This window comes from Lepidochelys olivacea (genome assembly GCF_965140295.1).
Source record: "Lepidochelys olivacea isolate rLepOli2 genome assembly, chromosome: 4".
NCBI lineage: Eukaryota > Metazoa > Chordata > Testudines > Cheloniidae > Lepidochelys > Lepidochelys olivacea.
In genome coordinates, this window is record NC_140414.1 from 46042286 (window position 1) to 46323850 (window position 281565).

The 281565-nt window shown below is 41.5% G+C and overlaps 4 protein-coding genes across 6 annotated transcripts; all 4 read right to left on the minus strand.

Moving 5' to 3' along the window:
• Positions 1-594: 594 nt before the first annotated feature.
• Positions 595-44233, minus strand: NDNF (neuron derived neurotrophic factor). 3 transcript variants are annotated; one of them, XM_084626244.1, is made up of 4 exons: positions 44215-44233; positions 5553-5741; positions 4101-4225; positions 595-2569 (listed from the first exon to the last, which is right to left on the minus strand). In XM_084626244.1, exons 2-4 carry the CDS (start codon positions 5738-5740, stop codon positions 1176-1178), a joined length of 1707 nt encoding a protein of 568 aa, XP_084482370.1. In that variant the 5' UTR covers position 5741; positions 44215-44233; the 3' UTR covers positions 595-1175. The 3 variants fall into 3 exon arrangements, with proteins under 3 accessions (XP_084482370.1, XP_084482371.1, XP_084482369.1); XM_084626245.1 differs by lacking the exon at positions 44215-44233 and adding an exon at positions 43914-43932; XM_084626243.1 differs by lacking the exon at positions 44215-44233 and adding an exon at positions 31265-32017.
• An 8775-nt stretch (positions 44234-53008) lies between these two features.
• Positions 53009-148568, minus strand: TNIP3 (TNFAIP3 interacting protein 3). The gene is made up of 14 exons (XM_084627408.1): positions 148411-148568; positions 118822-118907; positions 105417-105549; positions 89643-89729; positions 87507-87590; positions 85601-85666; positions 84155-84286; positions 79062-79190; positions 75064-75183; positions 71930-72055; positions 70155-70208; positions 68946-69104; positions 65232-65292; positions 53009-53666 (listed from the first exon to the last, which is right to left on the minus strand). The coding sequence occupies exons 1-14, from the start codon at positions 148423-148425 to the stop codon at positions 53635-53637; spliced, it is 1284 nt and encodes a 427-aa protein (XP_084483534.1). The 5' UTR covers positions 148426-148568; the 3' UTR covers positions 53009-53634.
• A 29764-nt stretch (positions 148569-178332) lies between these two features.
• On the minus strand, positions 178333-228048 carry QRFPR (pyroglutamylated RFamide peptide receptor). The gene is made up of 6 exons (XM_084625651.1): positions 227149-228048; positions 194034-194192; positions 193604-193665; positions 191360-191595; positions 186463-186560; positions 178333-179490 (listed from the first exon to the last, which is right to left on the minus strand). The coding sequence occupies exons 1-6, from the start codon at positions 227486-227488 to the stop codon at positions 179087-179089; spliced, it is 1299 nt and encodes a 432-aa protein (XP_084481777.1). The 5' UTR covers positions 227489-228048; the 3' UTR covers positions 178333-179086.
• LOC311519280 (uncharacterized protein) lies at positions 216104-218328 on the minus strand. The gene is made up of 2 exons (XM_084625652.1): positions 217305-218328; positions 216104-216718 (listed from the first exon to the last, which is right to left on the minus strand). Exons 1-2 carry the CDS (start codon positions 217954-217956, stop codon positions 216645-216647), a joined length of 726 nt encoding a protein of 241 aa, XP_084481778.1. The 5' UTR covers positions 217957-218328; the 3' UTR covers positions 216104-216644.
• Positions 228049-281565: the final 53517 nt, after the last annotated feature.

Here is a 281565-nt window from a genome sequence, read left to right on the forward strand (position 1 = left end):
TGAGTTTCTTACTTCTGCAGTTTAAAACAGAAGGTGTTATGTGTCCAAAAGATAAAAGCTTTTAATGATAATCTGCCAAAAATATTTTAAAAATACATATGTAAACCATTTTCAGATCATTAGGTCATCTGGTATGTTATATCTTTGAACTGTACTGTCTGTTCAATTTAGATTGTGAGACAACGTAAAGTGCCAAGCATACGGTCAGTACTCAAAAAATGGAATCGATTTTCAATCACAAAGTATATTTTAAAGACTTTCTATGCTGTCCTGTTCTTTTAATACTTATATCATGGTAATCTCAATGTTGCAACAGCTGCCCTTCTTTCAATGTCCTTTATTCAATTACAAATGTTAACAAACTTCCTCAGTAGCACTAGTAATTCTAGAGATCTTCAGACACCCTTTTCTAAACATTAAAAACTCAACAACACTAACTGCATTCATGGTCACACTTTTATGTATCGGAGTGCCTTAGTTCTCCCTTAAAATTCCAAGAGACAAGAAGAGAAGCAATGTATAATCTAATATTTTTAATTTTATATACAGGAATATAATGTATGACAACTTTGTACATGAAATACATACAGTATTTAAACATTAAAATCAACCAGATAAGAATTTACATTAGCAATGAAACAGACTCATGTGCAGCCCAGTTAATACTTAGTTTTAATCTGTATTTTAATGGGGCATGATTTTAATAGTTTACAATCATATAAACATTTAAAAAGAAACTTTATAAAATAATTTACAGAAATCCTACCATCTACATAAAGCGGAAGTGTTTGTGTGTGTTGTGTGTGTGAATAACAAGGCAGTTGAATGACTTGTCTCAGCCTTTTAAGTAATAAAATAATTTAGAAGCAGTTCATGCAATATGGAAGCAAAAGAATGGAAGTTCCTTCAAGGTTTTCTGCTACCTTGGACATCTACTGAGCATCAAATGTGGACCATTGAACACATGATAATACAACTGCCAGATGCTGTTAGAAAGCACCAGGCTCAGTCTCTCCAGACAATTACTTATGGTAAACATAAATATACAAGTTGATATTTTTCTACACAGTACAAATACAGGTCACAACTTCTCAGCTGTGAAAGTAGTCAATCTGTTTACTGAAAGTAGGATAATGTTCAGACTGGAGTTCCATATATTTCTATATACAAGGTCACTAACAGAACTTCCTTGTTTTCACCAGTTTGCTCTGATATTTGACTGAGTGTCCTCCATGCCCTATGACATAAACATCCAGCAAGTAGGACTTGCCAGGCTGCAGGCCTTTAATTGTCTCTGTGGTAACTGCTTTCTGTAGATTCTGGCTATGAAAATATTTACAGAGGACTTTTTCTGATTTCTTCCTTGTGTCTGGACCCAAGCACTGGTTCTGTTCTCTTTTCTTTTGCTCTTCACTATAATTGCCGTCCACTTCCTTTTTGTAGATGCAAAATTTGTTTCTTTCTTGTGTGCCTAGCCAGGCCACTGTGGCTGAAGAACATGTGCGAAGTTTATCGAAAGCTTTGATTCTTGTGTCTTCAGGAAGAGAAGGAAATGACTGCTTATTAGGTCTTGTAGTAGCTAAGATCTTCAACATGGAAGCACCTTTCTTACTTCCTTTCAGCCTAATTAGATATTTAGCTTTTGGTTTTCCTCTAAGTTGGAACTGACGGACCTCCTCAATATTTTGAGACAATAGAAGTTTGCCATCTCTTCTAATTTGGATCTGAACAGCATCCAGGCATGAATGAACAAAGAAGGTGACTTTCTGGTGTGACGAAACAGGAGCAAACCGTAGAAATTTGGCCCCCTTTCTCTTGATAAACACATCTGTAACTTTCCCATCTTTCAGTTCAACTGTCTTCTGTTTGGCTTCCTCTTTAGTTCTGGCAAAGGTGCCAACGTAGGCAGTGCTCATATTTGTGTTAACATTTACTGCAAACATGTCAAAGTAGTACTGTGTATCAGGTTTCAGATCAGACACTGTGAAAATGTTCTTGTTCCCAATGCAAATCTTCTGCAGGTCAACTCTTGGCTTCGAAGACATTTGGCGACTAAGCTTTGATGATGATTTTAAGAAGCTACGTTCTTTGCCAGAATTGTTGTCTGAAGGGAAGCCAAAATGAGCAAAGTCGAAGAGGCTGAAATCCAGGCCTGGTTTTGGAGCCATCATGAAGGCATCATCAGAACTGAGCTTGGCTTCAACAGCACAGAGGCTTTTGAAGTTGTGTTCTTTATTGATGACTATGCAATACTGAATTGGCTGTTTCAGTAAAGATGCTGTAGGGCTTGGTTTCCACGCCAATGTGACGGTTGTGCGTCCAAGAGAGGTGACATCAACTCTTGGATCATAAGGTAATTCGGGATAAGGCTGGTCTGACTCTGGAGTTGTCGTGGCATATACTTTAAAATGTGTATCCTTCTCAGTTGACAGCAGTTCTAATTGGTACAAACCAGATGGGGAACTCGGAGAGACAAAATATTCAACATCATTGCCTTTGTAAGAGAACAGCTCTGTGCCTTCTTCATTAATAATCTGTTGTTTCTGCTGCTCAAGTGGTTCTGGTTCACCTAGAATATGAACATAGACTAATGTTTGTTAGAAAATGTGTCAATATATGACGATATAGGAAAATTAAACTCTAATAACTACTTGTAAGTAAAATGTCAGAGCCAGATGAAACAGTTTCTGGAGCAGAGGATACTCCAATCATAAATAATGATCAGGCATAGGTGAAATCAATCCACTTTTGAGCAAGTAGTACTTGAGTCTTATTACACAGTGAAACTAATTTAGAGATCCTATTATTTACAAGTACAACAGAAATTGTATGGTATGTGATAATTTTTGAAGACTGATTCACTTTGTATTTAAAGACAGGTATTTAGTATTTAATGTGTCTACAAAAGGTTCTGGAAACCAAAAATCACAGCCTTTCTCTATAGAACAGCTACCGCCTGGAGAGAAGCCCCATATGCAAAGCAAGATTGCCCATATTATTACCCCACAACAGGTATGTTCTCAAAGGAACACCACTAGGGGTGAGAGGGAAGTGAGAGAACTCAAATCCATTTGGCACTGGTGAAACAGCTGATGGAATACTGTGTTCAGTTCTGGTGCCCACAATTCAGGAAGAATGTTGATAAACTGGAGAGAGTTCAGAGAAGAGCCACAAGAATGATTAAAGTAATAGACTTAAGGAGCTCAATCTATTTAGCTTAACAAAGAGATGGTTAAGGGGTGACTTGATCACAGTCTATAAGTGCCTATATGAGGAACAAATATTTGATAATGGGCTTTTCAGTCTAGCAGATAAAGTTGTAACACAATCCAATGGCTAGAAGTTGAAGCTAGACAATTTCAGACTGGAAATAAATCATCTTTAACAGTGACAGTAAGTAATCATTGGAACAATTTACCAAGGATTCCGGTAGATTCTCCATCACTAACAATTTTTAAATGAAGATTGGATGTTTTTCCAAAAGGTATGCTCTAGGAATAATTTGGGGGAACTTTTATGGCCAGTGCTACACAGGAGGTCAGGGTGAGTGTTCAGAATGATGCAGTTTGTTAACAAATGAAATCGATATGGTATCAATAAGCAAAGTTTTACTTTATCATATTTCCATATATAATGAGATGTTTTATTTTCAAATATGCATACTCCCTCCTTCTGCTCTCCATTAGATTCCCTGGTCATTTCTCTGCTTAGATTTATAACATACTTTCTGATCTGTTTATTCCTAGTTCTTTCTCTTGAAGCTCCCTTTAGATGAGACTAGTGTATCCCAATGTGTCAAACTCACCTGGAGGACTGACAGAGTCACCTTTTCCTTTACTTAACCCTAGGGGAGTGTATTGCTCTCTTTCACTCTCCATGTCACTAACTGTTGCCTGCCTTCTAAAGTAATACAAGGTTGGGATTCATATTCAAACAGTAAGAGCTCAGACATCCTCTTAAATGTTACACACACCACACAACTGGGCGTATCACATCACTACTGATTTGGGCAGACTTGAATCAGGTAGAGATGAAAGTCTCCCATTATCAATTCTCTGACCCATAAAGTCCCAGAATTATAGTTTTCACTAGTTTATTACCTGAACCTTCTCCACTGGCCTCTTCTGGAAGTTCCTGCAGGTTCAGCTTCCATTCCAAAGGAGCATCACATGGTGTTACAGTAACTGCTAAGGGAGTGTTGTCTTCTTCAACCACAAAGAAATACCTATGAAAGATTAACAAAAGTATAACATTAATAAACTATAATGTCAAGAAATAGCAGTTGACATTAAATTTTCTGGACTGGTGTTCATGGGGTAACTGAGACAAGAAAGGTGTAAATGAGGACAAATATGATGTTACCTACCACTTAAGATGAAAGCTCTTTGAGGCAAAGACCATCTCTTTGTCATGTGCTTGTATGGGTCTAGCACAATGGGACCCTCTAGGCATATATAAAATCACACACACACACACACACCTGCCTCTTTCTTTCTGGCATATTAAAGTGCTTTTATTAACTGTTTGAGGTATACCAAATACCATGAAGTCCATGTAAACAGTTCTTGCTTTACCCCCAGAGTGAGTGAAAATACTTTGCGCTTTCAAATGAACAATCAAATTTTGCTTTTATTTTATACTGCTTTTCATAGATATCATTACATAAGAAAAAAGGCAAACTGGAAAACACAAATCCTTGAAAAGCAATGTTTTCTGTTTTGTATATTATCAGCTCTAGACTCTGATGGTTTTACACTACAACAATTTTTACTTGGAGGTGAAATCCAGCCCTCACTCAAGTCACTGACAAAACTCCTATAGATTTGATTTCACACTTGATGTGTTCCTTCAATGTCCTTTCAGACCAACTGAAAATTTATTTTCTCCATACTTAATTCAAAGCGGGGTGTCAAAATATCAAAAAGTGTTCACTCAACCCTTTATTTGTGGTTGGTTAAATATTATGTATATTCCTGGACTTATTTGGGGTTTATTGGTTGGTTGGTTGGTTGGTTTTTTTGTTTTGTTTTTCAGTTGGATATGACTAGTTCTCTTCAATTTATCACATTGTTTGTTTAATCCATTCAGTACTGTAAAGTAAAATTAATACTCTGGTTTCCATAGATCAGAGAGAGAATTCCATTAGCGATCGTTGTTATTTTTTGTTTTATTTTTGGTGGGGCGATTGGGGTTGTTTTGTGTGTATTTGGGTCTCAGTAAAAGTATATGAAAATGGGGTGGTAGAAGACTCCCTACAGAATTGGTTTCCTTTTACTCCCCCCTGCCCGACTTGGTTTGTGGCTTCACTTCAGGAAAATTTTGTGGTTTGTGTGGCCTCTGGACTCCCACAGAAAGTGAAAATAAATTGAATGGGGTTGGGGTTCAGCCTGGGTCAGTGTGACCTACTGAGACTGAAACAGTTATATTTTGAGGCAAGAAGCGAATATTTGTATTTTTCATATTTGGATCTAAAAATCAATTCTAACAAATCCAAAACAAATATAAATATTAAGTTCCACATACAACCCTATACATTATACTAGTCAACATACCTTTTAGGTGTATCTCTGAACAGAAAGCTGCTAATTTCTGCTCCATCTGGTATTACTGATGAATCATGGAAAAATGCTTTGTCCCGTATCTGCATCTGGAAAAGTTCCTCATCTCTGGTAGGCAACTTCTGTGTCCTGGAGTAGAGCGGGAGCAGCAGCAAGAACACAAACCAATGGAGCAAGAGCATCCTACAGCAACGAAAGGGATTCATGTCTGATGAATTCTAAATGACAAGTACACGAGTAACTGCTACTTTTTGATACACAGTATTATTGTTTCATTTTAATTGTATGGCTTTATTATTATGCATAGATATCTAATCAGAAAAGATGAGATTTTGATAAAGCAATATTTTTCTCATGACTTTGGGTCAGATTCTTAGGCCGTGTAAGCTGCCGTGTAAGCTGGTGTTGCACCTTACACCAATTTGTCCCAGCTGAGGACCTGGCCCTTTAGACCTACTGTGTTCTTAAGCAAATCATATTTAAAATAAATGGTACCAGAAGATGTAGATGCTTTCCAAAGCTGTAAAGAAAAGTATTTATTTTTAGCGAGGATACAAAGGGAAGGGTCTAGTCTATTCCTGACATGCACTTACAACACCAATGGCAGTAGTTACACATGTGCTTTATATTTCATGGGAGCCTTCAGTTCACGTGGATAACTATACAAGCATTAGTAATATATATGGTAAGGAACACTCTGACGAGAGGGGCTGACTAAAAGTATCTACACAGAATTTTTTTCCATCTCCAACTTCTATGAAATTGAGCCCACCCACTGATTTCAAAATGAGTCCATTGTCTGGTATTTTTCTCTCTTTCTACTCGTTAACAGTGAGCAAAGCCTTCTACATATTTTTGTAGATCTATAATTTGATGTTTTGCCACAAAGAAATATAACTTGCTGGACCTGGGAGTGAGCACTAACACATGGCAGATAGACGTTATGTCGACTTCACTTTCCTTCGATTTTGGTTGGCCTCCCAGCAATCCTTTTGACAAGTAAGTATTTCCAGTCAAATTACCCTTTATAAAAATAGTATATTAGGAAAATATGAAATATTATCCCATATACATTCAAAGCACATTGATATTAGCATGCAATTCAGCTGTGCTTAATTCTTGGGCCTGATGGGAATTCCAAAACACAAAGGCAAAGAATCCTTTACAAATTAGGCACAATAATTCATCACACCAGACTTTCATTATTATGTCTGCAACTAGGTCAGTAATGACTATCCCTAGATATACAGTGGGATAGAATTAAATTCTCCATTCAGTACAGTACATGATCTAATATGCAATAGATTTGGTACAGAAAAATAAAAAAAGAAGAACAGCCTGATTACAAGAAGAGTAGAGGGCATTTAAATTATATTTTGATAAAAGTTACAAAATTAGTTGAGAGATTTCTAGGCTGCTGCCTAAACCATGTGTATTTCAGTGAGTTTGGGAAACCAGTTTGTACTGTCATTTTTATTTTACTTTCCTTGCTATTACTAAGGCTATGTATATGCGTTTATAATATTCTTCTATTCTGCAGGGTAGGTTGATTATATCTTTATAACACACATTTTCTTCTTTAGATCAAATCTTACAAAGTTTTTTTACCCCTACTTGACCATTCTCTGACAGCTTGTGTGAAATATCAAACCCATGGTTCCTTGAGAAGCAGCATGTGTCTTTTCAGTCATAAGAAACTGCTCTTCCCCTTCAACTTCTTTATGAAAATATAAACACCCAGCCCCAATGGGAGCACCAGCAAGCCTCCTCCTTCCCACTCCAGGGGATGGCCTACTGCAAGCTCCCAAAGAACAGCAGCAGCCAGCAAGGAGCTGAATGCAGGTCCCTGCCAGCCAGTGTACCCCCTTCTCTCTCACCCCCCATTCCCTGTTCTCTTCCATTGGACCCTCAGCAGAGACTACCAAAGACACAAGATCCCGAGGGTTCCCCCTCACTCCCTTCCACATTATGGAGCCCCAGCAGGGTCTCCGTCTTCTCTCTTCTGGGGGCCAGTCTACCAAAGGCTCCATTTCCCTCTGAAGAGTGGTAGCAGGCAACAGAGGAGGCAACTGCCAGCCTCTCTCATCTCCCTCCACACAGACCTTTGGTAGAACTTGCTTAGGGACATTGGGTCCCAACAGCTCTCTCCTCTCTACTCCCGCCACATGGAGCACAAGCAAGGCCTCATCCTCTTTTTGATCTTCACCTTCTCCAATGCTGCCCTGAGAACAGCTTCAGAGATCTTCTCTCTGGGATATAGTCAGCTCCCCTTTCATACACAGCAAGAACTACAGATTGCTTCAGTTCTCATAGAATCTGATACTATTCTTTTTCCCATTAAATTGCCACATCTACCTATAATATCATTGCCATTTAATTGCTCCTTCCATCCACATTGTTCTTTTAAACTTTCTACCTTCATGTACCCTCCTGTTCTTTGCATCTTCCTTTCCTCTTCCGTTCCCTGGGTTTTACTCCAACTCTCCTGCCTACCATCCTCTCCCACTCCTACATTCCAGTTCAACTCCTTACCCTTATCGCTGCACTTCCCCACAAGTGGAAGGCCTGGATAGAAGGGAAGTTAAGGGGAGGGAGAAAATATTATAGAATAAAACCCAAATTTATAAAAAGATCAGACACATCCAGATGCCTCCATAGCAAACCCAACCAATCCCATCATCATCTGATGAATTTTAGTCTTGTCATCCCTTGCAAATAAGTCCTCTACTCCTCATTGTGTTGTCTTCCCTCTGCATGTTCTTTTTCCCTAAAGCTAGGGCCAGAACACTCCACCACCCGTGGGAAAATCCATAGGAAAGAGACTTGAAGGAAAGAAAATGGAGTGAGGTTCATCTCACAGAGTTGCATATTCTTCCTTCAGAAGGACGGTTCATTTTGGTATGGTCTCAAGGCCCCTTTCAGAGCACCCGGAAAAAAGGTTAGAATCCACCAAAGCACGTTTAAGAAGCTGCACATTACTCTCACCACACCCTTTCTATGAAAAGCCGTCACTGTATTAGGCATGGTTATTTTTCAGCTGCACACTCTGGGTAGGTTGCCCCCTTATTTATTCTGTGATAGCCTCACAATAGTAACATGCCCTCACGATGGTGGGGTTCTGGGACCACAATTCCCTTGCACAGCTTACAATACAGCGTATGTATCACTTGTAGTATTTTATAATGCATGTTTTCTTCTTCTTCACAGATTTTTAATTGCATTGTTATTGTGCTGCAGTGTGCTAAGCACTTTGGTAGGTAAAAGACATGGGTGCTTTATTTAAGAAAATGTCATTACTGTTTACAGTTAAGGCTAAGATTTTTGTCACAGTTATTTTTAGTAAAAGTCAGGGACAGATCATGGGCAATAACCAAAAATTCACAGAAGTCTGTGACCTGTCCCTGACTTTAATTAAAAATAAGTATGAGAAAATAGGGAGGGAGGAAGGTCCAGCACCCACTGCTGCTGGGGCTCCAGGGTTCCCCACCCCATGGTGACTGAGAGCATGGGGTCCCCCCTGCCATCAGCAGCAGCTTGGAGCTGTGGGGTCTGTCCATGGTGGCTGGGAGCTGCGGGGTCCTTCACCTGCCACCCGCGCTGGCTGGGAGCTGCAGGATCCCCCTGCTGGCAGTAGCTTGGAGCTGTGGGAGTCTCTGCTGCACATGGCAGCCGGGAGCTGCAGGGAGCCCCCACCCTCCGCAGTGGTGGCTCGGGGCTTCAGGGTCCCCCCTACCCCCCACAGCAGCTGGGAGTTGCAGAGGGCCCTGCCTGCTGACAGCTGCAGCCCTACTGCCCCGGGGCTGACGCGAAAATATCATGGAGGTTTCTGGAAGTCACAAATTCCATGACTTCCATGACCTCTGGGACAAAATCTTAGCCTTGTTTATAGACAAATCATGATTCAATCTCTCCAAAATTTGTCAACTTTCATCCTAACTTGCTCCTATTTTCTTGAATTCAGATTGAATCATTTATACTTATCAGCAAAGCTAATGACATTTGACACATTGGAAGCAAAGATCGTGAATCAAAATATTTGCAGACTCGAATCACCAAAGTCAGCAGAAAACTCCTTCCTTATATCATGTAGGATGAGTTCTGGGTGTAACGAAACACTTTGTTTATTGATGTTTCAAGTACTATCCTCAGCCAATGGGGAGAAGAATTCTGACTTAACCAGAACAATTTCAGCAGATGATGGTAAGGTAAGAAATGCTGATAGTTTCTGAATACAGCGTCCTCTAAATGAACCCCCTGATATCCCAATACTGTATATTCTCAGTGTCAGCTCCAATGCAATTTAACCTTTATTAAAATAAACTACTTTTGATTATAGGATTAGCTAGACTAAGCTTCACTTCTTAAATTATTTCACCAGATAATCCACTTTGAAGACCTTTGTGGATGGGTTGTCAACATTAACAACTAGAGAGGTAGACAAGATCCAGTTTTACCTTCATTTTCTGTATCTAATTATCAAAGTATTCCTTGGATTAAAAACAACACTACAGATATGTTGGGTTCAGTTGTGTAGTGCTTATTCAGTCATGACACCTAATGAAGTCAATGGGAATTTTACCTGAGTGAGGAAGACAGCACTGGCCTGCTCCATATCTTTTAGAATTGTAAATGAAAAATGAATTCCCTGGCCTTGATACTTAAAGGTGAGTAGTGATTTTAGGTACCTTCATTTTCAAATACCCAACCGGAGGTACTTTAAAGGGGATTAATTTTCATGGACAACACTTTCTGAAACAGGACCCAGAAAAATGGAGGCATTCAAAATCACCATTTGGTTTGAAAATTTAAGCCACTAGTTTTGCACAATCCTTTCACACTAAACCTAATTAACAGAATTTTCTACAACAGAGCAGTTACATTTTGGCATAGGCTGAGTTACACCATGTACAGATTACTCACACAACATATGCATTGTGACAGTAAATCCTTCTAATTTTATCCCCTTTTAACTACATTTTTGGTCAGATTCATCACTGGCATAATGTAGGTGAAACTCCATTGATTTTGATGACATCTCTCTTAAAATTCATTTACTGCTTGAGAGTGCATAATTATTGCCAAACCACCTCACCCCCACTTCTTGGAAACATTCAACCAAGAATGTTTTTATTTGTTCTGTGTAACCAGGTCAGAGTCTGGTTTATTTTTAGAACACATGTACAAGAAGAGGCCTAAACTTTGCTACTCTGAAACCGTACAACTATCTGAAATATGTTGTGTGACTTCTTGTTCTCCTGGCTTTGCCACCTCCTAAATACCTTTTATTCCCTTTTCTGCAGGTTTATCTTGGTTACTTTTTGGTTAGTTGGTTTTTAAAGCAAGAGTCAATATTTTATTGATATATTCCTGATGACTGGAAGGATTTGCGTGTTGTTTATCACTGATTTTAAGCAAAAGCTAGAGTAGACAATCCTAAGTAAAATAATAAACAGTTTTCCTTCTCTAGGATTGCAAAAGTGCCCTCTAATGGCCCATCTTTACCTCTCTTCTCCCCACCCTCCTCCCCAGCTCTCTCTCCAGCTGAGAGCCTGAATCTGGATGTGAATGTGACGCTTGGTTGCCTCTGTGACTCTGATCTCTAATTCTGGATATTTAGAACTGGAAGACAGGAGATTAGGATACATGGCTTGTGCTGCTGATCCTCAGCAGGGCAAATGCTGACGTGGTGTTTTCCGCTAACTTCAAAAAAGAAAGGGGACCACTTGTCACTCTTACAATGCCATAACTCCAATCTTCCTAATTTACAAAGCAAAGAAGAAAAATATTGAGAAGCAAGCACAAGTAGCTCACTGAAGGACAAGAAAAAGAAGTCACCATTTGAATGACAGAGACAGATATACAGAAAGAACACACAGGCTAAAAAGAGCACTACCGCTGAAAAAATTAACAGCTTTTAAAACAGTTTGAATATTCACTCATTCTAATAGAAATACAACACCTGGCTACACAGTGTAATGGGCTAAATGAATATGCTTCTAAACAGTTATCTAAATATACCAATAGATGCATACTATTAATTTGTGAATTCAACATAGCAAACAAAACAGCTTACAGGCCACAATGGCAGGCACCTTTTGATGGATAGACAGATAGAATACTGTTCCTTCAAAAATACCATAATAAATGAATATTGTATGACACCTTGTGTATTATTATGAACAAACACACACACACATGAAAATTATATAGGTTAAACCTGATCATCTAGTTTGTGATTATCCATAACTCATGTCTGTCTCCTGGATGCAAAATTCATACACAAACAATCTCATTTATCCAAAACTCCAATTACATAAATATTTTGGATGGTCTTCAAAACATTTATATAATTGCAATTTACCTATATATTTAGGGCTCAAAAAGTGAATACAAATATCTGGATAATTTGTATTTTTAAAGTAGAGCGGGAAGGGAAGAATGATGGGAAAAATCAGTCTCTATGTTTGGATCTGGATTAGATTTAGGTTTGTTTAGCCTGTGTTTTGAATTTGTGTTTGAGGCCAAACTAGATTAGAGTTTAGGTCCAACGGCAACAAAACCATACAAGATATTCTCACAAAATATTGAGCCAAAATGGTAGTATTCTTGCAGGATCAGCAGGTAGTAAGAAATGTCTACATGTTGGGCTGCATCTGAACCAAATCCAAAAATAGACTCCACCTGGTTTTGGTCAAACCTGGAAACAAAACCTTAGGGGTAGTAGTTTCCAGTATATGGAGACTTCTCCCAAAATTCAGGGTGCATGTTTCATATTTTAGCTTCCAGCTTGAGCCCATCCAGCTTTCAGGTCTATGGAATTTCTTTTGTGAAAACCAGGGGTTATCCCTAAATTAGTTATAGCATCACATTGTCTTTCCCGACAATACACATACTGATTTAGATTAGAGCTGGTTGAAAAAAGGAACACATTTTGCACTGTAATTTGTGAACAAATTGTCCCTTTTTTCATCTAAAAATTTTGAATTTCAAACATTTTCAGACAGATCTAAACTACATGCTTATTTGCAAATAAAACATCATTCACTGAGCAGAATGAATAAAAAAAAAACTTATTAAAACTCACTAATCTACCGAGGATGGTAAGAGATGTGATATTAATTATATTATCCTTAGCATTCTGGATTTTCACAAGTCTCTTATGAAACTTGCTTGCTTGTGATTCCATTTTGCTTTGCTGTTTATGGTCAGAGCAAAGGTGAAAATAAATACTTTTAAAAAGATTTCCTTGCACATCTACTGCATACACACACAGGTCTGTATATAGACAAATATACACACTATTCTCCTACAAGATAGCATGAATATTAGATTGACCAATAGAGATTTGCCAAACAAATTGCATTGATCATAAATTGTAATACACAAATTATTCACAAAACCATCATCAAATGCCTTATCTATGGAAAATATTTCCTTTATTCCCCAACTGTCTGCAGGTCACAGAGTCCTGTAAGAGATTTACAATAACAAAAAAGGATCTGGGTTTACTTGAAGCAAATGCATCTGGAATAAATAAAACCTAATGTTTAATTACAAGGAGTGGAAAGTGCATGATTGTAATTTAGTGAGGATAATTTCAAGGCACAGACTGCCACAGAGGTTCCTGTGTTGTGTTTCTTTTCTTTTTATTGTATGAATGGTTAACTTTTTTTTAATCTATGTCCTATTTTTAAAATTGAGGGCATTCATTTTTCCTTTGTGTTAACCATGCCATGTCTGACAATAAATCTGTAGAATCAGATTTAACTGTGAAGAGAACGTAGCCTTGGAAAATAGAAGGACATGCTATGTCTGCTCTGACTATTATAGGAACGCTAGTGTTAAGGTTTTCAAGCTTTTCCATTATAAACCCCTATTTTTCAGGGTTTTATAACTCATCTGCAAAAAATTTCTCAGAGAACAATACAAAGTCTCAGCTACAGAGCATTTTTTTAAAAATTATTTATCAGATTTGGTTGAAATGTATTTGACTATTAGTATATAAGTGGGGGAAATGGACAGTTTGTATTTTCAAATTACTTGAGGAAGGGTTACTTGTTTCTCCAGCAAGTATCTGTCTTTTTTTAAAGTTGAACTTTGCATATTTAGGGCTGATCCTCCTAGTGCTCAGGGTCTTGTGAAAGGTGCTCAGCAAACACCCTCTCCCTCCTCCCCCCGCACTCCATTCACATGGACTATTGAAGAAAGTGCTTGGCACCTTTCAGAATCTGTCCCTTTGTTCAGAAGTATAGATTAGAAAGAGAAACAAAGGAAACCAGCTATGAGGGCACGCACACTATTTACTTTTCTCAGAAGATTTTTAATACACATAGTGAGTGTGCTTGTGCAACACAGTGTCCAGATTAACATCCGATCTTTCATTGGTGTGACAAACTATAACTGTGGGGGAAAGAGCATTTATGCACTATTGTTTCCATAATCCGTGGTTTAAAACTCCCTAAATCCAGACTGACAAAATGGACTATAATGGCCCCTTTGAAGCTTTTAGGGTCCATCATGTCAACCATCTGTGGATTAAGAAACCTTCTCTGGCAGTTCAAATTTAAACCTTGTTTTTCTTTTGCTGTAAGTGTTGTTTTAACAAAGGGAATCACAGTAGCATGCAAAAGAAAAATCTGTGGAAAAATAAAAATACAATAAAGGTCAGGTTTATATTTTCAATTGATTGAACAGCACTAGAGACGTGAATTGCAACAAATGAGGTATGTTACCTGCAAAGTGATGAGATTTTGTTATAGTAATATTCAGGAAATGTCTCAGTGTAGGCATGGTGAAAAGAAAAATAAAAATACTCATGGAAATATAGAACCGAAAATATCAAACGTTATAAGGAGTATTTTGTTTTCTAAATGAAGATTTATATTTCCACTTTTCATGTGATTACAATAGCTTATGACTGCTGTGGAGTTGCCATTCTGGAGCAGACCACTGGTCCAGCTAGTCTGATGCTACAGAGAGAGATGAACCCGCACATTTCGGCCTCTACATACTGCCATCAAAAGCGAAAGGCTAGAGCTCTGGGAAGGTAAATTGTGAGGAAAGACATCACACACACACACTTCCTGATTCTCCTCTCATTCACACTAATTTTACAGTGGTGTGACTCAGTGGAGTCACTTCTGGTTTACACTGGTGAAAGTGAAAGGAGAATCTGGCCTCCTGTTTAGCAATAATCCCTTTGCAAACCCACACAGCATTGCAATTATGAATTGGCTTTTTTGTATAGCTTTCTGTGGAGAGAATCTAATTCCCTGGGGGAATTAGAGCACCTCTTGAGAGTTGTGTTTCATGTCACTGTAGCAAAAATGATGAGCACCTGCTCATTGCTAGTCTCCAATGCAGCCTAGGATTTCACTTTGCAGACTAGATAAAAGTTGGTCCAACTGTTACCATCATATTCACTCACCCTGCGAAAACCTTACAAAAGTTTTCAACATCTTTTTAAAACAATTAAAAAAAAATCAAAGCTCATTACCTCCCCTGACCTCCTTCATTACCTCCCTCTTCCATGTCAAATACTGATCTCACAATGCTTCTTAGAGGTCTGATCCAAAGCCCATTGAAGTTAATGGGGGTCTTTCCATTGACTTAAATGGGCTTTGGATCAAACCCTAAACTACTTATGTATTATGGGAGTAAGCTAACTAGATAATAAAATACTGCTGCTACATTTCTACATCACATCCTTCATTGGAAGATCTCAAGGTGTTTTACTAAGGGGAGGAAATATTATCCCCATTATACAGATAGGCAAACTGGGGCACACAGTATAGAAACTTGGCCAAGGACACATTGCACATCAGGAATAGAATCTAAGTCTTCTGGCACCCAATCCTTTTCTGTAATCATTAGATATTACTGTTCCCTAGCCCAAGTTAGTTAGACCTTAAGCATTACTTTAGCACAGTTTATGTTACTCTCTAGATAGATTTTTCAGCAACAGTAATAACAGGTTAGAGCTATGGATACATGATTACAAGTTACAAATAGCACAAATATTATTGTTTTTAGTACCAAGTTTGTCACTATTATTATAGAAGCACAGATATGGGCAGTTCTGAATGATGATGGGACCAAATGCCTTTGCAGAAAACCTGGACTGTCAATGGTGACTATGTTTAGAATGGTCTGAAGTTAGAGTGAAAAGCCAAACAGAGATTTGGGGGAGTTAACAGGACCGACACTTCTTGTTGGATGCCATTATCAGTCTTTTGGGATTTGTGACTGGAGGTAAGAGGGATCTTCAGAAAGTGCTCCACATAAAGAAACAAACAACAACCTGTGTAAACTAGCAACTATAGTTACTTGAACCATGTTTAGTAGCCTTGGAGCACTTGCTTGCTGAGCCTTGGCAGCTGTCAGCAGCTGAGGAGGTTGTTTATAGAAGAGGGAGAAAATAAAAGGACTGAGTACCACAGGGAGTTATGAGAGAGAGAGAGAGAGAGCGCACTGAAGCACTGAGAGTGACTCCAGGTTAACTCTAACAAATGTATTTGGGCATAAGCTTTCGTGAGCCACAGCTCACTTCGTCGGATGCATGCAGTGGAAAATACAGTAGGAAGATATATATACACAGAGAACATGAAAAAATGGGTGTTGCCATACCAATTGTAACCAGACCAATTAATTAAGGTGGGCTATTATCAGCAGGAGAAAACCCCCCCACCTTTTGTAGTGATAATCAGGATGGCCCATTCCAAACAGTTGACAAGAAGGTGGGAGTAACAGTGGGGGGGAGGGGGAAATGAGCATGGGCAAATTGTTTTTACTTTATGTAATGCCCCATCCATTCCCAGTCTTTATTCAAGCCTAATTTAATGGTGTCCAGTTTGCAAATCAATTCCAATTCTGCAGTTTCTCATTGGAGTCTGTTTTTGAAGTTTTTTTGTTTGGAGAATTGCCACTTTTAGGTCTGAAATTGAGCGACCAGGGAGGCTGAAGTGTTCTCCGACTGGTTTTTGAATATTATAATTATTGATCTCTGATTTGTGTCCATTTATTCTTTTGCATACAGATTGTCCGGTTTGGCCAATGTACATGGCAGAGGGGCATTGCTGGCACATGATGGCATATATCACATTGGTAGATGTGCAGGTGAATGAGCCTCTGATAGTGTGGCTGATGTGATTAGGCCCTGTGATGGTGTCCCTTGAATAGATATGTGGACACAGTTGGCAATGGGCTTTGTTGCAAGGATAGGTTCCTGGGTTAGTGTTTTTGTTGTGTGGTTGCTGGTGAGTATTTGCTTCAGGTTGGGGGAGGGCTGTCTGTAAGCGAGGACTGGCCTGTCTCCCAAGATCTGTGAGAGTGATGGGTCATCCTACAGGATAGGTTGTAGATCCTTGATGATGCACTGGAGATGTTTTAGTTGGGGGCTGAAGGTGATGGCTAGTGGCGTTCTGTTACTTTTCTTGTTGGGCCTGTCCTGGAGTAGGTGACTTCTGGGTATTCTTCTGGCTCTGTCAAACTGTTTCTTCACTTCAGCAAGTAGGTATTGTAGTTTTAAGAATGCTTGATAGAGGGCTTGTAGGTGTTTGTCTCTGTCTGAGGGATTGGAGCAAATGCATTTTTTTCTCCTGCTGATAATAGCCCACCTTAATTAATTGGTCTGGTTACAATTGGTATGGAAGCACCCATTTTTTCACATTCTCTGTGTATATATATTTTTCCTACTGTATTTTCCACTGCATGCATCCAATGAAGTGGGTTTTAGCCCATGAAAGCTTATGCCCAAATAAATTTGTTAGTCTCTAAGGTGCCACAAGTACGCCTCATTTTTTCTGCTGCTACAGACTAACATGGCGACCACTCCCCTCTCCACGGTTCCTGAGACGTTCTTGTCAACTGCTGGAAATGACCCACCTTGATTATCACTACAAAAGGTTTTCTTCCCCCCTCCCACATCCCCCCGCTCTCCTGCTGGTATTAGCTCATCTTAAGTGATCACTCTTCTTACAGTGTGTATGGTAACACCCATTGTTTCATGTTCTCTGTGTATATAAATCTCCCCAGTGTATTTTCCACTGAATGCATCCAATGAAGTGAGCTGTAGCTCACGAAAGCTTATGCTCAAATAAATTTGTTTGTCTCTAAGGTGCCTCAAGTACTCCTTTTCTTTCTGAAACCAGGTTAACTCTATGATTTACACGGCCCAAAGCAGGAGCAGGGCACAAAGGCAGGGGAGGGCAGGGCCAATCTGGTTGTGAATTACCTCTGCATCTCATCCTGTTGCAAAAGAGGCTGAGTCTACAAAGGTGTGAGTAACATCAGGAGTGCTTGTCTTGTGCATAGTAGTTGTGAGTGCAGTGAAACTCCTGACATTTTTATATTACTTTTTGGTGGGTTACAGAGGTAGGGAGAGGTTGTTCCACTATTTTATGAAGAGTCTGCAAAGCACACAAAGGCTATTTCTCCTTCCTTTCTTAATTGTTTTCCTTGTTATCTCTCAAATTTCTCATTTGTAATTTTACAGTACCTTGCATTTGTGGTTATTGTTTCTCAGTGGTTGACAAGTGGTTCCTGTCTAAGAGATAACAACTACTAGGACAAACGTCCAGAACACCCAGCGTGGTAACAACAACAGCTCACTTAATAGCCATCTCTCAGCTGTAAGAGCAAAGCAGCAGGACAGTAGCCTTTGTAGTGGCCCATACCACATTGCATGAATCCAGTAGGCTACTCCCTGCTTCCATGGTAATTAACCCAGTGACTGAAATGCAAGTGAAGCAGTGTCCTGTATGGGTGGCTTGTTTATGGCTCTCACATGAACTCTTGTCCTTTGGAATAGTGAACTAGCCATGGAGCACAATGGAAAAACTTTAACAGACAACCGTCTCCGAATATATCTGTAAAGTGGAGCTACTGGCTTTTTGTTAATTCTGGAAGGCTCAGTAGTTTATTAAGTAGTTGGGCGCAAGGGGAGACTATTTAATTTTGGAAAAAATATTTAAATTTGTAATTTTGCCTGTTTTACTGTTTTCTGCATTGTACCTGCCTTATTTTTGGATATATCTGAATTGTATGAGCCAGATCCTCAGCTATGCTAATTTACTTTAGCTGAGAGTCAGGACCTCTCTTTACTGGGCACATTAATAGAAATTATAGAGCTGGATTACAGAAGTTTTGTATTTCTAATTCAGCCATTTACCAGAATCCAAAATTACAAAATCTAATCTGACTTTGAATTTATAAGCCTAATTTTGGCTCATCTCTAACATTATATACCTTGAACTCCACAGGCATGAGAGCATCTCTACTAGTCCTTACTGAAGTAATATGGGACCAAATGCTATGCCTGATGGTTTAATTATTTGCTTCTTATTGTTATTAGTTACAAATTCTGTCTCTAATTTTCCCTAGCTATAAAATGGAGTGTTGTTAGGAGGACTGTATTAGAGCATTATGAAATGGGAAAGTGTTATGTAAGTGCTAAGAATATTAACAACTATTTACATATCTCTACCAATGCTTTCAGCACTGAAGAGATGGAATGGTCCATTCTTTATACACTCAGACATCATCCACAGTTACAGAAACAAAGAATTTTCATGACTCTGTCAAGGTCAATAAACCCTAAATTGATTCCCATCACTCCTGAAAAATATCACACTCTTGGCCATACAGCTTTTCGTCCTTAGGTGCAGCTGCAGCTGAAATGATTGCGAGTTCTAAAAAGAACAGGAGTACTTGTGGCACCTTAGAGACTAACAAATTTATTTGGGCATAAGCTTTCGTGGGCTAAAACCCACTTCATCAGATGCATGCTGATGAACATGGAACAAGAGCACAGCATGGTCCTTAACTTACAATTATGTCCATAATATAAATTAAACTGTTAGCCCTGCAATTTCTTCTCTGAATGTTTGTTGTAGATTAAGTTCTCTATAGCTTCGCTGGGAGATTCTTTGCATTATTTGTTTTGTTCATTGATATGTACATCTGGAAAAAAAACCCACCCCAAAACCGAACCATGCATCCCCATCTGGACTAGAGAGAGAGAGAGAGAGAGAGAGAGAGAAGGTCTTGCATAGCTTTACTTGCGCTCATAGCCCTTGCTCATCGTCTTCAGCGTTACTCACACAGGGCTCCATTCACATGCGTAGTCTCACTGACGTCAATAGGGCTAGTCACATGAGTGAACCTTGCAGGTTTGGACCTACTTTCTGTTTCACCATTGATAACTTTTTTCCTATAAGTGTCTCTATTGAGTCTAGATGGGGATGATTGTTTTGTTTTTAGGTATTTTTCCCCAGTTGTGCTGACAATTATGTTTTCCCTGGCAATTATTATTTGTATTACCCAAACACCTAGGAACCCAGTTGTCATGTTTTCTGCTATAATTGCTTTGCCACAGGACAAAAGAGCTTGCAATAGCTATGAACATTAATGTCCTCTTTGTCAATGCAAATTATCAGTGTCTACAGTAATTTTATATCATTCTATTAACGATGCATCAGCAGGATTACAAAATAATACTAGAAACAAAGCATTTTAGCTGTGGGAACAGACCACCCTACTCCACCTCCGGAATGTTCAACTTCTAATGTTTCTGAGGTTCTCTTGTTTTCCTAGTAGGGAAATGTTGAAACATTAGACATTCAAAGTCTTGGCCATGTTGTGTGTGGGTTGTGAATCCTAAAATGTATGGAACTGGTGCTCACTGCCTAGTCACTCTGTACAGGGGAGAGAAAAACAACAAGCAACATGCACCTCTTGGTCATCTAAAGGGGGAGCTCAGCCCCCAAAAGAGTGCCCTGATATTATTCCCACAGCTACTCCCCAGACATAGAGTATTCCAAGCTCCTGTACCGTCCGAAAAAGTCAGTGTGTTATCAGGAAAAACAGATGTGCTCACTTCCCAGAGGACAATGACCTGCATACCACACTCCCAGAGGTAGTATGTCTGGCAACGGAGTGTGCTCTTAAGTAGCTAGAAGGAGGCAGCTTCATTCCATGCTTCCAGGACCAAGAATCCAGGCAGCAGAAAAGGTACTAGTCTCCATATGGTGAAACTGTGCCCAAAGAGCAAACCCTGAAACTCCACCCACATAGGTCAGTCTGCATTCAGAGTTCTAACTTGAGGGTGAGTGGAAGAACACAGCTGAGAGTGCTAGACCAAACAGTGTGATATTCATATTAACCCTGCATATGCCGTTGTGCTCTTTTCCTTTCTTAGGTTGCTTAGTTTAGTTTTACATCTTTTGAACCCATCCTATTTTCCCCGTGAGCTCCTTCAGTATCAGCACAATTTCGATATAGTGAGTAGCTGGAGGGAAATTTCCTATGTAAGCATCTGTGGCCCCTTCTGAAGTTTGAACCACCGCTGTCAAGCCCAGACCTGCCCATGACGATTTCACTGGCTGCACACACTGTTTTGGTGGAATAACATCCTTTCCTCTGTGCTCCTTCCTAGGTAGAAGTATAAGTAGGGGCAATTATGTCCTTTGACTTTAAGATGCTGTAACTTTCCTTCCAGAGTCATTTTAGGACTAGAACCATATAAGAGTGACATGGGAGGGGACATATTTGAGGCTTGAGTACATTGACCGAGTCACTGTGATGCTTTTTGATTTATTGGTGTCTGTTTTCGAAACAGCTCTAGTCATGTACTTACTGTGAGATCAAGCTGCAAAAGCTCTGCTGAGACTGAAAAGACTTCTGGTCTAAACATGAGTGCTAAGGGGTATTCAAAACTGTCATGGTCAAATACAGAGATGTGATAGTGGGTTTCAAAATCAGATTGTCAAGTGGATAGATATCAGCTTCACTCTGCTGCTGGTCTAGTGTTTATTTGTCCAGCCTTGCAGGTGAAAGGTTAGTTCTTTATGTGATTACTCTAAACAAAAGCAGAAGGAACACATACAGGCAGATAGATAGGTCAGACTGTTCTGCATGAATGGCCATGGAAATAATTTGGAAATCTTCAGACCTTCTATATGTTTACCATACCACCTCCTCATCTGTGAGCTTTAACACTGCTTTAAAAAAAAGAGAGAGAGAGAAAATGAAAATAGTTTCTGGAAGAAAGGCTTTAATTAGTTCAAAGTTCAGGATGTTCATGCTTCTAGCAAAGACGGGGGATTTTGAGGACATATGTAGAGACTAGGCAGTGGGAGATCTGCCTCAGTTCTTTCTTGTCTTGCATTATTATTTCCGGATTAAGATATGGTTGGTATGTGTGTCAAGGGAATTTCAAATTTCCAGAAGCAGAAGATGTGATGAGAGTTGTGATGAGGGCCAAAGGCCTGCCTCAGAAGGATGTTATGAGGCTTAGCTAATGTTTGTGAAGCACTTTGAAATCCTTGGATGAAAGTTACTAATCAACAGAAATTATTGTTTTATCGTTAATGTGGGTATTGTAAAATTAAAGAGGGGACTTAGTTACTGCTGTCCATTATTGTAACCAGACATGAAGATTCAGAAACCTGCCTAAATGTTTTTTCACTATCAGGAAAAGGCTTAGTGATAGTTTTATCACTATCAGGCTGCCGATGATAGGATTTCAGGGTCTATTAATGTTACATTTGTCAGAATGTAAAGTCCATCCTGCCAAATAGAGAAAGATTTAATAAATGGTCTGTTTGTTATTTTTTAATTTAGGACTAAAAACCTAACTAGAAAAGAACCTGATTCTGGTCTCAGTTATCATATGAATGCGTTACCATAATGTGACTTCAGTGGATTACTGTTAATTTACACTGATGATAATAAGGTCAGAATCAGACCCCAATACCTCCAAGAACTTCAAGTCAATTTTTGTTCCTGAGATGACTGTTGTACATTTTGAGCCCAAGCCCCTCCTTCTATCTATACACATATGAGTCTGACTCAGGTCGGCAAGCTCTCAGGCCTGGGTCCTAGCACTTTGTTAGCGGGTAGGTTAGAGCCTGGATCCTGCTGTTACTTGGGTCCAGGCCCTGTCATTTTGCAGTGTAGATGCAGCTCGAGCTACAGACGAGAGTCAGAAGGTCTGCCTCATGCACTACGGACATATCAGCATGACTATGGAACCCAGATGAAGCAATTGTAAACTTAGATTTATAATTCAGTGTGGACACTCAAGCATGGGCCTGGAAACACCGACTTCACAAGCTCAGGTCTCACAGGCCCCAGGCATAGTGTGCAGAGTACACATACCCTTAGAGGTTTAACAATATCATACACAATTCTGAATCACTGAGTGAGAATAAAATTTAAAGATTGAGTGAGAATAAGTTTCCAGGAAAGCATATTTACTGCCCACTGTATATACATGCTGTAATACAGGGAGTTAAGAACTTTGAGAGCTTATTATCGAAACAGGCAGTTGTCCGAATTTTTTTGGAAATGTTATTGCACTGCTTTGTTATTTTTGACTGAAAGTTTGAAAATGTTTCTTTTTCTTAAACTGATATGCTTCTTTTACAGAGTCTGCTCTCAGACATTCCATCTCAAATATTCCATGTTTTCAAGGAACATGTGATATTTTGGATTAAAATGCCTGATTATTCCATATGTTAAATTAAGTAAAACAAACAAACAAACAAAAACCCCACCAAAGTATAGTGCCAAATTCTGTTTGTTTTATTCATGCAAGGTGAAATATACTTAGTTTTAATATGGTAATTTTTAAAAACTTCTTAACAACAAATCCTCCTTAACTTTAGAATAAATGTTTTAATTGACTAACATAAAATCTTTCTTATGAAATTAGAAGTTCAATATCCCATGTGCTTATAAATTTTTTATTCATTATATCCCACTGGTGAAAAAGCAGACAGAGAGAGTTCTTCCCCAAATAAATACAAGTCACTGTTAGTCCTAAAACCTATACTCACGCACATAATTTCTATTCAAGAGCATAATCCCATGAGAATTGAGCCGAGTTTTAGGAGCCAATTCCCCATTTCAGGGATAATTATTGTCTTTTACCCTATGTTTTGTTAGAGGAACAGAACTAGTGTAGAATAGGAACCTTTATGTCTGTTTCCTTTTGTTTCCCTTTGCATCCTAAGCCCCACTGGCAGTTCTAAGATACTTGGCTTTCTTAAACAATCATCATCACCCCAATCTGTAAACAGTTTCTCTCAGTATTTTGAAATCCAGGAACCTGATGCAAATTAAATTTAGAACGGCTGAATATAAACAAATTAGTAGTAAATATACTTGATCTAAACAAAAAAGCAAAGTGCTCTCAACCTCACGCCATCATGGAAATTTTGGAAAATGAGGCAGTCTATTTAATTCTTGTTGATCTGTGCAAAGAACCTGGGAATCTGTTACACCCTATTAGTAAGTGTGACTCATTTAACTATTAAAGTTATAGAAGAGGAAACAGTTTCTTTAACACTGTTCTTTTGGCAGCGATGAGTTTAAAATGGAAGGAGATTAAGAGTATCAAACTTTGAGCCTAATAAAATTATAACGTTCTTTAAAGTTATTTTTTTGAAAGAAGTAATAATATACTTAATTAAGAAGACAACGATTCATGGTAGAAGTGTCAGTTTCATTAGTGTGTCACATTGTAAGTGTCTGAGGGTCATACTTAGAAGGGCACTCATATCCGGGACCAGTGGTGAGGGGAATGAAGTGGAAGAAATAAATTATTGCCTTCTGTTTTTCAGATTTCCAGGTGTTGTGGGCTAGCGCTACTGCTTCTGATCTCTGCCATAATGCAGACAAACAAACACACACACACACACATCTCCTCAATTACTGGATTCCACTATCCAAAAAACAGGGTGGTATAATTTGTCATACAGTAAAACTTTGATTACCAGAACCTCAGTTTTCACAATCTCATGTATCCTTCAACAGACTATTAATTACACTGAAAATTATCTCAGTTATCTGAATGTATTCAGTGTACCCATGAGCTGCAGAAAATGAAAGTCATAGTGGGTATTTGTTAAGTATAGTCTACAGTAACATTTAGTGTTAGACAATACAAATGATGTTTTCAAGCTAATAGCTAATACTGGATTTGTATTACATATTAACACATTTTTGTTTTATCACAATACTTAATAGAGGTCCAGATTCTTAGCTAGTGTAAATTGGTATATATCTATTGACTTTAATGGAGCTATGCTGATTTATACACACTGAGGATCCATCCCATAAAACACTTCAGTTCTCTCTCAAAAAAGAAGTATCGGATTTCACACCTGTTTCCTTAAACATGCATTTTGAAGCTCAGAAAGTACTTTGAAAAATACGATGTTGTCCCTGGCAAGAACTTTGTGCTTTTGACATACCTCACACATGACCTGCCCGCAAGAGTACAATAAAAGCGATCTATGTAGCTCATATTAATTTCTTTTGGTTACATTTCACTACAGTGTGCTAAAACATTGATTCTTCTACAGTCCAGTGAGTGAACTAACAAAGCTACAGTTAAGTAATTAATCCTAAAATAACCAAATTATTTTTGTATTTACTCTTGTTCTTTACAGATTTCAGAGTAACTCCTAGAGTTTCATTTATTTTCATCTTTTAAAATGTTCTTATTGAGTTTTCATTTATTTCTCTAACTCATTCCCCAAATTAAGGGGCAAATACTTCCCCCCCATTCAAGTTTTCAAAAATAAAACATCTCCTCAGCCTTCACAGTTCTTTCTAACATCGTTAGTTTCTTTCTGAGACAAGCATTATTTATTTCACCTTGTAAAGCATCTGCATATAGAAGATATTTCTGTTTTGTAAGAGCTAAACATTGTTGTCAGGGAGTTTATTTTCAGTTACAAAGAAAAGTGCATTTGGGGAAATATAGCATTTATAAACATTAAATACACGGGACTTGATTCTCTTCTAGTCTTACTTACATAGATGTAAAAATAAAGTAACTCTATGGACTTGAATGGAGTTACTCCTGATTTACACTGATGTAAGAGAAAAGAGAATATTTTCTTTTTTCATTTAAAAGAAGGCACACTAAAAGATATTGAAATGTACAATTTAAAAGTACTTTGACTTGAAGTATCAGCTTCGCCTCGTTTGTAAGCATTACGTCATATGTATAATGCATGCATTATATTATACACCCCTTATTCCAACTGTATATTAGTTTTGTGTAATTAAATAAAAACTATACATCTCAAGAATATTCTTAGGCATTTCTGCTGTTTACAAGCATATTTGTTCATAAAGTGCACACGCTCTATCCTTTATTTCAATCCCACTCTGCTCTTTCTGTTAATCAAGCCGTGAAAGCTAAAAAAAAAAATACGCAAATACTTTCTTTTATTTTAAATATTAGTGTTTGAAAAGGCAGTCCAAAGAACCTACCTACTGTTCCGCATTAATTAAGTTTTCTATGTATTGAACAATGTTAAATGTGTTTTTTCCATTAGATGACCCATAATGGAGAAAAGGTGCCAAGTTAGCAAAAATGTGTGGAAACACTAAATCTATACTGTATCCACTGGCATAAATTACCTCCTGAAAAGAAATTTGAAGAATGAGTGAAAAGATAAATACATGCATAGCAAAACAAACGCAGATTCTGAAAAATAAGATATTGAGGGAAGACTGACATTGCCCCTTGAAAACAGTGATGTAATGGTTTTATGCTTTTATTATTAATGTAAAGTTTAATGACTTCAAAATGAATGCAAAGTCAAACAAGGCTTGTTATTCCCCCAAAAATCTTTACTGTAACAGAAGCCAGTACCCAGATGTTCTGTGGTTAAATCTGTCGCTTCATTGCATAAAAAGTACCACATACAGTGAAACACATTACTGGCTCTCCTTTATCCAAATCTGGTCAGATTTTTGGATTGTTTTTCTAGCAATCTTTTAAACTGACATGAGAGGCATAAAAGGTGGTCTCTTACAAATCTGTATGATGCCATCTTGAAATGTAACCACTTGCAGAAATGAACTGGGATTTCATTTAGTAAACTGTTATTAAGGTCCTTTCAAAACAAAGTACAGAAGAAAAAGCATAGCTCTGAGTGTAATAAATTTAATTCAAACTAAACAAAACAAAAAAGACTAAGGACATAGTGGGAGACCAACTGAGCTTAAACACACCACTCTGCCTTTATAATTTTGGAGCTTGAACCTGAAAGACTTTAGGCATCCTCTACTCGTACTGTCCTAAATGGGAGTTGCTGTTCAGCACCTTGCAGGATTAGACCCTTTAGTAAATTAATACTCAGAGATCTGACTCTGTCTAATCCTGAACCTCCAATGGAGCAGATATGAGAATCTGAAGCACCTTTTAAAACACTGGAAATAGGGCAGATGGTCCCACAGTCTTATCCTGGGATCTTCAATCGTCAGCCGAACATCGAATATATGGTGGATAGTGCAAGCACTACATGATTTTAAACAGCTTGCTTGGCTGTTTGCAACCTAAATGTTGTTGTGGAAACCTAAATGTTGTTCCATACTGTATTTTCTCAGATAATGTTTTCCAAAGCAGTCAGCCAAAACTAAATAGATTATGGAACTCTTCCTGATATTGGTGAGCAGCCCTACGAATTTCAACAGAACTACTCGCATGAGTAACTGCTCCACAACATAGATGCTGTTCAACCCTGGACTGCGTAACTTTTCTGTTCTCAATTAAATAGTACTTATAATCATTGTGCTAAGCTTCCAAAAGAAAGAAAGGTGGTTGCAGCATTATGTAGCATGAGGTATATTTCCATGAAATGAAAAACATGTCATACACATGCTGTTGGCTCTGACATGTCACGTATGCCATGAAATGTCACTGCTAATCTGGTAGAAGACTGATACAGTTTGGATAGCATGTAGCAGTCTATACACAGATGTGTGGCATATCTTTCATTTCATTTACATGCATGTGACAAAAAGCTGCATTCCCCACCCTAAAATTAGAGAAACAATTTTTATTTTGCTGTGAGCTCTACCATTTAGTTCCCATCTTGGAAATATGACACGCCTAAAGATGACACTAAACCCCCCCCCCCCCAAACAGACAACAAAACCCAACACATTTCTGGCACATTTTAGAGTTTATTCAAGTCATCTTTTGACATATCAGAATGTAGGTCTAAGAAAAGTTGTTACAGTTCCCCTTTAAATAGCATAAAATGTAAAAGCAAGATTGCGCATATATTCTGTAGTGTCAAGATCTGTTTAAGAACAAGGTCAAAACTGTGGGAGAAAGACAAGGCAAAAATCAGTCAAAAATCCCTCCACCCTCAAACATTAACAAATTCTTGACATTGTTCCAAATACATAAAAAGGGCTTTTTCAGTGGTACTGTGAGCTTGACCTCAGCAGATCTACTTCTGCATGTACATATCTCCTGACTAAGTATGAGAAAGGCGTGGGGAGGATCAGTTATTCCTGGCAAGAATCGATTGAAACTTGCCATTCTTAAAATAGGCAAGGCGTAGCAATTGGGAGTGGATAAAATGGGAACATGGGGCTTAAAGTGGATCTGGAAATCTCTAATTCCACATGCTGACAGCACTCATCACCACAGATCTAAGTGCTATTTTATGCAAGGTACACTATGACTAAATCAGCATTACCTGTCAGCGACTGCTATCATATACAATAGCTCAATATTAGCCTACTATTGGATATCTTGTATCTGATTCACTGTGCTAGGACACCAGTGTTACACAGGTATAACTATTGATTTAAATTTCAGCAGATTTAAAAATCAGCAGAATTACACTTGTGTAAAACTGGAGTAACCACTGCCTTACAAGGGCCCTGGCATAGATCCCAGGATTGAGAACGGATTCTTCATTTGAGTCATAAAACCTTGTCTGATATTGACTGAAAACAAACAGAATATATTCCCTATTAGGGCCCCTGTCTTCTTCTAGGTTTTGTCCAGCACACTAAAAGACATCAATAAAAAAGCAATTATAATGATATAATTCTGTGAATATGGGGGAAGAAGACACTCTTCCCCACTCTTTGGTTGGGGAAGAAGGCACTGAAAACTGCACCAGAGAAACTACCTTATCCCGAGATCAGTGGTTCTTAACCTTGGGTGAACGCACCCCCTGGGGGTGCAAGATGCCCTTTCTGGGGGTGTGAGACATGCCAGATTTTTTTTAGAAGGTAAATCATTGAAAAAACAAATTAAGCACAGGCATGTAAGTACAACTACTTTGTTTCATCAAACCTAGGTATTTATTAACATTATACATTTTTTAACAATTACTGTAATATACAAACAAAAAATATATCTAGGTTTAAAGAACTGACCTACCTCAATGATTTTTGATAAGGGGTGCAAGAACATATTTTGGGAATCAAAGGGGTGCAGGCTGCAGTAAAGGTTAAGAACCACTGCCCTAGAGTGACCCGCTGTGGCTATTTCTAATGCAACATTCTGTCTTTATGGCACTGGCAAGGATATTACATTTATCAATAACAATAAGTGAACCAGCTTTTGGGAAAAGCATGATGCTTTACCACTTGAATGTTAAAATGGTCCAGAACAAATAAACTTGTGGCACTGACTTTTTTAGGGTAGGGTCACCCTTCAATTAAATACTTTTTTTTAAAGAGATAACAGCTGTATCTGCAAGTGATTAAAAGATACTTATAGTCTTTGTCTCTGTTCTTTTGAAATAAATGTGTAACCTAAACTACACATAATTTGTAGCAAATTCATCTTGCTACCGCCTTATTTTTGAATTATAGTTACTAATTCAAATAGTGTGATTGCCTGACTTGCTTGCTTAGTTGATGTACCCCCTTCACTCTATTTAAAAAAGTGCAGACAAAACTAAAACCAACACAGGCTGTCTGAAAACAATGTTTGTTTATAGAGTGTTTGGTAAGGATTCATAGTTAAGAGTTGGGGGAGGGGGGCGTCAGCAGCCAGCTTTCTTTCCCTTGAATAGGAGTGTTTCCCAGAAGGAGTGAATATAACTTTATCTAAACCATCTTCTCTCATCCTCTCAAAATAAAAATGTATTGGAAGAATTTCAAAATAATCCCTAAAACACATTGACATTGAAAATGGGAACGTAAATAATTTAGTTGTCCCTTTTAGGGTTAAAAAAAAAAGAAAAGAAAAAAAAACACCAAAGGAAGGAGAAAAATAAGGACATTTAGATCCCACTGAAAACCTTAGCCCAGCATTTCAAGTAATCACTCCAACTTCAGCGTTGAGATGCAGTTTTTCGGTGATGTATTCTGAGCAGCATGCGGTGAGCTGCGGGAAAGTGTCATACCCATAGGACTCCCCCAAACAGAGAGCTTTTGGCACTGTTTGATCAGAGCTTGACAGAAGGGGGGGCATTAAATTACATTTAAAAGCATGACTTTCCCTGGCCTATATCCCTGCCTATTTTCTTCTCACCTTTCCATCCAGCCTATTCTTCGGGATAATAATCATAACAAAAAGGGCAACCCCAGCAAGTCCTCAAGCTCCATGTTAGGGGAGAGAAAGAGAATATAGGGAGCCAAACGTTTTTTTCTCAAGTGGAGGTGTTGGGATGCGGGCAGAGAAATGCAGGGCGAGCCACTGGGAGTTTAGAGAAAGTAGGAGAAGACACAAAACAAGACCACGGAGCGTCACAGAAAAGAGGAAATCTGATCAGAGCCGCACGCTCCTGGTGACTTTACTCTCACGAGGCAGCCTTCCACAACCGAAGCTGTGTGACCGCTTGGTTCACAACCCCACCTGCGGCCCCAGGAATTTGACCCTGCATAGGATGGGAAGAAAGAGAAGGACAGGACGGGATTGGATCGAGGATTGTGAGGGGGGGGGGGAATCCAATCCCGTGGGGGAGTGGATGGCATCCCGTTTAGACAAGTATCTGCAGCTGGTATATAGAGGCCTCCAGTGGTTGAACTTGTGTTGATCCCTTCAGCTGAGCTGTCTGCATCTCATCACCCGTATCATCGCTCTCCCTTAGTAAGAAGTACCCATAACACAACAGCACCTTACAAAGAGTTTCCAGAATGGCAGCGGGCACCCTGAATAGTTAAAGGGGTTTGAATTGTGGCTGGACTAATTCTCACCCCTCCGCCCCTGCAGGGAAGAAGCCACGGTGGGTGAAGTCACAAAAGATCAGACGCAGGATCAGGGCAGACAGACACAAGGTTTTGCTCATTAAAGGGGGCTTTGCTTCAATCTATTCATAAAGCAAAGATTTCCTGCCCCTGGCTCCCCGTGGGCTGGGTTGGTGTGTTATGTGAAGCGTCCCGCAGGGGGAAGGGGGAAGGGGGAGCACACAAGGTTAATCAACCAGCTCCCATCCACCAACCTGTTTTCCAAAGCTCATTCCAAATCTGGAGTAAATCAGCACCGGCGCCTGACGAAGCGGGAACGTTCCTGGTACCCAATCGCCCCGTCCTCCTACCCCCAAACCCAGGTAACTCTCAGGCAACACCAACTGTCGGGGCGCTGCTGCTCAGCCCCGGGATTGCCAGGAGTCGGGGCCCCACTCCCCATTGCACTGCTGCCCAAGAGCTCATCCCGCTCCCCAGAGTCGTCAGCCCTGCGCGCAGACCCGGAGGCCGTGCTGGGAAGAGATGGACGACCGCCTAAAACGCATCGGACCTCTCCTCATGCTCCTGGCGCCCAGGGCCTGGTCCCCCTCTCTTCATAGCCCTGCGCTGCACGACCCGCACCCCAATCCACGCGGGACCCTCCTCTCTAACGCCCCCGATGAGCCCCCTCTCCCCGGGTCTGGTCTCAGCTCCCCCCGGGACACACACACAGGAGGAACTCCACCTCGCTCCGCTTTGCTTACCTTTAAAAGTCTCGCTCCTCCCGGGGAGATGTGCAAAAGCCCCGGGCTCGCAGGTGCCGGTTACAGCACTCGGGGAACGTCCCTCTTGCTTGCGGGCCTCCCTCCCCCCGAGCACAGCCAGGATCCCAGCCGCACGAGAAGGCGAGTCCCCGCTCTGCCTTTCAGCGAGCCGGGCAGGGAAGCGCGGCCCCCAGGAGAGAGCAGCGGGGGCAGGCGGGCGGACAAAGTTTGCAGAAGTGCGCAAGTGGCCCGGGCGGGATCGCCCCAGACGGCGACCAGGTGTTTTCCCGGGTCTTTGCGACTCCTGGCGAGCCCCCGGCTGGAGCAGCATCAGCCGGAGGCGGAGAGGGGCAGCGCCGGGCGGCGGTGCGGGGCTGAGGATGCTGCGGCGCGGGCAGAGGCAGCGGAGGCTGGGCGAGCGGGGTCCTCGGGCCGCCGGCCGGCAGATGCGCTGGGCGAGGCTCTCGGCGCGGCGCGGCGCCCCGGCGGCTGGGTGAGGAGTGTGTTCGCACCGAGTGTCGCTGGTGCAGCGCGGAGCCGCTCCCCCAGCCAGCCCGCTCCCCTCCCTCCTCCCTTCCCTGCCACACACACAGCGCAGGGACACCGAGCTCCGCCAACGCTAGGCAAAGCCTATCACCGCCCCGGCCCGAAGGGAACGCAGCCCACCCGTCTGGAGAACAAGGGTGGGGGCTCTGCCAGGGCTTCCCCCCGCTGGAGAGCCCGGGGCTAGGGACCACCTCCCCACCCCCGCCTTTCTCTGCGAGGAGCCAGGTCGCCCTCACTCGTCTAGGGAGTGCGCGCTTTTCCGGCGCGAGCAGCGCACTTGGCAGAACAACAGGAGCAGGGCAGGGAACCTATTTGAGCTAGGAGCTGAGCCTCCAGGCCCCTGCTCCTAGGTTCAATGCCCGGGGGCAAGAATAATTCCACTGGCTTCAACAGGCCTGCTCCTAGGAGAAGAGCTTTGCAGGACCAGGCTCCCTGTCCATAGAGCAGCCCACTGTCTCACTAATATATAGTTACATGTATCCTTGCTGCACCTCTCCCAGGTTGGTAAAAGATTATGATGAGCTGTTGTGATTAACAGGATCTCCACTGTACAGATGGGGAACTGAGGCACAGAGAGGTTAAGTGATTTGCCCAAGGTCACACTGTAAGTCACTGAGGGAGCCATGTTTCATTGATAGCACTGTATAAATAATGATTGAAGGAGGCCCTCATTTGTGAAAAAGAGGAGTGGATTCAACTCTATTAAAGTTTGTGGGGGTTTGGAGACATGCTTTTGCTTCAGTCTACTAAAGACGTGGAGGCCAGCAGTGAAGTCGACCTTGGCTCTGATCTGAGTTCTTTTATCCCCTTCCCAATATTCTGGGTTGATCAGTTTGGGGGTTTGGCTCAGGCCCATCTCTTGAAGAGCTGTATTGATCTAGATTGATATGAAAGCTTGGGATGGCAACATTACTCAAGAGTGGCAAAACAATGAATGGGTATGCAGGTTATCCCAAATGAGTGCCAAAAAAAAATTATACCACAGTGCTCTGGCATGGGTTCTGCATATGCCAGAGAAAAAAACCCAACAGCTCTTTTAGAAATATGAATCTCTACTCTCCAATGGTATATAACTAAGCCCCTACTTGCAATATTGCAGATTTATTAGGCTTCCATCTCCATTTTGACAGTGGGAGCCTCTACTTTCAGCCCTGGGTGGCCAACCGTAGAAAAAATCTCAGAAAAATAATAATGGAATTTATTACTGCAAACAATAAGGTCCATAATTATTTTTCTGCAATTTTCCATGGCTTGTCCACAATTCAGCCGCAATTTTTTGACAGTCATCCCACACTTTAAAAGTAGGGCCTTATATATAACTCATTTCTATCCCTGTTATATATCAAGATGTTAGACTTGAAAAGGACTATTATTCATCCTGAAACTCAGGCCAGTGTTGCTTGGGGAGTAAATTGCAAATTGGGGTAAAAGAGGAAATATTGCTTTAGTTTTTTGTTTGTTTGTAAAAAAAAACAAAAACAAAGTGAGATCAGTTTGAAGCTGCTCAGGTTGTTGGAATGTTAGGAAAATCCCAGAAGAGATGGATGAGTTAGAAAAGAGCAGGTGAAGTAATCAAGGGTTCATGATAAATGAAATTTTTCACATGGATGTCACAACTAGAGACAGCTTTGGGGTTTGTGAAAGGAAGGACATGGCACACTATTATTTAGAGGAGGCAGTAATGTGAAAGAGAATCTGTATTGCTTTTTCTTGGTAATTTATTCTTGAACACATGAACTGCTGCAAACATTTAAACTAGTCACTAGTAATAAAAATCTGCTACTGATTTTTCCTAAAAATCAGTTTATTCACTCTCGTTCCTATGCCCTCCCACATTTTGGCTGTTGGAGTACATAAGCCATGGATTTTTGCGGGGAGGACTGGAATATAAATTTAGGGGCAGATCAGAGTGTAAATTATTTACACCAGCTCACCTCCCTGGGAATATATATTTAAATAAAAATAGAAAATTCAATGCTCCGGGGGCCAATTCTACCAGATAATTGCTAATGACACTAGGACTGCTGCAAGCTTCTACTCACCTGGCTACCTGAAGGTGATAATTCTTCTACTGCAAAAATTCTACGGGTAAGGGGTAACTCAAAAATACAAAACACGGGATTAAGAAAAAGGCCCATCTGAGAGCTTTGGTCAAATCATTGAGCTTTTCTCCCTTAGTTTCCCTATTTTAAAAACTGGGATAATATTTATCTGATTCACACGGTGGGTGGCAATAGGCATTCATAATTAGTGACTGTAGAAAAGTTTAAAAAGTCACCAGACTTCATGCACAGCCCTGCAGGGACTCTAAGACCCCCCTCTTATTTTGACAATTACTCTTGAAAAAATAAAAAAAAAAAATAAGAAACTCTTTTCAAATAATGGTATTTTCTGCCAGAATCTCAGCTCAGACAGACAGACTTCACTTCTGCCTCAGGGATTCAGGTGACCTAACACTCTCTCACTTATGGACGTGTGTGTGCACACTTACTTTTTATGTAAAATATGAGTCAGTAAATTTGGAGTGTGTATAAAGAATGATCTGACTCACCCTCTCATAGACCGTCAGGCCAGCCCTGAGCATACTGGAGTGAGCTGTGATCAGAGTAGGGGCAGCAGTTACATTTGGGAAGATAGCAGCAACGTATTTTTAGAGCCTACCCAAAATGCTCAGGCTGGCTATGATTTTGCCTCTCCGAGGTCAATAGTAGTAAAATATTGCTGGGGGGACAGGACGGGGGGACAACCACCACAATTAATGAGATTATGTTTATGCACAAACAAGCAGACTATTTTTAACCTGAGGACAATTTTTAGTGCTATTGTTCTTTGAGTGTATGACTATTTGTGATTTCAGTGGAACCAAGATAACACACAAGGGATGTGATTTCCTGGGAAGAACAAGGTTTCCAATATTTAGACATGAACAATACTATTTATATTTGCTGGGTTTGAAAGGATGGCATAAAGTTTCTCAGCCAAAAGAACAATTATACTTAAAAAAAAAAAAAAGTTTATACTTCCTAAATTTACAAGAAAGCAGAAATATAGAATTGTAGTCGAAAGACACATTTTGGGTTTTGATATCTACCAGTAAGAATACCCACTTTTGATTTTTTTTTAAATCCACAAAAAGGAATATTTCTATTGGACAAAGATTTTCAAAAATCTGTTGATTCTAGGGACTTTTAAAGCACCTGTGACCATGGCAGTTATTCATCTGGATCTTGCAAAGACTCACCAGTACAGTACAGTCTTTGCAAGATTGGAGTCAGAGTATGGCATCTAATGGTATGCAATGCAATGGAGGTTTGAAAGGCAGTTATTTATGTATGTGCAGTAGAGCTGAGTAAATGCAAAACATTTTCTATGAATATTTTTTGAACTTTTAAATTGATTTACTTTGGCCAGGTTTCTTCTTCCCTGTTTGTATTCACTATGAATTTTAAAGCAATCAAGTTTTTGTGAGTATTTTTGCCAGTAAAAGTGTCAAAGTTGTACATGCAAGTATTCATGGAAATCAAATGATGCATTCACATGTACATTTACTGCCATTAGAAGCTGTTGAGCATTCATTCAACCAGGGAACAGAAAAATAAATACTATGTGACTTATCTGACCAACTGCAAACAAATATCTCAAATCTTGAATATTTGCAGTATGTCCATGGAGTAGACTGCAAGCTCTCTGAAACAGGAGCTGGCTTTTTTATTGTTATTAAGTTAGGTCATGATACTTTACTAGAGTTCTTAGATGCTGCCATCATAAAAATGTATTAATTATCAAAAGAAGGGGAGTAAGAGTTCAGAAATACATCTATTGAATAAAATTGAATACCTTTGAGAAAATGTAAATCAGCATTTGACAATTCCAAAAGCAGAAAAAGAAGCTGAATTCATCCATTAAATAATTCATTGCAAATTGTTTTCTCAGTGCTAATTTACCTTAAAGGCATTTTCCAAAAGAAATTTAACACCCAGGCTTGCAGTGCATGCATAACAGTACAGACGACAATACTTTCCCCCCCCAAAATATGTCGCCTAGCATCTCAATGAAAGTTAAGTAGCTACTGAAGGTCTATTATGTCAATTACCCATCGATTAAAATTTTCTAAATATATGTTGACAAAACAGAAGCAGTTAGCCTGGTGTGCCAATATTGGGCAAATTAAGGATTCCCCAAGTAACCATTGGGCTGGCAGACTAACAAATTCTGAGCATGATGGGCAATTAGAGGAATTTTAACTGTACCTGTCAGTCCATTATGAGGTGCTTTGGGAATGCTTCATGGACCATCAAGGTTTGCAGCCATACCACCTCAGGCTGTGATCACCCAATCACATGAGCAAAGCAGGTCCAAGTTGAGGCCTCCATAGAAATCTAGGAAGCAGAGTTTGAGATTCTCTAATTGTCACTTTTCTAACTCAGCAGAGAACTAGTGCTTCAATATGTCTTAGTGGGACCATCCTTCTGGCTACTGGGGTCTTTCCCATGAGTCATAAGCTGAAAGACCTTGTGATGGCACTTTTCACTAGAATAGAAGAGTTAATGGTAGTGTCCTAAATACATTCTACTTTGGTAATTATATTTGGCTTACTTAAGGCTGTTCTGTAGTTTCAATTGCACAAGACATCAGCTTTCTTTTCTCAACTGTTGTGTGGCTTGAAGCGGGTGCGGCTTGAAGTATGATGACTTGCATACACCTGACAGGTGGTTGCATTTCAGAGATGGATGAAATGATGGCCTCTGTATACACTGCATAAGTTTTAATCAGATTGGTAAATTTGTTGAGTTATTTGGATCTTTGCATTATTTGCACTGTCACTTTGACAACTCAAATCCTCAAAAAGCATAAAGCAGCGTGTCTCACACTTCCACTCAGATCATAATGCTTCACAGCAACCACTACAATCAATGGCAGGACGATCATAATTCTATAGATGTTGTCTTGGATCTACTGTCATTTCAATTATGGTTTCTTATAGATTTTAATGAGAGACATTTTATTTTCTCTCACAAGAGCAAGAAAACAAATCAAAAGCATATGCAGCAGTTTGAGCACAGCTTGTGATTTAACAGAATATTTATGCTGCATTACTTAAATGCACTGGTGTGAGTTAAGGTCAGGATGAAATGAGAAGATTCAGCAGTAAACAGTGATTTATGTAAATTTAAGACACACCCAATAAGCCACATCCAGCTGTGGTTTAAACTGGCATATTAACATTTAAATCAATGGAGTTATACCACTTTACACAAGGGCTGTTTTTGATTCTTTATCTGGGGCTGATTTTGGACTCATTATCCAATCTGTTAATAAAATGTGGACTATATATCTCACACACAAAATGTTTTATTTATTTGGGACACCTTTTAAAGTCTCTTAATACAGCTATTTTTATATCTACAGTGTTTTCACCCAAAAATCCTACTGTATTATGAATGGATTAATATAAACACTAAAATATGGTTTATTGAATCAGACTAGTTAACAGAGGGCTGCCAGATCTTAACTGAAAAACATCTATTGTGAAAAAAGTGTGGGTATTTGTTTTAGCTTGCCAAATCTGAATAATAGCATAAAACCAGATCAAAGATGAGTGGCTTCACTGTAAAATCCAAAATCTGCATGTGCAAGGTAATGAGAAACAGGGCTCCCGCATGTTCCAAGCACAGTTTCTCAATCTTAATTACACTCAGTAGGGGAGGGGGGGATAGAGAAGGGGGGGGGGGGAGAACTGCATTATATCGAGCTATTTAAAAAAGATTAAACAGTTTTCTGGATAATAAATTGTCTATGAATCATTTAAAATATTTCAAGTACACGATGGCCCCATTAAAATTTGATGTAAGAATGTGTATTGCTCTAGTTAAAACATGCGAATTTGTTAACGGTGAGAAGGTGTGAGAATTCAGTGCTCTAAATAATAGGTGTAGGCCACTTTGATCCTGAGCGCTTGTTCTTTAGTTTTGATGGAACTTGGTTCCCCCATAGAGCTACTCCAGGCCAAGATTCCTAGTGCACTTTTTCCTTCGTTAATTTTCTTCTTAAGCCCTTTGTCAGAAGCTGTTTATGCAGGTTATTATTTGAAGTTTTTGTATCATGTTTTCTTGCAGTGGCCAACAAGTTGATTTCTTGACACTAAGGGCCAGACGTGGCCTCTAAAATTGTATCCTAAGTTGTTTTGTCTAATTTTTGTGTACCCAAAACCCAAGTTATGAACTTGTACACAAAACTTGTTACCTGACGTGCAAATGCATCTTGCACACACAAGTCTGACTTTTTGCATATGAAAAATCCTAAATGTTAAAATGACATCTACAGTTCTGAGGCCCAGCCTAAGGCCCTCTTAAACATTTCCCTCCCTCTCTATATATGATTTTAACTTAACATGTATAGATAAAAAACAAACATAAAATCAGAATAGTTTTTAACTACTGGGGATTTGGTTTTATTTTATATTTTATGACTCAGAAGGAATAGCTGTTGTACAGAACCTATGACACCGCAGAGGCATTTGTGACACACTCAAGGCCAAGAAATATCAATCTGGTACCTGTTAATGGCATTAAAGGCTATATATTGCCTTCAGTTTGTGCATGGAATGTCCATTGATCTCAAGGCACTATATGGTCCTTAGGCATCTTGAACTGCCATTTTAAGACCATTTGGTAACTCCAGTGACATTGGGAAAACAGTTTTCAAACTGACCTCATCAGAACTGCATAAAAGTATCTGGAATTAACTAGTGACAGCCTTTTTCTTTCATAATTGCCCCAGAAAAAACAGGATCCACAAGGGATCATTTACTGCCTAGACCACAGGTAATGAAATTCAGAATTATTTGGAGGATTAACATTTGTATATAATATCACCATAACTATATATAGCACTTTATAAGAGAACACTGAAACTACACTGATCAAGCTCACATGGCAGGATTATTTAATTCATGAGCAACAATGTTTGAGAAAATCTGAACATGCAGAATAGGAACAGCTCATTTTATGGGGAACACCAAAAAAAAAAAAAAAAAAAAAAAAAAGAACTTAAAGGAAAGAAGTTGGTTATTGGCTGGATCCTGGAAAATAAGATACGTTATTTTCTTTGTCTGGAAGAGTTCAAATTATATTTGATTCTCCCCAATTGACATGGAGCAATAGAAGACGACAAGCTGGTATCATGACTAGGTGTTATCCTAGTGACTGAAAATAAAAGAAAATGACCCCTGGGCTTCAGCCTTATTTGTTTTAATTCAAATTCTGCATTATTGACTTTAGCAACTACAAAACACAACTAAATGAGGCATGATAGAGCATGTGGCTTCTATAAAATAATAACTAGCAGCTAGAAAGCACTTAGATCAAAGAGTGTATCCATCTATATTAACTTAGATGTCCTACTTCTTTTTTCTCACCCAAGCACTCCCAGTGGGTGTAACAACTAATTGCAACATTTTATGTGTGCTAGACATTCATTTATGCAGAAAAGGACAGAAAGGTACGACACACCAGTTAGCAAATTACAGCGAAGGCATTGTTGAAGAGAGAGGCTATTGCTTTAAGATTGAATTCAGAGGTACAAATACAGAGCCAAATGAACATACTTCTTCTGGTGGTTATGAGCAGCATCTGACTAACATCTCGACAAAATGAAGTAAACATAAGAATGAAAAGCATTACACACAAATGTATCTGATTTGATGCATCTGAAGAAGTGGGTTTTTTACCCTCAAAAGCTTATGCCCAAATAAATCTGTTAGTCTTTAAAGTGCCACCGGACTCCTTGTTGTTTTTGTGCATAGACTAACATGCTACCCCCTGATACTTGACACACAAATATAGTAGATGATCAGCAAGGGCCTGTTTTTTAAAGATATTTAGATCCTATTCTCAAAAGCATCTAGTTGCCTAGCACTCAAAGAAATCAATGAGTTTTAGTGCCTAGGTGCTTTTGAAAATCCCACTAGGTGCCTAAATACCTTTAAAAATCTGGCCCTAAGTACCTTTGAAACCATGGGCTTTGTGCAGAGTTCACCATATGGTTGAAACTTTTCATTTCTCTCTGAGGTGTTGGTTTGCATCACACTTTACCCATAGAACAGGGATAGGGTGACCGATCGGGACAGGGGTGGAGGGTAAGAGGTGCCTATATAAGAAAAAGCTCCAAATATCGGGACTGTTCCTATAAAAACAGGGATTTACAATTTTTCCTTTTGAAACATTGCATATTAGTTCCTTTTTGACATCCAACATTTAAAAAAGGAAAAATAAGTGGAGACAAATGTTATAAACTAAGGAGTGCTGCTGTATAGTGTATAAGAGTGTCTTGGGACTGTTGAGAGAACCTGGGTGATTCATGCAAAGCCTGCTCTGGATGTTTCCAGATTCTGGAAAGCCTCTTCTGGAAGTTTGGGCTGCAGAAAGATACTTTTGAACTTTGGAATTTGTGTCTAACAGCTTTCAGTTTTAGCAAACTCATTCTAGGTAGCTTCAAATGAGGCAGAAGCTACTTATAGGTACCAAATAATTCTCCCATAAAACACTCCCAGTGCTGCAATCCCAATCTGAATGGCACTGGGTCTGTTCAAGGTCCCAGGGAAATTTGTTGCCATGGAATCAGATAGTTAAACGGAAAGATTAAACATTGTTTGCTTGCTTAAACTCTAAGCCTAAAATGAACCTAAGAACTAATGGGCCAAATTCTGCTCTCAGGTACTTAGAGCAACTCCACTAATGTTCGAAGGGTTACATAAGGGTAATAGAACAGAATTTAACCAGTATTTCTGGACTATCCTATTATAATGTTGTATAACTGGTGTACACTTATTCCCTCTTATGTGAAGAGGGTGAAGTATTCTTAGGACAGGTCACTACACATTATACTCCGGGGGGGGGGGGGGGGGGAATCTCATTGTTGCCTGCGCCACCCATGTTGAAGATAAGCATAACGCCTTCGCAGGCAAACTGTTCACACTATTCAGTAATGTATTAAGTTAGTAGTTTGGTTATCTGGAGAACAAATGTGCTCCTGAAAAGGTTGAGACAGTTCTGTGAGCTGCCACGGGTACCCGCATAGCATATGCGGAGGTACACGGTGGCAGTGGTGTGCAAATGTATCTGTGGTTTCTGAATACACAATAATATTATTCTTTTAGAAAAAGTTGACAAACATGCTTAATAGACAATCACACTTAATCCTTGTTTTCTTTCCCACACTTAAAGGTTTGAATAGCTTTTTTGTTAAGCACGGTAAGCTTAGGGTTGGTTCCTTCTCCCCCTTCCCAACGGTATATTTTTCTCTCTAACCCATTAAGCAAGCTTCTCAGTGCACTGATTTTAGACATGTTTTATAACGGAGGTGTTTTAAGTTGTTTTAAACTGTTGTCATTAAACCCATGAAACGGAGGTGAAGGGGAAAGGGAAGGTTTGAGAAAGAATGAACACAGAAACTTTTCAGCAGCCCCAAACTAGAGATTAAAAAAAATCAAAGAGGGTTGAAGCAGACAAATAAGGATGGCTGCAAAAAAGCATTTCTTTTTCAATTATGAAAGTTTAACACCAATGGCGTTTTCCATTAAAGGCAAGCATCTCTAAAAGTCAGAACGGCCATTCAGCTTAACTCTGTGACATGAAAAATTCAGTGCAGATCTGTTCTACATCCTATTTGATCAGCTTTTCCAGCAAGCTCTTTGGAAGAGCTTTATCCATCAAAACAACAGCTCCATCTAGTGGGTTATCATAAAAAGGTCAAAATAGCACAGAGTAGCACTTTTTTTCTAAGGGCCACAATGCAGTTGATGATTATTTTACTATCTGATTTGTTGAGAGCAGGATTTTGTGATGAGAACAATTCTAACAAATAGCTCTCTATCTTCAATTTTTAAGTCATATTTTAATTGTTCACTATATTTTCATACACTAAAGTATTCTTTTCAGAGATTGTGCTGTGTGTGCATAATAGATGTAGATATTATTAAAGCATTCCCACCACCTAAACATTTAGGTCTCACAAGACAAAGTCACAAATAGGCTTCAGTGAGAAAGTCTCCCTCTTTATGCAACATAAAAATAATTTATGCAATGATCTTAAAGCATTTTGCAAATATTAAATACACTTTACATCATTTTACTGATGCGGAAAATGAGGCACAGAGAGATTAAGTGACTTGCTTCAGGTAACACAAGTCAGTGACAGAATCAGGAGGGGAAACCATTCCCAGTTGCCTACTCTAGCGCCTAGAAATTCAGCCTCTTTGTATAATTAAGAATCACCTAATAGGACAAACAGGCTACTCAGCTATTCCAGAGAGAGTTTCCAAATTTGTTCTTAAGACTGTTCTTATAGTTGTGAATTCTGTGATGGGACATTGAGTCAGTGTTTAGTTACTATTACGGATATTTTACTGAGTCTACTTACAAAAGCTACTTCAAGGATCTGTGCTTCCTGTCTTAAATGAATGGAAGTTAAAAGCCAATGCAGAAGATTACAAATGAATTCTACATTGAAAAAAACACTTCACTGATTTAATTGGCCAGGAAATCAGTCACTAATATTTGATCTTGTAATATTTTTCCCCTATTTTTGCCCAATACAGTGTACCTGAGTACATGTGCAAATCCAAAGAACAAACAATCATGTAACAACTGGAAAAGTTTGACTCTATGGATACCCACCACACCAGCAATCTTTTCTTGGTTAAAAAGAGTGTAGTGTATAGGAATAGAGCAGTAGCCCTTCAAAGAGTTTCCTGAGCCCTCTAGTGGAGTTCACTGTGTTCTATGTTATGGGAGCCACCAGAAATCAGCCAGAGCAACAAGATGCATATAGCTAAGCCTTTCATGTTAATATATAGTTAGTAAACATTATTAATGGGTTTTTCCCATATTAATATTTCATAAAGAACAAAAGACAACAGAGAGAAATTCTATTTACACTTCCCTGGGCAAAGCGCTGCAGCACACCAGAGGATATTCAAAACAGATTTATTTGGAAATCCTAACAACAGTGAGGATTTCTAGAAAATGGGCAGTTGCAAAGAACACTGGAGAAGGAACTGAAGACGTGTGTGTGCATGGTCTTATGGAGAACCCATGGATATTCCTAAAGATATTAGGAAATCTGTGTAGACACGCTCACAATCAAAGTCCTAAAGACCAGCAAGGAATGGACAGGATAAACTTATTAAATCCTTCCCCTCATTTTTATAATACCGATTGCAGAAGCACAGAAAATCAGGTAAACCAGATATATGGGATGGAAAGAGCATCCTTGAACTAAAAGCCTGGAAAACTGGTATCATCTACTTAAAGACAGGTTACTCTATGTAGAGTCATTGTAAGCATTTTTGGACAGGCCAGTGAAGCAATTTTTCATGCCTGATCAGTTTGCCTCCCGGTTTTCCACACCCAGCAAATATAACCAACATTCGTCCATTGTAAGCACCACTAGGCCTGAGGATTTTGAAGATGGTTATCAAGATTCTTTGGGACACCCCAACACTTAATCTATTTTAATATAAAAATATCCATGCAAGAATTTTCATAAGCCCCAAACTGCCTAATACAGGAGAATTGGAGTCCAGGCAGCTAGGGCTAGGGTCTGCACAAATATGCCAGTCTTTTAAGAATTTTTGCAAGGGAGAACTATCCAAATAAGCCGAGTCTGGGAGGCCACTGTAGGTGTGTGCGTGCCTTGTGGGGACTATGACCACTTATACAGCTGTATGCAAACATACACTGCTAAAACTAGGCAGTGAGGAAGCATTATTATTATAGTACCATTTTATAGTGTAGGAAAGATTAAACTCCATGAACAAGACTGTAGATAGAGTACATGTCAAAGCTGGGAGGGATTAAAATGCAGGCATCCTTTTGTTTTTCGGCTGATGTTCTGTTCAGGAGACCACACCAACCCTCATGTTGTTGAGCTGCCCTTCTTGTAACAGGCTTTCAGTGACCTTAGTCCCACTGATGGCAGCCAGGGCAGCAGTGCTCCTAACAGGAGCGAGGTTCTTCACCCAAATCAAGGGACTCACATCCATAGATTCAACAGTCCCCAAGGGGCAGCCCTGCGGGGCTGTATGACGGAGTGCTGTACTCACCACAGTTATGGCACCTCCTCCTGGGCATTCTGGAGAATAGCTCACCAGGATAACACCTGTCCCCATGGCTGAAAGCCATCCCTCCACCTCAGTCTCTTTGTCTTCAGCCCTCTCTTGCTCCAGGAGCTGCTGCGGCCTCTTTGTGACTCAGCCTGCCTATGCACTGCCCCACGGGTGGTTGGGGAACCCAGGCCTGCCTGCCCTCTACTCCAGGTTCCAGCTCAGGGATCTTCTAGTCAGCAGTCAAGGTCTGTTCCACCCTGTACCTTGCTGTATTTCTCCGAACCCTTTCCTAACCTACCTGCTCTCCTTTCCTTCTCTGGATCTGCCAGCTTCACTGCTCCCTCCTCCCAGGGAGCAACTGCAGCCTGCACATTTCCGCAGCCTCCCAAACACTCCTCCCTCTTTCTAGAGAGCGAATACAGCCTTTCCCAGCACTTCCATCTGTTACCAGCTTCCTGGCTTATATAGGTCCCAAATGTTCCTGCCCAGATGACTTTCTTCTAATTAAGTCTTCTCTTGCAGCCTTAATTCCCCCCAGCTTGCTGCCTAATAGGCTAATTGGCCCCTTTGGCCTGCCTTAACCCTGTCAGGGCAAGTGTGGGGTGGGCACCGCATCACAGGCTGTAAGAGGGATCGTGAATTAAAACAAGGTCTTTATATATCAAAAATCAGCAACCAGCTTTCATCCTCAGCTAAAGGTTTGCACAGGTTACATTTTCAAGGAGCTTTGAGAGCTTCTCACCTTCTGCCTGCAACAAATATCCTTTAAAGTAAAAATAATGGAAAACTGAGAGTGGCTCTAACATTTCCAGGTACAGTAGAAGCTCAGAATTATGAGCTAACTGGTCAACCACACACCTCATTTGGAACTGCAAATATACAATCAGGCAACAGCAGAGACAAATAAAATAAAAATACAGTACAGTACTGTGTCAAATGTAAAGTACTAAAAAATAAAGGGAAAGTTTAAAAAAATATTTGACAAGGTGAGGAAACTTTCCATGCTTGTTTCATTTAAATTAACATGGTAAAAACAGCATTTTTCTTCTGCATAGTAAAGTTTCAAAACTGCATTAAGTCAACTTTCAGTCATAAACTTTTGGAAGAACAACCATAATGTTTTGTTCATAGTTACGAACAACCCCCATTCCTGAGGTGTTTGTAACTCTGAGGTTCTATTGTAAATCAAGTTGTGTGGTAGGGGCTGGCTCTGATTCTGATACTAACTGAATCAATGTAATACAAGAATGAGAGCTTTCTTCCCAGCAAAGGTAGGATCTGAAGTTTACTTCTTTCCTGCCAAGTTTAACCCTTCACAAAGAAAGTTGTGGGAGACCGGAATTTGCTACAAGTATCATTTTATTTGGATATCCTGATTGTGTTTGGAAGAACTCTGGAGAAAGTTGAAGAAAGATTTCTAAAAGCATTAGTCTGGTTAGAAGCCTATAGACTGAAGCTATTAATTGATAAATGCCAGTTCTGCCGGAGATCAGTCAAATAGATGGGTCATATTGTGTCTTAAAAAGGTGAAGGTACAGATCCTGATAAAATAGAGGCACACGCTTATATGGCCATGCCCACAACATTACATAGTCCTCAAGACCTTTCTATGATTTAGTGGCTACTTCTGAAGATCTGTGAAGAATTATGCTATTAGTGTAAAGCCATTGAATGAATACCAGGCAATACCAGTGCAGTACAGAGAAAAGGAAATGCAAGTCAAAAACTAAGAAGTCCACAAAGCTTCTTGATAGGGTTGCCAACTTTCTGACTGAATAAAACCGAACACCCTTGCCCCAAACCTTCTCTGAGGCCCTGCTCACTCTACCCCCAATCCCTCCCTCACTCTCTCTCCCCCACCTTCCCTCCCTCATTCATTCATTTTCACCGGGCTGGGGAGGGTCCCTTTTCGACCAGGTGTTCAGTTGAAAACTGGATACCTGGCAACCCTACTTCTTGAACAGAAACATTATGAGCCCTGGAAATCCTTTTGGACCCGATGAGATGAGACAAGGCCTTCTGATAGTGGAAACATAAGGAACTCTTCTGGTCTACAAGATCAAACCTGAGACAAGGCAGGGTCAAATAAACAGAGTATATAGGAATCTCCTGTTACCCATAGGAGACGTTCTATAACTTTGGATCTGAGCAGCAAAAGGGTGCTGGAAAGAAGTCATCAGACAAAGCTTGTGTAACCCACATACCGTCTGGGTGTGGTGTTCTGTCCCAGCTGGTGGCACCAGGACCACTTAAAGAGAGAGAATTAAATAAATCTGCTCTACAGCCTTAGGTAACAGGCAGTTGGCTTTTAGCTCATGCAGTAGAGACTCATGCACTAAGCTCCTGAGGTCTCTGGTTCAATCCCGCTCACTGATGAGGGTGATTGTCAGCAGCGTTACAAGTGGTGACTCCTCCGGGGTTTCAGCTGGGAAGACTCTGAAGCTCCGGACGTGCTTCCTCAGCTAGGGGAAGTATGTAACCCACCCACCTTCTGGGTGTGGTGTTCTCTTCCATCTAGTGGCACTGAGATCATTGAGAGAGATATATAAAATGAGTCTGCTAACAGCCAGTTGGCTTTTAGCTCATGCACTAAGCTCCAGAGGTCCCTGGTTCCATACTGCCCGCCAATGACTGGGGTCTGTTAGCATTATGCTTGCAGTAGGCCTCCTGGGGCTAATCAGTCATGGAAGTGAGACTGATGTACCCTAGTATGGAGACCAGTTTGTGGCTGAGTCCTTCCCCTTCACTGATGTATAACTATTGTAAAGCAAACTGCAGCTGAAAAAGAAAAGCTCATGGCCAGTACTTTGAAGTTCTGGCTATGGAGACACTATTAGCCTAGAAAAGAAAATATTCTGGGGGGGGGGGGAGTTTTTGGACCGGCAGTGCTTTGGGTGAGGCCTGATGAAGCTGGAGCTCAATGTCATTAAACAAATCTTATTCACTTTCTGTATTACACTAGCCCCTGAAAGCAGTGGACTCTGACCCTTGACATATGACAGTTAAAACTTTTAGTAACCACGTGCTGTGACGGGGGCCAGTAAACAAAGAGCAGCCTCTTACCAACACATTCCTATGTGTTAGTCTTATTCCATGGTGCACTACAGGACAGTTGCATCTACTCAAATTAAGGACCATGAAAAGTTCTGTGTTAAGGAAATACAACACATACATTGGGAAAAGAGCATGTGTTATACTTTGTGTTTGTCTGTAAGGCTCAAATCTTCGTAAGGGTATATATACTCTTGAATGGACATAATTTAGACATGCAAGTATCCAGTGTGTGCACAAATGGGGATTTCGCTCACATGTGTATGCAACCCACAATTTGCATACACACACAGTGCTATCTGAGTACTTGAGTTATGTGCATGCATTTTTTGCATATGACTACAGAGAAGTCATGTAGAATTTAATAGTGACAAAACCAATAGAACGGTATAGAACTTCAATAGGTGTCTATAGAATGTATTCTAAAAGACTACAGAATTTAAGAGAATAAGTAATAAATTATTTTAAACAGCCTATGGAATTTAATAGAAATGAATATCCCTTCAATAGAAATGTATAGGTTAGCCAGAATGAATAGCATTTATTTAGTGGTCCTGAAGGTCCTCAGTATTATAAATACAATGCATAGTATTGACGTATCATCTAATTTGTATGAATCAATGTACATTATATATTTGTCATTTTCTTTTAAAATGATGATGGAAAGACCCAGCATGTCCAAAAGTTAGGCAGGCTATTAAAAATACCCAGACCACAATGATGGGGAGAAACTAACTAGAGCTGCTGAGCTAATTAGATTTTCATAACATGGATTTTGGTTCACACTAAACTTGAAAACTGTAAGGAAGTTCACTTTCCTACCAGCACCCTTCACCCCGTCCACCACAGAAAGTTTTTTGGTTGCTTTTCCTATGTGTCTTTTATCTATGCTTTAATGGTAACACTTGACTACAAATGGGTTGCAAGTGCTTTAGGGCTTCAAAGTTTGCACTCACTAAAGAGAAAACTTTTATTAATCAGGGTTCAGTTTTTTTTTTGGGGGGGGGGGAGGAAAGAAAGATTTCTCTCAGCACAGTAATAGCATTCCAAGCCCCCTGCACATGGGAATTCTACTTCTCACAACTCTCAACTGGCTCATAAAATGTAGAGGCATGGTTTGCTGTGACTACAAAGTAAAAGACTTTGGAGAAAGGAGTGAGAAAACTGGACACTGTCATAAGCATCTGTGGAAGAGTGGGAATTTATGGAAAGTTTGTCAGTAGTAGCCCTATCAAAGCCTCTCCATGGGAGCACTATTAAATTAATAGCACATTCAGATTAACTGGCATTTTTCTGGCAATATATTTTTTATGGCTCGACAGGTATATGTTAATACAAAACCCTGGTTAACAGGGATATTCCTATACTGGAGACGTTTTTTTTTTTGGGTCAAAGACATGTCCTAAATCAATTGTCTACCAGGCTAAAATAGATACACAGCACTAATACTCAGCCTCACCCATGGTCCCAAAACACCCGGCTGTATCTGCTGAAATTATCCATAGTGAACTATTTAACAATGCTGCTATTGAAATTGTTGACATTAAGCACTGGAGAGAATATGGTTGGGCAAGTCACATCTCTTGCACGCTTGGACCACATTCATTCCTGGTATAAATCAACTGACTTCTGTGGAATTAACATCTCTATTTGAATGTCTGTTCTATGCTCTTTCATATAGATTCATATACCATGTGCATCCCCATAGCATCCTAGTCAGTGTGACCATGTCCTCAGTGGAGTTACACTGGAAATAAATTTGGCCCATTATTTTGATCTGCAGATTCAGGGTATATCTACACTGGAGCTGGAGATGTAATTTCCAGCTCAAGCAGACTGTGTGTGTGTGTCTGTGTGTGCAGACTAGCAACCCAAGTACGTACCTTCAGTTTTAGATGGGTCAGCAAAGAAGTAGTGTTGGTATTGTGTGACCCAGCCAGCACCTGATCAATAAACCCCCCCGGTAAATCTCAGGCTAAGTTTGGATAGCACCTAAAAGTTCAGAAAATCATCTGAGCTTTATCTGAATATTAGGATATGCTTTCTAGCAATATTTCTAGTACCTCCAGTTTCTGGTCTGGTTTGCAGCTTCCAGGCTGGATGAGAACCAGCAAATATGAATATTTTTGTAAGATGTTACCTGAACTTTTTCTAGACGCCAAAAGCATTCATTTCAGGGCAAGTTCTAGTCTTAGGGAAACGGTCAGGTTGGTGTTTATGAAATCCATGCCAGTTTGCCTATTCTTAGAGCTACACTCTGACTTTAAGCCCCTGCCACAGTTAGTGGGGGTAAGTGTGAGCTGGGTGGGCACTGGCAACAGCTCTCAGCAGAAGCATTGTGCTGTTACCAGTTACAGCAGTGTAATGCCGTTGACTTGAATGGATTAACTCGGTTTACAACCCCTGTGAGCGGATAATCAGGCCCATCGTTTGCGCAGAAGGAACACCGCCTGTAGGCTGGAACAGAAACTTCCCCCCCTCCCCCAATACATTTCCCGGACATCTCCTTTCCTAGCCCAGCTAATCCATACCAGTAACTGAGTGACATCATGGACTGGGGAGAGAGGTGCCAAAAAGCAGATTTATTCTTCCCCCGGAGATGTCACCTCTCCTTTTATCAGGTTACCCTGAAGCCTGCTTTCCACTCCATGACATCACCCTTCTCCCTGCCCAAGTGCATTTCCATCAGCAATGGGAAATGCCATCAGCCATTTCAGTCCTGGAAAAGCTGGATAGTTAATCTGTTCTCTTGCCTTTTACTGGGCCAACACAGTTCTGATCCACATGTTCAAGCCCATAGGTCTCGTGTCACATAGTGATTGACAGATTGCTTTAATAAATGTGCTTCACCACATACCTGACTTGTTTGCCTTCATTTGTCTGACCTCTCCGTCTCCATAGACACAACTTTCCCCACGAGCTTATTGCATGATCTGTAACTAGCATAGGCCCATTGCTCTCCCAGAAGCAATCCTCAAAACAGGAAGCACCTGGGTGTTCTCTATTTATGGGGCAGGTGGAGAAGAAACAGAGTCAGTGGCTGCTGTAAGTGAAAATACAGAATTAACCAGCACCCAGGTTTATGGTGGGAGTGTGTTTTATTAATCAAGAAAATACATTACTTTGCCATGGTGCTTATACACCTTTCAACTTGCATCTACAAAATCAGAGACACTGTCTACCATTTACAGCAAGGAAAGAAAAAAAATCTCTTATGTAAAGTTAAAATACTAAGATCGGGTTTAAATAAATCTCACAGGTATTTTTGAATTTTGGGGATTATTTCAACCAAAGTAAAGGTATATTGTAAACGCAGTGCAAAGGTGATGCGAGGGGTGGGGTTGCCAATGTAACTTGCAGTTTATCAAGGTAAGACAAGACAAACAAACTGGAGCTAGGGAGGCTGAGCTTTAGCTTATCATAAATTGTAGTCATATGATGCCAAACTCTTGCTAATGCTTAGACAAGACTAAGGTTTTTACATGGCCTTTGATGCTCCTAGAACCTCAAGGCATTTTATCATCAAGAGGACCCCAGACTCATGGCTGGCGTACAACATGGGCCATCAAATAGAATAGTATATTTCACCTATACAACTCATGTTTAAACACTTTTTTAATTAATTGGGTATAATAAATTACTGTTTTCACAGAAAATAAGGTCTTTGTTGCTGAGCTGCTTGAAAGCATTCTTGCTATAATTAATGACCATTTACATAGCAACATAACACTTTACACAATGGAGAATACCACCCAATTCTCTTCTCCAAAGAGGTTACAGTCTAAGGCCCCAATCCCCCAAGGAGCTCTTTTCCTTATTCTAATAAAGTTCCGTTTTCAGTATTTTAAAAAATGACTCAGCAATTCTTTATCATGGTCATATGTCAACACTGACTGCTTGATTTATGCTGCCCACTAATCTCCCTTCTCTAGAATTTATTTTAACACTCCCAAACTTTAAACAGCTTCCAACAGACACCTTTATGAAAAAGCCAGCCTGCCACGAAAGTATGCTACATCCTTGATTGCATATTTGGTCCCCCTTATCCACTGCTGCAATACAAATAAATTGGAGAAAGCTAAATGGGAAGGTTAAAAAGGAGAAATGGGATGATATTTGGGAAAGAAAAATATTGACTGAAGATAGGGGAGTAACAGGAGATCCGATAAAAGGTGGAATAATCTTCCAAAGAACGTGAAAGAAGCTCCATTATTCAGATTGGACAAAACACTGGAACTGGAGATAACAATTCCGTAGAAATGAATCACAGTAGGTTTAATCTAATTGATTTCCCCACCGCTCCCCAGTTGTCTGTCAAACAGATAAACCAGTTCTTTGGTGTGTGCTGTTCTAATGTGACAACACTAATTCAGAGAGAAGACAGTACCTGGATTTGGGGAATATAGCATCACATAAAACGTAAACAGACCTCTTCCTTCCACTCCCACCATATTAGAAGCAAAGCTTCACAATTAGCGTCACTGAGATTTGTGCAAGTAAATATTTATAGAATCAGGCTCTAGCCAACTCACCATTAAAAACCCTGTGTCCATACCAAGAAAAAAAAAAGGTAGCAATACAAACTCTGTTTTCTTAGCATGAATGACTCATGTTGAGTCATCTCTGCTTAGGCCAGATAATGGTTCCTCAAACTATATAATGAGTTAAGCTTCACAAATAGAAGGCGCAACCTTCATAGTTAGTTGAGCAGAAGGGCTGAAGTGAATCAAATGGGGGTTTGTTGGCTATAACACCAGATATACAGAAGCTTGTCTGTTTTGAACATTCACTACAGCTGAGCGTGGGGTATTCTTCCCACAACACTGGTCACCTGCTGAGAGTCTGAATTGAATTAGGTTACATTATAATTGGATTTTCCTAAGGCACTGCATTAGCATTTTCCATGATCTCACCCTTATTAGCCAAATCATTAATCAGGAGTTGTCTGCTAGTTAAATTATCTGCTGCTACAGTGTCTGTAAGCCAGCTTCATACCCATGCAGAGACAGCAGCTTCAATGGACACTTGGGCTTTTATGCCACAGATTTCTAAAAAATCGTGAAAAAATAGTTATTCTCCAGAGAATGGTTAATTTAGGATTTTGGTCATGTCCCTCTTGGTCTGCGTGACCAAAAAGGGCGGGATTTGTCTCCTTGAATGCAAAAAACAAAGCGGTTGGAGGAATTTAATTTAATTTAATTGCAGAGAAATCCTTTCCCAGGGATTGTTTTCCATTGGGTCTGAATTCAAATGCTGAAAACATTTAATCCAGGAAGGTTATCATTTTAATGCAAAAGTCTTTGTACATTAATGGGAATAAAAATGGATTGTTATTAATGTGGGAATTATCCTGCATATGGCTGTGAGGGCTGGTAGGTCCACTTGAAAACTCTGCCTTGGTACAATTTAGGGAAGTGTGGTGTGAAATTAGACTCACACTAAGAAATGTCTACTGATTTAGCAAGAACATCCATTAGACTTTTCATGTGACCTAATGTTTAAGGCACAAGACTTACCCCTATGTAAGGCAGAGCCCCAACAGGCTGTGGCAGAATCCCTACAAGAACTGTCCTACTAAAATATATGAAGGGAAAGAGCAGTAATACTGTGAGCAGATTACATCATGCAGTATTTGCCAAACATCTGTCATGCTGATTTCCTATAACGTTTCATGGTTTAAATAGAACTATTCTATCTAAAATGTAATTGTGTTCTCAAATTAAAGGTCAGACAATTATGTTTAGCATTATTAATTACTAAAATCCTCTATAAGTAGAAACTTGTTTTCACGATCAGTATAAATCAGTGGAATATGTCCATTAATATTCCATTTACACAAATATATGCACAAACACAGAATTATGATCATATCCTTTGCAGGCTTTAGGCCCAAGCTTTCTGCTATAGAAATAAATGGAAGAACTGACCATAACTTAAATGGGAGCAGGTTCAGTGTCTACCATGGAAAATTCAACAACATATGACACAATTAGTTATTATGCAAATGTTGTTAAAAAGTAGGGTTGCCATTTTCATCAACCTATTATTAATAATAATCATGTTTATTACAGAAGTGCACTAAAAATGCGGCTCCTTCCTACTAGGCACTGTATAAACACAGAGTAGCAGACAGCCGCTTCTCTGAAGAGCTATCAGTCCAATAAATATATATATGCAGCGAAATGAGTGCAGAATTCAAAATGGCACAACAAATAATTTTCAGAAATTAAATAAAATGGATTGTGATTCTCACACAAGATCACAATATTAATGTGCTTAAACATTTTATATTCAAATCGGATGCAGCATCCTCTTAATCCACAGCAGTAGTTAAATGTTGTATCATAAGATGTTTCTATAGATCCCTGTAGCCAGTATGTGCAGCATCTTCCACAAAAGGAAGGGAAGGGAGTGGTGTTTCCACAGATAATTTAACCAGTTCTTGAAGATCACATCTGTGAAGGATCTATCTGTGTCTCCATCATCACTCCCACCCTCATCCCCACAGGGATTTCACCAGGTACAAATAACATGCACTGGAGACAAAAGGAGTTATAGGCAAAAAACAATGAACAATAAAGTTACAAGGAAACATCAGGCTAGCTCCCAGTCTTTCACAGTATGGGAGCATGTATAATTCATCTGCACTTCTCTAGGTCGTATGCTTTCAGTGATGGACTTCTTTCTCTGAGGAAGTATCTGCAAGTAAATGAATACAAAATGTTTTAAAATTAAAAATACTAACCCGCTTGTGATTAATTTCCCTTTTTCTTACTTGATTTTTTCCCTTGAAGAATTGAAGTTCCATATAATCAAAAGCTTACAGTCCCCACAAGTATACAATAAACCAAAAGAGAAACAAGATGGGTTAGGAATGCCATTATTTTAAAAAGTGGTCAGTGGTTACCATCTCAGAGTCAATTGTAACCTCTCTCAAATACCAGCTGCAAAAGTATATGTTAGGACCTATATGCAACAGCCTTGCACCTAGAGTAGTCTTTTACACTTCTGCAAAGTGGGAATAAAATGTGTCAATTCTCATTCGGCAGAGGTTTACGTCCACTTTGCAGAAGTGTAAAAGACTACACAAGGTACAAGGCAGTGACAAATCTAGTAGTATTAACTCTTAGCACATCTGTGGTTCAAGCATATGTCTATGATAGTAACGCAAATGAGAGTGGACAAAATGTCACCACAGAAAGGAAAATACATGATTGCCACTATAAACACATACATCCTTTCTGAAGAAGTTTCAGCAGAAGTTCCTGAAATGTTGTAACATGTTGCTAGGAAGACCGTGAAAAAGCATGCAGTACATCACTTACAAGCAAATAATTAAAACAACAATAGGAAATACTTCCAAGAGTATTCTGCATTCTGACTATATCAGAGGGAATAATGTACTGCTCCAACATGTTACATCCATCATTTACTTCTGAAATTTACAGTACTAATGACATCCAAATGCAGTTAGTCCTGTACTCAGAAGCCAATCACAAAACCTACCAGCCCTTTGGTTCCCAATTGAGGGAAGAATTTGGATGAACATGCTGAGAAGAGGAAATTAAATCCAAAGGTCCATATCTGTGGCAGGAGATGAAGAGACAACATTGCTGGAATGCCAGGTTTTCATAATAGAACTTTGTCTGTAACATCTACAGCTAGAAGCCAATTTATCACAGAGACATAAAGTGATGAGTATAAGATGGCTAACAATTAGATGATGAATATTTCTCCATCTGTGAAGGTATATATGTAGTGTCTATTCAGCTGACATGCCACGTGGATTACACATCCTCACCCCTGGAAGGATCACCTCACCTTTGATCATAGTACTATTACAATGGCACACCCACACAATTAGAAATAGCAGCAGAATTTACAACGCAATCAAGGACTCATGGTAAGTTTCTGAAAAAGGTCTACTTAGGCCTAATTCTACATTGTCTAGAAGGCAGGTAGACTGCTGTGCTGGCCTGGGGCCTCCTCACACTTGACAATGCAAGATCATGACCAGAGAGATATTTTCTTCCCTTATTTTTTCTCACTGCGGACATTTGCCTAAACATACAATCCTGTGGCTAGATTCTGATCTCAGTTACACTGATGTAAATCAGTGTTACTCCAAATCTGTATTTGTACAGAGAGCTAAATCCCAAGGCATAACATTGTAGCATCAGCACTGACTGTTATAGAAATGAATGTGTCACAAGAAGGAATGATAATTTCAGGTAAGAAGCAAGCAGTAGGACCGATTCTCCATGGCCCGGGGTCTTTTGTAGTCATTTACACCCATTCAAATGAACGGAAAACCCTACCAAATCGGAATGGTAGCATTTTACACCTATTTTGCACAGGTATAAATAACTATACAAGGTACAAGGCAATGAGGAGTTCAGTCTACTGTTTTCATGTTAATATCCTCAGTAATAAAAAAGGAAAGGGTAAAAAACCAAGATAATGTTATAAGCAGAATTATTTCTAAAAAAAAGATTTTTCAAAGGTGCCTGTCAAGTGTCAGTATCTGTAACTTTTTAAAACGTTATTGAAAAAATTAAAGTGGGAGAGGTAGATTCTCTGTGCTTCATGCAGAATTGAGGTGGTGATGGCCTCAATCCACCTTTGGTCTCCCCAGATCCTAATAACTGTTGGGGACCACTTCAGTTCCCGCCATAAATTAGAACAGCATAGAGGTGTCCCCCAAAGGGACAGTCCAGCAGTTGAGAATCAGCCAAGTGCAAGGGCATTCCAGGTAGTTCCCTCCACAGATGGTCAGGGATGGGGTGATATTCAGCTGCCACAATTTAAGAATTACCTTTAAACAAGAAGAATCCCTTGATAAACTGGTTCATTTGGCTTTCTGGCTGCTTTGCAGCAGTGCAAAGCAATTGGCATCGGAGTCTAAATCTGGCCCACAGTAGTTTGTGTTTCAAAAATGCACTACAGTGAAAACAGACGAAGGGAACTGGGCCCTCACTTAAGCACGAATAGCGTGTTTTTGATAGATTCAAGTAATAAACACAGTACTTTCAAAGTTGTTGCATCTACATTAGTGAACAAATACCATGGAACTAATTTTGCATCTTCCTCAGATAATGTATGAGAAAGAAGGAATTTCCCCATGGCAAATGAATGCTTCATGAAACCAACAGGAAAGAATCTAATTAATTAACATCTGTGTATTGACAGTACCAGAATTACCACTGCCATATGAACTCACAATGTAAACCAGAGAAAACCACGTTACTATAAAATGCCTTGATATCTTCCCAATGTCTTCAATCTAATTTAATATTAGCTTATCAATGCATCTGAAGCTATTTAAAATAGCTGGGACCATTTATTGACAGCAAAAGCAGGAAATGAGTACATACTGGAACATCCTATTGCGGAGGCGGGCTGTTAGCGTTTAAAGCCATACTACTGTTTAAATTTCGTCTCATATTTTCTCAGCGGTCATCTCCAACTGGTATTCAGCTGAAACAATATGGCATTTTCTATGATCTTAAGTTGAAGGTGGATTTTGAAACCAAAATTAGAAAATGAAAACTTCTGCTGTTTCAGGAAACAGAAACTGTAGGTCATCCTGAGTGTGTTGATGGTTTGCATTATAGTGGGAGAAAGGATTATTTGAGCATAATTTCTAAAAATGTTTGAAAGAGCTAAACATGGGCTAAACATGAGCTAAACAGTCAAATTCTTAGTTTCCCATGCGAAGACCAGCTCATGAATACATCCTGGTTTGCTGAAAAAGCTTCAAGCTTTATAAAGGCCAACTTTGAAATACTTGTGCAGTTTCAAATATGCATGCATGTAAACACACCTTGGTCTTATCAATAATTTCCCATCAAAACTGGTTTTAGCACTTTCCATGGAAAGTGTTGAGTTTTCAGGTTTTCATTTTTTCTCTGAAAAGTTGTAATTTTCAACAGAAAAAAAATCCATTCTCCCACCAGCTCTAATTATAACATTAGTTGCAGAAGAATGTGTATGTTAAAGGCAAAACTGGCTGCTGAGAATGAGAGGTGGCACTACACTAGGGGTACCTGGACACATCTTGCCTCGAGAGATGTTCAGGTGTCCTGCCACATTTGTGAAATGGTTCCACAGGCTGAGCTCTGCTTACCCCATCTTGGCCTACTTAGCAGCATTAGCTAACCACTCCCATTCTTCCTAGGGTCTTGCAACTAAATCAGTACTGCCCGTTGAGCAGGGAGTTAGATGAGGAAGGACTGTTTTATCCTCTTCCTGTGCACTAAGTCAGGCATCATTTGACCCCAAATTAAAATATATAATGAATATATAAACATTAGGACTAAGAGCTCCAGTACTTAGATCAGGGGTTTTGAAGGGATAAGTGTGCTTCTTCAATATATCTACTGGGGGACCACTAGTTATTTCTTCCAAAATCAAAAGAAACCCAAGATGCATCTTGGGAGCAAAAGAGACAACACATGCCAGCAGCAAGGACATGTGAGCTCCGAGCAATAAATCTCTTTTCCAGAGAAATCTTTATGAAAAGAGGGTTCAGGGAAAGTCTCCAAAACCATTTTTTCTTCCAAACCATCTTTTCAATTTTGCACAATTAGATGAGGAAAGAAGCCAGCTCCACCTGCTAAATAAACTGAAATTAAGTACACTTGCTGGAATTCTTTATCCTTTGCCCCTAAAGCAAATAAAAACAAATTCCAAGAACACTGAGTGTTATAGCACATAAAGTAGGTTTTGGAACTGGTGCCCCACAAGGGAAGCATGAACATGAGAGCAAGGCTAGATTGCAAGAAAGAGAGGAAAGCCTCAGACTTGAGATCTAGCAAAAATCCAGGCACAAAGTAAAAGAGGAGGGGCCAGGTTCAGCCCTGCAGAAAGCAAGTGCAGCTCCATTAGAGTCAAGCCACTGCTATGCTTGCAGGCCCTTGTTCTCATGGGAGACTTCAATCACGCTGATACCTGCTGGGAGAGCAATATAACAGTGCACAGACAATCCAAGAAGTTTTTGGAAAGTGTAGGGACAATTTCCTCGTGCAAGTGCTGGAGGAACCAACTAAGGGCAGAGCTCCTCTTGACCTGCTGCTCACAAACTGGGAAGAATTAGTTGGGGAAGCAAAAGTGGAGGGGAACCTGGGAGGCAGTGACCATGAGATGGTCGAGTTCAGGATCCTGACACAAGGAAGAAAGGAGAGCCGCAGAATACGGACCCTGGACTTCAGAAAAGCAGACTTTGACTCCCTCAGGGAACTGATGGGCAGGATCCCCTGGGAGAATAACAAGGGGGGAAATGAGTTCAGGAGAGCTGGCTGTATTTTAAAGAATCCTTATTGAGGTTACAGGAACAAACCATCCCGATGTGTAGAAAGAATAGTAAATATGGCAGGCGACCAGCTTGGCTTAACAGTGAAATCCTTGCTGACCTTAAACACCCAAAAGAAGCTTACAAGAAGTGGAAGATTGGACAAATGACCAGGGAGGAGTATAAAAATATTGCTCAGGCATGCAGGAGTGAAATCAGGAAGGCCAAATCACACCTGGAGTTGCAGCTAGCAAGAGATGTTAAGAGTAACAAGAAGGGTTTCTTCAGGTATGTTAGCAACAAGAAGAAAGTCAAGGAAAGTGTGGGCCCCTTACTGAATAAGGGAGGCAACCTAGTGACAGAGGATGTGGAAAAAGCTAATGTACTCAATGATTTTTTGCCTCTGTCTTCACGAACAAGGTCAGCTCCCAGACTACTGCACTGGGCAGCACAGCATGGGGAGGTGACGACCAGCCCTCTGTGGAGAAAGAAGTGATTCGGGACTATTTAGAAAAGCTGGCTGAGCACAAGTCCATGAGGCCGGATGCGCTGTATTCAAGAGTGCTAAAGGAGTTGGCGGATGTGATTGCAGAGCCATTGGCCATTATCTTTGAAAATTCATGGCGATCGGGGGAAGTCCCAGACGACTGGAAAAAGGCTAATGTAGTGCCCATCTTTAAAAAAGGGGAGGAGGAGGATCTGGGGAACTACAGATCAGTCAGCCTCATCTCAATCCCTGAAAAAATCATGGAGCAGGTCCTCAAGGAATCAATTCTGAAGTACTTAGAGGAGAGGAAAGTGATCAGGAACAGTCAGCATGGATTCACCAAGGGCAACTCGTGCCTGGCTAATCTAATTGCCTTCTATGACGAGATAACTGGCTCTGTGGATGAGGGGAAAGCAGTGGACGTGTTATTCCTTGACTTTAGCAAAGTTTTGATACGGTCTCCCATAGTATTCTTGCCAGCAAGTTAAAGAAGTATAGGCTGGATGAATGGACTATAAGGTGGATAGAAATCTGGCTAGATCGTCAGGCTCAACGGGTAGCGATCAATGGCTTCATGTCTAGTTGGCAGCTGGTATCAAGCGGAGTGCCCCAAGGGTCGGTCCTGGGGCTGGTTTTGTTCAGTATCTTCATTAATGATCTGGAGGACGGCGTGGACTGCATCCTCAGCAAGTCTGCAGATGACACTAAACTGAGAGGAGTGGTAGATATGCTGCAGGGTAGGGATAGGATACAGAGGGACCTAGACAAATTCGAGGATTGGGTCAAAAGAAATCAGATGAGGTTCAACAAAGATAAGTGCAGAGTCCTGCACTTAGGACAGAAGAATCCCATGCACTGCTACAGACTAGGGACCGAATGGCTAGGCAGCAATTCTGCAGAAAAGGACCTAGGGGTTACAGTGGACGAGAAGCTGGATATAAGTCAACAGTGTGCCCTTATTGCCAAGAAGGCTAACGGCATTTTGGGCTGTATAAGTAGGGGCATTGCCAGCAGATCGAGGGACGTGATCGTTCCCCTCTATTTGACATTGATGAGGCCTCATCTAGTGTACTGTGTCCAGTTTTGGGCCCCCCACTAGAAGAAGGATGTGGAAAAATTGGAAAGCGTCCAACGGAGGGCAACAAAAATGATAGGGGACTGGAACACATGACTTATGAGGAGAGGCTGAGGGAACTGGGATTGTTTAGTGTGCAGAAGAGAAGAATGAGGGGAGATTTGATAGCTGCTTTCAACTACCTGAAAGGGGGTTCCAAGGTGATGGATCTAGACTGTTCTCAGTGGTAGCAGATGACAGAACAAGAAGTAATGGTCTCAAGTTGCAGTGGGGTAGGTTTAGGTTGCATATTAGGAAAAAACGTTTTCACTAGGAGGGTGGTGAATCACTGGAATGCGTAACCTAGGGAGGTGGTGGAATCTCCTTCCTTTGAGGTTTTTAAGGTCAGGCTTGATAAAGCCCTGGCTGGGATGATTTAGTTGGGGATTGGACTAGATGACCTCCTGAGGTCCCTTCCAACCCTGATATTCTATGATTCTATGAATATTGTGTGTTGTTTCTGCTCCCTTCCATCTCCCCTGCACACGGTCCTTCCCTGTACTCAAAGCTGTCCCCTCCTCCACCTTTATATATTGCCCTTTTCCCTCTTTCAACCAACTAATTTATTTCCCCTCCAGTTTTTCCACATCTATGGCATCTGCATTATCAGGAGGAGAAAGATGCACAGGCCTAAAGAGGAGGTAAGTTGCAGAGCAGGCCAGCTCTCACTTCCTACCAATACTCCCAGTACCCATCCTTTCCACTTTCGTCTAGTCACCCTGCTTTTCTTACTCTGCTCTGGAGACTGGCTTTTGGATCAGAGGCTCTTATTAAATGGTCTCTTGCTGGCAGCCTGATCTTGTATTGCCCACTTTCTGGGCATAGGCTGCTAAAGGCATGTCTCTGCAGGCACAGAACACAGCACACAAAAGAGGAAGAGCTGTGCTCTGCAATCACCCACATTTATTTATGCCCTCAGACAAAATGAGCTGCACTAAGGCATTTTAATAAGATACAATGTGCACCTTTATGGCTATGAATGGGAAGAAGAAAATCTTACGGTCTTAGAAGCAATAAACATGAGTGCAGCCCAGACCTTTCCACTTGCAACTAGCTGTTTTAATACTCGTGGATTCAGTTTGGATCCCACTGGTAAGACCCTTGGAGGTTAATCACGTAGGTTCCTGTGGACATAGAGCATGTTTCCTCCCAAAGGGCACATGCATGGCCGCATGACTTTACCCTGGGGTACAGCCTGATGTTTCTTACCAGACCACTAGCAGCAATAAGGGGTGCCTTTAAGAAATGCTACCCTGCAAATGTGCAAGGGCTTGGAATACACTGATTCATTAAACACACCATAAAAGGGGAAACACATTTAATGTACATTTTTAAAATTAGGCTTCAAGTGGTTAAATTGTTCCCATAGCCTGCAGCTACAGGCAGCCTATGCGGTCTCCTGGCTCCTAAGCTTTTCTGGAGGATACATTTTTCCTAACCTCTAGGGGCCTACTAAAACAATTTCTGGGTGAGTGACTATTTGTTAATATCTAAGTTAAATTCCCTAAAGCTACAGACACAATTTTATAAAGTAACTGGCATGTTCAGTATTAAGTAGACTGAAGTAAAAAAAATACAAACTGACTATACATGGTTACACATAAATACGCCTTATAAACGCACAGTCACTGTTTTGGGAATCTGCAGCACTCTAGTCCAGATCAAATTTTCATGAGACAAGTGAAGTCCTTTGAATAACTGAGGGTGGAGATAATCAGGTATGCTGCTGCAGACTTCAAAATCTGCATTCAGGTTCTCCCAACTAAGTTCAGCTTTCTAAGGCTGACGACAGCTCTCCCAATCATGGCCAGCCAGCTTGGGGCTGCTCTGGGGACAACTGGCTAGACAAGACAGCTTCATGCACTGAAGCTCTTAAGCATTTAAGGACTAAGGCATATACAGCCAGCCAGCCAACCAACTTCCTCCAGGCCAGCTGGCTCAGTAGGACTAAGCTTTATGTACTGAAGTCCTTAAGGACTGCAGAGCATACAGACGGACTGACAGCTTACCCAAAACCAACTAGTTCAGCAGACTGCAGTAGCATTAAGGAGAAACAGGCACTTTACAGTATTGCCAAATCTCACTTATGTGAAACACCTTGTTATGTGAAACAGTTGGGGAATACAATCTGATTAAATAAACAGGACGTTAACGATAAGTGAGGTTCAATAATCAAAGCTCTGTCTGTTTGTAAATCCCCAACCATAAAGTCATATTTCACTGCTGTAATCTCTGCAGAAATTTGAAATACAACTGACATTGGGGCTGTTGTGCTTTTTAAAATGCCACTACCTTTAGTGTTACAACTCAGGGTTAGCAACAAAAAAAGTAAGACTTTCTAGTTAAACAGAGATGTGAACATTGTTTGTCTTGAACATTACCATTGTTTGTTTTAGTCTGGTTTTGGAGGGAAAGCTTTTTCAAGGAGAAGTGGGTAGGAGAATTTTTTTCCTCTTTCCTTGTTTTCCAATTCCCTTTGCATTTCCCCTCTTCTCTTGTTTTCATTGTTCCTCCCACCCCAGAAAAGAAAAGAAAAGAAAAATCCCAAAGAGTAGAAACGTCAACATTTTCAAAATGAAATGTTTTGATTTTTCAGGTCAAAACCACCTTTCGTTTAGACATTTCCTTCAATTTTATTTTAAAAAACCCCACAAACACAAAACCAAAACAAGCTCGAAATCTAAATAAAACTTTTTGGTTGACCCAAAGTAAAATTTTTTAGACTTTTCAATTTTCCAAACATTGTGAAAAATGTTGGTTTTGGATCAACCTGTAACTTATTCTATTTTCAATTTTTCAGAACCATCACTGAATGGAAAAATCCATTCTTCATGTAGCTCTACTTCGGTGGTTTGTGGATCAGAATCTTATAGTATGTTTCAAATCACACTGCCTATTGTCATATTTATACAGAGTACACACCTATATGACAGAAATCCTTAGTTTGTTTATCAAACACACACATATAAGATACAAATTATGTGCAGATATCGAAGCAGTAGCTACAATAAATACTCATTCACAGATTCATTTTACTTGTGTGAAAGTCATGACATTAAAATATCTGGGCCACATCCTGTAGTTGTTGCTTGAATAAACTTCCTTACTGAAGCAATATTCCCATTGTCACTAAGGGGAAGACTAGAGGATTTGGCTGTATAACTTCAATCCAGTGATAGATTCTTTATGAAACAAAACAAACAAACAAAAAACCTGCCTTGTGATATCACAGACTGATTTGTTGTCTTGTTTATATTTTTTATGGCGCCATGCTTAAGCACTAATTCAGGAGAAAATCATTAACATTTAATAGCCAGGTTATTACCTAACTGGGCATATATTCAGATAAATGATCCTTCTCAAATTCTAACTACACTATGACTGACTGTACAAACATTATTGTAATTAGAGCTGATCCAAATGGAGAGAAGACAGAGGGGAAAGTTGTGAACATTTCCTAGTTTCCTCAGGTTTCTTCTCCCCGCCACCCCCATTTACTTTTGGAATTTCAAAATTCAAAGTCTTGCCAAAACTCAAAAAAAGTCAATTAACTTTAACTTTAGTCACTCTTTTTATTATTAAAAACCGATTTTACTTAAGTGCACTCAAAATTTGGGACTTCCTTAAGATTAATGGCTAATTTTTGACTAGTAAAAACAAAATATAACCCTCAGAGGCTCAGTGTGGCCCTTTCTAAACTCAACATAATTTCTCTATGTTACAGATTAATTATATACTATGGGCCAAAATGATGTAGCACGTGTTCCTTTAGCTGGGGGTAGAAAAGGAGGGAAAGTGAAAACTCTTTGTACATTTCAACTCATTGAGTTTCCAACTGACTGCCTGTTGAAGGGGATGTCGTCGGCCCCTGTCCACCACCAGTGGTGGAACATACAGGGAGCGTGGCTTTAAAACAACATTTTAGACATGGGAAAGTCAGAAGCAAACTCAAAGATATATAAAAGGAGTAATAGGTAGGCACAAGAGGGGTATTCCTCAGACCCTTTAATAGAGACATACTACCATAGAACTGCATCTCCAGTTACTCCCAACCTCCGCTCTCATGTGTTCACAACATGGAGGGCATGGGTATGATACCATCAGCATTCTTTTGTGCAGCAAATTCCCATGGGTTTAAAGGGAAGAAGCCATAAAATAACTCCATCTTCCTGGTGTCTGCCCTGGGCCCAGCATTCCATTCTCTCCCACCCCACCCCACCAGAACCTCAGGCTGCCTCATCTTTAGGGGACTAGTCCATACATTTTAAAGGATAGTACTATTTTCATGTACTGCATCTCTACATATAACTGCTGGAGAAGAAATGGCTATATAGCTTCCCATTTGGATGTTGCAAGATAGCCTCAATAACGACTCCTTATCATCATATACAGTATTCATACATACTACAGAATAATATATATGGTGATACCATGCAATAAGTACCATTATAAATTTAACTTCACAATTCAGGATAGCTTAAGTCACTTGAGAGGTCATCTAGAAGAATGGGGGATTAGAGTGCAGCAAGACCCAAAACCCTGGATGACACCAAAATCCCCAAATTGGAGAGGAGGAGAAGTTTCCAAAGAGAAGGGGAAGGAAAAGGGACTTGGAATTCAAAACAATATCCTTTCCCCTGCTCCCCAGCCTAGTATCTATAGTGGTCGGAACCAAAATTCATACACCCACAACTTTGTGTGATTTCAAATCTGGATCCTAATTTTGCATAGAAAGCCTAATCTTTTGTAAATAATTTGTATGCTCATTTGTCTCCAAGAGTCATTAATAATTGATACTGCCTTAGTACCTAGCATCTTTAACCATTCAGGCCACAGTTCTCGGCCTCTAGATTCCTGATTTTGTGCATCAGTTGATGTTAACACTGTCTCTGTCACTCAGTCCAATGGGAAGGGTATTTCAATTTGCATCTTTTCTATGGAGTGGGAAAAAAATTCTATGGAGTGGGGAAAAAATTTTGTTAACAGGGATAACTGCTAAAACCTGTTCCATTTCTTACCCTGTTGTTCAGCATTATTCTCATTTAGTCTCAACGGGGGCACCCGAAGCTCTAAAGACCAACTCTGAGGATAGCCTTTCTTTAAAGATTATTACTGGGAGTTCAATGAGGCACTTATACAATTCTGTAACATACATTATAAAAAAAGAGATATTTTAAGGATCAAAATGAAGTTGAAACTTATATCATAGATGGGACCCCAGTAGAACCTGCAACTTCGGTTTTGTGTATCATTTGCAGCCTTATAAAGTAGAGCCTTAAAGTAAAGCATGCACTATCTACATATGAAAGTTTACTAAAAAGGCCTCATTAAAAAAGTGAATTCACAGTATGTTCAGTACAGCTGTTGTCTTACCATTTGCCTTGTGCTGCACATCTGGCGGAAACTGGTCCGGAACATACCACTGATACTCTGGCTGCACAGAACAATAAAACATTATTACAGCAATATGGACTTCATAGACACTTCAAACAAAAGAATAGTGCTATGTTAAAAATATAATTATGCTGTGAAGCTTTTTATTAGTCATACAAAAGTAATTTACCAAAAACCAAAAAAATAAAAAACGTAGATTTGACTCTAAATTTCTATTGATTGAGTTTTTCAGCTTTTCTTTTTCTAACATGTGTTTGAATGCTGTGCACAGTATAAACCTTTCTAAATGCCACAAATCAAAGGCAACATTAGTAACATCAATCAGATTTTCAACAATCTTATGAACACTGTAGATAGGGAGTGAGAAGACAGAGACAAACGAAATGGATCTGAAGACATTATAAACATTTCCATTTTTAACTAGGACCAATGCAAGCAGTTGAGAAGTTAAGAGAATGGTACATTGGACATAGCAGGTGAAGCTGTTCCAATGTGAAGTGTGCAGTTTGTCAGCATTCGTTTTCAACACCCTTCATCTCAAAGGTGTATTCCCCTGTCCTCCCATAGACTTAGATGACTGTATCAATCGCATTAGATAGCATCATGTGCCACCTTGAATATGCTGTAGGACAGGAATTTTTTTTTTAAAGACTTTTTCTTCTTTCTACAAGAGGACGATACCAAGATGGGGTCCTGGTCCATAACTTGGGCTCCTAGTCATTATGGTAATACAAACAAACAAGACAATGGTGATATTGCCTGGAAATTCCTCCACATTTTTCATAGGAGAGGGAAATTCATTTCTTTATTTTACATTGCAAAATGTGGTAAATAACTACCAGTCTATTTGAGTCTTAAAGACCATTTTATAAAATTGTTTGTTTTCTAATTACATTAGGACTCAGCTCTTATATACATCTGAGCACTTTCAAAAAACCTTTTAACCTCAGTTGGAGTAGTGTCAGGCTTTCTATCTAGCTTCAGATAGCTAAGGAAGCCTGTGAAATGCAATACATCACCACTCTCAATTAATTAATTGGATGGGAAAATTCTATGGTCCCTGTTTTGCAGAAATACCTCTGGGAAAATTCACATTATCCCCTTAAGAATTCCAACTTATCCATCCTCACTGGGAAGACACTTCACTGATTTCAGTAGGAGTTTTGCCTAAGTTAGAGCTGCAAGATTGGACTCTTGTTATGGACGATGGCTAAGGTCAGTAAAACCTAAATCCTTTTGCAATTATGTAACATTATTCAAGAAGTGACCATAAGCCTAAGGAAAATGAAGTCTCACTACAATTGGAAGTTCTATACTTTACACAAGAATTACTAATTTGAGCCAAAGCACGTATGTACACACTTAACTTTAAGCACATGAACAGTGCCATCGACTTCAAGAAGTTAAGCTTGTGCTTAAGTGCTTTGCTCTATTCAGTTCATAATGCACATGCAATTCTCTAATTCACTACTACTTCTTTTCTCTCTCATATTACTGTCTTGAAAGAAATCCAAGGACAGAAGAGAGAAGTATTTCGAGTCAGACTAAATATAAAAGTTTCCTTAAAAATTTTCAATAGAAACAAAAAATGAGATGCAGAAAAGGTAAACATTCAGAAGCACACAGAGTAAATGCACAGTATTACATTTGTTAAATCAAGACGCTCATTAAATCCTCTCACATTTCTTCTTCACTGAAAATTTCTCAGTGATCTAAATAGCAAAAAGCAACACTGTGCTCACATAAGAAAAACATTTCATAGAAACCTCAAAAAATAAGGATGGGAACTTCAAAGCAACAATCAGAAACGGACTGCACCTTCTCAGCACTCCTTTAGGAATGGCAAAATTTATAAACCCAGAGAGTCCTCTGGTACAATTAGAAACACAGATGATGAAAGCTCAAGGAGGAAAGCCAAAATAATCTGGGACCGAGTCCAAACTGCAGTGAGAAACATTTTACAATATTTCAAACTCTGATAAACACACAGATTAGTGTATTTCTAACACAAAAATGACCTGCTTGCCCACAATTTTCCTCAGATTTCTGAAGTTTGAAAGCATAAAAAACACATTTTGCAAAGTTAAGCTAGAATTGCTGGAATAATTAATACATTTAATATGTAACATTATATGCATAAATATAGGATTTTAAAATTAGTAGGCTCTTTACTTTTTTGTTTAAAGTGTAATGTAATATTGTTTTACAATAAAATAAGCTTGCCTGAAAAATGACATATTTCAAAAATAATTTAGGACCACCTTCTACTACCCTTACTCATGTTGAGTAGTACCTTAGTCCTCAGCTAGTCCCATTTAAAACACAGCTATCCTGGAGCAAGATATTACTAAATATGCATCAAGATGTCAGCATTTGGCCCTTAGGGCTTTATAGCAGAGTTATGTATCTTGCTACTAGTTCATCTCTTTGCACAGAAATGTTTGCATGCTATATAGAGAGGATATGATAGTGCAGTGCTGTATAAAGTCATCCTAATTATGGGATGGCTACATTATTCTTGAATGACAAAACCATACAAGAGTCAAGCAGGTTGTCCAAATAAATATGGTGATTCACTACATATGACAGGAAAATTTGACATTGTATTCAACAAATATTTATTTAGGCCAACTTTTGCTTTCACACAAGTCAAGAAAATAATCACATTGATTTCAACAGGACTAGCGTTTGAACTTTTGTTGTCACTATTATTTATTTTGAATGCCCAGAGACATGCTACGTATCTCACAGAACAATTCATGTTTATGAATACAGGTAAACCATGCTGCACTGTAGAAATGAGACATGACTTGTGATGGGATTCTGAGTTGATCTAAATGATAGTGAAATTCTAATAAAACTTCCTGCGTAAAATTTATTTTCAATAATATTAGATATTTTCTAATTAAATCAAATGTAAAATAACCCCCTTTCCCTTTAGGAACATTATATATAAAATGCATTTATAAAGGTTTTAATTATTTCTCTCTATTCAGAGAAAGCATAAATTGTACAAAACCTATAAGGGTCAGTTTTAATGGTAAAATTCAGACTGAAATCAAGTTGGTGAGATATGTAAGTATGTCAGAGATCTACACAGGAAGCACTTGAGACGAACCAGAAGCAGGGGAGAAAAGATGTCTTTTAGCCTTTGGGTCCTACAGAGACTGATCTCGCCCTCAGCGCCATTCAGAGCACACTCAAGAAATGGAGAGAAATCCCTGCAAGGGCTTTCCCTCCCCTTTAGCCCACTTCTGCAGATTTTCCCAAGGAGGCAGGAAAGTGGGACCAGAGTTACAAATTTAACATGAAAAATTATAAGAGAAAACAGAAACATCAAAGGGAGAGAAAAGACTTTTTCAGATGAGGGTTGAAAAGAAGTGTGGAATCAAAGGCCAGTCTAGATTTCACAAAAGGTGACAGAGCAGGACTTATTAAATGAAGACTGGGGATTTGTGTGGAGAGAGGCAGGGAGAGAGACTGAGCAGAGATCAGGCACAAGGCTGGTTCAAGTCCATGGACAGCTTTGAAAACACAGAGGAAAAATTTCATCTGGATCCTGAAATGGATTGAGAGACAATCAAGCTCATTGAAGAAGAGGGTAGAATGAATCACTGAAAGGATCACAGTACTCACGTAAGGTTGCCATGTTTTAAGATCTACAAAATGATAACTGACAGAAGTCCTACTCACAGGGTGCTGTTGCTGATCATACATGCCCCTTGATGCCATGTGTACTCGAGGGTCTTGGTAGTGGAGAACTAATCCACAGTTTCCATAATTAACACAAGATGGAAGGAACATCTGAGGTGGGAAGCAGCACCTCTCAGATGGCACAGGGAGGTCTTTTGTCTGTAGGAAAAACATTTTTTTTAAAACCATGCTACTAGCCGCACATGTGGATCAAACAGAATGCCAATACAAATTAACCACTGAACACTAATAGCGAAGAAGGGTCCAGACCCATAATTGGCTACAAGACTTCTAATTTAACCTATTCTGAATGTTGATGAACAAATAAATCTCTCCTGATACAGCATCTTCCGCACACCCTGCCAAGCACCACTGAAATGTTTCTGTTGGATCAAGTATTTGATACCTACCTTGCAAACATTGTTTTCTGGCACCAACTGACATTTTTATCTCTTGTAGTAGCACTCACTGTTCAACCAATACTAACCACATGCAGACTTGCTTAACATGGAACCTGGTTAATAAATAATATAGATAGTAATGAGCCAAATCTTGAGGTCCTCACAGTTTTTGGTCTGTTGTTGCTCAGGCTTTACTGAAGCCCAATGAAGTCAATGGAAATATGCTTTGGTAAAAGACTGAGCCAAAAAAAAAAAAAAAAAAAGTAAAAGCTGGAGTCAGCACCTCACAAATTGACCCAATCAAATAAGTACTTTGCACTGATATACCTATCACTCGTCAGGCACCCTCACAAATATTATCAAATCAATCACAGACCCTTTATTGAGTGAATTTGGGCCAGAGTTAATACAGTGAAACATGCTTATAGAGGGTGCTTTCAGGGTACACAAGCATTGTGCTGAGCCTCTGCAAATGGGTGAATTTAATCCCTAGTGAACTCTGATGTAGTGAAACTTGCTCAATGGATAGCATGCCTGTAGCAACCGCCATATATGTAGAGAAAGTTTTCTATGGGGAGCAAAGAGTTTATTATTATGGAATGCTTTCAGAGCTGATCCTGCAGCCCTTACTCTCATGTATCGTCCCAGTGACTTTGGTGGTATAACACAGATAAAAGCTGAAGGATCTGGCCCTTAAGGAGGAAAGATGAGTAGTTTAGAAGTAGGGATTTACTCTACTAGCTCACAGAAGCCTTGAAACATTTAATGTAAATGCAAAACACAAAGTACTGAAGAGGCACACACACACCTGTTGCTTTAATTGCTTCTCTAGACGTTCTTTTTCTCGCCAACATGCTTTTATCTGTGGAGAAATACAATTTTCATTTTGATAAATCATCTTGACTGCCTGTCCCAAAGCTGCTTCCAACACAACTGTCAGTTAATCACAGAAGACACCACGCATTACACATACACTGGAGCTTCTACAGCACTGGGGCTGGAACAACTCCCATGCATGTGCATGTTATGATGAGATCCATCTACAAGAAACTACTTTGTGTGTGCATGACAAAGAATGCCTCTGCTATCCCTGATCACATCACATATTGGTGTTTTAGAGTGATCTCCCAACACTGAAGTGAAGGGCTGGCACACCCTCCTCTGACCACTGGAAGGAAGCTCTATGCAGCCATTTCTACTCCCGGCTGGGATCTACCATAGCACAAATATCACTAAGAGAAATGGCTTTAAAACCACCTGAACTCTTTAAAACATTCCCAAGTGGATTAAAATGTCATTCCTCCACAGAAATACCCAATGTCTACTGAGTGGGTAGCATACTAAGGATGTCCATGCTATTCCCATGTGCTTGAATGCCCCGGATGGCACTACTTGTAGCAAGAGGAGTACTTGTGGCACCTTAGAGACTAACAAATTTATTTGAGCATAAGCTTTCATGAGCTACAGCTCACTTCATCGGATGCATTCAGTGGAAAATACAGCAGGGAGATTTATATACATCTCTAAGGTGCCACAAGTACTCCTTTTCTTTTTGCGAATACAGACTAACACGGCTGCTACTCTGAAACTACTTGTAGCATCACTAGCAATTTTGCATTAAAATGAAATGCTGCCTTCTGTGCCATACATCTTTAATAATATTCTCTCATTTGGGGCCTTATTCTGTGCAATGCTGAACACCTGCTGGGAGGGCTAAATGCCCTCAACTCCCAGTGAAGTTAATGGGAGCCATGAGCACTCAACACCTCTCCAGGAGGCACTCAAGTACCTTATCGGGTATCAATCCCTTGCTTCTTATGCGCCAGTAAAATCCAGTGTCTACAGTACTGCTGCGTGGGTTGGTTAAGAATCAGCTAATACTTCTGTGGTTAAATAAGGAAGTCCAGAGGGATGATAGTACAGCAGAGTACATTCCATAATGACTTGCCACTTATTGCAAAATGTTGCTCAACTTCTGTCACAGAGAAGTCTTGAGGTTTCATTATTTTTAGAGGAGATTGTGAAAGCTCAATATTTTGTACGTGCCATGATTTCGTTTCAGCTTCTCCCGTCTCAGAACACTGACATCACACTGGAGATAAAAAAGGATTTCCCAGCAAACGGAACGACTCAGTTCAGACTGCTCTATTAATCGGAATGAGGACAAATTCTGCTCTCGGTTACTCTGGAGTAACACCACTGTCTTGACACTCAGGTCTCTGTAATAGAGCAGGACTTGGGGCCACACATTTTTTATTTCAAAGTTTGGGGATGAGGCTGCATTTCTTATATCAAGTGCATGCCAACAAAACAAATAAAAAGAGAGAGACAAAAGGACTGTGGTTTAAGGATACTGAACAGCCTTTTTAATAAGACACTCCATCCACTTAATTTGGAAGAAGTCTCTCATCATTTCTCATCTCTTTACAACATTGCTTCAGAATGATTTCATCCCACGTGGTGACCTCAAATAAAATCCAATGTCAATTAAAGGAAGTCAAAAAGTCTTGGGCTGTATGGAGAATCAGAAAATAAAAATAAAATGCACATGTGCTGGCAATGGCAACTTTCTTTCAATCATACCTGAGAATTCAGCTTGTTCAATTGGGACTGTGATCTTTCATTAAGTTTTTGCAGTGCTTCTTTCTCTTCATTAAGTCTTTCTCGGTCAGATCTCTCCTTTTTAAAGTCTTCTTCATATATCTGTACCTGAAATTATTAATGTTATTTATGAAATGTATTGTGATAGTGCTACAGTGATCCAAGGTTTCCATTACTCTTTTTTGTTTTTTAAACACACATTCCAAACACATACAGAATTCATCCTAAGAGGGAACTCTCACTGGAATTCTACATTTCCTGTGTCATTTTTACAAACTAAGCGACAAGCAACTGCTAATTTACAGAGCACTTTTTAGACTGATCCCTTCTATTATATATCTACCTTCAACATTTTTTCCATGCTTTTCCTAGCTTTAGTCACACTTGCTTACTCTGTTTATCTGCATTTGATCCCACTCACAAATAATTCACAATCTCAGTATTTGTGGAATATTGCTATATTTGAATGGCTTGCTTGGGAACTGCCTTAGACGGGATTAGCACTAAGATTACAAATATTAAGGGCATGGATTCTTCAAGATGATTCAAATGCCGGTTTAAGAGACAAATATTTTAAGTTTCCCCATTTTCCAACGAGCTCTAATGATTAGCATCTTCAACTTCCACTGCTGGATCTGCTGGTTCTTACCATGCAGGCGGTATTCAGGACCTTGCAAGGGATAGTCCCTGAAATGCTAACATGAGGATATATAAAACTGAGCTTATCACTGAAACAGAATGATAGGCCAGAGGTAAGCTGGGACCCACGAAGCATCTCAATGATCCCTCACCGGATGCACCATGAATTAAAAATGTTTTTGCTATTAACCAGCCAGCATTTTTATACATGCAGCACTTAAGTCACAAGTTAATATTACTGCTGTTTCTCTGGTTCAGTGAAGAAATGCCATCAACTGAACCAGAGAAAATGAAACAAGATAACTTGTAAATCACTATCTGCATTACCTACATATAGCTGGCAACACCAGCAATGCTCTTTAGACACTTCTGCCAGTGCATGTAGTCCTATCGGTTCTCTTCCTGCATAAAGCTATGCATAAAAGGCCTTTTCAGAGTAGCAGCTCTACCATATTGTCCCCTCAAGGAGGCATGCCCAGTGTCAGCTTGTAGCACCTTGGGAGGGAACACAGCAAGCGTTCCTGCAGAGAGCCATGTCCTATGTGTTTCAGCCCATCTACGATCAACCATCACCCCTCCACAGCACCAGCTGTATAGCAGTCGGTCCTGTCATCTTCAGCCTGACAGCCAGGTAACCACATGATCTGTTAAAACTCTGGGAGAGCAGCTTGTGCTACAGTTCACGGTGGAGTGACTTATGATACCCCTTTGCATTATAAGTTCTGATGCCCTGAAGAGGGGGTGTTACATAGACTGTGTATTCCCACCACACCCCACTTCTCCCTTTTCCTTTGCCCCTACCCTCTTCTTGTTCAGAGCTTAGCCCTTCTGTCCCAGCCAGGGATGGGCCAAAGATGGCTAAGCAATGGAGATGATAATATCATATAGATGCCTATCCCCGATCCTCCTCCACACAACTCTTCTGTCCCCCTTCATGTTGTGTAAAGTCCAGAATGACTATACTGACATCTACAACTAGCAACATACATTAATAAAACTGACCGGCTACATTTCAGTTCCCCCAGGAGGATTTTGAGAAATGATGTACACTATTTTATTGTCTAGCAGAATGAAGTAACCCATTACAGCACAATGAAGTACAAGATTCTGCTCCCCAGCATGTTGCATACACTATATTAGAGAGTCGAGTCTGGCTCAACTGGTCAAACGTGACAGAAACAAGTATTTTATCCCATGTATCTTCTGATCACGTCTATTTGTGTTTCAATAACTTTGCCTAACACTGTACAGGATGACAGACCTAAAATTTAAAAATTTAGGTACTTTTCAGGTGAGTTTAAACTGACCTATTCCTAGATAGAGAGAAAACAAACCAAAGAAAATCATATCCATTTCTCAAAATGATGATTGTAATACTGATTACCTCCAGATTCTCTAACAACAGCAGAGTTTTCTCTGCAGCCAATATGCAGGTTGTGATTTATGTCTGCTTGTGCTGCATCATTCTTCTGAGAGACTAGAATACCGAGATGTGCGACATCCTGGTTTTCCAAGAACAGGATTCTTATACAATTCAATACAGTGCCAGCTCACAAGAAATGAGGACAGGCAGAATGCAAGAGATCAATATCAGACTAATCAATAACTCTTAAAATATATAATTCATTATGGTAAAATTCAGTCCTGTACAGATAGCTAGCACAATGCCTATGACCTTCTTATATCTGACATAAGCCTTATGTGATGGTTTAAGTGATGCTGTGAGGGATTGCAGATCTCAAACTTGGGCCTGCAGGTCCCCAAGCACTGCCCAGATAGCGGCCGCTAACTGACAGCACTCCAGAACTAGTAGGGATGGGGGCTAACAGGACCCTGGACCACTAGAGGCTCTGCTCATGAAGCTCCTGACTGGAGCAGATGTCCAGCTCCAGCAATTGGACCAAACACATGACTTAAGCCAGAAGTAGCACAGGAAGTTGTCTGAGCAACTGAGAAAACTCCTGATCTGCTGCTGAACTGGATCCTAACTCTTGACTCTGGTATGACCCTGGCATTGTTCCCTGACTCTGGTTTGATCCTCGATACTATGCTCTGATTTTGGCTTCAGCTTGACCCTTAGCACAGCTCTCTGACTATGACTCCAGTCACGACCCTCAGTGTGACTCCTGACACTGATTCTGGCTCCACTTTTGGCGTGATCCAAATCCCAGCTCTGACTCTGGCTTTTCTTTCTGGCTTCTGACCCTGGCTCTGACCAGTAGGTCTAACTGCCCACATCCCCATCCCCACATGGTCATAGACCTTGTGCTGATCCTCAGGACTGAATTTCATCCAATGACAATGCATACCACTGTGATAACAGGATCTTAAAAGCATCATTTTATCTGGACTAAAGGCAGACTGCTTCCTCCTTTCAAAATCAGGATAACAAGTTAACCAAAACACAGTTCTTAGGAGAAAGGGGGGAAAATAGTACAGTGTTAAACTCATTCAGACTGACTTCCAGGCATTCTCACCTGCTGTTTGAGAACTTCCAATTGGGTCCTCATCTCTTCATGGGTGCAGTTCCTGTCAGCCTTATCCAAATGAGGCACAAGAAAGGACGGGCACTGCTTTTGCAATGCATCCAGAAGGGCCTGCAACAACATGTAACTGCAGACTTGGATTCACCACATCAGATTAATTTCTTTTTAATCATTACAGTGTTGGCATCTCTAACTGAACAGGTTCAAGCAAGTCATGAATTGCTTTTGACTGCATTTATAATTGTCACAGAGTTCATGCGGTATATAAACTGTGCGACTAATATTTAATTACCCAAATTTTCAAAGCGACTACATTCCAGCTTCTAGGTTTGGGACACTATCATTCTGGGAGACTCGGTGCTTAGATTGCATTCATAAGTAGCATTTGCACTTTCAAATCGAGCCATTGGAGGTCTATCCAATTTACATTTACCAATGAAAAATCAGAGTTTTAGAAAGCCTAGAGAAAATTTTGGGGAAAAAAAAATGCAGGTTCCTAAAGATGGGTTCCCAAAACTAAACATTTTTTAAAAAACATTTAGCCATTACAGTATTTAGCAAATAATGGCTACAGCATGGACTAAACCAAAGACCTTTAAGCACTAAAAGTACACATTTGTACAGCATGAGTTCCACCTCCTTTATCTCTTGGCATGCAGGAGGTTGCGTAGTCCCTATGGCCAGCCATTAGAGGGAGTCATGATTACACACACTACACCAGTATATTACTACTGCTCTGCTTTTCAGTCCAACCCTGCTATGATACTTTGTATTACTTCCCTTACATTGTTTTTTTGAGATTACTGTATTCAAATTATTCATGGGTTTGGAATCATCTTAAAACTATTGTTTCTCCTCACTCTCTATGACTTATCACCAGCTAACAAATGTCAGATTGCTTTATTATGCTGACATGGCCATTTGGTGTCGGCCCATCTCAACCTCTGTCGAGGAGACCATGCTCAACATTATGCATTTTTAAAATATATAACTCCTGGTAATTGTTTCAGACTTCTCTCCTTGTCTGAACTGTTTAGAGTGACCATCAAACAGCCAACTATCAAAAGGCTCCTCAGGAGTCCACAGAGGAACCACTCCCTAATGTGGATGTCTCTGAATTTTCTCAGAATGCTCAGTAGAGTCCATCTGAAGTGACCTCCTGTTGGCCAGCTCCCATACAAGGTCATAAGGGAGGGAAGACCGATTTAGAGAGACAAAGGGTGGGCAGAGCAGGAGTTACAAGGAATTCCAAAAGCACATATGGCCATAGTAACCCAAAGGTTAATATTATGTGCCTTGTCTTCCATGAAATAGTGAGAGTAAAACTATAGTTATAACCTATAGCCTCCCAAGGAGGAAACTGAAAGAGGAGAGAGGACTTTTAATCTAATCCAAACTGCTGAGCTACCTTGAGTACTGTCCTAATAGTTGTGGCGTTTGAGAGGAGCACATTACAATATATGTGCACGGTTGTGTGAATAAGGTTGGATGTAAAGATGAGATAGTATAAAAATATATGCAGCTGGTCAACTTGTAGATTCTCTATATTGTATCACACTTCATGGGGCAGCCTGCCCCTCTGAGTTAGTGTTATTCTGGACCATTCTATTTCTGCAATGATATTTCGCTGCTGTGTACAAGTAATAAAATTAATGGAGAGCCAAATATCTATGGCAACCCCCAGCCTGAGCGGAGCAGTATGTCCTAATTCTCTGCAAGATATACTCCTGTTAAAATAAAATTTAATTACAAGTTGGGGGTGGGATTGAGGGAGGCAGGAAAAAGACTCTGTAAAGCTTAATGGGATCACAACACATTTGAAAGCTAAAACACTCTTCTGGTCTGTGCCTAGTCAAACCCGTTCTTTTACATATGATTTGTTAAGTATAGATGCTTGGGATGAATGTGAATGAAATCTGGTTTTATTTCCCCACCTATGCATGTGGTATCCACCTGTGCCTTGTTGCACGCAGTGGTTCAGGCTCTCTGATTCAAAGATGACCTTATTTCATTGTTCCCTGATGAGGTATTGTTTTCCCATTTCTCTGATTTTTTTGCACTGAATTTTATGCATTCTGTCTCCTTTAATAAATCAGTCAACAAGCTTATAAAGCTTATTTGTCATATCCATTTTAACTCTGCTGACTTTATATACACCTTTAAAATAAAAACTTTGATTAGTTTTTAAGGTGGCAACAATTCCAACATACTTTATGTCACAGATCTGTGCTAGCTCCAGATCAGCTCACCACAAACACAGGTGGAAGGGGAGGAGATGAATTGGAAGAACATTGTGAATTTTCCTAGTATATCAGAATTATACACGTGTGCTGTAAATAATTTTGTGCTGATCCACTAGGAGAATTCACAGATTATTCTGTGGCCCTCAACAGTTCTCATTTTTATAGTACCTGGAGGAGGAGGAGGGTGGAAGAAATCTACTGTTTATGTATTAAGCTACAATCTAAAATATGCGGCAACACTGCTTCTCAAGCCATCTGGAAGGATTGTTTTTATGCTGTCTGCAAAACGAGTCTCTGCTTCTCTGTTTATCTGTTATCCCCCTCCCCCGAAGTCTCTAGACATCATTGTGTGGAGAAAAAGCTGGAAAATGTGAACTCTAAAGGCTTGAAAAAACATAAAGCGAATAAAAAGAACATTTATTTTTTAAATCTCATGATTTTGGGGCAGTCTAACTCAATTTTTGAATCCATCGGGCTGGTAATACTGTGGACAACAGTTTCTATGTACATTAGTGAAATAGTTATAGAAGAACCCAAATACAAGGTAAGCCAGAAAGAACAATTCTCTCTTTCACTCAGTGAGTTCTGTATTATAGAGCAACAGGTATCTCACTGGCAGCACAGCTCTTCCCAAATGAGTATATTTCCCACCCTCCTCCTCAGTCCCAACCACACTACAAGACCCTAGCAAAACAGAACAATATGTTCCAGTAAATTATTTTATGAATAGACCTTCGGAGCTGAAGTCACACAAAGTTCCTGTGTGAGTCCAGTCAATGCATTTCGGAGACAGCTAGAGAGACCACAAATTCAGTCAAATTTTTTTACAAGGCAACATGCATTTTCCTTGCTTTGAATTTAGCCTATGCATCACTCAAAGTTACGTCACAGTAATTTTTAAGAGCAGTATATTTCCTCAGGAAGCTTTTGTGGTTTACCAAGAGGTACATTGTTAGAAAACACATCTTGCTTTCTGTGCTCTCTTAATTCAACATTTACTACTTTCCCCCCTTTTTAAAAACAGCATTTCACAGGGCGCTGTCTGGTGTAAAGGATTTGGATTCTGAGCTGTAAGGCAAGAGAAGGAAGGTGGTTGGGTGCCAGGAGAGAAAGATTGTGGTGAAATAAAGTAAAAAAGAGCTTTGCCATTGACTTCAACTGGAGCCAGGATTCTACCCTATAAAGCTGAGCAGGGAAGGGAGTAATGTTGCAAGGGGGAGAACGGGATTATGTCTGGGGCGACATGGGTTAGGGATCAGAGGAGATAGCGGAGGGAAGAGACTGCCGATGTCAGTTAGAAGAATTTGAGAAATGAACATTGCTGAGGCAAGAGGATGACTAGGAACCCACAATGTGCTTGAGTCAGGTTTGGAATTTGAAGCACAGAAGATTGTGTGTGAGAAGCCGAAGCTTCCTCCAAAGCTGGCCTATAGGAAATTTACATTCCCCTTCTTAGTGCAACTGTCTGTCAATAGCAGCTGGCTGGAAGGGTGGGCTTAGATAATCCCTTTCCTGTCTCCACTAACCATAGCTCCCCACAGTAGTGATAAGCCTTCCACTGCTGTGCACCCACAGCAACACAGCAGATGAGCAATATGGGAGGAGAGAAGAGCGCCCGATTTTCAACATTCAGGGTCTTCCACTTTGGCATTATCCAACAGCAAAGTCCCCTGAAATAAATTCAGGTCAAAGATACAAAAAATATTAAAGCAATGTTTCCCATCTGACACCTTTCTCTGTCTATACCTTGTTGAGGCGACTTATTTCACATTCATAGTACTCTTTCTTTTTGGTCACTGAAGCTTTTTGTTCCTTCAGAAGCTTGTTCTCTTCCTTCAGTTCATTCAATGCTTCATTTAGGATTTCTTTTTCATTCTGAAATGTAAAAACATATAGAAATGTTGATCAGGTTCAGATGAAAAAAAATTTCAAGTATGTTTTCAGACTATCTGCTGTCTGACAAATGTGTTGCACTTTTGTTATCCCAAACAATTGTGCCAAACTACTGGAAGGAGAAGCAGCAGGAAAAACAATGGGTCGCTGGAGCCTGATGCTATAAAATGTGCTGAGATTGCGCTGCGCTGCCTACTCACATGATGAGAAAAAAAAAACATACCAGCCCAGATCCTGACCCCTTCATGTAGTCGGGTTGCACAAAGGGGCCTTGAAGCCAGGCATCAAAACAGATGAGGTTGCAGAGAGATTATTACTCCAGCTCTACGTTATAATAGTCCCCCATAATAGTCCCCAGCACAGGAGGTGTCCCTAGCTAGGGTTGCCAGGCGTCCAAACGCCTGGTCGAAAAGGGACCCTGGTGGCTCCAGTCAGCACCACTGACTGGGCCGTTAAAAGTACTGTTGGCGGCGCAGCGGGGCTAAGGCAGGCTCCCTGCCTGACCTGGCTACGCAACCGGCATGTCCCTGCAGCCCCTTGGCACAGGTGCGATCAAGGAAGCTTCACATACTGCCCCCGCCCCGAGCACTGCCTCCGCAGCTCTCATTGGATGGGAACTATGGCCAATGGGAGCTGTGGGGGGCAGCGCCTGTAGGCATGGGCAGCACGTACCATACAGAGCCTCCTGGATGTTCCTCCACCTAGGGGCCGGACATGGCGGCTGCTTCCAGGAGCAGCGTGGAGCCAGGGCAGGCAGGGAGCCTGCCTTAGCCTCACTGTGCTGCCTGAGGTAAGCGCTGCCCGGCCGGAGCCCACACCCTGAACCCCCTCCCCAGGTTGGAACCCCCTCCTGCACCCTAATTCCCTCCCAGACCCCACACCCCAACATCCTGCCCCAGGTTGGAACCCCCTCCAGCACCCAAACACCCTCCCAGACCCCGCACCCGCTCCCACACCCCAACCCTCTACCTCAACCCGGAGCCCCCTCCCATACTCTGAACTCCTCATTTCTGGCCCCACCCTGGAGCCAGCACCCCCAACTGGAGCCCTCATCCCCTCCCACATCCCAACCCCCTGCCCCAGCCCAGTGAAAGTGAGTGAGGGTGGGGGAGAGCAAGCGACGGAGGGAAGGGAGCTGGAGAGAGTGGGGGGCCGGGCCTCAGAGACTGGGTGAGGAAGGGGCAGGGCCTCAGGGAAGGGGCAGGGAAGTGGGCCGGGCAAGGGTGTTCAGTTTTGTGAAGAAGAAAGTTGGCAACCCTATCCCCAGCACAGGCTGGAGTGCAGCAGTGTTCCAGCAATCCCTGGCTAATGAAATGGTTCCTGTAGCAGGTGACAACTAAGAGCAGACTTGAGGTTGCTCTACATTGCAAGAGAGGCTGAATCAGCACCCAGCCTGCTCCAGGATCAGGGAGCCATCAAAGTAGCTTAAAGTTACCTTTACCCCCAACCCAGCTGTGCAGAGTGGAGCATGACCACACTTAATTATTACTCAATTAAGGAAAGTATCCCTAATTAAGACAGCACTTTTACCATGTTATTTTTAAGATAGCATTGTAGGGATTAACATGACTGGCACATTAAACATACAGTCCAATTCTGTTTTCACATTACATCTACAGTCTTGCTGATGTCTGACCGTAAAACACCACTGGCTTCAATGCAGTTACCGTGTGGATTTACAGCTAAATGGAGGTGAGATCAGTATCCAACTCCCAGAGTGACAGTACTGTACAAGCTTCTCCTCACTGCTCTGAAGGGTTAAAACTTTCCTCACTAGCTGCTTTTGTCAGACTGAGTTAGATCAGACTCATTTTGACATTTTTCTAATTTAATTTTAAAACTTGGGACTTCTTGTACAAAAGGAGAAATAAAATTAAGAGATTTTCTGAGGTCTGCTGCTTTGGGCAATAATGAAACAAACTACAACAAACCTAAACCCAGTGTGTTTAAGCACACTGCAGGCCATAAAACCCATTCTTATGTACAACAGGTGTGCCTCAGTGCAGTCAGCTGCTGTGTTTTATATGGTATTAAAATGCCCACAAAAAAAGGATAAATCTTAATGTGCACATCCACCCACTGAAAAAGCACTTTGCAGGCTTACATTTCCTGATAACGAGGCTACATTCCATCACCATACTCCAAATTAGTTGGAACATTTAATTTCGTCAAAAAAGTGTGTAAATTTTAGCAGAGCATCTCCTGATTACAGATACATGAGTAAACTTGGAGCTTGGGTTTTTTTAAGTTATAAAACTCCTAAAAATCCTTATAAATGTTTTCATCTCTTCTTACCTTGACAATTACTATTATTTCTAAGGCTTCACCCATTCCTAAATCCCAACAAATGCAAAATGTTGGGTCTCCCCTTCTGATACATACAAAAGAACACAACCATATCACTACCTCATTTAACCAACCTCCTCTAGTTCTCTAGTCAGTTCGGATTCCAGTTCAAAACTGCCATCCTTGTTTTAAAACCCTCCATAGACTTGCTCCAGAACAACTCACTGTCCCCTACCCCTCTCCCTGCTCTTCTTCTCACATTCTCTCTCATGTAAACACAGAACTCCTCTCTGTCCCTTCACTCACCCTCACCACTGTTGCTCTGAGAACCTTTTCTGCAGCGGTTGGTTATCTAGGAAAGCCTTTCATATCTTGGCCTTATTGAACTATCCATTTTCAGATCCCACTGGAAAAATACATCTTTTTGTCCCTGGATAACACCCTTTTAATGCTACTCTCCTTCCACTATCTATTTAAAACTTTATGTATGTTTTATTTTAACTCTGCAGACTATCTGAGGTTTGTATGAAGGATGCTGCCAAGTTGTCATACTGTGTTGTACATCCTTTAATCCAATGGTTCTCCAGCTCTTTCATTCTTTGGACCACTTCATCAGAGAAGGATCCTCTCATGGGCCTTGCTGAATCAGGGCCTAAGACTACAGACTACCAATGAAACGTTAGAAGAGGAGATGAAAAGCTTTACATACAAAGATGTGAATTTATCTTATGGCAGCCAATAGCAAACATTAATACAGGTAAAGTGGAAGCGATGCATTCCTCCAACTGCGTCAGTGTCTCATGTCATCATGTTTTGCATGAAGAACACAGAACCGTGACCTGACTTCAAGTCTAAGGGTATGTCTACACTTACATTTTATAGCGCTCTAACGTGCTGGCTCAGGGGCATGAAAAATCACCACCCTGAGCACAGCAAGTCTGAGTGCTTTAAAGTGCCAGTGTAAACAGGCTCCTCATTGAGGTGGATTACCAGGAGCACTGAGAAAGCTCTCTCCCAGCGTTCGCGCGTGACCACACTCGCACTTCAAAGCGCTGCCGCGGGAGCACTTGGAAGTTTCCAGTGTATACATACCCTTAGAACCTGAGCTAGGAAACACATATTACAGGACATAGTGTGTTTACTGTTGAACTACTCAGAGTAGTCAGCACTATACCAGATAGTGTTTGCAGGACTGGGCCTAACAGTAGTAAGTTAAAGAGCTCTTTAAATATTTATATATGTATTTGACAACATGTGCTCTGTTAAACACACACATATATTTACTACCCTAAATTATCCTTAAGCACTTTGTGTATGTATCTAGCAGTTAAGGCTCCCCTTTAAATTCCTACAGTAAGAACATAAGAATGGCCATACTGGGTCAGACCAATGGTCCATCTAGCCCAGTATCCTGTCTTCTGACAGTGGCCACTGGCAGGTGTCCCAGAGGGAATGAACAGAACAGGTAATCATCAAGTGATCCATCCCCTGATGCCCATTCCCAGCTTCTGGAAAATAGAGGCTAGGGACACCATTCCTGTCCATACTGGCTAATAGCCATTGATGGACCTAATCTCCATGAACTTATCTAGCTCTTTTTTGAACTCTGTTATAGTCTTGGCCTTCACAACAGCTTCTGGCTAGGAGTTCCACAGGTTGACTGTGCATTGTGTGAAAAAATACTTCCTTTTGTTTGTTTTAAACCTGCTGCCTATTAATTTCATTTGGTGACCCCTAGTTCTTGTGTTATTAGAAGGAGTAAATAACACTTCCTATTTACCTTCTCCACACCAATCATAATTTTTATAGACCTCTATCATATCGCCCCTTAGTCGTGTCTTTTCCAAGCTGAAAAGTCCCAGTCTTATTAATCTCTCCTCATATGGCAGCCATTCCATACCCCTAATCATTTTTGTTGCCCTTTTCTGAACCTTTTCCAATTCCAATATATCTTTTTTTGAGATGGGACCACCACATCTGCAGGCAGTATTCAAGATGGGGGCATACCATGGATTTATATAGAGGCAATATGATATTTTCCGGCTTATTATCTATCCCTTTCTTAATAATTCCCAACATTCTGTTTGCTTTTTTGATTTCTGATGCACTTCGCATGGATGTTTTCAGAGAACTATCCACAATGACTCCAGGATCTCTTTCTTGAATGATAACAATCAATTTAGACCCCATCATTTTGTATGTATAGTTGGGATTATGTTTTCCAATGTGCATTACTTTGCATTTATCAACACTGAATTTCATCTGCCATTTTGTTGCCCAGTCACCCAGTTTGGAGAGAATATTTTCAGCATTTTCTTTTATTGAGCATAAAGAAAATTCACCCACTTACAGATCTGTTTGAGAGGGGACAGGCGTACAATCATATCAGTATGCTTCCCCCCGCCCCGCTCTATTGCTCTATTCATCAGCCCTCTGCCAACTTTTGGAGTGACACAGCCACTGGGAGTCACTTGCATTTCTAGAGATGGATCTCCGATCTACCGCCTCCTCAGAAGCATAACACCACCAGACAAGGAACCCCGATACTCTATTCTTATCTCACTGGTGTAATTCATCCCACGCTGTATCTCTTACTAGAGCAAACCCCATGCAACTCTACGGACACACACAATCAAGTAGGTAAAGTGCAATCCTCCTACCGCTTCCTGAAGCAGTCCATCTCTGGCCAAGGCTTGCAGCCTCTCACACTGTTGCTGATTCTGCTGCCTTTCTTTCTCCAGCTCGCTGACACTCCTCTGTGATGCACCCAGTTTCGCTTTCACTTCTGCAAGCTGTAAAATGATCACACACACTCACAGCAGGGGCGTGACTGAGCCAGAGGACACTTGAATGGAGTAGTATCCCTAAGGCTCCTTCAAAACCTTCCTGCTCTCAGCACGCAGCTAGACACAGAGAAGGAGCCAGAACCGTTTGTACGTAAATAACACCCCCCCCTTTCCTAAATCATACTTGTCTCTCTCTAATGGAAATTTTTAAACACTCTGGCCCTGGGCCAGATCCTCAGCTATTGTAAATCCAATTAGCTCCAATGATTTAGCTGCCAATTTACTTCCGTTAAGGAGCAGTCCCTCTAAAGATTTTCCCACATTTAATGCTCTTTTTTCTTCCCTAGCATGGGCTCTTTCTGCAAAGATGTGCCTCATAATCCAACTGGGGGTAAAATGATCATGCACTGATGGAGACAAGTCATGTGTATTCTCTCTGTGTATAAGCAATTCAGAAAAGAACCGTGTGGTCTATTAATAGAGCTGGGGGGGGGGGAATTAACATTTTATTTTTGTTTTCTACCAAAGACAAATGGGAATTTCTTTTTCCTATAAGGCAGTTAGAGGCCGACACTGATGGAAATTATGATTATTTACTTAAAAGAAGAAACCACACTCAGGCAGCTGCTTTTGCTAACTAACTCATTATGGTATTTTCAAAAGAAATGTGAAAGGAGAGAGGAAGAGACTACTGCTTGTTTTAACAAAATTCTTAATAAAAGTAGTAACAGTCTATATTTAAAATAAAAGAACAGGAGCTCCTTATACCGTATAGCCTCTCCTGGGGTAAAATCCACCCACCTATGAGGGCTAATGGAGCAACTTCAGCTTCCCCTACCTGCATACCAAAAAGGGGATCTCCATGCTGGTCATTCATAAACCAACCTAGAACAGAGCATAGGGGATGGCACAGGGGCATCTGGGGCTGTGGTTGTGCAGTTCCAGTGGCTTTGGCACATACTGCCCACCTGTAGATTAATTCTCAGGGAAGCATAGCTTAAAGTGGGCACAGTTTTCATGATCTTGTGGAGGGTGTGAGGACCCTTGTTTTGATGACCACAACAATCCTCACAGGACTTCAAAGACCACTTTGAACCTCAGCTCCAGTAACTGATTGCCAGAAAACCCATATGCACGTTACTTGCTATTTTATATTCAAACTCTCAATTTTTCTTTTACGTGAGGGGTGGGGATGGACATAGAATGCAAATGTTTTAATGTTATTTTTCAAGTTATACCTGTAGTCTAGTTTGTATTTAAGGATGGGGCTGCTGTCAGCTGGTGGCACTTTTAGAGCCAGATAGAAACAGTCAAACCTACCTTTTTTTCATAGTGCTGTTTCATACTTCTAAATTGTTGATCCCATTGCTTGTTCACCTCCAACAGCTGCAATTATCAACCAGTAATTCTCAGTGAGCAACACTTGCCTGAAGTGCATTATTAGATAGTTTAAACTGACTAATTTTTTAATCCTGAAGGTAACAGAGGTGTTCAGAATCTCCTCATTATCTATGGCCAATTTACATTCAAGAAGAGAAAGTCCAAAGGTTGTCGACCTTTGTGGCATGTCTTTCATTTCTTTGCTATTTGCATTCCGGAATACAGTAATGGTGGAGATATAAACTGAGCTTTCCCCATCCACAACAAAATAGTTGGGCAAGGAGGGACATTTACATCTCTCTGATATGCAGTAAATTGCAGGTGACTCATGTTAAACACAGTAGCAATGCAAATAAACTACCACTCCCAATTTCTTTCTGAAGTTACACACACTTTTTTCCTTGTTTACAGTTCACTATATCTTGCCAGGTACATATGGTAGGTGTTTTAGATGTTGCAAACCCCACTTGCCTTACTCATATGAAAGTGCCATTGAGTTTAGCAAGACTATTTCCATATATAAAGTGAAAAGGGATTGGCTTTTATCAAAATAGGGTCCTACCAAATTCATGGTCCATTTTGGTCAATTTTATGGTCCTAGGATTTTAAAAATCATAACTGTCATGATTTCAGATATCTAAATCTGAAATTTCACCATGTTGTATGTGTCGGGGTCCTGACCCAAAAGGATTCTAGGAGGGTGTCACAAGGTTATTGTAGGGATGTCGCAGTATTGCCATCCTTACTTCTGTGCTGCTGCCTTCAGAGCTGGGCAGCCGGAGAGCAGCAGTGCTGACCGGGAGCCCAGCTCTGAAGGCAGCGCCGCTGCCAGCAGCAGCGCAGAAGTAAGGAGGCCATGGTATGGGTTTGCCACCCTTACTTCTGTGCTGCTGTCTTTAGAGCTGGGCCCTCAGCCAGCAGCTGCCACTCTCCGGCTGCCCAGCTCTGAAGGCAGCAGTGCAGAAGTACGGGTGGCAATACTGCAACCATCCCTAAAATAACCTTGCAACCCTCTTTTGGATTGAGACCCCCAGTTTAAGAAACACTGGTCTCCCCTGTGAAGTCTGAATAGTATAGGGTAAAAGTACACAAAAGACCACATTTCAAGGGGGAGACCGGATTTCACGGTCCGTGATGTATTTTTTACAGCTGTGAATTTGGTAGGGCCCTAATCATACATGTAATTGGCACATAAAAAGTTAGCAGTGAACCAATACAAATGGTTTACACTCTTCAGATATGCCCCCTGGAAGCACCCTGAGATCCGGCACACATGGATCACTGTTTAGGATGGTCACAAGAAGAAACATTCCCAATTTGCTAGGAGTCAGACACCCAATAAGCAATCTGTTGCTGCTCAACATTACCCCTTGGAATTACTATGAGCATTAATAAAGTTTGCATTAATGTCTTATAAATCCTTACTCAGGGTTCAAGAAATCATTAACCTTCAGCTTGGCTACACCATCTTATATCAGCACATTATTGTGCTTTCAGTACTGTGTTTTCAGTCCCAATTCTGCAAACATGTATGTTCTTGCTTAACTTTATGTATGTGAAACGTGCCAATGGCTTTAGTCACATGCATAAAGTTAAGCATACACATAAGTGTTTGAAGGATTGGGACCTTTGTTTGTGACAAACTGTGAGGCAAGAATATTTTGGTTCCAGAATGTAGGACTAGCATTCCACATGGAAATTATGGCCCTGATTCTGCCACTGACTGCAGAGGAACGGCTAGAAAAGTAAATATTAATCAGTGTGAGCAACAGTATCAATTTGAACCCTTTGATTTCCTGCTTTGGGAGACCAAAATTTATAATTACATAATACTATAATCAGTTACCTCTTGTCTCTGTCTTTCCAATATTCTGATCTGTTGTTCAAGGGTATCTGTTGGTATGTTGTTCTTTTTTGTCAGTAACGTACACTTTCAAAGGAGAGAAAAAAACAATATTTAAAATAAATCCTTCTAATTAATACCCCCAAATTCAATATTATCCTATACAGCACTTATCTACCCTACATGTCTATTATATTAATGTTTATAAAGCAATTTGAAGAGGGAAATTTCTATTTAAGTGCTATATTTATATTACTGTCCCTTGAAATCTCCCTGGTAAGGCAAAAAGGCCTTAAATTGAACAAAAATGTAATTTACACTCAATTTAACATTTGCTTACTCTGTGGCAAAAATGAGAATTGTGGCCAACTGAAGTCAATGGAAATATGCCAGTTTACACGAGCTGAGATTTTAGCCCATTGTGTATCATATTGTGTTACAGGTGCAACTGTTTAAAAAAGCAGTTTGCAAAGTCAGCAAAAGCCTAATGATTTTCTTCAGCTTTCTACATTCATATTTTGCTTTTTATTTTAAAGATACTGTGTATTAAAGAATTGTTTGCCTGCCTCACAACTAATAAAGGTCCTGTGCTTCAAACACTGACCACTAGGCATGCTAGCAGGCATGAATAGTCCCATTCATTCATGGGCACTAGTACAGTAAGCATTATTTCCAGCAGTAAGTGTTTTCAGGAGTGGGCCCATAATTAGACCCATAATGGGTTCAAATATACTTCATAGGTAATTTGTAGCCAGTATAGTTTCAGGCAAATCCTCATTTTTATATTATTAGCCCAATAGATCATAATTTCCAAGAAGCTGTCACAGGTTCTCATAACAAACCATGATGCACACTAGCTGTATGTAGAAACAGAATTGTAATTGGAATAAATATACATAACACAGAAAAGCACATTGGCTATGTCAAATGCTTGGTAATTGAAAGTGTTGTTTTTCATTCCTCCCCCACCTAGGGTGACCAGATGTCCCGTTTTTATAGGGACAGTGTCAATATTCGGAGTTTTTTCTTATATAGGTGCCTATTACCCCTCTCCCCCCCACACACAGTTCTATTTTTTCACAGTTGTATCTGGTCACCCTACCCCCACCAAATATCCAGTCAGTAGCCTGGTTTTCAGACCAAAACTGTACTGTCAATTAGAGGTCTGCTAGGACCTAATTTTAAAGCCTGATCTGAATCCATCTAGACCACAGCAAACCTGAACTCAAGTCCAGGCATATCAAGTTGTTTTCATTCCTGACCCAATCCCGACACTTGTAGTCGGACCCTGTCAAGTTCCAGTTGGATTGCAAGGGTCTAGTTACTGGCCCAGATTCCGTTTTCTTTACCTTGTTTCCTCTGTGGAGCTGCCAGGACTAATTACCCCCCAATCCTGCTCACCCTTCTGTGACCCAATCCCTTGCCACTCCTCCCTAACCTGTGTCTCACTGCCACTGCCTCATCCTTGAAGGTTGGCCTGGGGGAGCTTCCCGCTCCCCATGCCCGCAATCTGTCTTTGGCTGCCTCCTGCCCATGGAGTTGACCCGCTGGTGGAGTTTTCCACTCCTGCCAGCGGCTACGGTCCCGCTGTACTGCATGCGCTACGTGTCAGCCCACAGCACAGCGTGTCAGCCCAGGCAAGGAAAGCGCAGCCTAACGCAGAATTCTCAAAAGCTATCAAATATAGTTTGCAAATTCTTTTTTATTCAATAGATACATATAGACAGCTTTAAGGACAAATTGTGATTGGCTTTAAAAGTCACAGCTCACACTTTCCAGTCGAGAAACACAATGCTAGTAAATTCAAAGAACACCCCGGTGCCCGTGGCTCAAATCTGGGAATAGCTAACAGTGCCTCAAGAAGCTGCCTTGTTACCCTGGCAACTGGCCACGCCCAAGATCAGCCTCTTAAAGAAAAAAATTAAAGATTAAAAAAAGGAGCTAAAGATCTATAGCATTCCAGTATCACCTTCGTACATTAAAACACAATACATTCATTCTGACAAGACTATTTTAATGCACAAGCCTATAATGATCCATCCACAAAATGATAGCTCTAAATGTCTAATTAGTTTGCACATTTCCATTAATTAAACAACATGCCACTGATACTGCTCCCCATCAGAGATGCTCACTTACCTGTGACTGGTCTGCTGAAGTTTCCGGGCCATTCATGCCTGTCTGTGGCAGTTGACAGTGGCTCTGGATGTCTGTTTTACTGCAGGTCTTTAAAAGAAGGCAAATCAAATACGTACTTTAAGCAGGTGGGGTTGTCCGAAGGAGGGGGAAGGAAAAAGTTCTATTAAAACATGTGTCTCAAAAACTTCACAGAAAATGTTCCCAACTAGTTGTGCGTGTGTGGAAGCACCACAGAGTAAGATATAGGTGATGGAACTCTGATTTAAACCTTTTTTGCCTTCCATACAGGGGCTTCCCAGAATGTCTCAAGCATGCTGTCTGTGACTAATATATGAGACAGGGTAAGGCTTTGTTGAGTGTGTTATGTAAATTGCAATCCCTTCCTTTACTGGTTGATTCTCCTCTGGGTGAGGAACTAGCAAAGATAAGGGAAGGAAAAATAAACTTTCAGTGAATAGCTCTAGGGACATGGCTTTCTTTTCCCCAGTACCAGAGATATCTGTTTCCAACTGGAACCAAGCCCTTTGGCTTGCCTGAATATAAACATTTTCTGACATGACATTAAGACTTACTGTATTTCCTTGTACGAGAGAAATTGGCGAGTCACTTAATGGAGAATACCAATAATGCCTGTAAAAACTATAGGGAAGAAAACACCCGCAAAAAGAACAATAAGTACAGTGAAATATACACGCAGCATTTCACACTTTTACAGCCGGAGGGTGAGGTTTTTTCCCCTTGAAATAGTTCTATAATTGTGCAAAGTACAGAGCTACAACACGCTGTTTTTCTTATTATCTTTAAGGGCCTGATCCTTCCAGTTCTTCTCATGTATCAGGTTGTCTCAATATAGATTTAGATGCCTAGCTTAAGGTACACAAGTTTAATCATTTTAGTGTTAACTTCTATGTCTAGTTTCCCATCTGCAAATGGGGATAACTATACATAACTAACCTCACAAATGAGACACACAATTAAGTGTTTCTATGGCATTTTGAGTTTTTTAGATAGAAAGCACTAGACAAATACAAAGTACAATTTTTTTTCTTCTAAAAATTCTGAATGATGATGGTGTTGGAGGGAAAATTTAAAAGAAAAAAACCCCTTTTCCTTTTTGTGGGAAGATAATAGGTTTTTCTCAGGGAAAGGAACAAATGTAATCATATGAAAATTGATTTAAGACAACATAGTTCCTTGTAAAAACCTGCAACTAAAAAAAAGATTTACACGAACTATAGACTTTTGGTGAAACAGTGGACTTTTTACGGCTAAGCTCCAGACATCAGCTTGGTAATTTATGATGAAACAATTTCTGTATTGTAGAATCTCAAGCTCCATTTGGAACTTCCCACAAACAATAACTGCACTTCAGTTACGATCCAATCATCAGGATTAAACTTTATATTCTCTAGAATATGTCTCAAGGGCTTTTTTTCCCCCCTCTAGTTTTTCTTGGCACATGTTGAACCATGTACAAAATTCTGCATGCTAACCAAAGTTTCTTGATTAAAATCTTCACCAATAAAATGACTTTCTAGGAAACAGCAAAACAATTTTTCCTGAAATCTTGGTTTGTTTCCTTGTTTTGCCCATTTGAACAGGTTAGTTTTCCAACTTTGTTAAAGTGGTCAGGGATCCATTAGGGTACAATCAAGGTATTAGGAAAAAGATTTTATTTTGATAAGGACATTTTGGATTGTACACAAAAGTTATTCTGACCACCAAATTAAATAAATAAATAGTTAAAGGTTTATAGAAATGACAAGAATGACAAAAAGGACTTTGTAAAGTGAGGAGCAGTGAAAGTATATTTTTTTGCTTAAAATTCAAGTCAGTGAGTAATTCTCCTAGAGCTACAGAGCACACACTATTAATGATCACAATTTTAGAATAATTTTGTCTCAGGATTATGTTGTTGTTTGTAGCATGGAGCTTTAGACATCTGGTTATGACCCGTGAACAGAATATTTCAAGGGGCCTGAGAGCTCTTTGATGGAGAAGGTACTTGAAATATTGACTCAATCAAAGGCTAACATTGGGATGACCTCCTTCATTCTGAGCCGTTTTTACTTAATCTTTTGGGCAAAGATCAGTTTTTAGGATTACAATTACAACTTTTTGGTGATGCTATAGTGAAGAACTAATTTAGCCTCCTAATTCTGTGTTAGTACCTTCAGACTTCACCTATGTTCAAGTGTGAACATCATATTGTTTCTAAGCCTAGCATCCCAGGATATTAGTACATTATTTGTTCCACCAGCCACGGCACTCGGCCAGCTTTAGGTCAATTTCTAATTTTAACTACCACAGAACCTTAGTAGAGATTACAGTAGGTAAGGCAGCAAATGACTAGGTTATGGATTTGGCCATCATGCTACAAAGGAAGGGGTGGATTTTTGAGATGTTGTGAAGGAAGAAGAAATAGGATTCAGCCACAGACTAAATGAGGAGGAGAGGGAGGAAGCAAAGAAGATTCCCAGCTTGCTCAATTCCTGATCAGTTTACTCACATAAGTAGTCCCATTGAAATCAACAATATTACTTCTATGAGTAAGACTAGCAGGATTTGGCCTTGTATTGTCAGTAGCTGTAATACCAGGGAAATTGGAAAACCACACAAAATTGGCAATATGTGCCACTGGTTTTGACATTCCTGCAGATATATCACAGGAAGTTACAGGATTGCAGTATGCATAAATGCAATTGGTTTTCCACAAAAATATTTCACACCAGTCTGAAGTTGGACAGAAGATGACAGCAATGATTTAACTGTGAGATTCCTGTGGTGGTGAAAAGGAAACAGGTCTCAAAATGAAGATGACATATATCAAATGGTAAATCACCAGGTAAATCACAGACTTTGTACCTCTGTGGCTTCTTTTATCTGAGGGTCTCAAAGCTCTTTACAAAAGTAGGTAATATCCCCTCTTTACACATAGAGCAACAGAGTGATTGAATATCTTAGGTCACACAGAATATTACTGAATAAATCTCATGTCCCGTAGACCTGTGGTCTGCCTGTCTGTCTATCACAGATAGTTAGAAGGCATCAGAATGCTTACCATGGCATTGATGCATTAATCATGATGGCTTCCTGTAGAAAGGAAGTAGTAGTTTTCCTCATGGACAAGTTTTTAAAAAAAGAGTCAAGAAACAGATCTCTTGATGAAAGAAGGGGACAAGAAGTGGGGAGAAGGTCCCACCAGAGCTATGTGGGAAACTGTTTTCCTGCCTCACAAATGTTGTTAAAATCCCAAATCACGACAAAAGGTCAAAATCTCAAATTTTCACAAACCAAAAAAGGGAATAAAATATTTATTTTGGACTAATCAAAACTTTTTGGGGTTTGTTTTTTTCCCCATCTTTTTGTGAGCCTTTTTCAGTCTAGTTAGCTTAAGTTTCAAAACAAGTAGTCATTTAACTGGAATTTTTCTTCCAACTAGCTCTAGTCTCCCTACACACAAATAACTGGGAAAGTCCCTTAATAAGATCATCTTATCATCTCCCAGTGTGTCTTCTCATACCTGTTATGGACTATAAGTTCATGGAAATAGGGGCTGTCTTTATCTGTTATATAATGCTAAGCACACTGGTAGTGAATGTTCATAGTGATAATAGTGCAATTGGAAAATCCCCAGCTCAATGTTAATGCTATTAGCACTGAAATAAACTCAGCTAGGAAATGAAATTAACATGCTGGAGTTCATACAATTGTTACCATCATTTCGCTCAAACCAGTTTCCAGGAAAGTTGGGTTAACTTTAGGATGCTGACTAAGCCCCTAGTATTTAATACATTTGTGTCAATCTCATTTTGGAGGATTTTAATTAGGGCTTTGGGGAGACTTCTAGGGTACACTGTACTGTAGGTGTGTTATCTCATAGCTGGAAGATGAGGCTGCAGTGAGTTTCAACTGACCCTACCTCTTCCCCCCATGCTCAGAACAGCACCCTGCAGATATGCCCCACTCCCTCTTCTGCTAAAACTGGTCAAAGTCTTTCAGATTTCAACTTTTGTGCAATATTAAGTATTTCAAATTTGAAAAAATTCTTGTGAAGTTCTTGTCTTAAAAAACAAAACAAACTTATTTTAATTTAAACCAGTTCTATGTTCTGTGAGTTCTTCAGTCTGGGAACCAGCAGGGGTAGTGGCAGATAGCATGTCAAGGAGACAGGCTAGGGCAAGCAGGAACTGGCATATAGTGCAGAGTGGCATAATGTAAAGTTAGCCACCAACTGTCTCAGTCAAATGAGAGAAATTGCCAAGGTGGCTCTGAGGTAAGTCTGCAGTTGGGGGGCAGGGGAGAGGAATAGATAAACAGATATGAGTTGCATGAAATTCCATCATCAGGTAACGGCAAGCATGACAGTTCTTTGAGGTAATTCTAATCCCTGACCTAAAATAAAGCAGGCCTCATGGGGTGGGGATGGGAGGTCTAGCCACATTTGGCAGATCACAGTGGTAGGAAAGTGAGACCGAATGAATCTTGGCATTCACACTCTACACACTATTGTAACAATCTTTGTACAAAATATGCCTTGTGAGGTATCTGCTATGCCTTGTGAAAATAAGCCTTGTGAGGTATCATTTAAAAACTAATAACTCACTAGTCAGTCTGGAACCTCTTTCACCACCAGACTCCTTGATTCCAACCTCACAGCAGGAATTTATTTTAGGGGTAAACTGTCGGAAAATGAATTTCAAAGGGTGACTGAACTATAAAAGTGAGGAGCAAAAACACCCCAAGTTATGTCTCCCTATCCATTTCTTGCTCTTTAACCTACGAAGACAAAAGAGACCAGCCCATTTGACTTTGAGAGAGATTCTGACCTGAAATTTGCCCAGCCCTGTTGCTGGGAGCATTGATAAGAATTTTATCTTGAACCAAGCCTAGCTTGTTAAGTTTTAGTCCTAGGAACTTTATTTCTCTTGTAACCATTTCTGACTTTCATGCCCCGTACCTGTACTCACTTAAAACCTCTTTGTCGTTAAATAAACTTGTTTTATTCTTTAATCAAAACTAATCCAGTGTTGTGAACTGTGTGGGTAACTCATTTAGGGTGTCAAACTGTTGTATATTGGTCCCCTTAGAGGCACAATGGACCTAATATGTCTGAATTGTCCAGGAGAGGGCTGGATAGTGCAGCACACACATTTTGGAGGGGAAATTGAGACTGGGACCATATTTGGGTCACCTGGCAAGTGGTAACCAAGGCTTCTGGAAGTCAGTGTGTGGCTGGTGTTTGGTGACAGGCTGCTGGGATGAGAAGTGCTGGCCCAGAGCTGTGGCTACACACAGACACTAAGCGTGTGTGTGACCTGCCTGCTCATAGGCTGTTTATGAGTGATCCAGGTGGGAGCTACAGCAGCAAAGCATTGTGAGGCATCTGAGGTTACAGGCCAGGGTGACACAGCCCCTCACCGTTCTGGATTACATCCCAGAATGTCATAGAAGGGTCTTATTAAAGAGAGGGGAAGGAATCTGGAAGAAGGTGAGGCTCAGAGTGGAGCAGAAGAGAATGATAGGAGCTATGTTTACTGGGTACCTGTTCCTCAGTTCAGAGCCCTCAGAATTAGTATTGTTATTCTGAGGGTTATTTCCATATACACATAGGGCTATTTTAGCAGCTGAAGGGCTAAAACTGTGATCTTGTTAAATATGGCAACTTAAATTCATAATTAAAACGCGAAGAAAAGTTCTAGAATAATGTTTTTGTGCATTGTTTCCCAATATCAATTTCTGTAATTCATATTGGTTTCATATTATTAATCAGATACAACATTTGACTAATATTGCCATTACTTATTGAATAATTATTCTTCTATTTTGTTCTAGCATTCAGCCAGCTCTGCTATCAAAGAAGAACATTCAAAGAGGGATCTCTGTACCAAGACTCAGAATGCAGTCAGTGTCATAACACACAGGACAGACCACACCAAGCATTTCCTTTCACTTTCTTGACTTTAAATTTCACTCTTCTCTACAGGGGTTTTACCAAGATATGACAGCGTAGTAACCACTTTGGGCACTAGTCCCTCTCTAGCTCTCATAGGCCTGGAGCTTCAGCGGATAATGCTAATGCAGCCTCAGCACATTGGGACACAGTGAGCAATCCTCAGTCCATTCTTCAAGGAATTCTCCATCATTACACTAGTATTTTATTTATTTTGCCTCCTTTACTAAAGGGGGAGTGAAGCGTATCGTTTTGCTCTTCAGACAAAAGAACAAAATCCAACCCAAAAAACACAGACCCCCCCCCAACTCTTTCCCTGCCTATTTGGATGTTGATTAATTTGTCTCTGAAATTATTATTTCAAAATTTCCAAAAACATTTTTTGCCAAGGCCAAAAAAAAGTAATGCCGAGCACAGCAAGAGCTGTAAATTGCTGTCTAACTTGCATGGGATCTCACATCTTTATTTTATTTCTCTCTTTTTCTTTAAATGGACAAATATGTGCAATGACAGGCTCTGCATTATTGGGTGTGCTTGTAAAAGTCACCAGAAAAATATACCTCAGGGAACAATCTTGCATTGGGAGGATGCAGACTTGATGACCTTACAGGGCTTCACCACTAACTTCTGCCATTCACACGAACGCACACAGCCATATCAAAGTCTACAATGAACTCATGTGTTTTATATTCTCTTTAAATATCTATTTAAATAAAAACAAACTGTCTTCCAAATGGCACCAGTGCTCCTAACACTGTGTAGGACATGCCCCCAAACACTCCTTTTCTTCATTCATCTAAGCCCTACTTTTCATTATTACACCCCTTCCTTCTATTTCCAGCATATTTTCAGACCTGCCCTCGCCATGCATGTGCCCTCTTTCCTCCAATGAGAGCAGGACCCCGTTTTGCTCTTTAGGCTGCATCTCTTAGTATTGGATTCTGACATGTAATTGTGGCACTAAACCAACATTGACTGTGATTAGGCTTGGAAGGATTTGATTTGATTGGTAAATGCAGGTAAGCGATTTCATTGTACACACAAACTGATGAAACAATATTTCCGTTGATAATAATCAAAGTTTATAGGTAGGCTAAGTAAGAAAAGTACTACTTGAACTTATTGTTTGATTTAAGGATATTTATTGGTATATTTTGGCACAAGAAGTTGGCAAGTTATATTTTAATGGTTATAAAGCTTTAACTTTTTGAATCTCAACAGCTACTGTCAAATTCTTGTCTGACCCCCAACCCCATTGTGTGCTGCCTCCTAATTTCCCTTAACTGTCAATGTTTTACATTGATAACTATTTTTTAAAATTGCTTAGACCCCATAATTTTGCACATGAAAATGTAAAATCAATATCTTCAAAATGCTTAAAATAAATATGGGTATCTGACAAAATGATAAAATAAAAGTCTATTTCTGCCAAGCCTAAATATAATTTAATTTCTCTGTTCATTTTAACACAATAGTGACAGCAATGGGAAACTGACCAGACAAACTCCATGTGGAATCAGTCCTGACTTAAGTAGAGCTTTCTAATTTAAGGGAAGACTTCCTTCTCAGTCTGAGTCACAACATAATCACCAAGAGCATTTACTCTCTTTTTGGAGCATTGGTGGGCTTTGGATATTTCTTTTCAGGAAATTTGCTAAAGGAGTTCCCTGCTGGGTCATTATTGTTTAATTTATATATATATATATATATATATTACACACACACACAGTATTCTGTCTTTGTTTGACACAAACTATTTTGTTGCTTCTCTCCCGCTGTAACATTTTTAATATTCAGCTGCAGTGTGACCTTTTAAAAAGACTGCCCAAAAGTATGAAAAGGTGTATTAAAAGATAGTATCCTGCACCAGAAGAGAGATAGTTTAGTATACTTAATATTGTAGGTCTTTTTCATTTCTAATTTCTAAGATTCACAGGTTTCAGAGTAACAGCCGTGTTAGTCTGTATTCGCAAAAAGAAAAGGAGTACTTGTGGCACCTTAGAGACTAACCAATTTATTTGAGCATAAGCTTTTGATGAAGTGAGCTGTAGCTCACGAAAGCTCATGCTCAAATAAATTGGTTAGTCTCTAAGGTGCCACAAGTACTCCTTTTCTTTTTGCGAATACAGACTAACACGGCTGTTACTCTGAAACCCTTAATTCTAATGAAACTAAAGACTTTTAAAATGCTGAGCTGGATAACAATCTCTTTTTGATGATGCAGATAACAGGTAAAATATAAGGAGTACTTGTGGCACCTCAGAGACTAACAAATTTCTCCAAGGTGCCACAAGTACTCCTTTTCTTTTTGCGAATACAGACTAACATGGCTGCTACTCTGAAACCCGGTAAAATATAGAATCACTTCATTCTATGATTCCTAACTTAGCCGGTGTTTGCAGTTAGATTGCCTTTATAAACTTATACTATACTATTCAGTAGCAGAATAGTATAAGCCATATTCACTATAAGATTATTTAGGCTAAGAATTTGCTGGTTTGTGTGTAGCATATGTGTGTATGTGCGCACACACCTCTCTCTGTCTCTCTCGGACTCTCTGAAGACTTTCTCCACCCAAACACTTTGAATAGGGTTTTATAATATGAATAAAAAGAAAAGGAGGACTTTTCTACAGCTCACTTCATTGGGTGCATCCAAAGCTTATGCTCAAATAAATTGGTTAGTCTCTAAGGTGCCACAAGTCCTCCTTTTCTTTTGCGGATACAGACTAACACGGCTGCTACTCTGAAACCTATAATATGAATGTTTTTCTCCAACTGTTATTGTACCAGTAAGGCTTGTTTTAGTCTTAATTTAAAAGATCATTTCAAAATAATGAAAAGAGTGATGATAGCAAGAGACATTTGGGGTACAGAGTGGCAGCTATTTTCTGTTCCCAGTCTGGTGCAGTAAAATAGTGAACAGCAAGGTAATTCCAGCTGGGAAATACAGTCAGTCTTTAAACAGGAAAGAGAGTGTGTTATTTCCTGTCTACATTTGATCTTTGTGCATAGAAGCTTCACCCAGACAGAAAAATGTGTAAGGAGGGGATTTTCCTGAAAAAATGAGTATGTCAAACACACCTTTTTGACATATGTATTAATGTTCATCTAGAAACTTGCAATATTCTTGTATGTACATGTGTTCAGATGAGAGTATGTTCCTCAGTATTTGAACCATAGCAGCTTAGGCACTGAATAAAATAAGATGTATTTTCATCAAAGTAAACAATATTGTACACACATATTCTGCTTCAAGCTTTCCTTCTATTGTTCTTTGTTGACTTCAGCAGGACTAATCATGTGAGCAAAGTTGCTTATATGCGTAAGTGTTTACAAACTGTTGCCGTCAGGACTTAAATACCTACTTCATGAATCTACAGTTAAACTGGAATAAAAGAGAGCAAGGAGGCACTAGAAAGAAACACTAAGAAAAATAATATAGGAATGAGGAAATTCAAGGATACTGTGAAACTTAGTATGTGTATATCACACTGTACCCACTGATGAATCATAATCTTCTTGTAATTATATCCAGTGCCAGAACTGCTATGATCCGTTTGCTCAGGAATATATTTTCATGTACAGAACAGTTATTGTAACTCTTGATCTATATGTCGAACGAGTGATAGTCCATGAACCAAATGTTTTCCTTGCTCTTCCTTTTTGCTGGAATGTAAATAATATTTTTAAGTTGTTGTTCGTTCCTTCCTATTTGGGCCTATTCTTCCCTATATGGAAAAGTTGCCTTCTACTTGCATGTAAAATATAAATGAATCAGATTTCACATGAATGTCATGGATATGATATATTTAAAATACTCTATATATAAAAAAATATTTAATGTGGAAAATATATCATTTTGACAAATAATTTTTGGCCTAGTTTGTTACAATAGGAATGTTTAATAATTTTTTATGTAAATTTTTGGGAACAGAGGCTGTGCTAGTGGTTCTAGCAGGGGACTGGGATTTAGGAGATCGGTTCTATTTGCTGCTTTGACTTCCTGCGTCACTTTGGCCAAGTGACTTGTGCCTCAGTTTCCTCCTCTATAAAATAGGGGATACCTCTCTGGGGACACATTGAGGATTATGCTAATTTATTGAGATTGTGTCAGACTCAAAGGTGGTGTGTAGGGGAGTGCATGTTAGACTCATTTAGACTTTTTATACACACTGCAACAATGGGGAAGAAAGTGTTAGCTAGAATACCTCAGTATATGAAACTTACACAAATTAGACTTCTGACCCTTTTGAAGAATAACATAGGTCTGAGTTAGAGATGGTTAAAAACTTGATTAAATTTGAAACCACTTTTATAATAGGTTTCCCATTTTTTGTTAGTGAAAATTATTTGGCCAGCTCTAGTCCATTGGAAAAGTTTCCATTACAGTAAATGGAAAGGAGTCTGAGCTAGGGCAAGAAGTCTAATTCACACCACATGACACTTCTGAGTTTGGCCCTTTGTATGTACAGATGAAATGTGTATTTAGTTCACTTGTGCAATTCAAATACAAGGACTCAGCCCTTTCCATTTGCCCATATGTGGACTGATCAGATGGAAATAAGTCCATTTCATGCATTTCTTGTGCCTTCAAACTCTCTTTGAAGCCAGTCAAGCACTATGTTCTTCTCACACAACATGGTGAAGATTAAAAATGAGACTTTCCATGCAGGGCCACCATGGTTTAGTACCAAGATGCCCCAGGACTGTGGGTAACACAGCATGACGACATTCCATAATTTAAAAACTATAATACATGAAGTGATCAGGGCATGAAGTTGATGCTTGGAGTCCAGTCTATTCACTCCGGATATCCAGGTTAGCTCTCTCAAATGGCCTCTTTCAGCCCTTAGATGTTTTTTAATTTATTAAGAACTTAGCTTACATAAAGAAAAAAAGGGAAGGAAGCAAGGGGAATTTTTTTACATTAATATTCCAGAAACACAGTCTTACTAGAGCCTTGTAGTTAGAATATGCCAGTTTGCTGTTGGTGATATTGTGTGTGGCCAACTCTCAAGATTTTGTTATTGGTCTCATGATTATGACTGTTTTTCTTAAAGCCCCTGGAGTCAAATGGCTATGTGATGATTTCAGCCTTCATTCTTACCGTTTCTTTAAGTTTCTAGCCCTTGTGGCTGTGGAGAAAGCTTCAAAATGTGACCCCAGGGCACTCTAAAGGCTCAAACAGCAGAAGGCAAATAAAAAGAATACCAAATCTATTATTTTTACATAATCTCATGATTTTTGGTGTCTGACAGGATTTTTGAACATCTGGGGTTGGCAATACTGCTACCTCAAACATTGTAAAAATCTGACAAACATTCTGTACCTGAACAAGTCTGTGCCTGACTTGTCTGAAAGGACGCACAAAGCCACGGAGGAAGCATAAGATAGGGATAGAGGAAGAGGTGTAAACTAAGTAAAAGATTTCCCCTCAAACCAGCTTCTGAGTCTACTCAAACCAACATTCGTGGCTGTTTTCTTTACCATTGTAAATCACTTACATCTGAAGAGTATTCTTTAGCATAGCAATGATACTCTGATGATATTCAACTTATACAACCCAACACATTAATTTTAAGCCACCTGCACTGAAAATTGTTGGATTTTATCACAGTTGGCACTTACTGAAAATCCAAGTAAATAGTTGACCAAGTAAAAGAGCCACTCCTTTTAAAAACAACCCTTTCTCTGTTCTCTTCCCTAGGAATCCCTGTCTACATTCCCAACTTTCTGTTGGAAAGAAGGTCACATCTAGTGGCTGACAAACAATCACCAACTTTTGTTTTGCTGATTTGTGTATTAAGTGAGAAGTTTAATGCTACTTGCTTTTGTGGTCTTGATGCTGCTTTTGTTTCGCCACTTTTGGGAGGGGAGGAGAGGGAGAGATTTTTGTGGATTTCAATGGTAATGTGAAATCCATCTAGATTTTTTTCCCTTTTGTGACAGATCTGATCCCATTGTTCTAATTGTGACATTTTCCCGTAATCTTATTGTAGGCAGCAAGTAGTAGTAAAAAAACAAGAATTCCTTGAAAAATATCCAAGGTTTTGACATTTGTGTTCAGTCCGCATCAGAATAAAAACTAGACGATTTGAATATTTTTACAAAGAGAGCGAGAGATCCACCTTAAAATAGCCAATACCCCTGTGATTAGGGCACTCACCTGAGATATGGGAGACCCAGGTTCAAATGGTCTGGACTCACACCTAACCACAGGGCTACAGAGTCAGTCTCTCTCTTTCTGCTCCAGTGAATATTTAATTATTTATACAAAGTGGAATAGCTCTTCCACTGGAAAGGGAGAGAGAGTAATGCTATTAGGACACTCACGTGGTACACAGTAGGAGACCCAGGTTCAAGGTCCTGCTCTGCCTGAGTTAGAGAAGAGATTTAATCCTGGCTCTCCTGCATTGCCCAGTGTCCAAATCACTGGGAAACTGATGGGCTATTCTGGGGTCTCTTCCTCTCCCCCCGGAAATTCCATCCGGGATCTGAAATTTTTTCCAGCGAAGCTTTGGTCAAAACAGATGCATTTCCACACACACACACAAAACAGCTTACTTTGAGATGTGTGGTCGCTATGTGCATGGGTACACACGCACACTACATGCGGGAGAATGGAAAAATCTTTCAAGTGGTGTCCATTGGTCCATGTCTGTGCCCTGAAGCCTGTCGTGCTCAGCACCACGGTATATGGGGAGGTGCAGACTGTTTTCTACCACTAATAGTGTCATGATCCGTGGCAGAGGGAAGGAGGGCAGGTAGAGGAATGCAGATAGGGATCACACATCTCAGGACCTGTCACATTACAGGTAAGTAAACTCCATTTCCTATTCAAGTGCTGGTCCCTATATATATTCCAAATGGGGGTGACTGGTAAACAGTAGTCAAAGAAGAGGGTGGTATGAGGGTGCAGGCAGTACTGATGTTGTTCAAAGGCTGTGTCTGCAGAAGAGGCTTAGCTTAATGCTTCATGAAGGTGTGGATGGAACTCTAGGGTGATGCTTTACAAATATCCCACACAGGTACTTCTTGGAGAGATGCTTACTGAGGTTGCCTGTGTTCCAGTGGATGGGCCCTCATCCTGTCCAAGGAGTGATGTGTCGTAACTGACAGCAGCCAGGAATTCTCTTGGAGAGGATCTGCATAGATATTGCTTAACCCCACGTTCATTCTGCTGTAGCAACACATAGTGTAGACATTTTTTGAATTGGTTTCATTCTTTGTGGGTAGAACACCAAAGCTCCTCTGATGTCAAGAGAGCAAAGCCTCCGCTTTTCACTAGAGGCATGATGTTTTAGAAAGAATACCAGTATGTGAATTGATTGATCTATGTGGAATTCAAACATTACCTTGGGAATGAATTTTGGGTGGAAGCAAAGGGATACCTTTTCTTTTTGAAAAGTAGCATATATGGCAGGTTGGCCATGAGTGGCCTCAGCTTGCTCAACCTCCTGACCAATGTGATGGTGACCTTCATAGACAGGAGGGACATTGAGCACATGGTTAGATGTTCAAAGGGTGGCCTGATAAGTATTGACAGTGCAAGACTGAGGTTTCATTGAGGTGTTGGCTTCACTACTGGTGGGAATGTCCGAGTGAGACCCTTCAGGAATTTGATTATTATTGGGTGTGTGAAAATAGAATAGCTCTCTACCCAAGAGTGGAAGGCAGTGATTGCTGCTAGGTGGATCTGCAGTGAGCTAATAGACAGGCCCAACATGTTCTGGTATTCCTGCTTTTCTAGACTATTAGCTGTCTCTGGGGATAACTGGTTTTTTCTGCCCAGGTGTGGAACTCTCGAAGAAGTTTCAGTTTCAACAAATGGGAATTTTCTGACAAAAAACATTTCATTGAAAAATTCCTTAGCAGTTGTAGCAGCAAGTCATTGTGGAGGTGATGGTTTACTTGTGAAATACCTGTAAATTGATTCATCAAAGTAACATCTTCTTTCATTTTCCTGGTAATTCCTTGAAACATACTTAGAGTTGTGCTTTTCAGCCACATCCTTTTCCTCATGATGATGTCATAAAGGAAGGGAATTGGGTCTCCACTTTGTTCCTTTTAGGTGGTGGAATGAATAATTTAACAGTATCTTTCCCCAGCCTGGGTGCACTATTCTGTTTCCCCTTCCTTTCCTCATTGCAGGAAAGAGGAATTTCCTCTCCTCTCACTACCAGACAGAGAGTTGCATCTAAACCATCACTTTTTCTTCTTCATACCCTCATTCCGACTCCACCAACTTCCCCTCCCATCTGCACAAGGGGACCTAGCATTCTCTCTGCCTTCTGGAAAGTTCTTAATTGGCCCCAGGTGTCTTAATTGACCTGGAGCAGCTGCCATTTAACTTATCCTGGTAGCAGGGATTTGTTTCACCTGGAGCTATATTTTTGTTTCCCTTCTTCCCCTTTCACCGTTAAACTGTTGAACACAATGGGTCTAGAGATGTTTGTGTTTGTTTAAGGTCACAGCCATGCATCTCTAGATATCACTATCCAAAAGGTCCAACTGGCCAATCAGAATGCTGCTTTGGACAATACAGCTATGTCTACACAGAGATAAAAGGGGAGCCACTGCAGCTGGCCTAGATCAAAAGGCATAGGCTGCGGGGCTAAAAATTGTGTAGACATTCTGGCTTGAGCTGGAGCCCAAGCTCTGGGACCTTCCACTTTCGCAGATTCCCAGAGCTTGAGCTCCAATCCAAGTCCAGACATCTACACAGCAATTTTTCAGATCTGGAGCTTGAGCCCGATGAGCCTGAGTCAGCTGACCCAGGCCAGCTGATGGTTTTTTATCCCTGTATAGATGTACTCTCAGTGTCTCTAGCTGGGCTTTGGAAACTGCTGAAGAAAAATGTCTTCTCACTTAAACAAAAAACAGGAGTACCTGTGGCACCTTAGAGACTAACAAATTTATTTGAGCATAAGCATTTGTGGGCTACAGCCCATTTCATCAGATGCATAGAATGGAACATATAGGAAGATGATATACATATATATATATATATATATATACATACACACACACACACACACACATATAGTGTTCTCCTACCGGTTTTTGAATGTTATGATTCCTGATGTCAGATTTGTGTCCATTTAGAATAATAGAACACTTCAACCTCTCTGGTCACTCAGTAACAGACTTAAAGGTGGCAATTTTGCAACAGAAAAGCTTCAAAAACAGACTCCAACGAGAAACTGCGGAGCTTGAATTAATGTGCAAACTCGATACCATTAACTTGGGTTTGAATAGAGACTGGGAGTGGCTGCGTCATTACACATATTGAATCTATTTCCCCATTTTAAGTATCCTCACACCTTCTTGTCAACTGTCTAAATGGGCCATCTTGATTATCCCTACAAAAGTTTTTTTTTCTCCTGCTGATAATAGCTCATCTTAATTAGCCTCTTACAGTTGGTAAGGCTACTTCCACCTTTTCATGTTCTCTGTATGTGTGTATGTCTATCTATCTATATATATATCTTCTTACTATATGTTCCATTCTATGCATCTGATGAAGTGGGCTGTAGCCCACGAAACCTTATGCTCACATAAATTTGTTAGTCTCTAGGGTGCCACAAGTACTCCTGTTCTTTTCAGGGATACAGACTAACACGGCTTTGACTCTGAAACCTCACTTAAACAGTTTCCCTAGTCACAGGAAGTGGCTTTGTGAGAGAATTTACAGTGTGTTCAGCATATGATGTGTTCATCAATCAAGGAAGTTTGTGCACAGTTGTTAATACAACAGGAGATATTCCCTCAATTTTCTTCCCTTGCAGACAAACTGTTGCAAAAGAAACATTTGCTTACCTTCAGGGAACAGGAAGTCATCTGTTTGAGCACAAGTTCTTGGGAAATGAACTCAGAGTTCTCATGGCACTGTGAAATACTGTTCTTCTCTATCAGATTTCTTATTTCATCATCAAGCTCTATGCTTTCACACCTGCTTAGAAGGAAATGGTAGGGTTATATTGCCAAAGCATACAGGAAAGAATTTAGGGAGCTGTTTTTCTGGTCAACCATTTCCTTATGTGGCACAATATGTGGAAGAGCTAATTCTGTACCTATCACAGGCTTCACCCTTGCACACAGGCACAGAAGAGTAAAGCAGAATCACAGAATTTCAGAATCCCCAAAATGGAACAATAAAGAGTTTGTGTTAGAGTTGGTATAAGATTTTTCTAACAAGAAGTTTTTTTTTGTAAAATGGCTTTTTTCCTTAAAATGAAAATTTTTTTGCATAAAAATCATGAGTCATTTTTGGGGGTTTGTGAAAAATGTGCCTTTTCCCATTTTTTTCAGAAATTTTATATCAAACATGAGCAAAAATTTTATCAAAACGGTTGACTGAAAACCTGGCTCCGGTAATGTTTACAGTAACATTTCTGATCACTAAAAATAGATTTTTTTAAAAACACTTTTTTAAAAAAAGGTCTGTTTGAACTTATTTATTTATTTTAAACCACAATAGGTGTTCATTTTTCCTCTAGATCTAGTTAATAATTTCTCCATTTGAAGCTATCAGGAAAATCATAGGCAGTGAGAATATTTTATCTATGAGCTTTACTTATTTCAGTTTATATAAACAATCCAGAAAGGGGCCTATTCCAGGCAATTTAAAAATGTATTTAAGAACATAGTTCATCCATATAGCAAATCCATCAGTCTCCCCCATAAAAATAAAGGCTATAATTAGGCAAGCGAAAATTTGGCAGACAACAGAACAGTTCATTCTATTTTGTGCTTTTACAGACAGGGACTGTGTGTATTTCTCTTTCCATCAGCATTTGTTCTTTCCCCTGTGTACTAAATAAAAAAGTTGGCAATAAGGAAGGGTAAAGTTTTTTATTTGGTTTATTGTCCAGTAGTCAGACCCCGTGATTATGAGACAGACATTCTTGAGTTCTGATCCCAGAGCTACCACTAATTCTGGAGCTAACACTAACTGTATGTCATTCACAAAATGTATGAACTGGGAGAGGTTTTATATAAATTACTGTAACTTTCAACTAGAAATGTTCAGTCTCTTTGATGCTTTGGACAGTGAAATGATGTTATAGACAATGTCTAAATCCCTTGCCACTTTGGATAAAGTTCAAGTTATACAGTGCTCCAGAATGAGAAACAGTACTGGTTTAGTTAGGCATCTAAGTCCAGCGTGATTACATGGCACTGCATAACAAAGATTGGCACGAAGGTGGGTTATTGAAAACTGAGTAGGGAACTGCTACTAACATGGTATGGTAACTTATCACTCACCAATTAGGTTAAAAAGCTGACTATCAAAATTATACAACATGGCTTGTTGCACTATGGAGCTCCAGATCTCCTAGTGAAACAATCCAAATCGCAATGCCTCCCGACAAAGACTCTGCACTAAATTATGCCACTGCAGATACCCTAACAACACTGAAGGTGCCACAAATAATGGCAACAGGCATTCCAGTGACAATTTAGGATGTACACGAGTTGGTGTGTGGTTGAGTTTAATCACAAAGGGCCCAGTTTGGGGAAGTATTTGGCCCCTTGCTGGATTGGACTCAGAAAATGAAATTTAACCCTGTGCACAGTGCCAGCATAAAGACCTATGCTTCTTAACTTCCATTTAAGCCCTATTTTCAGACTATAAATAGGAATTAAGTGATGCATGGGCTGGCCTTCTGTACAGGGTGAGTTTCACCTAAAATGAGCAGAAGCAAGCCATTTCAACAAATATGAATGCAAAGCGAGGATTATATGCTAACTACACAAAATACAGTGCCTTCAGCTATGATGGGCAAATTACTACAAAAAGGGTAGTAAACAATGTCACTAGACTACCCTGATCCCTTTAACATTGTTAAGTTATACACAAAGAAAAAATTTAAAAAGGAAAAAAGAAATTCTACCTTTTCCTTAACTTTTCTTATTATAAAACTTCAAAAACACTGTAGACATTACAAGCTGCACGTTAGCAACATATTTTTGTAAGATACTTGAAATGTGTATTGTTGCACAGCATTATTCATAAGTGCATTAATTTGTATGCTCTGTTTTTAAACAAACACATAATTAGGACTTTTTAATGACTCTGTAACATGCATTATTACATACCCATGCTCTCTTATCCACATCCCTCCAAAAAACATTTGTTTCAGCTCCTCCAGATGGCCTGCAAATATGCCTACTGTATGAAATATATTTATACCACATGACAAAATTTATTACACATTATGCAGTAAAATTAAATGCATTTGATAACATCTGGAAGTATTCAGAAATTACAGCATCAAAGCAGTCATTTTGGCACAGTTAGGGAAAGGTATACTGAATATTATTTTCATAATTAATGTAAATGTCATGATTCACATAACTAATGTAAATGCCAGAGACTCCAGCCTGTAGGACCTGAACCAGCCATAGGAAGGACTACTGCACTGATGGGAAGGGAGAAAAATTAAGCATGACTGGTTCAGATACAGAGCTTTGCATAAATGAGATTTAGACAATGCAGGTTGCACTGTACAGGTTATTTACATAACAAGATAGCAGGCAGGAAGGCAGGCACTGGGATAACACATAGATTCTCACTGGAAATCCCATAAAATATATTTAAAAGCTTCCTAGTGCCTTCCCTCCTTTTTACACAAATACTCTGGGTGCATTTCCTAACTGATTTCCCAGAGGATTCATATGGGAAATTGGAGGGGAGGGGGGTGACTTTCATGAGGACAAACTTAACTCCTCATTTCATTCTACTAACATATTATTTTGAATGTGGATAGTATAAAACTAATTGACGTGCAGTACAGTATTTCCCACCCTTCAGAAAGAACTAATACAGGTTTGGACTTCAGTCCATTTCCTAAGCCTCCCTTTTACTGAACTTTAGCCAATCACAGTCTTATAATACATTGCCTTGAATTGCTTGTTCTTGACCCATTTCATTATGTTATGCTCCTGTTCATTAAAGGAGTGAAGTCAAGTTTTGTTAATTCAGTGTATGGAACTTACTGTGAAGTATATAAAACATTAAACCATAGAAATTCATTGCATTTGGCATGAAAATAAGCAAATGTAATGTTCTGCTCTGTTAAAGAGTGCAGAAGGTTTCTGTGCGACAAGTTTCTTGTAATTTTAGACAGCCCTAATGAAGCAGTTCTTCCTATTGACCTCTGGACGGCACTCAGAATTTAGCTGTCATAGAAAGTAATGTTCCCAAACACACAAACCACATTAGATTTTACAAAGTTTAAAGGTGCATTTTGTACAATCTTAACTTAAAAGTTGTACTGAACGAAAAACGTTAATAAATTAAGGCATCGTGTTCTGGACTATTTAAGCTGTGCTTTTGTTACTAAAATAACTGTCAGATATCACTGTATTGGCTCTACAATGAAAAGATGACATCTACATTTACTGAAGTGGCAAGTTTCTATTAGAGGTTCTGATAGTTCATATTATGCTTTTCCCTTTTGTAAAAATTGATAAGAAAAAATTGGAAATGCTTGTATTTTTTTTAATGGGACAAAGTCTTTGCTTTCCATATCTTCACAATGCAAGCATATCAACATCTGTGATGTGAGAAAGACATCCAGATTATGAATATATAGCAGGCTGAACGCAGAAGCAAACAAAGGTAAGATGAGCATAGTACTTCCTTCTTGTAATTTAAGTGTTACTTTTATAAGCAAAAAAATCTGATTAGAGCTGTCAAAAAATGGACAAATCTCTTGTACATTTTGAGGTGGTGCTTGTTAAAATTTCATCACTTACCTGCAGGAAACTATGTTCTTAAATGTCACTTTAGTTTGAAATTTTGCTGAAATTCTATATTGGGAAATATTTTTTAGAAGAAAAATGTTTTTTTCCATTTTTTTTTTATCAAAAGCCAGCCTTACCTTATAAAAAATGGGGGAGGGAAAGATATGGGATTCCAAATAATCACCATTTTATTATCATCATGACTTTGTTTTGCAAGGCAACAGTCCTCTGAGAAAGATCAAGACTGTTCTTTTGTTGCATCTAGTGCCCGTTTGCCTAGGTCTCCACACTGCCTTTGATATTCCCTCACTTATACAACCTAGCAATTGTTTGTCTACTTTGTTCACTTAGAGCCTGATCCTGTATCACTGAAGTCAACAGGCTCTTTGCCATAGACTTCCACGGATATAGGATCAAGTCTTTATAGAACAGTATATTAATGAGGTATTTATAAAGAATCTCAAATAATGAAGAAAAACAAACAAACCAGTTCCCAGGCCTAATATATGAAGAAATATTTAGGGATAGTAATCTACAGGAGATCAGGCTCCAAATACATGGAGCTACTTGCCCTCTGATGCAACAACAGAACAGAATTTTCATGTGTCCCATACGGCAGTGCCCTTGTTAAAATGGAATCAATATTTGAAAATTCTCAAAGGTCTAAAAAATGAATCTCTTCACAGCCTATGCAGTGATGGAATTACAGGAATTAGCAGCATAGGCTTGTGGAGACCCTGTATCAGATAGACAGACACTAGGTTTTTTGGACTGGTTTTGAGAAAACCCCAAAAATATAGTCTCTCCCCCTGTCAAAGGGTATGTCTTTACTTCACAGTTCACCCAGTTTATTATGCAGATGTTTCCCCAAACCTCCTCCTATCCACACACAAAAACTTCTGACCCCAGTTTAGTGATGCTTTCACTCCAAGATAACTAGCCCATCCTGGAATAAAGCCTAAAGCCCAGGTGCTGCTTTCGCACATGCACTTTGCAGCGTAAATCACTTGAGCACTAGTAGCTCTCCAATGCCTTCTCACAATTAACTGGAAAGAATCAGAGTGACTCAACTTTACTGCAGCACAAAGAACCACGGGATATGCCCCCACAGGCATAGTGACACACGCAGGGAGCACAGCACTAGCAAGGACACAATAACTCCGGTACAGCTTTGCAGTGTGGCTGCTCACACCCAGGCTAGGCTAACGTGGGTGCAGATCACTCATGTTAACTCTGTAACGAAGACATACTGAAAATGGCTTCTATGCGCTTTTGTGAACACAAAGAATAGATTCAGCTAATCAAGAAACCAGGAAAAGTGCGATGTGACATTGGCCATGTGAGAAATACCACCAGCCAACCCAGCTGGAATCTCAACATGCATCGCAAAAAGCTTGAAAATATCAGGTTTTTTTGTAGAGCCCCATACAGTGCAAATAATTCATGTCCAGAGATCACAGGAGAGCTGGAGCATTAACAACAACAAAAATTTTAAAAAATGGTGTGTGAAAGAGAATGATTTGAGTACTTTCACTTTGAGTTAGGCTTTTATAGTTCGGACTCAGATTGCTGCTTGACTCTCAGTCCATTTTTTCCAGAGTGAGTTTAGTGACCATGTAACTGCTCTAGAAGAAGGGCAGACCTGAAGACTCAAATTATCCACTGACCAGGTACACCAAAGGCAGCAATATTTTCCCCCAAACCTCTCTGCCAGTGTTTCATCCTGAATCAGGGTAGGGGTGAGAAAGCAGCTTAGTCTCCATGGCTATTCTGTTCTTACTCTTTTTTCTGAGGCTTCCCACATGAGTGCCCTGTTGCTCCAGTGATATCTGACATCTTGAAAACGGACTAAGACCACCAATTTATTTCATATAGGATAGTGAACATCCAACAGATGCTAACTTCCAATCATGATTGATCCTAGGTGGCCTAGAGGTAAAAACTTCTATGCTCCACAACCCTGACCCATCTGATTTTTCCACGATAAACAAGAAAGCACACAGAGCATCAATGGGATATTTACATTAAATTAGGTTGTCAGCTCTATCTTGAGATATAATACATCCCTCGTCATCATCTCAAATACAATCTAGGCACCAGATAAACTTAATGTTGAGATTTAGTTAATGCACAGTGCTAGACCCATATTGCTCTTTTATAGAAACGGTGACCAATTTTCATACTGTAATATCCTATGACTTGGAATGGCCCAATGCTACTCTAATGTGGTGCTGCTTCAGAGGTTTAGTTATACATGTATAACCTCAGAGGTTATGTGTGTACGTACACACCCAACAAATAAAAAGACCTAGCTCTTATCTAGTGCTTTTCATCAGTAGATCCTAAAGCACTGTGCAAAGGAGGTGGGTATCATTAACCCCATTTTACAGATGGGGAAACTGGGGCACAGAACGGTGAAATGACTTGCTCAAGGTCACCCAGCAGGCCTGTGACAGAGCCAGGAACAGAATTCAGGTCGTCTGAGTTTTAGTCCAGTGCTGAATTCACCAGGCAACACTGCCATAGTATATATACACATATCACCAAATATATGAAGGAGATTGACAAGCTATATTTAGTGACAAAGACAAGGTGGGTGAGGTAAATCAGTGATGTGTGCAAGAACATCTCTTCACCAAACAGCCTAGATGCAATTAGAAGACTACTTACCCCAGCTGGGGAGTCATAAAACTGAATCACAGAGGAAATTCTGGGCTAGAGCTATGCTGCCTGAGCAGTTCTGCTTGCTAAGTAAAAGTGGAAGATGAACACAAATTTAGAAAATTTTATCACATTATACTCACATCCCCACCACAACATGCTATAGGTTTAAATGTATTTGCATAAGTCTTCCACTGGTTTTGTGCAAAAGCCTAATAGTAGCACATCATGAGTATTATGAGGGGTGAGATCGGAGTTTGATTTACTTTTGGTCTCTTGATTTCCAAGCCAGCATGTAACAGGAGAATCATGGATGTAATTCTTACAAGTCTCTGGAAGAGAGGTTTGGCAAACCCTTTTTTGTTTTTATAAGCAGTGGGCTACACTTAATACTTTTACAGCACAGGATCTTGTGATGGGTGGACAATATTCCTGCTGAGCAAGAATGAGTCCTGATCCACAGCCTGTTGAATTAAATGGAAAGACTGTCAGGACTCTGGTCGTTGGAAAAGGTTGGCAAGAGGTAGAATACAAAAGGAAGAATTTTAAAGTCCTAAGATAAACACCCCACTACTCTGTCACAGCCCGCAAATTCTATACTGGCCCTTGGGGCTACCCAGACCCTGCTGTAAAGAAGAATTGAGAGAATAATTCATTTTTCAGTTTGGAGGCTGAACAAGAAAAATAGAACAAAAAAGATCGGTTTGGTTTGAAGCAAAATTGAGTATTTTCCCTCACCAAAATGGGGGAAAAAAAAAAAAAGACATTTCTTAACTTTTTCCAGGTGTACTGTGAAGGGACAAATACATGTAGCAGCCCAGAGACAGTATGGGGCTTAGGGAACCATCAGGATGAAGAAAGCTCAATCAATCTCCCCTCCCACCTGCATAAGGGAAAGACTTTGAATTGTGCCTAGCATTTTAAATGCTTTTTTATTGTGGAAATAAATAACAAAACAAAACTAATCACACACACACACGTACAAACGTGGAAAAGAAGTTAGCCATTTATCCAGAGCTGTACCCGGTTGAGGACAAAAATTTCATTCGCATCTTACATCTAAAAAGAATACATTTGAGAACTTAAAGCTAGCTATCAGAGTAATTCTGACTCAGTCATATCATCCTTAATATCAAGAAAACTGCTTGTGTCTCTACATTCACTGCTGCATGTAGCCACGTCATTTGTTCTTTTCAATTCTAATGGTTAACTACGTGCCTGGATAAAGATCATATCACTTTCTCCCATATGTTCATGTATGGTCAAGTTGTAAAAATGTCAACTGCAGATAGGCTTCTTCAAAAAATTATTTTCACATTTTTCTCTAAGCACTTGGCTTTAACACCCAAACTGTTAAGAAACTATAGGGTTAAATGGCCCTTTGATGCTCTTTATTTACACATTTTTGCCTAATCTTTGCCAATTTTTCCAATTAAATTATGTTGTTCTAACTTGGAGACAGAATGTAATGACATCCAGTCCCTCTTTTCTTTTATAAACAGCTGTGCAAATCAATGAGCCAGGATTAACTAAAGCTTACTTTGGTTACACAGCACATTGCTTCCTCTTCATATGGTTATTCTGGAGTGCCACTACTGTATCCAATAAAGCAAGCTGAATTTTATAAAGAGAGAGTTCTGGACAAACAACTAGCAAGCTAGTGTGAAATCACCTTGTGGCAGGATTGGTGCTATCGGGCAAATCCTGTGCCTGTGAGGAAAGCCAGAATGGACATACGAGACATGGAAACTCTGAAACTAGCAGTAAAGTCTCAAGGACAACTTCACAACCAAGCTTCTGCTGGACATTGGAAGGAAACAGAGACCGGGGGCAGGTCATCTATAATTGAAAATGGTCATAGCTCCATTGAAGTCTGGGGTTATGTGATTATGAGATGGGAGGGCACACTGCTTCTTCCTCTTGGCCATCCTGGCACACCATTTGCCAGCTCTTGGCTCCCTGTAAGTGGTTTTCTATGTAAGTGGAATATGGGACTCAGAGAAATTAACATAGTCACAGGTCTTTGGGGGCTGTTCTCTATGTTTCTCAGTGCATTAACTGTCTCTAAATGATTAATTTTATCTCTAATGCACATGATGCTATTCAGTGTAATTTTAACATGTCAACCATGCTTGTGTCATAGGTATGATTACTGAAACTATGAAATACACCATAAGCAATTGTAAACAAGGGGCTTTATAGAGAGGATTTACAGCCAGATCCCAGCACAGAGCCATATTCTGAATGGAAATGAATCCAAGAGTCTAGGGGTTAAATCACATGCTTCTTCCCCATGGGTGGCCATTTTGGACATGAGAATCCTGCTTGGCTACATCTTCTGTGGAGGAAAAAGCCATATAAAGAAATAGATTTATGTATTGTATTAGGGATGGATGCAGTGTCTCAGATAAAATGAAAACTGCCACATCCCAAAACAAACCATTTTATATATTTGAAAAGGTTAGTTAACATTTCCTGCTATTATTTATCACTCTATGTGCCTCAGTGCTTCATTCCCTTATGCTTCATTCCCTTCATTCCCTTCTATCTATATAATTTGATAGAGAATAGGATCTTTCTCCAGAACTTTTAACCCTATCTGCAGCAGGAATAAATTTGTAGTGGTGATTAAATGCTACATGTTGTTTAAAAAAATATATACAAAAGCAATATCCTCTATTTAATTCTGTAGAAGAAACTATATTATTCTCTTAAATTCCATAGGGTTCTACAGGAATCTGATATAATACTATTTAATTTCTACAAAACCTTTGATTTCACTCTCTGATATTAGGACCTTTGTATTACAGGTTGATCCAACCAAGACCAGATGTGAAACTGACAAAATACCATGACAAAGGCTTTACATGGGGAATTTCCAACCCAACTGAAAGCAGGAAGAACCAGGAATCTTGCAAGAAAACCTGTTTTTGCATGAATTTCCAGTCTAATTTTGCAGCCTTAAGAGGTTCTGATAGTTTTAATTAATATCAGTGGCCAGATCCTGAGCTGTGCAGCTCTTCTAGAGTGCAGCTCCAGTGAAGTCAATGAAGCTGTACAAGATTACAGCACATGGGTATTTGGCCCTCATGAGATTCTTGGTTGAATGTTTTGAACTTCAACTCCACTAATTCACGTCTGTTCTACCGTACATATGTCTATGCAATACACTCTATTACACATAAATAACCAGCCTATCTGGTAGATTAAATCTATAGTTTGACATAAAAAAAAATAACCCTTTTTCACCCCCAATATTTTTCATTTGAAAAGAATAAATATTGTAAATGACTTCCAACGTAATTCACTTTACTTCATTAAGCTTTGCAAATTCAGAAGTACAAAGAAAAACAATAGAAATTTACCACAGTTGTTTTGAAAACATTGCTGGAAGATCCAGCCTAAATTCACAGAAGTTAAGTAAGATCCATTCAAAAATGACATCCAAACAAATGCAGAGTCTTTCAACTTGGATGCCTAAGGTCTCTAGGTAAAATGTTTTGAAATAATCCTTTTTCCTTCTTGAGAAGAGGGCTTCACAGTGCAAAGTAGATGATGGGGGTTAAAATGTGTGTGTATTGAGACTAATAGAGAAATCACTTCAACTTTCGCTCTATATTGTTCCAGCCAAAACATCTGCCTGTCACCCCATAAATGTCACTATATTTCTGTTCCCTTTATGACAAAGGAGTGGAGCTTTTAAGGCACATTTAATAGCCAGCAGCTGTTTGGCTGTCAAATGCCACATCTGGAGAAGCAGTGTGCTGCTAACGTGAACAGAAACAATTGCTCTTTAATACGTTTGCTTAATTTTCAGAATTGTACAAATCATAACAATGAGAGATGCATGTTCTTGATAGAAACACATCTAAAAAGATCCCAATAATTAACTGAAGCCACACCTATAATCCATTGCATTTTGCTTGAGTAAGCCTATCAGCCTGGTGGCATTTAGAAATATACAATATCACATACAGTCCTTACATTAGCCTTATAGCATATGTGTGAAAGAAGAGGAAAAAAGACGACTGCCAATACATGTCAAGTGCTAAGGGGCTTGGCCCCATTATGTTCTGCTTTTCCCTTTTCTCAGGGTTCCTTTTCTCTTGAATCTCTGTAGTGACATATAGCTCCTGCCTACCTCTATATCATATCACCTGCAGATAGGACAATAAAATGTCTCCTTTGTTTGCTTGACATAGTTGCCTGAATAACGCAGAAAGAGCCTGATCCAACATTCCTGTTGAGCAAGAATGAGACTGGATCCAGTGAACCACACTGGACTTTGGAACAGTCAGAGCGAGAATTATGAACGCTACCCATATGGGAAAAAGTGAACACTCACCCAGAACCATGACTCAGCAATTTTTTATCTGCATGTTGATTAGTGGTTGAAAGAGGGTCGACATTTTGCCATGCAAATCAATGATTACTCAGTTGACCGGAAAGCTCAACCAAATGGAACCCTCAAACAGCATGCAAGTTTCGGAATCGGCAAATTATGGTCTCCTTAAAAATCCAAATGCAGAAAGCTAATGAGAGGGGAGGGGGCAGGAGACCGTGAAAATGGAAGTGAAACCGGAGACAGTAAAAGAGATACAGAAATTCAAAGCAGACCAAGAATTACTTCCTTTTCAAACAAGTGTGGCACGATTGACCCATTTGCAGAAACCAATTTGCACCAGTAAAACATAGGTATTCTCTCGGACATCACAGCCACAGGAGTAACTCCTGAACACTCTATTATCAGTAGGGTAGCTGAAAACATAGGTGGAATAACCTGTCATTTCACTCGGCATCTTTCTAGAAGATGTTGTGTTCTCACTGCTGGGTGGGGCTGCGATGGCCCGAGAGAGAGAGAGAGAGCGCGCGTGAGCATGTGCTCACACACATATATATGTATACACATTCCTATCAAAAGATCAACTTTGGTACTTGCATTTCAGCAGTCTTACCAGCCATCAGAAGAAGTATGGCTGGATCTTTATAATTAATCCTGATGGGCAAGGAATGCACAAAGTGTGATCTCTTCTTATATGCCACCCAAGCAGGAAGAATCAAGGGAAAGAAATGAAATGGTTATGTGGGACAAGGAAAGGAGGAGTCCATAGTACAATACAGTAAGAATATAAAATCGCTTTCTGATAGGCTAGAAATCTATGTTTGAAAGCACAAAAATAGCATTCTGAAAGCCTCAAAAATGCTCAGACACTACCCAACTGCTCTTAAAATTGCCGCTCTACCTGTGCTCAACTGTCTGAACGTTTAAATTAATTGCCTGCATAATTCTGAAAGCACCCAACTGGGAGTTGACAGCTTTCTTTTTTCAACTTGATAACGCCAGTTGGCATTCTCTCTTTTTCTGAATTAGCATAATAAATGAAATAAGAAACACACAATGAATATTTATTCTCCCTTTTACATGTTAGGTCACTCCAAGACCATATTTAGATTTATTACCAGCTTTAACCCTTATTGGTGCCTTCTGAACAGTGCTCCAGCACCTCAGCTAGTGTAAATTGGTGTAGCTCCATGGAAGTAAGTGTGATTATGCTGCTTTACACCAACTAATGATCTAGCCCAAAATGTCTTGGTCTGTTTTTCCCATATGAACCAGACAAGTTCAGATTTAGCCATCTCTAATATAAATAAAATACAACAAAGAAGAGACAATTTAGAGTTAGTCTAGGAAATTTAGAGTGGTTGGTAAAGGGAAGTTTGGCAATGCAATACACTCTTTCACCTTATGCTACCAATTCAAATCCAGCTCAGTAGTGGCTGGTCAAGTTATTATATTTCAGTGCCTGCACAAGACAAGTTGGAATCTTGTTGGTCAGGATTTCACATCACAGGACCACCACCACCACATACGGCCATTAACTGGCTTCTTGTCTCAAAAGGAGTGCCATCATCAGCATATGTCATGGAAGTTGAACTCCTTTCAGATCCATAGAAGTAGTTCTTCCAGGTCACAGTTGAGCTACATTAGCAGGAAGATATGGGCAAGCTTGGAATTTGGCTGCCCGTGCTGTAGCTACATTTTGGATAAACAGCGAACTCCCATTTCATCCAACCCAGCAATTCACAAGGATTAAAGTCACTAAGGAGAAAAATGCCTTTTTATTTTTTTTTTAAATCTTCTCAGAAATCCAACCAACAATTAGCTTTTGAGTGTTGTCTCCTTGCATTCTCTCTCCGACAAAGATAGCATACTCGGTTCTTTTTAAAGCCACTTTTAATTTGTTAACCTCTAGCTAGAGAGATACATTTGTCAAAAGTTTAACATGTTGATTAGGTATTACAGGAATCACTGGAACATGCAGCATGGTTCTTTATGGCACTTTATAGCTGTACTGGCAAATCTAGGAACTTTAGGAGCCGCTACTCACCCTTTTTTACACCGAGCAGAGTCAGATGGGGGAGGGGAGGAGGGAAATACTTGAGTCCAACCTGCACTATAAGCTCTGCCATTACTAGAGCTGCAATTGCAGTCAGTTATAAATCTTTCCCTCTAGTGTGAGCAAGGTCTATATGTAACCTCAGCAATTTAACCTATTTCTGTTGATCAAATTTGCAGATATGGTTTTTCTGAGGGATGGCTGGAAGTTAGGAATGAGAGCTATGGAGATGGATAAATTCCAACTTTGGGGAACACAGATTAGCATACAAAATTTTGATTGAACAACCAGAGAAAGAGTGGTGTTCAGTTCTATGGCATGGAAAGTGCTGTTTATAAGTAAGTTTTCAGTATTTACAGAATGTGTCTGCTGCCTTAAAAAGGAGAAATTTTCTGTGATGAATTAATTAATACCTTTCATTCTCAGCAGATTCATTGGTGCACAGCTCTAGAGCATTCTCTGCATCTTCCCTCTTCTTTTTGAGCAGTCCACAATGAATCTGTCAGAAATGGAAGGAAAAAAGTTACACTGAGGAAAAGAACAGTTTGAAAGATACTTTTCAGCACTTGGTTCTCTATCTTGCTCCTTTTCCTCTATCATTAGCTGCAGCTGGCTGGTGGACTGTAAGACCACCATAGTTTATGCAGAAATTTGGACCCTAAATACAGATATTCTATGCAGAGACATAAGGATGACACTACCTCCAACCCATGCCCCACCCCCAACTCCCCGCGCCATAAATAGCACCAGATTTGGTGGTGAGAGGGGGCAGTAGCAGAGCTCCAGCAATCCCAGGCCTCCCTCAAGGATCCAAATATTATCTCATGTGTTTAGAGCTGAGTCCAAGCACAAAGCAGTGTTTGTGCCCAGAGCAGGAGAACTGAATTTGACACACTGAAGATATATTTGGAGATTATTTGTATTCTTTAATAAGACAAGTGGAAGTAATTTAGAACATCAAACTATGACCTAAATCACTCATTAAGGGTCTCTAGAAATGCAGTAATGTTTGACAGAGTTACTCTAAAAAAGTACTACAGAAGTTTACACAGAATGACAGTCTATAGGTTTATTGAACCATTCTACAGAATTCTGTTTCAGGACTAGAAATCCCTAGTAAATTCCATAGCATAGTTCAAAAACTATTTTCTATTATATTCTATAGGAATTGTTCCTTGCGACAGAACTCTGAATGCAGGATGGTGGCAGGAGTGGAAGAGTGGCTTGTGAGAGATTCTTTCTGAAGGACCAAGTCTGCTCCCCTCAGGCTTCTAAATGAATAGGGGTTGCATGTCTGGGCAAGGTGGCTCAGAGGAGAGGAGTTGGGCAATCACAGGATAGAGAGAGTCGACAGTTCCTGCCTTCACTGGTGCTGAACAAGTGCAGTTCCAACAGGAGATGTGTAGGAGATACAAGGATGGGGCAGCCTCCTTATACTCTTCCCTTTCCCTGCGTATGGGTCAGCCACCATATGGCTGTGTGTCTCCAATGTGCAAAAGCAGAAAAAAAGAAACTAAATGGAGTGGAACCCAAGAAAAACCTTCTCAAGCAAAGATTCCATCAAGAACAACAACCACTACTACCTGGGGGGAAAATTACATTTAAATAGATGCAGCCAAAGAACTAAAAAAACCTCAACAAACATACATTTATTAAGTCTCACAACACCCGTATGAAGTATTATTCCCATTACACACATGGGGAAACTAAGACACTAAACTGTTAAGAGCCTGATCCCATGCCCATTGAAATTCATGAGATTCTTTCTATTGATGGCATTGTGTGTTGGCTCAGGTTCCATGCCCTGTGGGGAGTCACTGGTTCATCCAGGAATGAAACCCAGAAATCCTCATTCTCACTACTTTGATCTAAACTACTGGAGAACAATTGCATCACTGTAATTGCTGCTCTTAGAACACTAGCTTTATCTCCACCTACCTAATGTGACTTATGTGATTTCAGAATATCAAATGGAAGGATAACAGTGTGAACAATGAAATAAAGTGGGAAGTCATCACGACCAAAAAAAGATTGTTAGAAACCAAATGAGTTTTTAATTAGCGGTAACTATATGTATTAGTAACATCAACAAATTCAAACCACAGCAAAACATTTAATAGACACCTGTGCACACAAAAATCTTAAAATAAAAGGTTACCAGGGTAAGATCTGAGGTGTTCGGCTTTTTTTCCCTTAAATTCCCATATCCTCAGGCACTTCACACATTTTAAATGCATCTGGTAATCACTAATTACAAGCATCCCATTAGAAAAGAATGGCAATTCAGTTTCAGGTGAAACTTGATTCCAGCTTCCCCGAGTTTTACAAATGTCTTTAATTGTAACAAAAATGTGTTGAAATGCTTAAAGTTGTAGTAGTTTGACTTCAATGGGAGCTGTGGGTGCTCAGTATCTCTGAAAATTAGGCCACTTAAGTAGGTGCCTGAATTTAGGTTAAGGTGCCTAATTTTAGATATCAAGATTGAAAATTTGGACCCAGATGTAACAAAAACAAAAATCCACGAAATTAAAGAAACTTGGCCTTAGTGGTTCAAGGAAAGAAAATCCAGAGTTCAGATTGCCACTCCAACTCTAATTCATCCTGCTGGACCTAGGTATGGCATGTTGAGCTGAGACTACTGCCATGTTGTGTATTATGGCATGTGTCAAAATATCTAGGCATAATGGGCCAAATATAGATGGTACCTGTTAAATTCATTCAACCTCATTACATTTACTTATTGACGTGTAAAGGAGTCAAAGTGGATGTACTCTAGATACTGAGGAACTGGGAAATAAAGTTTGACACCTTTTTATACATGTCTGTTAGCTGTTTCACAGACTCAGTGAGCCAAATTCAGAATGATGTGTATGAGAGATGTGTTCTACATTACACATTGGTGAGTGCACCAAAGCCACACATGTGGAGGGCATTCTGGAAGGAGGTAAACGTTAAACCAACTTCAACTCTTCGGTATCGGGGGATGTTGTAGAGAGTAGCACTGGCAGCCTTATTTTTCAGATCTTCAGTTTCTGGATACAGCAAGTGAGAAGCTATTTTAAGTCATCATTTCAAGGAAATTGCCACATAGAGTCTCATTCACACAAACAGCCCAACAGAGTGCTAAGTTCGAATCTAAATGATTAAGCCAATTATGACAAATATGTTTATGGTATTTGTGCACGGTACTAATATTTTTCTAGTAATAACTGATTTTTACAGCACAATATCATTTATTTACAGGGCTTTTCATTATTAATTGTGAAAATTAAACTTAAGATACTGGAGAAATCAGCTACTTTAAATAAAAAAAAAGTCATGGAGTCTCTGAAGGATATGGGTTTGTAATGTTCAGGTAGAAAACTACTGAGAGTTACAGAAAGTGTCTGGCTATTTCCAGGGCTTTTAAAGACAACAATAGAGTTACAATGATGAATTTGACACATATTTATAAAGTGTAGAGCCAGTTAAAAGAAAAAAATTCCCATAAATTAGCATTTTTCAATTTTTTCCAGAATTTCTCACATACAAAAAAAATCTATTTTTCCAATAAATGACCAAAAATATTTCAGTTTTTGAAAGATGTTTTCAGAAAAAAAAAACAGTTTTTCCTTGTTTTAATTATTGAAAAAGCTAGAAAATTGACCAAACATGAGAATTTTTCTCAAAAGATTTCATTTTGGTTAAAGAGGCATTTTGCATTGAAAAGATACTGACAAAATTTGACCATCTCTAATAAATTGTCATTCAGAAAGTTGAATGACACTAGCCAGCCCTGTATTCATCAAGTTAAGAAGCCCAGAAAAGTTCTTATATTGTTAGCAAGTTTCTATATTATGTAAATTAATTCCTATGAAGTTTTCATTTTATTTCCTTCAGACAAAATACTGCTCTGCAACAATCCATTAAAAATGGTATTGTTTAGTGTGCCATAGTGGTAAAATCTAGAAATTGGATTAGGAATGTGCAGTGCAATTTTAGAAGATCAGAAATGTTAGTTCTTCCTTCTTACTCTTTCCGCCACCAAATTTCTATGTATGTGCATCTTTCTAATGCAAATCCTGCATTTGTATGCATTTGCCCCTACTGCATACACATAAAAGTCACAAGAACAGAAACAGGTAATCATACAGAAATGAAAGCCACAGGGCTTTCAGGCTTATGGGAATAGAAGCTCTTTGTCTCTCTCTCTCTGTAGGTAAATGAGATAATTGTGGGGGGAATGAATTTGCATATGCTGCTTTATGGCTTCTCCTGTGGGCAAAAAGGGAAAACAGAGGGTGCTCCCTATCTGCTGACAGATATAACTTGCATACAACTTAGAAGAGTTTCAAAAGGTGCTGAGAGCTATACCATTTGAGGTTTCCCCATATTCCAAACTCATATACTCCATTAAATGTGCTGTGTAACTATGGATATGTGAAAGAATGTGCGTGTGTGAGAATTCATGGGGGTTATTCAGTGCGGGGAGAGTGGGCCACTCTGATCTAGAATTCAGTAGGCATAAATTGCCTACTGACTGAGTTGGGATGGGACTGTATTTGTGAATGCAATTAGTGAGGCTTCTCCTGAGATGCCCAGTTTGGAGTGGGTGGGCTCTAACCAACAGGCAACTTATTCTGGTTTCTAAATCAATTTGGCTATGACCCTAGGTTACCAAGACCCCTGCACATGTTTGTGAGGGGAAAAATATTGAGGGGCCACTTCGATTTAAATGGGCTTAGTTTGAGTACAGCTCTTGGTGGGGGCTCAAGGCAAACAAATTTTAACAAGGGACTCTGGATACCACACTGAATCTAGCCTACCAGAAGAGTCTGATCCCCAATAGAAAGGTTACAGAAATATAATGCTTGCAGTAAGTGTCTGTACCAGCAGCGACACAAGGGGTGATACGTCACATTATTAAGACAGGGAGGTTTTTTCTTTTTTAAAGCAGATGTTTCCAGACTAATTTATTAATGCTAGAGTTAACATAAAATGCAACGATAGATCAACGATACTCCAGCTTTTCCAAACTACATACCATGTGACGATAGAGATTCTCTCATAGGACACATTCTACCCAAACACCCTCAAACCATTTCTTTTCCCAAATGTTTTATTCTGCAGATCACCAGAGGTTTACAGTTTATAGCAGTTTGAGAGCCACTGCCTTAAACTATGTATTCTCATCATTAAACAGGTAGTTGTTATTGTAAAGATCAGGCAACCCACCATTGCAAAAAAAGACAGGAGAAACTGTACTCTTCCTCTCAGTCACCTAGCTGTTTAACTCAGTTACCAAGTTAAGGAAGTTAATATGAAATTACCATCATGTTTGACCAACAAAACTGAGAAAAAGCACGGGGTAATAGAAGGGACATTGTGGCTTTTTTTAGGGAGAAAATATGTGAGTGAGTGAAACTTGAATATAAGGTTACCAAATTATGCAAAATGTATTAACTCAGAAAGAAGCTATTCAGTGTCACACATTTTTCAGCCTAGACACAGGTGTTAAACAACACAGATTCATATAATGATGAGATAAGAGAGACACATGTCTAAGTAGTACACATATTACAACACAGCCCCAAACTTAGTGGAACTCTTGTAGTCACGAATGCCATTGGTAAACAAGCCTGTAGGTCATGGTAAGTGTAAGTGGTGTGTGGGTGTTCTGTGGGAGGAGTTGGAGGAGAGGGAGGAAGAGATAGGCTGTTACTGTAAATGTGATCAAAATATAAAAGCAATAGAGTAGAGCGTATTGTGAGAAAAAAGTTCTAAGCTACACATACCGAAACTAATTGATGGGGAAATAAAGCCTTCAAGACTCTTTCCCCGTCATGTTTCAGGGGAAGTCATATTTTAAAGACTAATGCTTCAGTGATCTATTTCCATCTAGAAAGTCATTTCCAGGTTTGGCTTTTTCATCACAGTAATATTTCCACAAGTGTTTTACAAGACTAGCCTTGAACTAGCCATTAGTGTCTGTCTGCTTTTATATCAGCCTCTCTTCACTGAAGACTCAGCATAGTCATTTAAATGCAGTAGAAAGATCACACCGAAATGCACACAAACTACCAAATCTTGGGACTCTTCTGGATCTGCTTTTGTTTCTTCCTGATCCAGTGCTCAAAATGCTATATTATGTAGAGTCCTTGATTAACATTTTAAAACTTGAGGTCAAGATTTTCAGAAGTGAATAGTGATTATAGACACCTGAACATTTTGTTACCCAACTTGATACATGTAAAAAGATATTTGATACACTTCCTGTATGGTTTAAGAGTAGCAGCCATGTTAGTCTGTATCCACAAAAAGAAAAGGAGCACTTGTGGCACCTTAGAGACTAACAAATTTATTTGAGCATAAACTTTTGTGAGCTACAGGTGAAGTGAGTTGTAGCTCACAAAAGCTTATGCTCAAATAAATTTGTTAGTCTCTAAGGTGCCACAAGTACTCCTTTTCTTTTTCCTGAATGGTGTTAAGGTACTGGAATAAAATTTAACTGATCTCACTATTAATCTTATATAGAGTATGATTCTTTATCATTTGTTATGGTAACAGTGCATTGAAAGATGTACAAGAAAAAAAAACAAAATACAAAAATCCCTCCTTGAAGATCCTGCAATCACAGAGCACTTGAATCTAAAAGCGAATAGATGAGCTGTTTAGAGAGACACAAATCTTTTCAATAGACCATGCAGAAAAGAAACCCACTTGTTTAGACACCAGACAGAAGGTTAATTAAAGCCCCAATCCTGCAGTCCCCACTATGGAATAGTGTGGAAGGATTATAGCACATAGGATGAGGAGCAGAAGCTGCGGTTTTGTACTATACAAGTCCTTTGATTCTAATCCAGCAAAAGGAAATGCACTAATCCTCTCAACACTCGCACAGATACCCATAGGGCAGTGCTTCTCAAGCTATCTGATGTGGGGGACTGGCATTTTTTTTTCCAACGTGCATGCAGACTGGCAGCCGATGGCTCGCGGACCAGCACTGGTCCGCAGACCACCACTTTGAGTAGCACTGCACTAGGGTAACCAGATGTCTTGATTTTATAGGGACAGTCCTCGTATTGGGGCTGTGTCTTGTATAGGTACCTATTACATCGCACTCCCTGTCCCGATTTTTCACACGATTTCTGGGCATCCTAACCCACTGAAGGCACTGGGGTTTAGATGGACACAAGGAGGCCACTGCATGGTTTTCTTTGCAGGATTGGGGCCTTTAAGCCCAGTAGTAGGTTGTCTGGGAATGTTTAATAATGGAACTTAAAGCTTGCATTTATTCAGCATTTACTCTTAATACTGTTATATACTTTGTCCAGGTAGCATTATCGGTGTAACTATATTTTAAAATCAAAGAATCTCATTAGAAATAGACTATAATAAAGGGGGGGGGGGGACCAAACTGGAGTTTTAGGCACATACATAATTAGTTTAAAAATTGAATTAATTTAACTGATTTGTTTTTCATTTGTTTCACATCTGAGCTCTCAAGAGTAGAGGTGGGCGAAATTATTCAGGGAAAACTTCTTTTGGCAGAAAAAATACAGTTTCAGGTTGACTGAAACATTTCATAAGTTTGGGTCAAAATGATTTTTCATTAAAAAAATTAAACTAAAAAACCAAACAAAATGTGTTCAACCCAAATCACATTTATTTTCCACTTCTGCAGCTCTGTGGGGGAAAAAATATAAAAAGTCATTTGAGGTTATCTGAATTTTCTCTCCCACAGCTCCCACACCCCACGAAAAAAAATCAAAAAAAAAATCAGTTATTTGCTTGGCTCTCCTGGAGAGCCAAATTTAAACTTACAACAACTATTTCTAGATGTGTGATTACAAACCCTCTTCCTCAGAAATAAACAAGGGGTTACAGTAGAAGTGTCACCAAATGTAGGCTCCAGGCCCACATAGGGATCTGCTCACACAGATCACGGTGCCCGTGCAAAACTCCATTGAAGTGAGTGGGATTCCATATTTGGATGGAGCTTTGTATGAGTGAATCCTAATGCAGCCTCAGGCCTTTAATTTGTGTGGTTAAAATGTGAGTCCAGTGCAAGAAGTATCAGCCCTATACTTTCGGTTCGACTGAAAAAAAGGTACAAACAAGTATCGCCAAGCTGTCTAACCCACTTACAATGCCCCTCTGACAAGAGCACCCAGCCCTTTCCTTTCACCTTCAAATAAGTACCCCAACTTTTCATCTCTCCATAAAAATACAACAGTCATAGGAAACTTTTTTAAAATTCAGAAGCCAAAATAAAACAGAAGTCATAGATCCCATTAAGTTAGAAACAAATTACAAATATCCTCAAATTTAAATGAGTTCCCCCTTTCTCTGCAAATATTGCATGCATGTCTGCTAATAATCCTTCCCTTAGACCTGAGGAGACTCCCCAAACCAATCATTTTATCAGTCCATTTTATATATTGTAGCAAAATCCTCTCATGTGCTTGATAGTTTTACAAGAGCTCACTTGTTTACTGGAGCATGCTATGTTTTAATTAAGCCAATGCTGATGTGCAGATTTGGGGGCTGAGCCAGCAGCACTTTAGGCCCATGCATTTCATACTGTTTTTTATGAGGCTGGAACAATGTTCGAGCACATAATTTGGTTAACTTGTTTAATAAAGTTCAATAAACCTCTAAAAACATGAATACACACTCTATTTTAGGACTATACAAACTGTTTCTTTTTTGCAACCACAAACATTCCAGTTCTGGTGATGTTGCCTAGAATTCTACTGGACCTTACTCTGAGCGTATTCTGTATTTCCAGTTGGATTAGTACTGTGAGAACAATCTTTCCAACGGCATTGCCAAGATACTTTATATTTAATATTCATTAGCATATAAAAAAACGTTAGGGCTTTTTTTTTTTTTAGGGTGGGGTGGAGGGAAGGAGGAAGTAACTGTTTAGTGCTTTGTAAACTTCAGGTTATGCAATGAACAACTTGTGCTTCATTATTTATAAAGCACCACAAGGTCAACGGGCAGCATAGCTCTTTACAATGTCAGTAATAAAAGACAGACAGTGGAAAGGGAAAGAGAAGCAATGTAGAAGCAAGGTGGTCAGTCAAGTTTGGTAGATGCCGTTTTAGCACAAGGTGGTTTTACTTTTGCAAATTATAAGGAGAGCTACATTAAAAGAGCCATGATGTGATGGGAGAGAGCAGAAATGGGAAGTGGCTGGTGAAATGCTAGTCAAAAATAGAGCAAGATTTTAGAGGGGACTTGGAACCCATTGACTTCAAGGGGTTTTGGAGCAGACACTTGGGGCATAAGGAGTTTGTTCAGCACATGAGGGGAAAGGAGGTTGTTCCAGGTATAGGGACTGGGAGGGATGCAAGTAAAACAAAAAACAAAACACACACTGGATTTGGGAGAGGAGAAAAAAAGTGGGCATACTTTGCAAAGAGTAATGCACAAAAGAGGGTACAGTCAGAGATAAGGGGTAAGATGTAGACAAGCTCAGCACTGTGCAGAGCCTTAAGGGCAAGGCTGAAGAGCCTGAGTTTGATGAGGAACTCAGTTCTCTTTCACTTGTTTTTAGTGCACTATATTTAACACCTTGATATCTGAGTGTAGGCTGAGGAAGCAATGGCAAGACTGCAGACAGGCGGGGTGGGAGGGGGCAGAGGGCATGGCTGACATGATCATTTGAGATAAGCTTAGCACAGATCCTATTGCATGGCTGCAGGGAGGAGCTCCAATTTTAAATCTCTCTCAACTAGATTGAAAACTGTTACTTTCCATATAAGTATATATAGGAATATAAACAGACACACCGGGATTATATATGATGTTTGACCACTGTTGCTAAAGATTTGAATTCTGCCAGAACCAAGCCGCATACTAATCAGGACCCCAGGGTGCAGCCAGGTCTGGGAATAAGAGAAAGGATGACCTTTGAGGAATGTCTGCCACCCACTGCATCTAGCCTGTTTGCCTGTTAACCCTCACAGGTGTCTTGGTGGCTATTACTAAATTTTAACAATATGGAGCTACTTGGGTCTGGAGTTCCTACCGTTAACCCTAATGCAAAAAGCATTTTCACCTCACATCAGGAAATACTCGTTCTCAGAGTCAACGGGGGTAATATTACAAATACTGTAGCACTTAAACTGTATTAACTGAGGCAACTTAACAATTTAATCAAATTAGTAGTTATTCAAAAGAAAAACAGTCAGAAAAAGTATTTGGTGGATTATTTCCTTTCCCCCCTACACAGTGTAACTCAACATTACTCACAGCTGGTTGCGTTTATACTACTAACACTGTATGTATCACTGTGAATTAAAGACATTATGGCTCTGAAATGTTCCCATATTCAGAGGTGAGGTGTACATAACCTGATTGTACATTTCTTACCACCACCAGACATAACATCTTTAAATAAGATGAATAAAATGAATTCAACATTATCACTGCAGTGAAATAATGAGCCCCAAAGTCCTGGTACATCCTCAAGTGCCATAAACACCAGCAGACAAGGATAAAAAGCCCCACTTGATAGTAATGGTAGACCATAGTTAAACACAAAGACATGGTTTCTGCTGCTGTTAAAGTCAATGAACTTTTACAATTGAATCCAAAGGGGCCAGAAGCATGAGCACCATCCAGCTCATTTACTTCAATAAGAGTTCTACCCTGTTAAGGAGTATATGCTGGGACACAGAATGGATACATTATACAGATTGTGGCATCTTATATTGGTGGATATTGAATAAATGCTTTAGCTGGCAATACACCTAACTATATCTTTTTGCTATGCAGCCCTGTGTGGAGAAAGGTGATCTGCAAATTACTAAGAAACGAAAAAGTTATAAATTTTCTTGAAAGTTTTAAATACAAAGTGAGACTTTTGGGGTGGGGGAGGGGAGGGAAAGGAAACGGGATAAATCTGACTGATTTCTTTTGGAGGCTAGACATGTATACGATTAAAAATAAAGCACTGATTACTCACCATTCTTTATGCGAGTTGCCTCTGGGTGCTGCTAAGTTAGAATGCTATAGTCTCAAAGGCTCAAGAATACTCTCTGAATCAAATGATAAGTAAGTGGTTTGGAGACACATATATATCTCAACATTGAATCCACCCATGCTCAGGGAAACCCCTTTCTTAAAGTCATTCTCCCACTGAGAACATATTAATCTCTCTCATATAAATACAACCCACGTAAATCTACTTGAAAGCAGTGCTGATGAAAGACCACAGAGGATTCCCTCGTTCTTCAGGGTACCATGGAACAGTGACACAATAATACACCTACTCAGCCGGAGGGAGCTCTGTGGGAAAAGCAACAGCCTACACAGTGGAAAAGTTATATCAGCCCAATAAAGGTATAAACACAAATATTAATCTAGAAGTGGTACGATTTACTGTAAGGACCACATAGGTCATCGAACCATTTCTAAGAATGCACTTTACTTTGGTTTCATCTCATTATTGGTTTCTCTAAAGAGATAGAGCTAGATTCTATCATTCATATGGTCTCTATCAAAAAGGATATACAACACCCACTCGCTGATGAATAAATGGCACTTTAAAGCTGCTGATTTATTCCTTTATTTCTGAGGGGAAGACGGGTGTGAAAAGGCAGCCATTGCACAGGTTCATTACGCTTGACAAGAAGTGATGTGATATTCTTTTCAGTTATAGTAATTCATTTTAGGATATAACTCCCTGAACACGGGCTGGTTAATAAGTCTCTCAGCTGCTGATAAAAGGTAGCACAGTCATGCTGTTAACTAGAGATGGGTTAAGGAGATAGTAACCCCTGAATTAGGTTGAGGTTCAGGGTTAAGCCTGTTTCAGGCACAGGTTTCAGTTTCGATGACACCAAAATCTCACAAACAAGTTTTTACAAATTTAGTTCCAAATGGGATAAATTATCCTGACCTTTGAGGATATTTTTGCCATCTTTAATGGTGTGATTATTATTGGCCTCACTGTTCTAATAAGATTTTCACCCTCCTCACTTCCCCCTCCTTCCCCCCCCCCCCAAAAAAAACCCTTACAGCTGCTCAATCCTGTATTTGCAAGTGACCATAATTGTGTTATTTTATAACTAGAAAGGCCTATATAAACAGACTTAAACATTTCAAAAGTCAGTCATTTCAGGAGTTATTCACTTTAAATAAAAAGGTCAGGTTTTACAATACGGAATGTATTATTTTCCCATATAATTTCTTTGCTATAGTTCCTTGAGGACCTGGTGCTTTAGTCTAAACACTGTGTAAAACATATAATGAAAAAACGGACTGACTCAAAGGACCTAGTCTAAATGTGTTTCTCCTTCCCTAACTTTAAAATAGGTACAGGGATTGTGTTCAAGCCTTCACAAAAGATTAATTAAAAATAAACTTCATTTTTAAGACAAATGCAAAGCAAGGAAGGCAAATAGTTTGGAAAGTTATGTGCCTGTGAAAACAGTGTGCAAGGATGGAAACTAGTTTGCAAACTTGAGAGTAGCAGTTGCTACCCATACATGCTTCTGAGTTAGACCCCTTATTACTTAATTGAGATGTACAGTGCATGAAATCCTGACCCTAAAAATCAATGGGAGTTTGGCCATTGAGTTCAACAAGGCCAGAATGTCATCTCTGTGTCTGAGTGTTTGTGTGAAAGGAGGTCCAGCTAGCAAATAAAGAAATGGGGATTGCTGACAAATTTTAGTTACTGTTCCTATTAGAACAATGGATTTTTTCCCCATGACTAGAAATGAATCAATATTCCAGTTTCTGCTAGAAAATATTGGCAGAGCACAGCTAAATCACCACCAAAATGTCTGAACTGAACAACCATTTGGAATCTGAACAAATATGCAGAAACCGTTTTTGCAATATACATCTTCTCATAGTCTTTAAGGTCAGAAGGGACCATTGTGATCATCTAGTCTGACCTCCTGCACATTGCAGGCTACAGAACCAACTACTGCCAGCTACCTAATGGTATGTCTACATAGCAATGTAAGTCCAGGGTTAGTAGAACTTGAGTTAGCAGACCCTGGGTTTGTTAACCTAGGACTTGAGTGTCTACACTCATTTGTAAGCCCAGGTTAGGAATTGTTGAAACCTGGTTCCCAACAAAATCTGACTGTCCAGAGGACAAAGGAAGTCATCCCATGGGATTGTGGAATACTTTTGGTGGACTCCCAGAGCATGAATCCAGTGTGGGCTTGAACCCTGAGTCCCAGCTTAACTCAGGATTTGACCCTTCACTCCCATGGGGTCCTGGCACCCTAGGTAAGCACAATTTGTGCGTATACAGAAGGGGGGTTAGATCTGTGCCTGAGTTTGAACTCTGGGCTTACCACTGCAGTGTAGACACACCCTAAGGCACTTCACAATGCATGCACAAAGGGTTGCCCTGAGGAGCAGATATTCCGTCCACTGAGCATCAGTCATGAACAGCAGTTTCTCCCTAAAATTCCCAATACAGAACATGGGCCTTGTTAAGTCCTATGAAGAGAAAGTGAAAATGTATTCTCCTTCCTTCCGATTAAAATTGAGTTTTAACAGCCATCCTGATTCAAACAATTACTTTATTTCATTGTAAGCTTCTCTAAACATTGGTAATAAGAAAGTAATAACATTTTCATCACAGAAAAGAAGGCAGAGCAAAACATTTTGCAGAGGTAGAGAATAGTAACTCATGAAACTGAAGGAGGAACGCTTTCTCCTGACTTAAAAGGGGAATAGCTGTGGGGATCCATCAGGATTCACATATGCATCTTGCTATCCTGGGTCTCCCATCCATATAGTTAAAAAAGGAAAACCCCTTTGGCTACACCACTGTAAACTATAATTGGACAATAAAACATTTCATGGTTTTTTGGACATAGCCAAGCCACTTATCTTCAGAAAGCACAGACTGGATGTCTGCCATCCAAATTATTTTACTGCTCACTGAAGAGCCTTTTGTTTGGAGATTTTCCATCAGGGAAAAATAAGGAAACGAGTTAGAGAAAATTTAATACAGCTTGAAGATAACAGCTTAAATACTTGATCCTGAGTGGCTTGCAAATGACTTAATTGCAATTTAAGTGTTAGAGTAGGGAGAAGAGACCACTATGAGGAAAAGAAATTGGGAAGAAAAACAGAACAATTCAGAAATTGTGTTTAAAAACAGATTGGGACCCATGCATTCTGGAAAGGAAGCTGAAGGAGAAGGATTTGCAGCTCAGGAAGTTTCCAGTTTAGCTCTGGAAAAGTTAAAACTTTGATCCTGCACTTTTTGTATCAAAAATTCTTTCTTCGGTAACAAGGACGCCTGTTGCTTCCCATTCTCCAGCATAACTGTTATATACAAGCTGTCGACAGCTTTCCCGTTTTCAGTGGGTTGAGGAGAACTACTGCCACACACTTCCATTTTTGTCATGCTGCAAAGAACTGCTTGCCTCTATCATAGATAGGTTGGCTCTTTTTACAAATTCACATGCCCCAAATCAAGAAGTAATGGTGGGCAACAGCCAGTTCAGCTGCCATGCCTCTGAAACCATGCCCCTCTATAATCCTTGGCATATGCACTTTTAACAATTACAGGCATATGCAGTATATGGACTTTAATTTGTTGGCATAATTATGTGTTTGGTTTTTAACTTTTATTATTGAATATAAATATTTATAATAGTACTGAAGATTGATGTCTTAGGACCCAATTCTGCAATAGGATCTGAAAGAAGACCCTGGCGCCTACAAGGAGTCCGACAGACATAACTGTGGGTGCAAGAGTCTCTGTTTGTAGACTTTGTTGCAGGACTGAGGCCTCTATTGTATCCATCCACACAAGAGTCACAGCAGAAGCCTCTCTATATTGCCTCTCCAATGTGCCCTAGTCTTGCCCTAGAGAGTGCATCAATCTCCCTGGCCATCCTCTTATTGACCTCAAGTGCTCAAATAGTGCAGTGAAGGCACTCAGATACAACACTGATAGATAGAAGTATACAACCCCTATGACAGACTATGTTGAGACAGCAACTGCTCATAAGGGTGTAAATTGTGGTATGGACACAAGCTTACTAGGAATGGGACAAACATATTTCACATAAGTTACCAAACGGATGGTGGCATTTTGGGGTCTTTAAAGAACAGGGGCCAGACAAAAGGGAGTGCAAATAACACCTGCTGTCCTTGCACAGGCAGCTGTACTAGAATGGTGATTCACCCTCAAGGGAGGGAAGGTAGGCGATTCCACTTTTCGACTTCACCCACAGTTCCACCATAAGAGGACAATGTTAAGCCACAGTTTGGGCTCCATAAAGGCCTCTCAAAAGAGGCTGCTATGAGTTGTACTAAAACCAATGCATCTCCCAGCCAATCTTTTTGTGGGCTGCACTGGCTTACTCTGCACCCATACATGAAGGGGAGAGGTTGTTGGTGACTTCCTCTGCAGCCCCCACCCACATCAGAAGTTCTGTTCCTTACTTAAAACTAGCAAGTTAAAGGCTATAACTACTTACTTGAAATGTGGATGAAGGTTCCATTCAGTTCTTATTTTCTCCCCCCAGATCTTCAGACATTTCAGTTTATAACAACTCTTAATATACAAATATGTCATTGTGAAATAATTTAAGATTGCTACACATGTAACAAGCATGACACAAAAGGAAGGGAAAGAAAAATTAAGATACCTTCTAGTCCTCGACCTACAGATCTCACCATTAATTCAATTACTGAAACAGAGACCATGCATTGCAACCTTAACTCTGCCCCACCTAAGGATTCCAGCCTTCAGGCACCCACTTTCCCATACTACATCCTCCAAACTCACCAAACTTGTAAACTAAGAATGAAATCCTAGCTCGATTGGAAATCATTAGGAGTTTTCCGTGGACTTCAACCACGACTAATCATGTTGGGAGGACGTAGTGTGATGAAGTTGGTTCTGCCAAAAGGAAGATTGAAAAAAAAAATCTCTGGACCTTGTCTAGGACACCAAAAAATCAGCAGCTTCAGGAACTTGTTATTTAAAATCTCATGTCAGTCTGTCAAAATTTGTTTTAGAGCTGGCCAGAAAACTTCCAACAAAACAACTACTGATTTGTTGAAATTTAAACAGCTTTGTGGAGACTGTTCACTTCTATAAAGTTGCGATGGAATCCAGGGGTCAATCATGGGTGGCAGGTTTCTATAATTTTTGGTGGTGCCCAAGTGGATCTGTCCCATCCATAGAATGGATCAGGGCAATCGCCCCGGTCCCTGCACTTCAGGGGGACGCGGGGCCCAGGGTGGCCTGGGGGGTTAGCGTGGTGCCTGGCGCCGACAGCAGTGAGCAACCCTGCTCCGCCTCGCCTCTTCCCACCCCGCCCCCACTCCACCTCTTCCCTGAAGCCCCCGCCCCTGAGCAATGCCGGGAGCCAGCGAGGTGGAGTGGAGTGGGCTGGGGCCAGGCCACTTGCTGCTGCCAGTGCCAAGCCCCCCACTAACTCCCCAGGCCGCCTTGGACCCCATGACCCCCTGAAGCACAAGGCAGGGGTAGGCACCACCATGTTGTGCGACGAACACTTGACAAAATTACCGGACTTAGTGATGGACGTTGGCGGTAGGTGGGGGGTATTATGTCATTCAATCACTCAACCCATAAAATAGCACACATTTTGCCACACTGAAAAAAAAAACCCAGTAACCTAGCTAATAAATAAAATAATAATAATAAATTCAACTCATAATTAATGAAAATGTGTGTACTGTATATGAGAAATGAAAATGAACTTGCTTTGGGATTTTACAAGGCAATTATCATTTAAACACTTTTGGTACCTTGAGTAATGATAACACTTCTTGCAAATCACATAAATAGGGAACCCATGATCCCCATCCCTCACTCCATTGCAAAGGCACAGGGGTTATTGTTGGCTGCCCTAGGGCTGCAGAAAACCCTACAGGCAAAACATATGGAAAGAAGAGGATCAATTTATACAGAGGGCTACAGGGGAGTCCCATAGTGCATTAATTAACAATACATCAAAATTAAATATATTACAGAGATAAAAACCTGTAATGACAGACTTTACTTCATGAGAAGCTCCAGAGAAAGAAGACCCCGTGGGTGGAAACACTGATCACTATCGCTATAGGAGGGAACAACAGAATGGAATGCCCAGAAGAATGAATCACTTGAGGACAATTTCCTGAAGGGACCCTTACCCTTGCAGAGCTATTCTAGCTCTGACATTTACATTTCTACACAGGGTGGTTTGGCCCACAGAAATAAAAATCTGCACCTCTTCCATGTGTTTTTGGACCAATGGAAAAAAGCAGGTACAATTCAAGTGACTTTTTAAATTGCCTATGAAACCAAGTTAACAAAATAAATGAACTTATGAACAACCAGAAAATATACTTCTTAAGTGAAAAAACTATAAATGGACTTCTTTGCAAAGAAATTGTAAGTTTTCTTACAAGAAAAGCCACAAACTGCTTGGAAAAGAAGAGTAGATTGAATTACTTGAGAGGGCTGACAGGGGCACAGGGGCCGTTGGCGGTTTCTCAGGAAGAGGCAGAGGGTTGTGTGGGTCTCTGTGGGGTGGGGGGAAGTGATGGATGGAGCCAGCCACAGCCCGAGTCTGCTCTGCAGGGGGTATTGCTATACCCCCCTCAGGAAGCCCCCTATGTACTGTATATTTTATGCCAGCCCCAGAGTGCCCATCGCTGCTCCTTTCCCCTCCCCACAGCTCCATCTATCTGTCCCCACAACCCCCCGGCTGTGTCTGTGTGTCTGACAGTGACAGATTCCGGCTGCTCTCTCTGCCTGTGGCTCCCTCCCCCTCCCTGCTGTGCAGGCATGGCCCAGCAGCTCTGGCACCAGCCCCTGCAGCTCCCACTGGCCGGGGTTCCCAGCCAATGGGCTGGGAGCTGGGTCAGTGCTGGGGGGGGGTCTCTCTGCAGCACACAGCGACTCCAGGGACTGGGGGAGCTGCTTGTGGGGAGGCGGGGGAGCCACCCTCGAGGTGAGAGCGCCCCACATTGCTGACCCATAGTGCGGGGCCCCCGAAAGCACGGGGCCTGGAGCCCAAACATTGGTGGAGCTGGGCACACCCTCATGAATGTTGATGGAGCATGGGCACCACAGGCTCATAATTCGCCGGCTATGGGGTGGGGATTTCCCTACACACACACACCCCCGGGGGTGTTTACCCCTCCTGAATTTCCCCAACACCCGCCCCGCTCCCAGTTTTGTGAACTAGTTACATGCAGTGTTGCCAATTTAGTGATTGTTTGGAAATTTGAATTGAAATTGAAACATTAATACATACTTTAAAAGCATACAAAGTTATGATAAAATACATGTATCTGAAAAAGTATAATAGAGTTGAAAAGTATGAACAGACTAGCTTCCTTGTACAGCTGTTTATGACAGTGTCAGTGCATTCATAACAGTGATGTTGGCCAACCTAATAATTTCAAATTATGATTTGTAAGCAAAGACTAAATTAGCTCTCCCTGACAGCTAGTGATGAGCTGGGGGGGAAAAGGCTTCAGGACCAGATTGTATTTACATTCACACCTAATCTACCTAGGTATCCAGCAAACAGAGCTGCATTGCCCAAGTGATAGATTTTGGCTGGGGTTGGATTACAAATCACTTGAATGCGGGGTGCGGGGAGGAAGGTGTAGTGAAGTGTTGTTATTCTTATTGTATGAGTAAAGGGCAGTAGAACTGTACTTAGCCTGGGCTGATTGACGGCATCAAGAGAGAGGGTAGGGACAGGTGTTTTGCTTGATGGTCTGCCTGAGTCACAAGTACTATTAGACCTGCCCCTCTCCTCTGTTTAAAGACAGAGCTGATTAGGCTCCATAGTCAGTCTTTGTTTTGTTAAGTGACCACTACAGCTGAAATCACTGAGAATCAGGTCTAAGTGCTTAGACCTGCTGTGGGACAGTGTTTCTGTGGAAGAGATGGCCCAGTCTGCACTAGCAGTGAGGTTCCCCCACTGAGAGCTCAGCTAAAATCACTGAGAGCTGGGTGGAACCTCCAGAGACCAACTTGCAGAGGTCAGAGTGGCAGGTGGCAGCAGAAGGTAACGGCGCAGGGCCATTGGCAACGGAGCAATGGAGTGAACGGTGGCACAATGAATAACAGTGGTCAGAGCGAACAGTGAGCAGCTGGAGGAACAAACAAGGTGTCTTCTTACCCCCCACCTGGGAGATGAACTCATGTGAAAGCACCTCTGAACTCTGAGTCTCCACTGACCAAGGACAACACCAGTGAGTGTTAATGAGGCTGTTACACAACACAGTTCATGTGAACAAACATGGCCATGGCATCACACTTTCTATTTAAGCAAGAGATAACATTGGCCTCCAGTTTGTAGTGTGTGGTAAGTGCATTGTCACTTGTTTATCCTGAAGCTGAACACTGGTTCTGGACAAGACCAGCAAACACTCACTATCTTTCTGAAAGAAACTCAACTGACTGGCTAGAGGTATGTGGTGAAACAGTGAAAGACTCAACAGTTGAAAAAGTGAAGAACTCTCTCACCACATTAAAAAAATTTGCATACATGGCTGATGAATGCACCAATGCAAATGGTCATCAAGTATTAAGTCATTGTGTACATTATCTTGATGTCAGTGGTAGGCCAGTAGATGCATTTCTAGATGTTCAAGTTATAGAAGACACATTGGCTGCATCTGTGACAACCCACATCTTAGAAGAGTTAAATGCTTGTCAGTGGGACCCCAAACAGATGGTTGCTTGTGCATTTGATGGAGCTGCAAACTTCTCTGGAAGACATGGTGGAACACAAGCTTTGCTCAGAAAAAAAAGTGTAACCCTAGTCTCTCCTATACACACTGCAGAGGCCATCTACTCCAACTAGCGCTAGTACGAGCTGCAGACTCTTCAAAAGACATTACAAAAGCTATAAATTTAATGTCTTCATTATATTCTTTTTTCAGCAAAAGTCCAAAAAGACTGAATATCTTGGAAAATATAGAAGATATACTGGGACTGACGTTCAAATTAGCCCAACCTGGGAAAACCCTCTGGCTTTCTCATGAGCAATCCTTGGCTATTGTCTTAAAATTACTCCAGCCATTATTACTGGCTTTGGAAAGTATCTACCAAGATGGGATGGATCTAAGTAGCGAGCCTGGTGGATTACTTTTGCTACTACATTCAGAGAAGACTATTGCCATTCTCTCTCATAAGTCTACTGCTGAAACCACTTGGGTCATTAAACAGGACAGAATAGAGAATTTGAACACAGAGTGGCATATCATATGATGAATGAATGAAGATTTGACTTCAACTTCTTTTTTATCATCAATAGTGGCTCGACTACTTCTTTATGCTATTTTTCCTGGGCTGAAAGAAGTAGGAATTCTTCTCTTGCTACTCCCAGTCACAGCAGCTACAGTTGAACATTCTTTTTCATCATTGAATAGAATTTTGTGTTTTGAAAGAAGTCGCCTTCTGCCTGATCATGTGAATGAACTAATGAGTATATTAGTTGAAGGAATGGAAATACCGGACACAAGAGAAGCCACCAAAGATGAATGCATTGCATTCAAGAAGTTCATTAACAGAGCTGTGCAAAATTATAAGAAGAAACCAAGAAGGATGTAGTTGTAGCATTTCATAGAAGGCTTGAGTAGCCAACTTTAATTTGTGTGATGATTTAAAAAAAATCTAATAAAATGGTCATGAAACATTTTTCAGTTTTTACTATGGTGCCATACAGCCCACCTTCACCTCCCATCGGCCCTGACTCCTCTCCTGTAAATTTGAACACCCCGCTTAATTTCAGTTCCTGGGGAAAACACTGCATATGGGGTCAATGTGACCCTGCCTGGCTCCTAAGCAGCCTGCCTGCAAGACTCCCTCAGAGTTGGCAACCCCTTGGTTCTCAGGATCTGTGGTTCTGGAACTTCCTGCCAGACGAATTGCCCAGGAGCTAGGACTCCACTCTCTTTCACTGAGAATTTTGAAATTTTCAGTTTTCATTTCAAATCAGAATGAAATCAAATTTTGAAATATCAAAATCCTTCATAAAATGAATTCCCTTTCTCCACACAGCTCTAGAATGTTTCTTCGTGCCCCCAAATATAGAATTACCTCCTGCCAATAAACAAACATACATACATTACACCCAAGATGGAGAAATAAATCAGTCTTGTATCCATGACTACTTTTCTGCACTTCAAATTGCTGACATATTAAAGTGTTATCTAGTGTCTCTGCAGAGCAAGAAACAAGAATGCTAGATTTCCAGCAGGATACAGCATTGCTTCTAGCCTTGGGAAGCCCTGAGTCTGCAACTTTAAAATCTTTAGCAATAAGAAAAGGTATTTTAAGTAATTTTCAGAGATTTTCCTTGCAACACACAAGTCCAGACTCATGAATCCACTTGGGGCCAGAATACATACCAAAATTAGAGTGTATTGACAAAAGGTGAGGAGAAAATGGAAGTAAATTCCAAAAGAAATAATTTGTCTCCCAAATCCAGCTACTCATTGTTTCCTTAGTGTAAACATTCACATTTCACTTTACCTGCTCTTGTGCCTTACGCACTTACTAGTACTATAACATTTCTGTACAAAGAATTCAGGGGACTCCTTACCAAAATAGTCTGTATTAGAAGAAAAGTACTATTTTGTTTGAGAGATCCCGTGCTTTTGAACCTGTTCTATTACAGGCAGATCATTAAAACAGCCCAAACGATGTCATGCTGAGTGTCCTTACATGGCATATCCTTGTTATAAGTGGTTGAACCAGCTGTTGCTCCGGTCTGCTATTGCTATCACTATCATCCTGTGTATACACATCCAATAATGGAGAAAGGAAATACTGCAGAATTCAGAATGCAGGAGCCTAGGCTCAAAGCAGAAAAGAGGTAGGGTCTGGTGTCTGATGTAGGCGCAGACAGTGGGATGAAGTAGGAAGACAGTACACTGAACAGGATGTAAAGTTGACTGAAGAAGAGGAATGGGAATGGAGAAAGCACTTGGGGAAGGTTGTGTGACTGCTGGTGAAGCAGTTGGCTGGATAGCAACAAGAAAGGAGCCATTTGCGAGCAGAGGAAAGGAAGGAAGGAAACTGAAAAAACAGGCTTCTCCACAAAAGTTCAGATGAGAACTGTAATCTCTAAGACTTTGCCAGATGACTTTGTGGAACCTTTAGAGACTTTCCCTTCTTAGCCACTAATATTACCATAATAAGCAGTGCTTCCACCCTGTTGGTAATACATATGAATCTATTTTTCCTTCTTTCTGAATCAAGGATAATACCAGTTTACAACATTACAGTATATCTGCACAAGATCTGTGTGGTAATGTTAAAAACCACATCATAAGAAAACTCTCAATCATTAGATCTGGCTGTTAAATAATTTAAAAGATGCAGTATTTCCAATATAGCTCCTCCTCTTCACTAGAAAACTGGTCTAAAATTCAAATGTCTATGTACATTTTTTGACAGAACTGCCTTAAAGCTCCTGTTTCCTCTAGAAAGAACTATAAAAGTGAAATAACTCCTGATCTTTGGCTCTTATTTCCACCTCACATGACCCTCATTTAATGGGAATAGCACCCATGTGAACTTTAGATTTTACTAATAAAAAAATCTACAGGGGGCAGTGTTTAAGCACTGGGGAACAATTAGGAAAAATGTATAAATACTTAGAACTGTAAAATAGGCTGTAAAATGATTAATTTTTATGCACATTGTAAGGAAAAACCATTCACTGAGTTTTGGATAGGGGGGCTCCCATTTCTTTACTACTGGTTGGAGTACTAAAAAGCATAGCAAAGATTTTTATACTTCCACGACCTTTAAAAACCACAAAAAATATTTTTTAAGTACTGCAAGTTATTTTACACACTAGGAATAAGTCTCTCTCAATTAGGCTCTTAAATGATTACTGTATCTATCCATCCATTTTATTTATAAGGCAGTATTTAACTACACTAGGAAATACAGTAGTCTGGTAATCTTTCCCTTAGAACCCAGAATTCTTCTCAACAGCATCTGGTAACAACCTTCTTAATTTTGTTCAGCATAATTTAATTATTTTGATTTATAGGGCATCTCTCAGGGCTTTGTAAAAATGAAACACACAAAAGTAATAACAGATTGAACCCAAATGAAATGTCCATGTGACTATTCAGACCAAATAAAACCATAAAGACCAATTGTCAGGGGGTTGAGACCCACTCCCACCCAGCTACCTCAGAGGGTATGTCTACACGACAATAAAAAAAAAAAATCCATAGAACCGAGTCTCAGAGCCCAGGGTCAATTAACTCGGGCCCATGGGACTAAGGCTGTGGGCTAAAAATAGCAGTGTAGACTTAGGCTTAGGCTGGAACCTGGCCCTGAGACCTTCCCACCTTGCAGCGTTTCAGAGTATGTTTACGCTGCAATATAAGCCCAGACTCGGACTCATGCTTGAGCCCAACCCTCCACCCCACTTCTGTCTATACACAAATTTCTCAGACTTCAGCTTGAAGCCTGCAGACGCACTACAGCAGCACAGCTGTACCGATGTAGCACCATTGTGTAGACTTGCCCTGACTTTATTTCCTGCAGCCACTTCCTCCAGCCAGCTGAAGCGCCACAGGCTTCTGTCCTGCTGCTATCTCTGGGAGCTCCTCCCCACAGGAGCACACCTTCCAGCTTCCTTGATCTGGTGAGATTTCCTGGAAGCTCCTATCCTTAGCAGCTTCCTTTCTTGAGGGCACCAATTCCCCTCAATAATGCAGTAGCTGATAAGCAGCGAGTGTAGGTTACAGAATATCAGGGTCATGAGCAGCCTGGGTGTAGCTTCTCTTAATAAATGATCCACAGCATTTAAAGTTAGCTTGTTACAGGCTCATTCTACATACAGGATGATGCCCTTAGAATTGTTTTTAAAATATTAAGTGGGTTCTTTACAAATAAACAAATGCAGATGCTGTGCCATGTATCTGGATTGTTGTAATACTGCCTGTTGTCTTTACTAGCCTCTCATGTTTACAACCAATATTGATTGTGTTTATCAGCGCAAAGTCTTCAGAAGCAAAACACCCATTGACTTCTATGGTTCATAATAGGCCCCTTAAGAATATCTATATCTATATATCTAAGGAAATCCCCTGTGCAGTCACAGATTTTTTTTAAAAATGCTCTTTTAGAAAAAAGGATTAGTCAAAGAGTATGGGAAGTTGTACATCTCTGTGGCTTTTAATGACAACTTCCTTTGCACCAATACGCTTGTAAAATCAGTAGTGGGATTCTTTTTAAACTCAGGCCCTAACTTTGGGGTGTTCTAAACCCCAGGATCCTACCTAAGTAGACTTGAGTTCCACCGTTTCCCACTGCCACAACTCAACAAGTAAAAGAATGCAGATACAACTCGCTTTACTACAGTGTCTTTCACATACATTGCACCCCAATATACCTTACAGAGTAAATGCAAAATAATTTAGTCTGCTGCTGAATTTTCAAATGACTGCTTCTACTGCAGCTAGTCCTGGAACATACAAGGAGAGAGGCAATTCCTGATTTTGTCTTAAGTGGCTTATAGGATCTGGTCCAAGAGGTGATTATAGCTGAACTGCTTGGTAATAGCAACCATACTGTAATTAAATTTAACATTATTGAGGAAAAAGCCAAAAGAAGCCCACCATAGTCGCATTTAACTTCAAAAAGGGGAACTATACAAAAGTGAGGAAGCTAGTTAAATGGAAATGAAAAGGAACAGTCACAGTAGTGAAATACCTGAAAACCGCATGGAAACCTTTTAAAAACACCATAATAGAAACTCAAATGAAATCTATACCCCAAATAAAAACAAAACAACATCAGTAAGAAGACCAGAAACATGCTACAATGGCTAAACAGTGTAAAAGAGTCAGTTAGAAGCAAAAAACGCATCTTTTAGACATTGGAAATCAAATTCTACTGTGGAAAATAGAAAGGACCAAACTCTGACCAGTCAGGTGTAAAGGTATAATTAGGCTGGCTAAAAAAGAAATTTGAAGAGCAACTAACAAAAGGCCAAAAAAAAAAAAAAAGCCGTTAGCTTTGTTAGTACATCAGAAGCAGAAACCCTGCCAAACAATCAGTGAGGAGAATGGGATGGAGATTCCTACACCTGAGCCATTCTTTTACAGTTTACAAATCCGAGGAACTGTCCCAGACTGATGTGTCAGAGGAGGTTTTAAAACAAATTGATAAATTAAAGAGTAATAAAATCACCAAGACAAAGTCACCCAAGAGTTCTGAAAGAACTCAAATATTAAGTTGCACAACTACTAACTGTGGTATGTAACCTATTGCTTAAATCAGCCTCCGTATTAGATGACTATAATACTGATTTAAAAAAAAAAAAAATGCTCCGGAGGCAATCCTGGCAATTACAGGGCAGTTTACTATAGTTTCAACCAATATTCCTAGTACTGAAATTAGGCAAAGAACAGATTGACCAGACACAGATGAACATGATTTGCTGGGGAAGAGCCAACACAACTTTTGTAGAAGGAAATAATGCATCACTAATCTATTAGAATTCCTTGAGAGGGTCTAAAACAGGTGGATAAGGGTGACCCACTGTATATACTGTATTTTGTACTTGCCGAAAGCTTTTGACAAGATCTCTCACCAAAGGCTCTTAAGCAAAGTAAGCAGTCGTGGGATAAGAGGGTACATTCTCTCATGAATCAGTAACTGGTTAAAAGATAGGAAACAAAGGACTGGAATAAACTTTCAGTTTTCACAATAGAGAGAAGTAACAGCAGCATAGGCGCCAACTCCGTGGGTTCTCTGGGGCTGGCTCACCCACGGGGAAAAATTAGCGGGTGCTCCACACCCACTGGCAGCGAAGCTCTCCCCCTCCCCAAGTGTGCTGCATCTCCGCTCCTCTCCCACCCTCCCAGCGCTTCCTGCTCCTCTGCTGCCCAACAGCTGTTTGGTGGCACTTAGGACTTTCCAGGAGGGAGGGGGAGCAGTGGGGACATGGCGCGCTCAGGGGAGGAGGTGAAGAAGAGGCAGGGCAGGGGCAAGGACTTGAGGAAAGAGGACGGAAAGGGGGTAGGGTGAGGATGGGGCAGGGGCATGGATCGAGCACCCACCGAACAGAGGGGAAGTAGCACCTATGAGTAGCGGGATCCCCCACAGATCTATATTGGAACCAGCGCTGTTCAACATATTCCTAAATGATCTAGAAAAAGGTGTAAACAGTGAGGTGGCAAAGTCTGCCGATGATACAAAATGAAGCGGGTGGTAGATGAATGGAGGAAATGAGGATGAGAGTCACAAGCAGGTCCATGGAGAATTTTGCAAATGAGAAGGGAAAAATCTTGAAATCAATGAGCATGTGAAGCTGTTTAATGATCGCGGTGAAGTGTCTATACTTCTCCATGTGTGAGAGAAGGCTTGAACTAGAGCCTGTCAAAAATGGATTTTCCATTTAGTGAAAAACTTGCATTGGAACCAGATGTTGAAAACTTGAAAACATACAGCCAGAGAGTTCCTTGTCCCAGAATAGCCAGTAGCTCAGTGGTCAACACACTGACCTGCAGTGGGGGTCTCTCACTCTTGCCTTTATTCCAATTTATATACTATTTAAATGTTAATTTGGCCAAAGAGAGAGAGACTAGTACTGACTCTGCAGCCTGCTGGTTTAGGACACATTGGGCCAGAGAAACCCCAGAATAGCCAGTAGCCTGGTGGTTAAGACACTGGCTTCAGATGTAGGAGACAGATTTAAACCCTGCTCCAAATCAGGCATGGCAGGGCTGCGAACTTAGGTATCCCACATCCCTTATGAGTGTCCTAACCACTACAATATTGATTATTCTAGGGTGGGAGTTTCTTTCTTTTCCCCCATCCCGCAACTGAGATTCCCGACAAAAGTTTAATCGAAACAGATACAGTTCTGCAAAAAGTTTTGGCTTTGATGAATTGGTATATAGTCAAAAAACATTCAATCAAAAAATTCCTGACCAGCTCTAGCAAGCACTGATTTTCTGGACATGCTGGAGAGGGTGACTTTGGGAGTTTGTAGGGAAGGGAGTTAGCAATCAAAATGGAGGAAAAATGATGCAGGAAGCTCTGAGAAGAGGTGGTGGCTTGTAGGAGCAGTTCTGCAGAGGTGATGATAGGCATATTTATGGACAAGAGAAATGTGGGGAGAGACTAAAAATATGCAAGTTGCTCCATGCCAATATTAGATATTTTAAAAATTTTTGGCTTTTAAATGTGCCTTTTGTTGGCTTATAATGATGACCATTACTAGGAATACATTAACAATTCATGTTTATACAGAAATTTATATTCAAGTGCTACATACATTCAGAGTAATATTTTAATCCCAATTGTTATTTGAACCCTTATAAAGCTGTTAACTCCTTGAGGCAATAATCAATATCCCAGACTTAATATACAAATCTAGTGAGAACACCAATTACTTACCCGACAAATGCTAAAGTCTCTTTCCAGTTGCGGAATACACCCAAAGCAAAGAAACAGGATTATATTTAGCAATTATTGCAATTTATGAGATAGTTCAAACTTTAGTTCAAACTGAGCAGCAGCACTGACTCATCACAAGTGGGTTAGAGAAGGGGATTTCCTATTTAAGTACAACACAGATGAACAATAAAAGTAAAGCATTTACAGCTAATAAAAAAAGGCTAGAGAAGATCCTTAATATTCTTTGTGGAGGCAAAAAATCTTTACAGAACATAGGTAGCAACTTCTATTTCAAACAGATACGAGCTCTGCTATTCTAAAACCAAAAGCATCCCCATAAAGCTGGCCATCATTCTAATGCCTAACTTAAATGAGCTGTGGCAGCCTTTGCCAGGGGAGAGCTAGGGCAGGGATTCTCTCCACAGTCTTTGGAGCTCCCTAGGTTCTGGCATAGAAGAAATCCTAGATTAACCAGACAGGTATTTCACATAAGATGTTCTGACATGAAAATGGCTTTCATTGCAGCAGTTGCATAAGGTGGTAGAGAAGGCCATACTAAAGAACCTTGCCATTACCCAATATTTGGGCTCAAATCCATGAGTCAGCGACACCATCCACAAATTTCAGTAAGTATGAAGGTCATTTTTGTAATTACTGTTTCTAGTAAAGATGCACTCCCACGTACAGTGAAGGTGGGAGGGAGGTTACGATCTATGTGGGAAGCTTCAGCTGTAGGCTGTGTCAATGTGGGACTCTTTATGGTTTAAGAATGAGCTTCTGTAAGTATATTAGTAATTAGGTAACTACTTTTCGCTTCCAACATACAGCTGGGTGATGTTTCCAGAGTATTGGGTTAGGAAACATCTGAACAACTGCAAAAAGTTATTTTGTACTATTGATAGGGAACACTCTAGTGGTCAGAGCACAGAATTGGGAGTTTCAAGATCAGTTCCTTGGTCTGCCACTTGCCACCTTGGGCAAGTGTTGTGTGACCTTTCTGTACCTCAATACAAGATGAGACTGCACAAGGATATTATGTTCATTTCTATTTGCAAAGTCCTTTGAGAGCCTCACACAAAACATACTATAGAAGGTGGAGTACTAGCATATTAGGTTTGAGATTTATACTGAATTTAGATATAGACTAGTAAAGAAAATTAGTGATTTTTACATCTTACTAGTTCTATGGGGGTGGGGCTGGGGAAGAGGGAAAATCAGTAGATTCAGCAAGATGGAGTTTACCTACCACTCTCTCTTCTCCATTCCCTCTTTTCTTCCTCCCCAACCTTCTACTTCCCCCATAAATAGCTCATTGTGGAGAGATGGGAGGGTGAGATCACAGGTATCAGTAAGTCAGCCTGCCATTCCTCTTCTATTGGGTTGGCAGAATGAAATAATTTGGATAGATCACTGTTGAGTGGTAGAGCTGGGGTATCCAGAGGTGAGCAGCTGACTTTAGAGTAGTAGTAATACATGAAGATATTTCAAATTAATTAGTTTGAGCCTCTGTGCGTGTTCTGCACTAGTGGCTGTTATTTTGATCCTTTCTTCAAGACAGTTGAGCTGCCCTGGCTATTTGGCAGCATCTCTCTAGGGGTAGTTTTGTTTCTAACAGTCTGTCCTGTGAACTGGAATGACATGGTGCACAAACAATCCTATCTTTAATGTCTCCAAAGTTACATGTGGATGTCAGTTCTCAGCTCTGTAATTTAAGTATCTATTCCCTCTTCTGATTCTTGGATTTGGATGAAGTAACAGTATCCGTCTACAATCTCTTTCTGCCTGGGATCACAATACTCAAACACCTTTATTACTCCAGGCAACAGTGTCTAACTCATCTCTCATCCTTTCCCCCCACAATGTGATGATAAAAAAAGCATTACTTTCATTTTCACATCTTTATACCCCCCCATGGACAGATACGTATACAGACTTAATTCTTGCTTCCACCGTTTCCCTGCTGGTGCAAGGTTTTTCATCTGGAAATCCAGCATTCCTGGTGGTGAGTGTCCCTCCATGCCTGTTAATCATACTGTCTTCCCTTGCTGTGGGCCTCACTAAAATGACTGCTGTCACCATGGTTCATATACCATGTGCTAAACAATAATGTGAGGGCTCCACGTTCCTTAAACTAAACTGGCTCTTTATTAAAAACTATTTACTGAGATGCTGCAACTGCAGCTGGCATTCCAGCAACGTGCACACAGACTGACTTCTTGGTAGCTCCTCCAAACTCCAGGTTGCTACATCCTGAATCTACTGTTACAGCTACATGGGTTATGGAGTTTTGATCTCCCTCCCAGTTACCTAGCTGCACTGATAGTGCTTCTGAAAAGCATTCTGTGTCTCACTGTACCTGACTTACCCAAATGACTATGAGTTAGTTGATGCCATTTAGGCACAGCCACAAATAGGGAGCAATGTAAAGCCACATAGCTTTGGTAGGGACTGTGCTTCTGGAAGCACAGCTACTGCTGGACCATCCCTGAACAAAGGGATGTGTTCATACTGCACTGAACCTCAAGATGGGGCATACTGTTACCTTACCTGTAACCAGCCAGTACCATGGGCCAGGTGGGGTTGGGATGACAAACAGGGCCATTGCCCCTACCTTTTGCCTGCTCATCGCAGAGTACCTGACACCTTTGAGGACTGTTGTATTAGTTTCTCTTAGGATCAGAATGAAGAAGATCCATGGTCCCAGGATATGGTGGGCATGACACCCATGATGGTGAAGCTCGCTTCAGTAGCCTTCATCTGGTTCTTCCCCTTTCAAAAAACAAAAACAAAAAAAGTCTATGGACCCAAAACAAGGGAGGGATGGGTAGAATGTCCCATCCCCTCATTTTTGTCCACCAATTCTGGTTCATTAATTTTTGGACCCACATTTTCTTATTATACAAACCATGATTATAACAGTCCTTGAGTTACAGCTGCAGGCCTTTTTGTTTAGACTAATTTAGCCTGTCTCACTTTCACACCTTTTCCCCATCAACATTTGATTTTATAGGTTATTGTGACATCTTTTGCATTTTTACATACTTTTTACAGTTGAGCTTTCAATGAGAATAAGTTTTTTAGCCCACTTATCACATCAGAAAGGACACAGAAAGGAAACAGTTGTTTGCCTGCCTGAGCTTTTTACTGATTAAGTTTACTATTTACATACTAAGCTCTTACTGGGTACATTATCACGTATGTTATGTGTTATTGGACATAAGCAATGCTGAAGTCAGTATTATAAATGAAATCTACTAAGTCTATGACTATTATTTCTAGCATACCTCTTACATTCTGATTACGAAGTCTAGAGAGACAAGGTGGGTGAGTTAATATCTTTTATTAGAACAACTTCTGTTGGAGAGACACCCAATCTTTTAGAACCAGTATTATTTTGGTCCTACACAAACCTGTCTCATTTACTTCTGGAAAATTAATGATCTGTCAAATGACTCGGGGCAGAGAAGTTAAAACTTTAATAGTGTTAGAAAAAACTCTCTGCTCTTTATACAACAAAAATAGCAAAGGACAAGATTTGAGTCATTTGAAGTAGTGGCCAAAAGGTATTATTCCTGTGTTTAGGGGAGAACAGTTGAGTAACTAGAAGGACTAGGCCTTCAAGTCTCAAAAAGGTTGAGATTCACTACCTGAAAAACATGTTTTCCATAATTATGTTAAAGAAAGCATTAGGGCAGAGGTCCCCAAACTGTGGGGCATGATGAATATTGGGAGGGGGCGTGGATGGGGTCTGGGCCAGCCCCCCCAAGGGTCAGGGAGGGAGCACCACCCAGCTCCACCCGGGGCCCCGGCTCTCAGCCCCGCACCCAGGGCCCCCTTACCCCTATCCACCTCCCCTGCACCAAGAGCTGCATCCCCTCTCCCGGCCATAGCTGGGGGGGGGGGGGGAAATGAGGTAAAAAATGTGGGTACCACTGCATTAGGGGTTCTTTAAAAGTACATCAGGAAAACAAGTTTATTTTGAAGCTAGCCAGCCTTTATTAACTAAGAATGTGTTTTATTTTTTTAAAAAGACACATAATGGGTCAAATTCATCCATGCCAGGACTGAATTAGGTCATAAGTTAATTTTAGTACGAACAGCGGACCAGATGCTGTGTTATGCAAACCAGCCCAACTCCATTGCAGTCAGTAAAACAAGGTTTAGTTACACCAGTGGAGAATCTGGCCCCTGAGTTTTAGTTGGGGGCTAATGTAGTATTAAGCTAATTTTTATTTTCATGATCAAAGCCCAAAAGCAATTTTGTTAACATGAATGAAGAAAATGGTACTGAAAGGTGAAAGTCATGTCCACAGAAACCAAACTCTCAAGTTTATTCATTTAGTAAATTGTCTGACTCAGTGTTTTTATATTGAAAGTGATTCATACTCAAATATTTTCCTGTTTTCTGAGAGTATACAGCACATGCACTTCACCATATATGCCATTAATGGGTCTGCACTTTAGCCAAGCTTAGTTCTAAGTCAGAATTCATTTTCTACAGCTTGTACCCATATCCAGTTTATTGTATCAAAGTTATTTCACTTCAGTAACTCACTTCAATAACTCTTTTGTAGCATTGACTAAAAGAAGAAAGTACCATTTAAGAAATATGGAGAACAGTTTTGATACAGATTAAGGTATCTAAAGGATGTAGGTTTCAGAGTAGCAGCCGTGTTAGTCTATATCTGCAAAAAGAAAAGGAGTACTTGTGGCACCTTAGAGACTAAACACATTTATTAGAGCATAAGCTTTCGTGGGCTACAGCCATTTCATTGGATGCACAGAATGGAACATATAGTAAGAAGATTTGTATACACCCACTCGCACACACAGGTAAGTTGGAAGTTGCCGTACAAACTGTGAGAGGCTAATTAGTTAAGATGAGCTATTATCAGCAGGAGAAAAAAAACTTTTGTAGTGATAATCAAGATGGCCCATTTAGACAGTTGACAAGAAGGTGTGAAGAGACTTAAGATGGGGAAATAGATTCAATATGTGTAATGACCCAGCCACTCCCAGTCTCTGTTCAAACCCAAGTTAATTGTGAGTGGCTGGGTCATTACACATATTGAATATTTCCCCGTGTTAAGTATCCCTCACACCTTCTTGTGTGTATATAAATCTTCTTACTATATGTTCCATTCTGTGCATCCAATGAAATGGGCTGTAGCCCAGGAAAGCTTATGCTCTAATAAATGTGTTAGTCTCTAAGGTGCCACAGTCCTCCTGTTCTTTTTAAAGAATGTAAGGAAAGCCTTTACAAAAAGCTGGGTCAAAAAGTTGTTTTAACCCTGCTGGATGAAAACAAGTTCTCACTGATCACATTTTAGTCCCCCCACCCCTCACTCCACTTCACCTCCTTCCCTCCTACTTTTCCTGTTCTTAAGACACCAGTCACTTTGGGGGAAAAAAATGATTTTCAAAAATGGCTGAAAAAGGTGGGGGGGGGGGAAAGGAAGCTTTAAAAAAATTAATTTAAATATACATACATCTATTTTAAAAAAATATCACAAGTGTTACCTCACCCACCCAATCTCTCATCTTTTTTTTTTTTTTTTTTGGACCAACTTCTGTTGGGAAGAGACAAGTTTTCAAACTACGTGGCGCTTGTCTTCAGGTGTCCTGGGACCAACATCTCTACAACACCATTGCAAAAATATAACATGCAGTTTTTTCCCTTCAAGATTTTCTATTTAAGAGCAAGGCCATTTCCAGTGGGGAAAGCACTAGAAAAAAAAATAGACCACCTCTATACCCGAAAGACTGAGCAGGAGAGAATCCAATTGCCCCTTCAATATCCTTATTCGTTGCCTCTTCAATATTCTCAATGGTAAACTGTCAAGAGAGGTTTTATGTTGGGTGCAGGGGCATATATCATGTGTTGGTCAAAAACACAGATACATCAGTGACAAACCGACGCTCAAATAGATTGGGATGGCATACTGTCCAGGATTATTGGAGCATAATGTGCAAGGCAATAGACTTTTTACTGCAATAGAAAATGTAAGGTGTTTTCTTTTAAGAGAATGTGTTTAGATCATTTGATATTATTTTGTATTTGTTAATAATTAAACCTGAATCCTGTATATGGATATTTTGTCTCCTAAAGTGATCATTCTACAAGTTTTGCTGAAAGAACCTGAAAGTGGAAATAAAAACAGAAAGCCTTTTTCCATTTAAAGAAAAGGAGTACTTGTGGCACCTTAGAGACTAACAAATTTATTTGAGCATAAGCTTTCATGAGCTACAGCTCACTTAATTGGATGCATACAGTGGAAAATACAGTAGGGGGATTTTATATACAAAGAGAACATAAAACAATGGGTGTTACCATACACACTGTAACGAGTGATCAGGTGAGGTGAGCTATTACCAGCAGGAGAGAAGAAAACCTTTTGTAGTGATAATCAAGGTGGGCCATTTCCAGCAGTTGAGGAACAGTAGGGGGGAAAATAAACATGGGGAAATAGTTTTACTTTGTGTAATGTCCCATTCACTCCCGGCCTTTATTCAAGCCTAATTTAATGGTGTTCAGTTTGAAAATTAATTCCAATTCAGTAGTCTCTTGCTGAAGTTTGTTTCTGAAGTTTTTTTGTTGTAATATTGCGACTTTTAGGTCTGTAATCAAGTGACCAGAGAGATTGAAGTGTTCTCCAACTGGTTTTTGAATGTCATAATTCTTGACAACTAATTTGTGTCCATTTATTCTTTTACACTGAGATTGTCCAGTTTGGCCAATGTACATGGTAGAGGGGCATTACTGGCACATGATGGCATTATCACATTGGTAGATGTGCAGGTGAACAAGCCTCTGAGAGTATGGCTGATGTGATTAGGCCCAATGATGGTGTCCCCTGAATAGATATGGGGACACAGTTGGCAATGGGCTTTGTTGCAAGGTTACGTTCCTGGGTTAGTGTTTTCGTGGTTGCTGGTGAGTATTTGCTTCAGGTTGGGGGTCTGTCTATAAGCAAGGACTGACCTGTCTCTCAAGATCTGTGAGTGATGGGTCGTCCTACAGGATAGGGTGTAGATCCTTGATGATGCGCTGGAGAGGTTTTAGTTGGGGGCTGAAGGTGACGGCTAGTGGCGTTCTGTTATTTTCTCTGTTCAGCCTGTCCTGGAGTAGGTAACTTCTGGGTACTCTTCTGGCTCCATTTAAGTCACTATGAAGAAGTGCATTGTCATCTTTCAATCCTGTTTTTATTCAATGGATGCTAAAAAGCACCTCAAACTAAACATATTTTATTCCTCACTTCTAGTAACTCAAACTGCTTGTTTTTAAAGTGAGATCAAGTCTGAAAAGCATTTCCTCTGTGAAATAAACTTTGGTGATTTAGAGGACTGAGTTAGCTAAAATATACTGCTGCTCAAATAAACCACTGAGTAGGTTTCTTCTACGAGGTAATTTTTATTTGAGACAGAACTGTTCCCCTAACACAAAAAAACACTATGCTCAGATATGCCACATGATGTCACCAGAGACACATCAAGAATTTTAGGTTTCAGAGTAGCAGCCGTATTAGTCTGTATCCGCAAAAAGAAAAGGAGTACTTGTGGCACCTTAGAGACTAACAAATTTATTTGAGCATAAGCTTTCGTGAGCTAGAGCTCACTTCATCAGATGCATGCAGTGGAAAATACAGTGGGGAGATTTTATATACACAGAGAACATGAAACAATGGGTGTATATAAAATCTCCCCACTGTATTTTCCACTGCATGCATCCGATGAAGTGAGCTCTAGCTCACGAAAGCTTATGCTCAAATAAATTTGTTAGTCTCTAAGGTGCCACAAGTACTCCTTTTCTTTCTGCGGATACAAAGTAATACGGCTGCTACTCTGAAACCTTTCCCAATTGCCTTTTTGTAATATAGTTTAAAAAGTCTGCAGGTCCCCTTCTTGCTCTCCCTTACCGAGCTCTGGAGCAATGGCTTCTTATATATTGCAGCACTGCATTGGAGAATTAAGTCAGTGATTTTTTTTTGTAACAGGTAAAGAATACCTACAGCCTTTCTGGCATAAGGAACTTCATCTCATTTTGCAAGAGTCAGAGAGCTGCTGTTTCCTCATGGTAACGGATTTCTAAGCACAAACATGGAGACAAATGGTTGTATGATATTAAAAACCAGTTGATCAAATATCACCGGGGGAAAGAGTTTCTCATAAAGTAGACACATTTCAGTGCATTTGTCCAGGCATTACCTATTTAGTGTAGGACAATATTTAGTTAAATCTTGTAGCACTTTTTCTTAAACTGTTTTCAGGAACAATTTCAGAACAGATCAGATGCTCAGCAGAAGGAAGAGGTGGGGTTTTGAAGTCAAGTAGCATATTTTTAGGTGATCATCAGGAATGAAAGAAAAATCACAAGGAGACAAGGAATTTCAGACATTGGTTGAAAAAATTATAGGGACAAGTGGTTAGATTTACAAAGAACATTTGAAAACTGTAGCTTACAGCCATTGTGGCCTTTTGGAAGGTATACATTGAGAACTCTCTTTTTAGGACCCATGGAAGCTGTGCTTGGGAACAGGGGCAGCAGGTTTATATAATTTTTGGTGGTGCTCACAACAGGTCCAAGTCCCCTGCCCCCGCCTAAGGCTCTGGGAGGGAGTGTGTGCGCAGGAGGGGTGTGGGCTCTGGGATGGAGTTTGGGTGCTGGGTACAGGCTCTGGGCTGGGGGTTGAAGTGCAGAAGGGGATGTGGGCTCTGGGAGGGAGTTTGGGTGCTGGGTGATGGCTCTGGGCTAAAACAGAGGGTTGGGGTGCAGGCAGGCTGTCCCGGGGCTAGGGGCCAGAGAATAGGACTCATCCCAGCCCTCTCCCTGCCGGCAGCAGCGAGCTCCAAGGGAGAGGGGAGAAGGGGCCCCTCTGGAACAACACTCACCCAAGCCCCCCAGGCTGCTGCTCAGGTGGTCCAGCCAGGATAAGCCCCCTCCCACCAGAGTCAACTCAGAGTCACCTGCCAGGGGGGCTGCCAAGCACCTCCTTCCTCTGCAGTTGCAGCAGCTGCCTCAGACTACCTCCGGTGCCACTCCCTTGTAGCCGGCAACGGTAGTGGCCTGCAAGGGAGGGCAGTATAGAGCTGCAGGGGACAGCCACCGCTGCACAGGGAAGGCAGGGATGCTTGGGGCGGGAAGAGGCATGCAGGGGCAGCAGGTGAGGCCAGGGGAAGAAACCCAGCCCTGAATATTGGTGAAGCCAGGCCCTGAATTTGCTGGAGCCTGGGCAACACAGGCCCATACAACTCGCCGCCCCTGCTTGGGAAAGCCTTGTTCCAGGGAAATCAGGTCCTTTCATGGGGATGATCTACTCTATCTGCTGCATTACAAAGCCTCATAACGCTATTGAAGAGGGAAAGCATGATAAGATCTGATACCAAATGGTAAGTAGAAACCTTGATTAGTCCTGTTTGCAAGTCTCTGAAGTTGCTTCATGTAAAATGTAATATAACTTCCTGCTTCAAACAAAATAAACTGAAGCCATAGTGGCTGAAAATACAGTGAACACTTTTTGTACTTTGGGGGTTTTGGGGTCTCAGAACTTGCTTAGAATATTTGCATATATACAAGAAAACAGGGATATCTGGGGGTTTTCAGGGAGTGATTTATAATCTAGATGTTCAGTCTGATATATAGACTGTTCACGTCCCTGATGGCAGTTAGGCAACTAAAATAATCTGGCAAATTATCTTTAAGGTAGTCAAGAACAGTTTAGAGTGATTTTATAGGACACATAATGAAGCTTTCACAGGAATTGTGACTGCAGTGACGAGACTAGGCAAGATCATTTTAAACCAGGTTCAAGTTTTCTTGAGGAAATATTGGTGTTTCAGAATTTTTACAAAGCACTTTCTAAAGGGTCTTTGGAAATGAGATGCACTATTCTATCCTATAATATGCCTGAGAGCATAGCTCTGCTCTAGGAATTTTTGGGAGGAAATGATATGGCCTGCGTTATTACAGGTGGTCAGACTACATGACCATAATAGTCCCTTCTGGCCTTGGAATCCATCAATCTATTGAAGCAGGAGTGGCATTCAGGGGGTCATTTCCACAAAGGGACATGGGAGTTGCCACTAAGCATTGCAGTGCCCAACTTTCAGGCACCTAGAAAAAAAAATCACAGAAGGAACACTGCAATCTACAAAGCTTGAGTTAGGTGCCCAGGATCCCTTTACAATGAATGGGGAGAGATAGACACCTTAGAGTGCGATCCACAAAACCAGCAGGGTAGGCAGGGAGCTGTCTAAACTCATCAATGGGAGATGCTACCAAAGGTGTGCATGGTAAGCCCCATCCCTCTCACAGAGATTGATGCGCAAGTCTGTTCTGCAGGGAGGCACCTCTCTCTCTGCCAACAATCCATGAACCAGGGGAAGATGGGTGTTTGGCTGCCTAAATTGCATTCAGGGCCTGATACAAACCAGCTGGAGGCACAGGAAGGCAGAAGACTTCCCATATAAAACTTTTAGCCTAGCAGATGGAGGTGGGAGTAGGTGACTGCCAGTGAGTTCCCCCGCCTCCTGAAGCAGGAGAACGGATTTGAAAAGGAATGGTCCACCTCTCAGGGGAATATTCTAACCATTGAGCTATGGAATATCCTGGTATGGGTCTCCCTCAGTCTCTTCTGTTGAAGTTACTCTGAATTCTGTTGAAGTTATTCCACTTTAAACAAACACTAATTGGACCAGTGACAGTTAGAATGATTCTGTAGCCCAGTGTTTAGGGCATTCACCTGAGAGCTGGCTGATCCCTCTTCAAATCCATTCTCCCCCTCAGAAGGAGGTGGACTTTAACCAGAGGTTGTCCTCCATGTTCTGGGCTCCCCCTCCCTCCATTCTTCCACCTACAGGCCACAAACTTGATCCAGACACCGACACACAATTTAGGCAACCAAATGCCTATTTTCCCAGTTTGTGAATTGCTCTGAGGTTTAGGCAAGAGATAGGCAGCCAGACACCTATCATGAGGTTGCAGTTCATGTGCCCAGAGTGGAAAAACTTAGGCACTGAATGAGTTTAAGTTCCTACAGAATTAGACAACAGCAGAGCAGAAGTTTTGTGGTTTGTGCCTAAAAGTGATTTAGTGCCTTCATGGATTACAACCCAGGTGACTAACCAAAGTCAAATTTCTAATGCCAGTTTGATTTAAACAATGTTAAACATGATGAAAGTTTAATAAAGCCATGTAAGTCAGTGATTGTGGAATGACAATAGACAGATTTATGCCAATACCACCTGCAGCAGCACAGATGAATTCTGGAGGGAGTATAAAGAATATTGGGTCAAGTTGTTGTGAGAAAAATGGATAAGGGCTTTCTTAATGCAAACAGTTTGAAGTTGGAAATGATTGCTTTTATTAAGATCAAAAGCTAAAGACCAAGTCTCCAAGCGTTTAATTAAAAAAAAAAATCTATGAAAGATTCCAACAGCATTTAGCAAAACAAGGTAGATGTGTTGTTAACATGAAAAATAGACTGACAGACATTTACAGCATTTAAAATGTGAAGCTAGTGTTCCTAACTAATTAGAAGAGTTAGGAGAATGGGTTAATGAATACTGAGAAAAGTAGATACACAGAAGATTTGTGTATTAGAGAGGGTAGGAAAGGGAGAAGAGATGGATCTTGAAATGGGAGCTGGATGTACAAAGTAATCTAGGAATCAGTCTTGGATAAGCAGGGATGCACTTGCAGATAGAGGCAGTGTACAGAGAAAAAGAATACGAAGCAGCAGCAAGGAAATGGGTCCCCAATATGTTCAGTATTTCTTTTCTCTCCCTCTACTAGGGCTTGTCAAAAATGGCACACACAAAAACAAAAACCCCCCAACCAAAAAAAAGAGGTTATTTCCTCTCACAGGAAATGATTGCTTATTTATAGTTTAGGGGTTTTTTGCAAGGGGAATTAGACATTTTCAGTTGACAAAGAACTGGAAAATGTAGAGCTTTTCACAAACGTTTTTGGTTTCTAGGAAAGGTAAATTTGTCAAAGAAAGTTACAAGCAGAATATTCCAGCCAGCAAAGTACTCCCATTGGTCTTCTGAGATTTAACTGCTTGTTCAGATTTTGCTTATGCCAACAAAATATTTGTTGAAACTATTTGTTAACTTACTTGTTCTATGTAGATGCCCTCATGCTTTATCAGGCTGCTTTTATGGTGCATTCTGACAGTAGAATAAGGTTGATATACAGTGGTGCAAGTAGATTTTAACTGTTACCAGTATGATACTGACCCCACAACCCCGCCTCCCCCTCACAAGAAGTGTTCCGTGACTAGAGTCCTGCACGGACACAAATTTATACCCACGGAGGTGGATATCCATGGATATCCATGGGTAGAAATCCAGACAGCTGCAGCGGCACAGGAGCCAGCAAACAGAGCTGGAAACAGGGGAGTTTGAGTGGGAGTTCTGTTGGAGGAGAAGGTATTTGTATTTGGTTTTGTATTTGTATGTGTCGAGGCTTGTAGGGGCTTTGTGCTGGGAGGGAAGCTGAGCCCTGATTAGGGGACAGGGCTTCTCTGACTAGGGGTCCTATAAAGGTAGCCAGCCAGTCAGGCAGCGGCACAGGAGCTAGTAAACAGAGCTGTAAACAGGGAAGTTTCAGTGGGGAGTTTGAAAGGGGAGTTTGTCTTGTGGTGCTTGTTTGGGGTTTGGTTTTGCTGTGGGTGGTGGTGTTTTGGTGTGGTTTGTGTTTCCCAGATTAACAGGATTTAGGTGGGAAGGCGATGACAGATACAGAGGCAGCAGTGGGAGTGACCCATGTAGTGGAAGACACAATGAAGATGACTGGATGTGGAAGCTGCGGTATGTACATGATCCTGGAGGGGTATCTGGTAAGAGTTTTGTCTGCCTGAAATGCCATCTGATAGAGCTGATGGAGGAAAAGATCCAAGGACTGGAGATGTAGGTGGAAAGTCTGGTTGAGATTTGAAGGGGTTTTGAGTGGATGACGGAGCAAAGATATGAGGAGGCTGAAGGGAAAAGCTCAGACTTGCAGATGGAAGCAGGACTGAGGAATTCTGAGGGGATACTGCTGGGTGAGGAAAGTGGACAGTGGAAGCATGTGACTAAAAGAACCAGGCAGAGGAAGAGACGGGCTAGTGAAGGAGAAATAGAGCTCAAGAATAGGTTTGCAGAGTTTGAAAATGAAGAAAGGGCTCAGCTGGTGGTCACTGAAAGTGGAAGGGCAAGGAAGAAGAGAAGAGCAGCTAGTCCTATAGGAAAAGGGGATTACACTAAATATGAGCCCCAGGAGGATACAGGATAGGTTGAAGAGAATTACAAGGGAGAATAGGAATAGAAAGAACTTGCACCCAGAGGGAACAGGGGATAGACTGGAGAATAGCACAGTCACCAGAAAAAGGCAGGTCTACGTGATCGGGGACTCTTTACTGAGAAGAATAGACAGGCCTGTAACCAGAGCTGATCCAGAGAATAGGAGGTGTGCTGTCTTCCAGGTGCTGAGATATGGGATGTAGACCTGAGGTTGAAAAGGATCCTAAAGGGAGCAGGAAAGAATCCCCTAATTATCCTTCATGTGGGAACAAACGATACCAGTAGATTCTCGCTGGAATGTATCAAGGGAGACTATACTAGGCTGGGGAAGATGCTTAAGGAAATCGAGGCTCAGGTGATCTTTAGTGGGATTCTGCCTGTTCCTAGAGAAGGGCAACAAAGGTGTGACAAGATTATGACTATCAACAGATGGCTTAGGCAGTGGTGCTATAAGGAGGGCTTTGGGATGTATGGCCACTGGGAGGCATTCATGGACAGAGGACAGTTCTCTCGGGATGGACTTCATCTGAGTAGGGAAGGAAATAGATTTCTAGGATGGAGGCTGGCACAACTGATTAAGAGAGCTTTAAACTAGGAATTTGGGGGAGATGGTTGGGAGATGTCCAGGTAATCTCCAAGACTGATTTTAGCATTGAGAGGGAAGAAAAAGTAAGAAAAGATACAGCCGTGGGTAGGAGAATGGACAGAAGGAGGAAGGGGCAGTGTGGATACCAGTCTAATAGGTCATACTGGCTGTAGAATGACTGTGCCCAATCAGGTACAGAATGTGAGTGAGGCTAAACACCAAAAATTAAGATGTTTGTACACTAACGCGAGGAGCCTAGGTAACAAAATGGAGGAACTAGAGCTACTGGTGCAGGAAGTGAAACCAGATATTATTGGGATAACAGAAACATGGTGGAATAGTTGTCATGACTGGACTACAGGTATTGAAGGGTATGAGCTGTTTCGGAAAGACAGAAATAAAGGTAAAGGTGGTAGAGTAGCATTGTATATCAATGATGAGGTAGAATGTAAAGAAATAAGAAGCGATGGGATGGATAAGATAGAGTCCATCTGGGCAAAAATCACATTGGGGAAGAAAACTACTAGAGCCTCCCTTGTGATAGTGCTTGGGGTGTGCTGTAGACCGCCGGGATCTAATTTGGACATGGATAGAGCCCTCTTTAATGTTTTTTATGATGTAAATACTAATGGGAATTGTGTGATCATGGGAGACTAACTTCCCAGGTATAGACTGGAGGACAAGTGCTAGTAATAATAGGGCTCAGATTTTCCTAGATGCGATAGCTGATCGATTCCTTCATCAAGTAGTTGCTGAACCGACTAGAGGGGATGCCATTTTAGATTTGGTTTTGGTGAGCAGTGAGGAGCTCATAGAAGAAATGGCTGTAGGGGACAATTTTGGTTCAAGTGATTATGAGCTAATTCAGTTCAAACTGAATGGAAGGACAAACAAATCTGCGAGTAGGGTTTTTGATTTCAAAAGGGCTGACTTTCAAAAATTAAGGAAATTAGTTAGGGAAGTGGTTTGGACTGAAGAACTTATGGATCTAAAGGCAGAGGAGGCCTGGGATTACTTTAAGTCAAAGCTGCAGAAGCTATCGGAAGCCTGCATCCCAAGAAAGGGAAAAAAATTCATAGGCAGCAGTTGTAGACCAAGATGGATGAGCAAGCATCTCAGAGAGGTGATTAAGAAAAAGCAGAAAGCATACAGGGAGTGGAAGATGGGAGGGATCAGCAAGGAAAGCTACCTTATTGAGGTCAGAACATGTAGGGAAAAAGTGAAAAAGGCCAAAAGCCATGTAGAGTTTGACCTTGCAAAGGGAATTAAAAGCAATAGTAAAAGGTTCTATAGCCATATAAATAAGAAGAAAACAAAGAAAGAAGAAGTGGGACCGCTAAACACTGAGGATGGAGTGAAGGTTAAGGATAATCTAGGCATGGCCCAATATCTAAACAAATACTTTGCCTCAGTCTTTAATAAGGCTAATGAGGATCTTAGGGATAATAATAGCATGACAAATGGGAATGAGGACATGGAGGTAGATATTACCACATCTGAGGTAGAAGCAAAACTCAAACAGCTTAATGGGACTAAATTGGGGGGCCCAGATAATCTTCATCCAAGAATATTAAAGGAATTGGCACATGAAATTGCAAGCCCATTAGCAAGAATTTTTAATGAATCTGTAAACTCAGGGGTTGTACCGTATGGTTGGAGAATTGCTAACATAGTTCTTTTTTCCTTTCTTAAAAGGAACGTGATCCGGGTAACTACAAGCCTGTTAGTTTGACATCTGTAGTATGCAAGGTCTTGGAAAAATTTTTGAAGGAGAAAGTAGTTAAGGACATTGAGGTCAATGGTAAATGGGACAAAATACAACATGGTTTTACAAAAAGTAGATCATGCCAAACCAACCTGATCTCCTTCTTTGAGAAAGGAACAGATTTTTTTAGACAAAGGAAGCACAGTGGATCTAATTTACCTCAATTTCAGTAAGGCATTTGATACGGTGCCACATGGGGAATTAGTTAAATTGGAAAAGATGGAGATCAATATGAAAATTGAAAGATGGATAAGGAATTGGTTAACAGGGAGACTACAGCGGGTCATACTGAAAGGTGAACGGTCAGGCTGGAGGGAGGTTACCAGTGGAGTTCCTCGGGGATCAATTTTGGGACCAATCTTATTTAATCTTTTTATTACTGACCTCAGCACAAAAAGTGGGAGTGTGCTAATAAAGTTTGCAGATGATCCAATCTGGGAGGTATTGCCAATTTAGAGAGAGACTGGGATATCATACAGGAAGATCTAGATGACCTTGTAAATTGGAGTAATAGTAATAGGATGAAATTTAATAGTGAGAAGTGCAAGGTCATGCATTTAGGAATTAACAACAAGAATTTTAGTTATAAGCTGGGGACGCATCAATTAGAAGTAACAGAGGAGGAGAAGGACCTTGGAGTATTGATTGACCACAGGATGACTATGAGCCGCCAATGTGATATGGCCATGAAAAAAAGCTAATGTGGTCTTGGGATACATCAGGTGAGGTTTTTCCAGTAGAGATAAGGAGGTGTTAGTACCGTTATACAAGGCACTGGTGAGACCTCACCTGGACTACTGTGTGCAGTTCTGGTCTCCCAGGTTTAAGAAGGATGAATTCAAACTGGGACAGGTACAGAGAAGGGCTACTAGGATGATCCAAGGAATGGAAAACCTGTCTTATGAAAGGAGACTCAAGGAGCTTGGCTTGTTTAGCCTAATCGAAAGAAGGTTGAGAGGAGATGTGATTGCTCTCTATAAATATATCAGAGGAATAAATACCGGAGAGGGAGAGGAATTATTTAAGCTCAGTACCAATGTGGACACAAGAACAAATGGATATAAACTGGTCATCGGGAAGTTTAGACTTGAAATTAGACGAAGGTTTCTAACCATCAGAGGAGTGAAATTTTGGAATAGCCTTCCGAGGGAAGCAGTGGGGGCAAAAGACCTATCTGGCTTTAAGATTAAACTCGATAAATTTATGGAGGAGATGGTATGATGGGATAACATGATTTTGGCAATTAATTGATCTTCAAATATTCATGGTAAATAGGCCCAATGGCCTGTGATGGGATGTTAGATGGGGTGGGATCTGAGTCACTGCAGAGAATTCTTTCCTGGGTATCTGGCTGGTGAATCTTGCCCACATGCTCAGGGTTCAGCTGATCACCATATTTGGGGTCGGGAAGAAATTTTCCTCCAGGGCAGATTGGAAGAGGCCCTGGAGTTTTTTGCCTTCCTCTGTAGCATGGGGCACGGGTCACTTGCTGGAGGATTCTCTGCTCTTTAAAGTCTTTAAACCATGATTCAATAGCTTCAATAGCTAATAGCTTCAGGACTTCAATAGCTCAGACATGGGCAAGAGGTTTATTGCAGGAGTGGGTGGGTGAGATTTGTGGCCTGCATTGTGCAGGAGGTCAGACTAGATGATCATAATGGTCCCTTCTAACCTTAATATCTATGAATCTAAATTGGTATCTGCTGAACCACAGAGCTGTCCCAGGAACCACAGCTGCAAAAGAAGCAGAATGTGGAGCCACTGCTCCCAGGAGCCAGTGCCCTGTGCCGGCAGCTCCTCTGGCATTGCAGTACCGCCCTCAGCCCTGCCCCCAGCCCTGTCCTCCAGCGGGGCTGCACAGATCCCAGACAGGAGATGTGGCTGCATGGAAGTGCTGGGGGCAGTAGGAGGAGCTGCGGGCATGGGGGACTGGCTCCTGGGAGTGGCAGCCCCAGGTTCTCGGAACTGCAGCAACAAAAGGAGCAGGAGAGCCCTGCAGTTCAGTGGATACTGATTTCTATCCACAGATATCTGCATCCACCAATAGACATTTGTATCCATGGATGGCTCTACAATTCATTCTTGAAAGTGTCTTTTTCCAGTATGGTGTACCAGCAATAAATGTCTTAATTGTATAGCATACCTGACCGAACTGGTTTACTTTCACCACTGCGGATATATCAAGGAGAAAGGGCAAGTCCTATGACTCACTGATCTGGTCCCATGATGATGATGGTTGGTCAGTCCAGTGCATCAGAAACAATTTCATTTGGTTTCTTGGCAAGACTACACTTTAACTGCACTCTGATCCAGCCAGGAAAATAGTTTTAAAAAGAGGCCCCTGACAAATCCTCATACCAGTCACTCTAGCAGGCAGTGGCCAAGTACATTAAAGAAATTAACAATTCCCTCCTGTCTCTAAACATCTCCTCTTGATGTCTCAATCAGCTTTAAACTTCACACAGGCAAAACTTGGCTCCCAATTTGTCCCACATTCCCCCATCCTCTATCACTGTCAACACCACCACCCTTTTCTGGGGCTCTCATACCCATAACATGGGGATTATCTTTGACTCCTCCCAGTCCCTCATCTGGCACATCTGGGCTTTGTCCAAATCTTGCCATTCCTTCCTCCATAATATTTCTAAAATCTGATCCTTTCATTCTGGCCACTCAAAGAGAGCCTGAATGATAGCTCTAGCTATCTCCTTTCTTGATTACAATAGCCTCCTCATCTCAGGCCTTGCTGATTACTCTCACCAATCTGTACAAAATGTTGCTGCTCAGTTAACCTTCCTGACAGGTCACTGGGATTGACATGAGGTTAGCCTTCACCAAAAGGTCAGCTTTCAGTCTAATTTCCTGTTGGCCAATATAAGCAATCTTTACTGAATGTAAATTACCTATGAAGATTGTAAAAAGAATTAAAAGAGCTATAAAATCAACCACCTCTCATGACCATCACTGGGCCTCAGTGTATTCTTCCTGCTTACTTTGATATGACAGACTCTCTCACAGAATGAACACTGCTAAGGGTGTTTCATACAATGTTTTCTTGTTTACATTATCCATGTACAGAGGGTCCCTTTTCTGTCCATAGTCTATATTATCTAGAATGCAATGACAGACAGACAATCTTTCTCCATCCCAAAAGTAGAGCCAACAGCTATAATGCTCTCCTTAACATTCATACTCAATACAACATCACCCCCCAACCAGTTACTCACCTTGTAAACATAGTGTCTTGTAATATCATTTGAAAGCTAATAACAAGCTTATCATTAGTATCAGTGTGACATGTATGCTACATGTGAAATTATGGCTACTCTCTGATATTATGTTTTGGAGTCTATAAACAGACAGAGAAGGCAAAACAGGTTTTTTCCAGACAAAGAAGAACAGCCAACACATTGAGTTTTGGACTGAATCACAAACAAAGCCAGCTGTGGCCAAGAACAATGGAATATATTTGCACTGAGGATCATAGAAAGATCATTTGCACTGCAAAAAAAATATATTCACAGGAGACTGTCAAAATTAACATGGTATCAGTTCCCTGGTGGACACCCACAAAGACTTCCTGATTTTGAAAAGAAAGATGAACTCCTGGAAGACTTCGGTGGCATCCTTCACCAGAGGGTGCTGCTCTCCTTTGTCTCCTAGAGTTCATGACAGATGGATCCTTTTGGCCCAGGAGGCAAGAGAGATGAAAACAGACTACAGGTATAGATAAAGATTGTAACTTGCTAAAATTAAGTTTGTCACTAGAAAGTGTATTTTGTTTTACTTGTAAGCATATCTGTCTCATCTATTTGTATCACTTAAATATCTGTTTTGTTAATAAATGGATTTGAGTTTTATTGTAGAACCATCTCAGTGCTGTGTATTAAACTGAAAGGTAAAGTCCTCAGGTAACCTAGCAGGCTGGTGTGCATTCTGTCTCTGCAGAGGCAGCCAACTTAACTTCTGAGAGGGCCAGGTGAGAGAGACTGGACACTGCAGGGGAGACTCCAGACTGGAGGATGCCCTGCAAGGAGTAACTAGGCTAGTGGAAAACAGGGTGAGGCCATTTTGCTGGGAGCAGTCTGTCAGCGCACTGAACCAAAGCTGCGTAGCACAGAAGCACCCCGGGTTACAGGGCAGGCAGGTGAAAGCCCACAGTGCCACACCCTCAATGCCAGCTGAGAAGGTCTGGGATTGCTCAGAAGAGAATGGGTGGCTAATAGACTGGAGATGTTAGGGAGCTGGCATCCATGTAAGCTCAAACAAGTCTTCTCACTGGGGGTAGAGGCGGGGTAACAAAGCGACTCAGTCCTGGGGACCCCAAGAATCATCACAATGCCATCAAGTGTTTTAACTATCTGCATTTGGCCAGGAAAAACATTATGGGTAACACTAGGTAATTGTTATAACCCTCCTAGCCTTCAGCAGAAGTTGTGATTAGAGGAAGTCAAGAATTTAGTTTAAACCACATAATCTGCAAATCTATTGGAAAAATACTGAAGCAGATGAATAAAACCTATTGCAATTTCCATTTTTATAAGATTCTGCTTCTTGGGGATATGTTGCTAAACTGCCAAGTGCTGTATTTCTGAACTGACAGTGAAACTACAGGGTATTTGAAACAGATTAACATGCTGCCATTCAAAACACTTCAGGAAATGTATTTTGATTTAGATTTTTAAAAAGCCACTTTCAGCTTCAGAAAGAACTGGCAGGCAACTCTGTCCAGACAAAAGAAAACAAATCAACAAATGGAAAGCTACTGCATGGCCTCAGACTATGGGCTAGGATCCACAAAGGCACTTAGGCACTCAAGTCCAGCAGTTAGAGACCACGGAGATCCTCAAAACCCCCACTCACTTGTCAACTAATCCTATAGGTGCCTAAATTCCCCTGGCACTTAAGATTCTGCTGGTGGGCATGCACAAAAGTCACCAGCAATGCCCCTCTGCCATGTACAGTGGCCAAACTGGACAGTCTCACTGCAAAAGAATAAATGGACACAAATCAGATGTCAAGAATTATAATATTCAAAAACCAGTAGAACACTTCAACCTCCCTGGACACTCAATTACAGACCTAAAAGTCACAATTATTCAACAAAAAAACTTCAAAAACAGACTCCAAGGAGAATCAGCAGAACTGGAATTAATCTGCAAACTGGACACCATTAAATTAGGCTTGAATAAAGACTGGGAGTGGATGAGTCATTACACAAACTAAAAACTATTTCCCCATGCTAATTTTCCTCCTACTGTTACTCACACCTTCTTGTGAACTGTTTGAAATGGGTCATCCTGATTATCACTACAAAAGGTGGGGTTTTTTTTCTCCTGCTGATAATAGCCCACCTTAATTGATTGTTCTCGTTAAGAGTTGGTATGGTAACCCCCATTTTTTCATGTTCTCTGTGTGTGTATCTTCCTACTGTATTTTCCACGGCATGCATCTGATGAAGTGGGCTTTAGCCCATGAAAGCTGATGCTCAAATAAATGTGTTAGTCTTTAAGGTGCCACAAGTACTCCTCATTCTTTCTGATGATACAGACTAACACAGCTACCACTCTGAAACCTAAGTCCTAATGTCACTAAACTGCTCAGAGCCCTCATGCATGCCTAAATCCCAGTGGTATTTTCAAACCAGGTGTTCCCCTGCCTCTCCTCCCTGCAGAGCCCTGTCTGGTAGGTGTGTTCAGAGCATGCCTAACCTGCCGAAAGGATGGCCAGAGGCAGCCAGATTGGGGATTTTTGTGGGCTGGGGCTGTGTCCTTGAATACCCAATAGCCCAGTGGTTAGGCCATTCACCTGGGATGTGGCGGGTCTGGTCTTCAAATCTCCACTCTTCCTGATTTAGAGCAGGGACTCTAACTTGGGGGCTCACATGCCAGGTGAATTCCCTAACTACAGTGCTATAATGTGTGGGGGTCTCTCTTTCGTTCTGATGTTTCATGAGAGCAGCATGACCTGACTTAAATGTCTGACACCAGGAGAGGGTTCATGGATGTAGAGAGAGAGGTACTTCCCTCCACCCAGAATTAGATTCCTTCCTCCCTTTGAGGGGCAATGCTTATGTCAGAGCCCTTTCCCTGGCATTTCCTCTTGACTAGCTTAGGGTTTATGTCTATGAGACAAGAGGCATATATTGGGATGGCTAGCCCCTACTGTCAGGGTGGCTACATTTTATTTTTAGCCCAGTCAGAGCTACCATGAGCACATCTCTGAGCTGGTAATCACACCCCCAACTTGAAGTGGAGACATACCCTTGGGCTGCTCCCTACTCAGCTTGCTGGCATCTGTGAATCCCTTTCCTAGGTGCCTAACTCTTATCTTGCTTTGTACAGAGAGACTGAATGCCTAACTCAGGGTGGAGGATTTCAATAGACAGCAGGCACCTAAGTGTTGTAACCTTTGTGGATCAAGCTCTAGCCCATTAAAGATTCAAGGATCTACAAGCCAGCATGGTGGGATCCAGGGAAGGCAGTTTACTTAAGACTTCCCACCGCTTAAGGTGATTCAAAACATCCCTACAGTCATAGCATTATCAACCTTTTTTTTTTATTGCCACCTACAACATTTGTTTGAGTTCCACAGGCTAGTAATGCATTGTGTTAAGTAGCATTTCTTCTTATTTATTTTACCTGCCAATAGCTTTGGTGGGCCCAACAGGAAAGAAGATAGTATTATTTATACTATACCCTTCATAATCTTACATCCTAGTTAAATCCCTTCTAGCTCTTTCCTTTTCAGAGCTAAATAATTGTGGGTTTTGCAGTCTCACACACTAAGCATTCAAGTCATTGCTGCAAACTTTTCTTACATGAATCCCAGTCATCAATTATTGCTTCCCATGGCCTCTTTTACCTGAATGATTGCATTGTGTCTTGTCTTCGGCCCTGGCCTTGCAAATGGATCCACAAAGATGGAACTTTGCCCCTTTGTGGAGCCTTTCTGATGTCAGTGGGGTTTCACACAGAAGTAGGTGTCTCATACACAGGGCTTCTTGTAGGATCTTGCCCTTGGATGCATTCCCTGCTCTGAAGCACCTAGGGGCTATGTGTTGGTGAAGCACTGGGGAAGTGATTTTTAAGTGTAAGAATTAAGAGCAACCACACTTAACTATCATGAGTTAAGTGTGGCTAACTGCCTTCTTCCTTTAAAGGGTATGGCTGCTACAAAAGCTAACCATGATAGAATAAAAGACTCCATATAAGAGTGTTCAGTTTTTACATATACCCAAAGTCACTGAAATGTATTCTGGATTAAGGTATTTTTCGATCCCCTTTTAATACAGCTCAAAATTCTATTAGCTTGTTTTACCTGTTCTGGCATACTGGGCAGACGTCTATCATGCTCTTATCTTTACCATGCTACCCAGTAATGCTCTCATCTTTCCTCAAATTCAGTGCCCATCCCACTATATGAAAATTTTAGACAGTTACCTTATGTTAGAACTTTGTCAGGCAGCAGCATATTTCAGCCAGCTGAGTCTTCAAAAATCGCCAAGCCCCTATTCAGTCTTCAGTAACCATTTGGAGTGCTTTAATACTCTCCTACTGTGAAATGAGTCAACATTATATCCTTCCTTCCCAATGAGAAGGAACTTTATAGTTTCAGAGTAATTACCTTAGTACTTTGCTTTAGTATTTAACAAATAAAAATCTATGCATCTTGGACATGACACAAGAATTTCCTCCTTCCCGGTACTGATCTCAGGGATTCCTTCTCTATCAAGTTTCAGGGCCTATGCAGGCTTGAGACTAACAGGCTTTAAAAGAAGAAAAAAGTATCCTTACAGGTTACGTTTGATTGCTGACAAACACAGCCAGTGCAGGGGAAATTAGGTAGCATGTCCATTTCCCCCTACAACTTTCACCATCCTGTATATGTTCTCTTCAGTGCAATTACTGGAGATGTGGTCTTCTCCCAGCTTACTTCCACTTCCAATTTGTCTATGCTAGCAGCATATACTTTCTTCCATCTTTGCATACACCATATGTCCAGATTTGGTTATCTTCTTTTGGGCTTAACAAACCCTGCACTCTCCAAGCATGCATAAAGAGCAGTTTCAGTTGATTTGATCTTGTTCCAAAATAGTCTACCCGCTCTTGTAGGATTTCTTATTTTTACAAGTCAGGGAGAAGGAAGCTATTCCTGCCACAGAAAAACTCAACTCATTCCAACTTACCACTTATGTCCGTCTTCAGTCTACTGCTTTATGAGCCTCAGCTGGAGTTTAGTGGGAGCCCAAGCACTATCTAACCTTACCTGACCAGCTGTTAGCTACCTCTACCCCATCACACATTTCACTCATCCAAATTAAGTTGCCCAGTCACCCAACACTGAAAAACTTGAAATGAAATTAGTCAATTTGCTATGGTTTTTACAAAGTGAAACAAATGACCCACTCCTGTAAACACTTATCTACAAGCTAGATTCACAAATGATCTTAGGACATTTGATGTTCAGTGTCAGTACCTAACTTTCAGGCACTTAGAAAAATCACTGGAAAAAAAAAAAGACTGATTCACAAAGCCTATACAGTGAATGGGGAGAGATAGGGGCCTTAGACTGCAGCCCACAAAAGCCAGAATGCTACCTAAACTGGTCAATGGGAGATGCCAATGACAGGCATGTATGCTAAATCCTGCCACACTGACAGAGATAGGCATCTTCCTGTAACCTGGATTTAAGCACCTCTCTCTGATGTCCGATGTGTCCATTTATTCTTTTACGTAGAGACTGTCCGGTTTGGCCAATGTACATGGCAGAGGGGCATTGCTGGCATGTACATTGGCCAAACCGGACAGTCTCTACGTAAAAGAATAAATGGACACAAATCGGACATCAGGAATGGTAACATACAAAAGCCAGTAGGAGAACACTTCAATCTGTTATAGAATGTCCAGGAAGATTGAAAAGTAGCCATACTTAAACAAAAAAACTTCAAAAAACAGACTTCAAAGCGAAACTGCAGAACTAAAATTCATTTGCAAATTTAACATTAATTTTGGCTTGAACAGGGACTGAGAGTGGCTGGCTCACTACAAAAGCAGCTTTGCCTCTCCTGGAATTGACACCTCCTCATCAATTATTGGGAGTGGACTACATCCACCCTGATCGAATTGGCCCTGTCAACACTGGTTCTCCCTTCCCTTCATGTGACAGTATAATAATGTCTGCATCTGTAATTTTCACTCCATGCATCTGAAGAAATGGGTTTTTTACCCACGAAAGCTTATGCCCAAATAAAGGTTAGTCTTTTAGTCTTTAAGGTGCCACCGGACTCCTTGTTTTTGTGGATACAGACTAACACGGCTACCCCTGATACTATCTCTGTTAGTGATCCACAACCAGGACCCCCCTCCTGGAGTCAGGCCGCTTAGGCATCTAAGGTATTTCATGTGATAATGAGTTAGAAAGGTGCCTGCTGCCACACAAAACAGCCAGAGGAGGAGCTGCTGCTTATAACTTGTAGCCTAGTAGTTAGAGCATTTACCCGGGATGTGGGGGATGCAGGTTCAGTTCCCACCCCTGCCTGAGGGGAAGGGATTTCACCAAGTGTCCCATCTCTCGGGTGGATGCTCTAATCACCAGGATATTCTGATGTGGCTCCCTCACAATCAATGCTGTTGAAGCTGTTCCAGTTTGGATAAATAATCCAGGATTCATTGGAACACAGGGATCTGGACCCTGTCTCCCCAAGGTGGGTGCCCTAACCACTAGGATACGGCAACTCTCTCTAGCCCACTGACTAAATATTTAATCCAAAGCAAAACAACTTTAACAGGAAAGATGGAGAGCCCCACCTCACAATAGGTCACAGTGACAGCACTTTAAGAAGTAGGAGACACCTGTTCAAATCCTTTCTCCACCTGGACAGTGGGGGGATTGAACCTAGGTCTCCCACATTCCAGGTACATGCTCTAACCACTGAATTGCAAGTTATAAAATGAGTGGTAATGCCTATTCTCCTGCAGCATTCAGATTCTGAATGGGACTCACTCTGATACGTGTGCTTAGGGGTTGCCTACCAGATCAGGCCCTGCATGCAAGTTAGGCAGGTTGACACCTATCTTCCCTCCATTTGTGAATTGCTCTGGGGCTTAGGCAGGTGATAGGACATCTAGATGGCTGGAGTGAGGCACCAGTGCACATGCTCAGAGGTGGAAACCTAGGCCACTTTTACCCTGAAAATTGAAGCTTTAAGTGAGTTTAGGCACCTAAAATATTCTGTGGGAGATTCCTGGATCACAGTAGAGCCTAACACCAGGACTTAGGCATCTAAAACTTCAGGTTTAGCACTGTCTGATGTTTAGGTACCTAAATATTTTGTGAATTCCATCCTACATGGAGTAACTTTATGCATATAGGTAGTTTGATTTAAATCAATAGGATTACTCACTTATTAAGAGTTAAAACATTTTCAATAATGGAACTTTTAAGATATCATTCCTGGCTTATTAAAAACTCTCTTAATAAGCATAAAATTAGCTTCTAGTCATGTTGTACATTAGTCAGAAAGGTAAGTGGTGATTAGTAATACCCAGATTGACTGCATAAAAATCAATCAGTCCTCTATAGCAAAGAATTAAACCGTTGGTAATTGCATCAGTGGGATAGCACTAGACGTACTTCTGCATGACAAACAATTAGCCTGTGGAATTCATGGTCACAAGGTAAGTTCCTGACTTCATTTTTAATCAGGATTCAGATAAAAACTGGACATTTTTATGAACAAAACTATAAGTAGTTATAATAGTAGGATAAAAAACCCAAGACCTTTAGAAGTATATAAGGCTTCCAGGTTAAAAGCATAAGCCAGTTTCTAAGTAACAGGGGTTAAAAAGAAACTTCCCCTGGTATCACAGGGTGCTCTATTCACCCCTGGAGCATCTCCTTGTGACTACAACTGGGGATTAGTTCTGTTAGTGTGACACCCTTTTCTGCCTGTGTTCACTACATGTGTGTGTGTCTCTCTCACATACACCTCAACTGCCTCCTCTTTGTGGCTTAGCCCTCTAGCCGGATCACTGTAGTTTTCCCCTCCAAGAGGGTTCACATCCCAAAGTCTCTCTATACCAGCCATCTCAGGCAGTTTGTCAATTCACTCCCCCTCAATAGTACTGCTGGTAGGGGAACCTAGGCCCACTCTCTTCTCCAGGTTCCAGCCCAGGTACCCTACAACCAGCAGTTAAGGTCTGCACTGCCCCACAGCTTGCTACTGTTTCCCCAAACCACTTCCCACATTACCTCTATCAGGTTACTGCTCTATTCACCTCTGAGCATACTCTTACTTCCTAGCCTCAGAGAGAATAACTATAGACTGCCTCTCTAGAACCTATTTCTGCCCTCAGCTACCTGGTTTTATCCAAGCCCTCCCTGCTGCTGTCCAGGTGAGCTTCATCCTTTAATTAGCCCTCATTGCACCTGGGCTCCTCCTCCAGATGTAGCCTAGGTGGTTTATTGGCCCAGCTCACCACCTTAACCCCTTCAGGGGCTGGGGTGGACACCCTATCACGCTGGGGCAGGTGTTTCTTAAACTTTCCCTGGAAATATTTGGTACTGGCCACAGGTACTGACTTTTGTTTTGCCAGAGGGGGCTCCCCTCCATTCCTCCTCCCCTGTGAAAGCTGCAGGCAGAGCTTCAGGGGGAAGAGACCAGTTGGGGGCAGGGCCTTAGGCAGAGCATGCATGGAATGGGGGGCAGGGTCACGGTCAGGGTGTTGGGGCCCACAAAATTAATCCAGCCCTGTGGGCAGGGCCTAGGGGGAAGTGGTCTAGTGGGGGCAGGGCCTTGGGGCAGAGTGGCAGGTGGGGCCTTGGGGCAAAGAAGCTGAGGGGGGGCTTGGCAGCATGTCAGCGGAGCAGGGGGTAAGGCCATGGTCCAGGTGTGGGAGCCCACAAAAGATTAAACCGGCCGTGCGGGTGCTGAGCACCTCCTATTTTTTTTTTTTTTGGTGGGTGCTTGACTCCTAGAGCACCTATGGATCAGTGCCTATGGTACTAGCCATTGTGAGGGACAGGGTCCATGACTAGCTAGACAATCCAATATAGCAATTCCTGTGTCCTTAATACCCTTGGTTTGATCCAATTATCTTAAAATCCATAGGTGAAATTCAAGCCCCATAGATGTCTATAGAAGTTTGGCCATTGAATTCAGTGAGGCCAGGATTCCATCCCATGTCCTCAAACTGATTACACTGGTTTTCTCAGAACAAGGTATCAGACATACGCTGACTTTTTGGGATATTAAATCTGACAAAATCTGTCATTGTTTGTATTGCAGTTAGTCTAAATTTGTTAACCACATATTACTGTGCTACATAATCTACCAGCTTTCAAAAGTCATTAGAGCTTTGTGGTCTCCCTTTCTTTTCTTTTTTTTTTATGCAGGGTCTCATCCAAATCACATCTTTCAGGATAACAGCAGCAACTAGTACTTTTAACAGAACTTCGGTCCTGGAGAAAGTCAGGCCAGTTGATGCTGAGAATCTTTAACACAAAGCAATTCTGGAATATGTCTGGTACTAATATTACCGATGTGTGTGACACTGGTAGATCATGCCCAGGTCCCCATGTCTCAGCTGGACACTGACAGATACATAGCTAGAATCTGTCTCATTCACTTGTGGGTTAGTGTTCATGGTGGTGGGGAGAGCCAGGGTTTCTGCTGGCCTGGGGCTTCTGTGACTGGGGAGGGGGGCTCTCCGGGCAGGGGCTTGTGGCTCCAGCCACGGGGGTAAGGGCTCCTCAGCCACGGGGAGGGTGCAGGTGAAAGGGGCGGGGCCAGGGGCTAACATCTCCAAAGGGGGGGCTCCACCCACCACCCATGTTAGTATTGATAGGATAGATATTAGAATTACAAGTGAGTTGCTGCGTGCATTACTCTTACTTGCAATATCTGTATCCCATACTGTAATGCTATTACATTACAATATGGAATGCAGATATAGCAAATAAGTGAGTGTAGAGTGAGTGGTTCTAGTGTGAGCCTCTGTGACTCTATGAATCACTGTACAGGAGAGGTGAAGAGCTGCTCTTCTCAGAAATTATTATGCCCCTCCCAAAAGAGGAGACCCATTCATACCAGACAGGCTGTGGTTGGATCTTACACCTAGAAACTCCCTACATCTGTATTGAAGAATTGTCAACCAAAGGTCGAAAAACTCTTATTCTTGTTCTACTCTCCTCCCCATGAAGATTAATCTTGCTAGTGGACTCCTCCCATACATGGGATGGGGCTGTCATAGGCTGGGGGAGGCTGAGCCTCCCCAAAAAGCCAGGCATGGCCCCACCTATGCTCCACCCCCAGACCCACTCCTGCTTCTCGCTCTACTGCAAGTCAGCCCTTCCCATATGCTGGAGCTGGTGGCCTGGGGCTGGGGCTATGCCACCCACCCTGCCAGCACTGCAGGAGGGAAGGGGGCTGGGGCCACACTGCCTGCCCTCCTGGAGCTCCAGGGCTGGGGCCATGCTGCCCACCCTCCCAACACTCCGGGGATGGGAGACAGGGGGGCTGGGGCTGTATTGCCTGCCCTCCTGGCGCTCCAGAGCTGGGGCGGGGCTGACTGTCCTCCCAGTGCTCCAGGGCTGGGCGCATTAGCCTGGGGCAGCTACAGTGGAAGGCTCTGGGCTCTGGTGGGGGGCGGGGAAGGGCATGGAAGGGGCAACACTTCAGGCAGATGGGGCGGGGCTGGGCGCTAGCCTCCCCAAGCCAGTGGTTCATGCTCCACCCATACTCCCATAAGCAGAGAGCACATGGCCGGAGGAAGATAAAAACCTCAAACAAAAGGAATTAATATCCTCTATGTTGCTGGGACTCTGGGAAGCAAGGGGTTTCGAGGCATAAGCAAGAGATCCCCAGCTGCTTAGCCTAGGTTACCCCAAAGGACAAATCTTGCTGATTATAGAAGCCTCAATTACCTTTATAACCTAAGGCTGTAACTCAGTGTGTCTATATTTGCTTGCCTTAGCCTTGTAAATAAGTGTCTAATATCCTTTTCCTATTTAATAAATATTTAGTAAATCCTTTACTATAGGATTGGCTATAAGCATTATCCTTGGTGTGAGACCTAAAGCGCAATTGATCTGGGGTAAATGACTGGTCCTTTGGGACTGGGAGTAATCTGAATATTGCTGTGATTCTTGGTTTAAAGAGCCATCTATCACAGCAATGCATTCACCTGGGTGGCAAGACAGACCAGAGCACCCAAGGGAACTATCTAAGACTCTGTTAAAGCTGTTGAAGTGCCTGAGGAGTTTGCACTTGGTGCAGTTGTGTTGGTGAAATATAAGTTAAGAACTCAAACAATTTGGGTTTTGTGCCCTGTTTTCTTAACAGTCTGCCCTGAGGTTGGTATTTACGCTCTTGCACCACCATTAGGAGCATCACAATGTGAACAATGCTACAGCAGATCATTTTTACTGTAAAATTTAAACAGTGCCACATATTCAGTTCTTTATATACTATGCTTTATGATAAGAGAATAAGCAGTACACAAAGCAGCGTTCACTTGAAAATTTGACAAAATAACTATGAATATTTTTGGTTAAAGTCTGTCCTTGAATTTATCAGTGCAAGTAAACAAAAAGACTCAAGCAAAGCTACAAATAACAGGGTGCTTTTCAGTTACAGAATCTGTCAAAGAACAGACTCTCATATCACTGACCAGAAAATTTCCCCCAGTTAATGTACAGTATATGAGAACAAACTACCATCACTAAGCTGCATTCTCCAATCACAATATAAATGTACAAAAGCCTTACAGAGCAATTTCCTGCCGGTTGGAAACATGAAAACCAAAAGCTAGGATCAGGTAATCTCCTCAGACAGATGCATAAATCCAACAGACTTCAGAGGAAATTGGGCATGTATAGCCAGGGGCAGAAATTGTCCCCAAAGTTTGCCAGTAATGTTCTCTACTACTGTGTTTGTCTCTGAGCCAGATTCTGATCTCTGTTACACTGATTTACACAGTTGGAGCTCTGCTGAAATCACTATTTTATCTAACTCATACACTGGTGTAAATAAGATCAGAGTCACCTGTCTTCAAATCTGGCTTCCATTTATGAGTAAGTATGTAACTTTAAACTATCATTTTATCATTTTTGACAATTTTGTGCCCTATAAATAATAAATAGCCTTTTAAAATAGGCTCTCAAACCAGCGCTGAAATTTCTTTTCAGATGTGAAAATGTGAAAGTATTCTGATGTGAAACAGATTTAGGGTCAGATTCTCATTTACATTTAAGTTCCCTTAACAACACTGGCAGTGTAAAGGAGCCTTAAGATAGGTGTAAATTACAATGCCAGAGTAGTGGGAAGGGTCATCTCTCAGATTTGAATTCAGCTAATCACAGTTAGGGTGAGGTATGAGGTGACAATCAAAGGGCACTGAAATCTCGACCTCTTGTTCAGGGATTCCAGCTGCATCTAAACTGAAACAAAAAAATAAGCAATTTTTGGTTTTGGATCCAATTTTGAATCAATTCTGGTGTAATCATATCAGAGGATAAGAATCTAAACATGCTTCTTCTCCCTGGCCCAGAAATGCAAGAAGTTCAAATTCAAAGTTCTAGTTTTCGCCCACTTCTAGTAGTTCACATTTGTACTGACTTCACATTTTCACTGTGTGCCACTTCAACCTTGTAGTTTGCTAAAAACTCGGAGTGAGTGAGTACTGGGCTATCCCTGGAGAGAAAGCAATCCATTTAGGGAGTAAGGAAATGCTACACAGAAAAATAAAACTAGAAGATTCTACTTATGATTTTACTGAGAAGGGGCCTGATCCAAAGCCCACTGAAAGGAATGGAAAGACTCCTATTGACTTCAGTGGGTATTGGATCAGGCCCTGTACTCTATACAGGCCCTATAGCAGGGAGGGGGACAAACTTTTTGGCCTGAGGGCCACATCAGGGAATAGAAATTGTATGACGGGCCATGAATGCTCACAAAATTGGGGTGGGGGTGAAGGCTCTGGTTGGGGGTGTGGGCTCTGGGGTGGGGCTGGGGATGAGGAGTTTGGGGTGAAGGAGGGTGCTCTGGGCTGGGACCGAGGGTTTCGGAGGGTGGGAGGGGGATCAGGGTTGGGGCAGGGGTGCGGGAAGTACTGCGGGTTCCAGCTGTGGGTGTGGGCTCTGGGGTGGGGCTGAGGATGAGACGTTTGGGGTGCAGGAGCATGCTCTGAGCTGAGATCGAGGGGTTTGGAGAGTGGGAGGGGCGTCAGGGCTGGGGCTGGGGGTTGGGGCATGGTGCAGGCTCCAAGCAGCGCTTACCTCAAGCGTCTCCCGGAAGCAGTGGCATGTCCCTTCTCTAGCTCCTATGCAGGCACCGCCCCTGCAGCTCCCATTGGAGCACTAGAGGAGGCCACTGGAGCACATAGGAGCCAGAGCGGGGCCATGCCGCTGCTTCTGGGAGCCGCGTGGTGTGGCCCCCGACCCTGTGCCCCGGCTGGAGCGGCGGAGCGGAGCCAAGCCGCATGGTACGGCCCCGAACCCAGCACCCCAGCTGGAGCACCAGAGCAGCCCCTGACCCAGTAGCCCACCTGGCGCACCAGAGCGGGCCAAGCCACATGGTGCAGCCCTCCGGACTCAGTGGCCCTGCTGGAGCACCGCAGCAGGGCCGAGCCGCATGGTGCCCGCCGCCCGCCCCCCCACTCTGGACCCAGTGGCCCAGCTGGAGTGCTGAAGTGGGGCAAGCTCCAGACCCCGCTCCCCAGCGGGAGCTCGTGGGCCCACCCATGCCCTATAGTGATGGCATTGCTGCAGTTAATCAGGCAATGTATCTAAATTGGGACCTTAAACTAACAACTGTATTTTCGTGAGCACATCCTCCAGCTTCTACATTGTATTGATGACTTTACTGCACTTCTGTGCATTTTTCAATGAAAGTGATGCAGTTTACAGGCCAGTCCACTGTAACATTTATATTTGTATTCAGTTAATTATCCTGTGATGACAGCACATCAGTTAGACACACACAAGTAGTATATTGTTGATATCAAATTGACTTCCCTTAACAAAAGCCTTAGTATGCATACAGTGTTTAAGTCTTATTCCATACAGACGAATTCTGGCTGGCCTTTCACATACATAGCACAAGAAAAATGCATAATATACCTGATGTGTCTCAATCTTGCCTCCTCCCAGACTAATCTGCAGTCCCTTTGTCCACTGAACTGCAGCGGGCAGGCCTTGGTAGAAGTAGCATAGTCCATACGGAATCCAGACCTTCCCAGTTGTATGTGCTCACCCCATTGATTATACCTTCAGGCAATTTGCACAGTCAGCTGTACACATTCCCATGGCCAGCCAGAACACAGGCACAAAGTAAACAGAGTTGCTAATAGAAAAACAATGTTAGTTTGCCCGCATTCGGGGGTAAACCCCACAGAGCCAGAATCTGGCATAAGAAAAATATTTCTAGTAATCATAATAGAACTTGTTTTCCAAAGTTTTATTCTTAACCCCTGAAAAATATATTACTGTTTTGAAAACATATTCTAGCATTGCCATAAAACATAAAATATATTCTCTTTTCTCACTTCAATGTGCAAACTAGAAAATAAAATAAAATGGTTTGCTGAAAGATATCAAATATAGGAAGCAATTCTCTAATACTGAAAAAAAAAACCCCAACCACGGTTCATGATGCTAGTGTCCATTCTGTAATGCAGAATGCACAGTGAGTTCAGAAGCAAACAAAGCAAGTTGCCTTTTTGTATTCTTTTTTGCAGCTGGCTGATCACAGAATTTGACTTCAATGTTGCCATCACTGAATGCTTCTCTCCTGGCCTCGTCTAAAGCAGCGGGCTCTCTTTGAGAAAGACTTGCCTTTTGCTGCATCATGTTAATCCCTGAGTTTCCAAGTCGCCTGGAAGGGGATGGGTTTTCCTTGACAATACAAAAGCAAATTGCAGAGAGGAAATTTTTCTTGAAGTTCTCGTTCATAAAGGCATATACCATAGGGTTACAAATGGAATTGAAAAACCCAATGATCTGAACAATAGCAAAGATCATCTTGATTGTGACATCATCATACACACTTTCAAAATTACCTGGGAAAAAGGAAATATAGTTATATAGATACCCACACACTATCCCCACCCTTGCAGGTCAGAAGTTCTTGTTCAGCTTCAAGAAAAAGTTATGAGATGTTTTATCCATTTTAATAATGGGTTTTGACCAGAAAGCAAAACAAAATACAGTCGTATAAAGATAGTCTGAAAACTGCAATTTATGAATTGTAAAATTAACAGACAGCTGAATGACACAAAGCTACCAGTCAGTTACATACATTGTTTATTTAAATGCCATTATCCCCCATGTTCTATCTTCACTTCAGATTTGTAAACACTGTTTTTGTCACCAAACACGTCCTCTGCCTTTTTTACAGCTCACACAGTGGGAAACTAGCTCTCTTCTCTGTACTCACACACTTTGGGTCCAATCCAGGCTACATATAAGCAGGTAATGCTCTAGCCATTTAAAATAAATAGCAATCAACATGCGTATTTATAGAGAACTTCACATTTTTAAAGCACTTGACATAGTCGCTGGCAGTGTGGCCTAAAAGAGAGTGCACTGTATTGGGACTAACAAGAGCTGGGTGCTATTCCCAGCTCTGCCACTGGCCTGCTGGGTAAATCTCTGTACTTCAGTTTCCCCCTTTGTAAAATGGAGATAACGATACTGACTCCTTTGTAAAGTGCTTTGAGATCAACAGATGAAAAGCACTATAAAAGCAAGCTATCATTAGCTGAGTAAATATTAGCCCCGTTTTACAGACAGGGGAAAGGAAGAAAGGGGAAGTGACAAGCCATGCAATGAATCAGTAGCAGAGCTGGGATTACAATTTGAAACCAACTCACAATCCTGTGCTTAACTCACCAAGCCTCACTTTTGTCCACCAGGAATTGAATTCATTTCAGAGTCTCATCTCTGGTCAGTGTAGAAGCAGAGTTTCGGCTTCAAGGAATGGGTGACCTGTACTTTATATAAACATGCATGTCCTGTTGCATGCACAAAATCTCCTTAAGGAATGGATTACTGTCTGGCTGTAACTAACCACATTGGTCAAATCAGGATACAGCTTTAAAATACAGTATTTACTGATAATCTCAGTCAGTCACATGCTGCATCAATACAGAAATTCAGGAAGTATATAAGTACAGTTCACACTGAAATGGATGTAATCAGACCAGTGTTTGATGACAGTTACAGAGCACAGGAAACCAGCTTCCTCCGTCAAGTGGAAACATTGGCCCAACATAATTTTTTCTCAAAAAGAAAAGGAGTACTTGTGGCACCTTAGAGACTAACCAAGGTGCCACAAGTCTCTAAGGTGCCCCAAGTCCTCCTTTTCTTTTTGCGAATACAGACTAACGCGGCTGCTACTCTGAAACCTGTGTGTATATAATAAAATCTAAACTTTCCACAGTATGCATCTGATGAAGTGAGCTGTAGCTCACGAAAGCTTATGCTCTAATAAATTGGTTAGTCTCTAAGGTGCCACAAGTCCTCCTTTTCTTTTTGCGAATACAGACTAACACGGCTGCTACTCTGAAACCTGTCATAATTTTTTCTGTTTCTCTCTCTCTCCATTCATACACATTTGTAAGAACATGCAAGTGTACATGCCCCTATAAACTCTTTTCTCACCTATTATTTCTCATCTGGCTCTCACCCCAATTTCTGAATATTCAGTGTCAGAAAATATTAAAAAGTGACTTTCCTCTTTCAATTCTAGAAATAGGGTCTACGTACTACAAGTTTACAGTGGAAGGTGACAGGTGGGGGTTTTTTGTTTCTTGCTTTGTTTTGTTCAACAATAAAGCAGTTTGATCAGAGAGGTGTCCAAGTAGCAGAGAGTGATTAGTGACAAGGAGAGAAGTAAAAAGAAAAGGAGGACTTGTGGCACCTTAGAGACTAATCAATTTATTTGAGCATAAGCTTTCGTGAGCTACAGCTCACTTAAGGTACAGGCTAATAGTTCCAAAAAAAGTGATTTTATATAATGTATGAATGGCTTTGGTTGTAGTGAATTGTGTGTTTTCAACCGATTAATCAATGTAGTGAGGAAGAGAAATGCATCAGCCCCTTTGCTCTGTGCTGATACTTAGTTGCTAGTGTTTTAAAGGAGACCCTTGGTGTCTGAAGCACGTAGAAGCAAAGAAGGACTGCAGTAGTCAGGATCCACAATTTGGTTTGAAATTTCTATGAGACAGCTGTGGCAGCAGCCAAAAATAACTTAGGACAAAACCCACAGGTAGTCTCTGATTTGCACTGAGGATGTCTTAGCAGCAAAGCAGCTCTGTAGTATACTCTGGCATTGCACTGTCTGCAGAACCAGTTCTGACAGCTGCAGACCCTTCATGTCCAGGGTGAGAGGAGCCCCCACAGGGAGACAGAGTACCGTGAGCAGTGCTTGAATAGTCCTGCTGGAATATTCAGGGTCATTGTTCTGGCACTGTCTGCGGGAGCTGGAAGGTGCTATGGCACTTCCAGTATTTCCAGTACTTGCATTCTGCCACTTCTTGAGCACAGCACTCACATGCTGACTATGAGTGCTTGTTCTTTGCTCCTCCTCCACACACCATAAAAGGAGAGAGTGTGAGAAAGGCAAGCCTAAGAGGGGCCTCCTAGACCCCGGGCACAAGAATAGATTTGCGGCTGCCAACTCCCTATCTTGTGAGATTTGACTCGGGCTTGAGAAGAAGCAACAGTAGGAAGGAGACATTTTAAATTCAGATTTGGGAGCGGGTGTCAGTGTCTTCCTCATTTGATACCAGTTGTCTTAATTGCTGTCCCCAGTTGGGGACTGTGATGGGGCAAAGAGGCCCCACATTCACAGAAAAGGGGTAAAGGAGAGTCTATGGGCCCAGGTAGCCTCACCTCACTATACCTGCAGCCATTGCCAAACCTGGAGAGGAAATAAAGGAGAGAGGCTGACTCAGTTCAGGGCTGAAAGAGCTAGTAATGATGAGAATGAGAGTATAGATATCTGTGAGAGGAAAAGAAAATACACTGAAGAAAACAATGGGATATTGAACAGGTGGGAGGAAGATGAAACAGGTACCAAGAAGTCACCTGCTACAAGACAGTCCCAACAAAGAAAGTAACAGAACACCACTAGCCATCACCTTCAGCCCCCAACAAAAACCTCTCCAGCACATCATCAAGGATCTACAACCTATCCTGAAGGACGATCCCTCACTCTCACAGACCTTGGGAGACAGGCCAGTCCTTGCTTACAGACAGCCCCCCCAACCTGAAGCAAATACTCGCCAGCAACTACACACCACACAACAAACATTTCATATGGGGGAAAGGTGATATGTCAGTCGAGTGGAAGCATGCAGTTACTGTTACAGCAAGGAAACCAGGCAAGCTGAGATCTTGACCTGATGCACACAGGCAAATTGCCCTTGCAGCATGCTTGGGTAAAAGCATGGAAACAGTGGTAACTGAGAGGTTGGTGCGAGACGTAGAGAGAAGTAGACTCATAAATAGCTCATAAAGTGTGTTTAGGAGGGGAAGGCGTGTGATTGACCACACTGTAAGGCTAGAAGCGGAAACAAAAAAGTATGAAAATTAAATTTCCACTAAATGCATCCGATGAAGTGAGCTGTAGCTCACAAAAGCTTATGCTCAAATAAATTGGTTAGTCTCTAAGATGCCACAAGTACTCCTTTTCTTTTTGCAAATACAGACTAACACGGCTGCTACTCTGAAACCTAAATTTACGATAGTAACTTTTCTGGATATTGAAACAGCTTATGGAATATTCTGGAGAGAGGGTTTACTTCATAAAGTGGCTGCCATGGGTATAAAAGGAAGGAAGTCTAGGTGGATAAGGGATTTCTTAAGTAAGAAAACGATGCAGGTGTGAGTAGGAAAAGCCTACTCCAATATATGTACACTAACAAATGGCACTCCACAGGGTGATCATGATGAATGATCTTCCAAAAGAGGTAAGTGCAGGAATAGGCATCACTTTATTTGCTGATGATTTTGCCACAGGCGTCACAGACACCTGGAAAGGGCTGCTAAAAGAGTAAATGAAGCACTAAGGACAGGTGCAGAATGGAAAAACGTGAGGCTTTAAATTCTAAATTGACAAAACTAAGGGAATGATATTCACTAAAAGTAAAATTTTAAAAGATTATAAGTCATATCTATATGGATAGCAAACAAGTACAGTTAAAAGCTACAGATTTTTAGGCGTGATATTTGATAGCACGCTTACTTGGAAGAATCATATTGGAAGTACTTCTCGAACCTCCTGGTGAGTGGATAAGAGAGTATTTGTGATGTTATATAGAACTCCAATAAGACCAATTGTTCAGCACAGGTACCAGGCTTTTGGTTCAGCCTCAGAAATGAATTTGAGAAAGCTTGACTCAGTCCAAGCTCTGGGGTTGCAAATTGCTCGTGGTGCCTTCCTCGCAGCACCGCTGTGTGGAATGTAGATAGCTGCCGGTGAACTGTCCATTGCTTTAAGAATAAAGCTTTTAGACTTAACCTTTTGGGTTAAAGTCATTGGAAACTGTGAAGATGAAAACGCCAAACTAATATAGGATGAATGCTGGGAATTAAGTGGGCAATGTGTAGGGCAAAAACTCAGAATGCCTTATGTAAGCAAGGTTAAAGTGTGGACAAAAGATCTTGGTGCAAGCAAAGACCTAAAAGAGATTAAAATCTATAACTTTGGGAAAATATATTACGATTGGAAAAGGAGCGTTACATGTGCAAGCTATAGCAAATGAATACATTGGTGGTAAATGGGAATGCTACTGTCCAATATATACTCATTGCTACAAAGATGTAAGAACAGGAAAAATGGAAACAGCTTTCTGTATTCCTGCACTCAGAGTCAAGCAAACTGCACAACTATCAAATTTTATAGCTGTTTTGACAGCTGCATTGGCAGGGATAATGCTGGCATTAAATAGGTTCATAGATGTGCACCCAGATGCTACAGTCATCTTCTCTGATTCCTTTTCTGGACTACTTGCAATCAGCAATGGCTCTTCAGAGAGCAGAAATGATATTCTGAATGAAATATTACTGTTAACAATAGATTTGATGTAGTTGGGTGTAATCATAGTAATAGCATGGATCCCAGCGCACACAGGGTAGTGGGCAATTACCGGGCTGACAAAATAGCAAAAAAATTGCTGTTGAAAATGAGTAAATTGATTTAGAGAGCCCTTTAAATAAACTAGAGGTTAAAAATCTAATTAAAATGAGTTGAGAAGAATGGCAAGAACTATGGGCAAAAGAAACAAAGGAGAATATGCCCAAGAGTAAAATATGCTGATATACTCCAAGGCCCTGAGAGATAGAGTGTAGTGACTATTTAGAATTGTAACTGGCCATTGTAGATTAAATAGTAATTTATTTCTAACAAACAAACAAAGACAGATTATGTGGGATGTGCAAGGTCCAGGAAACAGATGATCATCTCCTTTGGGAGTGCAAAGAGTGCACCATTGAAAGAGGTATTTTATATGGGGAAAAAAATAGAGGCCTTAAAGTTCAAATTTTTTCATGGAAACATCTAGTAAGAGCATCAAGAAATGAGGTCCTATTAAAAAGAATACTGAAATTCTTTCAGAATGCTATGAATTAAAAGTGAAAGCCTTTAATTTTTAATTACCTATGGTGTCCAGTGCTTGGGGATCATAGACTCACCAAGTAAGTCTGCTTCACCATAAAACACAAGAAGAAGATGACAAAGTTGTTAAAGGCTGGCTGAAGCTTTCCACTCCCCCCCAACCCAGCTGAACTGGTTTTGACTGCATGCATAAACTTGCCAAAGAGATTCACAGTGAATCTTAGAGGAGAGTTATATCCTACATCAGACATGGTACAGTTTCCTGGAACGATAGTCCATAATATTTTTTTAAAGAAAAAAAATTGTTTTATTTGATCCACTAGGCATGGTCTGTGTACTTTCATCATCATTTATAACACAAGCCAGCTTTTCCTGGTCACATCTTAGGGCTAAAAGTATATCTTCCAAAAAGGCATGTTTTCTTCAACACAGATTTTTTTTCCTTTGAGTCAGTTTTTCAGTTCATTTAAGGGTGGGGGTTTTACCCTTTTTTAGTTTGTTTGGTTGTTGTTTTTTTAATAAATATAGCTACATTTCTAAATGATTGTTTTGAAACAATGGGCAAAATGAACTATTTCAACTTTTTTGGGGAGAAAAATCTTTTTTCCCCCCAGATGAAACTATTTGCTGAATTCCACTTAAATTCACAAATAGATTTGGTGCCCCCAAAGAAGCATTTTCCAGCAAATTTACTATCTATGAAAAAAATAAAAAAATAAACCATACAGGTCTACTCTGTATCTCTCAGCTACAAGATGGGTCGCTCATACTATACCTGAGAAGAGGTTTCTGCTAGATAATTATATTTACAGTGTAAGCTGCAGCTATGTCTCTCTGCCACTCAGAGACCCCTCCCACCCTGGTCAAATAATCTGTTGATTATGAGCATGTACATCTATCACATTGGTTCTCACAGCCTGTGGGCCTCATGTAGCCCAATTAGCACACAACTGCAGCCCAGCTATGTGCTAAAAAAAATCCGGGTCCCAGCTGCCTGAGCCCACACAGTGGAGTCCGGGATTTGGGTCCTGGTTGCCCGGCCCCATGCCCAGGGCTCTACTCCTGTCCCCACTCTGTGGACGGGTCTGTGGGTGGGGGGTGCTGGGCATAATGGTCTGTGGCAGGTTGGGGGCGCTGTGGTTCTCAACCTGCAGCCCACATAACACATTGTAGGCTGCATATGCGGCCTACAACGACAAATAAGTTGAAAACCACTGTTCTATCACAAGAGAGTGTTTATTATTCCAGATTTAAAAGCACATATTCACCTTAGCTGGCCATGCGTGCTTTAAACAATTTAATGCTGCAGTAGCACTAGAGTTTGATACAATATCAGTGATTCCATTACTAAAAAGAAAAAGAAACACTCAAAAGGAAATGCTTTAATTTAAGAAGTGTGGTAGGTACTCACTGTATTCTATCATCATGTGAATCACATGGAAAGGGGCCCAGCAGACTGCAAATAAAACCACCACCATCACCATCATAATGATTGCTCGCTTCTTCTTCCTGAAATTACACTAAGGTAGTTTTTACAGAATAACTTTGAGTAAACTGTTGATTAGTACAAGTGACACAGGGTCTGCTTCTAAAGGTATTTAGTTGCCCAGAGATGCAGATAGGCACTTAATGGAATTTTCAAAAGTGCCCACTTGCTTAAGCCTCCTTGAAATCATTGAACCATATCAAATAAGTAATAAATAACAGCAGCAATGTAATATTTTCCTAACTCAGGATCCAATTTGAAATGCAAAATCTACTTACCTTCATGCAATTGCACTAATAAACTCTGTCATTTACTTATTCAGCTCTAAATATTTGGACAGGCAAGTATTTGTTGGTGCATTGAAATGCAGTTTTTTCCCAAGTAGATACTTATGAGCACACACAGACTTTGAAAGATTTTCAAAAGTGACTAGTCATTGAGTGTCTCAATTTTTGGATGCCCAATTTGCAAAACCTTAAATGGGTCTGACTTTCAAAAGGTGGAGGCTCAGTACTTTCTGAAAAATCAGGTCTCTTCTGGGGGTCTGAAGTTGGGCACTCATAAACTGAGGTACTGTGACCCCAAGAAACCCTCAATGCCAACTGGCAGAGGGCTCCCTTCCCCCCATACTCTAACTCACATCAGGCCTGACACATTCATTGCCACAACACGCTGTTATCACAATATATATCCCAAAAGTGTCATGTAAGATATCCTACATAAACTGGTGACACACTAGTCCTGAAAATAATTGTGTGATATATGTCTGGGTTGTGCATAATGAGTTATAGATGTGTGCTGGAAATATGGTCTTAAAATGTGTTTGGGAGGCAAAACATAAAACCAGCCTGTTCTAAACAAAGAATATGTATTTTCCTGTCTGAATGTCTTGGTTACAGGCAACAAACAATGAAAGTACTTTTACATTTAAGGTAAACAAACCCATCAAGCTAAACAAGCTGGGTAGGAAAACACAATCACAGTGAGGGATAGAAATAGCACCCCAGGAAGCCTTTCTGGGTCTAGAGGAAGAGACAATGGACTTTGAGGAAGACAAGGGGAGCAAAAAGACCATTTAGTTTTCCATAACTGAGAGGATGATAGGGGACAGCACCCTTTGAGCCTATGAAAGCTGGGTCATCTTGGCCTGAAAGACAAGAGCTGCTGGAAACTTGATGTAAGTGCAAAACCTGCTTAGACAAAGATTGTAACTTGCTAAAATTGAGTGTCAGTCCCTAGAAAGAGTGTTTTGTTTTATTTCTAACCATACCTATCACTTAAATATCTATTCTTTATTATTAAACTAATTTGTTTTTATTACAAAACCATCTCAGTGCTGTGTATTAATAGTGGAAGGCAAGTCCTCAGCTAACCTAACATGCTGGTGCATGCACTGTCTCTTTGGTGGTAGTGAACTCAATAACTTCGGTGAGTGTCCAGTAAGAGGGACTGGACAGTACAGGGTGATGTCTCTGTGGACCTCAGGAAATGGGGTTTGGAAAGCAAGATTTGGACTGGCAGAGTCCAAAAGTGTTCTCTGGCAAGACAGACAAGCTATTATGTCAGGGAACTGAGGCAGAGCAATACCACAGTTGTGTGTGTCCTGAGCTAGAAGTCACAGGTAGCGTACTCTGGACAGGGTTTTCACACAACATGCTGGTTGACTAAGGTTCACACTTCAAGCACTGGTAACTTAGATTTGTAAGTGATTCAGAGAAGGCATTGTTAGGGAGATTGGCATGCTGTATGGAAAAAGGGTAGAACTCCTGGCTTTGGGAAGTTTTACCTAAAGTGTACTTAGAGTGCGAAGGTCTGGAAGGCATTTTAAAATTTGGTGTATTGAATTGCATTCTAGCAGAAATTCTTGTGGGAAGTAATGTACTAACTATGTCTAAAGCTATTAATATAGTAACCTGCAGTAAAAATGAATGGTGCTCTGTAGTTCTAGAAAGGAATTGTAAAGACAGAGAAACAGCTCAGGGGAAAGGGACATCCTTGGCCCGACTTATCAGACAGACACAGGGACTCTCCAAGGACAAGTGGGACAGAGCCACTCCCAGTCCCAGTGGAGTAGGCTCCGATCAGAGCTAACAGCAGGAATTTGCACCAGAGTAGAGAGCAGACCCACCCCTAGATAGCATGAGACCTATCCTTGGGGGAACCCCGGTTAGGGGAAACAGAGAAAGGTTTTTTGAAGAGGAGGGAAGGATGTATACAGAAAGTCCTATGGGGAAAATTAAAAATCCTGGAAAGCTTTACAAGCAACTGATTGTGCCTGTTAAGCATTGCAAGAAGCTAATGACATTACCCCACAATTGTCCTTTTGCAGGTCACTTGGGGACTCGGAAGACTTATGAAAGGTTGAAAAGGAACTTTTATTGGCCAGATATGAGATGGGAGACTATTGCAGGTCTTGTGATTTATGTCCAAAGTCCAAGGACCTGCAGGGTCTCAAAAAACTCCCATTCGGCCCTTACCTGTGATCAAGGAGGCATTTCTTAAGGTGGCAATGGATACTGTGGGCCCTATGCCCCAGCCAACCCAAAGGAAAACAAAATATATTTTGGTGATAGAAGGGCTCCTGGGTCACAGGTACCCAAAACATGAGTCACTGTTGAAAATCTTGGTCCAAAGTTTCTGATTGGGGCTGAAGTTAAGGTGCCCAGACACGACATGATATATTAAAAACATGGACGGATCATTCTATGTAGCTGTTTCAGACATATATGTAAGTATGTGGTATTTAATAATTTAACAGCTTTTACTTAACACTTTTAATGTAAAAGGTAAGTATTTAAGTTATGGTAAGCAATGTAGAGAATATTGAATTTTAAAAATCAATTTTGTTGTTATAGCTGTTCAAGCAAGTCTAATTCTGATACCTAGAGATAGAGAAACTTCTCAAAAATCCATGATATATCAAAAAGCAAGGATCTTTTCCTGGGACCTGGAATATTGACTGTGTCTGTAATGTCTCATTACTCTGTCAGTGTCCAACATGGATAAGGAGCTGGATGGAACCTCATTGCCTAATAATTTTTGCTCCTATAGGATAGTGTTTGGAGGAATGGGGTCTGCACCATCTGTTAGGGGTACATGCCCTGCTTTCACCAAAACACTTTGCAGGCTCAGAGTATGCCTGGAATCATCATTATTTATGAACTCCCATAAAACATTATTACCGCCAGGTGTTACGAACCCAATATAAATTTCTATCACTTGAGCTAAAGTAGCAACTCTATTGGCGGACAGAAGTAGTAGAACCTTATCCTCTACGTGGAGGAGTCACTAGCTGGGCTTTGGCACACACTTTACAAGCATGGTACATTACTATTTCGTTCAGTTTTGCAACTTCATTGTCATCCTCATCCTCATTTTGATTGATGTTAGCCACTTGATTGAGCAATCTTTTCTCTTTAAGCTGCTACTTATTATTCTCCTTGGATTCAGTATTTAATGTGGTACTATCCTGTTTTCTGTGCATGTATTGCTAGAAGTTGCCATCACACCAGGAAACAAACTTGCCAAATTAAAGAAAAACTACAGTGTAATATATAGAGTAGGATAATTGCTACACTAAATTACAAAGAAGTGTAAATAACGATACCATTTTGATGCCTACTTCTTAATTATTCATTTTTTAAATTGCATTTCAAACACAAAGTTTCCATCTGGATGGTCTCATGAGGCAGAAAAAAACTGAGGGCATTTAGATCTTTTTAGAAACTGCCCAATTAAAATGTATCAAATTAGTTTTCAGGTAAGTTCCGATTCTTTTTTAATATACTACTTTCATTTTTAAAAGGCTGATAGAACAGTGGTTATAGACACACAAATAATGAACTCACCTTAGAAAACTTTTGATATTATTGATCTTATTCCAGGTGGATTCTAAAAGGAACTGCATTTGATCACTCCCAATCTGCCTCAGGAACTGCTTCTTCCTCCCAACTCATGACCTGCATTTTTAAAAGTGTAAATTTTAGGTGCACAATGTGGCACACCTGAAAAGGGTTCAATTTTCAGATTGGGTGCTTAGCACTATTTGAAAATCAGGCCCTTTGTCTCAAATTGGGCACCAAATATCAAGGGCCCTACCAAATTCACAGCCATGAAAAAAACGTCACAGACCACGAAATCTGGTCTCCCCCCATGGAATCTGGTCTATTGTGTGACTTTATACAATACAGATTTCAAGGGGGAGACCAGTGTTTCTTAAATTGGGAGTCCTGACCCAAAAGGGAGTTGCAAGGGGATCGCAAGGTTATGTTAGGGGCATCACGGTATTGCCACTCTTACTTCTACGTTGCCTTTAGGGCTGGGCAGCTGAAGAGCGCCCAGCTCTGAAGGCAGCGCCCCACCAGAAGCAGCGCAGAAGTAAGGGTGGCAAACCCATACCATGCCACCTTACTTCTGTGCTGCTGCTGGCAGTGGCTCTGCCTTCAGAGCTGGGCTCCCGGCCAGCAGCTGCCGCTTTCCAGCTGCCCAGCTCTGAAGGCAGCGCCGCCAGCGGCACAGAAGTAAGGGTAGCAGTACTGCAACCCCCCCTACAATAACCTTGTTACCCCCCACAACTCCTTTTTGGGTCAGGACCCCTACAATTGTAACACAGAGAAATTTCAGATTTAAATAGCTGAAATAATGAAATTTACAATTTTAAAAATCCTGTGCCTGTGAATTTGACCAAAATGGACGGTGAATTTGGTAGGGTCCTAGTCATTAGTCACTTTTGAAAATCTTGTCCGTAACTTTTCTTCTTTCCAGTCCCCAGATTTGCTTTTCAAGACTGAAAGTTCTAATTCTTTGGTTTTACATTACAAACCTTGATATTTTAGACATTTCATTCCCATGAATGGTTTGAAGAACTGAAGCATCTCCCACTCGTTTCTTAATCCAGAGTTCATAACCAATCTTACTGTACAACAGAAGCATCAGCATCAGTGGAAGAAGGAAGAGTATGACAAGAATGAAGGTGGTATATATCTTTTGGTGAACAGCACTGGTCCACTCTTCCAAGCAGCAAACATACTCTTTTTCATACAGAAAATCATATTTAATCTATAACAAATGAAATAGAAATGAGTCACTTTAATAAGGACCCTAACTATGAAGAGTGTCACATGTTCTAAAGCCCCTTGCTTTATAGCAGGAATTCAGTAGAGACACCTTTCTAGTGAGACTATTCTTCTAATGCATTTTCCATGTAAAGGGTTGCATTCACCATAGTTTATGCAGGGTAAAAACTGTACTTCCTCTCTGCAGCGAAGGGATTGCCTTCCAGGAAGAGCAAGAGGTGTTTTAACTGACACCCTCCTTCAGGGTTTATGCTGGGGAGGGCAGTGTCAGTTTCTCCTGGAGGCAGCTGCTAAGATGTGCTGAAACAATGTGCTGTTTGGGCTGTTTTCAGGTTGTGCTGGCCATCTTGGCCAATACAACAGGAATTGAACTGGGGTCCTCCAGAGCCAAACATGAGTCTGTACAGCTTGAGCTAAAAAGATACAGTGTTTTCTAGCTAGGGCTGTAGTGGGCTCATGTTTTCTGTGGATCAGGTACACTGGCTCTGTGTGTACCACTGGTCAAAGTCAGGTTGATTTACATTACCACAAAGGAAGCATCAGCCTGCCCCAAATGTATTATTTTAATTTTTCTCTACAACTGGGGTTGGGGCAAGGACTGTTTTTCAATAGCACATATCACACTTTTAAAGTGGCTAACGTAACATTAATAAGTAGTAGTAATATTAATAGTTAATACAAATCAATAAGTTAATGACAAATATAAAACACAGAACTAAATAGTGGATGAAAGAGAAACAGTGCAGCCAATTTATTTAGCCTTCCAAGAGACTTTTGATAAATAACCTCATTTGAGGTAATTTATCAAAAGCTTCTTGGAAGGCTAAAAAAAAGCCAAACATATCTAAAAACATTGTTTAACCCTGGCATTTTTTAATATATATATAATTTAAATGCCAATTTGGTCGGCACATCCATTTTCATGTGAACAAAAGGTACAGCTGCATATTTAACCATGTGATCTGGTCCCTGATCCTGCAACTAAATCCACATAAGCAGCCCGCTCCCCCTGCCACGCACACAGAATCCTACTGAAGTCAGCCCGACCCTGCACTGGTGCAAGGCATCTGCCCAGGTGGATCAGACTGCAGGGTCAGGGCTTTGGTTTGCATGCATAAATGCAAGTATCTGTACACAGTTGTACAGTTGTAATTATGGAGGCTGACTGAAAACTTCTCAAACTTAAATCAGTTACAGAACAAATTTGTCTTGTCAGCCAACAAACAAGGATTTCCGAAAAAATAACTGTCCACACACACACACACACACACACAGCTTGTAACCAAGAGTACATAGCTCGTCTGTATAGACTACTGTGACTCTTTCTCCAACACCAATATGCCAAGTTACACTTTTTAAAGGATTTTTTAAAAATCCAGACTCCCGAATAGCTGCTTCTAACAGTTAATGAAGGTTTTGAATGGAGTAACCGTTGCTTAAAATGTAATAGCTATGGAAAAATATTTATAGGAACATGCCATGTCACGTAAAGATATTCATTTTCAAAGTCCCAAGCTATTTTGTGTCATTGCTGATAAAAAGCAATGGGAAGGTGCAGTGCAAGGCACAGATGCAACTCTTCATCTTCAAGATAGGGAGAGAAGCACAACTACAAGTAGGCACTGTAGTATGGAAAGCCATCACAAGGTTACAGGGAGGCAATCCAAATGCCCCAGGTGCCAAATTCAGCCCACACCCTGAAGTAAAGGCTTTCCAAAATTGCACACAATCCTTTGCCAGTGACAATATTAAAAGTGTGTCTCCATTTTCTCTTTTTACAATGCGGGCCCAGAAAGTCAGATTACAAAATCAATTGCTCTATATAAGAAACACTGACTCAACATTTACAGTAGCTTGTGACCACATTCTGCGTTATCACCTCTCATAAATATTGGGAGTTTATTCAGCCTTGTTGCTGAGACCCTGCAAGAGCGAAGTCTGAAACAAGGGCTCCCTCTGAGAGTGTGATTACATTATACATCATACCATACCTCCAGTCGCTGTACATGCCACATAGGTGACCCAACAATAACTGCCAGCAACCAGACTATTCCTGTAAACAAACAAACAAACATCTTTTTAATGCTCCGCAGAACAGGGAACTTAACTTTGATTTACATTAGCGTGTTAGTTTGTGAAAAAACAAAATCCGGCTTTTGAGGCAAGCAGATTGAGAAAGTTGTGGATGGTGTTAATTTTAAAAAAGGGGATAGAGGTGAAGTAGAAAGGCAAGGGATGGCATGGACAGTATTTCTGAGCTGCTTCATGTAATATGGCTAGACTCAGCTGTAAATCTGTACCATTGCACAGATCAATACCTTCTCTACTATGCAAACCTCCCACACCAGTTACACACAACAAAATCATTCAACCTGCCAATGATGTGTGTTATATGAATACTGGAGTTGCCTATGATCTTACCCAGCATCGTGAAAGCTCTTCTGTTGGTGTACTGCCATTTCATTTTTAACGGATGCACAATTCCCTGATGCCTTTCCACAGCAATGAAGGTCATCGTGAGAATCTCCGCAACAATAGCAGCAGATTGAACAAATGGTACCATCTTGCAAGCAAATGCACCTGTAATGATTAAAAAGTAAAGTATGTAATCATTGAGGTTAGTTAAAATAATAAGCTCAGGGAGTCAATAAAGTGATATCAAGAACAAACTAACCTGTCTTCCTCCGATACATTTATTTCAATACCTAGACTTCTAGGAAGCTCCTTTCAAGTGCTTGTCACATATGGCCCCCTGTATTTCTATAATACTGTATTTAGAACTATTCAAGATTCTCCCCTTTCATACAATTTAAAGATGAAAAAGACCTCTTATGTCATCTTGCCCAGCTCCAATTTAACAATTTAAGACTCTTCCCTACTATTTTATTAGGGTTTTGTTCAGTCTACTTTTAAATACCCCATGTTACATGATATAATCATTTCCCTTGGGAGGTTGTTTTGCAGTCTCATCTATCTATCAGGTAGTTTTTCCTGGTATTCATCTGAATTTTTCCTTTTCTTGATCATCTCATTACTTCTAGTTATATCCCCAGTTATTCTCTTCCCTCCTAAGTGTTTATATCCTCCAAAATATTCATAGCCTTAGGTGGTCCTTTTAGGCACCATTTAGCCAATCTGTGCACTTTTCACTCTTTTAAAAGTTCTCTCATAAATCAACACCTTAACTATTTTGCACTTTTCTAACCTTATTCCTATTTGTCAAGATATTTTGTTAGCAAGACTGTCAGCAATATTCCAATTCCAAAACGTTCACATGGAGATTCCTGCCACAAGACATTATGCTTCTGTAGAGTTGGCCCCAAACAATCATACTTTGTTTTTTTATTGCTGCTCTAACTCATCGCAAATGTATATTTAATTTGCAGCCTAGTATTATTTAGTCATTCTGAAGTATTGATTTTTAAGTATCTCCCAAGATAATAGCTGTAGTTTGGATTATTCTTTCCCAAATGTATTCTCTTATATTAACCTGTTTCCAAACTGAATCTTGTCATTTTCTGTCCAATATTTCTAATCCTGATGTCATTTTAGATTCTTCCATGTCTAGAATAATTTGTGAATTTAATCAGTAATTGCCCTATTCCCTTTACTAGATTATTAATAAAGATTTTTTGCAAACTGTACCCAGAGTAGGGTGAGCAGGTGTCCGGTTTTTGACAGGAACACCTGGTGGAAAAGAGACCCTGGCGGCTCTGGTCAGCACCACCGACCACGCCATTAAAGGTCTGGTCAGCAGTGCTAAGGCAGGCTAGTCCCTATGTGGCCTGGCAATGCACTGTGCCCCCGAAGCAGCCAGCATGTCCAGCTCCTAGGAGCGGGGGCCCCAAGCACCGACTCTGCTCTCCATTGGGTAGTTCCCAGCCAATGGGAGGTGGAGGGGGCCAGTGCCTGTGGGCAAGAGCAGCACACGGAGCCTCCTGCCCTCCACCGCCACCTACTAGTGCTGGACCAGCTGGTCGCTTCCAGGGCGCAGCACAGTGCCAGGACTGGTAGGCAGCCTGCCTTAGCCCTGCTGCACCGCTGACTGGGAGCTGCCCGAGCACCCCAACCTGCTGCCCCAGCCCTGAGCTCCCCCTCAACCCAGAGTCCCTTCCTGCACCCCAAAGCCCTCATCCCTAGCCCCACCCCAGAGCCCGCACCCACAGCCAGCCCAGAGTCCCCTCCCACACCCTGAACACCTCATCCCTGGCCCCAACCCAGAGCCCTCACCGCCTGCTGCATCCCAACCCCCACTCCCCCCCCCCCCGCCTAGAGCCTTCTCCTGCATCCCAAACCACCCAGCCCCAGCCCCAGCCCAGAGCCCGCACCCCCAACCGGAACCCTCACCCCTCCCACACCCCAGCCCTGCCCTGCCCTGCCCAAGCCCAGTGAAAGTGAGTGCGGGTGGGGGAGAGCAAGTCAGTGAGGGAGGGAGAATGTAGTGAGCTGGGAGCGGGGCCTTGGTGAAGGGATGGGATAGGGGGCAGGGCCTCAGTAAAGGGGAGCGGCTAGGGTGTTCAGTTTTGTGCAATTAGAAAGTTTGCAACCCTAACCCAGAGGCAGTCCCAATAAAGCCAAAAAGTCGTATGGGTGAAACTGAGAACATTATTTCTTTCCCTATATAGTCGATTTGTTTGAAAATTAAGTTTAAAAAGTGTTTAGGCGCACATTACACAAACAATGAAATGCAGAAAACAAGGGGGGGAACCCAAGAAATCAAACCAAGGCTCAATCCTGCCCTCTGCTGTACAAAGTGGTGATGGGAACAGGTATGGGGAAACTTCCCTGAATGTGACCAGCAGGATATGCTGCCATCACAGCACATAGGAATGAGGAAGGATGGAAACCCAGTTTAAGCACCAGCGTGTACACCATGGGCTTGCTACTGCTCATTGATTTCAACTGGCACAAATTCCTTTGAGTACAGTGTTGTAGGAGTAAGATCCAAAGGCATGTTGGTCAAGAGTTAGGGTATATGGCCCAAATAATCCTCAAAGGTTATTAAAGCACCTAATTCCCACGTAGGCAGATGGCAAGTACATCAGGGACAGCTCAGAGGAGTAGCAAAATGTACCTCACAGTACAATACCCAGATATCCACATGCAGTCTTAGCCTGGCCAGCAGGAACCACATGGAAGAAGATCCACTGGGTTGCATCTATCCATTGTTCTGCTGGGCAGGGAAGGATTTGTACTACTAGATATTTTACTGAATGGCTACAAACAGCAGGATAAGGCCCCTGTGAAACATAAGGACAACCTGATGACAACCATGACTCATAATAAAATATCAACCACTTCTTCCTACACTTTCTTGAATGTCTACCGCAAATCCTTAACGAGATTGATCCAATAGGTCACTAAACAATACCTCTTTATGTCCAGTGCAGCATGGGAGATAACATGCACTCCTGTAGTTGCATTATATCTGCTCTGCAAAATTGGTATATTTACCTCCTCAGTAAAGTAATAAAAATAACCCCTAACACTGTTGCTAAGTGAAAAAATAAGCAGGTAAAAATTATACCACATAAACCTGGGTTGTCTTTGAAAAATCAGCATCTTAGTGTCAGAAAGCTAAAGGCAAAATGATGTAGGGCCTGATTCAAATCCCAGTGAATCAAAGGGAATGTTTTCATTGACTTCAATGGGCTTTGGATCAGACTACCAAAGAGGGTGAGGATGGGATGTACATGGATAAAGCAAAAATTAATGCAATTGAAGCCAATGGAGTGAAAACTAGTATGTTAATAATTCACAACAGAAAAGCCCAAATTGTTCTATTTCACTTGTAACAAAAAACAAAACACTGTCATATGTTGTTCCTCATAGTCTATAAAACAGACTTAAGGCATATAATAGTTCCCGTTTAAATCATGCAATTTTTAATAAGTCCACTTGAGCAAACATTATACTCAAGATTTCTAGAGATATCAATGTACTATGCTTTTTTAAGGTAATAAAGGGAAAGTGTAATATGAGTAATGAGTCTATGATTTTTAGTGATACTGTAAATACTCTACTGGAAGTTTCATGTTTATTTGACAACCAGTCCAACCTGGCCAAGAGTGGGAAAAATAATTTAGATAATTGTCATCCACACCCCCTCCAACTCCCATCTCTTTTGGTTTTTGCCTACCTACAGTAGTTTACAACATGCCTTACTAAGAGAGGGCACCTCTGTCCATGCCCCTTTAACTGAGACCTGGAGTAGGGAATGAGGCTCCAGAAATTCCTGACCCTTCACCTTTCCTTAGGGTCAAGAATCTGGGCCTGCAGCAGAGCTAGTCTCCAGGCCAGCTTCATCATACAGCAGGCCGCAGTCAGCTGCCTGATTAGGCATGCCACCTGATTAGCTGGAGGGGCTCAATGTTCATGCTGACCACTGCACCTGCTCCTGTGTTACCTGGTTCCTGCTGCTCCTGCCTTGCATCCAACCTTCCCTCTGTCCTGCCCTTGCCTTGAGTCCCTCCTTGCCTGCTACCCTGCTTGCTCCAGTTCCTTACTTCCAGTTTGTCCATTGGCTCTGGCTTCTGACTGCGGACTCTGAATTGACCCATGGCTCTGGTATCCAGTTCCTGTCCTCTGTCTTGACCCTGGTTTGGCTTTGGTATTAGCTTGACTCTTGGCTCCAGCTTCCAACTACTGACTCTGGCTCTGACCCTAGACCTAGGCCTTGGTTCCTGGTGTCTGCTCTGACCCCTAGACCTGGCGCCTTCTCTGCCCTTGTCTTGGTCACCTGACACTTACAGATAATGGAGTCCTTGTCTCTTTGGGGCCATCTGCATGAAATTACCCAACTAACTGTCCATGAGCCAAATAATTGTGTTAAAAACAAGACTTAAAAAGAAACTGGAAAGAAAATGGCGGTCAAGGAAAACATAACATCTCTAGACTGATACTTCTCGTGAGCTAAATAAGGCATCTCCACTTTCCTACAGAAACTTGAAACAAAAGGTTTAAGCCCTCTTCTGAATTTAATTTGCATACCAAATTGATTGGAATGGCAACAGATGATTGGAATCACATGGCATGCATTCTGATTACCTGAGTGGTTGAAAATGTAACAAAAGCCGTTCTCACTCTTGTTATAAGAAAAAAGTTAGGAGATGCATTTTTGGCAAGTTTCTAGGAGCTACCATAAAAAGTTCTTTAAAAATTGAACTATTCCAATCTCCCTGCAGTCCATGTGGTCACCTTGGCCAAGGGCTCTCCCAATACCAACATTTCTTTTGTATTAATGTTATTGTATTGCATGAGGGCTGGTCTCCTTACTGTTACTTATTGAATTTTTAAATGATGACCCTGTATAAAAGGCACCATACTTGTCTACTTTTGAAATTATTGAGTGCTCTTGTGTGCCATTTGGGAGATACTGTAGCACATTTCAGTGACTTTTTAGTAAGTGAATAATCTTTAATTTGTACAGGAGCACTCTGCACTATGAGGCAACATCTTTTGGAAATACAAAATGCTTAGAATGGAAGGGCTTGATCCAAAACCCAGTTTTTCAACTGACATCAGTGGCCAAGCAGAGAGCACGCACTCACATATGGGACCAAGTTCCGCCATGGAGTGAGCCAATAACATCAGTGGGGTCCACACATGAAAGGCTATCTTTGGTCCATAGGTCCTAGAGTACGAGACAGACACCTACCTAGAGAATCTATCTTTTCTCCAGGGGAGCAGCAATTCAATATAGTTTTGTCACACATTCTCATATAACCAAATCGATTTACAAAATGAATTTAAAAAAAACCATAGAGAACATTAAAAGACCATCTAACAAGACTGAAGTTCTTTTCTCAGCTGGCTGCTATTCAGCTCTCTTTTGAAAAAAAGAAAATCACATATTTGCCAATAAGACATTGATGTTCTCTTTTGCCTCAGCAGTCATTTATAATTTATGCCTCCTGCCCACTCTGCTTGTCTGTCTCATGGTAGTTTGAGTCCTTTTACGGAAATACATCCAACACTCTTTACAGAGCCCATCACTGCAAGGTTGGCCTGAGGCTGTAGTGCCAACCACTAGCAGAGAAGAGGAAACACAACAGAGGGAGATAAAACATTGTATTTAATCATGGAGCTTCTCTCCTTTGGCCAGTTTACAGCAAGGTAACGTGAGAGCTTTCCTCAGCTTAGTTCAAGGGGAACAGTTGCCAAACGCAGGCCCACTTTAGCCAAAGGGCCCAAAATAAGCAGTTAACTCTCCACCCCAGTGGAAAGGGGGAACTGACAGAGACCTGATCACCACACCCTGATTCTGCTCTGCCCAACCTGCAGGGGGGCAGCTTTAAGTGACACAGCTGGCAAAAGACCTTCCACATGCAGAGAATCACTTCCTTCTCTCCCTTGCCTCCCCTCACTTGACACACCTCATGCCGGGGGGCACAGCTCCAGCAGAGAAAGCAGCAGGTGGGGGAGCTGGCAGAGGTGGCAACAGAGCCACCTCCACCAGCTTTATACCAAACCTCCTACATAGGGGGCTTCATCAGGGAGTTTTTCCAGCTCGTTTAAGTTCACTTTGTGCTATACAAGCAGACTTAGAGGGCTGAAGACCATGGCTGGCCCTCTGTCTCTGGCAAGAAGCACATTCCTCCGGTGTAACTAAGCACGCAGTTTCTAGGCTATTCATGCCTCCTGGTTCTATCATTTCCCTGAACAGAGAAAAGAGAAGAAGAATGCTTCCTCTTTCTCTCAGAGAGTCCCTAGGGTGTCCCTTTACTGTCTATACACCTGCCTTGATATCAGGTGGGAATCTTCTTCTGGCTGGCAGCAGAGCAGCTTCTCCAGAGCACAGCAGAGCAGGACCTTTGCCCGGCTCTCTTTGATGGAAGTTAAATCATTCCCTGACTGACTTCAGGCATGTCCTCTCCCTTATTGCTGTATCCCTGGGCTACTTCCTACCTTGCCGTCTCTCCCTGGCAGTGACAGGCACAGGCACCGACTCCACGGTGCTCCAGGGCTGGAGTACCCGGGAGGGGGGAGGGGAATGTGGGGGTGTAACGAGGCTGGTTCTGGCGGGACCCAATGGAGAGTGCCAATTCAGGACAAACTGCTTCAAGCAGGGCAGTTACAGCCCAAGGCTGGGGTTTTTCCACCTCTAAGGCAAACCAAACCAGACAGACACAGAGGACTTTGGTTTTACCCCACTGGCTAACCACAAGTCACACAAGCAATTCCCTTAGACACTCCAGTTTCCCAGTATCACCACCAGTGCCACTCATTATGGGGACAGATGGTTATGAAAACCAATACCCCAGGAAAAGAAAAAAGGTTCTCTCGATCCCAAAGGATCAAGCCCCAGACCCAGGGCAATATACAAATCAGATCTTACCCACAAATCACACTGTTGTCAGTCCTTTAGAATCTACAATCTAAAGGTTTATTCATAAAAGGAAAAAGATACAGATGAGAGCTAGAATTGGTTAAATGGAATCAATTACACACAGTAATGGCAAAGTTCTTGGTTCAGGCTTGCAGCAGTGGTAGAATAAACTGCAGGTTCAAATCAAGTCTCTGGAGTACATCCACAGCTGGGATGGGTCTTTCAGTCCTTGGTTCAAAGCTTCAGTGTAGCAAAGTCCCTCCAAAGGTAAGAGGCAGAACTGAAGACAAGATGGAGGAGCTGCAGCAGCTTTTCATATTCTCTTGCCATGTTGTCTTTCTTTCTTTGTTCCAAAGACAAGCTTACCATCACATGGCCTGGAAAAACCTCAGAGTTCTGTCCATAGGCACGTCCCTGCATACCTTGCTGAGTCCCAAGGCATGTCTGCCTTCTCTCAATGGGTCAATTAATGGTCCTTAATGGGCCATCAAGCAGGTGAGGCAGAGCTGACACCAACTTGTCTGGGTGTCACCCAGAAGCATAGCATAAGTTTGAAATACAGACAGTAGAGAGCCAATATTCATAACTTTAACTACAAAAATGATACACACATATAGACAGCATAATCATAATCAGCAAACCATAACCTTGTCTTAGACATCTCATTTGACCCCCTTTATACAAGATTTGGTGCCACTACAGGACCTTGGTTGCAACAATGCTGTATATGGTCGCAGTTCAAGTCAATAACGTCACAGCGGGTGCTTAGCACCCACTGGCAGCCACCTTCTCCCCCTCCTCCCCAGCTGTTTCCCAGCATGCAGGAGGCCCTGGGAGGAGGGGGGACAGGGCACGCTCAGGGGACAGGGTGGAACTGAGTGTGAAGAGGCAGGACAGGGATGGGGACTTGGGAGAAGGGGTGGGGCCAGGGCCTGGGGCAGAGCGGGGATGGGAATAAGTGAGATGGGGGTGGGGATTTGGGGTAAAAGGGCAGGTAAGGCTGGGACCTGGGGCAGAGTGGGGAGGTTAAGCACCCCCCGGGCCTGAAGGAAGCTGGTGCCTATGATGACCGGAGCTTCTTTCTCTCTGTAGTCCCCCTCTACTTTATACAGGCCTTGCCTGTTCCTGGCCAGCTGTGCTTCCTCTTTAATTTCCCTTCATTACTTCCTGACTCCCCATTCAGGTGCAGATTAGGTGATTATTTGGCTCAGCTAGCCACCTTAACCCCTTCAGGCTGTACACCCCTTCAGGCTGTACACCCCGTCACAGGTGGCCATCAAGAAGTGGGTTGCTATAACCAGCTGGAGCTGGCTACTCCAGACTGCTATGGGTGTATAGCTAACCAGTTTGGTGTTGGAAAGTCAACTGTGAGCAAGGGGCTAGCAGAGGTTTCTGAGGCAATCTGTCATGTGATTTACCCAAAACTGGCTGGCATAAACAAAATATCCCAGAAGTAATTGCTGCTTTTGAGAGAATGGGATTTCTAAACTGCACCAGGGCTACTGATGGGATGTATGTGCCCATAGTTTGCCCTCCTCTAGCAGCATCTGAGTTTATAAACTGCAAAGGGTACCACTCCATTATTATATAGGCCCCTGTGGACCACAGAGGCTGATTTATGGATGCCAATGTGGGCTGCACTGGAAAAGTTCATGATGCCAGTGTTTTCCGATGATTGGGAATCTACATACATGGACAGGCTGGGACAGTATTGCCACCAAACGACATTGTCATAAATGGAGCTACTGTCCCCAGTGTTATTCTGACATACCCACTTTTGTGCTATCCTGGATTCTAGGATCAGAATTCTAGGATCAGATTCTAGGATCAGAAGGTTACTGTCCCAGCTGACCAGGCTGTCATGATTCACTGGTGGCTCAGTGCTTAGCTCAGTACCCAGCACCTGGTCAAACTCCTCATAAAATAGAGAGGGTGATGGGGAGTTCCCAGAGGTGCAGTTCTCATCCCTGGCTTTCCAGTAATCACTCTTGAGCAACTTAATCCACTCCCTGCACTGGCCACCAGCCCAATGAATCCCCAACCCTGCCAGCTTCTTCACTATTTCTTTGTATATGTGGTCATCCCTGTAACTCTTATTGAAGTCAAACTGTTTGATCACCTCACACCAGAGATTAATCAAAATCTGACTGTGTTCTGATGACCACCTAGCTGTGCATTTGGCAAAGCACTTCTTTGTGGCAGTGGCTATTACAAATGCAGGAGAAGATTCATTCTGCTTGCAGTTCAGCAGTCAGAATAAAAAGAAAGGGTTAAACACTGAGTAGCTGTACTTGAACCAGAAGCTAGACCTAACCCCCAGCAGGATTCACAAACAAGGCATTCCACCACATATGTTGCAGTCAGAACCCAACTTGGTAAACATGATCCAAGCACAACTAACCCCACACAAAGAAACAGGAGATGCCCCTCTTATAACTTTTTACCCAGGTTCAAGGATGTGGGAAACCCAGGTTCAATTCAAACCTCTGAATAATATGAAGCAGTGATATGAACTTGGATCTCACACTTCCTAACAGAGTGTCCTAGCCACTGGAGTATTCTGGGCTGGGTGTCTCTTGTTGAAGCTTGTCCACTGTGTATACATAAATGTTACATTCCAGGGTGCAATCCAGACCAATGGGGGCTGTGTCACCACCTGCCCTACAACCTGGGGTGCCTCACAATGCTTTGCCGTTGTAGCTCCAAGCTGGGCCACTCACAAACAGCCTGCCAATGTGTAAGTCACACTCTGAATATCTGAGTATAGCTGCAGCCCTGATCCAGCAGCTCTGACCCCAGCAGCCTGTCAGCAACATACCAGCCACACTCTGGCTTCCAGCAGCCTTGGTTACTATGTGCAGGGTGACCCCAACACACTCCCAGTCCCAAATTTTCCACAGAAACGTGGTCTGCACTGTCCAGCCCTCTCCTGAACAGATCAGATATGAGAGGTCCTTTGGAAGGGGTCAATATCCATCAGTTTGCTACTTGAAATGGAGCTACCAAACAGCTCAGTTGAAACACAAACACTGGATTAATTTTGATTTAAAAAAATAAAACAAGTTTATTTAACTACTAAAGAGATAGATTTTAAGTGAGTACAAGTATAAGGCATTAAAGTCAGAAATGGCTACAAGGGAAATAAAGATTAAACGGTTTCAGAGTAGCAGCCGTGTTAGTCTGTATTCGCAAAAAGAAAAGGAGGACTTGTGGCACCTTAGAGACTAACCAATTTATTTGAGCATAAGCTTTCGTGAGCTACAGCTCACTTCATCGGATGCCTCACTGTATTTTCCACTGAATGCATCCGATGAAGTGAGCTGTAGCTCACGAAAGCTTATGCTCAAATAAATTGGTTAGTCTCTAAGGTGCCACAAGTACTCCTTTTCTTTTTAAAGATTAAACGCTTTCTAGTGGCTAAAACTTAAGAAACCAGACTTGGTTCAAGTAAGACCCTTACCACATGATCCCAGCAATAGGGCTGACCAAATTTTCACATCAAAATCTCACACAAGGTCCAAAAGCTGGTTCCTTTATCTTAGGTGAAAGAGAGAGAGAGAGAGAGAAGGAGATAGGGAGAGAAAGAGAGAATACTGGTTTGTTTCCCCCTCTCTCTTTCATAGTCCAAACACCCTTTGAAATGCATTTTCTTGAGGGTTACCTCTAGCTCAAGTTCCTTCCCAGTGTGAGAACAGAGACATGGAGTCTCATAGTGAAAGCGGTTCCATGTTGTTGTTTGTTAAAATGCAGGTCAATCTGATTCTGTCCCCCTCCTTTGCCCAAGAATTGCCACTTGACCGATGATTGTCAATCAGCTTTGAAGACACCTGGTTAGAGGCATCATCTTGCCCTTTGTCTTTGAGAAACAAGTTTACCCCCCTCCCCAGACTTGTGTGGTAAATACATTTCAGTTGTAATTTCAGCTTATGTTCATAACTTTATATGTAATGTTGCTACACACATTTTGCTATATTTTTGACCAGTGAGTTATTGGTTATCAAATTATACCTTACAATGCATATTTTTCACAAAGATTACTACAATAGCATGTAGGGTGTAAATACAGGGTGTATTTGTTAACAATAAATAAATAGTCATTGGGCCAATGAGAGTGTGAGAATAATTCTACACCCTGTGGTCAGGTACTCTCCGAAGAAGCGAGAGACCCAAGGTCAAATCCTTACTTTGCATGGGGGAAAGGGGGAACCAACCTTGATTCACTCACTTCCTAGGTGAGTGCTTGAACAACTTTGGTTAAAGGCAAAAGGAGGAGGACCTCCATTATTTTTAAGGACAGTCTTGGCTTAGATGGATAACTCCAGGAGAGAGTTCATGGCTGTGAATCCTGAGTGTAGATAGGTATCTCCTTCCAACTGGGAGTTTGCACTTAGGCCCAGCACCTCAAAGGTATTTAGGCTCCTAACTTAGAATCATAGAATATCAGGGTTGGAAGGGACCTCAGGAGGTCATCTAGTCCAACCCCCTGCTCAAAGCAGGACCAATCAACAACTAAATCATCCCAGCCAGGGCTTTGTCAAGCCTGACCTTAAAAATATCTAAGGAAGGAGATTCTGCCATCTCTCTAGGTAACGCATTCCCGTGTTTCACCACCCTCCTAGTGAAAAAGTTTTTCCTAATATCCAACCTAAACCTCCCCCACTGCAACTTGAGACCATTACTCCTTGTTCTGTCATCAGCTACCACTGAGAACAGTCTAGATCCATCCTCTTTGGAACCCCCTTTCAGGTAGTTGAAAGCAGCTATCAAATCCCCCCTCATTCTTCTCTTCCGCAGACTAAACAATCCCAGTTCCCTCAGCCTCTGCTCATAAGTCATGTGTTCCAGTCCCCTAATCATTTTTGTTGCCCTCCACTGGACTCTTTCCAATTTTTCCACATCCTTCTTGTAGTGTGGGGCCCAAAACTGGACACAGTACTCCAGATGAGGCCTCATCAATGTTGAATAGAGGGGAACGATCACGTCCCTCGATCTGCTGGCAATGCCCCTACATATACATCCCAAAATGCCATTGGCCTTCTTGGCAATGAGGGCACACTGTTGACTCATATCCAGCTTCTCATCCACTGTAACCCCCTAGGTCCTTTTCTGCAGAACTGCTGCCGAGCCATTCGGTCCCTAGTCTATAGCGGTGCATGGGATTCTTCCGTCCTAAGTGCAGGACTCTGCACTTGTCCTTGTTGAACCTCATCAGATTTCTTTTGGCCCAATCCTCTAATTTGTCTAGGGCCCCTCTGTATCCTATCCCTACCCTCCAGCTTATCTACCTCTCCTCCCAGTTTAGTGTCATCTGCAAACTTGCTGAGGGTGCAATCCACACCATCCTCCAGATCATTTATGAAGATATTGAACAAAACCGGCCTGAGGACCAACCCTTGGGGCACTCCACTTGATACTGGCTGCCAACTAGACATGGAGCCATTGATCACTACCTGTTGAGCTCAACAATCTAGCCAACTTTCTATCCACCTTATAGTCCATTCATCCAGCCCATACTTCTTTAACTTGCTGGCAAGAATACTGTGGGAGACCGTGTTAAAAGCTTTGCTAAAGTCAAGGAACAACATGTCCACTGCTTTCCCCTCATCCACAGAGCCAGTTATCTCGTCATAGAAGGCAATTAGATTAGTCAGGCATGACTTGCACTTGGTGAATCCATGCTGACTGTTCCTGATCACTTTCTTCTCCTCTGAGTGCTTCAGAATTGATTCCTTGAGGACCTGCTCCATGATTTTTTCCAGGGACTGAGGTGAGGCTGACTGGCCTGTAGTTTCCCAGATCTTCCTTCTTCCCTTTTTTAAAGATGGGCACTACAATAGCCTTTTTCCAGTCATCTGGGACCTCCCCCGATCGCCATGAGTTTTCAAAGATAATGGCCAATGGTTCTGCAATCACATCTGCCAACTCCTTTAGCACTCTCGGATGCCACACATCTGGCCCCATGGACTTGTGCTCGTCCAGATTTTCTAAATAGTCCCGAACCACTTCTTTCTCCACAGAGGGCTGGTCACCTCCACCCCATGCTGTGCTGCCCAGTGCAGTAGTCTGGGAGCTGACCTTGTTCGTGAAAACAGAGGCAAAAAAATCATTGAGTACATTAGCTTTTTCCACATCCTCTGTCACTAAGTTGCCTCCCTCATTCAGTAAGGGGCCCAAACTTTCCTTGACTTTCTTCTTGTTGCTAACATACCTGAAGAAACCCTTCTTGTTACTCTTAACATCTCTTGTTAGCTGCAACTCCAGGTATGATTTGGCCTTCCTGATTTCACTCCTGCATGCCCAAGCAATATTTTTATACTCCTCCCTGGTCATTTGTCCAATCTTCCACTTCTTGTAAGCTTCTTTTTTGTGTTTAAGATCAGCAAGGATTTCACTGTTAAGCCAAGCTGGTCACCTGCCATATTTACTATTCTTTCTACACATCGGGATGGTTTGTCCCTGTAACCTCAATAAGGATTCTTTAAAATACAGCCAGTTCTCCTGGACTCCCTTCCCCCTCATGTTATTCTCCCAGGGGATCCTGCCCATCAGTTCCCTGAGGGAGTCAAAGTCTGCTTTTCTGAAGTCCAGGGTCCGTATTCTGCCAGGAGTTAGGCCCTAAATCCTTTTGTGGGGCACAGCTTAGACCACATCCTTCTCCTCAGCATTTCTTACTGGCTAATTTAAAAGGCTAATTTAGACGGCTCAGCACGCTGGCTTTTGTGAATCCTGTTCCTCAGTAACTAACTCTCCCCATCTATTCTATAGGGAGCCTGGGAGCCTAACTCAGGGTTGTGAATTCCACTAGACAGTAGGATGCCTAAAAGGTAGGCCTTTCAAAGAGTTGTACCACCTAAGTCCCCCTGGTGAATTCCAATTTCAGGGTTATCAAAAGGCCTATGAAGTTGTAAATAAGTAGGTCATATTTTTTTTAAAAAAGTCATAATTTGAGTGTGATTAAAGTAAGACAGACAGGAAAAAACAGTATTGCTGTGTCAGATTTGTCAGGCTGTGCTTTTCATGTGTTTGTATTCAGGTTATGGAAAGCTAGCAGAAGAATCTTAAAGGAAAGCATCCTGCTGTTGCTGATGCTTATGCACAGCACAGAGTATCTTCTTTCCTCAGATGTGATGATTACATGTTGATGTTTATGGGAGTTAAGACTAATGTCATTCAAGTCTTTTTCTGAATTCATCAACTGACAGCTTTATCTGTTTGTGTTTCCCAGCACGATACCAGCCATCTAGCATACTTCTTGGGGCAGATATTGATGCAAATCCAATGCATTAAAAACTTTGCTTATTTACATCAACATATTCATTGTTTTTTTTTAACTAAAACCACTTGCTGAGTTCCTCCTTATTTTGCAATGTTATTGCAGAAGCACAGATATTTTGTTTTTCCCAGATTACTGTATCTACCACAGATATTTTTCCAATAGTGATTGCTTAGAAACCCATTATACCGGCAGGGATACAGAGTTCATACAGCATTAATAGCTCAGCCAGCTTTCTGGAGATGGTTGTGGCTTTGGTGTACATTGCAGTTCTTTTGCATCCAATTCTGATACACTTATACTATCAATGTTACAATGACATAAATGTTAATTTGTCAGTTTGTATTTGGTCTAGGACAGAATGAAGTTAAAGGTGATCTGAAAGAGAAGGGGAAAAGGGGTTGTATCTTCTTTTGTGTGATGGTTTGTTTTGTGTCTCCTTATGATAGATAAAGGCAACCTGAATGGTGTGTGTTTGTTTTTTAAAATCTGCTTGTTTTTTACATTCTATCTGGAAAACTGAAGAACTAGTAAAATGGTGACATCACAAGGCCCAAGAGAGTGAAAATAGAGCTACTAAATGGGGAAGATTTTTAATTAGATTGCTTTAAACTTTTTCCTTGTATCATTTTAACTTCATTTAGCTAGTTAACCTTTTGTATAAAGGATGTCTTTCTCTGAGAAACAACACATTTCCCTTGTTTTTTGTAAGGCAAGAAGCAAGCAGGAAAATAAAGAATTATTTTCTGGCCTTATTTACATACCATACAGAAACAAAAAGGGCTTAAGACACCCCTCCCCCTGACACTTTTTTTTTTTTAATCTTCTTTGTAGGCTGCCCTTAACATAGTCAGTCTCAGCCTGACAACTCCAGGTAGGACAAAGCGACATATCAAAGCATGAGAGAGACAAGGTGGGTGAAGTAATATCTTTACTGGACCAACTTCTGTCCGAGCTTGAAAGCTTGCCTCTTTCACCAACAGAAGTTGGTCCAGCAAAAGATATTACCTCACTACAACAATACTGCAAACATGCTAAAGCATGGCAGTCAGGTTACAACAAAGGGCAGATGACCTGTGGAATGGGAGAGAATGCAAAGGAAACAACTATCCTTTGTATACACCTTCAAAAGGACTCTTCCTATGCTGCAGCTTTGCCGCAGCAAAAGCTAGAACTGGTCAGCCAGTGGTATAGCTGCACTAGTGCAAATCCCTAGCATAGACAGGCAAAACTACTATAAGCTGTGATTGGCACCGGTTTTAAGCCGGGGAGAGCTGGACTGATGCAAGTTGTGGTTTATAGTGGCTTTGCCTGTTTACAGGGGTTTGCATCTGTGCAACTATACAGCTGGCCCAAATCCTCAGTGTAGATGAGGCCTACATTTTAAAAGTGGTACAGGATAAGCAAGAACTAAACCTATTATCCCAAGCATTGATTACAACTGTGAATGATTTTAAGAAAACCATTGAGTAGACATGCCATGAGGGATAGATGTTCTTCTGGGCAGCACCAGCGTTCACCATAATGTGGTGGAAATCTGGTACACCAAGCCAGATGCTCTAAAGAAACCTGAGAAATTACAACAGTCTATGAATCAGGGAAGGAGGAAAGAGAACAGTGAAACAAGACACCTTTACCAGAGATGGCCCTTCTGATGTACTGCCAACAAAATGAAAAGGTCAGAGAGAGATACAGAGACAGAGAGAGACAGGCTGAGGGGAAAGGAGGCACACTTGAGAAATGTCAGAGGTTTCTTGATTTCCTCTAACGACACAAAAGATTTGACACATACTATTTCTTTGTTTTAATTATCTCGTCATGTTCCAAATAAATCTTGTTTTCCTATAGTCCAGGTGCTTTTAAACTAAAATTGCCACACTGAGCATCCTAGAAGGGTGAATAGCTGTTAGTCCAGAGGTGGGCAAACTACGGCCCGCAGGCCACGTCCAGCCCACAGGACCATCCTGCCCAGACCCTGAGCTCCTGGCCAGGGAGGCTAGCCCCCAGCCCCTCCCCCGCTGTCCCCCCTTTCTCGCAGCCTCAGCGTGCTGTGCTACCAGCGTTCTGGCCTGCTGCTCCTGCCGGGCAGCGGGGCTGTGAGCTCCTGATGCTCTGAGCAGCATAGTAAGAGGCTGGGGGTGGGTGGGTTTTGGATAAGGGGCAAGGAGTCCCAGGGGGCAGTCAGGGGGCAGGGGGTGGTTGGATAGGTGTAGGAGTCCCAGGGCGCGGTTGGATAGGGCAGAGGTTCTGGGGGGCGGGGGGAAGTCAGGGGACGGGGAACAGGGGGCACTGGATAGGTGTGGGGATCCCTGGGGGGCTGTCATGGGGCAGGGGTGTGGATGGGATCGGGGCAGTCAGGGTACAGGGGGGGTTGGATAGGAGGTAGGGTCCCGGGGGCAGTTAGGGGCAGGGGTCCTGGAAGGGGGTGGTCAGGGGACAAGGAGTAGGTGGGGTTGGAGGGGTGGGGTTGGATGGGGCAAGAGGTGGGAGGGGGCAGATAGGGGGCGGGGGCCAAGCTGTTGGGGAGGCACAGCCTTCCCTACCCGACCCTCCATACAGTTTTGCAATGCCGATGTGGCCCTCAGGCCAAAAAGTTTGCCTACCCCTGCATTAGTCACTGAAGGTACATCTTCACTGGAGAGTCAGCCTATGTTATAGCCTGAGTTTCCCCTAATTCCACTCATTCCATCCACACAGAGAAACAAGGAACCCAAGATTAATGCTGTTTTCAATTCAGATTAGTAGGGATGACTGTGGGTATGGGCTTGAGCATGGGTTTTGCTTCAGCCCAGATTGGCAACATGCAGCATGCTGGTCCTTAGGAACTTCTCCTCCTCCTCCTCTTCTCTCCTCTTTTCCATTTGGAAATGAAGTGGGGCAGCGTTATTGGTCTCAAGGGAAATCATTTAAGAAAAGCTGTGTCATAATCAGCTGAACTTCAAGGCAGAGCATTCTGCTTTTCTTGACACTTGTTTTCCCAGGCGGACCCCTTATAGCCTCCAGAGCTGTGGGGGACAATTAGACTATGTCTACACTACCATTTATGCCGGCATAATTTATGACGATCAAGATGTGAATAAGCCACCCCACCCTCAAGTGATGTAAGTTACCCTGACCTAAACGCCAGTGTGGACAGCACTATGTCGGTGGGAGAGCATCTCCCGCCAACATAGCTACCACCAGTCATTCACGGTGGATTAATTAAGCCAATGGAAGAGCTCTCTCCCGTCGGCTTAGAGCAGTTACACTAGAGAACTTACAGCGGCATAGCTGCATCTTTGCAGCTGCACTGCTGTAAACTCTCTAGTGTAGTCATAGCCTTAGGGTTAGTGTTTTACTTCCCTCTTGCTCTTGATGAGAACAAGGCAGAGACAGATTTTATTTTTCTTTTGCTACCATGTTTCCAGCAGGCAAAACAGGCCTTTTGATTTGAGGAATGGGCACTCAAATGTCTAACTTACCTAGCAGCCTAGTGTTCCTGTCATCACTATCCATGGCAACCATTCTCAAAAGGCACCAATTTACAAGGACTACACAGCCTGCTTATGTATTGCGCTAAATTGACAGAAGAATTGTAGTTTCAAATAGACATAAAGATGAATCACAGAGTAAATTTAATACCGAAGATTTTCTTTGACAAATTAGAAAAACTTCTACTGCCTTTCTGTTGGCATTTAAAACCCATTGAGTTAAAAAACAAAATTCTCATTCGCCTCAAGGAGACAGAGACTGGGAGACCCAAGCAATCTTATTGGGCAGTTTACTTCAGAATGACTGTGGCTTAGTAAAAAAGGGAAAAGGTTTCCCACTGAATTCAGATTGTCCAATTTAAAATCTTTTTCTGCTCTTCCATGAGCTAAAAGTAAGGTAGAAACACGTAAACAACTTCCTGTAATTATGACAGTAGGATAATAGATTTTAATTTTTAGAGAAAATGAGAAAAAAGTCAAATTACTCTAATTACTGAACACACACATTTTTTCTCCAGATAACTTAAAATAAAATAATTGGAAAAGTGGCCTAAATAGCAAGTAATCTAACCTATCATAGAAACATTTTTGAGACTGGAGATTTCACACACTGGAAAATACTTTAAAATTTGGAAAAGAGCAAAGGGACTTCTGAACCTCAAGTGTCACTGGCGTAGAGTGGTGAATTCTTTTTAGCGGTATGATTTGTTTCATAATGCACAATTCAGTTCTACTTATTGTGATACGGGATGTGCTTTTTATTTTATCATTTAATTTCTTAGCATCTCTGCTTTGTAATTTGATGGCCTGAGTTTATTTAAACTGTTTTAAGTTGGGGGGGGGGAGGGTATCTTGGCAAAGTGTATTATTGGGCTGATTTGTTACACGATGTAGGAATAGGATTTCAACAAAACTACCTTTTGAAAAAAGTTTAGTCTTTTCAAATTAATCCTGTAATGATTCTGAAAATCTTCATGTTGACATTCAGAAGACTCCAAAAGGCTAGGACTTTGGAAATCTCAACACAGAGATTACTAGAACTCTTGCATATTAGAAATTATGACATTATCCTGGTGAAAGAAGATTTTTTCATTATTAATTAATAGTAATTGATGAGCTCTTTCTGACTCATTAAGTGTAAACAGAGTATGCTTTTTCTATCTGACTTTAGGGCAGAAGACACACTGATATCCCCACAGTAGATGGCTTCCTTAAAGGCTTCTCATACAAGATGGAATGAAACAGAGTCTTTCTTTTTTTTTTTTTTTCTGGTATATTTTGATAGACACAAGAGTTAGGCTCTTTAATTTTCTCAGAAATAAAGTGTTCAGTTGTGGTTTATGCATTAGCCCACTTGAATCAAGAGGGGTTGAGTGACCAAGATCTGCTAAGCAATCTTGAGAATACAAAGAAGAGACTATAAAGCATTATACCACTAAGTCCCTGAGCTATGTATAGTATACTCCATAATAGTTGCCTTAAAAGTAAAACTGTAAGATGCTTTAAGTCTGGAAACAGAGAGATCCCCAAATCTTAATATTTAGTGTGATTCACTAAATTACACCTTAATTAATTATTACACCTTTTCCTGAACTGTAAAATTGTCATGTCTTTTACATAACACTGAATAGTCCCAAAATAATTAGATAGATTGGGATTGCTTACTGTTTGGGATAATAATTACAACCGAGCAAAATATACCAAAGTCTAAAGATTGCCTATTTGTTAGAGTTGAGAAAAAAACACAAATTAATCAGAAGCGTCTAGGGATTAATAGTTGAAACACAGTTCAGCTAATGTTTTTGCGATGGACAAGATGACAGAGGGGGATTAGCAGTGGGCTATGGACTCTCTTGCTTCCAGATCTTCCTTGTGGGGCAAGGCAAACATTAGGGTATGTCTACACTATGAAATGAGGTCGAATTTATAGAAGTCGGTTTTCTAGAAAGTGTTTTTATACAGTCGATTGTGTCCCCCCCCACACAAATGCTCTAAGTGCATGTAGTCGGCGGAGTGTGTCCACAGCACCGAGGCAACCGTTGACTTCCGGAGCGTTGCACTGTGGGTAGCTATCCCACAGTTTGCACAGTCTCCGCCATCCATTTGAATTCTGGGTAGAAATCCCAGTGCCTGATGGGGCTAAAACATTGTTGTGAGTGGTTCTGGGTACATATCGTCAGGCCCCCTTTCCCTCCCTCCTTCCGTGAAAGCAAGGGCAGACAAGCGTTTTGCGCCTTTTTTCTTGAGTTACCTGTGCAGACGCCATACCACGGCAAGCATGGAGCCCACTCAGCTAACCGTCACCATATGTCTCCTGGGTGCTGGCAGACATGGTACTGCATTGCTACACAGCAGCAGTTAATTGCCTTTTGGCAGCAGACAGTGCAGTATGACTGCTAGCCGTCATCGACGTAGTCCTGGGTGCTCTTTTAACCGACCTTGATGAGGTCGGGGCACCTGGGCAAACAAGGGAGTGACTGAGCCAGGTCATTTCCCTTGTTTCATCTCATGGCGATTGAGTCCTACCGGCAGTGCGCTGTCTTTTAATCTGCAGCTAGCAGAAGATGATGGCCAGTAGTCACACTGCACTGTTTTCTGCCAAGCACTCAGGAGATGACGATGGCTAGCGGTCGTACTACACAGTCTGCTGCCAGCAAGATGTATAAAGATAGATGAAGTAGCTCAAAACAAAAAATAAGACCAGATTTGTTTTGTATTCATTTTCTCCTCCATCCCTCCCTCTGTGAAATCAACGGCCTGCTAAACCCAGTTTTGAATTCTATCCTTGAGGTTTTGAGTTCTATCCTTGAGGGGGCCATTCAGTTTCTCGCAAAGCCACCCCCTTTGTTGATTTGAATTCCCTGTAATCCAACCCTGTAAGCCATGTCGTCAGTCGCCCCTTCCTCTGTCAGGGCAACGGCAGACAATCGTTCTGCATCTTCTTTCTGTGCAGACGCCATACCACAGCAAGCATGGAGCCCGCTCAGATCACTTTGGCAAGTAGGAGCACATTAAACACCACACGCATTATCCAGCAGTATATGCAGCACCAGAACCTGGCAAAGCGAACCCGGGCAAATAGGCGACATCAGCGCGGTGATGAGAGCGATGAGGACATGGACACAGACTTCTCTCAAAGCACGGGCTCTGGCAATGTGGGCATCATGGTGCTAATGGGGCAGGTTCGTGCGGTGGAATGCTGATTCTGGGCTCGGGAAACAAGCACAGACTGGTGGGACCGCATAGTATTGCAGGTCTGGGATGACTCCCAGTGGCTGCCAAACTTTCGCATGCATAAGGGCACTTTCATGGAACTTTGTGACTTGCTTTCCCTGCCCTGAGGAGCAATAATACCAAGATGAAAGCAGCCTTCACAGTTCACAAGTGAATGGCAATAGCCCTGTGGAAGCTTGCAAGGCCAGACAGCTACCGGTCAGTCGGGAATCAATTTGGAGTGGGCAAATCTACTGTGGGGGCTGCTGTGATGCAAGTAGCCAACACAATCAAAGATCTGCTGATATCAAGGGTAGTGACCCTGGGAAATGTGCAGGTCATAGTGGATGGCTTTGCTGCAATGGGATTCCCTAACTGTGGTGGGGCCATAGACGGAACCCATATCCCTATCTTGGCACCGGAGCACCAAGCCGCCGAGTACATAAACCGCAAGGGGTACTTTTCAATAGTGCTGCAAGCACTAGTGGATCACAAGGGACGTTTCACCAACATCAACGTGGGATGGCCAGGAAAGGTACATGACGCTCGCATCATCAGGAACTCTGGTCTGTTTCAAAAGCTGCAGGAAGGGACTTTATTCCCAGACCAGAAAATAACCATTGGGGTTGTTGAAATGCCTATAGTTGTCCTTGGGGACCCAGCCTACCCCTTAATGCCATGGCTCATGAAGCCGTACACAGGCAGCCTGGACAGTAGTCAGGAGCTGTTCAGCTACAGGCTAAGCAAGTGCAGAATGGTGGTAGAATGTGCATTTAGACGTTTAAAAGCGCACTGGCGCAGTTAGACCTCAGCGAAACCAATATTCCCACTGTTATTACTGCTTGCTGTGCACTCCACAATATCTGTGAGAGTAAGGGAGAGACGTTTATGGTGGGGTGAGAGGTTGAGGCAAATCGCCTGGCTGCTGGTTACGCACAGCCAGACACCAGGGCGGTTAGAAGAGCACAGGAGGGTGCGGTACGCATCAGAGAAGCTTTGAAAACCAGTTTCATGACTGGCCAGGCTACGGTGTGAAAGTTCTCTTTGTTTCTCCTTGATGAAACCCCCCGCCCCTTGGTTCACTCTACTTCCCTGTAAGCTAACCACCCGCCCCTCCTCCCATCAATCACCGCTTGCAGAGGCAATAAAGTCATTGTTGCTGCACATTCATGCATTCTTTATTAATTCATCACACAAATAGGGGGATAACCGCCAAGGTAGCCCAGGAGGGGTGGTGGAGGAGAGAAGCACCAGGAGGGGTGGTGGAGGAGGGAAGGACAAGCAGCACTTTAAAAGTTTAAAACTTTAAAACTCATTGAATGCCAGCCTTCTGTTGCTTGGGCAATCCTCTGGGGTGGAGTGGCTGGGTGGCCGGAGGCCCCCGCACCGCATTCTCGGGCGTCTGGGTGTGGAGGCTATGGAACTTGGAGAGGAGGGCAGATGGTTACACAGGGGCTGCAGTGGCAGTCTATGCTCCTGCTGCCTTTCCTGCAGCTCAACCATATGCTGGAGCATATTAGTTTGATCCTCCAGCAGCCTCAGCATTGAATCCTGCCTCCTCTCATCACGCTGTCACCACCTTTCAGCTTCAGCCCTGTCTTCAGCCCGCCACTTACTCTCTTCAGCTTGCCATCTCTCCTCCCGGTCATTTTGTGCTTTCCTGCACTCTGACATTGTCTGCCTCCACGCATTCATTCGTCTGTGCTCTGTCAGTGTGGGAGGACAGCATGAGCTCAGAGACCATTTCATCATGAGTGTGTTTTTTTCACCTTCTGATCTTCGCTAGCCTCTGGGAAGGAGAAGATCCTTGAAACACATGCAGCTGGTGGAGAGAAAAAAAGGGACAGCGGTATTTAAAAAGACACATTTTATAAAACAGTGGCTACACTCTTTCACGGTAAACCTTGCTGTTAACATTACATACATAGCACATGTGCTTTCATTCCAAGGTCGCATTTTGCCTCCCACCACCACGTGGTTAGCCCCTGCCCCTTTCCCCCTCCCCGTGGCTAACAGCAGGGAACATTTCTGTTCAGCCACAGGCAAACAGCCCAGCAGGAATGGGCACCTCTGAATGTCCCCTTAAGAAAAGCACTCTATTTCAACCAGGTGACTATGAATGATATCACTCTCCTCAGGATAACACAGAGAGATAAAGAACGGATGTTGTTTGAACACCAGCAGACATATACTGCAATGCTTTGTTCTACAATGATTCCCGAGTACGTGCTACTGGCCTGGAGTGGTAAAGTGTCCTACCATGGTGGATGGAATAAGGCTGCCTTCCCCAGAAACCTTTTGCAAAGGCTTTGGGAGTATATCCAGGAGAGCCGCAAATGCCAGAGCAAATTAATCATTAAACATGCTTACTTTTAAACCATGTATAGTATTTTAAAAGATACACTCACCAGAGGTCCCTCCTCCACCTGGCAGGTCTGGGAGGCAGCCTTGGGTGGGTTCGGGGGGTACTGGCTCCAGGTCCAGGGTGAGAAACAGTTCCTGGCTGTCGGGAAAACTGGTTTCTCCGCTTGCTTGCTGTGAGCTATCTACAACCTCATCATCATCATCATCTTCCTCGTCCCCAAAACCTGCTTCCGTGTTGCCTCCATCTCCATTGAAGGACTCAAACAACACGGCTGAGGTAGTGGTGGCTGAACCCCCTAAAATGGCATTCAGCTCATCATAGAAGCAGCATGTTTGGAGCTCGGACCCGGAGCGGCCGTTCGCCTCGCTGGTTTTCTGGTAGGCTTGCCTCAGCTCCTTAAGTTTCATGCAGCACTGCTTCAGGTCCCTGTTATGGCCTCTGTCCTTCATGCCCTGGGAGATTTTGACAAAGGTTTTGGCATTTCGAAAACTGGAATGTAGTTCTGATAGCACGGATTCCTCTCCCCAAACAGCGATCAGATCCCCTACCTCCCGTTCGGTCCATGCTGGAGCTCTTTTGCAATTCTGGGACTCCATCATGGTCACCTCTGCTGATGAGCTCTTGCCACGGTGGGCAAACAGGAACTTGAAATTCAAAAGTTTGCATGCCTTTTCCTGTCTACCTGGCCAGTGCATCTGAGTTGAGAGTGCTGTCCAGAGCGGTCACAATGGAGCACTCTGGGATAGTTCACGGAGGCCAACACTGTCTAATTGCGTCCACAGTACCCCAAATTCAACCCAGCAAGGCCAATTTCAGCACTAATCCCCTTGTCAGGGGTGGAGTAAGGAAATCGATTTTAAGAGCCCTTTTGGTCGAAAAAAAGGGCTTCGTCGTGTGGACAGGTGCAGGGTTAAATCAATTTAACACTGCTAAATTTGACCTCAACTCCTATTGTAGACCAGAGCTTACACTTTCTAGGAATGACACCTGTTATGTGCAGAGGTCACTCTTCTATAGGTAAGCTGGAACAGAAATAATAACTGTGCATATCTAGACACAAATAATTCAGAGAGTTTATGAGAGCAATGTTAATTATAAAATGAGTGAATCCTGACTGTTTTTTTTTAATAAATTTAACTGGTATTAGTCTGCAGTTTGCACATGTGCAAAAGTTGGAAATTCTGATCAAACTTAGTTATCAAAGTCCTGGCACAGACTGTTCTGAAAGTGTCTGAAGTTTCTTCTTCACAGTCCATTCTCTGAAATTGTTCAGTTATACAAAAGATTAAGAAAACACGCGGAGCTCTTTCAAATGAATATAAACATAAAACTTTAGAAAGTTTATATTAAAACAGTCATAAAATGTGTCTTGTTTAGAAGTCCTTCAGGACTTTTGTGCCTTTAAATTCAAGAAGTGAATTTCATAAGCATATCCCATGAGGCCCCACTGAAATTTAATTTTAAATGCACAACACTTTGGAAAATATTAAACAATTGTACTAATTTTTTATTCTCGTTTGTAGCAATGTATGTCATTGTTTATATCCAAGCAGTGTGAAAGAATTGTGAATGTTTCATTTCCAAATGCTCACAAGAAAAAGAGTAATTTACAAAGCTTAAAAGAAAGCACTCATTTGTACAATGCAAGGTAATTAGGGAAAAAGGCAAAAGAGTTTTTCTTTTAAATAAAAGGCATGAAGTAATCATAAAATTCTAAAGGTGAGATTTTCAAAAGCTCTCTGCAAATGGGACAGCATGTTGTCTAATACAAACTGTTAAACTAAAGAGCAGAAAGCATCCTATAGCAACCCTAAACACAGACCTGGTTACTATGTATATCCCTGGCGTCATTCCAGCATTTTGATGCTATCAGGACAGTGGAAACTCCTAGGGAGCCTCTCTCAGATAACTGGCTTCTCTCTAAAGGCTTGTCTATAAAGTATAAAGTAAATTCACATCCAATCTTAATCCAAATTTAAAGTTGAGTAGTTACTCCTGATTAATGCCCTGTGTGGTCATCTTATTCTGGAATAAGAGCATCCACATAAGGTGGTGATCAGGAATACCAACTTCTCATGTAAACAAGCCCTAAGAGAAGGTCTATGGCAGAGGAGCAGTGTCACTCGCTGAGTCCCTGGCATCTGTTCTGAGGAGACTATCTTGACTGGGAGAGGGGAAATGCTGAGAGAAGCCCTGCAGGCTACCAACTCCAGCACAACTGGGTCTCTTTCACCCTGGCCCCTTGCCAGTGCCACCAAGCCACAGTATCTAAAGCAATTTTCCATCCACCAGCTCACCCAGGCAGTAGCACAAAGATACTGCTGAGGGTTCCTAAGCAATTTGAGACAGGAGCAAGTCTTGTGGACTTTGCCCCTACTGGGGGGAAACAGGAGGATCCCCATTTATAATAGAGTTGAACCTGAACTCATCTTTGTTTTTATTCAGATATAAAACAGCATCACAATCAAGAACAATGTAAATCACCCCTTTCCTTCTACTTTGCTGAGTGTGCAGAGGACTTTGACTAGATATGTGGGAGGAGGCAATGTACTGAGTTATTGTAGTTTATGCTGAGATACGTACAGTAAATGACAAAGCAAAACAAAACATATTATTTAACCTCTTCTCTGACTTCCTTTTCTTCCCCCAATAAACATGCCACCCTGTGTGATCCTGCCAGAGAGTTTGTGAAACTCAGCCCAATAGTCTGTGGCATGTTAGTTGTTCTGTAGTCACCTCTGGAATAAGCAGATCTGGAAATTTCCAGGAAATAAACAAGGTGGAGGCACCAGATATTAATTTAAATTGAATCCAGGAAATCATTTACACCGGGGTGGCCAACCTGAGCCTGAGAAGGAGCTAGACATAGGTGCTGACTTCCCCTCTGCCCGGTGGGTACTCGACCCCCCTCCACACCCCTGGCCCCACTCCTGCCCCACCTCTTCCCGCCCCGGCACTGCCCTCGCCCCACCCCCATTCCACCCCTTCCCCAAAGTCCCCACCCCCTTCCTGCCCCCATTCTACCCCTTCCCACAAGTCCTCACTCTTGCCCCGCCTCTTCTCCACCTCCTCCCCTGAGCGTGCCCCATCCCTGCTCCTCCCCCTCCCTCCTGGAAAGTCCTAAGCACCACCAAACTGCTGTTAGGCGGCGGGGGGGTGGGAAGTGCTGGGAGGGAGAGGGAGGAGCAGGGACGTGGTGCGCTCAGGATGGGGGGGAGAAGGAGGCAAGGAGGGGGCAGCTTGGCTGCTGGTGGGTGCAGCGCACCTGCTAATTTTTCCCTGTGGGTGCTCCAGCCCCAGAGCACCCCTGTCGGAGTCGGCACATATGGAGCCAGAATTTACCAATGTACATTGCCAAAGAGCCACAGCAATACATCAGCAGCCCCCCATCAGCTCCCCCACACCCCCTGTCCACCGGCAGCCCTGCTGATCAGTGCCTCCCCCTCCCTCCCTGATCAGCTGTTTTGTGGTGTGCAGGAGGCTTGGGGTTTGGGGGGGGGAAGAGGGAGGAGCAAGGCCATGGCAGGCTCAGGGGAGGGGGTGGGAAGGGGTGGAGTGGGGGCAGGGCCTGTGGCAGAGCTGGGGTTGAGCAGTGAGCACCCCCCGGCACACTGGAAAGTTGGCGCCTCTAGCTCCAGCCCTGGAGTCGGTGCCTAGACAAGGAGCCGCCTGTTAACGTCTGAAGAGCCGCATGTGGCTCCGGGGCCACAGGTTGGCCACCCCTCATTTACACCAACGCCACAACTGTAATCTATCGCCCACAATGTTTTGCGAGTAAAGGTAATTTGATAAATTTACCTTTGATAAAGTACTTTTAGTTTAAAGAGCAAAGGTTTTCTCGAAGTAATTGAATTTGCACTTCCAAAGTATAAATCAAACTCACTGCAGCATCTACTCTCCCATCATCAGACCTGCACAGCTTTACAAGACTCCTGAAGCAGCAGGAGTTCATCGAGAGGCTCAGAAGTGACTGTGACTCACCTACCTGTGGTAGAGACGGAGGTGTTCCCAGTCACTGACTCCATGGAGTTAATAGCTTTCTGTGACCACTTCACATCACAATGACAAAAGGTGGCAAATATTCAGCTTCCTGCAGACCACAACTAGTGCATGTGAAACTGAAATCCTACACTATGTCAAATAAGCTGAAGAAGCTGCAATGTAAGGTGACAATGGCAGAATCCTTCCAATCTCTGCCAGGATTAAATTGCACTCTGATAATGGGCTAAAGTGAGAATTCTTCCACAGCTTCTTAGGCACATAGTAGAATGTAAAAAACATGCCAGGCGTTGTAGAGAAAACAGACACTTGGCGATTTAAATTCCTGTTAAACTGATCTTCAGTTCAGTCCTCTATTCCCATCACTCACTTTGGTCTTTACCATAATGTATGCAACAGCATGTTTTGGGGAGGGAGCCTTTTGGACTGAATGAAACAGGTCAGAAATTAAACCAAAGTTAGTTCTCTCTCTGTTTGAGAACAGGCTACAACAATGGTCTAAAAAAATCTACAGTAGCTCAGATAAAGCAAGGCAACCTGTTTTATATCAGGGGAGGGAAGAAAGGGTGAGGTCTGTTCTTGTGCTTATATCAAGGATGTACAAAGTCTCAGAAACTGCTGCCACCCACCCTCACTGCTTTTTAAAAGAAATAAATACAAAATCATAAGAAAAATTAAAGCTAACCAAGGCTAATTGGTAGAAGACATCCCTTTAACTAAGATTGCACCCAGCATTGCCTAACACAGCACATCAAAATCTTATGGTAACAGTTCAGTTAGGCCAAGGAATACAGTCTGCATGTTTAGACCCCTGTTCATAGTACTGCAGCATCACAGTATGCCTCCGCACTTGGAACTTCCTTTCATTTTTCCAACAGGATTAGATAATATGGTGGTAAACACTCCTTCACTATTGCTGGTGGGTACACATTCCTAGTGTGGACAAGGCCTCAGACACCCACCCTTATGTCAATGACCTCCCACTCCCTACACACAGCCTGTTTTCTGGTGGCCAATAGTCAGGTTTACCTTCTGGTTACTTGGATGTGAAAGTGTGTACTGCATGTGTTAGTATTTTAGCTAGGAAGTTGTGTTTTATATTAGCCAATGGACAAAGATATTTGCTAGTATCCAGCATCTGTGAATAAGCTTATCACAGTTTCTGCTGACTCTTACAATGCCCTTTATATTTGGAACCCCTCTTATCAACAGACCCCATCATCTCATTTTTCCATTCTCTTCTCATGTAACTCAGATAATTTCAAAGGCTCTTTTGAGTCTGCATAGGTGTCAGCTAGTGTTCAAACTCTCTGGCATGCATCTTGTTGAGATTTTGGCCTATTTGCCCCAGTGTTCTATTCCCCCTTGGGGGTCAGATGGCACATGGCCAGGATTCATCAGCGAATTTGGTCCAGTAGTTGGATCATTAGCTTTCGGGTGCTGACAGGGAGTGTGACATGAACGCTGATCCATGCTATAACTGATTCTACCTAACCAGGCAGACCACTGTCAAAGTCAATAGGGCTCCACATGGATGCAGGTATCCACCCATGTGGATCCAGTTGTTGGATAGGGACCCGAGTCACCACCTTTTGTTTGCCATGTGAAAACTCACTCACAACAGGGGAGAGAAAAAACATTGTAAAACCACACCAAAAAAATTAAGCATCTAACCCTTTTTTTGAATCTTGCTAAGGCCTTGACTTCGGTGATGTCATTTGGCAATGAACTCCACAGAATAATTGTGCAATGAGAAAAAAGTATTTCCTCTTATCAGTTTTAAACAATAACCTTTTGATTTCATTGAACAATCTCCTTATTCTTGTACTGTGAGAGCAGGTAAATAAAAGTACCCGATTTACCTGCTCATGTCCCCTTTTCTTGACCTTGGACAAGATTCACAAAGGGATTTAGGCACCTAACTTCCACTCAGAGGCGAAACACAACTGTTGATAGTGTGGGGCACAATTTAAAGGTTCTGGTGGGAACCTGGCAGCAGAGGCGATGCCTGGGTAATGTATGCCATACTGCCCCATGGGCTGCAGCCTGGCCTCACAGTCACTTGCTGAGTTTTCTTCAGTGCAATGCAGAGCAGCTTCCCAGCACCTCCCAGCTCAGAGCCAGCTCCTGGCCTGTCCCACCTTTGTCCACAAGATCCCGGTCCCGCCAGCCTTTGGCCACAGGATCTGAGCCCTCCCTCCACCCACCCTAGCTCTATTCCTGGTTCCGTGATGGACTCTGAACAAGGCAGCTGAGCCAAGTTCTCGGAGTTGCAGGTGCAGCCCCTGAACACACACTGCCCGCATAGCTGCATGAAGTTAAATGCAAGACCGCCCCCTCGCTATAATGGGCAAACCCCACCCCACTCCCAGCGGTACACTGCAGCTTGTAAAGCACTTTGAGACCTCCAGAGACATGCTGCTGGAGCAGGGCAATCTGATTGATGCTCTAGGGAGACAAGCCTGGTCAGCCAGCCTCAGAGACCATCCACGCTGCACTGACTCCCAGATTTCTGCCAGCCTGGGGTATCTCTGAATGCTCTTTGCTCATTGGGCAGTGCCCCTCCATCTTTCCCCCACCTTCAGCAGGTAGCTTGGGCTCTCTGGAGCATGCTGTGCCCCTGTGCCCTGTCTGTAACCCTCAGCCCCCACTGTCAGGGGCACATGCAGGAGGCCACCCTATCTGGCAGCTGCTACTGGCTGTGTGGAAGGACAGGCCATTACAGAAAGCACCTCCAGCCCAGGATGGCATTGGTGCCATTGGCAGGGAAGGGAAGGAGCCAGGCTGCACTGGTCGGACCCCTCACTACACTCTCCACGGGCTGGGATTCAGTGTCACTTCCTCTCTGGGAGAACCCAACCACCCGTTCAGGTTCCCAGGGACCCCAGGGCACAATCCCATGCTGCAGCCAGGGGACAGGAGGCAGCGGGGTTATGCCAGTGGCCAGCAGCAGCCTGGAGGTGTTAGCTGCATTTTGGTGCTGCGCAAGGAGCAAGGGATGTCTCTTTCCAGCTGCGGGGGGTGGTGGGGAGAAAGAAAGGATGAGCTCTGCAAAGACATGGGCCAAGGGCAGCTCCTGGGCAAGGCAAAGGGAACGAGGGCAGCAGCCCTAACCAGATGGTTCTGACATTTTAGTGTGACCCCTAGCAGAAATCTGGGGGTGCATGTGACCCTAAATGCCCCCCCACACACACACACACACACATTGACTCTGCTGCCATTTAAGGAACACCAATACCATTTTTCATAAGAAAGGACTGACTAACTTAGGCCTCTACCTCCAAGAAAGGGTTCACAGCCATGAATCCCAAGCAGCAGGAGTGACCTCCCATTAGGCACTTAAGTGAGGGTGACCAGATGTCCTGATATTATTGGGACCATCCCAATATTAGGAGCTTTCCTATATAAGACACACTATACTCCTTCCCTGTGAAAAATGTGTCCTGATTTTTCACACTTGCTATCTGGTCACCCTATCTATCCTTAGTACCATTTGAGGGGCTGGGCATAAGTCCCACCCCTCTCCTCAGCAATTCCTACTGGCTATCTTGGATAACTCCCTATTCATTGTGCTGGCTTTTGTAAGTCCCATTCTAAGGGACTTCTTCACATGCATTGTATAAGGAGCCTAGGGGCCTAACTCAGGTCTGTGGGTTCCCCTAGGCATTAGGGGGCCTAAAAGTTAGCTGTTGCAACAATAAGTCTAAAGGTATATCTACACTGCAAAAACACAAAACAAACAAACAAACAAAAAAACACCACAACAGTGAGTCTCAGAGCCTGCATCGATTGACTCAGGCTTAAAGGGCCTGTGCCATAGGGCTAAAAAAGCAGTGTAGACATTCCCGCTCAGGTTGGAGCATAGGCTCTGAAATCCAACAGGCATTTCTACTATAATCAGCATTCCTGGCTGCTATGCATGGCGGAATCATCCCTTTTATTTCTTCCCTTGCAATTGTCATATTGAGCGTAAAGATCAAAAGAACAGAGACAGAGTTGAGCCACTCTCTTCAGAACTGTTGTTTAGTAGCACTACTACATCTGCCTGTCCTTTTCTTTAACTTCACGTCTCTGCAGCTCTATGTTGTGACAACAATATACACTCTAAACTCCCACTGAATTCAATAGGAGTCTGGCCAGTGGTCCATCACCCACAAGAGGCAAGTAAATCCTAAAGACAGTGCCTTTGTACACTGCTCTTAACTTTCACATTCAGATCATAACAAGAAAACTTCCAAAGCCCTGCAGTTCGTGAACATTTATCTATTTCACCCATTCATCATATTATCTATGCACTATAAAACAAAAGGAAAGCCATTTATTAGAGAAATGTAGTCTGTGAAACACCTTTAAAAACTAAAGACACTTTGTCCTAAAGTATAAATGAGCTGACTTTGAAGAGGGGCTTTTCCTCTCCTCATTCTGTCTGGTCAGTGACTTTGGCCAGCCCCAAATGAATGGGACCCCCTGTAATGCAATCAACCAAAGGACCCATTTTTGCTAACAAAGGCAAAAACGACCTGATTTGAAGCATATTCACATCAATGGAATTGACTTCAACAAGTTTTGGCTCAGACCTTCTTTTGCACTTGTCAGCAAGAATGTATCCTTGGAACAAAAAACTACAGGATACATGTGTTATGTCATCACCATACTACATCCAAAATTCTGTTTATTGCAACTTTCACCAGACTCTCAGGACACAGCTGTTTCAAGTTGAATACAATCTGTTAATTTAATCACAATGGTGATGTGATCTAGCCATTCTTGAAACTCTGCAGAATAAGGAGTACACTGTAAATTTAGATTAATGGGTCAGATTTGTAGATTCAGAGCCCTAATCCTAAAATGCAATAACAGACTACAAATGAGTAGGCAAAAGCAACAGCTCTAGAGTGAACCAGGAAAGTTATCTGTTGTGAACAGAGACTTTCAAAGGTTTGAAGCATCAGTTCTGAGCTATGAAAGTATGAGAGCTTTCACACTAGTAGTGATACCTACCAATGGAGTATTATGAAGTAATGTTGCCAGATCCCCCCTAGTACAAAAGATTTTCAGGAAAAGAAAATGGCTGCCTTTTCACAAGAAGATCTCTACACTCTGCCTTGTTTAGTCAAAACAATCCATGTGTCCTAAGAGGAAAACAATTTCCCAAGAAAATATAAAACCTAAAAACCAGGTGTTTTGTCAGCAGCTAGGTAGAGGGGCAGCTAAATAAATGCTCACCTCCTTTGGAGAGACAAGGTGGATGAGGTAAAAAGAAAAGGAGGACTTGTGGCACCTTAGAGACTAACAAATTTATTTGAGCATAAGCTTTTGTGAGCTACAGCTGGATGAGGTAGTGTCTTTTATTGGACCGACTTCCTTTTGGTGAGAGAGATAAAGCCCATCTTTAGAAAAAGACCTGAAGAAGAGCTCTGTGTGTGCTGGAAAGCTTGTCTCTCCCCCTGGTCCAATACAAGTTATGACCTCACCCACCTTGTCTCTCCTGGGACCGACGCACCTCTACAGATACACCGCATGCCACCTTTTGACTCGATCCCGCACACAAAAGGCATTTGCAGGTTGCTCTGAAGATGAGAAGTGCGAAATAGTAGCATCTTCCCGGGTGACACACAGCCCATTCCTTAGTCCTGTGGGACCAAAGCGATCTACCTGGCATTTCCCACCCGCATCCCCCGCTCTGTTCCTCCAGCAGAGATCTGTTGCAGGCAGGTGTGTTTGATGGCAGCAGGGAGTGGGGGGAAAAGAGAGCTGCGAACTCCCGGGCGCCCCCTACAAGAACGGGACGGGGGGACGGGGCAGAGGCAGGGCTCCCGGTGCAGGAGAGGCTGGGTCCATCCAGAGATCTCCGGCCGGCGAGGGGGGGGGGCGGGGGGCTTACTCACCCCCCAGCCAGTTAGAGGAAATGTTCTGGAGCATGGTGAAGGGGACGCAGAAGAAGGCGATGAGCAGGTCGCTGAGCGCCAGGGAGCAGATGAAGATGTTGGTGACGGTCCTCATGGCTTTCCTGCGGGTCACCACGTAGAGCACCAGGCCGTTGCCAAAGAGCGCCAGGGCGAAGAGGAGCCCGCAGACCAGCACGAAGGCCAGCTTGGTGCGGCCGGGCAGCTCCGGGATGTAGACCAGCGGCTGCAGCCCGTAGAGGGCGATGAACTGCTCCCGCGTCACGTTGTTTTCCCGCAGCAGCCGGGCGAACTGCTCCGGGGTGATGTTCAGCGACCGCATGGCGGGGGCCTCCGGGGCGCCGCTCCCCCCTGCCAGCGTCTCAGCGGAGAGTCCGGCCGCCGGGCAGAGCGCGGAGCTGCCCGCGCCGGGGCGGGCGCGCACTAGGGCTGTTGAGCTGCAGGGCTCCGCATGGCCAGCGCTCCTGCAGGCTCGGGCGGCTGCCTTTGCCGCTCAGCCACGGGGGCACGGGTAGAAATGCCCCTTCGAGGGCCGAGAACAATGGAAAATAGTCGGGGGCTGGGTTGCTATTTGCTGGGAAAGAAGGAACGAGGGGAAAGACCGGAGGCGTGAACTTGACACGCTAGCGCCTGGTCATTGGTTTGAACGTAGCCCAGGCTGGGGGGCAACCTGGACCCGTTCCCCTTTAACGGGCCGGGAGCGCGGAGAAAAACCAGCTCAAGGCTGCACGTTTCCAGCCAAGCTGAGGAGTGGAAGCGGCGCCGGCTGGGGCTTTATCTGGGCTATCAGCCAATCAGCGCAATCTTCCCCTTGAACGCCCCCCTAAGCCCCCAGCAGTTTCTAGCCCCCGAGAGCAGCTGGGGTCGCCCGCGTCTGCGGCCTTCCCGGGAGGGGGGCCGCCCGGCGGCCGAGCGGCTCGCTCCTTTGGCAAGACCCTGGCGAGGAGGGGGCGGCGAAGGAGCGGGCCCTGCAGTCTCCCCTGGGGTTAGCCGGTCTGGTTTTCTGCCTTCACTCTTTGCCTCGTTGCCGGTTAACAGTGATCTTCAAACCATCGTCTGGGAGTTGGCAAAGTTTGCATTACCGCTGCACAGCCCCGCGGTTAAAGTCTGTGAAACACCGGGCAATGCACTCAAGACAACAAAGAGCCACTTACCTGATCCTCCATAGGGTGGTCCCGTGCTCCAGTGCAGTCCCAGGGCTGGGACTTCACAAACTGCACCGCCTTTCCCGCGTGAAACTGGCATTTGCCTGTACGAATCTCAACGCTGGTCCCAGAACCCAGACAGTCCAATGCCCTGTTTTTTCAATATCTTCTGAGAGGGGCTCACTATTCTTCTCTCCTTCACCCCCCTTTCCCATCTCCTTTTTTCCTTTCAGTAGAATATTGATTTTTTTTTTTTAAAAAAATGCACCCAGGTAAGTGAAACCTTCATTTGTTACTATCAGGTCATGGAAATTTATATAAGAGTTGCCTCTCCTCATTGAAGAGCTACCAGCTGGAGTGTCCTGTACTTATGTAAAATACACAAAACAAGGCTTGAGATTTTCAAGAGGAGTCAGTGACATTTCCGATTCTATTATGAATGGAATAGAAAACAGGATTTAAATGTGGACCCTCAGCCCAGGGGTGAATTTCATCCCCACTGAATAATATATTTTGTATATTGTTTCCACGTAATCAATGTCTAAAATAACCTAAACCTTACCATAAATAAATGCATAATATAAGCCTTATCTACGTGGAGATCTTAGCCTCGGCTGCACCTACACCCGTATACAACTTTAATGTTGACACAATTTCAAACCCGAGTAAGTTATTCTAATGCATGTTGTGCGGCAGACGGTGTCTGCACTAGAGGTTTGTACGGAAACAGCCATGGAAATCCTAGTACAGACAAGGACCAAGTGTCTGGATTTAAAACTGGAGTTCCAGATAGAGACCTGACTGTCAGAAGGGCATTGTTGAGTTCCATGTTTATTTTCACACAATGAAAGCCATGCCACATTTACACAAAATACCCTAATCAAAAAAGGATTTTCCCAACTTTCAGCCACGCAAACCCACCCTGTGATCTGAACATCAGACTGTTTTCTGACACATACATCATCCCTTGTAACACTTAAAGATTTTGCCATCAGAAATTAGTTGACAGTTTTTCTGACAGTAAGCTAGACATGATAGAATCCAGCACAATCTTCCTTGGCACTGCTGTGCTAATTTTCCTTTTCATCAGTAACAGTAGTAAAATACCAAACATAACGGACCTACAAGGAGCAGCTATGTTAAGGGAAAAGATGCTAGTCACTTCGCTGACCACACTGCCATAGTTCTAGCTCTTTAAGACAGCATCATTAAAGATAATAAATAACAGTCAGCTCTTTGTTTCAGACCCTTCTGCAAGCAGTCATTCTTTGGAATTGTACTAAAAAAACCTTAGCAGAAGTATTCTATTCATTATGTGCTGGTTTCAAAAGAAAAATCTGGAATAAATAGTACTTCCAGGCAGTTAATCTCCTGTTAGAATATTAATCTCAGGATTAATAAACACAGTTTGACTCATGTTGTTATGGCTATGTTATGTAATGTAACGCCAATATTTAAAAAGGGCTCTAGAGGTGAACCTGGCAATTACAGACCGGTAAGTCTAACATCAGTACCAGGCAAATTAGTTGAAACAATAGTAAAGAATAAAATTGTCAGACACATAGAAGAACATAAATTGTTGCACAAAAGTCAACATGGTTTCTGTAAAGGGAGATCATGTCTTACTAATCTATTAGAGTTCTTTGAGGGAGTCAACAAACATGTGGACAAGGGGGATCCAGTGGACATAGTGTACTTAGATTTCCAGAAAGCCTTTGACAAGGTCCCTCACCAAAGGTTCATACGTAAATTAAGTTGTCATGGGATAAGAGGGAAGATCCTTTCATGGATTGAGAACTGGTTAAAAGACAGGGAACAAAGGGTAGGAATAAATGGTAAATTTTCAAAATGGAGAGGGGTAACTAGTGGTGTTCCCCAAGGGTCAGTCCTAGGACCAATCCTATTCAATTTATTCATAAATGATCTGGAGAAAGGGGTAAAAAGTGAGGTGTCAAAGTTTGCAAATGATACTAAACTGCTCAAGATAGTTAAGACCAAAGCAGACTGTGAAGAACTTCAAAAAGATCTCACAAAATTAAGTGATTGGGCAACAAAATGGCAAATGAAATTTAATGTGGATAAATGTAAAGTAATACGCATTGGAAAAATAACCCCAACTACACATACAATATGATGGGGGTTAATTTAACTACAACTAATCAGGAGAAAGATCTTGGCATCATTGTGGATAGCTCTCTGAAGATGTCCATGCAGTGTGCAGCAGCAGTCAAAAAAGCAAACGGGATGTTAGGAATCATTTAAAAAGGGACAGAGAATAAGATGGAGAATATCTTATTGCCCTTAGATAAATCCATGGTACACCCACATCTTGAATACTCCATACAGATGTGGTCTCCCCCATCTCAGAAAAGATATACTAGCATTGGAAAACGTTCAGAAAAGGGCAACTCAAAGGATTAGGAGTTTGGAATGGGTCCCATATGAGGAGAGATTAAAGAGGCTGGGACTTTTCAGCTTCGAAAAGAGGAGACTAAGGCGGGAGGAGATAGAGGTATATAAAATCATGAGTGGTGTGTAGAAAGTGAATAAGAAAAAGTTATTTACTTGTTCCCATGATATAAGAACGAGGGGCCACCAAATGAAATTAATGGGCAGCAGGTTTAAAACAAATAAAAGGAAGTTCTTCTTCACTCAACGCACAGTCAACCTGTGGAACTCCTTGCCTGAGGAGGTTGTGAAAGCTAGGACTATAACAGGGTTTAAAAAGAGAACTGGATAAATTCATCCATTAATGGCTATTAGCCAGGATGGGCAAGGAATGGTGTCCCTAGCCTCTGCTTGTCAGACGGTGGAGATGGATGGCAGGAGAGAGATCACTAGATCATTACCTGTTAGGTTCACTTCCTCTGGGGCACCTGGCATTGGCCACTGTCGGTAAACAGGATAATCGGCTGGATGGACCATTGGTCTGACCCAGTATGGCTATTCTTATATTATTATGGCTGATGGGTGACCTATAGAGTGAAATCATTTCCTAAGTAGGAGTTACCATTACTCTTATTTATGTGTGTCCAATAGCACCCATAAACACTATCTGCACACGTAGGAAGGCACAGGCCCTGTCCCAAAGACTACTCATGTGGGAGATTAGAAATTCAGCAGTTGCCCCTGGGGCAGAGGTGTCGGGTTCCCCCTACCTCATGTAGAAACAAGGGATTCAGGCTCCATAATCAACAGATCTCCCAAGATCCACAGATGCTAGGGCCATCCATCTGCATGGAGTTTACTCATCTGAAAAATATTTTAATAAACATTGAGTCAGAGAGAGTGAGACTGTCCCTATAACCTAGTGTTTAGTGCACTGCTCTGGGAGACTGAAGTTCCAGTGAATATCGTATTTCATACAAAGAAGAACAGCTTCAGCTGAAGAGATTGAGAGAGACCCTGTCATAAATATAAGGGAAGGGTAAACACCTTTAAATCCCTCCTGGCCAGAGAAAAAACCCTTTCACCTGTAAAGGGTTAAGAAGTTAAGATAACCTCGCTGGCACCTGACCAAAATGATCAATGAGGAGACAAGATACTTTCAAAGCTGGGGGGGACGGGGGACAAAGGGTCCTCTCTGTGTGATGCTTTTGCCGGGACCAAAGCAGGAATGCAGGTCAGAACTCCTGTAAAAAGAGTTAGCCCTGGTCTACACTAGAAGATGAGGTCAAATTTAGCAGCGTTGAATCGATTTAACCCTGCACCCGTCCACATGACGAAGCCCTTTTTTTCGAATTAAAGGGCTCTTAAAATTGATTTCCTTACTCCACCCCCAACAAGGGGATTAGCGCTGAAATTGGCCTTGCTGGGTCGAATTTGGGGTACTGTGGACACAATTAGACGGTATTGGCCTCCGGGAGCTATCCCACAGTGCTCCATTGTGACCGCTCTGGACAGGACTCTCAACTCAGATGCACTGGCCAGGTAGACAGGAAAAGGCACGCAAACTTTTGAATTTCAAGTTCCTGTTTGCCCACCGTGGCAAGCTGCAGAGAAGCCCTCTACACCAACATTCCACACAAAGATGGACTACAAGCTGTCAAGAACACTATCCCCGATAATGTCACGGCAAACCTGGTGGCTGAACTTTGTGACTTTGTCCTTATCCATAACTATTTTACATTTGGGGACAACGTATACCTTCAGATCAGCGGCACTGCTATGGGTACCCGCATGGCCCCACAGTATACCAACATTTTTATGGCTGACTTAGAACAACGCTTCCTTAGCTCTCGTCCCCTAACGCCCCTACTCTACTTGTGCTATATTGATGACATCTTCATCATCTGGACCCATGGAAAAGAAGCCCTTGAGGAATTCCACCATAATTTCAACAATTTCCATCCCACCATCAACCTCAGCCTGGTCCAGTCCACACAAGAGATCCACTTCCTGGACACTACAGTGCTAATAAATGGTCACATAAACACCACCCTAACCGGAAACCTACTGACCGCTATTCCTACCTACATGCCTCCAGCTTTCACCCTGACCACACCACACGATCCATCGTCTACAGCCAAGCTCTGCAATACAACCGCATTTGTTCCAACCCCTCAGACAGAGACAAACACCTACAAGATCTCTATCAAGCATTCTTACAACTACAATACCCACCTGCGGAAGTGAAGAAACAGATTGATAGAGCCAGAAGAGTTCCCAGAAGTCACCTACTACAGGACAGGCCTAACAAAGAAAATAACAGAACCGCCACTAGCCGTCACCTTCAGCCCCCAACTAAAACCCCTCCAACGCATTATTAAGGATCTACAACCTATCCTGAAGGATGACCCAACACTCTCACAAATCTTGGGAAACAGGCCAGTCCTTGCCTACAGACAGCCCCCCAACCTGAAGCAAATACTCACCAGCAACCACATACCACACAACAGAACCACTAACCCAGGAACCTATCCTTGCAACAAAGCCCGTTGCCAACTGTGCCCACATATCTATTCAGGGGACACCATCACAGGGCCTAATAACATCAGCCACACTATCAGAGGCTCGTTCACCTGCACATCTACCAATGTGATATATGCCATCATGTGCCAGCAATGCCCCTCTGCCGTGTACATTGGTCAAACTGGACAGTCTCTACGTAAAAGAATAAATGGACACAAATCAGATGTCAAGAATGATAACCTTCATAAATCAGTTGGAAAACACTTCAGTCTCTCTGGTCACGCGATTACAGGCATGAAAGTTGCAATTCTTCAACAAAAAAACTTCAAATCCAGACTCCAGCGAGAAACTGTTGAATTGGAATTCATTTGCAAATTGGATACAATTAACTTAGGCTTGAATAGAGACTGGGAGTGGCTAAGTCATTATGCAAGGTAACCTATTTCCCCTTGGTTTTTCCTAACCCCCTCCCCCCTCCTCAGACGTTCTTGTTAAACCCTGGATTTGTGCTGGAAATGGCCCACCTTGATTATCATACACATTGTAAGGAGAGTGGTCACTTTAGATAAGCTATTGCCAGCAGGAGAGTGCGGTATTTTTTCATGCTTTGTGTGTATAAAAGATCTTCTACACTTTCTACAGTATGCATCCGATGAAGTGAGCTGTAGCTCATGAAAGCTTATGCTCAAATAAATTGGTTAGTCTCTAAGGTGCCACAAGTACTCCTTTTCTTTCATCTAAAACTATGATTTTCAAACATATTTGATCACACCCCCCTTCTTTGTGTCTGTAGTAGTTTACATCCCTCACCCCTACCACACAAGTACACATACCAATTAAAAAAAACTCTCCCTAAATATTAAAAACAGTAAGGCACTGTTTCAAATAGAGCCAATGATCCATTGTAATAAGAGCAAAAGCAAAACTGAGATTGTGGTCAATGCGTACAATTAAATGTGCACATCGCATTATAGCAAACGGATTAACGTACAGCTGGCAATGATTTTGTATAATACTATGCAAGCTTATCAAAGCAATCAAAATGCACAATGCCAGCTAGAGGCAAATGCACAGCTCCTTCTGAGGATCTGATATATCTGGATTCAGAGTAACAGCCGTGTTAGTCTGTATTCGCAAAAAGAAAAGGAGTACTTGTGGCACCTTAGAGACTAACCAATTTATTTGAGCATGAGCTTTCGTGAGCTACAGCTCACTTCATCGGATGCATACCGTGGAAGTGAGCTGTAGCTCACGAAAGCTCATGCTCAAATAAATTGGTTAGTCTCTAAGGTGCCACAAGTACTCCTTTTCTTTCTGATATATCTGGAGGAATCAGCTTTGCTAGTTATTCATTGCTGTGGATAAAATATGAGCAGTACGCTTCGCCCCCCCCACAAAGCTTCTCAGCCCTCCCCACCAGAATACATTCCGCACCCTCTCCGGCACTTTGAGAATAAGACATGCACAACTGCAATTAATGTTAAATGAAATTACATCTATTCTGTGTTACAGTTTTCATCTCACTTTGTCTTCCCATCTGTTGTTCTCTTTCCTCTTTTTCAGCACATGCTGCACAATTTTCTCTCATCTCTTCTGCTCAAAATTATTCTGCTCACAAACCATTCCCCCACCTCTCACAATCAGTTCTCCTCCTCCTGATCACATTTGAAATAATTTCCCCTTTCTTCCCATACAATCAATTATCAAACCTCCACCCACATGCAATCAGTTTTTACCAGTAGGCAAAATCAATTCCCCTCACCTCCTCCTTCCAAATCAAGTCTAACTCCCAATACACATTCATTAGCAACACCCACAGAAACACAGATAAGTAGTTTCTACTTAGCTTCAACAATCAATTCCCCCATGGTTTTTCAAAAAATGATTTCATTCATTTTTAGACAAATAACATGAATTTCTTCTCCATACTCAGGAGACAGTGGGGGTGGTAGCCATGATGGTAAAGCTTCTTCCAGTCTATGTATCCTCCTCTTTCCTTTTAGTGACTCCTAGACAGCAATGTCCAAAAAAGTGGTGGAAACCTCATCCTTTTAAAGTTAACCAGTCAAAACAGTTTTTTACATCAGTTTGGTGATTACAGCTATGAACATTTCCTTCCATTTCTAGAATCTTTCAGCTCATTGTCATGCCAACCCATGACTTTACCAGAAGCTCTGAAGACCCCTTATCACAACCTAGTTTGTACCAATCATCTATTTCTCTCCAACTTTTGCTGACTTTCACACAGAATTCTATGTAACTGGCTGAGTTGGGCTTTTGTTACGTTGGACAATTTACAGTACCTGCCTCTGCGCAACATGCCCCTGAGCAGCAGGTTTAGTTCTCCAGTTAGTGGATGTCAGGCAAATTTCAAAACCTTGACTCTATAAAAATACAATACAGTGACTCTCTTTAAGATTGCCTATTGTTTTGTTTTATTTTTTAAATTAAGGCCCAGTTTTATTTTTGGAAAAAAGAAAAGAAGTACTAGTGGCACCTTAAAGACTAACCAATTTATCTGAGCATAAGCTTTCGTGAGCTACAGCCAGCTCACGGAAGCTTATGCTCAAATAAATTGGTTAGTCTCTAAGGTGCCACTAGTACTTCTTTTCTTTTTGCGAATACAGACTAACATGGCTGCTACTCTGAAACCTTTTATTTTTGGATAATCCAATTCTCCCTTTTCTTCTTTTCCAGTGGTACTAGCACCAATTCTAATCACTCGCAAAGCATTGTTCTGTATCTTTGAAGTACCATATCTTCCCTGCTTTATCCTTCATGCAAATAGCCAAAAGACCATCTTAAAAACATCCTACAAGCTTAATCCATTATAACATGCAAAATTGAAGGTATCTGTATTAGTGAAAATCGCGATGGAATTATATTATTTGATGTAGAGATGGACAATTCAAGATGCATTTGTCATGTATGGAGGAATACACAAGAATTTTCTTTATTCTCTGAAATTTAGTTATGATCATGGTTTTCCAGCAGGAAGATTTTAAGTCAAAAGAGACACATTTTATCATAGTTATTTTGCTTAGCTATATCTCACAAAGCACTCTGGATACGAGAAATGTAAGACAATATCATTACAACCTCTGAGTGTTTCTATTTTTAATCTCTAATTCTATGTTGTCACTTAGAGATTAATAAACTTGATAGATAACGAATATCTGACTAGTTTCAGGCTGCAATTTTCAAGCCTGAAACCAAGCTCAAAAAATTCTCTAGGAAAATGCATCCACACATAATACAATACTGTGATTAAATGTGTGCAGTCAAGTGTTCCACAATTTGTATGCAGCAACAAAACAAAATTTGTGAAACTGAAATCTCTATTGTTAAAAAAGGTACTTCTAAAGTAAGTGTATATGATGGTTCATTACACAACTATAATCATGGATATTTTAAGCTCGGTTAAATACATGATCAAACTTGTTTACTTCTAGACAGGATTAATTTTTGGGCAAATTTTGGTATGCTGTCAATTTTTTACTTTGATTTCACAGTGTAGTGGTTTTATAACACAGCAAAATGAGCCAAGTGGAACTAAATCCAGCTCTTTAAATTACCACATACTTTATGGGTAAGCAATGCTAGTTAATCTTTTTAGGTAAAATGCTCCTGCAAGTGGTATCATGGCAACCCTCTTCATCTGAGATCTTGGGCTCAAATGAAGTAAAAAGAAAGTTCTTTGGAACTCAGAAAGGATTTGGAAATTCTTTGTGGTTGCTTGTCCTCTCCTTAATAATCAAGACTGATTCTTTGCAAACAACCATTTTGCCTATTTTAAAATTTATTTTTCTAAATGGAAAATTACTAATTTGCAGTTCTCCTTTTCAAAAATCCTACTGGAAAAATGATCTATTCATTTAGGCTCTTATTTATATCAGGTCTCACAAAACAATTTCTAAAGCCATAAAGCAACACATTGTTTTTTCCTTTATTTGTGTATAACACGACAAAGTTGGCACTCTGCTAACTCATCTGCACTCTGCTAATTCATGTCTAGTCTATTCAGTTTGCTGGCCTTGCCCCCACTTTCTCCCTTGTTCCAAATAAATACCATGACAGCCAAGTTGATTGTGACTAAAGTCTTTCATCTTTTGTGTAGTGTTGTTGTAGCTGTGTTAGTCCCTGAATATTAGAGAGACAAAGGGAATGGGTGAGGTAATGTTTGTTGGTGAGGGTAACAAGATTTCAAGTTTATGAATAGCAATGGTGGAGGGAGGCTCCTTGAGCTCAGGCTCCAGCCCAAACCCAAATGTCTTCACAGTGATTTTTAGCCCTGCAGCTGGAGCCCCAGGAGCCCAAGTCAGCTTACGTAGACCAGCCACAGCCATACACCAGGACTTTTATTTCTATGTAGACATACAATAATTGTTTATTTTCTTTAGTGTTTGCACTGATAAAACATCTAAACGTGTGGACACAAAGTCTGGCAATTCAGTGAGTCAAATAGGATCACTGGTGAGATATTGTTTTAGATATATTATTTCTCTCCACCTTGCACATCCTTTCCAAAGATCATTCAGTGCAAATTCTCAATGGCAAATGGTTATATCATAGATCAGATTCAGAATGAATATCCTGAATACCCAACTTCTTTTCCCAAGTGCAAAATAAGTGCTCCCAGCTGAAGCGGCACAAAGATGGCCTAACTGCCTATCTTTTCTTAATGAAATTAAAAAAACTTGTTACAATGTCTCAGTTTTTCCATTAGTAGTTTTAGAATGGACTATGTGAAAACTCACCATATGAACATACATTTAGGAGCAAACAGGGTAGGATATATTTGGATTTAGGGACCAGTTTTTCAGAAAACATCCAATTTCTTAAAGAATCAAATTACTTCTGGATTAAACAAATTGGGAGGAGCAATAATGGCAATTTTTTATTTAAAAGGAATATCAATTCATCATCAATACTTTTTCATAATGAGATTATTATAACTGAAATTATGTTATTGTGATTTTCAGCCCTGTTCTTAAGGGACAATGCTGTCTCTGGCTCTGCTTCTTTCTGTTCTTGCTGATTGCCTAAAACCAATTCTTAGATGGCTATGCATCATACAGGATGCAGTAAACAATTTGCAGCTTCAATTCCAGTGCCCATGGTCCCCTCCTTCAACACACAAGAGCAGTTCACTCATGAGATAAATGAAATAGATAAGTAGATGACTAAAGATCCAATCCAACTTCCATTGAAGCCAGTGAGTTTATTTCTGTTGACTTCAATGGGAGTTCAATCGGCTTCTGAGTTAGCTAGTTTTCTATAGGTGCCATGGAAGAAGCGGGTCTTCAAGAGGTATTTAAGTGAGGAGAGGGCAGTGGCTTTCTGTACCAGTTCAGGGAGGAATGTGAGAAGAGAAGAGGTCAGGAGCAACAGGTGCCAGAACATTAGGGGAAGCAAGGACCAACCATGTGAACCACATATCCCTTTCTCCAGGGACTTACCTAGAACAAGCTGCTTACTCCATCCCACAAAGAAGAAAGAAACAGTCAGTATTTGCATCCACTAGGACATTCTGGGTAGAGGGAACAGCCATGAGGGCCACTTGCTCATTCATCCCTGGGACCAGCCAGGAGTAACCATACAATTTATGATCCTAACCATTGCTCCATTTAGTAGCAGGAACAGACTAAATCTGGGAAGCTGAAGCAGGGCCATCAAGGTGCCATCAAGATTGAATAGCTCTACACTGGCGGGAGAATAGGGTTGCTACTGAGCGACCGACTGCCTTTTAATGTCTCTCAGTCCAGCAGCCAACACCAGGAGGATTGGAGCTTGGAAATTACTCAGTGGAAGGGAAAAAGGGGTGTCAGGATCCGCTTAACAAGGAATTTGTTAAGCATAGTGGCATCATCTCATTGAGGCAGCGGTGTTGGTACAGTATGAGTTTGAGGCTACTATTACTCTTCAGATGAGTTCCGCATCAATTCATCTTCATTCCCTCCTAAAGCACAGGATAAATCGCATCATAGTCACCATTAGGATATATGCTTTACTGCAAAAGCTAGAATAGCGTAACATCCATGTATAAGACAGCGAGAGAGCAGCCAAAAGCAGACATTCCAGGATGATGTTCCACAAAGATGTAGCAACTGTATTTTATAGCAGTCTTTTGTTTTTAGATCCATCTTATGTATTTTGTCGTCTGAAGTGCTTGAGTTGTCAAGTCTCGTGCCCACAGGTGCTGGAACTAGGGGTGCTGCTGCACACCCTGGCTTGAAGTGACTTCCAGGATTTATATACAGGATTTACAGTTTGGTTCAATGGCTCTCCGCACCCCGCTACACAAATTGTTCCAGCACCTCTGCTCATGCCCACATTTTTTAAAAAACCTCTTTTTATGAAGTGTTTTACAGTGGTAGCAGGTTATCAATGCAAGGGCAGATTACAATGGACAATCCAGTTGCAAAGAAACGATCACAAAATAACTGCTATTCTATCTAGTTCTCCAAAGTCCAGACAAAATGTATTCGCTCCCTGCTGCTACCAGAATGCCACTAACAAAACAACATTTAAATGGAATAAAGAGTCCTCTTAATGGGAATTATTTACAAAGCTTTTGGGAAGGCTAGTTAAAAATTTTACTTCATTCTGTGATGACCATATGGTTCAATTTTCAAATCACTTATGTGACTTAGAAGTGCAAGTCTCATTGAAAACCAATAGGACTACCTTACTTAAATACTTTTGACAATCCCATCCATAGACTTCCCATTTTGATATGAATGTTTGATGTTTTGTTCTGGTTTCAGTGACAGCAGAATCAGTCCTCTTACTTTAATACCTTTCATTTCAGCAAGACATAGATTTAATCCAACATATTAAGCTAAAACTATCCTGAGAGGCTAAATACATAAAACCATTAAATAAAAATACAGAGCTGGCACTAAAGCCCCAGCCAGTACAGTCTAACTCTGTAGTCTAACACTAAAATGGCAAATAAATTTCCCTGTCAAATATTGGTAGAGGTCAGGGCAGATGTAAAAGTTCTTCTCATCTACCACCCAGCCAACACATTCCTCAAGTACCTGCAGGTTTCCCCTAAATTCTATACAGATAGGTTTGCATTTCTCCCTTTCATGTAATGTGTATTTATTTGATCTCTGATACAGTATTTATGGTTTATTATCATCTTAGTATGCTGCTAGTCAATCAGTATAATGCAGGTGAAAAAAAAAGTCAGAGGGACTCTAATTCCCATTAAACCAAGAACTTGCATTATTAATAGTTGCACTAATTTCCAATAATAAAAGCAAGCAGGTAACTAACATGAATGGACAAGAAATTGAAGGGGAGAGTTTCTCCACCACCTCTGGTTTTTTAAATTAACATTATCAGAGCTACAGTATGTACACAATAGGCAGTGTTAATGAAAATAATGCTTTAGGGTTTTATGAAAGAATCCCAAACTAAACCAATCTCAATATTTCAGAGCTTGTCCACACAGTGACCTAGTGCAGCAAGCCATGGTGTGGCTGGACAGCTTGCTAGCTTGTTATGCACTAAGTCACAGTGTGAACCCTGCTACCACACACTAAAAATTCCATAGTGCGCTTTGACCTACTGCCATTTGAAGCAGTAGCAGGGCTGACATGGCAATTTAATGTGCAGCAGGCTAGTGTGCTGTAGATTTACACTCCCATGCTAAGTCTCTATGCACAAAAGGGAAATCACCCACACGAAAATCCCATTTTGGACCAATCATCATGTACACTAAGCCCCTTTTGGGCTACTGAGACAGCCTAAAGGGGCCTTCAAGAGAAAGTAAATTAAGGCCCCCCACCCCCTTTTTTTTTTTTTTTTTAATAAAGGGAGACAAGCACAAAGGGGATGTAGAGTAAATGAGAATCAGGCCCAAGGCTTTTTAGATCATTCATCTTTCAAGTAATATAAAATACAGAAAATTGCACTCTTCCCTGGGGAGCTCTGCTAAAATGCTACTGTAAAATAACTTAATTTAGCATGAAACATTTCATTTAAATTTCAGATACTCAATTTTACTGAAATTGATATAAATTCATATAAATCCTTTCTACTCTGTCTTCTTTTTCCTAAGGATAGTAAATGGTTATTCTTTCTTCTCAGCATTGCATGTAACTGAACATAGAAAGGGTATTACAATCTGCAACAGGTAAGAGAATCCCGACAGCATACATCTATTCATTGTATTCATTTTTATCATACACTGTAATGTAGATTCTAAAGAAACAAAAAACATCGGCTTAACTTCACTCAAATCTGCTAATGATTTCTCTCAGAGCTCTCTTTAAACAATCTCTACAGATGTGATCATTATTCCTTCAGTTAAATAACCTAAAATAATTTCTCTGTAACGTGAATTGCAGGCATCAGAGGCAGCACAATTAATAGACATAAAGTTCATGTGGGATTTGAGTTTATTATTCCTTTACAGGCAAAGGCAATAAGGATATAATTTTTTAGCAGTATAATATAACTTATTTGTCTCAGAAACAAACAAGTATGACCTAATGTTAATTTAAACCAAATTAAATATCTGTTTTCAATACATTATACAGCATAAAATAGTATATAGCTGTTATTGATACAGGCTGATAGTGTAGTAATTTTGGCAGTTCTGTACTGCATAAGTACATGTACCTTAACCCTTAGGCATCCAGTTAATCTCTAGCTGGAACTGCTTAATATCCAGAGGGCTAGGCATTATGGGGAGGGAGGAGAAAGGATGTCTGGACATTAAATGAGGGGGAAGGGTCAACTTGGGAACCAGACACCAGAGCAGGCTGGGCACACAAGTAAACAGACAGGTCAATAACAGTCGACCTGAAAAGCATTGTGGGATAGTCATAGGAAGCATGCAAAAAGTCATGCACAGAAATTGCATCCACATGAACAATAGACCAAACAAATTCAATATGAAGCACACCTAGTCCACTTCACAAGAGGACTCCAGAAGTCATGATAAAATGAGTTAGTGTGAAGTGATGGATTACATCATGTGTACACAAGCATTTTAAAACCTGATTAACTCAGTCTAATCCAGTTTAAAAATTCCATTTAGATAAACCCTCAGAGATAAGGCTGCCAGGCCTCATCTCCTTCAGGCTAGTAAGTGGCAGGTACAGAGGTGCACATCTACAGCAAAGAAGTTTCTGGCACAAAGACAGTCACTGAGAGTCTCTGACTGCTTGGCGTGGGGCAATACTTCCAGTGCTAAAGGGGAAAGGAAATAGGGAAAAAAGAAGGTCTGGTCTTTGAAAGGATAAAGAAAGGAACGGGAATTAGGAAGGTGCATGGGAGAAGCATGATGAATACTCACTTTTGCATTTCAGAATACTAAGGATGAGTGCCATTAGCCTCAGTGCTCTAAAGGTTAAGGTGCACAAAGGTGCTTTATTTTATTAATACCTCAAAAGCAGTGTCCGTTCCAGCAGACAGAATAATACTATTAATTTATCAAACTACCAAATGTCACAGCCAACTAGAAAAGACAGACACATGGGCTTTTTTACTTGAATTTCATTACCCTTGGAGTTAAAGAATTTCAGCCTAATGCTTAACACGCAGTAGTTGACAGACATAAATCTGAAAGGTATTTAGAGTAAAGTCACTTAGAGCCAGATTTTTATGGGTATTTAGGCACCAGCAATGCAGATAGGCACCTACTGGTGTTTCAAAAGCACCGAGGTGTATTGAAATCAATGGGAATTAGGTGCCTAAGTGCTTTTGAAACACCTGCTAGGTGCCTATCTGCATCTTAAGAGCCTAAATACCTTTAAAAGACTGGCCCTGGGAGCCTTGAAAGACAAAAACAAGCCTTGTTTTTCTTACCAGCATAATCCAATGCATTTAAATGATCTATGTACCAATAAGCATATGTTGTAGTACTCATTTTTGTGTAATATAAATGTATTCAGTGACCAGAGAGCACTTTCTATTGTATAGATTAGAGAGAGTGGTTCAGAATGTAACACCCTACAGTGACTCTAAGCAGTTCTCTCCAAAATGAAACAGGAAGAAGAGAAACCAAAATTGTGTATGAAATCAGAACTATCTAATACTTTATAGCTGTCATCATGCTGTATGCTCTGATCACGCTGAACTTTACAAAACTACAATTCAGATTTCCTGTTACAGACCCCCAGGCTTCTACCACTTAAGCTAAAAGAGCATCTCAATTTAGTAATGTAGGGCCAACAACAGTGCTCAAGAAAAGGTCAGTGGTGCGTGCACACACACAGATACACACAGACACACACGCCAGTACATCACAAGCCAGACAGAGGTATTCATTACAAACAGTGCAAGATCTCTGATTAAAAATTGCAGTTAGAAATATCCAGCCATTCAAACAAAATGACTGGCTGTATGTTGCACAGAACATCATGATTTTTCAAAGGAACGATTTAAGGATATAGTCATACTCTTTCTTCTACTGCTTTGTTCGCTAAATAAAATAGCGGGGGGAAAGACACTTCAAAATTCCTGAGCTCCCAAAGTGCTCAAGCTAAATACAAAAGTGTTGGAACCAAAGTGTAACTTTTGATCCATTTTGAACAACTATTCTGTGGGCAAGGATAATCCTTTCCTAGGCTGAAATTATTTTTTTTTTTATTATCTCACAGCATTCATTTCCTGCTAAGTCTTCTTGGAATCCTGCCAAATAGCAGCACTTGTATGACTATTATCATATTGTGACTTCAACAAAATTACCCTTTTATGTGCCAAAGCTTTTGCTGTAAAAGTAAGGAAAGTACTGTACATTTTCGAAAATCAAGATGAACACTGAAAAGTTCTGAATAATGATTGGCTTGGGGAATTCTACAGCTATCAACCACATCAACAGCCAACAGGAGTCAAACTGATTAGCTTTTCAGTGAATCTAAGGGCTTGTCTTCACTACCAGAAGATCGACGCTGCTGCAGTTGACTGGAGAGAGTCTGCTGTCGATGCAGAGCAGTAAAGACACCATGATAAGTCAACCTAAGCTACGTAGACTCCAGCTACGTTATTCAAGTAATTTAGCGTAATTTAGGTCGACTTACCCCAGTAGTACAGACAAGGCCTAAATCCCTTAAGCAAAAACTGAGAGGATGTAGAAGACTATCGTCAAATCCCCCAAAAGTTAGAGAAAACACATCTATGTATTAAATCACCTTATCCATCACCTTTCCAGTGCAAAGATTTCTCTATAATATGATCTTATGCAATTTACTTCTACATATTCCACTCTCATTTGCACCAGTGCAATTCTAGAATAATGCAATTGGTTTCAGTGGAATTATTCCAGAAGTATAGAATTTGTCTATATTTTACTCCTTACCTCAGCACTAAAAGTGAAAGTTCCCAAAGTGTTATATGACCTCAGGAAAACTCATTTTCTCACTGTTTTTTTTCCAGAGCACTTTACATTCTTACAGAAAAATAAATTGGCGCTCTCATCAGTATTTTATAAACAGATCACAAAACAAGAGCCTGTTTGAACATCAATCACACCGTTTAAGCAGACAGAGATCCTAGACAGCTTCTGGATGAACTTTAGGAACAATCTCACTTTTCAATGTGAATTGCAACACATTTTTGCTTCACTGGTTGCTATGGAATTGGGGAGAAAGTATGTCAAAATATGGGTTAAATTGTACCATCCCCAAGAGAGAGGATTTGAGAGTTCTGGCGACCACCTAGAGATGAACCTCACAGAGTTCCTTTAAAATCTTCCCCTCCATTCTGAAAGGTTTGGGGGCTAAAAAGGAGGCAAGGCTGCTACCTTTCTAACACACATATACCCAGAAAATGTACTCCCAGTCCCACAGGTCTTAGTTAAGCTGTGTGAATAAATTTTTTTTGGTCCACTGGCTGTACTAAAACACAAACAAACAAAAAATAAATTCATTTTAGGTTGACGTAAAATTTTTAAAAAAAAAACTTAGAACTTTTTGGTGAACTGAAAAGTAAAGAAAAAAAGTTTCAGGTTGAACAAAATATTTCGTTTGACCTGAAACAAAATATTTCATTTCTATTTCAGAGTTTTTAAAAAACATTTTAAAAAATTGTTAATGTTGAATAAAATTTCAAAACAAAAAGGTGTTTCAAATAAAAAGAATCTAACCGTTTTACTTAAAAGATGTTGAAACAAAATATTTTGATTATATTTCTGATATTTTCCCCCAAATAAAATATTTGGCAAACTTGACCCAAATTCACAGAATGTTTCAGTTGACCCAAACCTGCATTTCTCAGCCAAAAAATTTCATCCAGAACTAGTCTTACTATTTGCAGGATCAGTTTCACCTTTTTGACTAAAGTCTGTGTGTAAACTGCTGGATGTGGTCCTGTATGCAATTCTGATAGGTCCAGATAATATTGGTGTATAGTCATTCCAAAGTCTGTGGTCTTTCTCAGCTTTCATGAATACTTCTTTGCCATAGGAAAAATAATAAAATAGCAAGTTTAACAGTCCCTGAAACAAATGGTATCTCTAGAACATAAATAAACATACCATAAACATTTATGGTATCTCTAGAACATAAATAACCAAACTCCAGAACAGTTTTATTATTGAACTAGACAAATTCAGCAAGCTAACAAATTCAGCAAGCTAACATGGACACCAGTCCCTCCACCAAGCTCCCAAGTACTGAACTCTGGGAGAATGGGTTTAGGGCCTAATCCTTCATTCGTGGAGCATCCTAAACTACCAGTGGGCCTAATTCTGCTGTCACAATAGTACAGCACCAAAATAACTCCACTTCAGTAGAATTTGTCTAACACGAGTTTAACTGAGATCAGAATTTGGCTCATTATTTTAATGGGAGATTTGTGTCACTAAGAATGCAGAAGTAGTCTCTAAATTAGCACTAACTCAATCTTGTTTATTGAAGTCATTAAAATTTATACTTTTCTAATTGCACTGTATTTATAGCTACTGCACCTTTACATTTCTAAGCCCCGCTGGCAGTCAGTTACAGTATTTTCATATCTCTTACCTTTTACTAAAGGAATTAAGGCATGAAAAAATTAAAACTGCAATTTTGAGAAGACGTATGGTACCTAGACTGATCATGTTATTTAAGAAAAGTCTATTGGATGGGAATATTAAGTAAGTCAAAGAAACAACTTTAATTATTTGAATCATATAAGAGAAAATAGCCTGTGCTCCATAAATATCATCCCTTACCAGTTGCTAATCTGGCGAAATGTCAAATCCTGCTCATTCTCATTTTTCCATTAATTCCACATTCCAGGTTCCAGGCTAAGAACACTTTTGCATACAGGGAGCCCTAAAACTAAATCTTCCCTGTCCCTTGTCTTGCATTTCTTTTGGGTAAGGAAATCATGAGTTTTAAAAGATAATAATGGTTCTAACAGAAAACTGCACTAGCAGATGGCTTCACAGCATGATTACAAACATGCAATGAGTATTTAGAAAGGCAACCCAGCATTATTATTTCAGATTTATACTACAGAAGTGCCAAGGGGCCCATTCAGGACTGGGATCACACTATGCTGGACACTGCACAAACACTAACAAAGGCAGTCCCTGCTACCAAAAGTGTATGTGCTCGTGCCATCTCAGTAGCTCTCAAAACAAGTAGATCTGGACTTGCTAATATTAGAAATTGGCCCAAAGTAAGTTTGAGTCCAGCCAGTAATATAGGGTTACGCTGTGCCATTGAGGTGCAGCCCAAAGGGAGTACTAGGAGGCAGTGTAATTCAAGACACCCCTCATAGAACGTTTCTCCTAGCACTCCCCTGTTGCACCAGGGTGGAATGGCAAGTAATTTGAATGCTCCTTTGTAGGATGCGGCATATTTCCCCCTCCCTTCTCATGTCCAGCTAGTTCCACTCCACTGACTCCCCATTCACTTGCTGAGAGCTGCTAGGACCTAATGTGGCCATGCAAGACAGGGGAAAATCCTTACTCTGCTATCCAGCCACAATCTTGCCCGCGTAATAGGGTCTATTCACAAAATTCTGATCTAGTTTGGGTCCAGATTTTGACCTTCCTTTCCTTTCACCCAGAGATCAGGGGTGCTCAGATTTGCAGAGCTGATTTGGCCCCTTGTGGAGATAATATATATTCGTGTAATACAGGTCTTCATGAAATTTGGCTCGATCTTCAGGTCCAGATGTTTACCTCCTCAAAGACTGCAGATGTGCAGATTCAGGTTTCTGGAAATAGGCCCATCTCTAGTTAACACAAAGGGAATGGGTTGATTATTTTCTTTTCTATGATCTCATCTGATCTGTTTCTCTCTCTTCATTAATCACCTTACACACCCACATAACCATTACTCACAATTCCCGATGACAATAATTCCAATTCAATTTTTCTTCTCTCTCTCTCTCCAGCTTGTGTAAAAACTAGAAGCAGGAATGAACCAGAACATCACATCCAGAGTCCTTCTGATCTTGAAGAAATTTTGATTCAGAGTCATAACTCTCAGTATGGCCCAGCTGTAATTAAAATTTGAACATGGTTGAGGAGTGCAAGCTGGTACTCACAAATATTCTGCAGATGCTAATCAAATGAGTCTGGAGAAACTTCAGAGGTTGGCTTCACAAATGTTTCAGTAAAATATATAAAGGAGGCTGCAGCAGAGAGTTTTCCAAGATTTCTTGATAGTGTTTAATTCTTTTTCTTCTAACCTTTGTCACCCTGCTGTAAGTGTGCTTTCAAAAGGAATAAAATAACTGAAACACTGAAAGCTAGGATGTGCTTGTGCAGTGCAGCCCTGCATTAGGGACAGTACAGAACCATGATGCTCCAGTGAGACTACCATAACATTCTGCTTCACAGAATGCCTCCTTGAGCTCGCTGAGAGAATGTAACTACTAATACACCCCTTTAAGGGGTACAGCATTCTTATCTTTCCCCTGAACTGCTAGTTGAGGGAGGGAAGACATAGCTCTGGCTACATCCAGCCCTCAGTAGCCCCTTTGGGGCCCATGAGCCACATTCAAGGTAGCAACCATGCACTCCCCAAGGGCGGGAGTGGGGGTAACTCGGGCCACCCTTTATATGAGCTGTGCAGGGGAAAGTTCCTTACTCCCTCTCCACAAATTGCACAGCCACCAAAAGGACCCCAAGTATCCTGAAAAGAATACTGAGAAAAGTTGCCTTTGCCAGACTTAACTGTACATAGAGTGAAGGGTTAACAACCCGGACTAGGACATTTGTCAAATATATTATTAGGGAGAACTGGATGCTTCCCAGTATCACTTAGGACTCAATTCTGCAAATCCTTACTCACACTGAGTAGTACTTACACACGAATTGTCCCATTGAGTAAGCTCTGCAGAACTAGACCAACCAAAAGCATTCAGCTCCACGTATTTGGGATGGCCATTCTCCTCTTTGACCTCTCTGCTTTGGGATGCTAAACATTTTACCACTACAGGACCTAGGACCCCTACACCTTAACTCTGATATATTCTGCAAAGGAGGGGACTGCCCAGGGCCTACAGCATCATGCCACAAACACCCCTCACCTTACCTTCCCCCCTATGATCTCTAGAATCCTCTGGGAAATTTTTAGAGGTGGAATTAGTAAGAATGCAATCCAAATGCATGTGTGTGTGGGTGTGTTTTTGTAATGGATCACCTTTCAGCACAAGGGTTGATAGCAGGTCAGTTGTCATTTGGATACCAGCATGGAACCTATTTGTGACGGAACTTCCTAGATCATTCCAGACTGCTTCTAGCACTTAAGATATATGACCTTGAAATTATATTACACACGACATGTTTCACCTTCCTCCTCCTTTAATTCAAACATGATTTTAATTAAACTGCTAGAGATTCAAGGACAGGTTCTTACCGGTTGATTTAGTTGGTGTTGATCCTGCTTTGAGCAGAGGGTTGGACTAGATGACCTCCTGAGGGCTCTTTCAACCCTAATCTTCTCTGATTCTGTGGTGTGCAACCTCTACTCATACGAGCATAAGAATGGCCATATGAGGTCAGACCAATGGTCCATCTACCACAGTATCCTGTCTTCTGACAATGGCCAATGCCAGATACTTCAGAGGCAATTAATAGAACAGGGTAATGTATTGTGTGATCCATCCCGTCATCCTGCCCCAGCTTCTGGCAGTCAGAGATTTAGGGACACCCGGAGCATGGGATTGTGTCCCTGCCCATCTTGGCTAACAACCATTGATGGACCTATCTCCATGAATGTACCTAATTTTTTTATTCCAAACACTTTTGGATTTCACAACATCCACTGAAAATGAGTTGCACAGGCTGACTTGTGTGTTGTGTGAAAAAGTACTTCCTTATGTTTGTTTTAAACCCTCTCCCCATTAATTTCATTAGGTGAGCCCTGATTTTTGTGTTATGTGAAGGGGTAAACAACACTTCCCTATTTCCTTTCTCCATATCATTTGTGATTTTACAAACCACAGTCATATCCCCTAGTCATCTCTTTTCTAAGCAGAACAGTCCTAGTCTTTTTAATCTCTCTTCATATAGAAGCTGTTCCATCCCAGTAATCATTCCTGTTGCTTTTCCCTGCACCTTTTCCAATTCTAGTATATCTTTTTCCTGAGATGAACAACCAGAAGTTCATGCAGTATTCAAGGTGTGGGCATACCATGGATTTCTATAGTGGCAACATCACACTCTGCTTCTAGGGGACACTTTGTTGGTGAGTATGCCCCACAACAGTCCTCCCATAATGCCTTTGGCTCCAGAAGCAGAGTCCAGCTACTCATTCCTTTCAACCAGAGCAATTGGGTTACATCAGTTTATGCTTTCAAGTTTCTCTTCACAAGGAAAAGGGATAGAAGCATAGCTTTTTGAAAGGAATGTAACCTGAGAGTCTTTCTAGCTCCCTCCAAGCAGTGAGGTCTGTGGTCACAGGCTTTGCAAGACCAAAGGGCTAGCCCTGCTCACAAGTGCTACAGCCAGAATTTTTCTGCATACTATTGCAAAGAGGAAAGGACCATGGACACTACTCCACAGTATACAAGTGGTATGGGGTCCCTCCAAGCAGCTTCTTCCTGGCACCACTTCCTCCCAGGCAACAAAACCCCAGCAGCTCTCCTGTATTTCAGGTCCTTCGGGCCCCCACAGAGAAAGATTAGATGAGATTTGGCCCAATAGAATTTGCAGAAAATTCAACATACACTGCCATGTAGCTACACATCTTCCATGCTGATAAGGAAGAATGCGCCACACTTTCTTTTCTTCAACACCAGAATAGATAATTGGCGATAGTCATGACAGTTCTCATCAGGGAGAATCTACAGAGTCTATAGAAGCCCCAGAAAAAGCTTTGATATGATGTAGAGTCTTTGTCTTGAGTGACTCAGAATCCTTGCTGCACTTGTAGCTCAGAAGATTAAAGCTGAGCTGAGAAACCAAGAGATCTCCAGACACTTTAAAGGCAATATAAGTTTTATCTGTTCATTTTCTCTATGTACTTTTAGTTGTTGGCTTGGGTTTTAAGATATGTAACTGAAGGGCAACAGAGGTAGTCTGCCAGGATGGTGATTAATGTGAAAAAAAGATTAGATGTTAGACTGATAGCCATTTGTGGGGGAAGAAGGTGGTTATGTCCGCTGGTTGAAAGCATTCCAGCAGGAAGAAAAAAACACAAGGCTTCCTCTTCTCATTTCTCTCAAGTGAACCTATTCAGCCACCTTTCATTGCTGATTTCCCAGCATATAGTCAAAGAGGATTATAAATGGAGAATTATCTCAGCAGGAATGATAATCAGAGAGACAAAATTGGTGAGGTAATATACTTTATTGGACCAATTTCTGTCAGTGAGACAGACAAGATTTTGAGCTTATACAGAACTCTTCTTCAGATCTGGGAAAGGTACAAAGAATGTTACAGCTAAATACAAGGTGGAACAGATTTGTTTAGCATAAGTAATTATCACATATTGTAAAGGACTTGTAGTGGTCCCTCGCTCTCAAGTAGGGAGGGAGGCCACTCCACCTCACTACAGGGCTATTCAAGGTGAAGTGGCCAGACTCTCTAATGTCTAGGACCAACATTCCTACAACGCTGCACACATCAAGAGGAAATGACAGCATCCATGTGTATTTAAAGATGAAAACACTGTTTCAAAAAAGATACCATAAAAAGATTAAAACAAACTCCTAATTTATGGCAGTATTAAAAAAAAATCTACTTCTGGAATTTTAAAAGCTGAATATTGGACAAAACTTATTATCCCTATTTACAAAACCTCTATCTTTGCAGTTTAAAAGTGTACTCCATTGCATAATCAAAATTATTTGAATAATAGAAAATGAATTGGGCGTAATGTCAAATATTCCTAAATGTATACATGACCTTTCTACAGAATTTTACAGTGGTGAGAATTGATGTGGTGAGAGGGACTAATCCACACAATATACAAGTTCCTTTAAAGACTGCAGTAGCCAGTGATTCACCCAGTGCTATTATTTCCATCATATGGAATTTTATTGTGCTCATCACCATGGTAACTCTGTTGACTGATGAAGGCCAGCTCATACAACCCTTGCCCACTCAAAACTTCTATTGAAATCATGAGTGCATGGTCAAGAGATGCAGAATTGTGTATAATTAGTTTACTGTTGTTACTCTGCCTTATATTTGGAAATGATCTCTTCAGAAGGCCTCATTACACATTGAGCAACATGAGTGATAATGGCGAGATGAAAGAGTGACGGTGTATTTCAAGGCTCCCAGAGATGATGTACAATTTTCCATCTTCACTCATTGACTATTATCTTCTAGTTATGACTTCAACCGCTGGAGGGCAATAACAGACATAATAACCAACCAGCCCATGAGTTACTGAAGCAATAACTCATTGTCAGTCATATCAGGAGCAGCTTAGAGTTCTAGCATGACAAAAATGCCTTGTTGCATGTGACCATAAAGGGCCCATTGACCCCAGTCTAAAACAACTACGCTTCTCGTGATCCTGGCCAGTAAAGTTCCAATTTAAGACCTGCCCCAGATTAGAACCTTCTTTTGGATGGCATTGTTGAAATGCTCCTGGACCTTTTCCATTACTTTTCTCTTAAAAAGTGCATGTTAGAGAGGCAAGGCAGTTAATTATTACTAATATAATAGTAGTGCCTAGAGGCCCAAACTGTAATAGTAACTCCACTGTACTAGGCAAAGTACATAGTGAGAGTCTCTGCCCTAAAGATCCTATAGTATAAATCAGAGACACGAAAATTGGGGAGGAAAACAGAAGCACAGTGATTAAATTATTAGCAGGCAAGGGAAGACTTTGTGAAGAGACGGTGGAGTTCCACATATCTGAGAATGATTTAGATTTGTAACTTTATATGCTTTATATCATGGGAAGTTTTTTATTTTACTCAAGGTTGTCCAAAAGGAAAAATACATATACAAAAAGAAAACGTAAACAGAGATCCACAAGGGTCTCATTCATTACAGGAATGTTGTATCTCTTCAGAAAAGTCTATAGAATTTATTGTATCCAATATTTTAAATTATATTCATGAATGAATACTATATGAACATTTTATGTCATTTGCAAAGTGCCCAGAAGGTCTTGACAAATAGGCACTAGAAAAATACAATGCATTACTGCTTTTTGCTTTGCTTTGGGTTTCTTGGAGGATTATAAATCAGATGTTTGCAAATAACTGCAGATCGTTTGTCTTTTATTTCCAGGCTGCACAGGTCCTGCCTTCACAGGTTGCCCAAGGACACCTGCTTGATTTCTCTTCAGAGACAGCGTAATTGCTACAGCTGTGGGGTCCCACACAGTACTTCCTATGCAAGTCTACTTTATTCTTAAGGTAAAAAGCATTACAAAGAGAACATTAAAAACAATAAAAGAACCTACACACATGCTAATAAATTCATCCTAACATGGATTTGGGCAGGAGCAGTCCTTCAACTCCCACCCCAGGAGATTCCTTGTTGTCAAGGCCGTCCCTAGCCATTTTGGCGCCCTAAGCAGCCCCAGGCCTCCACAGGAGGGGGCTGACTTGGGGGGCAGGGTGGAAACCGCCCCCCAGCATGAGCCAGCAGAGCGGAGCGGGTTGGGGCCGGGTCGTTCCACTTCCTGCTGCTGGGTGAACGCAGGGCAGGCCCGACCCCGCACTCACACGGCAGCGGTAAGTGGAGTGACCCGGCCCCAGCCTGCTCAGCTCTGCTCCCCCAGCACTCACCGGTGGCACGGCTGGGAGCTGGCAGAGTGGAGCAGGCTGGGGCTGGGTCGCTCCACTTACCACAATCAGTGAGTGCGGGCCCGCCCCTGCTGCAGTCCTCAGGGGAGTGGGGGCGGGGCTGGGGCAGACCAGGGGCAGGAAGAGGGCAGAGCAGGGGCAGGGGTTTTGGGGAGGGGGTGGAGTGGGGCGGAGCAGGGGTGCGGCCATGGGGAAGAAGCGGAACAGGGGCTGGAGCAGTATGCGGCTGTGTAGGGCACCAGGAAATTTGGTGCCCCAAATTTTCTGGTGCCCAACGCAGCTGCGTACTTTGCGTATGGGTAGGGACGGCCCTGCTTGTTGTTACCAGTTCATCACAGCTTCAGCGCAGAACAAGCCTCCAATCTTATGAGGCCTCAGTAGGCCCAGTCCATCCAATCCTATCCTAAAGATTAGGGCCCTCCATGGACCAGGGGTCCTGTCCATTTGCTAGATCAGGAAGAAGGCCCTGAGCCAGTTTAAAATTATGCTGTTTATCCAAAAACCCTTTATCTGTTGGTTCCTGGAGCATCCAGTTTGAACTAGTATATGCATATCTCCCCAGGGGTTGGCTTCAAAGGGTAGATAATGAAGTAAGTACATTAGCATCCCCACTCCCTACAAGAAAAGGTACATACTGTACAATGTCACAGCAACACGCATACACAGTTGCCTTCTAGTACTATGTACCCAAAAGGTATTAACCCTAATTCTATGAGGTCTAATGTATTTCAATAAAGTTATCTTAATTCTATAAGATTTCTTTAGGATTTTGTCAGTCTAGCACAGTGAGTACTTCAATACCAGAGCTATTATCAGATATATCCTCCCAGTTAAACAGCAAAACACATTCTTCACACGGTCTCTGTATTCCCTCTCCCCAGTGCCCACAGATTCAAGAATGCTGACTTTTTGTATGTTATGTATGTACATTTTGTATGTTCTTTCTTATTTGTTCCTTTACTATATGTTCCTTTACTATAAGAACGACAATATAATCCTTTAGAAGTAATTTAAAGTCTATTTTTAAAAGAGAGCCATCTAGCAGAGATCCAATGCACATATTTATTATTGATTATAATTTGTATTGTAGCAGTGCCCAAAGGTTCAGTTCAGGATTAAGGCCCCATTGTGTGAGGCTCTGCATCTGCAGATAGAAAGGCAGGGTCTGTGTCCTGAACAATGTACAATCTGTGATCAAATCTGTCATTTACTTAGAGCCATCTACTCCCCTAATCTGGGCAGAAATCCTTATTGATGTCAAATGAAAGCTGTGCAAGAAGGTGGAGGGAAGGATGTTGTCCTTTTTATAGCGCAAGTCCTTTTGTAATTAAAATGTTTTAATTTAAAATAAGTACAGTAAATTAACACAATCATTTATGACTTTGCACCTAACATTTACATAAAGACAACAGTTTATGTAAATCCTTTATCACCTTGAAATGTTTTGTTTATTCATAAGGCAAAAGCTCTATACTGTTAACAATAGAAGAAAATAGATGTAATGAGCCAAAACAGTAGAGGTTCATCTAATAACCTATGAAGTCGATAGTTAATATTTTCTCATGGTCAATTCAGCACAATCTGCTTAATCAGGCACCTTGGTGGCAGGACTTCTGTCCTGACTAAGCAGAATTCCCAGCTAAAACAAGACGTAATTTTGGTTCCTATTAATGTTGTCCAACAGAAAACTGCACAGCTTGGGCTAATCAGTGTCATTACTGGAGAATATGTAATAAGACAAGGACTGAGCCTACTGCTAGCCCTGTGCTACTGGCAAGGGCAACTGAGAGGTGTCCAGGGCTGCAGCTCAGTATATATAAATTATTGTAGGTGGAATGGAAGGTGCCAAAAGCCAGGATCAGGAAGTGAGAAGGCAGTTCATATGTTTTCCGCATATATCACAGCCAAGAAAGAAACATTGTTAAAGGAGCGGACACACAGCTTTAGCATGATACTCAAGGCACAGACCTACTATCACTTCATCATTTGCAGATGGACCCAGTTAGGTGGAATTACCTCCCAATAGAACAGCACTCATTGCCATCCGGAGTGTTGTTAAACCTAAATCAATTCCTTTGGAGATGTGCCAGTGAAGCAGATGAAAAACTTAGACTAAAGACTAAAATATGCTTCCATATTGTGATAAAGATCCTACCCATTAACAGAGTCCACTCTTTCATCAGAGAATGCATGGTGTTGCCCAGGTTGTTACATCTGCAATTATTGGAAGGATGAAAACCAGAAAGAGAATTAAAATTAATTCCTGCGTGAATGATTTTGTCCCACTGACATTTTACAACAAAAAAATTCAAATCAACACCCATCAAGGAGAAAAGGCTGCTCCTCTTCTTATGTGGCATCTCCATTACTGGAAGTTTGCAACCATGGTAGCCCATGCCAGATAGTCCTCTGCTAATCCACACAGGATTTCACACGTGTTCATCAAGATCTTCTCAAGCTACATATAAAAGCTGAAGCCAAAAAAAAAAATAGAAATAAAAAAAAGCCTTCTGCAACTGGAAATAACTGGCAGAGAAATGTATATAGAAATAAATGGCCAATTGTAGATGGGGAAATTAAACATATGCTCTAAGTTAACTCTCTCTTCCTGAATGCAGTGTTGTTCTAGCCATGTTGGTCCCAGGATATTAGAGACAAGGTGGGTGAGGTAATATCTTTTATTGGACCAACTTCTGTTGGTGTGAGAGACAAGCTTTTGAGCTTACACAGAGCTCTTCATCAGGTCTGTCCAGACCTAATTTAATGTTATTATACTAGATAATGTGTTTAGCAGCAAGCGAGAGCCTTTAGGATCAGACAATGTGTACAATTCATTTATCGTGTGCAGTTCATGAACAAAAAGTATCGACATCAAATTATTTTGTCTTTTATAATTTCATTTGACCAAAATTATAAGCTTATAGTGGCATGGATGGAGCAGCACCCCCTTGTGAACCTTCTGGGTGCCCTGACGACCTGGTGTCTCCTCAGCAGGAGGAAGAAAGTCTCTGTCTCCAATGTCCACAGAGGTGAGCTCAGGCCACCAGCTAATTGTCAGCAGAAGAGCACATTGGAAATGGTTGATCAAAAGAAATACTCTGGATGGTTTGATTAATAATAAATAATGTTATGGATGACAGGCCTGAACCCCAAGCTGAACCAAAAGCTGTCTATACAGCAGGCAGTTATAATCATTGGGATTCTTTTTCACTGAGATCCAATCTTGTGAGTAAACCATGCCAGCACCCCTTCAGTCTACCAATAGCACATTCAACTGTCATTCTGCACCTGCAGAGTCTGTAGTTCAATCTTTCCTTGGTGCTGTCAAGGTGGTCAGTGTATAGCCTCATGAGCCAGGAGAGCTGACATTTCAACACTGTCCATGGTAATCCACCAGGCGAGAAAGAACATCCCTGCATGTAGCTTTCTGAATAGTCCTGTGTCCTTAAAAATGCAAGCGTCATGTACCTGCCCTGACCAGCCAACACTGATGTTGGTGGAGCATCCCCAGTGATCCACTAACACTTGCATAACCACAGAAAAGTTGCCAAAGAGTCAGACTCCTACATAGCAGGAAACAATTAATGGCCCTGCACGCTTGCAAGACAACAGCCACCACAGGGGATTTTCCAACTCCAAAATGATTTCTCCCTGACTGGTAGCAATCCGTTGTCAAGTTTCCACAGTGCGGTTGCCACTCACTCCTCCATTCTCAGTGCAGCTCTAGTTTTTGAGTCCCTGCACTGGATCCAATCCCACCAGTCAGTACGTGTTTCTCGGGCCCAGAAGCTGCACTCCACTGTCTACAGCTGCTCCATGAATGCCACCACCAACCATGAATTGGCTCTCACTATGTCCCACAGCAATCTGTCCTCCAAGGAATCTTCATGTTCCCCACAGATTCAGTTCTTCTTCCAACTCTGCTAATACCAGAGGATTGTGCATACTGTGTTTGCAACACTCATGACAATAGTGCACAGCTGTGCAAGCTCCATGCTTCTATCAGAGATGGCGGACAGCAAGGTGGGCCATGTGCGTTCATAGGATTATTTAAAAGGCAAAAATTATGGGATGGAAACAGTTGCATGCTGGGAAGATGACCCCTTGCTCCCAGTCTCCCCTGAATGACTTATTTCCACCCCACCTTGCATTGCCAAAACTTTCCAAAAGACAGTGCACTGGACAGTGGTGAGTTGTGCACTGGGATACCTACCAATGGTGCAGCACACTGTGCATCAACACAAGCACTCCTGGTGAGTACATATAGTAGCGATGCAAGAAGCCAAGTAAACACACACACACACAAGTGATATACTCACAGCAGCAGCTTAATGCTGACATAACTTGCATCAGCAAAAGCTTGTAGTGGAGACATGGCCTAAGTTAGAAATGGTGCTACAGACTACACCCACAGTTGCAGTATCTTTGCCTGCCGTACTACTCAGAAGTCAGCCAGAGCTGATGGAGCAGCCACTTCCTTCCATTCGGGTTCTGCTTCCGCACAGCAGGTATTTTTTTCAATCTTTACTACAAAGTAGCACTGTAGAAAGTTACAGGAGAACTCAGAATTAGATGAAGGCATTCCAGGTTGATTGAGCAATCCACTATGCAGATTAGCTCTGCGAGTCATGACTTTGCTGAAGCTATTTCAGAAAAGCAGAATGATTTCTTAGTAAGCAAAAGCAGCCAGAGAATAACATATTTCCCCCAAAGACCTACAGAATAGATTCAGAACCTGATTTCCACCGCATCTCTCTGCCTGGTGTTTCATCTGTGAACAGTGGTGACCCGAATAGCCAAAGGCAGAAATTGTCCTCAGGAGAGGGTGTTGACGTTTGACAAGAGGGAAAACTCACACAAAAAGCTTTTTAAACATTTTAAACCAGCCCACACTTACATTTTCTGCACTGACAACCCGTTTCTTGCTGGGACACAGCTGCCTCTAACAGTGATGTCCCAGCAAAAGATATGGTAGACACAACCACTGGCCTCAGAAATACAGCAAGATGAGTGAGTATGAGATAAATGCTACATGTAAAAAGCTAAATTAGTGGTAGTACACCTATTTTATATAGACACTGATAATACTGGTGGATGAATAGTACATTCAGCATAAATGAGCACAATCCAGTACTGACAAGCTCCTTAACTTCTCTACAGCTGAGAGAAAGTAAATGCCTCTTTGCCTTTCTTATTAAAGCACTTTATCTTTTTTACAACCATACATGAACAGCTACAAATAGCTTTTTCATTTACTTTTTTTTCATTTACTATTTTCATTTACCATACTGTATTCCTTTAATTCTTTAACTGAGTTCATTTCAGGCTTTCAGGGTGTTACTGGTAAGTGGCTCTCAAAGCTGCTTGCACTATTGCTTGAAACAAAATAATTAAGAGACCACAGCTGAATGTTTACAGCTGTGTGTTGTGTGCTGTGTGCTGTCTTAACCATGGAACCAATCACTACCTGGGGTGACCTCCACCACTACTGGGCTGAGAAGTTATGCTCAGAAGCACATAAGATGGGTTGAATGACATGAGAGTAGTTTGGACCAAGTCCATAAAAAGAAACATCAATGGAAATCAGCAGATGAAACTGGGTGGGAAACCTTTAAAGGGAAATACTGAAAGTTTCAGTTGGGTCCAACATGTCTGTCAGTATTTAAGGGAACAAAAAAAAAAAAAAAGGATAACAATGAAAAAAGAAGAGAATATTGTTGTATTGAAGTGGAGGTTAATAATATTCATTAACATCTTACCTATATGTGTGAAAAGAGGGTCAGAGGAAAGAAGAAAAAAAAAAACATGAGACACAGACAGGGAAGGAAGTGAGAGAAGACAAAAAGACAGCAAAAGGGAGAGCTGTATGTATGTAATTCTGTTGTTTGGATCAGAAAACTCATTACATCATGTAACCTAAGTACGCTTCTACAAAGAACGGTCACTTGTCAGTCATTACATTCAGCAATATCTCAATCATCATCCGCTAAATTCTGTTCTTAGTTACACCATATAGCTCCAAGAGAGGTTTCACCATAGTAACTGAAAGCAAAATTTGGCTCATTGCTTGAAAAAAAAATAAGATTTGAAGTCTACAACTTGTCAAACTCTTGTAGGAACCATAAAATATATTGGCAGTCCAAACCTAACATTCGAGAGTATAATTCTAGTCATACTACAAGAGTACAATACCTACTGTACCTGGTGTAATTGTATTCTAACACTTGCTGGAAGGCAAAGTCAAAGTGAATTAAAACAATAGAAAAAGCAATTTTTTCAGCAATCTAAAAGTCAACATATAGTACTTCTACACTGGAAAATGCTGATCTGCCAGCCTTTCCACACTGAAAATCCAAGGGCCTCTTTCTTCACTTCAGACCTATTGATGATTAAAGGTTTCAGCAGATTATCATACGGTAACTGATAAGTGACTAATTTACTAAAAATAGGTAATTTTAGTAAATTATCTGAGTATGATATTACTGCCATTTCACAGCTTCCCCAAAGGGAGGGAAGTAGATTCAGCATAAATAAGCACAATCCAGACCCTGCATTTAAATATATATATATATCTATAATTTGTTCAAGTCTTACCACAATTATATGGAAGAAAGTTCTGGATAGGTCCATTTTTTTAAAAACTATGATGATACAGGAAATTGTCAATATCTAAAATAGAGGGGGATAGATCTGCACTGATTAATACCATCACATGGCCAGGCCCTAGACAATTTATCAGGTGAAATAGACAGTGCTTACTAGTAAGGAGCTGAAGCCCAATAGATTAACTCCTGGTTCTTCTCTTTGGAAGACTATGAAGTAAAATATTAGAGAGAAATCATTGCTTTAAATATGGACTTCACTGATTTAAAAAACAAAAACAAAACAAAAAAACCACCTGGAAACTTGGAGCCTGACTCTAATCTTACTCTGTGTAACTGTGCCTCAGTGGGTCACAATTGAGGATGCTAAATTCAGGACAAACTGCCAAGATATAGGGCAAACACAACCCAAAACTGGTGGTTATTCTTTTAGAAGATATACCAAACCAGCAACAAAAACAAACTCCTGTTCTACTACACTGGCTAACAAGAAGTCATAAAAGCAGTTCTTATATCACCACCAAAACCATTGGATCCCAGGATGGGTGGTTCTTTACAACCAGTCTCATCAAATGAAAGGTTCTTCTGATCCCAAAGGACCAGCCACACACCCAAGTTAATATGTAACTTAGATCTTACCCGGAAATCACACAGATGCCAGTCCTTTAGTATCTAAAATCTAAAGGTTTATTCATAAAAAGAAAGAACGGTGAGAGTTAAAATTGGTTAAAAGAATCAAATACATACAGTAATTACTTGTAGCAGTGATAGAATAAATTGCTGGCTTAATAAATCTCTGGTTGCTTCCAAATCATTGGAAGGACCTCAGTCCCTTGGTTAGAATGCTCCCATTAGCATAGTCCAGAGGTTTGGGCAAGAAAGAGCCTGGAGCAGGAGAGAGGCTAAATGGAGGTGTTTCCAGGGCCTTTTATAGCTTCGGCTATGTGGAGGGAATCCCATTGTTCTTACTTTGGAAAATTACAACAACAAGATGGAGTTTGGTGTCATATGGGCAAGTCACATGTCCATGCATTTCACCTAGTCATTGCAGAAAATTCCATTAAATGTAGATAGGTGTCATCCATGGTCCATTGTCAGTTAAATGTTCTTTTGATGGGCTACTCAATTTGAATAGTCCCTCCAAGATGTGCTGCCTAGCTACCTTGTGAGCATTACTCCAGGAGCAAACATTTGAAATCCAGATATAGAGTCAATATTCATGACTTCAGATACAAAAATGGTACATGCATACAGATAGCATAATCATAACCAGCAAATCATAACCTTTTCACAGACACCTCACTTGACAACCTTTGTACAAGATTTGCCACAAATATATAACAGTGGTTGCAACAATGATCGATATGGTTATATTTTAATCAGATAACGTCACATTCTGGTATAAATCAGCATCCACTTCTATTAAGTCAGAGAAGTTACAACAGATGTAAACTGTTCTGAGCGAGAAAAGAATCAGCCCTTTACAAGGCAGATAGAAGGAGTTATTCAAGTGAGCAGGCTCTATTCTCCATTGCCCTACACCTTGTGCAGTCATTAATGCTTCTGCAAACTAGATGTAAAACTCTACAATTCTGACCTAGTAGTGATCTACACCGTCTTTTGCTCAGGTGTAAGTGATTACACAAGGTACACAGCAATGGCCAAGCAGGCCTATTCTTTTTACCTCCTCTTTGCAAACGATGTCCAATGTTACTGATTGCATGGCAAGAGACCGATGATACAAACATTTTTTTAATTAGGTCTTCATTATCAGAAAAATGGCAAGTGGTGTTGTCAATAGCCGTTGCTGCATAATATTTTCTAGTCACCTATGTTACCTTCCTTCTCCCAACAGTAATTGTAAACACAGGCATGTCTTCATCATCATCATCGTGATGTGGTATTATAGTGTGTTCAATATATTTGCATTAAATGAGATTAAGAAAAATCCACTTTGTTAACAAGAGCTATCACAAGTATTAAGTTATCACTAAACTGGGCTGGTTTAGAGGAATTTTGCAGGTCAGCGGTCAAAGGAAAAAGTTTGCAGATTTCCAGATTACATATTTTCAGAGACATTACACTAAATTCTGTATTTTCCTGCAAGACCTTCTCTGTTCTGATCTTTTAACATATGTTCTGTTATACTGTAACCAGGTCAGTCTCTAAGGTCTGGAATAAATTACTTTTAGGACTTACTGACTGACTACATATGGCCATACTGTCAGTGCTGCTTTTATATACAGTACAGAGTAACAGCCTCCTCTAACATCATTACCACATTGTGTGTTTCTGGGAGGGGTGAGTGTCTGTAGTTTTCAATGTAAAATCTAACTCTGGCTTCCTTAGCAGTGGCTATTTTATAGCCCACAACAGGGTCTGAGTAATACTGTGATAATGGCACAGTTGGGGCGCATGGAGAGACATGAAACAATTACAATATAATGTGTGCCCTTTAGAGTATGTTAGTGCTGTAATACAAAAGTTGTGTTTTGGGTTTTTTTTTTTTCATTTTAAACTGTTACTGCATCACTTGACAGCTTAGAAGAAACCTAGCTGGGTTTTCATTTCTCTTTCAAATATTATGAAGTTCTTGCTGTTGGCTTAAGATGGCTGATTAGTTATAACCAGGTGTTCATCTTCACTAAGCTTTATTACTGAGCAGGGATAACTCACCCCCTGCTTAGGGCACATCCAAAGAGGAATATAAATGATGGAGAAAAAAATTCTCTCTTTACCACCCTCAATTTAAGCAGTCAGTCCAATCAATTAATTAATTACATACATATATACTTTCTGGAAAGAAAAATACATTACTCAACATCTGGACTATCGTAATAAAGTATAAATATAGTGGGTTAGTTCACAGTAACTCTTTAAAAGTAATGTTTCTGTTATTTAGATTTAATAAAATAAGTATTTCATTGCAATTTTTTATTGAAACACAAATTTTTGGATAATTAGCAACCCAGATGCAATAGCATAATTCAGTAATTCCTTTATACATATTTACTTTTATTTAATAAGAGAGTCAGGTAAAAATATTTTCTTCTTCCTATTATTAATATTTTATTATTAAAAACACTGGCCTAGATATACATGTGGTTTGCAATAAGGAGAAGTTCCTTCCCCAAATACAGCTGCCTAGCTTCTACTAACACTCCTTACTACAAGGTTCCCTCTTACCAAACACCTCACCTCCCAGGCAATTCTGGGGCTGATTCTTTGAAACTGAGAGATTCTAGCAGCTGCAATCCTAAGAAAAGGAGTTCTTGTGGCACCTTAGAGACTAACAAATTTATCTGAGCATAAGCTTTCGGGAGCTCACGAAAGCTTATGCTCAAATAAATTTGTTAGTCTCTAAGGTACCACAGGTACTCCTGTTCTTTTTGCTTTCTTGGCCTTTGTCTTGATGTCGCTGCGAGATCTGGGTTTAGCTGACTAACTCTTGAAACGGGAGTTCAAAAAACAAACTCTTCAATGGTGATGTTTTAGAAGGTAAATAAATTGAATGGGCCACCTGTGTGGGAACAGGGGCAGGTGACTAGAGAAGAACATTGAGTTTTCTGGCCTGTGCATGGCTGAAATAAAATCCTGAGCCTTGTCTTCAAATTTCAAATAAAATTGATCCGTGAAACTTTCCTGTCATTGTTTATTGAGAGCCAGTCCCTGACAGGTGCCTTTGTCTTCTGTGAGAGCTGTGGAGGCTTTGAAAGGTTTTGACAGAAAGCAGAGAGGCTGCTGATTTCAGATACTTGTTTTCTGTCAGTGTTTGACATATTTGCAGAGGCGTGGATGAAGCCCTTGTACTGAAGTGCAGTGGGAGGGTGTATCCTTCCCCATTAAATGCTCTTTGAAAACTCTAAAGGTAAAATAGATCTGATCAAGGATATCTCTATGAACCAAGGAATGAAAGTCATCAGGGCAAGGATGGGTTAGTCATGTCCAGAAAGGGGGATGAAAGATAGAGAAGAACCCCTGGCTGTATCCTCTCTTCAGTTCAAACACAGCTCTGAACGTTCTTGTAGTGAGACAGTTACAGAATTAGGGTGGTGTGTTTTATCAAGAATAGTGAAAATGTGACATGTACATTCATTGCTATGAGTGGCATTTGAGGCGGGGGAGGGGGGACCAAAAGAAGGCGTTAATAGCCACTGCAGATACAGCTATCTCAATAATGAAGTCAGGCTTAAAGGTGCTTAAGTGATACTATAGCTGGCAACTGAGCCCTTGCATTTAAGAAGCTGGGACATTTATTTTTTGTGGTTCCCTTCATGCTGCAGAACAGCTGCCCCGCCCTCAAGAGAAAATGGCCAAAGTTCACACAGAATTAAGAGCAGAGCAGCCTCGTTTAACAGGAAAAGGGTAGAAAGAGCTGCCCCTAAATGGCATAAGGCATTGGGGGGTGGTGGGGGCCTTAATTTGGTTGTTTTGTTTCAATGTTACAACAGGTGGGTGGTCTTGAAAATCACCAAATACATAATTTATGGACAGCCTCAAACTGGGTTAGGAAAAGGAAGAAAGACTATGCCATCAGTGGGAGAGACACACAGGGATCCTAATGGTAGTAGGACAGTTTGAGACCCTCAGAGGAGGGAGAGTGGAAGGTTGTCCCTAGTGGGAGGAGAAAGACAGAGGGACTCCCTACGGAAGTTAAATAGAGAGGGAGAGGTCCTGAATAATGAGGGGAAAAATGGGGTCCTGTACTTGGGGACTCCTCTTCCTTATTAAGAATCCTCATCTCTCTCTTCTTCTCCCTTTCACCATACCCACACATACAGACAAATATTTCCATCAATAATAATTGAAATTTCCAGATAGGCAAAGAAAAATGCTGCTTGGGAACTTTTAAGAGTTTACTTTAAGGATTATTACTTTGTCTATTTTGACATTTGATGTTGACAGTTTGTGTTTTAATGGTTTTGAATCTGAGCATTTACTGTTGTTAAATAAATATTGTCTGACATCCCACTAGTTTCCCACAACTGAGACAGTTTACAGTGATAAAAATAAAAAACCATTTAAATGCATCATCTTACACAACTGAAAATATAAAAAAAATTAAAAATAAAAAGTTATTAAAAATAAACAGATAATGTCCATCAAAATGATAAAAAAAAAAGTATAAATTGCATTCTGCCAAGCCTAGATATACCTAATTCAGCAATAAGGTGGGTTGGTTGGTGAAGGCAAGAGATTCTTGAAAACCTGTTGAGCTGATGACTCCACACTCAAGATCTTTGGCATCATTTTCTAAAACTAGTGCCTAAAATTAGGCATCTAAATCCACGTTTAGACACCTCAATGGCCTGATATTCAGAGGTGCTGAACACTCACAGATCCCATTACTCTACTGGGAGCTCACTGCTCTGAAAAAAAAAAAAAATCAGCCCAAGGACATGTCTCTCAGGCAGGAAAACTGAATCCTTAAAGAATTCTTCTCCTCACAATTTAAGAGGCATTAAAGACAAATACAAAGGGAGTTTAAACCATCTGAATAAAGATATCACTCCGGGTCTCAGTTAATCAGGTTACATTTCCATCTTACTTGTGGTATCATATATTTACTAGTTTTCCGCCTGTCCATGGGCAGGGGGAGAGGAGGAGATAGAGACCTGAATTTCTAACATAAAAAGCAAGCAGAAAAAAATGTTTACAAATCAAACCACTGTATAGTATTAGGGAAGCATTTAATGTATTGTTAGTTTTCTAGGTGTGATTGAGCAGCTGGAAACAAGGAAGAGAAGAGAAACCAACACTGTGTGGCTACTCAGTGCAAAAGTATTATTTTTTCCTCTTTGCAAGTCACCTTTGATACTTTTGTGTAATGCCAAAAGGAAACTTAGCAAGTGGTGGGGGAAATCTAACAGTGGAAGAAGTGGCTGAAAGAGAGAATTAGAAAGCCCTGGTCTTAGTTCATATTTAAAAAATATAAAAATACATCTGCAATATAAACTAGGCAGTGTTGTTTGGGGGAAGGGTCTTAAATAAACATCTAAAACAGATTAAATCCCCACATTTGTTTACTGAACAAGTTGAATAGTAATAGTGCCATTTTCTAAGTGTGAAACCACCACTAACCTGAAGCGGCCACCCAGAAGACTTCCAGTCACTCAGAAAATGAGCACACCACTTTTTTTTTTTTTTTTTAAACACATTAATGTTCACTTTACAGGCCCAGTACTAATCAAGATCGGAAAGATCCAACTAATCCCCCCACCCGTATTCATCAGCAAAGGGTTGCCCCTCTAAAAGTGTATATATATATATATATATAATGTCAAAAGGTAAGATCTGCAGTGAACACACCTAAAATCTAAAGTAGATGTAATGAAGCCTAACAAGCATTATAAGAATAAGTCCAAAAGCACATTCAGATGGATCATACCTTCTGTGTTATTGTATTGCTGCCTATTGAAATACAAACATAGAAGCAGCTGAAAAGTTAAATCACTGAACCATTACACTGATGTCAGTATATTAGGACAACAGATTGGTAGCAAAACCTGAGAGCCTTTGTATGCAGTGGAAAACAACAGCACAGCATTTAATCCCTTGCAAAAATGGTACTGACTTGAAAAGTACCCCAAAACATGAGGCCATTTAGCTTACTGTACCAGCCATATGCCCAAGGAGATGCAGTTCTTCTGTGTGTTGTACTTGTTCACCCTCTCCATAAACTAAAATGTTATGATGGGTCATAAGTTTTAAGCAGGGGATGGTGCTGATGGGAAGAATCAGGTGTGTAATTCCTATGACAATAAAAAACGCAGTGAGAAATGGCAGAAGCCCTGTCATCATAGTGAACAAAATTATTTTTGCATCTATGACATCCTTCCACTCTTCCATCCTCACTTATCTCTGTGTCCCTAAGAACCCCTCAATGCCAACTGGCAAAGCGTTTACTATTCTGAAACAGTAACTCCTGACAAACTCATTACACCCCACACATTGCTGTCATAGTATTTATCCAAAGTGTCAGCTGAGGTCGCTAATAAAAGCTTATGCTATACTAACCTCAAAATCACTGTGAAATGTATGTACAGATGATATTTAAGGAGTTGTGTGTATATATTGGAAAATGTGCTTTAAAGTCTGAATCGAAGCAGAGTTGACAACCAAGTTTTAACCAGGCAAAGGAGGTATATTTACCTGTCTGCCTTGGTTCACCTGTAAAATAATCATTGTAAGCCACACATATGATGTCAACATAAGGATGTGAAGGCAACATGGAGCCAGCATGCCAAGGCGGTCATTCTGGCTCTGGGGACAAAACAATGAACTTTGGGGATAGAAGCAGAAGGCAAAAGGATACCTTTATTCTTCTCTGAGGAAGCAAAAAGGACAGCTCTTTTTGCATTCATGAAAGAGGGATCCCAGATATGTTGGCTGGAGCCATTGGGAGATTGCTTTAGCTGAGAAACCACTTTAGACAAGGGTTTAGCCTGTTGAAGTTAAGTTTAGACTCTAGAAAACATAATTTTAGTTTTGTGAAACCATTCCTGTTTCTATTGTCTGTTTCTGTTATCCCCACTCACTATCTCTTAAATCCGTGGCTATGTCTACATTACAGAGTTAAGTCGATTTAAGTTACATCGACGATCACAAACTACTGTGATTACATCGCTTGTACATGTTCACACAACGCTCTTTGTGCCAGTGGAGCACATCCACAGCTAGTGCTTTAGCAGTGACAGAGACAGCAGTGCATTGTGGATAGCTATCCCACTGTGCGAATCACCACCTTCTGCCACTAGGAGTTCTGGGAATGGATTGGAGTGTATCATGGGAGCGTGATCCCCACCCCATGATGCAATTTTCTGTATCCCATAATTCCAAGGGATTCTGACTACGTTTCGTGCTGATTTTCAACTGCCCCATAAATTTTGCACCTGCCATCTCTGCCTGAAAGCATGGATCCTGCACTGCTCTCCAGTGTTGAGATGAGCATTATGAGCACAATGTGGCTGATCCTGCAGTATTTCATGAGCTGTGAATCTGAACAGGAATCTGAGGTGCCTGCCCTGTTGTGTGCCATGGAAAGAAATAATTCAAGATTGACATTGGTGTCAAGGTTCCTTCCCCACTCTGAATTCTAGGGTACAGATGTGGGGACCTGCATGAAAAACCCCCTAAGCTTATTTTTCCAGCTTAGGTTAAAACTTCCCCAAGGTACAAACTATTTTACCTTTTGCCCTTGGACTTTATTGCTGCCACCACCAAGCGTCTAACAAATATATAACAGGGAAAGAGCCCGCTTGGAAACGTCTTTCTCCCCCCACCCAAAATCCTCCCAAACCCTACACCCCCTTTCCTGGGGAAGGCTTGATAAAAATCCTCACCAATTTGCATAGGTGAACACAGACCCAAACCCTTGGATCTTAAGAACAATGAAAAAGCAATCAGGTTCTTAAAAGAAGAATTTTAATTGAAGAAAAAGTAAAAGAATCACCTCTGTAAAATCAGAATGGTACATACCTTACAGGGTAATCAGATTCAAAAACATAGAGAATCCCTCTAGGCAAAACCTTAAGTGACAAAGAGACACAAAAACAGAAATATATATTCCATTCAGCACAACTTATTTTATCAGCCATTTAAACAAAACAGAATCTAACACGTATCTAACTAGATTGCTTATTAGCCCTTTACAGGAGTTCTAACCTGCATTCCTGCTCTGGTCCAGGCAAAAACAATGCACAGACAGAGAGAACCCTTTGTTTTCCGCCCCCCCCCCCAGCTTTGAAAGTATCTTGTCTCCTCATTGGTCATTTTGGTCAGGTGCCAGCGAGGTTATCTTTAGCTTCTTAACCCTTTACAGGTGAAAGGGTTTTTTCCTCTGGCCAGGAGGGATTTAAAAGTGGTTAGCCTTCCTTTTATATTTATGGCAGTTGGCATTCACAAAGTAGCTGCACACGGTGGACCGTCGCTACAGGGCTCAGGAAACAAGCACTGAGCAGTGGAAATGGACTGTGATTCAGGTATGGGATGACGAGCAGTGACTGCAGAACTGTTGTATACTCAAAGCTACCTTCCTTAAACTGTGTGTGGAAGTCAGCCCTGCCCTGCGGTGTGGTGTGGTGGAAGGACACCAGAATGAGAGCTGCCCTAATGGTGGAAAAGCATGTGGAAGCTGACAACTCCAGACTGCTATCTGTCAGCTGCGAAATAGTTTGGAGTTGGGAAGTCCACCATGGGGGCTGCAGTGATACAAGTGTGCAGGGCATTAATCTCCTCTTGCTATGAAGGAGTGTGACTCTGGCAATGTGTGGGAAACGGTGGATGGCTTTGTGGCAAAAGGATTCCCTAACTGTGGCAGGATGATAAATGGCATGCATATCCCAATTTTGGCCAACCATCTTGCAACTGAGTACATCAACAGAAAGAGCTACTTCTCTATGATATTGCCAGTGTTGGTAGATCACCTGGGTTGTTTCACTGATATCAACACTGTGTGGTCAGAGAAGGTGCATGAACATGCCTTGTATAGAAAGCTGCATGCAGGACTTTCTTTCCAGACCAGAAGATTCCGATAAGGCATATTGAAATGCCCATAGTGATCCTGGGAGGCCCAGCCTACCCCTTGCTCCCATGGCTCATGAAGCCTTACGTCAGAAACCTTGACAGCAGCAAGGAGTGCTCTAACAACAGGCTCAGCAGGTGCAGAATGACAGTAGAATGTGTGTTTGGCAAGTTAGACTTCAATAAGGAAAATATTCCAATGGTCATAACAGCCTGCTGTGCTCTACATAACATTTGTAAAGCCAAGGGGGAAACACTTCCATGGGGTGGATCGCCTGGCAGCTGGTTTTTAATAGCCCTGGTGTCTGGCTGATCGAGGGGCTCAGTGGGGGGCTATTTGAATCAGAGAGGCTTTGAGGCAGCATGTTGATAATGAGCCCCAGTAATGTGTCTTTCTGTAGTGCATTCAACCAGGCATTGTTTACTTGCCACCTTGAATGACCCTTGTAATGATTCCTGTCTGAGCGTTAATTGTAGTCTGCAAATGTGCAGACTGCCACTGTGTATAAATTTCTGCTGCAAACACCATGTGTAGGTCACAAATAAAGAATCACTCTTTGTAAGACTCATTTTTTATTAAACAGCAATACACAGATTAACATTTCTTACAAGACACTTGGAGAGTGACCGGCATTCTGAAATGAGAATCTCACAGCTGTGTGAAAGTCCAGCTGTAGTTATGGAAAATGTCCCTAGGGATGAAATGCATTCACAGTCTTGAATCATAAAAGTGACATACGCCTCTTTCTCACTTTCCCTTGGCAAACACACAAGGGTGCAAGATGGGACAGAGGGCCTGGGTGGTTTCAGAAGGGGATCAGTACAAGCTCCTGGGGACACTACTCTGAACACTGTCACCATTTTCCACAACCAGGGGCTATCGAAGCTGAAATCACACTACTTAGGGTAACCAAGGATGCAAGAGTGCATCTCCTGCATGTCTGTGGCTACAGACCAAGTCCGTATGCTGCTCACCTGTGTGCTGCTTTGGTTCCTGCTGAAGTAATTGCCAATTGTCATGGCAAAGTTTCCTACAATGGAGGAAGAAACAAAGCAGCTCTGCCAAGGAAACTTCAGCCAAGGAAATCTTCCTGCAATCCTAGACAGCCCAGAGCCGCCGCCCACACCCCCACCGCTGTCACTGGCCCAGTCCCACAGCTCGCCCCCAGCCCCAAAGGACCCCGGGAGGGCAGGTGCATGGCCCCAGCTTCTCCAGCCCCAGAGGATGGGTGGCGCACAGCCGCTGCCTCCCCAGCTCCAGGAGTTTGACACAGTCCCACATGACATTCTGATAAGAACATAAGAACGGCCATACTGGGTCAGACCAAAGGTCCATCTAGCCCAGTATCTTGTCTTCTGACAGTGGCCAATGCCAGGGGCCCCAAGAGGGAATGAACAGAACAGGTAACCAGCAAGTGATCCATCCCCTGTTGCCCATTCCTAGTTTCTGGCAAACAGAGGCTAGGGACACCAGCCCTGTCCATCCCAGCTAATAGCCATTGATGGACCTATTCTTCATGAACTTATGTAGTTCTTTTTTGAACCCTTCACAACATCCTCTGGCAAGGAGTTCCACAGGTTGACTGTGCATTGTGTGAAAAAATACTTTTGTTTGTTTTAAACCTGCTGCCTATTAATTTCATTTGGTGGCCCCTAGTTCGTGTGTTTTGAGAAGAAGTAAATAACACTTCCTTATTTACTTTCTCCACACCAGTCATGATTTTATAGACCTCTAGCATATCCACCCTTGGTGGTATCTTTTCCAAACTGAAAAATCCCAATCTCTCCTCATACAGAAGCCGTTACATACCCCTAATCATTTTAGTTGCCCTTTTCTGAACCTTTTCCAATTCCAGTATACCTTTTCTGAGATGGGACGACCACATCTGCAGGCAGTATTCAAGATCTGGGTGTACCATGGATTTATATAGAGGCAAGACGATATTTTCGGTCTTATTATCTATCCCTTTCTTAATGACTCCCAACATTCTGTTTGCTTTTTTTGATGGCTGCTGCACAATTGCATGTTTTCAGAGAACTATCCACAATGACTCCAGGATCTCTTTCTTGAGTGGTAACAGCCAATTTAGACCCCATCATTTTGTATGTATAGTTGGGATTATACTTTCCAATGTGCATTACTTTGCATTTATCAACATTGATTTCATCTGCCATTTGGTTGCCCAGTCACCCAGTTTTTAGAGATCCTTTTGTAGCTCTTTGCAGTCTGCCTGGGACTTCATTATCTTGAGCAATTTTGTATCATCTGCAAATTTTGCCACTCACTGTTTACCTCCAGAGTGCGGGAGGCGCTCAGACACAGTGCCCCTCCACCAGCTCCGGAGCACAGGAGAATCGGCAGCGCAGGGCCCTCGTCGAGTACTAGGGGACTGGAGCTGGAGGACTTGAGCTGCACGCAGGGAGTGGTCACAGCAGTGGGTGGGGCCTCACCTGGGTGTATGGGGAGGTCCCCCAGCTTATGTGACCCGTTGCCCATGCGCACAGGGGAAGGAGAAACAGATGCAAACAGTGCCTAGCATTGTTAATTTCAAGCCCTTCTCTCACATTCATCATATAACAAAATAAAGGACCCCCTCTACCTCATGTAACCATGCACTATCAAAGAAAAATGAGTACTTACCAGCTCTCCCCTCTCCTGCTTCAGGCGTGCCAGAGCTAGACTGGCTAGACCCCTCCGGAGTCAAAAAGAGGTTTTGGCTTGCCACGCCACCTGATGAGCCTGTTGTCTGTCTTACATCCTCCTCCAACTCGACCTCCTCTTCCACCACTTTGTCCTCAGGGTTAACTCTCCTGGCTGTTGCCTCCAGTCCCCACAAAGTATCCATGGGGCTCTTGGTAGTTGAGCTGGGGTTGCTGCAGAGGATGGCATGCAGCTCCTTCTAGAGGCAACATGTTTTCACTGCTGCACCAGAATGATGGATAGCATTCCTTGCCTTCTGGTACACCTGCCTCCGCTCCTTGCTCTTAGCATGGCACTGCTGCAGGTACCTTTTCTGCCCCTTCTCATCCATGTCACGAACAATCTGCTTGTAGGTGTCAAAGTTCCTACGGCTGGATTGGAGCTGCAACTGCACAGCCTTCTCTCCCCATGGACCCAATAGATCCAGCAACTCTGGTGTACTTAGGCAGGAGTGTGTTTGCTGCGGAAAGCTGGCATGGTCAGCTAGGAAGATGCAATGTGAGCTGTCCACGCCAAGCAAACAGGAAGTATAATTTCAAAAATTCCTGGGGCTTTAAAGGGGGTGGGGTGCTTGCCCTGGGTACCTAGCTACAGAGAAATGGACTAGAAACTGCTTACCACAGTGGTCATGATGGGCATTGTGGGATACCTCCTGGAAGCCACTTAGGCCCTAAGCCAGGGCATTGTCTACACTGTCACTGTGTTGCTCTAACCTCATCGCAAAAAGCTCTCTGCTGCTCGTCGAGGTGGTTTCATGATGTCAGCATAGCAGGAGAGTTAAATCAGCAGGAGGAACATTGTTGTGTGTACACCTCCACTGTTTTGTTGATGAAAACTGACTTTTGTCGGCAAAACTGTGTAGTGTAGACAAGGCCTTAGTCTTTGATAGTTTTATAACTGTTTTCACCATAAATATACATCAGTGCTGTAAATGTTATATTTGATTGGGATGAGAATCAGCTGCAACAAGTTGGTGTGTGTCCTGTTCCTTTGGGAACAGCCTACCTGGTCATTTCTGGGGGAGTCCAAGTGTTAAGGGCTGAACACTGCAGGGGAATGCTTCAAGGGCACTCAGGACTGCAGTGCACTTTCTGTTATCTTGCAAGGCAAAGTAAGGGCTGGCAGAGCCTTGAGGAGATTGTTTGGGTAACTTACAGACTGGAGTTGCCAGGGAGCTGACATCCAATTATGCAAATCTTCTTGCTGGTGGCAGGGGAGTAACAAGGTGCCTCACAGTCCTACTCTCCCCATTGAGCAATTTTGCCCTACAAAAATGTCTTAATCTCTTCGTGTGGTTAACATCTTATCTCCTCTCAACCATTTGAAAGTCAAAAATCCATCTGTTCATTCATTCCTCCCACCTTCACCCATAGTAGCAGGCTCTTTCCTACTGAATTGATAAGCGTCTCTCAAATAATATAATGCCAAAAGCCTTTTAGTTTCCCCATACACTGCAATGTAAGCTTGCACTGAAGCTTGAAAGCTATAAAACAGCATTTGTTAAGCCACAGATTTATAAAACCGTGTTAGTAGCTTGGCAAAGGGAAGCTGGAACAGAGCCATACACACTAATGCAGGCATCAAAACTTATTCCATTGAATCCAAAGTATTTAATCACAAGATTAACAAAAACTTATTTGAGCATATGGTTGAGCAGGGGAGAGGTAGGCACAGCTGTGTACATATGTTGAGAAATTCAGGGATAAATGTTCAATAGGTATGCAGCGTTTTAGGGGCATAGCGCCCATTCATGTCAGTGTGTATTGGACATCTCCATACCCACACATTAATCTCTCATTTTACCGTGAAAAAGAATTGGATTTTAGATTCACAGGAAAAGACCTGAATGGCCCATCTGGCCCAGATTCCAGGTTAAGGATGTGCTATAACAGAAAAAAAAAAAAAAGCACATTAATGTGATGACCAAAGTCATTATAGTAAACAGGAAATAGTCTGAAGAGCGAGAATACTAAAAACATTGAACCAGTGGCTCGAGAAAAACAATTCTGAATATGTAAAACAATAGCACCACCCACTGGCCACAATGCAAACTATGCAAGTGCTGGATTTGTGTGAAATATTTTAAATTCCATTCTAGAAAATTTAAAGTTAACCTCCCTCAGACATAAGAAGCTCTGCTTTAATATTGCAGGTATTAAAAAGACTATCTGCGAGTCTTTAAAATAATACTTTTCCCCTGCTAATTTTGCGGAAGGAAAGAATGACCAAAATATATAAAACATTGTTTGAAAGGGATGCAAGTCTGGGTCTCACAGAAAAGAGAAACTTCTCAGTGGATAGTGGCAGAAGACTGGAGGCTTCCCTACTGAGCTGTTATTCATGGTGCTCCCAAAAGCAAAGGCTGTGAATTATGCCCATCTGTGCAGTGATTTCTTGACACTGGTGCAAACATCACACTAACACTTGTGACCTAATCAGGATTTGAACCCAGATTTCTCAAAAGTGACATAATAGCACACCACTATTCCATACAGCTTAGCAAATAGTACTCTTTAAAGGGTATAGAGTGAAGGAGGATATTTGAGAAAAAAATATTTACTGAATCATTAACAGTTAAAATGTTCCAGAGAGGAGAATCAGGTTCACATGCCAGCTCTGAAGTAGTGGCATGATTATAAATTCCCTAAGAGCAGAGACTATGACAAGATGAATACACTTAATAGTCCTAATCCTGATCTTCATATACATGTCTCTCACTTTTATTTCAATACACATGTTAATGTTATTTAAAGGGTGGGACTGGAAGATTCAGAGCATTGGTAAACAGCATATACAGTAACTCCTCACTTAATGTCGTCCAGGTCAACATCATTTCATTGCTGATCTATTAGAGAACATGCTCGTTTAAAGTTGTGCAATGCTCCCTTATAACGTTTTTTGACAGCCGCCTGCTCTGTCTGCTGCTTGCAGAAAGACCAGCCCATTGGACCTAGTTGGTGGGGGCTTGGAACCAGGATGGGCCGGCAGCCCCCCTAAGTTCCCTGTGTGACTGGGCAGCTACGAAGAAGAGGGGTGCTGATGTCAGGGTGTCCCCCTTCCCCCGCTCCTCTACCTGTACCCCATCTCCGCAAAGCAGGGGGAACACAACAGGGCTCGGGACAGAGGGAGCTTGCTGGCAGCAGCTCCTGTCTGAACTTGCTGATCTACTTGAGAGGGCAACATACCTAAAGTGGGGTCAGCGTACTTAAAGGGGCAATGTGTATCTCTGACTGTCTCTCTCTCTCTCTCACACACACACACGCACCTCCCCGGCACTCTGGAAAGTTGGTGCGTATTCAACCATCCATGCACCATCCGGAGGAGTGTGTGATGCGCTCCAGTGGGATAGCGAGGGTTCATCATCACGTTCAGTTTCCACAGGGAAGAGTTTGCAGCCACTGCCGTGCATCTATTCTGTCTCCTCCTTTCTGCCTCAATCCAGTGCTGCCTTGTAGAGTGTGAGGCTACATTAACAATGTGTTAACCCTTGAGGACTCCGCCGAGCGTTAGTTCATCATTTAGCAGCAAGGCATTACCTGGGAAATATCCCACCCTCTGACTTCACCACCTCAACCAAGCTTCACAATCATCATCGCTGTGTACCAGTATTAAATTGTTTGTTTAAATTGTTTAAAAAACTTGAGAGAGTGAGTATATTTATATTTTATATAAATAAAATGAATGTATGTCTTGTCTGGTGAAATTTTTTTTCCTGGAACCTAACCCCCTCCTCCATCTACATGAATTCTTATGGGAAAATTGGATTCACTTACAGTAGCATTTTTCAGGAACATAACTACGTTAAGCAAGGAGTTACTGTAGTCCCCAACTCAGAGGCTTTAAGCACATGCTAACAGCCTATTGATTCAATTAACTTAAGCACACTGGCAAGTGTTTTGCTAAATCAAGTCTATAGAGCAGGGATGGGCACCCTGTGGCCCGTCAGGATAATCTGCTGGCTGGCTGCCAGACACTTTGTTTACATTTACACAGCCGCCTGCAGCTCACAGTGGCTGCGGTTCGTCATTCCCAGCCACTGGGGGCTGCAGGAAGCAGCAGCCACCACGCTGCTTCCCACAGCTCCCCTTGGCTTGGAACGGTGAACTGCAGCCACCGGGAGATGCGGGCATAGGCACCGAATTCCCCTCTGCCCGGTGGGTGCTTGACCCCCCCACACCTCTTCTTGCCCCTGCATTACCCTCGCCTCACCCCCCTTCCACTCCTTTCCCAAAGTCCCCGCCACACCCTGCCTTTTACCACCCCAGCCCCACCCCTTTCCCCCAAGTCCCTGTCCCTGCCCTGCCGCTTCTCTGCCTCCTCCTCCGAGCGTGCCGCATCCCCACTTCTCCTCCTCCCTCCCAGAAAGTCGTAAGTGCTGCCAAACAGCTGTTAGGCGACGGAGGGGAAGGAAGTGCTGGGAGGGAGGGGGAGGAGTGGGGACGCGGCACGCTTGGGGGAGAAGGAGGCAAGGAGCGGGGAGCTTAGCTGCCAGTGGTGTGGAGCACTCGCTAATTTTTCCCTGTGGGTGCTTCAGCCCCAGAGCACCCACAGAGTCTGCGCCTATGGCTGCAGGCGGCCGTGCAAATGTAAACAAACATTTATCTGGTGGCCTGCCAGCAGATTACCCTGACGGGCTGCAGGTTGCCCACCACTGCTATAGAACCTTTCTGCTCTGCCGATAGAGCCAGTGGCTCTCCCTGAAGCATCCAGTTGTTAGCTGCTGCCTCTTCCTGCAGAGCTAAACACTGGAAGGCACAGGGAGGGGCCGCTGAGGGTAAAAAGGGGGAAGTGACTCAAGCTGTTGGGAAGCCAAACCTTTAAATACAACCCCCCCCACACACACAGAGCAGGCGCCAGTTGTCTCTCGCAGCATGAACTTTCTGGACATCACAATCAGCTTCAACAATGGAACCCTACAGACAAGAAATCAGCAGATCACCACACTTACCTTCACTGATCCAGTAACCACCCAAACACACACAGAAATCTTATCTGCAGCCAGGCACTCAGATATCAGAGCATATGTTCTAAGGAGAAAGTCCAGGATATACACCTTAACACACTTAAAATCGCTGTCATCAAAACAAGGATACTTCATCAGAGAAGTAGATCACATCATGGAACACACCACTCAAATACCCTAAAAGAACCTGTTTCAATGCAAGAAGAAAAGAAACCTATGCAACCGCACACCCCTACTTGTCACCCACCACCCCACACTGGAACCCAGACAATTACAACCCATACACAATGAGGACTACATTCTGAAATAATTATTATCCTTATTCCCCGCTTTTTGCCTTCAAACAACACTTCAATCTCATCATTAAAAGCAAGCTGCCCACAGACCAGGATCCACCAATTCAAAGGAACACTAGCCCCTGCCAGAACAACAGATGCAAAACCTGCAGACATATCACCTATGCGCGAACACTTTTTCTCAAAATGATTATTCCATATCATCTCTCAGTCCTTGTGCTCAGAGGAAACCTACACAACACCTTCAAAAGACAAGCCCAGGTTAAATTCATATCTTTGTTAGATGCTAAAAATCAAACATACTGGATTTATGGCTCACTACAACAATCTGTAACCCACTAACCCTCTTTTGTCCTATGACTGCAGCAGTGTTAACTGCCCACTTCACCTAGAATGGTCTCTTACATGTTAACTCCGTCTCTTTAGCATAACCTTGTATTTAGCTGTAACACTCGGATTATCTTTCTCAGATCGGAAGAGCTCTGGGTAAGATGGAAAGCTTGTCTCTCACCCTAACAGAAGTTGGTCCAATAAAAGATACTGCCTCATCCACTTTGTCTCTTAACCTAATGAGTTATTCAGCAATATCCCAGGCATTTGTTGCCCATCTACTACGCACTTGTATCTAGATTCAAGAAAAGTGAAATGAAGTATGGGTTAAATCAGATTCTTCCCTTGTTGCTTTTTCAGGAGTCCCTTTTGAATGCAATGGTTTAATTGGTAAATAAGAGCCAGCAAAAGTTCCAGCTGTCCTGGAATCAAAGGGATAAAAGGAACATTGATATCAAACAGTGCTGGTTTGTTATCCAGTGACATGTGCCGCCACATGATCCTGCTTAGTTCTTATGAACTCTGAGCTGCACAGCAAGTATTTCATTCTATTTCTACTTGGTGTCCATAGTTAAAGAACACAGTAGGAGTACTTACTCTAAAAGGCTGATTTATGTCATGGAGGAATTACAACACATAACTCACAAGTAAATAATAGATCCCGAGCTTTAGTTTTAACAAGAATTTACTGGAAATCCAAATAGAATGAATTCATACTTAATGCCTCATTACAAACCAATGGAGAACCTGTCTGACTAAGGGGGGGGTAAATCCCAAGGACTATTTCACATGTGCTGTAAGCAAATCAGTACTAAGAGTAACATCTCATTATGAAAATAGGCTATGCTGCAGTGTCTTATTTCGGTTAACAGGTAAATTTGAGACAGAAACACTGAGGCACAGACTGGAAAGCTTGGAATTTTAAGTTTGCTTTAAAATAAAGTGCCCCTTGACAAATTAGGGGCCTGATTCTACCACCCTAACAGCAAGTAGCCCTTTACTGTAAGAACAGAGCAATAGATTCCAGTTGGACTACTCGAGCTATAAGATACTTCTCAGTGTAAGACAGAATTGTGAAATTCATAACACTACAAAATTATACAATTTTAGGAAACAAGAAAAATGGGGAGGGAGAATAATATTCCAAAAAGAAAAGGAGTACTTGTGGCACCTTAGAGACTAACCAATTTATTTGAGCATAAGCTTTCGTGAGCTACAGCTCACTTCATCGGATGCCGTAGCTCACGAAAGCTTATGCTCAAATAAATTGGTTAGTCTCTAAGGTGCCACAAGCACTCCTTTTCTTTTTGTGAATACAGACTAACACGGCTGTTACTCTGAAACCTGAAATAATATTCCAGTGACTCAAAATAATTTGTTGTTACCGAGAGATTACTTTCATATTTTATTCACGATGTAGTTTAAAAGTTCTTAGATGTTTAGTTATTAGGAATTCCCAGTCGTTCTATCCGTAGTACTTAAAAAAAAACAACCCAACACTCATTAGTACTCATCTATAAACCAAATACTAGAACGCCTCAATTAAATAGACCTCCTCCCTCCAGTTTTATTTCCTAGTCACGAAGAAAGGTGCAGGTGGTCAGACTTTATTCTCCATCTGTTAAAATTTAAAACAAAAACATGTAATTTAAAATACCTTTCTGGCTCAGCATCTTCTGCAAATGCCTTTTTATTATTAATTATTATTATTTATTAAAGATTCTTAGGTGACAAACACTGCAAGTGAGGCCCAACCAGAACCTGTTATACCAGCACCATTATCTGCTGCGCCTTTTAAGTGATTTCCTTCTTCATAAATCCTAGCAGTAAGACCACCTGGTTTAAATCTGCAAGCATCAGGTTTGTTATGACCTTCGCACCTTGCTAACACAGCTTCAAGTGCCAACTGCTCACCGCACACCCTTCTACCCTTAGAGATAAATGGACAGTACAATGCAGGCTGCTGCTAAGATGGGTCTTTCAAATGGAGATCTTAAAAAATAACCACCACCCCAAAGGTTCTGTATTGTCTCAATTAATGCTGCTAACGCCGTATCACTTGGAGTTTGTCCCCAGTGTTCCAGCCAAAACTTCTCCTCCCCACACAGCTATACATGTTGGTTGCCATTACAGTGGGGCTGTAGGCGAAGACTTTGGAAGTGAACTGAGGTACAGAAGTGTGCTTTGAAAGTTATTGGCTCACATTACTGCTGCCACATGTTGCCTTTACCATCCTATGATGGAACAACAATGACCAGGAAGGCCTGGCAGCACAAACAGGCCACCAGCAAGGCACCCTCTAGAGCTGTACAGCAATGGCGTTTTGAAAAGCAATGGCAAAGGCACAGAAGAAGAATACACAACCGTGTAACAGAGTATGAAACGGTCAGTGGCAGGGCACCGGTGGGGAAAGTACATTTAGATTTGAAAAGATGTTACTCAGATTTGCAATTTCATCTTATCACACCTTCTCCATCTTGTAATTTTACTCACGAGTGCTGCTCCAAGGACCAGCTACAGGAACAAACCGTAGCTATTTCGGGAACAAACCATACCTATTCACCAATATCAACAGATGCCACCCCCAGGAAAAGCAAACAAACAGTGTCTTCATCCCTCAGATTGAGAAAAGAAACAGGTTTGTCTACAGGAGAATTTAAGCTACATAATCCTTGCATTCAACACTGCATGTCAAGAAGTTCTCCATTACAGAACTCCAATCTGATATCCCAAAGGAGGAAATATTGTAGCTGTTGTTAGTATTCCCACTTTACAATTAAGGTTGCCTAAGCATTTCCATTCTAACTCCATTCTGAGTTATTCATAACCTCCCAAAAATGTCTAACCTAGACTCTAATCTTTGTTCACAAGAGTTTGTTTTGTTTTGTTTTTGAAGTCAGGCAAAATGATTGAGCAGTTTGAGAACAAAGTGAAAAACACCCATATTCCCTCCACTTCTCATTGTGACTTTTTATAGAAGACAAAAGCCAGCTTTAGTCCTGAAGCAGCTGGATTAGATGGCTGAAGTTTGGCAGAGAATAGTCCTCATTAAGAAGTGCCTTTGAGCGTTCCAGTAAAAATGTATTTTGATTGGACAAATTATAACTGTTTTTAAGAAAAGCCACTTTGCACAAGTACAGTACATTTTTAAACAATAATCATGCTAAGCTTGTGGTTTTCAGCTAAGGAAGACTGGACTACTCATGGATGGCTAACTTAGCTACATACTAAACATTTTCAAATCATACTTCCTCCACCTTCTAAGATCCCCACTTCATACACTGCCCAGCTGTGTAGAAATTAATTACAAGAGGGTTTCTAGCGTATGCATAGTACACAAAACTACACCCATATATCCAAGGGTGTAGAAGTATATAATTTCTCTTCCTTTCCTTTGTGAAACAGGGCTAGTTTATAAGCACTATGTAAGTGCTAGGTATTATACTACTGTATTACTTGAGAAATATTTGCTCATATTCTCAGACCATTGTAATGCATACAAACATGCAAGCATAGTGTATGTATATCCTGATTGAAAAGTGTTTAAACCATGCAACCATAATGTTTTACATCTAGATCTGATGGAATATTTAGGTCGTTTCTCCATTGCCCAGATTCTGGCCCAGTTTGATACCAGTCTGCATCACTATCTGGGGAAGGGGAGGAGTTGTGGTTAAGGCACTTTATTACAATCCATGATATATTAAATTCAATAACCAAACTGTCGCTGGCTTCCTGTGTAACTTTTGGCAAGTCA

Bases quoted from the DNA above. Each gene is read 5' to 3' on its own strand.
- NDNF (XM_084626244.1), bottom strand. From the start codon at position 5,740: ATGCTCTTGCTCCATTGGTTTGTGTTCTTGCTGCTGCTCCCGCTCTAC. The intron at 4,226-5,552 runs GTATGTTGACTA...AATCTTTCATAG, and splicing joins TTCAGAGATACACCTAAAAG to GTATTTCTTTGTGGTTGAAG. The intron at 2,570-4,100 runs GTAATAAACTAG...TTCATATTCTAG, and splicing joins GGCCAGTGGAGAAGGTTCAG to GTGAACCAGAACCACTTGAG.
- TNIP3 (XM_084627408.1), bottom strand. The intron at 87,591-89,642 runs GTAAGTGAGCAT...CTCCTTTGAAAG, and splicing joins CTTCAGCAGACCAGTCACAG to TGTACGTTACTGACAAAAAA. The intron at 53,667-65,231 runs GTAAGACAACAG...ATTTACTTGCAG, and splicing joins TGTGCAGCACAAGGCAAATG to ATACTTCCTCAGAGAAAGAA.
- LOC311519280 (XM_084625652.1), bottom strand. From the start codon at position 217,956: ATGCACTGGCCAGGTAGACAGGAAAAGGCATGCAAACTTTTGAATTTC. The intron at 216,719-217,304 runs GTGAGTGTATCT...TCTCTCCACCAG, and splicing joins AGGTGGAGGAGGGACCTCTG to CTGCATGTGTTTCAAGGATC.
- QRFPR (XM_084625651.1), bottom strand. From the start codon at position 227,488: ATGCGGTCGCTGAACATCACCCCGGAGCAGTTCGCCCGGCTGCTGCGG. The intron at 193,666-194,033 runs GTAAGATCATAG...GTTTGTTTACAG, and splicing joins AAGAGCTTTCACGATGCTGG to GAATAGTCTGGTTGCTGGCA. The intron at 186,561-191,359 runs GTTTGTAATGTA...GTGTAATTTCAG, and splicing joins GAAATGTCTAAAATATCAAG to GAAGAAGAAGCGAGCAATCA.